We start from the raw sequence: 245483 nt of genomic DNA, 5'->3' as shown, positions 1-245483 counted from the left end.
AAATAGTAGCAGTGTTGAACAAGAAAAGTATCAGAAGAAAATAATAATAGTTGGTGGTAGAGAACTTTATTCTTTGCCTTGTTTCTAATTACATTCAGAAATTGAAGCACTTTCAGAGTGATTCCAAATCAATCTGAAAGTATGACAGTCAGAAACACAACCAGTTTCTCTCAATTTTTGCCACAGAAAAATGTTTGTGTTTTGCATGTTTAATGGGCTGTTTACAGTTTGGAACTAACAGCAAGGCCCGGAGATCTACCAGAATTTTTTTTACAATGTTCGCACCATCATAACATATAACATTTATGTGTACAATGTATGTTGGTGTACCTTGAGCCCCACTGAGTATAACAGGACTTACTCCTGAGTAGACATGCCTAGGATTAGGCTGTGAGGCTGCAATCCTAGCCACACTTACCTGGGAGTAAGCCTCATTGAGTACAATGGGCCTTACTGCCGGCGTTTCCTCCCAGAGGCACCTGAAGGGGGGGGTCGGCACTCCGCGATCTACTCATTTTGCTTCGCGATCTACCGGTAGATCGCGATCCACCTATTGAGCACCCCTGCACTAGAGCATATCATGATAGCATGTCTAAGTATTTAAAACAGGGAACACTGCCCATAGAAATAAATAGCTATAGAAATAAATACCAAGAACTGAAAAGAAGACAGAAGCCACAAAATGGATTCACCCTGACAAGAGCATTGTATTATATGTTTGTTGTGTTGTGGTCATGTCACTGTTTGACTGAACTGATGAGGACATGTTTGCCTTAGGGAGAAACTATGTTCTCTATGCAGCTCAAGATAAGAGTGAATTTATATTCTTAGTTTGAGTGATAAGAAATCTTTGCCATGGTTATTGCCTCTCATTTTGTCCAACTTAATATGAAAGAAATTTCCAGGGTACCAGTATCACACATTCAAGTACTACAGATATATCTATTGTCATTATGTGAATGCAAAAGTTGTCATCATCTTTAGCTATCTTTCTATCCCACTGGGTATTTTATGACTCAGAAGCTTGTGTCCTCTATTATCAAATAAAGTTGGTCCAATTAAAAAGAATCACATTATTCTACATTGCATCCTTCTATTTTCTTAGCCCAAGACAACTCCCAATAAAGCATTTTTATGGGGTACACAGGATGAAGACCCAATAAATGCAAATATCAATTGAATTGGCTTGCTTAAGGGCCCAATCTTATCCATGCCTGGTGCTGTGTGGTACAGCAAGGCTGAAACAGCTGCCACTGTATCCTGCATGGCCTGGGCAGCAGCCGGAGGTCTCCTACCTCAGTGGTTCTCACACATTTAGCACCGGGATCCACTTTTGAGAATGAGAATCTGTTAGGACCAACCAGAAGTGATGTCATGGCCGGAAGTGCCATCATCAAGCAGGAAAATGTTTAACAATCCTAGGCTGCAATCCTACACACACTTACCCAGGAGTAAGTCCCATTTACTATCATTGTTAAGATATTTATTTATTTTATTTATACAGGTATTTATATACCGCCTTTCTTTGGTCGTCAGATTTCTCCTCAGACTTTAATCCAAGGTGGTTTACATAGGCAGGCTGTTCTAAACTCCCATAGGGATTTTTACAATTGAATAGTTCTAGTCTTTCCTAGAACTCCTTCCAGCTGGATTCCTTCCCAGTCTGGCCGCTCTCTGGCCCTTCGCCTCCCACGCTCCACTTGATGGCAACTCCTCTCTGCCACTGAGGGTCATACATAAATAGTAGTTTGTTAAAAGTGCAGGTCTGTAACATTTCCCCAAATGCAGTCACATACCATGGGAGCATCAAGTCTAATATAGTAAAACTAAAATATTGAAATGAATGGGACCCACCTGAAATTGGCTCGCGACCCACCTAGTGGGTCCTGACCCACCGTCTGAGAAACACTGCCTTACCCCATTTTGAATCTTGGTGGCTCTGATGGGTCTACTCGGATCTGTGTTAGCTATTTAGCTGGTGCAGAACTGAGAAGACCCATGTTGGGCTCCTTAGCTTGGGAGAGTGGGGAATAGGATTCAGTGGCAACCTCTGCCACCATCCCTGCCCTTTCCCGGGCTGATCCACCCTCTGGCCCGCCCTCCCCATGTCTAGTTTTGCCCCTCCCTGCTTTCCCCCTGCCCTCCCCCCCAAATGCCTTCCTGCCGAGTGGCAGAGATACTTACTGCTGAGTGTTCCTTTCAGGCATCTTGCCAGTGCTGGTGCTGACCTCTCCACCAGCACCATGCTTTGTCCACCAGCAGCTAAGTGCCTTATGATACTTTCAAGACAGCCATTGCTGGGGCATTTGGGGGGCCACCAGCACTGCCCTGGCATTGGATTGGGCTGCCCATCTCTTTCATTTTTTCTTCTAAAATTGAATAACATTTAACATAATGTACTTTTCCTGAAAGAAACATGCTTAAAAGCATCTTGATTGCCCATTGAATTCCAGCACCTCGGACAGTAACTTCCTATGATGGAAATTACCTGTTTTTTTGTTGATTTTAATAGTTAAATGTCATTCCACCTAGAATTCCATCCAGTCTGTCTTTTAATAGGTTGTCTTTGCAGGATAAAATATAAAAAGGTTTAGTAGCTCTCTGTCTCCCATATGCAGACTGAAAGATTTAAAATGCAAAGGTCCTTCAATAGGGAGTCATCTTGATTAGGAAGAAATTGTTGCAAGGATTTTAATAATGGCAAAGAAATATAGTAAAAATATAGTATATTTCCTTTCATTTCCATACCATAGATTTAATACAATGTCTTGGCTTTCTGATTCTCTTTACAGGCTGGATTGAACCATGCCCCATGTCTCTTATGTAAAATTAATGCAACTTGCTGCTTGCTATGACAAATATTCGAGATGTACCTGGCTTTCTTTAACAAACCCTGATGTGGTTCTCAAGAGCAGCTCCTTTCAATGTGAAAAGGACACCATTTGCTTTCATTTAGGAATGCTATGCTCAGCATAGAATTGAAAAGCTCATCTGTCTGGTGCAATTGCCTCCTTGTTTAATCACCAGTTAGGATTCCACCATAGGAAAGCAGCTTGGGATTAGATAGAGTGGATATGATACTCCATACAAGGCTGGTCTGTTGTATAAAAAATGTTAATTGAATAGCTACATGCTGTAAAGGTCAGAATGTCAGGATAGGACTGCGAAGACCCTGATTCAAATTGCATTAATCAATGAAGCTCGGGTAAGGTATAAATGTTTATACAATGGTACAGCACCTGCTTTGCATGCAAAATCTTTGACATCTCCAGATAGTGACTGAGGGCCCAATCCTATCCCATTTTCCAGTGCCAGTGTAGCTGTGCCAATGGGGCATGCACTGCATCCTATGGTGGGGAGGCAATCACAGAGGCCTCCTTAAGTTATGGGAACATTTGTTGTCTTACCTTGGGGCTGCATTGCAGCTTCACCAGTGCTGCAAAATTGGATAGGATTGGGCCCTGAGAAAGGCCCCTGCCATTTCTGTAGAACTGCTGCCCATCAGTGCAGTGAGCTAGCTAGACCAATGATCTAAACGAGTATAAAAGCATTGTGTTTCCAGAAGGGCAAGGATCTTTTTGGATATGGAAGCAATGGAAAAGACAAGTGGGAGAAAGATGGCAATTGCATCTATAGACTTTGCACAAGCAGTAATTCCCCAGACAAACAAAGTACTGTAGATACTTGCCTATAGTAGGTAAAATTTTTGCCAAGTAATCAAGCTCCAATTATCACTTCGCCTTATATCCGGGTCAATCAGAGGGCAGAGCCTTTCAACTCTGAACAGTTTTGGTTCTTGCTAAAGCTAAAAGTCATTTGGTTTTGGTTTTGGTTCTTGCTAAAGGTAATTTGCTTCTATAGTAACTTTCCTGGGAAATTTCAGCCAAAGTTAACCTTTTATTCTCCTGCAACCTGGTTCCTTTTTGCAAATGCAGGCTGCACATGCCTAATCTTGTCTGATCTTGGAAGCTAAGCAGGGTCAGGCCTGGTTAGTACTTGGATGGGAGACCACCTGGGAATACCAGGTGTTGTAGGCTTATACCATAGTCTTTCAAGACTGAAGGTTGCCAACCACCAACCACCACCATGCATTTGGCAGAGGTCTCTTTTTTTCAACAGCAGGATGGGATCCTCCTTCCATTTGAAATAAAGTCACAGGCTATAATTCAGTGCACCATTATTTAAGAATAACTCCCATGGAAAGCAGTGGGTCTACTTCTGAGTAAAAAGGGCTGCAAATATATGCAGCTGCATCTCTCTGCTGTGAAGTGAATTGCACACTCTCAGTTCTGTGTTATGGGTTGTATGTTGTATGTAGAGCTTCTAGTTTAACATACCAGACACCTTAAAGATGGATTTGATTCAGCTCTTGTCTGTTGGGCAAGTGTCTCCTCAAACTGGGAGAGGCCATGCTGCACAGCCTGCCTCCAAGCAGGACGCTCAGAGGCCAAGGTTTCCCACCTGTTGAGGTCCATTCCTAAGGCCTTCAGATCCTTCTTGCAGATATCTTTGTATCGCAGCTGTGGTCTACCTGTAGGGCACTTTCCCTGCATAAGTTCTCCATAGAAGAGATCCTTTGGGATCCGGCCATCACCATCAGCACTTTTACTCAACAATTAACCCAGTTGTGACAAATTGGACTAGCCATTGGGAAGCACATGGGTCTTCTGCCATCTGTCCATACAAGTAGCTTCATATGAGCTTTGGCTCAGAAGTATCAAATGTCAGTAGCTTCACACAAGCCTTAGAAATTAAAGTGACTGAACATGATTTGTGGTTTCTTTTCCCTTTTGACATATTTGGACCCATTGGGAGGTAGCCAATTTCCCTCCTGACTGTAGCCTCTCATGCTTCCAAAGGTACTGTAGTGAGCTGGGGATTGGACTCTCCAAAGTAGCATGTAACAAAGCACAGGGGGCTACAGCTTGGGAGCAAGTGGCAAATCTCCAGCATAAGGATTAAAATGCTTTCCATTCACACATTAGGTTCTTGGGATCCAAGCCATTTTTGTGTTTGCATTTAGTAAATTGTATTTGTATTTACTGCCTGTATTTAGCAAACATTCAGTCCTCTCTTTTCCAGTGATGCATGCATTTGGTTAGGAATACTGAGTCAGAAATTAAGGTGGCTTGGAATACTGCTGTATGAGTCACTGGGGAAATCAGCAACTGTTCTGCTCCAATGACATGAAAAGCTCTTCTCTTCATTTCAGTGGCACTAAACCAGAGCTGCTCTGGAATCAGGAGATTCTATGTCAAGAACACATGGCAGGGCAGAAGGGACCAGTGTTCTGAGTGCCATGCCATATGTCATTGCTGCTGCTTGGAGTTTGATCCCAGCCTAACATGATGCAATTGACAGAGGATGTGCTCTGTCAGAGTAAGACTGGGTTCCATTCATTCTACTTCCACACAGCAAGGTAGGAGTGAATTCAGTTCTCCCTTTTGAAAACAAAAGCACTGTGAGGTAGTAAGGTAGGGAACCATCATAATATCAACCACCCTAATACTGGAGTGCAGAATAATACATAGTCATAAGGGAGATAACTTACTCCTTGTCCTTAGGAAATCTCTTGAAATCCCTACTCGTGCCGTCAGAAACTCAATCAAATGTCTGGATTTATTTATCATGACATTCCCCATTTCCATTGTGCTTTAATATTCTTCTATTTCAGTAACATGTCTCTAATATTAGCAAGAGTGAAACCAAAGAAACTAAATTAACCCCTCACTACCTCCTATACATTCTCAAGTTCAGACGATTCTTCAAACTGACAGCAAGATGGCTGCCTCTGGGAGATCTACGAGGCACTTGCCCTTGGAATTCCCCCTGCCCCACTTTCCTGCAACCTCCAGGTGGCATCTAGTACTGCTGCTGTGAACAATCAATGGTCAAAGACCATGCTTTGTGATTGGGCTGCATGCACTTATATTTCAAGCAGCACGTGTGGGGGGAATTTTTTGGGGGGAAGAGGAAAAAACATGAGTACACATGCATTTTTGCCCAGGCATTTTCACTCAACATGACAAGTGTCAGTAAATCGTTGGGTTAAACAATGTTACCCCACTGTTTAAGAATCACTGTGCCCACTGCTTGATCCACAAACAACCTGCTAAAATGTTTAATACTCATCACTAGTTCTGAGTCAGATGCTCTGTCTGCAAGATGAAAGCAGCACAACAGTTTAATAGCCTGATCTTTACTAAAGGAGCCTTCCCACACATGCTGTTGGCCGTTAGGATGCCCACTGGACCAGGTAAAAGCAGAAGAAGGAGAGGAGGGATGGAATGGAGAGGAGATGGGGTGGGGTAGGTGAATCAAGTGTGCACTGATGAGCACCGTATCCAAACCCCTTTCTCAGGCCTAAACCACCTGTACAGATCAACATGAGTTTGCACCAGTGACATCACTGGTCCAAATTGATCCACTGCAGCTGCTGGGGCTTACCCTGGGGCAAGAGGAAAAATGTCCCCTTACTCCAAGGAGACCTCCAGCAGACAAAAATCCCCCTTAAGATGCAGCATAGCCTGCGCAGCCACAGGTGCATTGTTTCCTGGGGATTTAGGTGGGCTGTCACACGTCTGATTCAAAGCTACTTACCCATACTGAGCAATCTGCTGTGACCTTTTCAGACAAGGGAATGGCTGCAGAGCTTCTCCCAGGTCTTAAAAAAAGACTGCAACATGGGAGTCATCCAGAGTAAACATTCAAGAGCAACCTATTTAATATACCGACTGATATCCATCAACAAGGGGGGAAAGGCTTGATTAAACCTCAACATCTAGAAGGAAAGCCCATTCTTCTCATACCTGAGGAGTACATGGAAATTACCTTTTATAAATCACTTGTGGTCATCTCAGTAACTGATGACTGCAGGTCTTATGAACACAAAATTAAGGAAAGGAAATACACTGCCCTGACATTGCAAGCTACAACTGGCATTGGTTCATCTGGTGGGCTGAACAAAGGCATGCAAAAGAGCTATTTGAGTAACACAAGGATGGGTAGTCTTCAACAAGACGTGCTCTCTGGTGGTTCCCATTTCTTTATATTGTTGGCATCATCTCCGGCTGTTGCTGCTGCAAGAATTAATAGCCACACAAAATGGCACATGCACACATAAGCTGGCACGCAGAGAACCCAACCCTCTTACCATCTGCTCTTCCACAGACATAAGGAGAATGGTTGAAAAATCTCTGCTCAGAGGCACATGCCAAACAGGGAGATGAATGGCAGAGAGACACTCTAGTGGTAGAGAGTGTGAATTATCACCTTGTCTGGAAGTGACCGGACACAGTTGTAGGTCATTTGGGCTGTTCAGACACATTGTATCATATGTGGCAGGGGGATTAAAAGTTCTATAACATTTGTAGAACTCTGAATCCAGGTCCATAGTTAACATACCAGGTTAAGGAGTAGGAGAGGAAAGCCTGGCAAGAATAAGCAGTACAACAAGGCTGGGCATTGGAACTTTAGGGTCTAATTTCCATAGCTTAAAAATTGGCCTTCACCTTTTTTTAATGAAAAGAATATGAGGAGAGCCTCCATAACCTATTCTTATTTGCCGTTAATACACAGAGAAACTCATCCTCCACAGGAGTGTATGTGTCTAAGACAGCCGTCTCCAAAGTGGAGAGGGCTGCGCGCTGGCGAAGGCTTCTCCGGCATGGACAGCGCTTACCATTCCGCTGGGGAGCCTCTGCAAAGCACCCCCATGTGCCCCCATTCTTCACCGCGTCCAGCTGCTTCTGCCCAGAAATCCAGGAGCAAAGCCTGCTGGGGCATCAGAGATCAGAATTGACTAGTCACAACAAAGAATGGGAGCGTACGGAGGTGCTTTACAGAGGCTCCCCCACTGAATGCTAAGCACCTTTCATACGGGGAGAGCTTAGGAAGGGTGCCAGATCTGGCCCGCAGGTCAGGAAAGCCATGGTCTAAGAGCCCAATCCTATCCTCTACTGCCCCCCACCGATACAGCCACACTAAAAAGACATGTGTACATCCAGCAAGCAGGATAACCCAAAGGCATAACTGGGAGGTAAATATAGAAATACTTGCCTCCTGGTAAGACCTGGGGCCGCCTATGGATCTCCACTATGTGCTCCACTGACAGCCATTTTACAACAGCAGAAGTCACTTCCATTCTTGTAATGGCTTTGCACAGCAGCTCAGTCCATCATAGAACTGAGCTGTTAATTCACTTGCTTCAGTCTTCTGTGGTTGCCTTTTTTTGCACTTCCATCCTACTCATTCTTTACAATATTACAATGCTTTAAAAACCATAACAGGCTTCAATAACACAAAGTCCAAGAGATGAAATTACCGGACTGCAGGATGCTGCCAGTAAGTGCTGAAAGGTGATTTAAAGTTCATCCCCTGCCACACTATAGCATCCAGGAACAGAAGCTGCTCTGCATGCTATGGGGTGGGGAGTAAAAGCTCTGATCAGGTGGTTCTTTTCGATCAGGGGTGTCAAACTCATTCCATACAGTGGGCTGAATGATATTCACGGCACCTGCTGAGGGCCCAGAAGTGACATCATTAAGCAGGAAGTGACATCATTTAGTAGATGTTTCCCAGAAATGAGTGCTTTGTAGAAACACATTAGCTGCAAAACAGAAGAGAAAGTATGCAAAGCTTGATCCTATATTCAGGATATGGGAAGGCACAATTATCACTTGGGCTGCACTACTTTTGCCAAGGCATCACTTCACAGCTCAGATGCTCTGCAAAGTGACACCTCAGCAGAAGTGGTGCTGTTCTTTTGCAAGATGCAGGTAGTTCAGTGTATGTCATGACACCATAATGGCAATCAATCCCGCAATGCAGGCACCTACAGACACAAAAATTATGGGCATGATCTAGCCTAAGTCAAGCGAAGCTCTATTTATTTCAATGGGAAAATTAAGTATCTGTTTACACCTCTTTTCTGCAAAAGCAATGAGCCTTTAAAAAGAATTAACTTGAACTGGATCACACTCTATCTCCATACACTTTTGCGACAACCTTTGATATGTTTTCCTCCATTAGCAAAGATAAATGATACTCTTATCTTTCCGGCATTTTTGGCGACCAGAATCATTTTTCATCTACATTATTCCTTTGAAGCATGAAAATAGAAAATACATGCACAGAGATGTGGAAAGAATCCTTCTCTCCTAAATTCCCCCAGTGACCTTAAAAAAAATCCTTTCCCAACTCCCAATAATTTAACTTAAATATAATAAACTTGCATCGAGATTCATCACAAGGGATGGACTGGAAAGGCCTATATCATGCATTGTTTTGTAATCTGATGATGATTGAACAGAAGGTTTGTTTGCCTGCTCTTGCTTTCTCTACCTCTGTCTTACTTTGAATATGTTTGTCTGCTTCCAAATATTCAGGTATTTACAATATTTTTCAAATTTGGGAATAGAAAGAGGGAAGGATATAAAGCAGGGCTGCCCAAACCTTTTGGCAGGAGGGCCACATAATCTCTCTGACACTGTAGCAGGGGCTGGGAATAAAATTTGAATAAATTTACATAAATTAATACATTAGAGATGGAACTTATATGAAGGTCTTGCAATAGCTCAAGGTCTATAAAAGATCTTGCACAAAGCAAGACCAGTGTTCCCTTCACTGCTGCTATTGCATCACAGATGTCAAACAGTAAGCAGCCCTTGTCTCACAGCTCACGCGAGAGGTCGAACAGTCACCCTCACACTGAGAGCAGTTGAGTCGGGCCAGCGTGGGCTCCAGCAAGTCTTCAGAGGGCCAGAGAGTCATTGGAGACTGGGGGCTCCCCGCTGGCCAGATTGGGAGTCCTCAAGGGCTGCAAGTGGCCCCCGGGCTGGGGTTTGAGCACCCCTGATATAAAGGACAGATGTCTCAGTTTGAATAATATAAGCAGACGGTTTGAATCATATATCACAAGAACTTTCTCCTGACATCTAGACAGCATAATTTATTGGCACACATGATTGGCTTCAGCTCCCTGTAGCATATACATGTGGTTAAAAAAAGTGCAGATTTGTATCTTATGCATTATGAGATGCACCATGGATTCATGCAGTGAGTCCACACTTCACCTGTGAACTAGAGTCAGAACCAGTTTCAGAACATGTGAAACAATTTTGAAGCTTATGCCCCCATGAAGATTCTGGGGAGAAGAATTTCAGATACACTAACTAGTGCAGTGGTTCTTAAACTAGAGCACCAGGACCCACTTCTTAAGATGACAATCTGTTGAGTCCCCCCCCCCCGAAGTGATGTCATTTTTTAATACCCCCATATGACAAAATCAAATTAAATTAAGTAAGTAAATTAAAAGTTTACAATGAGTATAAGTTAAAAAATTTATTTAAGATAAAGAAGAACCCTCCTAACCCTCCTAAGCAGTTGCTAAGCAGTTTAAAAGTTTCTCGAACATTCCAAAGACTGCAATCCTATCCACACTTACGGAGTAAGACCCATTGACTGTCACTGGTAAAAGCATATAACTAGTAGCCTGTTAAAAGTACAGATCTGTAACATTTCCCCACATGCAGTCATATACCATGGTAGCATCAAGTCTAATATATTAAAAATAAAAATCCACATTGAAATGAATGGGGACCCACCTGAAATTGGCTTGCAACCCACCTAGTGGGTCCCGACCCACAGTTTGAGAAACACTGAACTAATGTGTCCAATTCTAGTTCAAACCAATTCCCTAGTAGCCCACTCTGCAGACTGGAGGAATTATGATCTCAGTAAGGGTGGAAGAGTCAAGTGGAAGTCGTTTCTGTTCACTTCCGCGGGGCATTCTGGGGCCTGCAGAGGCCAATGGAGTAGCTCACAGACCCAGCACAACCTAGAAGCAGCCACCAGGAGCTCCAAATAATGCTTTGTGGTGCTATAGGAAGCATTGCATTGCAACCCACACCACATCAGGTCATGACCCTGTTTGGGAAACACTGGCCTAATGCAAAACTTGGAATCCTCTGTGTGTGTGTGTGTGTGTGTGTGTGTGTGAGAGAGAGAGAGAGAGAGAGAGAGAGAGAGAGAGAGTGGTTGTTATATCTCTCTTTAGATTTTGTACATCATGCCTCAACAATGTCTGTAGCTATATGCTCCAGAACTCTTAAGCCCTCTTTGCTAGATGGTGACCATGTTATTATGGAGCCAGGTCATTTGTGAGGGAGTTTGTGCAGCAAAATATACTTCCAATTCCTGAGCCACTGTTTGGAGGCTACAGTAGCTCTCAGTGACAAACATTGGTCAACCCTGATGTCTGACAAAGTTCTTATTCTATTTTCCTGTTGGATTCCTCCTCATTTTTCTCTGGAATTACAGCATTAAACTCCAGTAGATGTATTTCTTCTATGGAAAGCTCCAGGTTCCTAGTCAGAACCTGATAAACTGCCTGCACCCTCTTGAGAACAGAATCCCTTTCAACCATTAAGAGACTTTCTCTTGGAAAAATCACTTCACCTAAACCTTCACTTGAAGTTTACAGATGACTAAGGCAAAGGGTTACTGTTTTTTGCTGTGTTTTTAAGTAGCACTTCCCATTTTTCCCCAGCCACCTTCTGATTTTCAGACTTATCCATCACTGCATCACACAGTAATGATTCCACAGCAGATACAGGATTTATGGCTTCCCTCTCCTCTCTGTAATTAATACAGAAATTCTCAAGAGATACTCAGCATCTGTCTGATTTCACACTTTCCTGATGAGACATCTTTAAATAGTGTAAATAAATGTGAGCATGGAGGCCCAACAAAGCAAGAGGAAGGCACAATAGGATACAAATTCAGCATGTCTATTAATCTCTCCTTGATCTTCCAGCTTCTGTGCTGCCAAGATGGTTAGTTGTGAGTAGGACTGTCGGTGTCTACCTAAAGAGCCAGGTAATGTTCAAATTTCAGCATTTCAGCCTTAAACAACAACAACAACAACAACAGTATTTATATACCGCTTTTCAACAAAAAGTTCACAAAGCGGTTTACAGAGAAAATCAAATATCTAAAGTCTCCTTGTTGTGAGCTTTCAGCAATAGTAAAAAGTAAAGATACACAAAAAGGATCAAATAGGCCTACAGAGATCAGCCTATTATGAATGTAGAAATATTACCATGTGCATACATAGGTAATACTCATTACATACATGTATGTGATGCTTAAGGGCCTCATAAATAATACACTTTGATATGGGTCATCAGGAAAACCTTGTCTTGGATTTGAAACAGATAATTCTGAAATAGTATGGACTTATTTTAGGGTAGATGGGACTCGTCAGCCTGGGAAGGCAGCTCATCTAAGAGAAGGAAACTCTGACCTCAAACCTCCACTGCCTTGTGGCTACATCCAGTTGTGGAAAAGGCTTCAGGAGTCAACCTTGAGCCAGAGCCAGAGCTCGAGGAGGCAGTTCATGGCTGTACACAGTCACACTCTGGCAACTCCTGCGACGCCGCTGGAACCAACCATACTGGCTTCTGCCTTTCCATTGGACCATTCCAGCCACATGGAGAGGGGGGATTTGCTGCATGGGTAACAGCCTATCCTCAATAATAATAATAATAATAATAATAATAATAATAATAATAATAATAATACAGGCATTTATATACCGCCTTTCTAGGTCCTCAGATTTCTCCTCAGACTTTATTCAAGGTGGTTTACATAGGCAGGTTAATTTAAATCCCTGTAGGGATTTTTACAATTGAAAGAAGGCTCTATCTTTCAAGAGCCACAACAATTCAGATGTTTTGTTCTGATCTGGCCTCCATCCTGGCCTCCATCCTCCCACGCTCAGAGCAGATGGAATAACTCGGCTCAGCTTATCAGCTGCTTCAAGGTCACACGGTACCGGTGGCCTCGAACTCGCGACCTGTGGATGTTATCTTCAGGCAAACGGAGGCTCTACCCTCTAGACTAGACCTCCTGCCCATACCTTCATACCTTCTTTACCCAGGCTTCGCGCACTGGAGAGGACACTCCAACTTCGCCATATAGCGGCACAACACGGGAAGCAGCAGTTTACGGGTTATAAGTCTTTGCTCGATTGGCGTAGAGCGTGATGCCAGGGGCTGCTTCCGACGGTGGGAGAGATCATTGCATACAGACCAGGGACAGACTGCACTTGCTCCCAGTGTGGAAGGGATTGTCACTCCCGAATCGGCCTTTTCAGCCATACTAGACGCTGTTCCAGAACCACCATTCAGAGCGATACCATAGTCTTTCGAGACTGAAGGTTGCCAACTACTACTATTTTAGGGGTCTGCTCCTCCTTGTGGTGACACTGGAAACTCCCCATCCTTGACGGGGCAAGTTGAACATGGACTAACACCAGCAACAGGACTCTGTGACAGACTGGTCAGTTTTTTTCAATATCGTATCAAACATGGATCGGATGCAGAAAGGCCTTCAAGTTGGAGGTCAATAGCAAATGATCAAAGGGTCGACCGAAGCAGCACTAACTTGACACATTGCATTGTGACATGAAAATCACCTGTCTACACCCGGACCAAGCCCACAACTGAGAGAAATGGTGACTTCGATCCAGAATAGCAGACCTCGCAACCATTCGGGGCAAACGTTGAAGAAGAAGTTTGAACTTATTTTTGGAGATATTTGAAATCTATCACATAACAAGATATACATATTCATTTAGTTATGCATACCTGAATGTCACTGTTTGGAAAGTTTTTAAACCAGTGTTTCTCAAACTGTGGGTTGGAACCCACCAGGTAGGTCGCGAGCCAATTTCAGGTGGGTCCCCATCAGCAACTGCTTTGCAAGGTTAGGAGGGTTCTTTAGTTTGAAGACATTTTTTAAATGTATACTTCTTGTAAACTTTTAATTTAGTTACTTGATTGACTTGATTTTGTCTTAAGGGAGTGTTTAAAATGTTCCTGCTTGATTATTTCAGTTCCGACCATGACATCACTTCCAGGTTGATTACATCCCTTCCGGTGGGTCCCAACAGATTGTCATTCTAAAAAGTGGGTCCTGGTACTAAAAAGTTTAAGAACCACTGCCTTACAATACTATTCCTTTTTGTATTTATTACCCACATTTCTAGATTACTTATCAGCAAACTCCTGAAATGGTGACAAGAAGGATTGATTTAATAGTTCATTACAGTGTGGAACTAGTAAAGCAGATTAAAAAAAACAAAAAACATGTGTGTTAACTTCTATGCTGGGACGCCACACACATTTCAAAACTAATATACCCCACTGCAATCATATACAGATGCAGTCCTTACAACACATGCAAGATTCCTGTCCCAAACTGTGAAATCTGTTGTAAATAAAAAGCACACACTTTACTGTGGAATATTATATATGAAGGAACCATGATTCATACGGTCATTGGGGATGTATATTATCCCATCTCTTGCTTGATTACAAAGATACCCTTAACTTGTGATCATCCACCTAATCATGTGAGATCTGCCATCGTTTTCAAAGATAATAAGTGAGGTTTCCTTTCTGTTCTACCTCAGGAATTCACCTCAACTTAGCCGGGTTTAATTTCCATGATAAATTCTTTGCGTGACATTCCTATTGTTAAGAATGAGTCCAGTATAATGACAAAGAAGAACATTCTGTACATCACAGAGGAATAATTTGTAGAAAATAATGGAGAAGGGGCCATAGCTCCGTGATATTTATTTATTTCAGTAATTAAACACCTGCTCTACACACTTGATTTAATGAGAGGTACTACATAGGAATACTGCACACACACAAGGATCTTTTTTCTTGCAGAATATTGCAATAGGTAAGTATATTGTATATTGCATGTATATATGCAAATATATTGCAAGTACAGTATATAAGTACTGCAAGAATATATACAGTATCTATAATCATGACTCCCCAATGCCCCTTTTTGTTATGCAAGCCTGCAGTTTCTAGACCCATTAAAGACCATTAACAAGAGATGTTAGGTTCCAGGGATATGCAGCAGAGTACCCAGAGAGGTCAAGTGATAGGGAACCAGAGTTTGTGTGGTATCAGAGAAAGGTGAGGGGGATAAAAGGGGAAAGAGCAGATAGTAAAAGGTGAGCAGGGAGTAAAAGGGGAAAGAAATGATAAAGAATCAAGCATTCCAGCTCTGAGGAGATATTGTGGCTTAGGTCGGCATTCAGTGCAGGCTGGAACATGGCTGCAGGCTAGAAGTGATCACCTGGGTGTAAAACACTCACTTGTGGTGGAAGAGCTTGTCTTTCCCATTATACGATTGCATGATTATTCTTAACTAAGACACCAGTGCCTCTGAGATTGGTGGGCTGCAGCAAACTGAGCTCTTCCTACTAGATTAATCAGGTAGTCTACTGCTCAGAGGTCTTGCAGGATTGAGTTCCAAAATATTCAGATCAAAACTTTGTGTTTGCATTCTGGTTTACTTTTGTTGAAACTGAGACCTCATTCTTTCTTAAAGAGAAGTTGATTCCCCTGGCTAAAAGTTACAGGCATAAGACACATATTTCATTTTCTAGGTGGAGGAGCAATCAGAGATATGATCTCCCCATTTGCATTTCAAAACATTACAGACCCAGAGAGGCTTTCTTTGAATCAGGTGTCAGCCTTGGTTCCTCTGATATAATGGCCTATTTCAAATGCCTGTTGAGAAAATGACTGAGGTATCACACTTTATACACTAAAAATGCTATATTACAAGGTCACTAATAAAAATCAAGCACATTATTTCACAAACTGTAAGCTTAATGTGATGCATGACATGACACAGTTGGGAAAAAAAAACGCTGAAAAAAAATCCCATACTCAAAAATGCTATCCCTGCATTCAAGAAAGCACAAAGGTCTAACTGTTCAAAAGGTTTTAGTACCATGGGCCAATGAAGGAACTCAATCAGAGATAATATTCTGCGGGGGGGGGGGGCGAGGCACTGCTGACATCATAACATTGTCAACACAGTAAACACAATCCAGTCAATGATGGGTCAAGGATTCACCAGGTGAAACACCAGGCAAGGGCCCATTTGATGGTCCATCTGGCCAGGCTGACCTCTGAATTCTCACTAGCAGAGTGGCAGAAGTACTGCCCAATATGCCCTCAAGGAGTGGGTAGGAGGCACCATGGGGGATGGGGAGAGTGCAGGTCTGTGCCCCAGAGCCCTCAGCAATCTGGTGCCAGCATTGAATCCAGCAAAAGTGACTTGCAAGCAAGGGAGAGAGACTTAATACAACCTAAGACCTATTGATTTCAACAAGAGTAACAGGAATCAACAGCATGTTGTTAGGTGACTTCGCATCTTTATTCCATATGACTATTACACAGGGGATAAAAGCACCACTTCTTAAAATCTTTCACCATTCATGAACTCAGAATAAAATGCAGACTAGAAGCCATTCTGAATTTTTGCTGGTATTCAAGGACAAGACAGACATACTCATGATGGCCAAGAATCAGTATGCAACCCTCCTACCAAGATTTGGTTTTGGAGCTGTTAGGTTGAGTATGTTCCAGTCAGTTACAGTAAAGTGAATCTATTATCTAGATCTCCATAAAATACTGGAACCATTTATATTACATAGATTTCATGCATCCTACTCGCAAAGCAGATTGCTGTTCCCATACACATGTGCAGTCAATGTTCAGTCTCAACATGCTGTTTCACTGGTGCTTGCACAAACATTCTTAGGTGTTAGCCCCGTAACAGAACTCTGATAGATTGCTATGAACCAATGTGCCCAACCACCCCTCCAAGCAACATTTTGTTTTGCACGTGTCATCTCCTGGGGTGGCTCAGTTCTCTTTACTGCTGCTTGCAATCCTCTCTTGTTCTCAAGTGTGTTTGTTTTGACAGGGGAGAGGATTGAATTTCCAAGAGGCATTGCACCATGGCTCATGCTAGAACTACAATTCCCAGGGGGCAATATGGTAAGAAGTACGTGCACAGCCCCGTCAAGCAGGAATATGTTAACATTACATACCAAAAGAGAATTGTTGGAAACAGATGAGATTTTTTTTTTTACTGAATTCTCAGTAAGATTCCAAATAGCAAGCCAATTCTAAATTGATCCAGAGATGCTTTGCCCATCACTAGTGAGAATGTGTCTATTTTTATCACAGGACCATTTTCATCTGGCCATTCATAACATTCCTGGTTTGTAGTGTTCATTTTTGCTACAAAAAGCTGACTATTTTGGATTTCAGTGTCATACTAAGATGCTAGAAAATAAAAATAGCTTGAGGGTTTTAGCCTAAATTCACGTACCAGGGCATGAAAGATCCACACTCAACTGACATGAGTTGACACTCAAAGCCAGCTGACATGGCTTTGAGAAGGGGGCTTGACAAATTCATAGAGGTCAAGTATATTACGCCTTAGCCATGAAAACTAATCGGAACCTCCTGGTTCAGAGACCAGCATGCTCCCAAAAATCAATTGCTGGAGACCAGGGAAGAATTATTGCCTTCATACATTGTTTCAGTGTTTCCTGAAGGTTGGCCACCGTGGGAGGCACAATACTAGACAAGGGCTGCAAGCCTATACAGATTCACCTGGGAGTAAGTCCCACTGAACTTCTTACTTCTAAACAGCACTGTAAAAGAGCTTTGGCCTGATCCAGCAGGCTTTTTTTAATATTATGCTGCAATCCACAGCAATTGGATATTATGCTGCAATTCACAATAATCACATAAGCCATAAGCCATTATATTGCATTTTGGTGATTTACAGCTGTATTTAATTTTTGCTATTTTTCCTACAATAATTCTAATTTTAATAAATGTGGTATGTCTTTTTAAAACAGGAAGTCAGTTCTGTTGATTTCAAGATAACTAATGGCCCAATCCTATTGGGTTTTTATGACAGCAGCTCTTGTGATCTGCTGCCCTAAGTACCACTGCAGCACCAAATATTGCACCAGTGTCATGTACATCAGAACAACTGCTGCAAATGTTCAGAGGTTCCATTTGCCTACAAGAGACAAACCCAATCCATATGGGAGCAGGTAAGGTGCTAATAGGGGCAGGTTGTGGGTGGTTTGGGTGAGGTTTGGGAAGGTCAGGGGCAGTTTAGGAACCAGAGGGAATGGATCTTGGGCAGCAGGGCACACACCATATCCTATCTCCAGTTTCCTGAATGCCCCTCCCCCTCCTTGGCCTTTGTTACCAAAAGGGCTGTTTTGTTTAGAGGAACTATTACACTGCCCTTATTGGAAACTTAGGATCGCAGGCTGGATAACGAGATGGCGTAATGCAGAGAAATTCCCTTTTGCTTAAAGAAGAGACTGAGAGTAAGATAACTTTTAATAAAAGATTATAGTTTTATTACAAAAGCACAAAAGTAAACATAATACTGGAGAAATGGAGAAATACTGAAATACTGAAATACATGAAATACTGAAATACATGGAGAAATGATAAGTGTATGTTTCTTGGTCCTAGTACTTGAATCTAGTGTACCTAGCTTTCATGGTGGTTGCGTGTGAAGAGTATTTGGTACATCTGAGGAAATTAGAAAAAGGAAAGGTTGTAGGGAAGGATTTTAGGGGTCCCTGATCTGCTAATCCCAGCTGCTAACTAAAGAAGGGGAGAGGAGGGGAGAAAAAAAGGGGGGAAGAAAGGAAAGAGTTCTAGGCACAAGATAGTTACCTGTCCTGTAGAGCAGTTGGGGGGGAGAGTCCGGTGAAGAGGACCCTCTGACACAACACAGATGTGTTGATCCTTTGAGAGAGAGCCAGAGAGAGCAAGTGAAAGGAAGCCCTCACTTAAAAAGGGTTCTGACAGTGCTGAGCTGGATGGTAACTTGCTTACTACCACCCAGCAGGGTGCTTGGAGTGTGTAAAACATTGAAAGGATCAGGATGTCCCTTATCAGCAAAATTCAATGGGGTCTATGGCTGGTTTCCTAGCTGGGGGAACTTAAACAATACAATGAATCAGCAACACAAGAAGGCAGTTCAGGTTTGCATACAGTACTTAAGCAGTGATTGGGTTAAAACAATACAATGAATACAGTAATGTAGGAGACACTTAAACAATGATTTACGATGCCAGACTTCCTCCTATAATGTGTGGCCATAGGGAGGTGGTGGTTGTGTAACCATGAGCTTGTGACTTGACCAGAGTTTTGGAAATGTGTGAGAAGTTTAGCCTGCATGATATTTTAGTCCATAGTAACATAACCAGATATAGAGAGAAAATTACAACTAAAAGGAAAAAGGGGATTTTCACATAACACCTTGCACCACAAAACAGCTGGTGTAGGTCCAGTACAACCCATTGACAACCAGGTGGCCTACAGAGAGGTAAGTTAAAACTATTTTTACTTATTGCTTCTGGGCCATCTGGTTCCCCCACCCACCCACCATAGCATGCAACGTGTGCTCCATCAACATGGCTGCATAGTGTAAAATGCAGGGGACTAGGATTGGGCTATAAGGCTGCAATCCTATACACTTACCTGAGAGTAAGTACCATTAAACTCAGTGGGTCTTACTTCCAATAGACGTGCATAGGCTTGCACTGTTACTTCCTAGTTGGTATTCCAGGATTGTCATTTTAATCATATTAATTGTTGAAAGTCCTGCTTGCAGGACAGTAGCCTTGGGCACATATTCATAGACTTAATGTTAATGTTTTACCTACTGTGCCTAAAGAAAGGGTACCACTTAGCTTAAGAGGTTTGCAAAGCACAGACAAGATTCGGTGCTGAAAAAAGTAGTCCATTGAGATAATCCACATTTTTCACCATGAATAACTATTCAGAATTTCCTGATTGCTCATTTTAGCCTTAACATTATCCTGAGTCAGACCATTGCATCACCTAGCGCAAAACCATCAGCTGTGTCTGATAGCAGCTCTCTACGATTCTGGAGAAGGATTTTTCCAGCCCTACCTGGAGACAGTGGGATTTGAAAGGGCGCATTCTGCATGCAAAGCATTTGCTCTGCCACAGAGCTATAGCCCTTCCCAGCCCAAGACAATCTAAGCCTGCTTGTCTAAGTTGTGCCAAGGGGTGAGAATTGATGTAAAGTACTGAAGCTCTCTCTCCCCAACGATACACAGCATCTCCCACTTTTGGCCCTGAGACTTCATTGGGCATTGCCTAGCAATAATAATCAATAACCATAACAAAACAATATCAATAACAAACTCAAGGGCGAGAATATTTCCTTTTATAAGATGAACGTCAAGGCTCTAGATCAGCGATTTTCAACCTTTTTCATCTCATGGCACACTGACAAGGCACTAAAATTGTCAAGGCACACCATCAGGTTTTTGATAATTGCCAAGGCACACCATGCTGCCAGTGGGGGTCTCACATCCCTATTGGCCCTACTAATAAATGACCTTCCCTCAAATTCCTGTGGCACACTTGTGGACCACTCGCAGCACACCAGTGTGCCACAGCACAGTGGTTGAAAATGTCTGCTCTGGATGCTGAATTCTGTGTCCACTCTGGCATCTCCCAACTGTCAAACTCAAAAAGACAGAACCCAAACCTAGAACTGATCCATATTCTTTAGAGCCAGCATGGATGCAGAAGGGAATACTGTGTGCAGCTACAAATACTTTCTGAAAAAACTACAGATAATATAAATTTGGGGGCTAGCAGGGAGGAAAGGGTGATAAAGAATCTGTCACCAAATCCTCTTCTCCCTGCATGGACTGCTGAATCTGTCACGGGGGGCTTTCAAAGCAGGAGCCCTTGGGGAAAAGGATTCTCCTACCCTTTCCGGCAGGCTGTGTGATATCCAAGCCTGCCCACTAGTTGTTTTACTAAATAATTCATCATGCTTCCATGATAATCGAGATATAAGGAGGGGCTTGATTTAATTTACTGCCTGCTTCAAGCCAACCGTGCTGTAAGGATGCAGTAGAACAGAGTGACGGCAAACACTGTCAGTGTGCTGTGAATGCGAAAGAGAAGCAGAGACTTGCATTTTGTGTGTGCAGATTAGGGAAGAAGAAACAGATCTGGGGGGGCCACTGGATTAAGAGACCAACAGGAAGGTAAGATCTGAGTACAGACATAAATGGTCTGGGGGATTAACCGGCACAATGCAGACCTTGTGTGTAAGAATTCTCTTTAGCAGAGCGATGGAAAGACCTATTTTCTTATTTGTGGGGGAGGGAAACATGGGTGTGAATATTTTGTGCATGCTGCTGGCATGGTTTTTTCTGCCTTTGTCTGTATACATCTGCTCTGAATAGCTATCACAAGCTGTTCTGTGTGTAACTCTTTCCACTGTGCATGTGCTTGTATCCATAATCAATGCTAGATTGCAATTGTCTTTGTAAAACAAAAGGAACACAAACCAGTTAAGAAGGGACGCCCAAGCCAACCTTCAAGGCTAATGAAATCAGGAGGTAGGTAGCAGGATTAAAAGAAAAATGCTATATATGTTTTAAATCTCAAGAGGCTTCTGTCTGAAAGAGCATAGAATGAACTAAAAAAAGTGGGGGAAAGAGCTGGAAGACAGATATGCAGGCTCAGAGCTAAAAAAGAGAGGGGGCCAGAAAAAGAGCTTGAAAGGCAGAAAAAAAGTATATTTTTTGAAGTTGCAGGTGTCTTGCTTAAAATCAAGAATCAAATGTTACAGGACCCTCCTGAGTACATTTACTCAGAAGTAAGTGCCATAAATTTCAATTTCATAAATTTCAATTGGACTTGTGTTCTAGAAAGTGCAAGTGTTTCAGATTGCAGCTTTTGGGTGGACTTGCATGTGCTTGTGGAAAAACAAAGACAATGATCACTCCTAGAGGTGTTAAAATACACTATTCCCACACATTCCAGAAGACAGTAGCCTTAGCTGTGAATCTGTTGTAGTCAAAACACCAAAGGGGCCTGTGTGACACATTAAAGGCTGACAAGTGTATTGTGACACAAGCTGTCCTAGGCAAGAGCTTACTCACCACTGGAGTCATTTATACACGTATACACCCACATATGTAAAGTGTCATGAAGATATCACAGAGGGGGATGTCATGTCACTGAAAAACTACTGTAGGAGCAGGGGAGCTTCAGGGGATCTCTGCATGTGTTGTCATAAATAACTATCATAAATAACTATCAAAACACATAGACGAACAGGCCTTGCTGAGGGAGAGTCAGCATGGCTTCTGTAAGGGTAAGTCTTGCCTCACGAACCTTATAGAATTCTTTGAAAAGGTCAACAGGCATGTGGATGTGGGAGAACCCGTGGACATTATATATCTGGACTTTCAGAAGGCGTTTGACACGGTCCCTCACCAAAGGCTACTGAAAAAAACTCCACAGTCAGGGAATTAGAGGACAGGTCCTCTCGTGGATTGAGAACTGGTTGGAGGCCAGGAAGCAGAGAGTGGGTGTCAATGGGCAATTTTCACAATGGAGAGAGGTGAAAAGTGGTGTGCTCCAAGGATCTGTCCTGGGACCGGTGCTTTTCAACCTCTTCATAAATGACCTGGAGACAGGGTTGAGCAGTGAAGTGGCTAAGTTTGCAGACGACACCAAACTTTTCCGAGTGGTGAAGACCAGAAGTGATTGTGAGGAGCTCCAGAAGGATCTCTCCAGACTGGCAGAATGGGCAGCAAAATGGCAGATGCGCTTCAATGTCAGTAAGTGTAAAGTCATGCACATTGGGGCAAAAAATCAAAACTTTAGATATAGGCTGATGGATTCTGAGCTGTCTGTGACAGATCAGGAGAGAGATCTTGGGGTGGTGGTGGACAGGTCAATGTGCGGCGGCAGTGAAGAAGGCCAATTCTATGCTTGGGATCATTAGGAAGGGTATTGAGAACAAAACGGCTAGTATTATAATGCCGTTGTACAAATCTATGGTAAGGCCACACCTGGAGTATTGTGTCCAGTTCTGGTCGCCGCATCTCAAAAAAGACATAGTGGAAATGGAAAAGGTGCAAAAGAGAGCGACTAAGATGATTACGGGGCTGGGGCACCTTCCTTATGAGGAAAGGCTATGGCGTTTGGGCCTCTTCAGTCTAGAAAAGAGACGCTTGAGGGGGGACATGATTGAGACATACAAAATTATGCAGGGAATGGACAGAATGGATAGGGAGATGCTCTTTACACTCTCACATAATACCAGAACCAGGGGACATCCTCTAAAATTGAGTGTTGGGCGGGTTAGGACAGACAGAAGAAAATATTTCTTTACTCAGCGTGTGGTCGGTCTGTGGAACTCCTTGCCACAGGAAGTGGTGCTGGCGTCTAGCCTAGACGCCTTTAAAAAGGGATTGGACAAGTTTCTGGAGGAAAAATCCATTATGGGGTACAAGCCATGATGTGCATGCGGAACCTCCTGATTTTAGAAATGGGTTATGTCAGAATGCCAGATGCAGGGGAGGGCACCAGGATGAGGTCTCTTGTTATCTGGTGTGCTCCCTGGGGCATTTGGTGGGCCGCTTTGAGATACAGGAAGCTGGACTAGATGGGCCTATGGCCTGATCCAGTCAGCCTGTTCTTATGTTCTTATGTTATGTCTGTTGAGGGTTTGTTACCACACCTATGGGAAAACGGTGCATTTTGTCATGGCACATGTACAGATCTGACAGTGGCTACAGAGAACTTTGCTCTCCCACTTTTCATAATACTAGAACTTAGGGTTACCCCACCGCAATTATTAGCAGTAGGTTTAGGATATGCAAAAGAAAGTACTACTTCTTCACACAATGTCTAATTAATTTATGGAATTCACTGCCACAAGAATTGGAGACAGCCACTTCTTTAGGTTGACTGTTCAAAGGGGTTAGGCGTATTCACTGACGAGCTGTCCACAGCTCTTAGCCATGACAGTGAAAGGGAACCTCCATGTTCAGAAGCATTATACCTCTGAATATACAAGGTATGGGGGGGGGGACACAACAAGGCCAACAACAATATGGGAGAGCTATTGCCTTCATGCCCTTGTAAACTCCCCAAGCCCACTGGAACCACTGAGCATTTTCAGCCTGCATCAGGCCAGACTGGTTTTTTTTTCCATTTACAAACCTCCATACTTAGAGAATCGCTTGCATACATAGAAACCACTATGTTGTTTGTGGGTGCCCCCACTCATGCAGAAGCCAGTAGGCACTCAACCACCTGAGTTCACTACTGGCACATAGATGAGAGTAATCTTAGTTGGCTGGGTGCATATCAGTTTGTACGTGAAATGTGGATCTCCACAGACAAGGTCTCTATGTACACAAGTGAGTCTCCAGGTTCACAGAAGTAAATACATTTGTGAATTAAAAGAACAACAAACCAAACCGCCTGATGTGTACTGAGCATGCTCAGTGGTTCCCAAAAGCCACAGAATATGGTGGTGTCAACTGGAAAACCACAGAAGTAAAACATGGTAGGTGGAGATCAAGGAGAAGGCATTGAACCTTCTCCCTGATCATTGGAGCTGAGGAAATGCAACATTTTGTTCCAAAACACAAATCTTATATGTTAATGGTGAACTCATGTGGAGGAGTGCCTCCAGGAAGACCACTCACATGTTAATCTGTGCCTGGGGGCAAGTTTATCCTGGTACAATAATGGCTATTAACCCAAGTACAGCTATTCACATCTTCCATTCAGTGCAGGTATAATCTCTATATGCGTACCCAGACTGTGCACTTGTAAGTGTACCCACATACAGTTATTTACACACAAATGAGTACCCAGGTATGGAAAATTGTATCAGGTACAGACCTTCTGTACTTGAGTACAGCATCACATGTGAACAGCCCTAAGGCCAGCAACAGACAGTGGTTTCTACAGACACATTGGACTCCCCAGACATGCTGTAGGTAAGTTTGTAAATTAAAAGAAAAGGGGGGAACAAACAAAACCAGACTGATGGAAGTTGAGCATGCTCAGCAGCCTACAGGAGCCACAAGATACTGTGGTGTCATTTGGAAAAGCAGTAGCAGAATATCCAGATGAGGAACAGAGGAAATTGGTCTATCTGAGCTGTTAATCACTTATCCTGTATCATGGAGGTGGGCAAGGTTGGGGAAGTGTAACATTTTGCTGCAGATCCCACTTGTGTAAAAGTGGTCTGAAGAAGCTGGTTTGCAGTATTCACTGTGCATTTCCATAGACTTGATGCCTTGGATGATTTGGTTAAGGTGTCTCCTTTTTCTTACATTTGAAAACCTGCGCTAATTATAAAGTATGTGTCACTACTTTTTTTTCTTCTTCTTTAAATAGCACTTAATAGAAAGGCTTGAACAGCATTGTTTGTCTTGGGGAGGCTCACTGTGATGGTGCTGGAGAATCCTTCCTGCCTCGTGAGAAGTGGTAATGAGAAGGAGAAGGGCAAGTTGAGGCATTGTGGCTTGGCAGGCAGAAATCAATGCTAAGTGCTCTATGTAATCAGATTCCCTAGCATGGGGGAGAAAGTGTGAATGACTAACAGTGGGATTTATTTCTGGCAGCTGCTGGTCTAGCTGTACCGTGTAGTCATTCTAGGTGGTAATTCAGTAAGGCTTGTACCTCTGAATATTTATCACAGTTCAAGCACTGTGGACTCCAAGAGTTGACATAGAGATAAGACTGCTAGGGCAGAGAAACGTTTGCCAAGGTTCAGGGATAGTGTCTGGTAAATTTAGGGCTACTTGGAGCTAGAAAAACTCCAGAGTAGCAATAAAATCATCAGGCCACAAAGGTTGCCCCCCAACCGGTGCTGCAAGGCTACATTTTCCAGCCCTTCCTGCCTTTGTTGGGTGGCAGGAAAAGTTCTCCTGTTGATGAAAGAGGAGACAAGAGAATGGGCTTTGGAACACAAAAGGGCTGATTTCCACATTATCCCCCAACCCAATCCAATGCAGACTGCCAGCTGGAGCATGCTGCAACCCTAGGATGTATTTTCAAACAAAGTTCTAGCTTCCCTATTCATAAAAACTCAAGTCAGGTTCCATAACATTCAAAATACAGAGAGATGTTGCAGTCTACAGGCTGGACATGGTTTAAGTACATTGAAATCAAATCGAAGAAGGCTGCCCTTCCATGCACACTTATTAGAAAGCGAGTCCAACTGAATGGCATGGATCTTACACCTGAGTAATTGGGCTTAGCTTTGTGCTTCATGACACTTAGACAGCCAAACTTCCCAACATATGTACGAGTTAGAAAATAGACACTTGAGCATCTTCCCACTTGATGGTCTACACATTTGCTCTAACCATTATCATGTATGGATGTCTCTCTGATCAGGTGGGGACTTCAGAGCATTTAAACTTTCCCGGAATTGCATCCCATCCATTTCAGTAACAATTCTTCAGTAACCTAACAAACTCCACAGACTGATTGCAAGCTGGCAAGGAGTTAAAAGGTAAAATGTCCTAAGCTTTCATCTATGAGTAATGCCCAGCCATTATTATACTGTGGAATCAAAATGCAACTGATATATTTACAACATGAAAGCGTGAGATGATCCCTGTGAACTACTGCCAACCAATTGTGGCTTGTACAGAATGCTTACTCAGAATCGTCAGTGATGTTGTTGTATGGTCAGTCCCTTAAGTGTATATGAGCACACCACAGGGAAGGGCACCAAGTAGTAAAGTATATTCATCTTAAGCTTTGCTCTTGTCAAGGGCATTGACTTACTTGTACCTCCTAGTATAGTGCATATTAAATTAATGTTACTCTACAGTTCACATCAGAAGCAAAATACTGTTTCATTCATGAAAAGGTTACACTTCTGTGAAATTCACAAGCCAAGCAATTAGTTTCCTGATTCATTCATCAAAACAAAGCCTATTTTCTCGTTCATAGGATCAACAAGAAACCGAGGTCTTTGGTTACATAGGAATTTCCCAGTTTCCTGGATTTCCACAAGGAGGTGCTCAGTGCAAATCGGTGGTTTTAGAATGAAGCTATACTTCTGCTTGTTTAAAGAAAAACTAATAATGCATAGACTTCCCTGATTGTCTCTGAAAACAGCAGAGAGAGGTTGAAAGAGCATGTGTTGAATGAATGACTTCCAGGTATGATTGAAATGTGTTGAAAGATCAGAACGTCAGAAAGTGAGGGATACCTGTAATCTGTAGCATATCCAAAAGTGGATTTCTAAAACTTTTGAGAATCAAAACACTCTTTCTCTCTCTCTCTCTCTCTCTCTCTCTCTCTCTCTCTCTCTCTCTCTCTCTCTCACACACACACACACACACACACACACACACACATATTCATTAAAATTTTTTGCCCCTCCCCAAAATCTAAAGATGACCCTATGACTCCTGAAGACTAACATGTCCTGCTGGGTAAGCTAGGAACCTCCAGAGCCAGACAGAGTCACCCACATAACAGAAGAGTACAACCTATGATGACCCCAAGTATTATAGCATGCATTTAGCAATAAGTAGGACAGGGGGAAAATATTCTGTTTAGTGTGTGGTGTACTTTTCCACCTACAAAAATATAAAATGTACCATCAGACCATGATTGTAGTGCAAAGAGTGTATTTTGTAGGACAAACTATTGTCTTATCATTTTCTATATTGTTTGTAAGTTCTGCCATATTTGACTAAGGTGGAACTTTAACCCTTTAAGCACTTCAGAACAGGATTAACTGCACCAGTTTAAAATGACTGGAGATAGATCAGAGCCTTCGTGTAAAACAATTTGTGACTTGGATTAGAAAGAGAACTTCGTTGTTTTTACTGTAATGAAATAGTAGTTTTCCTTTGATTATTCCACGCAGTAGGTTTATTAGGGTATCTGTTCTCAGGAACAGAGCTGCAATTATAGACCAGGTATGGGATGCAGTTACAGCATTTATCCCTGGCTAGTTGAATCCATTTGCGCCTTTTTCACCATTAGCAAGGTGATTCACAAGCAGCCAAAAGGCCAGCTGAGCCCAGGAAACCGGGTCATTGGCAATTCACTGGAGCTGTGAAATCTGAAGTCATTATCCTTGTTAACAGATAAAATGATGAATTAATGAAATGTTGCTGCTCTATACTAGTTACAAGATCATGAATTTTAGCTGCAAGGGATGTTGTAATATGTGAACATATTAGGGGTTTACACCAGCAACTGCATCCTATTCAGAGCTAGCCCAATAATAGAGGCAGCACAAGCAGCTACCTAAGGTGAAAATGAGTTTGTTTTAGAAGACACCTCTTACATAGTGCTGCTTCTCTTTGCCACCTAGTGGTCATACCCGATGGCAGAAGTGGGTGATGCGTCCCATTACCCTCACTCACTGTTAGACTTTTGCCTTTCATTTGTAAGATGCGGGAGCGAGCTGTCCTGTGCTCTAGAAAAGAGACTGGGAAAGTTGGTATCATTTGCTTTCAGGCACAGGAGTAAGTGCACGTACGTCTGCCACGCTCACTGGTCAGGCAAGCAGCAGATGGAGTGTACAGGTGAATGTGAGGATGAGGAAGGAGTCAAGGAGACTTTGTTCCGCCAATCAGTTCTCTTTCAAGCTAGTTACGGGCAAACTCCTTACCACAGGTCTAGAATTCTTTGCAGGAAATGCTAGAGACATTACCATAGATCAGCTGGTCCACTGTTGCTACTCTTGCCTCTTAAAAAGAAAAACACACACACACAGTGCATCTTTCAGGTATACATGTATAGTACAGATACCAGATTGTGGAGACTACCAGATAATGCTACACTAGTGGAGATGGAAATCTAGCTCCACTTTCAATCTCTTTTGTCATCTTTCTTAAGGAAAAGCAACACACAGCATACTCTTGCCACTATATTAAATGGAAAAAAACAGGTGAACGGGAACATAGCTAGACTTTCTAATTAGGGATGCCTACAGAATCCAGCTTTACCTAACACTGAGTAATCAATGTCTCTATTGGAATGAATATGTTGAAAGCTTTCAGCAAGTTGTGTGCAGCCCTATGGAGCCCCCACTGACCTGGCTGATATTTGCAGCTAAAGATTGTAGAGCAAAAATCCCAGATCTCCAGCTGCAAGTGACCGTCAAGAACGTTCTAGAATCCAGAGTTGTCAGTAGAATTATTCTAATATTCCAATAGTCTGGGACTAAAGGAATGTCAGAATTTCAGAATCATTACAGAAAGAAACTGAGGGCTTCTGTTCACCCCTACTCCTCATGAAGGAATATATTATTTATGCGGATCATCTTTCAGTAGCCCAGTTTTTTAATAGAGTAGGGATTAAGTCCCACTCTAATCCAACCTGTACATCATGTTCATCTTGACATGTAATAAAGTTCCAAGTCAGAAACAGCTGGGAATGTTATGACAAAGGAGGCAATCAAGGAAGAGAGCTTATAGTAGCTGATCGTGGATTTGCATATTTATAGTCAAGGTATTAAAAAAGGACATATTGGTGATTATTCAGAGAGGAAGTTTTGTTTTCCACTGCATCTATAATCAGTGCAGACACCTGTGTGAAAAGAGTCTTATCCTGCTGCTGAGGAAGGGGAAACAAGCACAGAGTAATTACGGACTCATTACCAAATAGCACTGCAATATCGCCTCTGGGGAAAGGGATCTGTTGTGGCCAAACACTAAACATCTCTCCAAGGTTATGGACTTTGCATATAATTAAAACCTAGCTTAAAGGCTAAATTTAATGGTGTGATGGCAAGAGTTCCGGGGGGGGGGGGGATGCATTGGCCGGCAGCTATTAGATTGTAAATAAATCTGATTGTAAATGCATCTGACTAGCACCTAGCCAGCGGGCATCAAATAAATATTTAATTATATTACTATATTAGCAGATGTCTTGCTTTGGAAGTATGGAAGAGGAGGAATCATGAACTGCAGAAGCAGGAGGGGGCATCATAGCAGAAGTTCAGCATGTCCAAACCATAGTGGTGAAGACCATGGTACACCAGCAACATAAAAATACCCATCATTATGATGGGTCAGAAAATGTGGGAAGGGGCCTATATCCAGGGATACAACAGACTACTGGGGGGAAGAGGTGTTTGTTAATGCCAAAAGTGTATTAAATCCAAATGTACTGAAGTCAGCAAAGATACACACACACACAAAATGCATGAGTCTAGTTTTTAATGAAGCAGAAAATGTCTGTTGTTTTCAGAGTCTATTCAGTTGAGGTCTGTTAAATTGAGGGTTCACTGTATTTCCAAGACTCCCTGGGGATGTCTGCACAGACACATTGTACTGCTTCCTAGAGAGAGGGGGGGGGGCTGGCCACCCAATATCAAGAGCACATCTCTATTTTTCCTAATAGGACGGAATGATAACCGTTTATAGGGAGATAATGAAGAAGGATACTTGGGGAGACCGCTAGGGCAGGAGCTGAAACTGCCCCCCTGCTTGTGTCGACTGCAGGGGCAGCCTTGGAGAGGAGCAGATTTAGCTCATCTCAGAGTCCCAGATAGTGTTCTTAATCATGTCAGAATCAGCCATACAAAGTTGAGAATTAACTATCATATACTGAACAGTACAGCTATAAAGTAGTACAGGTTGAGCCTCATTATTCGCATGGGTTCCGTTCGGTGCACTTGGATGGCACAAAATGCACTATAGCAAATCCATTTAAAAAACAAAGTTTCTTTTCTTTGCTTCACTCATTCCCTCCCTTCACCAATGCAAAGTGATCACCTTTCTTTCATGAGCTCAGGGGGAAGGGAGGGGTCGCCTGGAGAGAGAAGGATTGATGGATTGTCAGCCAGCTGCCTCTCTCTCTCTCTCTCTCTCTCTCTCTCTCTCTCTCTCTCTCTCTCTCTCGTTAAGGAGGCTATTGTTAAAGGACTGTTCAGTTTTTTTAACTGATTTTAAAGGGGTGCATTTTCCCCTTCTCCAGGGATCAGCACATTCCTTCTCATTTGCAGGGGCCTTTTGTGCTGAGTCAAATCCATGTATAAAAAATCCGTGTATAACAAGGCTGGACCAGTATAAAATAGTATTATATCACTGTACAATATCCAGCCCATAGGCAGACTTGCAGCCTAATTCCAGAGCCTGTTTGGCATTGGGATATGGGGCCTGCTACTAGATGCCCACACAAAACTGCACACTGCATGTATATGTTCATGTAGCACAATATGCCACTTCTCACACTTGTGTTTTGGGATGTCAAAGCTTACTCAGTCTATATGAAGTACTCTGTTTGATTCAAATTAAGTTCAACATTAAAGGGGAGTTGTATTTATCACAATTCTACCTGTGGCAATGCAGAACTGTCTTAGTGACGCAGCTGCTTTACAGTAGCACAATAAGTTATCATAAATATATCTTTTTATATTTGAGAAGCATTGTCATTGCATTGTTTTTAAGTCAACTATAACTTCCTTTGGCAATCTTTGCCCCTGTGTGCAAATAAAAGAACAATAGTACGTGGGAAGACTACAATAAACATAACAGCTCCATGGAAAAAACATGGTTTAGTTTAGATTACTGTATCATATGAATAATGAATCACTCCATTATATCCATTACTGAAGCTACAGAGCAATGATATGGGTATCTTTCCATGTAACAAACTAACATGCACACATGAAAACTGGTAGAAGTAAATGTAAACCAAGAGTCTGTAAACCAAACTTTTAGGTTGTCTCTTTTACAAGTGGCTTGTTTTCCTGGAAATCCTGCAAAATGATGCCATTTTTATTTCTACCAGGGCTGTAAGCAAACCTTTCCATCTGCTTTGCGGACAGGGCTGATCATTCTAAACATTGATAAGTTTAGATAAAAAAAATATTTTCAGTTACTTTTAAGAAGACAGAATTAATGTGAATCTTTATGCAGTCTATAAGTAGTCCTCTGAAAATACAAACTTTAACCCATACCAAGTTCCTAGAAAGGATATCAGAGCTTAAGCACCTGTCTGGTACAACCCACCGAACTGGAAAGCATTGCTATGGCATTCTTTGTGTTTTGAATTGCTGCTAGGCTTCTAAGCTTCTAGGCTTCTAATTGCTGCTAAATTCTGCTAAGAAAACCAGAATAACTGAGCTTCAATAGCTGTCAGTTTAAGAAAAATGTATGGCAGAAAGAATGAATCAGAGATCAGATGCCCTTGCCTTACTTACATTCATGCATAGCAGGAACAGCACACAGAAGTGTGTGAGCTGCCTGCTTTATCTAGGTGTTGTGGGAGAAAACTGGGAAGGCTCAATGCTTTATTATATAGGACAGGACATTTACAACATCTTCATAATAGTCAATGAGCATATTTTAAAGTGTGGTCCACTATAGCTGGTAGTTGAAGTGTTTTTTTGACAAGCGTCCTCAGTCCAATGTAGCCTAGTCAAATTGAGGAAAGTTCCAATGTAGAACTTTCTGACAGTAGTTTGTCCTTTCAGGGCTGGCTTTGGGATGACTTGGTTGATTAGGAGAGCAATACCAGGCAAAATGGGCAAAAATTAACTAGAACACTTGAGAGAAGAGCTAAAAATCAGCAAAAATTTGAGGGTTTTGTTTGTTTTTTTTTCAAACAAAGCAAAAGCAAAATCTAACCATGTGAGGGGTTTTGGCTCAACCATAATTTACCCTGAAAAATAATGTTTGTAGACTACAGATTTAGCTGCAGGTGCAAGAGTTGAAATACACATTACATTAAAGGTCTGTGATTAAAACTTCCAAAGTAATATTTTGTAAAACAGTCCTGTGGGGTTTGAAAAAAAGGTCACGGCACAGCGAAGGAATTTCAACCCTTTCCTCCAACATTACAACCTCAGTCTAGCACACACATGCCCTGCGCCACAGAGTGAAAATATGGGGCAAAAAATGGTGCTTGTGTACTCAATAACAGGTTTGAAGAGCTGTTTAAGTTGGGGGGGGGGTCCGAAGGGAGCAAGAGTGGGCTTTCCCACTGTGCCAAAGCCCAGGTCCAGTTTGGACCATCACAACTGCTTCTACAAGAATAAAATTACTTTGGCAGTTCCAAACATGGGAATTCTATTAAAAAATGTTGTTTGTCCACACCATTGGTAGTTCTACTGCCCTGTCAGATTGACGGCATCAAGGTATAGGGATAGCATCAAGGGACAGTCAAACTGGGTTCAGTGAGGCCCATCTGGCCAGGTTGACCCTTGAAACCCCTGGTGCTAGTAAAAGCAAAGGCACGAGTCAGCTGAGACCAGTACAGGGTTCTGTCCCAGGGCCTCTAGCAATGTAATACTGGTAATATCAACATAAAGCAAACACTAATCTCCCCCACCGCACCAGCAATACAAAAACAAGCAAAAAAGCTAATGCAAATACTAGACAACACTTTGAGCCCTTGTAGGAATATAACTGGAGATGACACAACTGTGCCATTGTACAATTTGCTTTAACATCTGTAGTACTATGTACTCTATCTGGTCCATTGATTATAATATGCAGCAAATTTCTTTGTTGTCCTCCTTAATTTACTGTCCTTCACTACACAGAAGAGAATTAACAGCCCAATAGTTAAGCAGGACAGGACATCATGCTGAGAAGTTTTGTTAGCTACTATGCAATCCAGCTTTTGTTTTGCTCGGCAAAATGAAACCGTAAATCCAAATACAACGGAGATCGGTGATAGGAGCAAATCAAAAGCAAGCTGATGGAACCTTAAAACACTGCATGTTCATTCTGGTTTTGCAGGCACCAGCATAGCAGTTGGTAAGAGGAAAAGGAAGGAAGCAGAAACTTTCTTCACACATAAGCCTGGTATACCCATGGAAACAAAATGTGGCGAGAATGAGATGTTAGAATTCCAAGGAGGAGGACTGGCCTGTACCACTTCAGGCTGCTCTGATTGACTGCTGCCATCTTTGCAGCATCATAAGGCAACATGGCAGCCAGAATTATCACTGTGGTCACCACAATAGCCTTTTGCAGACCTACAAACCATTCCCAGACCTTCACCTGTCAGCAGGCTATGCAGCTAAACGATGCAGCTTTGAAAAGCTATTTAAGTTGCTTCTAACTTCATTATAAAGTATAAAGTGACATTCCTCTGAATGAAAGAACCAGGTTGACTTATGTGTACCAAGCTGAATGGAAGGGACTCCAAGGGACTGCTGTGAAGGGTCACTCGATTTGTCCTCAGCAATGTTAATAATTCAGCCAGTCCTTTCAATCACAGTATCACATTGTTCTTCCCAGCAGCCTTCATTTATGGAACACATTAAAATTCCTTTATTGTCTCAAAGTGACAACTCCAAGAGTCTAGGAGCTGTGGCAGTGGGCAAGTGTCTGTCTGCCAGGGGTCATGTCCAACTCCTTTATTACTTTTCATTTCTGTCTTTCTTCTGAGATGCCCTTTTTTTCTCCAGTCATGGGTGGCAAATCACACACAGCATTCATTCTATGAACAATTACTGTATATCAATTTCTCTCAGCCTTGCGGCTGGAGTTCCTCCACCATGTTACATACCAAAGCTGCAAGGAGAATAACAAAATGCTTTTCGGGGGGGGGGGGGTGCAAGAAACTAATGACCTTGTCTCACCATATGCTAATTTCAGTGGGACATGGTTGTATCTAAGAGCTGAAATACATAGAGCTTCCTATTATTTGAGGAAGACAAGAGTATCAAAATTTTTTAGGAAGGATTATGACGGCTTCCATTCAAATGCTAAGGGCACTGTAATATAGCTAATTACAGTGGAGACAATCCAGACCATTGGTCTTTCCCAATCAAGCCACTTTACTGCCCTCTCCCCCTTACTAGACCTTAAATACCAAGCATTTCATTTACTCTTAAAAACACAACATGTACTTAAAAGATTAAAATAAACTCATATGTTTCTAATTGCTGAAAGAAAGAAAGAAAGAAAGAAAGAAAGAAAGAAAGAAAGAAAGAAAGAAAGAAAGAAAGAAAGAAAGAAAGAAAGAAAGAAAGAAAGAAAGAAAGAAAGATTTTACCCCCTGAATAAATGGATGTTTATTTTTCACCTTAAAAACCAGTTGTGAAAGGGGCTATATGTGCAACAAAATGTGATTGAATGAATTCAAACTCTGGACACTACTATCAGGAAGGCCAGATCATGTGCCCTCCCCCCAACCTCACTGGGTGGAAGGATGAGCAACAGTGCCCTTCATGTTCACTGTAGCATGTACGTAGGTTCATGCAGGAGGAAACAGTCTTTCAGATATCCAGATCCTAAATAATGTAGAGCTATAAATGTAATATTAAAGACAACTGGTATCAAACACCATGCACATTGAGGGCCTGCTGCATAATGATGATTTAAAAAAAAAATAGATATAAGTAAGGTAAACTTGGTTGGGGCAGTAGCAAAAGATGCCTAAGTTGGGACAATGAGTGGGTTTTTCAGTCAAATATTTCTTTTTTTTTTATACCTTGCCTTACAAGTAATCACCTCACATGTTCCATAAACACAGAAGTTGTGATTGCATGAAGGTTTCTGTTTGCATTTTCTGTTTAACAAAGGAGCGTGCATTTGATGTGGGCTGCACAGAGCGGGCAAAAATAATGCGCTCAGCCTGGCATAATGACTAGCATAAATCAAAGTCTTTTGAAAGCAGCCATCTGTAGCACTGGTCCAAAGCCATTACTTTTGGAGAAGCTTCCCTTTTTATCTGGCCTTGGTAAAACAAGTGGTGGAAGAATTACAAGGCTCCAAACTTGAATGTTGTAGGTCTAGTTTTGCCTCTAAACTGCAGACGCCATTTATGACAATCTACAACAGCAGTTTCAATCAACTAAGATTGGAAACTGATGCTGACACCCCCTCCCCTTGATTTATTATCATTGGGGGGAGTTGATAGTTGTATTTTCTTAGTGACAGCTTTATGCACCTGTGGTCACTTTCTTCCTGTACTGCTTGGTGGTTTGACAGAGATGGTGGTACAGTAGTAGCTTTATCACTACTGAAGGCTGACCTTAGCACAAGGCACCCTTGGGCAGTGTCTGAGGATCCAGTACCCCAACAGGGCCCACAGCTACAGCCTGTCATGCCTGGGAAGGACTGGGATCAACTAACAACTGGGAACTGCTAGCTAGGTTGATCCCTCTCCCCTTACTGTGGCACCAGATGTGATTTCATTCTCAGTGAGCCAAACACAGTACAGTACCCCTTCCAGCCAAGTTTTTCCCCCCACTGTGTACCATGTAGCATCATGATGTTACACGGTGTGGTGTGAAGAGTGCGGAAAACATAGAAATAGCAGTGGTTGGTAACCTTCAGTCTCGAAAGACTATGGTATAAGCCTACAGCACCCAGTATTCCCTGGCGGTCTCCCATCCAAGTACTAACCAGGCCTGACCCTGCTTAGCTTCCTAGATCAGATGAGATCGGGCATCTGCAGGGTTACAGTTGCTGCACCACTGGCTAAAATACTGTTATTTCTGTTGGCTCACCAAAAATGAAGGAAGTCCATGTCCACGTCTGCTTCTTTCATGCTGAGTGAGGCACACCCAGGCAGAAGGGGGCCCACTAGAAAATAGATTTCTATCTGGACATCACAAGTGACTTTCATTTTCTATTTTGTAATTAGCAGAGGGGGTACAATGAAGAGAAAATATGCTCTATAACTACACTGTACAGTCAGCCCACCAACTGGGTTATCATCTAGAACAGGGGTCTCCAAACTTTTTGGCCAGAGGGAAGCATCAAATATCTGGCATCGTGTTGAGGGCCGGAAAAATTTTTAAATATAAAATGTATATAAATAAATCAGAGATGGAACTTAGATGAGTGAATAAATGAATGAATGGGCTAATTCATTTAACCTCTCTGGCCCTCCAGATCGGACGCAACCCTCCAATCGCAACCAGAGCACAGTTCCAGTCATGTTCGGCCAAGTGGGCCAGAAGCTTTCAGGGGACAAGAGGTTGACCATGGGCCGGATAGAGGCCCGCCGTGGGCCGCATCTGGCCCCCCGCCCAGGATTTGGAGACGCCTGATTTAGAAGCAAGGAAACTTAAGGACAAGATTAGAAGAGTCAGAATTCCTTCTAATGACCTGAGAATAAAATAGACCTGTACATTGCCTTTCTCGTCATCTTCAGGGATAAGGAGGAATGGCTGCTGTCCCAGAGTGGCATGGAGTTCCTTGGCTACAGAACAGCCATCTCCACACTCAATTTAGCAAGAGGCTGCAAGGCTGCAGCTTTTTCCTAGTGATGTATTCCCAGGGGTGCTGTGTCAGCTGGAAAGCCTGAGGGACGGCGAGTGAAATGGGGTACAATAATAATAGTAGAAGTGAGCCTGAGGTACAGACACTGAAACCTGACAGGCACCAGAGAAAAGACCAAGCAACCCAGCAGCTCTTCTTACTATGCCCAATCCTGTCTTTTCCGCTCCTGCTGGTACACCAGTGCTGAAAATGAGCATGAAATGAATCGGGAGGCTTCAGAAGGGAAAGGGCATTTAAAATCCCCTTACCCTTCCATGAGCCTTCTGCTCCCCAATGGGTCTCCTCATTTCTCCTTAAGCTGGCACATGTCCAAGGAGAGGAAGGGGACAGGAAGGTTTGACAAAGAGGGGATAGGATCTGCCGCACACCATGACCGCAGGATTCATCCCCTCCTACAACTTCCTTGCCCCGATTCCTTCCCCCTCCCCCCCCCCGATTTCGCCCCTTCCCCATCCCTGCTGCTGCCTTTCCTGCTTTGGCAGGTCCAGAGAGATCTGCTGCCTATTGTGGCAGCACTTCAAAAAAAGCCACCCTGGGAGGGATGTTGGAATGACATGGACCATGGATTTGGCCAAGTATGGCAATTCTTACATTTACAATAGGTGGCAAATAGTATGGCAGCTGCAACCCAGATTTAACAATATTCAGTCCAAATGGGGATCCATGAAAAAAACTCATAAAGGAAGAAAATCAACTTCAGATGATTAAAAGGATCATAGGGACCACGGGGATGCAAACCTACGTCCTGAGGATGCAAACCAGAGCATAAGTGCACACATCCTCTAACACTAACTTCTCCCTTTAGCACCTTGGATAAAGATAACCAAGCAGCAGATTCATTTTCTTTCAGTCTTATCAATATTATTTCAAACACGTGATTGGCTGGTTCTATTGTTTCGTTTCCAGTACTTTATAGTTTTGTTTATAGTTCCTAGCGCTACCAATGTTCGCTGCAACATGGCTGGGACAGCGGATGTACAGTATTCAGCCCCTACCAGATTGAGGTAGGTGGGGATCTTTTCAATCTCCCCCAATAATTTTCCACAAAAGTAGGAACTACCTACTGTGAGTACCGCCTCTTCCGTTGCCTCTTCACCCCCTATACACAAACATACACACAAATACAGTTTGGCTTCTGGTACCACAGCACCTGCACACGAGCACTTCCATTTGCTAACATGGGGAATGATTTGAACTTGAATTTGTTACTGATTATGTCTTGTTTAATTCATAGGACTTCTTTTTAGGTAATTTCTAAGCCCACAGTGAAAAAAAAGGAGTGTTCCTTCTTGGCACAGCTGTTTGTCCACTAAGGGCTTGCTAGATTCCTGGGCACAGGAGCGTTCACGGAAAAATAAAATGCATTGTTGTGAAGAAAAGTTTGCAAATGTCGAAGTAGTATATCATGTAAAGCTAGAAAAACAGATGGTGTTTATACACACTCACACATTCGTACTGTATTTATATAAAAGAAAATGATAATGCTTCCATTGTGAATATTTTCATTTTGCAAAGCTGCTAGTCTTCACTGTCTGTTACATAACACTTTACAAATCAAGTTGTGATTCCTCCTGTGAACAGGAAGGAATAAGAGAATCTGTATACATTTAATTAAAACAAGGATTGCATCTGCATACAAGGTCAATGGACTTATTGTCTCACTTCTGGAGGTAAGGATAAAATGCAAGGAAATGGGTGAAGCATATGCAATGAAGGCCCAATTCTATCCAACTTTCCAGCACCAGTGGAAATGCAGCCCCAAGGTAAAGGAACAAATGTTCCCATACCTTAAGGAGGCCTCTGTGACTGCTGCCCACTACAAGATGCAGTGCATGCCCCATTGGCACAGTTGTACCAGCATTGGAAAATTGGATAGGATTGGGCCCTGAAGCAACAATTCAATTGTTTTTCCCTAGAACAGTGGTTCCCAAACTGTGGGTTAGGAACCACTGCTGGGTTTTGACCTGATTTTTATGGGTTGCCAAAGGGTGATGGAAAGATCAGATAACTAATTGCCTCCAGCCCCGAGGCTATTCAAAAATTAGAGACTGTAGACCCCCCAACTTCCACTGCTGACTTCACAACAGCATACACAGGATTCCCCAGAAATCTCCCAGCCTAGCACTGACTAGCCTCAGCACTGCTTCGCTTCAGCATGGCTGCTCTACCAATATGCCTTCAGACTTTTAGGTTGAAGGGGTATATTTTCTCCTTCACACCTCCAGGATGTTTTGAGTTGGGGAAAAATAAAAGCACAGTTAAGGTACTGAGCGTTGCAATTCTTCCACATTTACCTCCCCCCCCAAATTATTTGCCTGTGCTAGACGACCCCAAGGTGGACAGTTCCAGGAAAATGGCAGTGGCGTAGCTAAGGGGGTACTTGGGGTAGCAGCTGCACCGGGCATTAAGCTTTAGGGGAGCAACAAGCTGAGCTTGACACAAGTGACCAAAATTGTGAAAATTTTGGTATGTTATATGTCATTGGAAAGGTAATTTAATGCTGAATGCAATGAAACAAACTGCATTGGAATATCTGTATTCTATCAAAAGTTATGACCAATTAACCAGAAAATGAAAACAACAAAAAGTGGATTTTCTTAACTCAAAACCGACCTATGAAACTGATTATTCTGAGAGCCAATGACATGTTATTATGTTATTGACATGTTATTGGCATGTAATCATGATACAGCATGAAACCAATAAGGTGTTAATATGAGTCAGCTCTCATTTCCATATATCATAATGCAGTTACCCCTGCTAACTGGGTAAAAAGGCACTTTTAAAGTGGTATTTAGCAGTGGGAGAATAACCATCCCTCTTCCATAAGACATAACCATCCATAAGACACCCCAGTACAGTGTCTTAGACCAATCAGGGGCACACTTTTTGTTTATTTACTTAATTAAATTTGATTTTGTTGGGAGGGCTACAAATCTTCTTTGAACCCCAGGTAGCAGATAGATGCCTTAGCTATGCCACTGACTGGGGAGAGGCAAGTGGGTGGCAAGCTGCTGGGGGGAGGAGGTGGTTTCCTCCCAATTTTCACTTAAAAAAAAAACTCGGTTGTGACAACACTTCTGTTTGTGACTTCACTTCCAGGGCAACATTTTGAGCTTGGCACTGGGCTACACAATCATTAGCTATGCCACTGGAAAATGGCATTACTTGGTTTTGGCTTCCTTTCGTGTAGAGATCACTGGAGACATATGGCCTAATCCTATCATTGGGCTATGCTGCTGGAACTTGTGTTCCGGCAGTGTAGCCAGACTGACGGTGTCGCCAATTGCAATGTGCTATCATGCTCTACCTGGCCATTGCTGGAAATGGTGGGTAGTGCCAGTGGCATGGCAGTTGCCCTCCCAGATATCCCAGAGTCAGTGAGAGGCGGGTACAGGTATATTTGTCTGAAGAGGTGTAATATAAAGCACAAGTTCTCAATACTTCAGTTAAGGTGTACAGGTGGGACCTTGGTACTCACTGATTTGACTCACCACTGATATAGGGGTCCACCTTTAAATCCCTTGTAAAAAGGGAAAAAAAGCACCAAAATCCAATTTCCTACTTTCGCGCTGTTTAATAATTATTATTTCATTCCATTCACCCCATCTAGTGGCTGAATGAGGTATAGTGTCTATAACAAAACATTCTGGGGCAACAATAGAGGAGCAAGAAACCTGGAAGTGGGTCTTTTTTTTTTTTTTTTTTTGCAACGAAGTTTATTTATTTATTACAGATACCGGTAAGGAAAATAGGTTAGACTTAGGGCTGGGACTACACAGATTACACATGAAGGTATTGGCCAGGAAAATAGGTTAGATTTAGGGCTGGGACTACACAGATTACACATGAGGGTATTGGCCATCGATCACAACATGCATTACCCCCCCACCCAAAAAAAATTGATAATGTCTAAAAACAAAATTATTCATCAATACAAAAATTATCATATTTGTTAATCTACTGATTAATAATTTAACTAAACAATTAATATTTTTTATCTAAAATTATCTATCCAATCATAAAAGGCTTCAAATTCTACTTATACACTATTCTTGCCACTAAACTAATATTTAGAATAAAATATTTCTCATCTGATTCTTAATTTCTGATGTCGCATTTAAAAGGAATGTTTCCAGTTTGAATGGTAATACACACTTCAATATCTCTTGTAACAGTTTATATATCATTTTCCAATATTTCTTTGCTTTTTCGCATATCCACCACATATAATAAAAAGTTCCCTCAATTCTTTACTTATCCAACATTTGTTTGATAAATGTTGTAAGGGGTGCATTTTTACTATTTCCTCTGGAATTAAATACCATCTATAAAACATTTTATATAATTTCTCTTTTAAAAAATAACCCTTTTAGTTATCTTAATACCACTTTAATTATTGCAATATTTGTGTTCCAAATTTGTTTTCATTTACATCTGCTTTGATTTGATATAATTAATGGAATACTCTTCACTTCTAAGGAGAATTTGGTCCATTAATATCTACCAAAAAAAAATTCTACTTGTTGTTCAGCCATCTTCACTTTCTGTCTTAGTACTTTCTTTGTTCTCTGTCTTGTTGGTGTTTTCCTTCTTGCTCCTCCCACTGCTCCTTCCACTTCTTCTTTTTCTTCTTAACTCTCTTGTATTTCTTGATCCCTCTCTTTTCTTCTTTCTTTTTCTTCATTCTGTTCTTTTTGGATTTAATCCAAACATTCTTCCTCTTCTTGAAACGATGTGCTCTCTGAAAGTTCCCTGTTTTTTCTTCCTTAAAATTCTTAATTCTGATAATAACAGTTGCTTTTTCCATCTCCTGTCTCATTTCAAAAATCTCCAGTTCTTTAGTTTCATCTGACATTTGATCCATTCTTTTTTCTTGTCTGTTATTTGTAATCTGTTCCTGCATCCTTGTCAGGGAGGAGTTTATTTGCTTCATTTGTTCAGATAATTTTCTGACCTGTTGCTTCATTTCACTTCTGAAATCCCACAACAAATCCATTAATAAGGACTGGCTTTTACTAACATCCTTTAAATTTTTGAATGCCATTCTTATCAATATCAAATCAAGCCAATATACCTCTGCCTGTAAAAAACAGAGATAAAATGGTCCAACAATTAAAAAAAAATCAACCAACTCTTGTTATCTTGTTTCACCTTCTTGTAAGGCTAATTTCCAATTTTTATATACAAAAGGGGTAAGTCAATATTCCACTCCCAGTCAATAACAATGTCAAATCAAACAATTAAAGAGTCATCCAAGTCTTATATTACCTTGCATCCCTTCTTGTCCAAGGTAATCCTTAATTTTTAATATCCAAAAGGAGTGGATCAGTAATCCAGGTACATAACACTGTCAAATTAAGTTAGTATGCCTTTAAATGACCAGGCCTGAATCGAGCTTTGTTGCTAGGAAAGTGAAAGCAAAAGTTATTTCAGCTGTTAAAGGTTAGTTATTTATTTCTTTTCCATGCATACCATTTCAGCAGGGTGATCTTTAATCTTCCCTTATTGATCTTGTCTTATATCTCACCTTTTCTTCCAAACACCCTTATTACAAAAAAGAAAAAAATACTCCAGCAAGGGTTTCTTTAAATCCAGGTTCGCTCTTTTCCCCTTTGGGTGGCTACCAACCAACGTAAATAAGTTATCTTTCACTCCTTCCAACCTCTTGATTGCATTTCTTTTTATAGCCTTTTAATGAACTGGTTACTCACAGTTTAAAGCTTTTTTCGCTGTCATGTTGTTGTATCTAGGCCGTGGGGGAGGGGGGTACCCAGCTATCCAAATCTGTCTTCTCCGAATCTTCTCCGAAGATGGTGTTCGGTATACGATGTGATACAGCGTAGAGCAAATTCTGGGGGTTTCCTCTCCTACCGCCATCCCTAGAGATCCCCCGAGTTCAAGCTCTCAGCCTTCATGCCTTCTTCTTAGACAATGAAGAGTCCCTCATTGCTGAGGTTCTCTGGAAACACACCTATTTAGCAGTTCCCCTGGAGTCCTCCGAGGTTCCCTGCTACTGCACTGAGTGTTCACACCCCCTGGAAGTGGGTCTTTAAAGCTAGTTTTCCACTGATTTAATATCCACTGGTTTTTTTATCCACTGGGGGTTCCAGATAATGCAGAACCTGTTGTCGCTAAATATACCCTCGGTGTGAATTTCAGCTGGTATTATTTAATCATCAGATCAATGTTAGAGTTGTTCAGATGGTCCTAATACCAAAATCTACCATAAAACAGAATATGAACAAAACAAATTGTCTCCCTTGACCTGCCTTATCCCATTTTACTGGTAGGATACATGTTTCGGCTGCTTTTTGCAGAGGCATCCATTTTAGCTCAATAGCAAGGAAGTGGCTCAGTTTAACCCTGTCTTTAAAAAACATGAATCTGTTGTGACAGCTATACAAACACACAGTGGAGAGCCTTGAGATGATGTGGGAAGAGTTATGTTTTGTATTCATCAAAGCAGGGCAGAGGCTTATGACCGAGAAGACTCTGCTGCTTCTTGTGAGAGAACCAGCAAGTTGCTTGCCAACCATTCCCGTGGGCATTTTAGGTCTGAGTCAATCCTTAATGCATCTTGCCAGGGCCTGTGTATTAAATACATCCTGTTCCTTGATTTTCTTCAGATCAGTGCACTTCAAAGCATTATCTCTCTCCACAGAGGAAGGCCCTGCTCTAGTAATGCCAATCATGAAACAGTGTAAATGCCTGCCCCTGTGAGATCAGGTTTGGCAGGAGACTAGAGTTGTGCAAACACAGATTATGTCATATGTTATCAAACCCAAGAGCTGAATACAAAGGAAGCAAATGGGGGAGAGAGTGAGATATAATCTCTTTTGGGGGGTTGAATTCTGGATCATCTGGTATTTTTCAGTAAACCTGCAGAGTCTTCCTGGTTTGCACTGCTGCCTCCAACCTTCATTCCAATCTTTAATACTGCATAGGGGAAACGTTTTCACCATATATGCAGGGGCTTAATCTTAACTATGGCAGAGGCATTTGCATTCAAAATGTAAAGGTTTAGATCTGAAAGGCCTTTAATGTAGGGGAATGGAGGATAAGTAATGTGGCAGGCAGACTTTGAAGATGGAAATGGCTTCTGTAATTTCCAAGGATTAGCACTGGATTTAGTTCCCTAGCATTGCAGGCTTTTGCAGAGGCATCTTGGGTTTTGCTGATAAGCCAGCTTCACAAAAGGCCTTTGTAACTTACTGAGCTACCATGATATGACTCTTCTGTGGTCAGGAAAAAAAGGCTTTGTTACAAGAACAATTTGCACAACAGCATTCTGAAATTCAAATATATCCATAAAAGTTCTGATATCCAGAGGGTGTTTTTTTTAAAAAACAGAAAGGCATGACGTACAATTTCAATTTGGCAATTCCTTTCCAATTTAAAGGACTTCAACTGATTTCTGTATTTGTTGGTGAAGAATCAAAATTTGTATTTTGATTCTTCTTGCAATATGTCTGCCAGCTAGCATAGTTTCCACCACTCTGTCAGCTCCCTTCTCTTTTAGTCTCATGTCTTTTTAAGATTATGAGCCTATAAGGATTGTTTTTATGCAGGGCCAAGTGCATATTTGATGCTTGCATTGGATTGTAAAAGTATCAATGGTGATGCATACTGTACCTTTAGGAGATACATGAAAGACAAGCCTCTGCTTTTGCTGCCACCACAGTAGTGCAATGGGAAGAGCCATAGCTAGCAACAGGCTCATTTTATGCACCAAAGGTACAGTGGCCTTCTCAAGGCCTGGAACTGGAGTCTCTTAAGAGCTCCTTGAAGCAATGGAATGTGTGTGTCCACATTCTCTCAAACTGATTTGAACTAACCAGGTAAGCCAAGTGATAACAAAAGGGAAGTGAAGGGAACCCTAGCTGGAACCATTCCAAGCATGCTTTTTCACTGATGTGATAGAATGGCATTGTAATTCACTGTTGATTCACCAAAGCTTACTGAGGCTGCAATCCTATCCATACTTTCCTGGGAGTAAGTCTCACTGAACACAATGGGATCTACTTCTGAGAAGTCATGCATAGGCTTGGGCTGTGAGTGTTCTTGGTTGGATGACTTAAGGATCCATAGTTTAATCTGCTTATTGGGTGCATGTAAACAAAATTATTTGAAAAGCGAAATTCTTTTTCAGGCATGTCATATTCCTCAAATCTGTCGAATATTACACATAAATTCTTATCCTCCCTTTCTGTCACCTAAAGTTGTTAGAGATATGCGAGGCCTCCTCTCTCATACCATGCCAAAAAGCTTGATAATTTTTTTTTTTTAATTTTGGAAGAACCTGAAAGCCATTTCTACTACTATTCATTTCATTTGCTCCTATAAGTTAATGCAGTGGTTCCCAAACTTTTTAGCATCAGGACCACCTAAAAAAAAGAAAAGCTTCACCAACCACTCAAGCCTCAGTGGCTGTAAGGTTATTTGACCATAGTGCTCCCATCAAGTAGCAGATTAACCTTGATGCACATAGTCTAATAATCTAATTGTCTAGTGTAGTTTAATAGTCAGTTTCATGACCCACCAAAAATTGGGTTGGGACCCGTTGTTTGAGAACCACTATTAATGTATCTTTCTCCAATACCTACCACACATCTGCAGTACTAACAGCTGGTACAAATCCCTGTTTTAAGAATCCCTTCTTCATCAGCTGTTCATGCAGACGCCTTGTGCCCTTGCCTCCTCAACATATAGTATTTGTTTCTGGTGAGTGAAAGATGATTACTGCCTAACTCTTACTGAACACAATGGGCTGAGTAAGGTAAATAACACCATTTTAACCTATTTTTGCCCGCCCCACAGGTGTACACATTTGGTCCCTGTTGCATATATGCAACATTGGGCAGAAATGGCTTAAACACCTCTACGTATAGATAGAAGCGGTTTAAAACGGTTTTATTTTTTCAGGGATGTTTGTGTTATCCTAAAATAAAAAATGGTGAATGCGGTGTTATGTGTCGTCGTCCCCCAAAATTAACATTTTAATCCATTTTAAAGTATTTTTATCAGGTGTAAATCACTGTTATATAGGTGTTTACATATGTGTGTGCTATATAGGTGTTTATAAAATATGTGTTCCATTTTATTTTTACTGTTTTAGGGCACAAGCCTAACCAAGTCTACTCAGAAGTAAGTCCTGTTTTGTTCAATGGGGCTTACTCTCAGGAAAGTGTGGTTAGGATTGCAGCCTTAGACTGCCCCTACATATAGTGCTTCTGAATTCACACATAGACATCAAACACTACTAAACCTGCAGAGTAATGTAACAATTTTATAAAGCAGTCTGAAGCCTTATTCTCAGCTGACAGCCCATGTGATCCCCTTAGGGGCACATCCACACATGACTATTTTTCTCCTTATGATTAACTAGTGTCTGATACTGAGGACTGTCTCTGTAAAAGTGGTCACCACAGGCATTGTGGTGGATTGTGTGGTATTGCTAATTAGGCTTTGTGTAACTACACTTTCCTTCCTGTATAGACACAGAGGTTTCACCTTCTCTGAGTCACCGCAGAAATACCTCAGAGATTCAGAGTGACCTGGGCATGCTCCAGGCCTCACCTCAGAGCAATAGCCTGTGGTTCTCAGACCTAGGCCCCCCCAGGCCTGATTTCAAAATGCCATGGAGTACAGCTATAATGGTGACTGGGCAGCAGTCCTCCCTCCCCCCCAAGTAGCAGCTTGTTTAACCCTTCATGCACATAGCTTAATCTGCCCTGTCAGTTTTGTGACCCACCAAAAATTGGGTCACAACCAGGGTGACCAGACATTCTCTTTTACCAGAACATGTCCCCTTCTTTAGCCTCATGTCCTGTAAAATAACTTAAATGTCCTCCTTTTACCTGTGAGCTAGCTGCCTTCTTGTAATTAATACATCATGGCTGCAATCCTATACTTACTTTCCTGGGAGTAAGCTCCATTGCACATAAAGGGGCTTACTTCTGAGTAGACATGCTTAGGATTGCGCTGTATATGTAATACAGTTTTATATTTAATGATAAGGACTATAGTGTTTAACCACATGAAATCCATATACAAGTTTTTAGCTTTCATTTTGCCATGACCTACTTTTTTCTTGGATGTCCTACATTTTGGGGTGCCTTGTCCTTTTTTGTGGTTATGACATCCAGTCATCCTGGTCATGACCCACTGGTGGGTCTCAGACCCATGGTTTGACAACCTGTATAGATTGGCCACCTGGGAAGCTGTAAGCCTGTGGTTTTATTTCTTTTAGTGTATACCAATCCCTGGTTCTTGTGGGTATTTAAAGACATAGTGATTCACTCTATTGTGTTGTCTCTTACAGATAAGAATATCTGAGGAAGGGTCTTCCCCGTTGTACTTCTGAAAGGAACCAAACATCTCTCCCAGCTAACCAGCAAGAGCCCAGAAAAGCTCTTTCAACTTTATTTCTGTACTTCATTTTGTCTTATTTTGATTTTGGAGAAGCTATCGCAATGAATTTCCTGCGAAGGCGCCTCTCAGACAGTAGTTTTGTGGCCAACTTGCCAAATGGTTACATGATGGACCTTCAGCGTCCCGATAACTCCACCAGCAATCCTGTTTCTCCAGCAACAGAGAGGAGGCAGCAGTCCTTACAGCAACCTCCTCCTCTTTCTTCTGGTACCAGCATCTTCAGCTCCATCTCCAGTGCCATGAAGCAGACTACCCAAGCAGCAGCAGGGCTGATCGAACACTCAGCAAGTCCCACTCCTGTAGCCCAGCAGAAACCCCAAATCCTCTTGGTAATTGATGATCCTCACACAGATTGGTAAGTATCTACACTCTACTATTGGGGGGATTTCAGTAGCAATATAATTAGCCAAGCTCACTAGTGCAGGGGTGTCAAACTCATTTCATACAGCGGGCGGAATAGCATTCATAATGCCTGCTGGACCGGAAGTGATGTCATTAAGAAGGGAGTTAAGTCATTAAACAGTTGATGACCAGAAAATAAGTACTTTTTTCTTACTTAGGAGCTCATTAACTGCCAGTGACAGAAGAGAAAATAAGGAAATCTTGTTTATATTTTTTAAGATATGGGAGAGCCCAATTATCATACAAGCTGCCCTTTCAGCAGTGACACAGCTCAGTAGCTGAAAGTAGTTGATGGTGGTGCTTGGAGAGCCCGAGGACTGGATAAAGAACTTCAGGGGGTTGCATCCAGCCCATGGACCTCACATTTGACACCCCTGCGCTTGTGACTTGAACAGTGTGACCTGTACCTTTAATCTTTGTATAGAAGAGGGAGTTTTGGCAGGTGCATCTCAACATGGAAGGTTTTAAGAAGCTGCACCTGCTAATATTCCCTCTTCTACACAATGGTTAAAGGTATAAGCACTCTGTCCTCCATTGTATCTGGTCACCCTGCTCAGGACAGACACTGCTGATTGATTGTCTGCTTGATTGAAAATATTTATACCTGCCTCTTCATAAATCTGGTCTAACTCACAATATCTAAGATTACATTGGAAGCTGTCTAATACTCAGTCCATCTAGCTTGGTATTGCTTACACTGAAGGCCCAATCCTATCCAATTTCTGAGCATTGATGCAGTTTTGCCACTGGAGCGTACCCTGCATCCTGGATAGAGAGGCAGTCATGAAGGCATCCTCAAGGTAAGGGAACATTTGTTTCCTTACCTTGGGGTGCATCAGTGCTGGAAAGTTGGATAGGATTGGGCCCTGAGTGGCTGTAGCTCTTCAGGGTTTCAGAGGGGTATTTCTTAGCCCTATCTGGAGATACCAGGGATTGATCCTGGGAACTTCTGGGTGCAAAGCAGGTACTCTGCCAAAGAACCTCACTCAGAACACCTAGTACTTGTCAGCATAGAACTACCAGCACCAAATAAAGGATGATTTTACAATGCAACTTGTTTTCCAGGGAAATGTTACCAGAAGATGGAATAAATGTTATATTAAAATGTTAATAAATTGGTCAAGTTACACTGAAACTTGAACATATGTACATGAGTGCAGGTTACAGTTATAGGTTTGTGACTTTCTTGAACTGCGAACCCATCCTTTTGTCATTAAAAAATAAAGCAAAACACCAGAGGGCCCATGAACAATTGCCTTTTATTCCAGATTGCATCCTGACCACTTTTAGAACATTTTTTGTGAATTGTTTTTCTTGCTAGACATTTTTTTAAAGCTTGGGGTACATTATAGTCAATTTTATGTTTGCACATATTTAATTTAACTGCTTTTTCTAAAGTATCAAAAGTCAGACTATTCTAGGTATTGGTAGCAACACTATTTTAATTATATACAGAAATTTCTTTAGTGGAAGTGATTCCCATGCCAGAGATTTCAGTGCATCCAATATGATTCATTTCAGCCTTGGTAAGCAGTCATATTAATTAAAAGTATGGGATATACATATTTAAACAGAGACAATAATTTCACGGCTATTTCTATAAGGTGTCAAGTACAGTACTGCCTTCTATTCTCCCTATAGACCTGTTTCCTTTTGTCTTGTAATTGCCTCCAATAGGCACTAGGTGCCAGTCCTCCATCACTGCTTGAACATGCACCTAGACACACAGTTTGCAGAATTCTAAAATTCTAGTTCCTTGTTTGGAATTCTGATTGGGGGTGATTTTAGTTGCATATAATGTGAGCATAGAGAATATTCAATATTTGAAGTTAATAAACAAATTTAGTTTCTTAGTTTTTTTCTTCATAGACTCCATGTCTGTTACCATTGCATTTAAACAGAATTAAGTCCATAATGTTCTGTCTCAGTGGTTCTCAAACTTTTAGCACCAGGACCCATTTTTTAGAATGAGAATCTATCAGGACCCACCGGAAGTGATGTCATGACCACAAGTGACATCATTAAGCAAGAAATTTTTTAACAATTCTAGGCTGCAGTCCTACCCAGGAGTAAGTCCCATTTACTATCATATATACAATAGCCTATTAAAAGAACAGATCTGTAACATTTCCCCAAATGCAGTCACATACCATGGTAGCATCATGGTATAATGATAGCATAATATATTAAAAATAGATACTGAAATGAATGGGGACCCTCCTGAAATAGGCTTGTGACCCACCTATTGGGTCCCAACCCACAGTTTGAGAAACACTGTTCTATCTAGATAATAACTCATCCCTCTTGCTTTGTTACCTTCAGTCCTGGAGGAAACTTCTTCAGAATGGAAGTTCTCCTACTCCTTACTGCCCCAGCCAACTCCCTTGTAGTTTCCAGAGTACAATCTTCATTCACAGCTCTTCTTTATGGATAGTATTTTCCACTATACTCTTCCCAACCCTTTTTCCTGACTTTCTTTCAATCAGGACATTTAAAAAAATTTTTAACATTTGCCATTGTATCCATATGTTTTTCTCATTCCTGTGCCCGCTCACTAGACTTCTTTTTAGCAGAAGCTAAATCTGGTTGTTTCGTGATCTTATATGACTAATTTCACATGCCTGGGGGAGTTTTTGACCTCCCCCTGTATAGTAGCACACTCAAGCCATTTCTGATATTCTCAAAAGCAGTTTGTGAGGATTCATGGGCAAGGGATGCTGTTCAGTAGAAATCAAAACTCCCACTTGGTTTATGCAAGTTCCTGGGAGCAATCTGGTGCCTCTTATTTGCAGTGGCATTCCCAGAGGGAAGCACAGTGCTAAGTTTGCGCCATGTTGTAAGCTTCCCCTCTTCCTCGCCATTGGAGCCATTCCCAGTGGTGAGAGCAAAGTAGAGGAGACTGCCAGGAATGACTTACATGGCGTGTTGAGGTGCCCTGCAAAGCGCTGTGCCCATCCTCTGGGAATGTCACTGCTTGTTTGGGAGATGTTTTCTGTGCCTATTTAAGAATAAGAATAGGTTCATGACAAAACAAGATGGTACTCCTTAAATCAGTAATAATCCTCCAGTATCTTCCTGGGTGATCCAGCCAGGACCAGAAAGAGGTGAACCTTGCTTGTGTGTATTTGCATAGGTCAGCCATTCTAATTTTTTTTTCTTTTTCTGGCTACAGCTACTTAGAAGTTCTTCTCAGCGTGTTTCATAAATTCAGTTACCAGGACCTCCCAAAAATCCTTGAGGCTCCCCTTTGCAGTTTTCAGTCGTGGCCCCTTTCAAATATGCTAGGGCTCCCCAACCCAGGGGAATGGCTGGTGTAGGTGGCATTTTGGAAAGGATGTGCACGTTTGTTCTCCATGTGAGAAAGAGCAGAGGATGTTTGCTCATGCTGTGGGTATGCATTTTGAGTGTACTTTTGGGCTGGCAAGTGGGGCAGATTGGTCAGATAGTTCATTTTCTGTTCCTCTTCTGCATGTCATAATAATCTAGCTAACCACATAGAATGTTAGTTTACCTAACTGATATCACAGATGATTCCATGTTACTTCCTTGTCCAGAAAATGCATATTTGGAGACCTTTTACTTCTCAAGGAACTTATGGAAATGAGAGTTCACAAACATGACACAGGGAGCAGAGGGAGAGGGTACTATAAAAGTGCATTCACAGCATGAGGACATGAGGAAATGGAGTGGCAGAACTCCATGTTACTGCAAGCCAGCCAAATCCAGACTCATGACTTCATCCAGGAGGAAAACATCCCACCTTTGGCAACTTCCTTGCCCAGATCACTGTTAAATAAAATCACGCTCCTGCTAGAGTGATTTTTTTAAAACAAAATTTGGGACTGTATATTGTTAAACCCTGATGGCAGAAAAAAAGCCTCTGCTTTATTTGTAAGAGCTTGTTTTTGGAACTGTCTATGAATATCACATTTTGAGACACAATGCCTTGTGAATTAACAACAAAAACAAGTCTTTTCCTTACTTGCATGGATCAGGTACCCCATCTGATCCATGTAAAGTCTGTGCCTTGTTATATTTTCAAACTATTCTGCTGCTGTCTGTTGCCTTGCTTGACATTTTCCCACAGCGTAATGGATTTCACATCATATATTTCACAGGCTGAAGATTTATATCGCTTCCATGGAGAAGTGGGACTAAAATGTGCTTGTTTTTTGTTGGACCATGCTCTAAATTTATACTTTTTAATGTATCTCTAGTATGAGGTATAATAATACTTTCCACACATTCTATGCAGGTAGAACAAATGTTCAAGGGGGGCAATAACTATGGTAACAGGCTCCACCCTAATTTATGTGCATTGCACATGAAAAGGCCTCTTGTCTTTGCCTCATAAGGAACTATTTTATGTAGCAAGTACCTACATGAAACAACCTTAAATCTATGCTATTAAGCATACTAACTTATGCTTAATATGTCCTAGTATGTCCTAGTGAACTCAGAGAATTACTCTGAGTTTTAAGATTGTGCTGTAAAGATTACCATTTCTTGCCTCATACCTGCCACTATTAGACAGAAGAAAATATGTACCTCTCTGTTACATGAAACAAGAGGCTCCTGCAACAGTTTTCAGTGGGTAACAAAATTATGTTCAGAGGACATAATCATGCCTCTGAACTAAAAATTTTTCCCACCCATTGCAATGTTGTGAGATCTAAAAACAAAATAAGATTGGTGATGCAATAGGAACAGATATCCAACTGGAATCTTCTCTTCTGCAGGTTGCACCCATTCGAGCTAGTTCTACTATCAGAGACTGTTGAGAACATATGACAGTCACTGTAGAGCGCTATCATATACTCTCTCAGCCACCTCTTCTCCAGGTTAAATATAACCAGTTCCCTCAACCTTTCCTCATAGGGCTAGTTCTGATCATCCTCATCACTCTTCTCTGAACCCTATCCAATTTGGCTGCATATTTCATAAAGTGTGGTGCTGTCCCGTCCCGTCCCAATATTCCAACTCCCTTCTAATGCCCACTTTTTGGCTAATTAACACCCTCCTTTTCCAAGAACAACAGCTGTGGTGTGCAAAGAAATGAACAAAACTCCTTATCAGTTGAGCAATTAACAAGAATTTATTGCTACAAACACAGACACTCCTGCAAGTCCTCTTGTCCAGAGGCTTTCCCTCCCCAAAACTCCACTTAACTCAGTGGGTGAAGGTCCAAAGCCTGCAGTCTAAGTCCAATCCAATCTCCAAAGCACAGTCCAGTCTTTTGAAGCAGAGTCCCTTCTCTCCTGCAGAGTGTCTCCACCAGCAGGGTCCTGGCAGTCCTCTCATCTGTGTTTCTCCAGCAGGGTCCTGGCAGTCCCCTTCTCCCGTATGGGTCAGTGTAGCTTTGCTCCTTCTAAAACTGCCTTTTATCCTTGGATGTCTTATAATCCAAAATGCAGCTCAGCTGTGAGCTACCTTGTTAGCCCCTTGTTAATTAGGCTCAGATGAGCCAGCTCTTCAGTCCATTCCCATTCAAAGTCCTATCAAGGTCAAATGAGCTCAGGTGTCCATCAGAGTCTCCATTGGCCTTGATTGATTACAGCTGTGGAGCCAACCCTGCCCTTCCCAGAGCTGTCAAACAGCTGTCAAAACATGGAATCGCTGTCAACACCACATCATCCACCTGATGATCTTCTGATCTCCATTACAGGTGCCCAGAACTGGACACAATACACTCCAGGTGAGGTCTGACCAACACAAAGTAAAGTGGAACCATGACATCTTGTAACGTGGAAGTGGCTGCAAACTGAGTTGCCAAATGTGCAAGATTGCAAACCAAGGGCCAAACTAGATGTGGCTTTAAACTCATTGTGTAGCTCTATGCATTTGTAAATGTTTATTTTTACATAAATAGTAGCCACGAAGGCACCAGTCCAAACTGGAACCCTGACACGGGTGAGAGAATTTCTACCTGGATCAACTCTCAGGATATTCTAGGTCCTGAACAAACCGGATTTTGTCGGGGCAAATCAACATTGGATAACTGTTTAGTTCTATCTCATCTAGTTCATAAGCAGATTGAGGATGCAATCCTAACCAACTTTCTAGCACTGGCACAGCTGTACCAGTGGGGCATGTGCTTCACCCTGACATAAAGGGTTAGGATTGCGCCCTATGTGGCTTTTCTTGATCTAAGAACTGCTTTTTATTCCATTGATAGAGATCTTCTTTGGTCTAAATTAGCCAGCATGGGGATTGATAAAAGATTATTGATGTTAATTAAGATCTTATACTCTTAACACATCATGTGAAGTTAGATATACCAGTGGTAGCCTAACACACCCCATTGCTATAAACAAAGGGGTTAAACAGGGATGCATCTTGGCTCCCATGCTATTTAACCTGTTCCTGAATGATTTAGCCCTGATCTTGAAGGCAGTGGATGGTCATTGCCCGATACTTGGGTCCTGCCAAGTACCGCTATTATTGTATGCAGATGATAAAGCTCTTATTTCTCAAACAAGAATTGGCCTAAAATGCCTACTCAATAAATCTATAGAGTATTTTACAACCACTGTGAAAACAAGAGAGAAACTGCCATTGGCATCAATGGCAACTTTCCTCCCAGGGCAAAAATGAGCCACAGGAGACTTCAGTATGGATCAGGACCATGGTGGGGGCAAATCTGATCCAGATTTAGGGGCACCAGAGCTGCTATCTAACCACCCCACCTGCCCCCCAAAACTAGGGTTGAATGATGAGTTTAAGGTCACATCTAGTTTGATCCTGAATTCCAGTTAAAGCAAAATTAAGGCAAATGTGGAGGCCCCTGTCTGGGCAGAACATCTGGGGACCTTCAAGGGAAGCTCAAAACATTTTGAAGGGTGGAAGAGGGGATCACACTTCCATTTCTTAAAATTATATGTCCGGATCCTATGAATCACTGTGTCTGTGTATTACTTTGTGGAAATATGCTGAAACATACTGGGGGAAAAAAATTGCGTATGAAAGCAGAGTGGAACTTTCCAGATTCTGCCAGAATTTAGTCAGGGCAGCAGTGTGTACATAGTTAGGCTTTGGTTGATGTTTATATTAGTAAGACACTGTTATTTGGACTCAGCTGTGTCTTTCTTACATTGGCTTGAATGTTGAAACCCCACTGTGATGAGGGACATATGCCCCACCTCTTCTGCACTCCTAAAGGTTCCTAAGGAGACAGAGGGTTAACAGCTGCACATCCCAGATGTCCACATTTGGATTCTTCTAAACAGAGAAGACAAAAATTGCAAATGGTACACATTTTTCCCCACAATAATTACATGCAAATCAGACCATGCCAGGTTGCAGAAAGATCATGTAACGCTGGGAGACTGAAGAAGGATACTGCAGATGAAATTCACTAATGACATAGTGATACACGCTGAGAAAAAATAACTCCCAAGTTACACTTCAGGAGCTGTTACCACACAACAGGGAAGGTACCTTGAAGGTGAATTTTTGTAGATAGCTGCCGATACACCAAGCTCTAACTTTATCACTGTCCATATGCTGCCTGCAGGAGCAATTCTTTAGAGGCACCCAAGTCGACAGGGGTCCGGAGTCCGTGTTGCATTTTCAAACATAACACTGAAAAGTGCCGAACTGAGCCTCTCTTATTCTTTTAGCATAACTTATAAATGCCATTGAAGTGGGAGAGGATTCAGCTATGGAATCAAATGTATTTGTGGCCAATGTAGGTTTTATGTTCACATTATGAGCAGGTTTAAAACAAAATCAGGTTTTAAGCCTCATGCATGAAAATGACCTCTTTACGGCAGTCAGATCCATCACAACACAAACAGAAAAACCAGCTGCATCTGCTCTTACTTGGGAGTAGGCCTCACTGAACATAGTAGGACCTTACTGCCAAGGATTGAGCTCTTTGGCTGTTCTCCTGCATGGAGTGAATGACCACTGCACAGAGTTTTGAATGAAAACTCTGGATCTAATGAAATCATTGCAGAGAGTTCAGGTAAGGCTGTCAAGGCAGCATGATGAATTGTGCTTCTCACATAACTGTGTAGTGTTTCACGGGTCTGCTGCTGCCACTTGTATTCATATTTTTATAGTGTATGCTTAAAGCACCTTGGGACCCAACCCTCCTGGCAGATAGGTGACGAAGAAATGTGAAGGATTAGCATTGATGCAAAAATAGACATAAGGGGTCTGGAAAATATTCCCTCCAAGGTTATAAATACAGTCATGCGAGTCAAATTTGGGAGCCTTAATTACTTTAGCAGAGTCTCCTTATATGTGCTGTGTTTAACCCTATTGAGTCTTGCTTAAAATAGCAAAGTGACATACTTTTCAACTTTAGACAGATGAAAATAGGTATACTCATCTTATGCTAAGCTGACAAGTCGCTTATGATGTGGTATTAAGGAAGCACAGTGACAGAGGGATGGCTGTAACTGAATGGCAGAGGCTATGCCTTGCATCCAGAAGGTTCCAGAAGTTTTGCATGCAGAAGATCCCTGGAATCCTCAGACAGAGTTGGGGGGAACTGAATCAGAGTTGTGGAGGATCAGACATCTGAATCCCTGGAGAGCTGCTGTTGATTTGTGTAGAAAATACACAGAGGATCAATAACAACCGAGCTTCATATGGTTGATTGCCTGTTCTAAAAATTACGTTCAAAACATAAAATGTCTTCGAGCCTAATCCTATCCCCTGCCATGCTATAGCATGCAGCTGCACCAAAAAAGGTGCATGCTGTTGGGGGGGGGGGGGTTTGAAAGCAAATGGGAGGTAAGAAACATTTTTACTTTCCTCTGTGTAAGACTACAGGCTGTCTATGGGTCTCCTTGGATATACACCAGCTATTTTGCTGGCATATCTCCTCAGAGAGGAAAGGGGGGGATTTTAAAAAGAGGGACTAAGATCTGGCATGCACCACTGCTGCCAGGTCCACCCCTCCCTTCCTTGATAAACCCCTTATTTCACCCCAACATGTCCCCTTAACTCCCCTTCCCCACTCACAAACCACCTACCATACTAGGTCACTTGCACTGGAGAAAATTGCTGGCTGCAGCAGTGGGCCACCAATGCTGCCGCTGTTTTGCGGCAATGCCTTGAAAATGTCTGGTGGTGGCATGCTCCGTGTGTTGTCAGTGGCCAATTTACAGGAGCGAGACAGTGTCCCACTACTGTAAAATGGAAATGGGCCTTGGGCCATTAGTCTGGCAAAACTGTACTTAGGCTGATCCTGCAAATCTGCTCATTTGTTATTTTGTCATGCAATCATCTTACTTTCCAAATACAAAAAGGAAATGTGCAAAACTGATGTGAGACCAGTGCTGGAGAAATCGACTATTAGAGTGATCAAAGAGGTGTCTGAGGCAAGGTAGGGAACTTGCCTTTATTTGTAAGTACCCATGTACACTTCAGCAACTGATATGTGACTGGCACAATTCAAAATTCAAGTTAAACCTACATTCATGCTTGAATTGATTTAGACCATTCAGAAACACTTGGTGTGAATTAGTTATACTTTAAAACTTTAATCACAATTATGTCTTTGTACACAGTCACAATAATAAATTCAAGTAAAAATTTAGATATTTAAACTTTCTCATTGCATATTAAAGTGTCGATTGATGATGCTAATTTATGCTTGTGATTTTGAATATACAGATGGGATCTCTGTATCTGCAGATTCTGTGTTCATGAATCTGGCTCAACATGGGTCCCCCAGACCCGAGTTGAGCTAGATTTGGTCCAACCTGAGCCCAGAGGGAACCAGAACTGCGCAGCTCCAGTCACCTTCAGAAGGTTTAAAGGGGAGAAACCACAAATTTCATTATCCACAGTTTTCTGTGTCCTCAGGAGGGGAGTGTGTGTCCAAGAACAAATCACCTGCAGATACTGAGGCCCCACCTGTACCACAAAAGGGTGGCTTCTCTTGTTTATTTTTTAAAAAAGAATAAGGTGATTTTGTTTGCACATTGTCAGGCTGCAGTCGTAAACTGCTGTGGGTGTTATCTGATTGTTTGAATGCACATCAAGCCTATGCATGAATACGTTGTGCACTCGAAGCTCTACAGATGATCGTTGAACACACAGAAGTTAGGGGAGTGAGAACAATGGTCATGTTTTCAACCTATGGATGGTATACAATGGGAATAAAGGTTTATCATTGCAATACAACCTTGCTATTGCTTGACCATTAACCTCAGCATTTGCATAGAGCTGACAGAGAGACCAGAGTGGAGAGTGGGTGTCATATATAAATGAGTCTAGTAGTGTATTCTCTCAAACTTTCAGAAAGGGAGTTTATCTTAGACTGTCAAATAATTCTTAGAAGCCGTATAAAGTTTGTTGTGAGCCACAGCAGTAGCAGTAGTGCATACCTATTTGTGAGATACCGGAGACATAACAAAGGAAACCACCTGACATAATGAAGAGAATAATAGTGATGTCTCTAGTGCTGGCAGGAGTGCATTCTCTTAAACTACATGAGAAGACAACTGCATTTGTTGCTTGTTTGCACCTGTTTCTGATAGGCCAGTGACTCATACGTTACTACAGAGAATGCTGCCATGAGGGAAGCTGGTTTCTCTCTGCTTATGAATTTCCTAAAATGAAATGCTTGTAGTCAAAGTGGCCACCACCCCAGGAAATGAGTTGTTTTAGCTGTGACAGTGCACAGCACTATGTGCACCTTTTACAGGCAAGAGTGGATTTATATGTCTGCCCACCTGTTAAAGTGGTTCATGGACATTAGCCATAATGAGAAAACAGGTACAGTTGTAGAGGAAATTCAGCCAGGTTTGCTGAGATCCAGGAGTGAACCTAGCCTGACCTTCAGGAAACATAGTCTGATTTATGGTTCTCCTGTGGTGTTCAAGTTAACCTGTTCCCAAAGTTCAGAGGGATGGTTTCCATTGAAAACAAGCCTGTAATAAACATTTCCATGCTCTGCAACAAACCGATACCCCCTACATGTATTGCTGGCATGCCATTCAGCTTTTAGTAACAGGGAACGGGCCAACAATGCACCCATTTGAATAGTGTGCAAAATAAAACTATTGCCGCATGTCGCCCAAAGGCCTTACGGATCATTTGGGAGAACAGCAACCAGTTTTCTGCCACCAAAAGGAATGTGGTTATGGAGCAGACCCTTGGGGGTGGACATTGGAGGGCAGGCCCTGGAAAAATAGAGAGGAAAAAGATCAATTGTACTGCTAGTTTATTTACTGATATGTTTCCTGTTCAGGAAATGTTATTATCTTTGGCTATTCCGTATAAAACAGGACAGATAACTGCAAACGCGTTACTCTGCCACACAAAGAATGATCTCGGCCAAAATAATATCCATTCCAAGCAAAGCCTTGCAGAGAAAACAGCTCCCTTGTATTGAATCAGATCTTGTATTGGCAACCTTCAGTCTCGAAAGACTATGGTATCGCGCTCTGAAAGGTGGTTCTGGCACAGCGTCTAGTGTGGCTGAAAAGGCCAATCCGGGAGTGACAATCCCTTCCACACCGGGAACAAGTGCAGTCTGTCCCTGGTCTGTCTCCCTGGCTATGGGCCTTCCTTCTTTGCCTCTTTGCCTCAGACTGTTGGCAAAGTGTCTCTTCAAACTGGGAAAGGCCATGCTGCACAGCCTGCCTCCAAGCGGGCCGCTCAGAGGCCAGGGTTTCCCACTTGTTGAGGTCCATCGCTAAGGCCTTCAGATCCCTCTTGCAGATGTCCTTGTATCGCAGCTGTGGTCTACCTGTAGGGCGCTTTCCTTGCACGAGTTCTCCATAGAGGAGATCCTTGAATCAGATCACTGGCCCATTAATTTAGAGTTATTTATATACCGCCTTTCAGGTCCTGGCCTCTCAAAGCAGTTTATATACAATTAAAAGTAAATAATCAAGTCTTCTGGCTGTTACCGGTGGTAGTTCTTAAAGTTGCAACAGACCCGGTTTGAAAAGTGCTCAGAAAAATGTCTGCCCGCATATCCTGGTAGCAGATGATACTCAGAAGGGGTGGAGGCTGGAGCACCTCCTCCAGATGAGCACCTTCCCTATGGGAGCTCTCTCTTCCCCACAGTGGATCCAAGCAGCAGAAAGGAAGGGGAGAGGAGGATGATATGGGAACGGTCCTCACTCCAAGCCAGCTGCTGGTGCTGCTGGTTCATTTAGCATAGTACAGTCTGGAGAACATTTAACAAGATCTATGAGGGCTTCACTCTGTCATTATGGCCCTGTTCCCAAACTTGACTAAGGGTGCAATCCAAACTGTGCCTTAGGCTGGCGCAAGTCCCTTTCGTGCCTCCTCCAGAGTCGGCTGGGCCAGTGCAGGGACGTGCGCCAGCCCACAAAGGCTGAATCCAGCCTCCGCGCCAACTTGACAGGGGAGGCTTGTGTCAGCCTAGCTCAGCCAACGCAAGGGTCTGGGGAGGGCAGGGAGGAGGCAGGAGGGAGGTGTTCTGGGGCAGCAGAGGGCGGTCTGGGGGATGGGTGGGGAGTGGGATATGCCATATCGTTCCTAGCAAGCCACTCTGCTCTCCTCAGGCTTATGCCACCTTCTGAGGTGGCACAGCTCTAAGGAGACCCATTGGCGCTACGGGGATAAGGGGAAGAGTTTCCCCTTACTTCCGGCTAAGCCACATTGGGCACGATACAGTGCGCTGGATACAGTATCCACATTGCGCTGGATACAGTGCAGGCTGCCTGGCCTGCCTGCCTGTGCCAGCACAAGATGGGATTGTGCCTCCTTAACTTCTCTGCCCAGTTCATAGACTCCTGTTGATTTCTGCAGTGGGACTATATTTCCCAATGGCATCTGCTGCGAGTTGTGTCTCTAACCTGGACAGGTGGGCAAGGCCCTGCTTGGGGGGGGGAGGAGAGGTTGTTTAAAAAGGAAGGAATCCTGACAAAGAAAAAGGCAGAGTGTTACAGCCTAGGAATGGGAATGTGGAGGGCTGGTGAAGACCAGTGAGGAATTGAAGTGGAAGATTCTTGGGAAGAGAAGGAGTGAAGGTACTCCTGGGCCTCTTGTTGCACAGGCTGTGCTGGGGAAGCCCTGGAAAAGAGGGACCTGGTGTGCTGCTGTACCTGTGAGGTCTACTGTTGAACTGCCAGCCACAGGGACCAGGTTGAAGACTTCAATAATCACCCTTTTTCAATCTTGTTCTTGGGTCTCATTCCAGGAGATTGCAAGCTCCCCAGCTTACTTTCCAAATTACATAATCTGTGTTGTTTGCCTGATGTCAGTGCATTTCTGTACCATTGGGTTTCAAATGGGTAATCGAGGGGGGGTCATAGTTGAGGAGTATCTAAAGGGAGAGGAAGGAAAAGAGAACTGCAGCTATTTTTTCTAAGTTCACATGGCCACCTCATCCTGAGGTCTTCTAGGCTTGCTTCATAAAGAGGTAGTACATGACAGTAGTTTAGGGTCCCTGTAACAGAATGTACCGCCCAAGCTCATAGGTTCACTCCTTGCTGATCACATCGCAGCTTCTGCCTGTTTGTTTGCTACCCTATATGCGTCATTCTTTGTTTTGCTTTCCTTTCCTCCTGTCAGTGTTTTCATCTACAAGGAAACTAATGACTCAGTCATTCATCTAATGACTGAGGACAGGCACGCAAACAGGCAAGCATTGTTGTGGACAAAGGCCTTTAGGTCACCTTTATGTTCTGAATGAATCTACCCAAGAGCACAATTCACAGCTAGCTTTTCAGCTAAGCAGCAAGCAGAAGCTCAGGATATGAGAATTTGGTGATGTTCAGAAATTCAGCCTATCAGCCAAGCTACTTGACCAATACTACATGACCAAATTCTCAGGAAATTCTCAGGAAAGGAAAGCAAAACAAAGAAAGACGCATATAGGGTAGCCGAGAACAAACAGGCAGAAGCTGCAATGTGATCAGCAAGGGGTGAACCTATGAGCTTGGGCAGTACATCTGTTACAGGGACCAAAAACTTGTCCCAAACATTATACTCAATGTTAGAAAGAAAGGAAAATAAATATGCTGTGCATTTACACCCCACTTAAGTCAGTGGTTACAACTGGGCTAAGTGATTCCACCTGCTCTTGGTGTGAGCAAGAAGGTCTTGGCTGCCCTCCATGTGAGAAGTGGAGCTGCTTGTCAGCCTGCGTGGGAGAACTGGAGGCCAGAAGTGAGACCAAACCAGGAAGATCCATTCTGAAATGTTGTTGGTTCTTGAAAGAGAGAACCTCTATGACTGTAAAAATCCCCTTGAGGGATTTAGAGACGCCTGCCTATGTAAACTGCCTTGAATAAAGTCAGAGGAGTAATCCAATGACCAGAAAGGCAGTATATAAATACCCAGTTGTTGTCAATAATAATTATATTTATAAATAATTTAAAATAAAATAATTAAATAAGGGAGAGCCAGTCCTGTTCCACCAAGTGAATCTACTCTGAAGTAAGTCCTATTGTGGTCAATGGGGCTTACTCTCAGGAAAGTGTGGGTAGAATTGCAGCCTGTGAGCCCACTCCTATGCATGTCTACTCTGAAGTAAGTCCCATAGTGGTCAATGGGGCTTACTCTGTAGTCTGCCTGCAACAACAACCCCCACAAAGAATCAGTAAGATTTCCAGCCCTTCCAGTGCCCAGTTTAAAGTTCTTCTATTTCAGGCATATCAGAATAAAGACCCACCTGGCTTTGTAAGTGCAAAATAGAAATCTTTTCCCTTACCATTCAAGCCTCTTTTGTTCTTTTTAGGGGGGGGGGGGAGGCTGCCTTCTGGAGCAGCTCCATTGGATCAGGACCCTTCTGGTGTCCTCACATTTCCCTTTGCCTGGCCTGACCACCAGCCAAGGCACGTCTGCCTGCTCATGAGTAAACACAACTGTGAGGCTGCTTTGCTTTCCATAGGACTCCATAGACTGAGAGGGAGGCAGCTTGGAGGGAGGAACCTCCTTCCCTGGTGTTTTTGGGGGCTGCACTCACTGGATGAGGACCATTCTGATGTCCTTGGAGCCTCTAAGCCTGCCTCAAGGCAAGTCTGCCTACTCTGGAGTAAACACAGCCACATGGCTTCTCTTCGGGCTCAGACTTGCAGCCGGGAACATTACGTTAGAGGCCTGAAGGGGACAGCTGAGCATTTCTGAACAGGAGACATTGTGGCCCAGGCAGTCATGTTGAGTCCACTGTTTTTTACCTTGCTTCCCCTCCCCACCCTCCCCTTTATTTCTGCAGGGGTGAATTGCTTTTGTCATTCCCCTTAGTAATCATGAGTAGGATTACAATTGAGACCATGTAGTCTGAGACTTGATTGTCATATAGAAGAGGCAGGTTAGGGACTAAACTGAGAGAGTAGGATATACTGTACAAGGTATTTCATTAGGGAGAGGAGCTAGAGCAAGAGAATGTGGGAAGGAATTTTTTTTTAAGCTAAGCAGGTCTGGATCTGATCAGTGCTTGAAGGAGTGACTATGTAGGAACCTCTTGTATACCCCCTTGAGCTTTGTGGTGGAAGAAAGTCTGGATATAAATGTAACAACTAAAAAAAGTAAAACAGGATATGCCAGAAGCAAATCTACAATTTCTTAAGCAAGGGTGAACATGAACTGTTTTCATTTTCTTCTGCTCTAAAAGGATGCATGGATGAATAAACACATTCAAACCAAGCTTTTCTATACTTATGCACTTGCAATACTTAAAAAAGTCATCCTGTGTGTCCAGGACCCCAATCCTATTGGCACTGAGCACACCAGATTGAGTGTTCTGGTGGTGTTAGGCACTTTCCAGGTGTTGCAGAAGGCAATACACCAGAGCACATGGGCTGGCCGCTGCTACAAATGGCATGCAACTGACTCCATGTGGTAGCAGACTCTAGATGCCTGCTGGCCCCAGTAAGTATGCGCATGGGGTGGGAAGGTGGGCAGATCAGGATCAGGACCACAAAGGGAGCTAGTTCAGTGGTAACAGTGTCTACAAAATCCAAACCCCCTTCCTGGGCTTGGTTCACTTTCATGGGTCCATGCAGATTTGCACCAAAAATATCAAGTAGACCCACCAGGCCAGCAGTAGATCCTCCAGAGACCATGTTCTGCCAGATTCCCAGTCCAAGCTCCACCTGGAGAATTATGCCCACTTTTAGCTAATTAGCTCCCCTTCTTTCCTCAAAAATGACCCTGGATCTGCCCTGCAGTACTGCTGGACCCCACCACCAGGGTAGCTCACCTGTTTAACCTACAGAGGTTCTCCTTCCTGCCAGCAGCCTCCCACCACTACAGCAGCCCCTTGGGCCTCAGCAGGTCTTGGGCACTGCAGCCAAACACCAGTCTTAGTGTCTCTAGTAGTTTCTGCTCCAACAACTTCCAAAGTCCATTCACACATCAGTCCATTAGCAATCAATTCCTCAGTCCATATCTCCAGTCCTTCTTCAAACTTTCCTCCTTCTGCTACCCACACCAAACTCTCCCTTCATCAGGTGCTTTTATGCCTGAGGGCCCTATTGCCTTCAAGTGGCTGCAGCTGTGCAGCACACTGCTGGATGCCCAGGCCTTACCCTTAAAGGGGCCACTGCTGACACCACATCTACCTCCTCATCAGATCTTCCACAATTCCAATACAGGCCGAAACCATACTGCAGGATACAGTGGACGCCACATCACTGCACTGGGAATTATGGTGGATTGGACTGCAAATCATTATGTCTGAACACATCTCAAATTAAGGGAAATGAGTTTCTCTTGAAACACATCTCAAAAGAGAAGATGTGTTTTGATCAAGCTTCAGTTGTACAAAAAAGGGCAAGAAGGGGAACACAACAGTGCAGAAGCTGGGATGAAATAAGGTTGTACCTTTTGAACTCTTTCTTTCTCCTTTTCCTTTCAGGGCTAAGTATTTTCAAGGAAAGAAGGTGAATGGGGAATTGGAGATCAGAGTGGAACAGGTCAGTGAACAATGGAAATTCTGTCATATCTTCCAACATGCAATTCACTTCTGTCTTTCAAGGTGTCTTGAGAGGGCATCAGCCAGAAGGCGATGAGAATTAAGAAAGCAATTTAGGAGTCAGAATCCATCAAATTCAATTCTGTTTTCTGCTTTGGTAGTTTAGGCCTGGAGTGATTTTCCAGACGCCTGCTGAATCACGCTGCAGATTTTCACACTTTGCTTTCTGTATGTGAAAATACGGCCTTTCCAGAAGGAAAAAAGTTGCTGCTCTCAAAGAAAAACAGCATTTTTGAAGCAAGACTAGCAGAGTGTTTTAGAAGAGAATGTCCAAACAATTAGCACTTCTGCAAAACAATTCCAGAAATGTTACAATTCCAACTATATCACATCCCACATGTTTTTTGTTTTTTGCCAGTACACATTGTTTTTTGACATGATACTGTACCCACAAACACATTCTCAGGATATCCCAAAATGATCTCCAAAATGTATGGACAGATGCACCTTGTTTCATTTCTCCTTTAATGCATTTTGATTTTTCTACTCACTAGTTGTACAGGCGGTTCTGTGGGAGAGGAAGAGTGTGTGCAGAGAAGAAGAAATAAACATTTCTCTCCCCAGAGATTATTTATATTGGAACAGAAAGCCTTAAGCACTGTCCTTTCCTGCCAGCTCCATATGAGCTCTCTTGTCTCCCTTGATTGCTAGTTTTTGATCTGTTCCTTTTGCTTCTTTGCTGACGCTCCAAAATTCACACTTGGCATGAAAATAGGTCAGGCTTTTTTCCCCGTTATTTGCTATGAAAGCATACATTTCCGCCTGGCTCTGCCTTTCTGACTGTTCTTATGTTTCTTATGTTCTTCTGTTTCTGACTGTTCTTATGACTCCTCAATTTATAGTGCAGTTCACCACTGTTCCTGAGGACTTCTCGTTCATTTACAACTGCTTCTGTATCACAAGTAGTTTTGAGTTCTGAGGCTCATCCTGGCATAGGCTCACAACATACTTTTCATGCCACAGCTCAGATCTACAACGTAGGAACATATAATAATAAAAGGGTTTACTAGAGAAGATGTACAGTACAATTCACTTGTCACTAAATAACATACTATGTTCTCACATGTCTGTGATTAGTTGGAAGGAGTTCCAGGCAGGCATGAACCTGCCTCTTCTCACTTTAGAAATTAACCATTGTTTTCGTTATTGGGAAATCAGGTGGGTATAATGACAGTTTTGCCATTTTTGGTGCAAAGCCATGAAGAGAGAGAGGAGGTCCTATAAATCAAGGTTAGGCAGAAGATCTCTGGAGCGTCAGGAAACTCACAATGGTGTTCTGAAGTCACCCTTGAATCTTCTGTTCATCTCCTTCCCTCCGCAATGATTTACATTTTTTTCTTGTATCCTCCCTCTCTGAACCATTTCTTGTGGTCACACTTAAAAATAAAAGATTTTAAATGACTAAGGGCTCAATCCTATCCAAATTTCCAGCACCTATGCAGCCACAATGCAGCCCTGAGATAAGGGAACAAATGTTACCTTGCCTTCAGGAGGCCTCCATGACTGCCTCCCTGCCACAGGATGCAGCACACACCCATTGGCACGGCCTGGAAAATTGGATAGGATTGGGACCTAGAAGGGTGCAATCCTATCCTGCGCTAGAACAGGCAAGCCAAAAGGCTTGTGCTATATCCAGCGCAGGATAGGGGCCAGAATCAGCTCAGCCAGAGGCAAGGGGAATCTTTTCTCCTTACCCCTGGGCAAGGTGCCCTGGCCCCTATGGGTCTCCTCAAGCCTGCACCATCTCCTGACGTGGCACAAGTTTGAGGAGAGTGGAATGGCTTGAAGCCGCTCCAAACTCCTCGAGAATGGGGGTTGGGATCCAGCATAACTACTGGATCCAGCCCCGCCTGCCCTCCCCTCACCCGCCCACCCCTGGAACCGCCCACCACTTGCCCTCTCCCAACCCAGAAATGCCTCCCTCCCGCCTCCTCCTCACCCACCCCAGGCAGGGAGGCTTGCCCCGCGAGCTCACCCCACAAGCCCTCACAGAGGCAGGATTCAGCCTTAGTGTGCTGCACCAGTGCAGCATAAGAACATAAGAACAGCCCCACTGGATCAGGCCATAGGCCCATCTAGTCCAGCTTCCTGTATCTCACAACGGCCCACCAAATGCCCCAGGGAGCACACCAGATAACAAGAGACCTCATCCTGGTGCCCTCCCTTGCATCTGGCATTCTGACATAACCCATTTCTAAAATCAGGAGGTTGTGCATACACATCATGGCTTGAAAAGGCGTCTCTTTTCTAGGCTGAAGAGGCCTAAACACCGTAGCCTTTCCTCATAAGGAAGGTGCCCCAGCCCCGTAATCATCTTAGTCGCTCTCTTTTGCACCTTTTCCATTTCCACTATGTCTTTTTTGAGATGCGGCGACCAGAACTGGACACAATACTCCAGGTGTGGCCTTCCCATAGATTGCTCATGAGGAGGCACTAATGTGCTTTATGGCATGTTTGCAACCCTCCTGGGCCAGCACAAGGGACTTGCACTGTCCCAAGTGCAGTTTAGGATTGCAGTGTAAACAGTTACTAAACTATAACTACCTATACGAAACTATCTAGCTTTAGTAAGCCCTAAAATCAATATCCCTTTTCAATGGATCCCTCTTCTACCCTATTATTGTACTGGAGGCTTTTGGCCATTAAGACAACCACAAATCTCTAATGTAAGGTCAATGGCACAGCAAACAGATTTCAGACATAATTCCACATTAAGTAGGAATTTAGGCGCTATTCAGGTGACATCCCCTTGGGATTTGATCCTGACCACTTTTAATTCTTTTATTTATTATTGCAATAAGCCTAATTGAGAGTCATCAAGCTGCATTAATACTGGACCATAAACATGTCTTGAGTGTTTCCCCTGCAAATCGGGACTAATTAGATTGCTGCTGCCTTGTGGAAATCTTATTGAGACAAACATTCCATTGGGAAGAAAAATCTGCAAAGAGGTCAGTGCATTCTGTGTGCTTTCTGTTGTTATCAAGTAACCCTCTGTTCTTTTATTCTCTGATTCTAGGCAGAGTTTTCAGAGCTTAACTTAGCTGCATATGCAACTGCTGGGTGTATGGTCGACATGCAGGTCATAAGGAATGGCACCAAAGTGGTCAGGTGAGAAATCTTAGTTTGTCTTGCAAGTAAGAGCCAAACTAGACGTGTGGATGTATTGTTGGTTTTTAATGTAATGGCAGCTGAACCACAGTGATTCAGAACAGGATAACTCTGGAAAGGGGATATTTTATCTTTTGCCCCAGGCAAGGTCCTGATCTGGACCAGGAGTCCGCTTGACTGCTACCTTTCCTGGGAGGGAAGCAACCTTTCACTCCAATTGAAGCTTTCCTTGTAGGGCAAAGAACTGCCTACTGTAGATTGGAACTACAGTGTGGGGAAAAAGATCGAGGTAACATCAGCTCATGCCTCAGTCCTGCCTGGAATCAGGGCCCCTGTGGCGACTACTAACATTTTTAAAAAAATGAATACTGTAGTTAAAGCCAGAATGACATGATTAATGTCATGTCTAGTTTGGGTTCTTACTGCCATCTATTTGGATGGTTGTTTTTTGTTTTTTTTAAAGTGGGATAACGTAGAACTCTCTGAAGGCTTGGCCTGGTCCAAACAGGTACCCATTAAGAATGGTAGTGATCAATATATAATATATACTTCTTTCCAAAATCTTGTGTAGAATTATTAGACAACTATACCCATTTTAGAGACGGGAAACTTTGGCTGAGAGATAGTAATGTCCAAGGCCACCCAATGATGTGGTAAAATCCCATTCAGCTGTGGAATGCATATGACTGACATAAGTGCTTGGGTGGGAGAGAGGAGGTTCATTACATGATTCTTCACCATTTGATTGCTGCACAGAGCATACTTGATCACTGATTGTGTGGGAAGCAGCCATGCAGCTGACCCTGACCTCATGGTAGTAGCATTCACATGCAGTTGTGTGGAATTACACTGTGAGGGAGCATCTCCCATACCACCACTGACTGATGGGGACAATAAAAGGCTATCATGGGCAACTAGAGGCAAAAAGACATTTCATTATCCAAGCCACCAAGAATGAATTGGGAGTAACACCCACCTGAGAATGATGGATGGAGTGATTTGGGTTTGGGGTCTGATCTGAGCTCACTGATTTGGGAAGGGTTGGAAAGTGAACTGATACTGTTTTTGGATTAGCATTGCTAATGTGCTTGGTACTACTATCATCTAATACTCGCTATTTTGTAATTTTTTTAGTTTGCAAAACTTTTACAATTTTTTCTAGCATTCTCTTTTGCAAATTATTCATTTTGTAAGCTCTTTACTTGTAGAGACGCAAATAAATAATTGCAAATACCATGGTTACTTTAGCAGTAGGATCCTTTAGCATTGCTGAGACATTACACTCCCACAGTTAGCTGAAGGTGCAATTATAATTATGGTTCCATACAACACTATATTGTTGTGAAATTGAGATTGGATGTGAATAAACATAGTGCTAGGTTAAGGCAATGCTTATTGCCAGTTTGTCTGGAGTGGACACAAGAGGGTTAATGAATGCTAATGGCCCAAGAACCTCTATGAACCTCTATGAACCTCTATGAAGAACCACTATGAACCTCTCCATGGGGGGAGGGCTCAAAACTGTCAAGCAACAGGGCACAGGCATAAGGTGATTCCTGGGGAAGACAGAGAGAGATTGCATTTGATCTGGGAATACTGGAATGGAAGCCTAAAGAAGAGCCGCAGACATGCTTAATCCATTTCTGCCCAGCCCACATTTGATCCCTGTTGCATATATGCCATGTTGGGCAGAAATGGCTTAAAGCACACAAATGGCAAATGCTGCTTGCAATAGCATGCACGCGCACACACGCACGCACACATGCACACAAGACTCTAAATAGGGACTTTAGTCTATTCAAGTCATGACTCTTTTCCAAGTCACTGGCCCTGAGTTACCAGTGGAGTCAGAGTCAGTGACATCCATGACTCAAGTCAACTCAAGTTGTCAAAAACAGTCATTTTGAGTTGAGTGCCCATCCTTGGCTTCTTCCCTCTCTCATCAGCACTGCCTCTGTGTGTGTGTGTGTGTGTGTGTGTGTGTGTGTGTGTGTGTGTGTGAGATATATACTTAAATACTGCTGATATAGAAGGGAAAAGCACTTTATGGCATGGGCAGGGAACCTCGCTTGCAATGACAAGTTGTTGCTATGTTCTCAGGCATATGGTACCACTAGTGGGGGGGGGGTTAGCTGCAAGTGTAACTGGATTACGATATGCTATGATAAAGGTTGACGTCTATGATAAGGGTCAGCACTGGAAAGCTAGAGATACCTGTGTGCTTTCAATGGCAAAGATTTGCCAGAGTTCATTCTTCTATGTAATTGTAGTTTCTTTGCTTTGTTATTATCACAATTGCAAAACCAGGAAATTGCACTTATACAGACTACAGAACCTTCCATTAAAACAATGAGTAGTAGTTTGCTCATTGAAGAGAAGAAACTGGCGTTAATCACCCTGCTCCCCAACATGCACACGCATAAGCAAGAGAATTTGCTCCAGCAGTAAAAAAAGAGGAAGTAATTAGCCAGACACCACCAGGGGTGTTCTAGCTGAAAACATAGTGATGAGAATAATCTGTACTGCAGTGATTGTGCTGCAGTTCTATTCTTTCCTAAAGAATTTCTGTGGTCTCAGAAGAGAGAGAAGAAACATGGAGAAAGCATAGGGGAATAACAATTTGATGACATTGTCCTATAAAAAAAATGACCTATTAAAAAAAAATGATCAAAGGTTGGCAATTCCACACTAAATACTTTGTACAGAAGCACCTGCATAAGTTTCCCATGAACCTCCAAAGGAGAATAATCTAGTATAGTAAAAGCTACCCTAACTTTCCTCTACTTGTGGGTGGGGGGTGAGGAGAGCAAAACAATGGGATGAAAGAAATTTAAATACCAGGCAGAATACTTTGTGATTTAATATTTAAAATTTAAATACCAGGCTTTGTGATTTAATATTGTATTGCATTATCTACATCAGTGTTTCTCAAACTGTGGGTTGGGACCCACTAGGGTGGGTCGCAAGTCAATTTCAGGTGGGTCCCCATTCATTTCAATATTTTATTTTTAATATATTAGACTTGATACTCCCATGGTATGTGACTGCATTTGGGGAAATGTTACAGACCTGTACTTTTAACAAGCTACTGTGTATATCCTTCTAACAAAGTAGTAAGTGGGACTTACTCCTAGGTAAGTGTGGGTAGGATTGTAACCTAGAATTGTTAAAAATTTTCCTGCTTGATGATGTCACTTCTGGACAGGACGTCACTTCTGGTGGGCCCTGACAGATTCTTATTCTAAAAAGTTTGTCCCAGTGCTAAATGTGTGAGAACCACTGATCTACATATTTTCTTAATATATTTACAACTAAGCACAGAGTTTGGTCCATTTACACTGTAGAAAATGTTGTTATTAAGAATACTTATATATCACTTTTCAACCAGAGTAATTCACAAAGTGGTTTACAACATAAAATAAATCAACCTATACCCAAATAAGATCTAGTCAGAATCAATGCTAGCTAGCTTTGGATGTTAAAAATAAGATGAAACATCAACCTTCAGCTTTTGCAAATCCAAACATAAGTTAACAGGCCAAGTTAAGTCCAATCCTACCTAAATTCCTCCACACACATGCAGTGGAGCCAGTGCACGGTACGCTGCATCTCACAGGGAAAGCTCCAGCCACCACTATGTATCAACTTGAACCTGCGCCAGTGATATCAATGGCTTAAGTCCACATTGATCCGCATTGGTGGATCAAGCTCTGGAAGGGGGATAAGATACAGCGCATGCCTGGGCCACCAATCCTGTCCCCCTTCTGGGCCCAATCTGGCCACCCCCATTATTATTATTATTATTATTATTATTATTATTATTATTATTATTATTATTATTATTATTATTATTATTATTAATATTAAACAGTATTTATATACCGCTTTTCAACTAAAAGTTCACAAAGCGGTTTACAGAGAAAAATCAAATAACTAAATGGCTCCCTGTCCCAAAAGGGCTCACAATCTAAAAAGATGCAACACCAGCTGACAGCCACTAGAACAGGCAGTGCTGGGGTGAGGTGGGCCAGTTATTGCCACACGGACCTTCCTCTCACCCTGTTCCACCCAGTCCTCACCATTCCCCCCACCTTGAAGTGAGTACTGTATTATTTTTGTGGTTTCTTCAGCCCCATCAAATGTCCTACTTTTGAAGCAAATGTCTAAAATTAGAGCTCATTTGGTGACGTTCTCATTATAATAACGTGTGGGCCTTTTTGCTGTGTGCGTTGAGCAGCATATCTAGCCGTCCAGTTCAGAGCCCAGCACAAAGTATTTGTATTTAATCCAGTTTCTATTAGTCATTCTCAGTGAAGTAAGGAAGACTGAATTTAAATTACTTTGCCTTAGTTAGGTCACAGATGAGGCTGATAATGAGTGTGTAGGTGTGTGTTCAGGATGACATCCTTGCCTGTGTGGCCCAGGGCTTGCGTTTTGACATATATCTGCTGTGACATACTGCTACAAACATGCAACATTTGTTCAACACATGTGTCAATTTGGCCCTTGGGAAACTCAGCATGACCATCTTGCGTTACCACGCTTGGAGTAATGTAGGAGATATTGGACGGGGGTGGGGGTGAGAGAAAAGATACACATGCTTTGAACCATTGGCATGAAAGCATGCTTTTAATGGGTCTATTGGAAAGGCTCCCTAATTCCTCCTCCTCTCTTTCTTAAGTTTAGTCAAGAAGAAATGCATTCCCATAGTATTCAAATTAATCTGTGTGGAGGAAGCAAACAGATTTCTATTCAATACTCCAGTGTGGGGCTCCAACCCACAAATCCCATTGTAGCATACAAATGCTCCTCGCTCTACAACCCAAAGCAAGTCAAGAGTAGACAGAAACACTGGAAAATGCAGGGTGTTACTACTCAAGGCATGCATCTGTCATACTAACTGCATACACCTGGAGGATGAAGATTTTTTTTTCTACGTCCAAAAAGGCCTGCTAGGACTTTGTCAATAAGACTAATTGAATCTTTGGACATAAGAACATGAGAAGAGCCCTGCTAGATCAAGCCAAAGCCCATCTAGTCCAGCTTCCTGTATCTCACAGTGGCCCACCAAATGCCTCAGGGAGCACATGACAAGATACCTGCATCCTGGTGCCACTCCCTTGCATCTGGCACTCTGGGGCAGCCTACTTCTAAAAACTGCTAGACAGTGGAGCTACATTGGTGTACATCCTGTTTTTGTGAAAAGCAGTGCACTGAAAAAGCCGTCTTTTCGCTGTCACATATAAATAACAGGAAACCATATATTGCAGTCTTGCTGTCTAAGCTCCAGTAAATGAAATTGCTGCCAAGGTGTGGAACTAGAGCTTCATAGATGCAAACCATTGGCTCCAACAGTTTTCAAAGGCTCTTAATATCATAACAGAGAGGGGTAAAAGCTAGGTAGTGGAGTAGGAACTTTGATTGCAAAGGATCCCATGTTCAGTCCCTGGCAGTTCCAAAAAGAACTGGGAAAGATAAGACCGCTGCTTGAAGTCCTAGATTGCTGCTGCCAGTCACTGAATACTGAACTAGATGAACCAATGGTCCAACCCATTGGTTCAATTCCATTACTGAAAACTCCTGTGCTAACTGAAATGTTTTTAATGTTGATAGAGGCTGGGATCCAGAAAGGTTTACAGGGAGAGTCGTGGATGAAATTAATTCCTTAAAAAAAGTCAGAATGTTTTGCAGGTTAGCATGAACTGTAGAAGTTTCTAGCTCATCCTACTAAAGCCACAGTATGAATGGAACCAGGTATGAGCATGTCTTTAGCTCAGTTATCATCCAAAGAGAATCTTCTGCAAGACCCTGAAAATCTTACTCTATCAACACAGAGAGAAACAGAAAAGTAATTGTCTTTTTGGATTAACATCAGATTTCCCTGCCTAGTGAAGAGGGGACAACAGGGCAATGGGTCAACCCTGTGGAAGCAATTCTGACTAGTGAAGAGTAAATCCCCTAGCTATAGCTAGGCAGGGAGTGGTTTAATGCTGTGGTTTCTGTCTGTATTTCAGCTCTTTTATCTAAAAACATTACCCTGATAGTTGGCTAAATTCCCCTATCAGTCAAAACTGTACAGAGGTCAAAGGGTTGTTCTGTTTCTTCATTATAAACCTATTCATCCTTTAATTAAAAGTGACTTTCCTATTGTTTCTGGTTGGTCAGACCTACTGTGTTTTTTTTGACAGGGTTGTGACCTCTTGCAATGGAATCCCAGCTTCACTGGCCTAAATATGTAGCTTTATGACAAATTCATGCTTGCTTTCTCTCTCTCTCTCTCTCTCTCTCTCTCTCTCTGTGTGTGTGTGTGTGTGTGTGTGTGTGTGTGTGTGTTTAACATGTTGCTTTGCTGCTGCTAGTTGATAATGTATGTGTTATTATATTATTGATATATTTGAAATTGATATTCCTGGGCAGCCCAATCCTGGTGTGCAGGGCTGTAGCGGCGCCAAAATGACTGCCGATGCATCCTAACCACTAAGCGGCAGCGTTGGCAGCTCCTCAGGTCTTTGTTCTCTTCCCCTGGGTAAGGCGAGTAGCCCCACAATGGGGTTACTTGATTCTACAGCAACCCAAGGTTCGCCTTAGAATCAAGAGCCTCCGTGTTGGGGTAGCAGCCTCCCTCCCTGCTCCCTTCCCCCGGCATGCCTTCTCCCTGCCCTCTCCCCACCCTGCCCCTGCCTCTCCCCTCCCTGGAACGCCTCTACCTACCTTTCCGGCACCTGGCAGTCTGCTCAGCCATCAAATGGTGGAACACCAGTGCTCTGCTGGTGCTAGCCCAGCAGCGGCTGATGCTGAGCTAGCCCCAGCACTCTGCTGGCGCTGGGGCTTCAAAAAGGGCGCAATCCAAACTGTGCCCTATCCCAGTCCAAGTTCCTTGGGCCGTCCTAGGAGTGTCACAAACGTGCTGAAAAGCACGTTTGCACCTCTTTGAGGGGAAGCCAGGCCGGCGCTCTGTGAAGCACCGGCCTGCAGAGGCTGACATAAGCCTCTGCTTCCCCATACGGCTTCCCCATAGCCACTTGTGTCAGCCCGCCTGCGCCGACACAAGCAAAAAAGGTAGGCATGGGGGGGGCAGGGAGGAGGAGGGAGGGAGGTATTCCTGGGGGGGGGGAAGAGTGGGCAATGAGTGGCCCTGGGGGCGGGCAGGCGGGGAGCGGGAGGCGGGGCTGGAATCTGGCAGTTATGCCGGATCCCAACCCCCGTTCCCAGGAAGAACGGAGTGACTTTAAGCCACTCCGCTCTCCTTGGACTTGTGCCACCTCCAGAGGCCCATTGTGGCCAGCAGCCCTTACTCAGGGTTATGGGGAAACGTTTCCCCTTACCTCTGGCTGAGCCGCTTCTGGCCACAATCCTGCGCTGGATACAGCACAAGTCTCCTGGCTTGCCTGTTCCTGTGCAGGTTAGGATTGCACCCAAACATGCTTTACAGCATGTTTGCGACAGTGTGCGCCAGCCATAAGCTGGTAATACTGTTTAGGATTAGGCCCTTAATGTTTAATTATATTGTTACCTACACAGTCATATGTGATGAGTTACACACTTTTAAATCGATAAAAATAAATGATTCTGCAACAAACTGCTGAAAGTGAGATTCCCAGTTCAAGTTTGTGGAAAAACTCCTGTTGATGCAAACTTCCACTCCCACTGCTTTTTTTCCCCCCTGCAAGACTGAAGGCACTAATCTGGAAAATATTTACCTTCAAGAAATGGTACTGAAAAAAGAATAATAGCATATATCTTGTCTTGCGATTGTCAGAATATGTTGTGCAGTGTCAGACAGCTTAAATCATACATTTTCAACAGATTTTAGCATTTGATTAAATGTATTTCAGGTGACGCAAAGGTTGGCTCTAGATGACTTTCCAGTGCATTTCTAACAGTTTGTAAAATTTTTCTTAAGCACTAGATTGACTGAAATGTTGAATAGCCCATTGACTGCTGTGCTACACAGCCAGGGATAAATCAAGGTAGACATTAGTGGTCTGTATTCTTATACTGACACTCCTATTCAATAGAAATTGTTAGTCACAATGGCACATAGAATAGCATGTGCTAGTGTAACTATTGCAGTATTTTATGTTTGGCAGGTGGAACAAAACTGTTTTGCTAATATATTTGCAGCCTGACTCCTGCAATGTCATTTTAATACTACTGCTGCCAAGTACACATAGAGTTCTTTTTTACAGGCTACATGGTGGTAATCCTAGGTTCTCCCATCAAGTATACAATTGACATTGTGCTGCTGCTGGCAACTTTGGGGCTTAAACCAAGCACCTCAGGGAATGAGGCTGGAACCTAGCTGTTATATAGTGAGTCCATGCGAATAAAAGAAGGCATAGAGATAACAGCTCAGTACTTTTATTCCATCTTCAGAACAGGACCTGGCAATGAATCTGAATGAATCTATGCAAACACCCCTGGCTTTTATACCCTTTAGCTTCGCCCAGACTTCCCATGATTGGCACAGATGAAACATTAAATAGAGGGCCAATCGGATGGTAGGATTTCGATCCCTCACCCGACTGGCCAGTAATCAGTCTGAGCCGATCAGTTATGCAGAATTTCGATCCTGCATACGTAACACTAAGCTACTGAGCTACTGTGGACTGTGTGTGTTCAGACTGTATCTTCTGATGCAGAAGGGATTAGCCACTGGACTGGCCAGGTGTACTATAAATACTAGGAGCCTGGCTCTCTGCTTCTGACTGATCAATAGAGCAGTTGAATTTACTTGCTTCATGCTTTGTAGCTTCTCTGTCTTAACAGCCCAATCGTCACTAAATTATGCCTGCAGGGTGCAGTGGCAGCAGCACAGGCTCTGCTGCAGCTGGAGACCATGTGGGAGCAGGGAAGTACCCATCTCCACTCCCGCATGATTTCCGATGGGTCTACTCAGACCTGCAGCAGCACTTCTGCTGGCACAAGTTCAGTTAGAGGGAAGGAGAAGTTTCAGGGGTGAAATGCTGGTCAGGATATCTTTGAAGCCATTGCCACCAATACCCTCCCTCTGCCCATCCTTTTCATCTCCCCAGAGGTTCAGATCTCTTCCCTGTTCTACCCATATTCCTCCCTGTTCCACCCACCCATCCACCACTGGCTTACCATCACCAATGGGGGCAAAGGGCTACCCCAGCGCTCCTCCAGCACTGCTGTCTCTTGCAACAGCACTTGGAAAATGGCTCTGCACATTTGTCTGCAGCCATTTCATGACAGTGGAACTCTGGTCCACTGTTGTAAATTCCTCTACACACCAACCCAGTCCTAGTTAGGAATTAATTGGATTCACTGACTTCAGGAACCCTGAGCTGATGACCACATCCTCAACACATTCTACATTCAGTTAGGGCTGCCCCATAGCCCAGGCCTGATCATCACAATAATGGTCTCTAATGTACATGCTTAATGCCTGTTGGCAAACATTTTTTGTTGTGTTCGCATTTTATTTTTAAGTGGACATGTAAAGCATCATACAAAGCTGCCACGGTGTCATGTCAGTGGTGATCGTATGGCTCCAGATTCCAGTCTTGCATTCTACATATAGCCCCGTCTTTGCTCAGTTTCTGTGCTGTACAAATGTTTTGCATGTTGGGGCAGAGATGAAGGCAAGGCAGAAGTGAGAACAGTCTGCTGTGATTACTCCTATCGGTAATTTGCTCACACTGAGAAACTAGCTCAGAATTCAGGTTAAGTGAATGTAGGATCTGATGGCTGTTGTCAACTGACTACAGTATATTCATGCTGGTCTTGCAGCCTGAAGGGTACACTTGGCTTATGCAGCTCAGTCTGGCAGGCTTGCAGATGAAAGAATGCTGATGGTGCTGGAGACCAGCTGTTGGAGGCCCTGATTCAGGATGTGCCCACCCCAAGCACTTTCCTTAATACTGCAACTGGCAGTGGTGGGGATTGCTTATATGTAAATGCCTACTCATTTTGCAATGTTGTGGGCTGGCTAAATGCCAGTGCTACATTACTAGTTATGACACAGCAGCCATTTCACCCCATTTATTTGACAACACAACATCATGGCTCATGGGATCTGACCATAAATATCCTAGACTGTATGATATATTAAGGTTGAGAAATTATTCCATTATACAAATTACTTTCACTTAATGCTGTCACCGGCACCAATTTAAATAAAAAGATATAAGAATAAAGATCGCTCTTTTTCTCCCAGTTTTTTTCCAGCCTCCTCTCCAGTTGCTGCTATTCAACAGCTGCTCTGGGATGGGTGGGTTACTCTCATTGGGGGTTTGCTTATCTTCTGGATGAATAATGTCCCTCTTTAACTCCTCAGCAGCTGGCTTCCAGCCGATGTGTGAGAAAGATGCTGACAGTTATTGAGGAAACATTTGGAGTGGAGGCAGCTGCCAAAAAATCAGAAATTACTGTTACCGGGCAAGGGTAGGGAAATACTAGAGATATTAATACCTTCCATGGCTCGTTCAAATTCCTTATCAGAAGGAGTTATCATCCATCAGGACGTAGGTTTTTGATAATTAGTTAAATCACAAGAAAAATGAAAGTCTCATTTAAACTTGTTTAGTTTCTGATCATGTATTATTCTTATCTTAATTTGCATCCTTTCATCATGGCCTTTTATTGAGTCTGGTTTTAAGGGGGGGAAAAAAGGTTAGCATTTTTTGGGACTGGTTCTACTCTGTTGTACTATCACACAGTTCCAGGACTTCCACTTGACCTTGGGAAATGTTTTTTTTTTTTTTTCCTTTTTGCTTACCAAGCCTCCACTTAATTTTAACATTTTTTTCCCATTACAGTCTTAAATGGACTCTGTAAAAAATAATGTAATGAGGCTCTGCATGAAAACCGCTATGGTGATGATAGTTGATAGAATTATAGGCTGTCTGCTAAAATGTGGATTTAAATCTTTGTCCAGCTGTGAAGTTCAGTCTATGACTTTGGGTCAGGTACTACTTCTCATTCTAACTTACCTCATAGGCCTGAGGTTCTCAAACTGGGAAGTTGCAGTGCCCCAGTCTGAGAGCCTCAATCTCTGGCCACTTAAGGGAAGGGGGAAGACAGCCAAGGGAGGGTGGGTGTTTTTTCTGTATGATGCAATGGCCGGGAGGTGCAGGGAGATCTTGACACAGGAGATCTCACAAAGACGAGCTTTTCATTGTGTTGTTTTTTTTTAATTAAAGTGGCCACGGAGGTTTAAGTTGTGGACCCCTAAGTGTCTGACCTTGATACAGTCTTGGGTTTCTTTTTTTGTTTTTAACAGGTACTGTAATATTCTAGTTCTAGCCAAAGCGCACAGGCAGCCCAATGGTACCCAAACCCTGTGCAGCAATGCAGTAGAGCCTGCACAGCTACCCCTGTATCCCGTAGGAGATTTCTGGCTTCTCCCCGGGTGACATTTCTCTTGCCCTGGGGTAACTTCCAGAAACTGCCATGGAGCAGACAATTAGCTATGAAATCCAAGATCACTGATGCGTAGGAGGCTAAGAACAAAGCGCCGGAGTAACGTCAGATGTTTGTACAAGCCCTGTGAACGGCTGTCCGTGATGCCACAACAGCATCATTGACATCCAAGGAATGCAACACAAGGTCAGAACTGCTGTTTTATATTAGCACAGTTATACCTGCAGGAGCACATTCCTGTGGGGATAATTGTACGTGTCAGGTAGCTGAAGTCACTCATGTGCTGGCCTGGTGCCTCAGAACTTTGCCTAAGGAAGTCATTAATACCACAGCAAACAGCAGCCTGTCGCATCTTATTGCCAAATTATTCATTTTGCCTAGTTTGCATTGAGAAAACAGCGCTGAGCGCTGAGAAAACAGTTCTGTTCCAAAATACCTCTTTAGTCAAAACACACTGGTCAGCTGAACTTGGCACCTGGTAGAATCTGTTTGACCAGCTGACACTAGATAGGGCAGAAGAGGCCATGTGGCAAGTCCTATCCCCTTTAAGACCTTTCAAGCTATGGCTTTCTTCTTGATTGTCAAGTCCCACAACTGATTGAATAGGCACAGACAGCCCTCATTTGCTTTTAAATGTGCTGTAAGAATCAGAATATAATGGATTTCAAGTGTTCAGAGTGCTTCAAATGTAGGCCAGGTTGAGGTAATAACGTAAGCCATAGTAGCAATGATTGTAGAGCTTCAGGTTTTGCTGTGGCAACAACGTTCATGGTGATCTGTTTCAAGAGAAAAATACAAAAGCAAACTGGAGCTGTCTAAATAGCGGAGAGCCCATGGCTTGCCCCCTATTGTTCTCAGACATGGTTAGAGCACTGGTACCCAACCTGTACACGGGTAGTCTGTGAGACCCTGAGAAGTGGTCTGAGAGGTCTCAGATAAAAATAGATTGCCTTTGATCACTTCCCATGTCTCGCAGAGCCAGTGATCCCCCGTGAACCACCAGAGTGGGGAGAGAACGGCCCACCCGCAGCTGCATCTGTCACTGAAGTGTTGGCTGCTGCTGTGAGCTGTCCATTCACCACTCTCTCTGGTAGTCCATGAGGGAGCACTCACTCTGAAGATGTTTCCCAACAGACCACCAGAGAGGATGAAGAATGGACCGCCCACAGCTGGCTGGCAACAAAAGCAGCAACCCACAAATCTTCTCTGTAAATAATACATCTAATAAAACTCTAATAAATCTCGAATTATTACAAATTTAATTCTATTTTTGTGTTCAGGGGGCGGGGGGGTTGCATGTGGTCCACAACGATTCCAATTGTCGCCTCAGTGGTCTGTGGGCTAGTAAGAGTTGGGAACTATGGGTTAGCTTATCATCTGAACTGGGCCACATTGTCTCAATAACCCTTACAGCAGCCCTGTCAGATAGGTCTGTACTGTAGCAACATTCTTATATAGCAATCATAGAGGCTGAAGCAAAGAGAAGAGTGATTTTTACAGGACTGCCAAATGAGTTTTAAAGTGTGATGTTTGTACTGGGGACTTCAGCAATGGTGCATGCCAGATCCTATCCCCTCTTACAAGCCTCCTTGTCTCTTTTTTCTCCTTGGATTTGCTTCAGCTGCAGAGCCGGTGCAAGTCCAAAGAGACCCATTGTGGTGTGGAAGGCTTATGGAGGGATAAAAGGAATTTCCCTTTCACCTCTGAAGTCTCCTGATCCAACCCTCCCCCCATACAGTGCATGCTTTTTTGACTGTATTGGTGGGGGCAGAGGATAGGAGAGGGGTCTGGCCGCCCAATCCTATGCATGTCTACTCAGAAGTAAGTCCCATCAGTGTCAATGGGGCTTACTTCCAGGAAAGTATGGCTAGGATTGGGCTGTCAGTCTGTGCAGGGCTACAGTGAAGTTTGATATGTCCATGAGCAGCGCTCCACATTTTCTGTAAAGTATGCTCACTGCAAAGGGTTTCTGCAGGAGACACAGCAGTAGTAAAAGTGTTCCCTGAGTGGATACAGTGTGCAAAACACAGCCTGAAAGTGTAGCTAACAGTGCAATCCTATGCACGTCTACTTGGAAGTAAGTCTCCTTGTATTCAGTGGAACTTACTCACAGGAAAGTGTGCAAAGGATTGCAGCCTAACTGAAATAAGCATAATATAGAAAATATTAAACATTGCTCCTATATTAAAATACCACACCCTCTTCACTGAAAGTCAGCTGAAATGAGAGATAATTCAAATCTTGAAATCATTTTTAAAAAATGCTTAAACTTAAGCTTGGCAAGTCTTCAAGAAAGAGGAGTGAGTAGCAGCCATAGGTTATCTCTCTATGGTTGCAATCCTAACCCCACTTTCCTGAGAGTAAGCCCCATTGAACAAAATAGGACTTACTTCTGAGTAGAGCTGGTTAGGATTGTGCCCTAAGTGTTCCTGCTGACCTAAGTTAATAGAGATGGCAACCTCAACAGGGAACTTGCTTATCAGCTGCAGAGACAATGACAGCAGGGTGATTGCCTTGTGTTGAATTACATGGGAACATTTATTTTAAAAGTAAACATGTGTGCTTAATGCATGGATGTGTGCATTCACAAATGCCATGTGTGATCTTCCTGTATGCTTGTCATTACATTGATCTTCAGCTCCAGGGATTCAAAAATGCTTTTGCTCTGTCATCTGCCCAGCACATTGCAAAAACTGACACCAGATCCAGCTAAGGTTCTCAGAAGAGAAATGCTGGGAAGACGCCATTCTTTCTGTAATTTATTATCGTTAGTCCGTGCTACAGACAGATCATTCCTCTGTGAGCCTGCCTGTAATGGAAACTGCAAGATATGTATTTGTGGCCTTTTAAGCTATATTACTGCAGGCAATGAAGGATTTTATTTATTGTGTCTTCCAGAGAGTAATACTGGTAATTGGTCTCACACTTGAAATTTGAAATGTTGCCATGGAGTACAGGGAAACAAGCAGAGGAAGAAGGAAAGAAAAGGGTGGGAAGAAGACTCAACTGACTTTTAAAACTATCCTCTGATTCTGTCTCCTAGATCCTTCAAGCCTGACTTTGTTCTCGTTCGGCAGCATGCTTACAGCATGGCACTAGGAGAGGACTTTCGCAGCCTTGTCATTGGTCTCCAATATGGTGGAGTTCACAGTGTCAACTCTCTTTTCTCCATCTACAATTTTTGCAGCAAACCTTGGGTGGTAGGTGGTGTTCTTTAGCTTTGTCATATGCAATGAGTGTGAAGAGATCCTTGGGCATCCCCAAAACCTGAAGGTGATCCAAATTCAACAGTTTGGCTATGTCCAAAATTTGAGGGCCAAACTGCACTTTAGGGTAAGCACAACATTATTGCTGACATGCTTAACTTTTCTATATTGATAGTCTGTTCGTTTTCATACCCAATGCAAAGTGCTAGTTATTTAGTGATTGTCATTTCAAATGTCAGTGTCACTGTTCATGCCCTGCCCAGTCTGATTGCAGCATGCTTAGGAAGAACATTTTTCCTGCAAGAACCTAATATCACCAATTCATGTGTTTGGGGAGGTGTTCCACTAAATTCCATTGGCCATTAAACAATTTTGTTAGGGCATAGAATGGGCTTTGTTGGTTCACTCTGTTATCAACTGTAGAATTCCCTTCTAGAGCATAGAATGGACTTTATTGGACATAGAATGGGCTTTATTGGTTCACTCTGTTACCAAATGTAGAATTCCCTTGGTATGGGAAGCCCAACCTTATTGAAAGAAACATCTACTTAAACAGAAAAGTGTGATGATATGTTTCAATGAAAGATTGTATGAGTGTGGTCTCCCCCCCCCCCCCCAAAAAAAATTCTTAATTGTTGGCTGATTGTTATTGAACTTTCTAATAATTTTTAGGAGTTTTATTAATTCCCTTGTATCGCTATAAGAAAGGCAGAATAAAATACTAAAAACAAATGGAGTTCCCGTCCCACCCCTGCGCTAGCGAAAGTAATCCTGCACTGTACCACTGTTCCCAAGTAATATTGGGATTTTAGGGCAAATGGGGGCAGAACAGAATGCTTTACTTGCTGACTATAGAATGTGGTGCATACAGATGTTTGCATTGTGGCCTCTTAAGTTGGTTCATGGTGTTGGGCTACCCAGATCCTTACAGCACAATGAGCTCAAGAGAACATGCTGATAAAACTCCTCTTTCTTCTCCTTCTTCCTTAATGAAATCAGAGGTCAAGTTGGCATTTGGCAATAGTGTTGAGCTTGACTGGATTGAATGTGGGTCAGATATGCATTTCAGCCATGACTTACATTGCTGCGATCATCCCTGGCAGGGAATACAGATTTTTTTTTTTCTATTGCATTGCAAACTATTTAAAAATTCAGGCAACACAACCTTGCTCTGCTCTAGGATACAAAGTGGAGATTTGTATCAAAGAAGAATCCACAATCTGTGTTTTGTTTAAAATGTGTTATATATATAAAATATAGAAATGTGTGAGTGGAGGGAGAAATGAGTAAATCTTTTAATCATAGAACAAACTTAATTTTTTCACGAGGATGAACAACTTTTTCTTCATCTGTAAGCTTCTGCAGTTATCATTTAGCAGATTCCAAATGGAACTGAATTGTTCTGAAGGATGTGAAGCAGCATCTGGAAGAGATATGGAGTTAGCCCTCCAGCTCATTGTTTCTCAGTCAGTGGTACGGGTACTACCTGTGGGACTTGAGGTGGTGTCTCATGGTACTTGCAGGAGGCCCAGGACACCTGCCACCGAGATCAGGAACGCGATGCAACAAACAGCGGTAGGAGGCTCAGTGGGCAGAGATCCAAATCATGCTTTTCCATGCTTGAAAAAGCCCTCCTGTTCACCCTGAGCCTCTTATTGGTGTTTGTCGCGTCACATCTGGCCTGCCAACCCAGAAGTAGCAATGGTGTTATGATGGAGGGCAAACCTTGAGAAACAGTGCTCTAGCTGCAACAGGGTGTAACTGTTCTGTTAGAAATTCAGTTTAACATAGGAGTTGTTTTTTTTTAGTATCGGCAAAAAAAAAAAGCATCCAACAGCAATTTTATTTTAAAAGATATTATTATTAATAGTAATTTATATACAGCCCAGTGCTTTACACAGAATGAAAAGACAGGTTACTGCACCAAGAAGCAGTACAATCTTGATATTGACACCTGCTCTGCTCATACTGGGTTCTGCACTGGTGGGATGGTGCAGACCTTCCTGCTGCCACTACTAACTCCATAAAGCAACATGCTTTACAGCTCATTTGTGACAGTCTGCGCTGGCCAGTGCAGAGGCACAATAGAATTGTGCCATTAATAGAGGTGTTTGTTTCTGGTGCGTAAGATAGGATTACGGCCTTACTAAACACAATAGTCTGAGTAAAAATATAACACCATTTTCGAACACCTCTAGCCATAAGGCATGGTGCAACCTGAGTTCTCTTCTGATCTCTCAGGAACTGTGAAAGTTAAAAATTCATAAGTGTTAGTGTAGGAAAGCTAAACAGAAAGCTTTCCTACTCAAAGGTGATCCATTTGAACTGAATTGAAACCCTAGTTGTCTTTAGTTGGTGACATTTCTGCGTCCCGGTTCATATATTCGGTTGGGTCCAGCTCTGATATAATGTAGTGGAGAAGTGGCACATACCCATCCACAGGACAGACAATCCATGAGGTCTCCCCAGAAACTCCATTGGAGCAATTTATACCTTTCAGTTTATGAGACAAAGCTGTGTTTGCCTATTTGGCTGTGCCACATAACAGCGCAATGGCTCATAAGTGTCTTGCTTGTTGTGTCTATTCTTTCTCACTCACTTTCCCTCCATAACCTCTAATGTATGTTTGCTCACTAAGCTAGTCAAAACAGTTTTATTTTCTTTTTCTCATCAGATGTTCAGGGTTAGTGTGAGTAGTTAAGAAAACAAGCTGTCCTTTTTCTCCTGCATCAACAACCTGTGTTGCCAACAATAAGAATATGAAGGGCTATTTTATTTAGTCTCACCTTCTGATCCTCCAGGGATGGTTTTCTGCAGGGACACATGCTGCTAGTACCAGATTTCTGGATTTTCTCAAACATTTTCTGGTCTTTTTGAAGGAGTATTTTTGTTTATTTAGGCATGTAGATATAGTTATATCTGAGACTCATACAGTCTTGGTGTATAATTTTTGCCCTTGAATTTTTCACCATATTTGCTGGGTGTTTTCATTTTCCTGGAACAACCAAATGTTATACTTTTCTTGAATGCATTTAGACCTTTGCCCATTTCCCCTCAACTCCAGACAAGTGACAATACTTTAAAAATATATAAACGTAGCAAACCAACTCAGTTTGAAATACAAAATGGTAGCAAATGTCTGCCATAATGATGGGGGAGATGTATGTCGAGGTAGGATGTATGTGAAGCAAGGGCCTCCACATTACAAAGGAGCTTTGGAGAGAACACACACTGCACTCCCTACCACCACAGCACTGTAGAGCTCTTGATGGTAGAGGCTGGCCACCCTGCTTCAGAGGTGACACAGCAGATTTCAGCTTGCATGTGAGGAAAGGGGAAGTGATCAGATTATCAGCAAGGTTTAGTGTGCTACTCTTGAATATAATATAAAAATAACATTGTAAAACAGTGGAGCAGTTTGTGAGCATTTGTTGTGGCCCCCTTTTTATATTTCAGACAGATGTAGCAACATAATTAGCATGGTTAAAATAACAAAAAGCTTTGTGCCATCCATGCCTAGCTTTGTGCCTAACTTCCTGCCATTGCTAATCGCATTGAATTGCTTAGAACAGGGCTGCTCGAACCCTGACCTGGGGGCTGGATCTGGGGTTTGATTGAATCTGTCCACCCAGTGTGTGGACCTTACCACACACCCAGTATGTGGACCTTACCACCCAGTGTGTGGGCACTGCTTTTAGTCCTCCTCAACTGGGTGACAGGGGCGCTCTGGGCAGTCATGTCTGCCCAGATGTCCTATCATGCGGCTTTCTGGGACACCAGGAGGCAGATATGACTGCCCAGGGTGTCCCTGTCCACCCTATCGAGGAGGACTGAACGCGGAGCCTGGTCGGAACAGGTCTGACAGGGACCACTTTTTGATAGCACAGCGGTGGCAAGATTGGCCACTGCTGGCTTAGAATAATAGAAAGTCCATGGGTTGAACCATTAAGTTGCTCAGGCACGGTGAGAGGCCCCCCTTCCCATCCCCTCTAGATGGTACATTTTGCTAGTTTTGCTAACACTGCAGTATTGTCTCCAAATGCTGTTTGCTGTTACCCATTGGACTTATTTACTTTGGAGGCAGTAAATGATAGTGCTTAAAGACAACACTGCGGTGCACCTGTGGTAACTGCCATTGTTTGGGCATGGCTGCTTGGGTCTTGTTGTGGCTGCCAGGCTGTGCTCTATGGCGTGTCGCCAATTGCAATGACTAAAGCATTTTGCATCTCCAGGACACTGGAGATTCAAGGAGAGTCTCCAGTGTTCCAGAGATGTCAAGGACCAATGGGTTGTTTATTTGGATACAACCCAACAGGAGTAATTGTGTCAGGCTGCAATCCTAACCACACTTTCCTGATAGTAAGCCCCATTGAACAAAGTAGGACTTACTTCTGAGTAGACCTGGTTAGGATTGTACCCTCAATCATATCTTCATAGTCTGACAGTTTCCATTCCTGCTCATACTAGGAATCTAGGAACTGATATTCCAAACATTGAAACCCATTTGTGAAAAAGGTTCATTTTATTTTAGCCATACTCCAAATGGGACCAGACTTCTGCACCACAGTCAAGTGTGGTGCATCCCAGAATTTTGTGTGATGCCATCTCAGTTCTGCTGTCTCTGTGCTACAAATCAAGCAACTAAACAAAAACCACAACCCTTACCATGCTTCCCATTTGCACTGTTCCACTGTCTTCCTCCAAGAAGGAAGTAAATAAAACCAGAAGTCCCACACTTTCAGGTTTATTGACAGCATGTGAGGAGCACGGTAAGGAATGGACTGATATATTTCTCATTTGATTAAGTAGATCGTTGCGGCATGACCCGCAGTGGCTTGGAGAGCGGCAGCCTCAGGGTGAAAGTCACCCGAATCTTCCACTCTTCAGACTCCTTGCAGTCTACTGCATCAGCTGGTCTCAAGGTTGGGCTTGTCCTGGTCACAGTGTTGATGCACACTTGTAAGGGTGCATTCTAAAAGTCCCATCATGGTACTGCAGTAGGAGGAGCAGCACAGCTTCAGAGCTCTTTGTCAATCCCTAGAGGGGTTGTACATCATCCTGAAAGTAGAGATCTAAGTTTTCCTGCTATGCCTGTGTGTTTTTAGTAGTGGGAATGTTAGATTCTTAGTTCTCCTGACTGATGGGAGCAACTGTGAAATTGTTGTTGTTGTTGTTGTTGATATTCTGCCATCAGTGTACATAGAGTGAACAAAACAGGTCCTTGCCTTGAGGGACTTGCAGTCCAGATATTGACACAAGAGAAATAACAGAGGAAGGGAAAGGGGATGGAGGTGGGATAATGGGGAAATGTACATATGCAGCTATTTCAGTTTCACATATTTTGTTATAATAGGGAATGGGGAAAAGGTGTGGTGCAGTAAGTGCTTGTAATGTTATAGAAATCCTCCTTGTTTCTTTCTAGTTCTCTCAGTTAATTAAAATCTTCAACACCCTGGGTCCAGAGAAGTTTCCTCTTGTGGAGCAGACGTTCTTCCCAAGCCATAAGCAGATGGTGAGTGCCTTTGGTTTGTTTTAGTGTTTGTGATGACACAATGCACAGAGAAAAGAACTGTGATTCTGTAGGAAACAGGAGAAACCTTACAATATCTTTGGAAGAGAGTCACAGGAATGCAATCAAATCACCTTCTCCACTCCCACCCCACCAACTCTTGGGAAACATGGGGCATCTTTTCCTACTTGCTGTACAGCTCTTGAAAAGATGTGTGAGTTTTCATTCATGTACATTGACATGAACGGTGAGGAGGGGTAGCAGTGACTAATGTTACATTGGAAAGACTCCAAGTCCTTTACTTATATTGGAATTGCTTGTGATTCAGTGATAAGCAAATAAAAGAAGCAGTGTATAGGAGAACTTTACTGTAATGATGAAACACCACCTGTTTTGAGCTTGGCTGCTTCTTATACATTAGTACCAGCATCATCCAGTGAAGCAAGCTTGAAAAATGCAGTCTATTGCCTCTCTTTTGCTATAGAATTCCAAAATCCCCTCTCCAAGTTGACGTTTTTCATTCTTTCAGTGATCTAATGGACTCTCCAGTTTGCTATTTTGGTACCATCCCAACTTAAATGTTCTAATTATTTACATAGATGTCCTGGTTTCTTTGTTCATGGTGTTTGGAAGCTGGAATTTGTCAGTTCACTTCTGTATGCTTATAAAGGAGGTTTGGATACATACGAACACTTTTTTAAAGCAAGACCTTAGTTTGTTCATTATTGCCGTAAGACTGTGTATTTAATAAAATTGTGAGGAACACCAGCACTGCTCCTAATCTGCCCTCCTACCCCATGCACTTGCTCACGCCAGGGGCCAATGGTACACTGTTGGGTACTGTTTCCTTGTTGTACTGTACATGGCATGCACATAAAGCATATGTATTTGAAGCATCATTGGCACCAATAATGGGGGCAGTGGGGATGTCAGGACAAGCAGAAAAGGGACCTTTATTGCATGATACAAAGTAAGGTGTGGTTATGGAGAATATGGAAGTGGATGCTCTCTCTGTCCATTTCTGATCATCATGCACAATCCTAACCAGGTCTACTCAGAAAAGTCTTATTTTGTTCAATGGGGCTTACTCTCAGGAAAGTGTGGTTAGGATTGCAGCCATCCTCTCATTTCTATCCCAATTCCTGCAGTCTTCACCCCTTCATTGCTTAGTGCAGATTTTTCTCTTTCCTGGATCTGAGTAGTTGCAAGAAAGATCACTACTATAGTTAAAGTGTATTCCCTAATGCTATTCCCTGATTATTCTAGGATTCTGCTGTGCATTGGGTTTCATTCCAATTGCCTTCTAGCAGTGCCTTACTTGCTATTTTCTCCCTTTGTACTTTTGCAGACAGGGGAAAATAATTCAATCATTCATGCTGCGAGCAGTTGCATCAGACCAGCAATGGGCTCCAGCAAGTCTCCAGAGGGTCAGAGGCTCATTGGAGACTGGGGGCTCCCCTAAGCCGGATTGGGCACCCCTGACGTAGATGAAGAAACTCAGCATTACGTTTTTCTTGGGACTTAAGTTTTCCTGTGGGCAGTGGCGTCACTAGGGTTTGCGTCACCCGGTGCGGGATGCCAGCGTGTCACCCCCCCATGCAGTGGGCAGGGCAACACCCCAGGTGGTGGGCATTGTGATGTACCATCACTCCATCCCCACTGGTTTTTTGGCTGTACCTTTTGATAAAACACATTCTGCATGAAATTACACATTGATTGATATATAACATGATGGTATTATTCCTCCAAACTGTGATTTTAGTGATTTTGGTCACTAGTGGTGTCACATCCCCCAAGGGTGTCAACTTACCAACACCTTATTGCAGCAGTTCTCAAACTTTTAGCACTGGGACCCACTTTTTAGAATGACATTCTGTCCAAGATCCACCAGAAGTGATATCATGGTGATATCATGGTGGAAGTAACATCATCAGGCAAATTAAAATAAATAAGTATGAATAATTAAAGTAAAACAATTAAATAAGCAGAAGCCAGCTCTGTTCCACCAAGTGAATTTTCTCTCTAGCATGCCTGCAATAACACTCCACTTCCAAAACCAGTAAGGTTTTCAGCCCTACCCAGTGACCAGTTGAATTTAAGGACTTCTGTTTAAACCAGATCACTGTCAGGCTCCACCTGGCTTTGCAAGTCTCAAAAAGGTTCACCTTATCAGCTGAAGCCTCTGTTTTGATCCTTTTTAGTGGGGGGGGGGGGGCTGCCTTCTGGAGCACTTGTTTAGCTCCAGGTGCATAGGATCAGGACCATTCTGGTAGCCTTGCACTCTCCTTCACCTGATCTTCCACACCAGCCAAGGCATGTTTGCTTACTCACAAGTAAACGCAACAGGGAGGCTTAGTTTTGCTTTCCATAGGGCTCAATACATTCATGTGCTTGGAGGGAGACTTCCTTCTCAGGTGTTTTTGGGGACTGTATTCATTGGATCAGTGCCATTCTGGTGTCATTGGATTCCTCTCAGCATGCCCTTTCCAATGGACTAAGGCAAGTTTGCCTACTTGCAAGTAAATGCGCGATACGGCTCACTTTCACTTTCCATAGGGTTCCATGCACTTTTTGTTCTCCAGTTTTTTGGCCATAACTTTTGACAGAAATGTGATATTTTACTCAGGTGTTTTGCACTGCATTCTGCTCAAACATCCGCATCCAACAGTACATAATATGATGGGGTTACTCCTAACCACTGCAATTTTAGCATGTCACCCCCCTGTGCATGTCACCCAGTGCGGCCCGCATCCCCCTCACCCTCCTAGTGATGCCACTGCCTGTGGGACTAACTTCTGACTAGACATGCATACAATTGTCTTAGTATTGTACATAGGATTGGGCTGCATTACCCCCAGTGCTTCAGGGCATGTTTACAGACATTGCATGCACAAACACAGATACAGGGACTGTGAGTCATGACAGACCCATCCCCAGTGTGGTTCTAGGGAGAGAGAAAAAAGGAGCCAGGGCCTGGATGTAACTGAAATGCAAACAAGCTTTAGTGAAGGGATTATTTACAATACAAGGGAAGCCAAGAAAGCATATAAAATAACATAGCAGCAATAACAGAAACCAATTAGCAGAACTGGCTCTGCTCTGAATACTAGGAGAAGGGAAAGCACAGCATCTGCAGAGGAATTAGCAAGAGGCCTTGTTGTTTTGACCCAGCACATATGCAGTGTGCTGGATTTCTCAGGACTCCAAGGGGTTCTCAGATATAACGGGCTCTAGGACAAGCAGGTGAAATTCTAGAGGAAATCTATGGATAGGCACAGAGAAATGGGATTGGTCAAAAATATGGAGGTGCAGCTGCAGTTTGGCTGCTTTAATGGAGAGGGGGGAGAAAGGCCAGCATTAGTTATCTGACAAGCAGCCTGCTAACCCAAACTTGCAGATGGGGAATTTACTCCCAGCCATCTGGCACTCTTGACCAATACTTCAGATTTCTGAGGAGGCTGGAACAGATCCACATATAAAAGGGGCCTAGGAGTTAAATCAAAAATGAAATTTAAAAGTTTTGGAGTCATTGCCTGATCAGTCAAGAGGACCAAATCTGACGGAGTTTGAAGGCAGACCTCTGAGCCTATGACCTAAAACTGATAAAAATCAGGCTTCAAGGTAAAAAGACAGAGAGGAGTAACTTCCCCACCACATTTTTCACTGCATATGGGAGAGAAAGATGAAGGGAGCCAAAGGCCGCAATTTAACTGTCCCAGGTTTCTTGGAGATAGTGACTAGGCAAAGGAGGGCTGGCAATCTCCAAGCTCCATGCCAAGTTGCCAGGAAGTCTCAGCCAAAAGCTAAGAGGAGAACCCAAGGTGGGGCATCCAGATCTTAGACCAAGTGGGCACCTGAAATACAGTACTTGTGATTGTAGTGACTTATTGGGGAAGAAAGGCACTGCAGGCAGTTTTGTTCAGCTTCCAGGTTGTATTGATTGAATATAGGTAGCAAACTACCTGGTTAGTTTGACCAGGAAGGCTGTACTGGGCTGGGCTTCCCCATTCACTGAGGTAAGGCTAGCAAAAAACTTCTGTATCCACTGAGGCAGAGATTTCTGGATGCAGATTCTGGCCTTTTGACCATTTCATTTACATGTTTCCAAAATGCAGCAAGATTGGCCTCAGAAGTAAAGGTGGCTGGGCAGCACTTGCAATTTTATTTACATTTACTTAGGGGTAAGCAAGTTCTACTGAAATCTTATTTCTTAGTAAACATGGATAGGACAGAATTGTAAGAAAGAATCCTGTCATTTAGCATTCTGTTTCCAGCTGACAGATAGCAAGTCAGGTGGCTCTAAAGTAAATCAAGGCAGAAAAACAGTGCCAGTGATAGAAATAAAACACTTTATTGTTTTAGAATAAAAGGACACTATAAAAGTGAACATTATTACCTTAAAAGACAATATACATTCAATGAATATAAAATTTATAAATAACAAACAAGGAGGAAAACTGTAAACAGTGCTACAAAACTTGGCAAAAAGTACATTACTTCTGGGGAGGATTTTTCTCCCAGACTGAGTTGCTCTCCACTCTTGAATTTCCATAACCATTAGGGATGTTAATGCAGAAAACAGATTAAGGCTGCAATCCTAGGCCCACTTTCTTGAGAGTAAATTCCATTGAATTCAGTGAGGCGCCCTTCTGAGAAAACAGGCCTAGAATTAGCTTTCTTTGAACTGAATGGGCTTGTACAGGCCTATATCCCAGGACATTAGCAATCAGTGGAAGGACCCTAATTGACTTCAACAGGCTTGGCTCAGCCCCAAATGCCAAGTGCAAAGCTAAGCTGGGCAGCAGTGATACTGACAGCCAGTGTGGTGGACAGCGGGTTGCACTTCTGCCAGGCTTACCTAGTTCAGGGCCCACTCCTGTCATGGTAAGCTATAAAGCAGGGATGATGGCACAAGTTGTTGTGGGAGGGAATGAAGTCAAGCTTAGAAAGCACTTTACAACTTTTTAAAGAAAATGATTAGAATATGAAGAACTTGGAGGTCTCACAAAAGAAATGTATTTTTTGCTTGGTTCTTCCCCCTCACTCTTTTCTCTCCTTTTTGATTTTTTTTAAGCCTCTAATGACAGTTTCTTTATTCACTAGGTTGAAAGGTTACTTTCCTCTGCCCATGCCTGTTTAGCTGTCTTGCATGCCTCCAAATAACTCTTCCCTCCTTCTGCAATGTAAAATGGAAATCTGTGTACAAAAGATAAATAGCCTTGGTGGATGGATGGCCTATTCATGTTTTGTTTCCTACAAAGCACAGAGATATATGATAGCCTGTACAAGAACTGCATCTTCTTAGTGATTAAAGAGATTTCCATTGTGACTTGATTGCAATACTGTAGGGTGTTAGTTATGATTGTAATATTTAACAGTCAGTGAAAGCAAAAATCCACAGAGCTGTCATTCAGTGGAAACACAGATTAAAAGCACAGTCAGCAAGAGGCCTGCTTCCTCTTCTCACCTTTCAAGACTTGAAATCAGGCCAGGTTTATCTTCAGCAGCAAGACTCCACAAGTCGATAACCTGCAGTGTAATAATTGCTGCTGGAGATGCTGAGTTTTTTTTGTCCCCAGTTCTCATCACCGGATTCATTGAATCTATCCTACTGCTACATAAGCTAGACTTGTTAACATCCATTCCAAAAGGGTGGTGATTGGGTGGTGAGGATTGGCTCAAATTCCAGTTTAATTTTAAGTGAAGCTGAAGGGATTTATTAACTTGCAAGGTTTGGTTTATAAATTTTATTGGCAAGTATGTACAGGCCTTGATAACTTGTTTCCTACTGGGTGTTAAAGAAAGTTGTGGTCCACGCACCTGCGGTCCACAAACCATTTCCTGTAGGGCACATGTGCACAGATGTTTTGAAGGGTTCAGAGAAGTATTGATAAACTTCCAATATGCACTGGTTTAATGCAGTGAAGGACCCCATTATGGACCACTCCCATGCATGACCTTGGCCATTCAAACAAGGGGTCCTTGTTATCTGCACTTGCTGTGCGGCATTCCACTCTCAAAGTGAGGAGACAGGTAGTTTTTCCTTTAAGAAATATTGTTCACACTTGTGGTTCAGCACTAAAGTGGATGTGCCTCTAAACTTGATTTCAGTTAGATTAGGAGTCCTTGGTTGCAGTTGGATTAAGAGTCAATAGTATCAGAGTCACAGCAGTAGATCGTCTGACTCTTTTAAAGTATTGGTTCATGAGCCTTTCTATCATCAATGGTCTGTGAAATCTCCTTAATAATGGTTCTGGAAAGAAGTATGCTTAAAAGGTGAGATGCTCTCCCTAGCAATCAGTACAAAAATTGGGCACACTGCAACCATGGGACTCTAAAATTTAACATTGTCTCTCAGGCCCTGCTATGAATGTGCTGTCATAGCACATGCAATTTTGAGATCAAGCTGATCTGCACAAACGAAAGATCTTCTGATTTCATCAGATGCATAATGCTTCAGGTTGGAGATTGTATGACTGAATGGTCCCCATATTAAAAATCACTTAAGACATATAGAATGGCAAAAGGGGTTCTAATTTGGTTGTCTCTCTTGATATACCAATTTTCCATGCTCAAGTTTTTTTTCTTCATGAGATACCATTCAAACACATGACCCCCATCTCCAGTTTGAAGCGATAGAGTGAGGAATAATGTTGTCATATGTTCTTCTGTATTACCAGATGGGCTTCTGCTCAAAATCCTATTAACTCTAATGGGACTTCAGTGCTTCAAGGTACAGGATTGAAGTCCTGAACCCAGCTAAGCAATCTCTTGAAAGTGTGGGAACTCCAGTGTAGACATGGAGCTCCTCTGGCCACAAGGGCTAATTCAATCATTTCAATAGAGAAGGCAGCTGTGTCATGCTTATTTCTATCACAGGGCAATTTCCAGCCTATGACAGCTCTGTTTCCTACACGGAATGAACTGAAGAGATATATAGCAATGTAAGATAAATAATAATAAAAAGGAAGCAAAACTTGTGTTAAGTGTCATCCCCCTCCAAAACCTCAGTAAAATATACAGTTGCCCATCCCATCAGAAACCCTGCTCCTTGACAACATTAAAATGTAAAATACTTTTATTTTATTAGACATTTTTATATTATAGTTTTTCATAATAAAAATGATCAAATCATCAAATCCACAGTGAAGATGGGGCAGCCCCCTCCTTTAGCCCTATTGCCAGAGGGCACAGTGAGCCCATGAAGACAGGTCTGCTTAAACCACAACTGCAGGAATACAATGCATACACACAGCCCTAAAATGTTCCTGTGGAGAGGTACGACCAAGAACATTAGTGGAGAGTGGGATAGGATGGTGTATTCTCTATCCATCTCACCTGCCTGTTTCTTCTGCTTTCACTGTACATAGTGACCAATTCAGAGGGGGAAAAGTGATCGAGGAGTAATTTTTCTCCTTAATATTCATGAAAACGTAGTCTTATGAAAAGGCTCCCACATGTAAGAGGTCACACATTAGCACACTATAAAAAGTCCTAGAAACGTAACATTTTTTCAGAGTGTCTGGTTAATCTTCAATCTTACCACAAGGGTCACAAGGCCATTTCAGCACATGAATATTAAAGGGAGGAAATGTAGTGACCCTTCAGTCTCTGAAACAGTTGTGTGAACTGGACCTTATTGTAGCTGCGAGGAGAGGGAAGATCATAGGGAATAAAATGGAGATAATTATCACTACCAAAGAATCACTGGAGTTTTAACATCTTTAGAATTAAACAAAAATAAAAAAGGAACTAGTGACTTGGAATGTGAAGATTGCTCCTTTGAAATAAAAGAATGAAACCTTTCAATTGCAAATAGCTTGAAACAGTTCCATGTCCTGTCAAAAATAGCTTATGTCACCACTTCTATACCCAGTTCCATTCAGCCAAACAGTATTTTGGGAGCTGACTTCTTTATGTTAACAAACAGCCTTCATTTTCTAATTTTTTCCCTTTCTTCCAATGCCCCCCCTTCCCTTATATCCCTCTCCAAGCATCTCTGCATGAGGTTGTTTTTTCTGTTTTGTTTTTAGAATTGTGTTGACATGTTTGCATCCACTTGGGTTTTTACAGATGTTGAAAAGTCAGCTTTGCAGCCAAGGCAAGACCACAAAAATGCCAAGAACTGATTGGGTTCTGAACAGATTTTCTCTGCCCTGTATTTGCAATTAGAACAGCCATTAATTGCTGTTGATTTTTAAAAGCTGTTGTTCATGCTCTGTACAAATTCAGAATTGCCATGAATTTGCATCTGGAAAATGGACAGCCACTTTGTGTTGCCATTAATACACCTGGCAGCTGGTTTGCCCCACTACTCCATCCAGGACAAACGCCGTAACTTTCTTTCCTTCCCTCGGGCAGAATACTTCGATTTGCTCACATTATTAATCCTAACTGGTTGAATTTTAAAAGTTTTATCTACATAACCTTTGAGGACTGAATGTGTGAGAGTAGAAGCAATGTATGGAGCAAAGTGGAGGGTGAAATTGTGATACAATACCCAACCGAGAAATTTTTGAGATTTTTGTTTTCCTACAAAAATATAGATTATATTGCTATATAGATAGTGATATATAACTTAGAGCAAAGGTGCCCTTATTTATCTGGTGTGCAAACAAGTTTGCAGACAAACACTTTCGGACCAAAATGGGTGATAACAAAAACTTCTTAAAAAGTGATTTAGAACAAACAAACAAAATCAGTTAAGACAGCATTGATTTAAAAAAAAAAGTTCGAAGTGCTAGAATTTGCAAAAAAAACAGGCACTAATATCATGGTTGTCATCATGATCTGATATGAGTTAGTGTCCCAAGAATGCTCAGCCACATGGGAGGGAAGGAAAATGAAAGAAAGGACTGGGTGTTCATGGGTCTGTGGCATTGATGATGGTTTTATCAGGAGGCACCCATCCTCTGTTCCAGCTGCAGTAGCCTTCCTTTTGCTTGATGCAGGCATAATGCTTTGACTGGTACCCTGACTGGCCGAAGCTGGAGAGCATGTCTGTCCACAGACACTCGTTCTTGGAGGTCACAAAGCAGGGAAGGTAGTAGCAAGGCTTAATCTGCAGTTACAAAAAGAAGACAATTCAGGAGGTAGCTTCAACCATCTAAGAAGAATCTGGTATTGACTGGAATTTTCTCTCTGAACAATTAAATGCTGTGCCAGCTTCTACTCTGAAAGTTTCTGAAAAGTAGCAGACCTTACTGTATGATAGATAGATAGTTCAACAAAATTCTGGGGATGACATCTCCCTTATTTGAGACTATACTTCCAATATTTTACAAAGCCAGCTGGTCCAGAAAATATAACTTTCTCACACCCTGTGCTTTATTGAATCTGGCACCTCTGAGCACAAATGGAGAGGTATACCTTGTGACTGGCCACATAGTCTTTGCAGTCCTTTTCAATTTAGCTCTATTTTCTTTCACAGGGGATATAATTCAATAAGTTCCCCTTCTATTGCCTCTCTTGACCCCCTTCCCAGGGCATTCCTGATACATGAAGGCCCCATTCTTATTGTGGCTTTATGCTGCTGGAACTAGCATTTTGTTAATGAAAGGCACTTTATGGCGGCGCAAAAGCTGAGCTACTGTTGCACGCTTCTGGGCCATTGCCACAAAAGGCAAGAGGCGTGGCATGTATGGCAGAGGCTCCAGGAGGCTCCACAGGCACTAGTATGTTGGCAGTGAGGAGGGGGAGGCTCAGGGCATTCCAAGGTGAGGAGAGCAGGGGGCAGGGAATGGGCTGGAGGGAGTGGATCTTGGAGGCAAATGCGCCCACCAGATCCAGTCCCCCATTCTTTGGACTGTCCCAATCCCTCTCTCTCCTTGGACTTATACCAGTGTGGGTAGGAGGAGGAGAACCATAGGTCACCAGGAGGCCTACGCAGCGAGAAGTAAAATATATATTTTACTTAACTCTGGCAGGCTTCCTGATCACCCACCATCATTGGATGCAGTGCGTTTCACCAGCGCACCTGCACCGGCCCCAATGCTGGGGGACAGGATTTGGCAGTAAATTGTTGATAGTTCTAGGAATGATTGCCAGAGACAGTGCATACCTTGCAGCCACAACCCAGGTGGTAACGATGATTCAGTCCTTTGCGCTGGGATAGGGTCAGTCGATCCCACTTCTCATTCAAGTTACACAACCCAGTGTAAACTTTTCCATCATATACTCGGCCTAGAAAAACACAACTGCATATTAGCTATTTATCAACATTGATATAAATGTAAGCCCTAAAACCATTGTGGGGGGGGGCACAGGGGAGCCTCAAACCAATTTTATTCATTTGAACTGGAGGACAGATCAAGGAAAAAATTATGTTATACAAGTACTGAATTTGTCAAGTCAGCATTCAAAGTTTCTCCATATTGAAAATCAAGTTTGTTTTTAATCCTCAGAGTTCAATATGAAAAGGTTCAGGACTAGAACACTGAATTTGAATGCTGAAATGTTAACAATTTCTGGATGTGTACAATATATCTTACCATTCAAATTTAAAAAAAAACTGTCTTTTACTGACTAGCAGACAGTTCTCCTGTCTGTGACTAGTACATAACTTAAGTAGACTTAAGCCATTTCTGTCCAACATTGCATATATGCAACAGGGACCAAATGTGAACACCTGTGGGCCAGGCAAAAATGGGTTAAATGGAGTACCAGTGTTGAAACACATGAAGCTTATCTGTACTTGCAAACTGTATGCACGAGCACTGAGTTGCAGCACCTCTAAAAATACATGTGAAACAAATACAGCCCGCAAGCAAGCTGTGACCAAGAATTCTACTACTTCTTTACCTGTAATCATATACTGGTACTTGTTGACCTCAAGCTTGACCCCACAAAGACTTTCAGAGGCCTCTGTGTAGATGTACTGAACCTGTGGCATCTTGTCAAAACCCCTGTACATCTTTAAAAAGGAAAGAGAGAGAGAAAGAAGACATTTAAATAAAATGTCATGCAACAACAACAACAAAATAGTTGACGGTGGAATTTTAAGTATCTTCTGTTGCAGTATTCAAACTACCTACTCCAGGGTGGTACCCTTTATTTCATTAGAACTAGAATGTAGTAAATTTCCTTAGACTGCAGTCCTAGCAACTTGACAAATGGTTTGTACAGCTTCAAGCATGTCTAACAGACCATTAATGTCAGTGAACAAGTATAGTCTCTTCTTTTTTTATTTTACTGAGCCCCTTCCTCAACTTTCTTAGGACCAAACTAGCCGAGACAAGACTGGTGCATGACTGCATTCTGCCGCTTTTGTGTTTAAAAACATAGTAGCTACAGGGGACTCTGATCCAGACTTGGATCACCATGAAGGGGATTAACCTGTCCCCTCCATGTGATTTTCCCAGAAGTGCCACACATACCCCAACTATTTATTCCAGGTGGAAAAAAATAGGCACAAAATGTCATCTTTGTTTGGACAAACAGCACCTTTAGAAGAGATAATTTTCTTTGGGAAAAAAGAGGAAAAGGATTTATTCCCCTCACTCACATCACGATCCTAATCTAGAGCAGGGTGAGGGGGCTTTTGCTACTATTTTTTAAAAAAAGTTTAAAGAGGTGGAAATTCCATAAGGCATTTCTCATGTCACCTAGTCTGGCCTTAATCACAAGCATCATGTGTTCTCTCATGTTTCCAGATGCCTAGCCCTTACATAGGGGTATAGTTCCCAGGATGATTGGAAGGAAGCAATCATGACAATTCCTTGATATTTGTTAACATAAGAACAGCCCCACTGGATCAGGCCATAGACCCATCTAGTCCAGCTTCCTGTATCTCACAGCAGCCCACCAAATGCCCCAGGGAGCACACCAGATAACAAGAAACCTCATCCTGATGCCCTCCCTTGCATCTGGCATTCTGACATAACCCATTTCTAAAATCAGGAGGTTGCCATACACATCATGGCTTGTACCCCATAATGGATTTTTCCTCCAGAAACTTGTCCAATCCCCTTTTAAAGGCGATAAGATTCTAATGTTCTAATGTAGACATGTTGTAAGATCTTTACTCAAAGACGAGAGACCCTCCCTGCTACTCTGGACAAAGCACTTTGATGCAATCTGTGAAAATACAGAAAGTATCTTGAAAAAAAATCCTGAGTTATTGTTCTTTTTTTTTACTTATAATGCACAGAATATCCTGCAGCTAATATTTATTAGCTCTGAGCACAATCTGGTGGGAGGTTTTCCTATGCAACACCCATTGGAGCAGGACACATTTCACTTGGATTGTGCATTTTATCAGGGCAGAACGTTCAAGAAGACAGTATTGCTGTGACAGTAAACCTTCTGTCACCACAGTCCTATATTTTAGGAAACCCAGTGACAGAGGACAAAGAATTAATGAGCATGGCCTCATGGTGCCTGCTAGGACTGCAAGAGTTCCCGTTGAGTCAGCATTCCAATAAGCAATCCTCCATTCTTGGGGATTACGTGGGACTGTGCAGGAAAAATCCACATACAAATCATGTGGTTCATCTCATTTCACAATGACCTTAAGACTGATGTCATGGGACAGGAATGGTTTTTTCCCACCCTATGAATTTTAGTGGAGGCCAGTTTAACTACCAACTCCTTTCTCTTATGCTATAGAGTTTCCTATCCTCCACCCCAGCTGAGGATAAACTATAAATGTGGGAACGGAGGAGATATACTGTTACTGCTTATGCTATTTGTCTTTTCAGTTTACTAGGTGTATTGACTGATTTCTGTGCTGTAGTGTATAATGTCATTTTGGACACTCCCTAGAATATGTTGTCTTTACATTCCTAAGCAATAACAAAGTATTGGGCTTAGACCATGTCAGAAATATTTTCTTCAGTATATACTGTAATAGCACAAAATCAGAATTGCTGACTATACTATACACTGATAACTATTTTCCAAACCATCCTCTTATTAAAAAAAAGAACAAAAATCAGAACTTTTTAAATTCCGAAAGGGATTTTATTTTATTTATTTCAGGGTTTGTATCCAACTATTTCCCTTCTAAATGAAACTCTCAAAGCAGCTTACAGTATAAAACAAACCTGGAAATAACAATAGAATAATAAAGAAAAATTTTTTAACAGCTACATTAGAATAAAATGCCAGAAGAAGAACAAAAAACCACATATCACTGCAGACAGGCCAAGAGCTTGCCTAAACAAAGAAGTATTCAGGCAGTGGCGAAAGACAAATATCTGGGAGTAGGTAAGGTATTCCACATTCTGGAAACAGCCATAGAGAAGGTCCTTTCCCTGGTTCCCACCACCCAGGCTTGAGAAGACAGGAGAACACGCAAGAGGTACATCCCCCCTCTTGTTCCCAACATTCTATCCCACATGCTGCCTTTGAGCCCAGTGAGCGCTGCCCATCTGGGAAAAATAGCAGCAGGAAGGAGACAATCGGGACCATGGAGGATTCCATGGGATTCAGGGGAAAGGATTCAGCCCCTCACTTCCCTACACCATAGTTCAGTTCTCTCTGTGGCTGCTAGTCACAGTTAAAAAAAAAAAAGGATACTGTACAGAAGTGATAATCATGAGTTTCTTGTAACACGTTGCCTGATCCTAACGCCTACAAAGGTGGTGGATGCTGTTTGCTGTTGTTCACATAAATGCAGACTTCCCAGCTCTAATTATTATCAGCCACCAGTTGCCATAAGCACAAAAATTACAAATGTTCTGATTTTTTTTCTAAAAGCCAATGTAGCCTCACAACTAACAAAAACAAGTTACTCTGGGACTTGAAGCAAAAATTCCACTCCAGGGAAGGAGGTGTGTCAAGCCTGGCTTTGGCAGCAAGTCTGCTTTGTGATAGCTTATGAAACAGGCTTCTCCAGCTCATGGCTTTTATACTTAGCTAGATGATGCCTTATAAAGAGAATTACTGTTATTAGGAGGCAGGCAAGTGGCTGTTTTTCTAAACCGTTACTTTGTCTAATAAGTTTCAGATTTCTACAATCACTGCCAGAGTCTCTCTTTGTTCCTTTTTTTTCTTATAAAGATATTAACTGGTCTTATGACTGAGATGTTGCAGCCAAGAAAAATAAACCAGAGCAGATTTTTTAACATTACATAACAAGAGGTCAATTGGCAAAAGAAAGTCCAGAGCAACAGGTTTAAATGAAATCTGCACATCAGCTGGAAAGCACAGAGAGGACCCTTAGGCTGCAATTCTATACACCAGTGGTCCTCAAACTCTCCGGGAGTCTGAGAAGCACTGGTAAGTCTTGACGGGGATGGGGACTCAGGTGGGGGGGGTGTCCTGCTGGTGTCCCAGCGATCGCAGTTCCACTGGCACCCAAAAGCATTTTAACATGCCGGGGGGGACTGTGCAGCCTCTTGGAGGGTCCTGGAGGCTTGCAGCCCCCTCCTTGAGCCTCCCCTCCACTGCAGTGAGCTCCAATCGACAGTTGGAGCCCACTTCCGGTTTGAGCTCTGGAGCCTGCAAAACCGTAAGTGGGCTCTGACTGCAGATTGCAGCTCACGGCTGAGGAGGGGAAGCTTGCAGAGGGGACTGTGAGCCTCCAGGACCCTCTGGGAGGCTGCACAGTCCCTGCAGGTACATTAAAATGCTCCTGGGTGCCCATGGTGCCGAGATCCTGCTGTTGGGACACCCATTTCTGGGTCACTCCCCTTAAAGGGAAAGTGACCCTTTTAAGTTTCAATGGTGAGTCACAACCAGTTTGAGCACCACTGGTATACACACATTCCTGGGGGTAAATTCCATTGTGTACAATGGAACTTACTTCTGAATAGACATGCATAGGATTGTGTTGCCTGGGAAGGAAGCTGCTCTTTTCTCTGAAAAGTGAGTAGTTCAAACAGCAATCTAATTAACTTTATGTAGATTTTTCAATGCTTTGCTTCATTTCATATGAAAATACAGTAGCATAATTCTAATTGGTGCAATTGCTAACACTCTTAGCTGAGAAACCAAGAGGATCAGGGTTTATTTGTTTAATAATCTTAAACCCATGCTTGATAATATGTGGTGAACAAGTCAGATGACTGTTTTAATGTCTCCATTTCAAACAAAAATCTTGAAAATAAGCAAGAACATTATGAGCTATGATCTAGAGCAGTGGTCCTCAAACTTTTAGTACCAGGACCCACTTTTTAGAATGAGAATCTGTCAGGACCCACCATAACTGATGTCATGACTGGAAGTGACATCAAGCAGGAAGATTTGTAACAATTCTAGGCTGCAATCCTACCCACGCTTACCCAGGATTAAGTCCCATTTACTATTATTGTTAAAAGTATATATATAGTAGCCTGTTAAAACTACAGATCTGTAACATTTTCCCAAATGTAGTTACAAATCATGCTGGCATCAAGTCTAATATACAGTATTAAAAATAAAATATTGAAATGAATAGGGACCCACCTGAAATTGGCTTGCGACCCACCTAGTGGGTCCCAACCCACTGTTTGAGAAAGACTGATCTAGAGACATTCTGAAATGCTGACATGATCACCCACATAAAAAATGGTTATGTGAATTGGTGATGTCAGAGGGGCACCTTGGCCATAGAGGGAAACGGTCTCAAAATGAGTTTGTCACCAGAGCAGTGTTGCATAGAGAGAAATGATACCTCTTCTGTAACCAATGGCCTGAACCGAACAAGCCCCTGTGTGGACGGAACATGTGTTCTGCCAGCATGTGCTGTTGCAAAAGTACCATGAAGCACTTTGCAACAGCGCAAGGCCCAAGCACACCAGTGGGAAGAACGGAGCCCTCTTGCTGGTGCCAGTGGAGCTACACTGGAGAATGTAAGTCTAGGAGAGAGGAAGGGGAGGGCAGGGAGGGGGTTGGGGAAGAGCAGAACAAAGCAGTGACAGGGCAGGCAGATGAGGCCTGCGAGAGGGGCAAGATCGGCGGTACAGATGCAAGCTGTATCCAAACTCCCTTCCTGGACCTGATCCACCTGCACAGATCAATGTGGATTCGCGCCAACGATACCACTAGCACAGGTCTGAGTTGACCTGTTACAGGTGCTGGAGTTTACCCCTTACAAATGTACCCTTACCCCAAGGAGACCTCCAGCAGCCAAAAATCCCCCCACAGGATGCATCATAGTCCATGCCGGAGTTACTGCGTCACCACACGGGGATTTAGGTAAGAAAAATTCCTGTGGCAACTGAAATTCTGTTCTGTAGTACTTGAGAGAATATAGGAAGTTGTTGTTTCATTGGTTTGTTGTGTTTCCAATGACGTTTTGAGAAACTATTTTTCTCACAGTGTACCTCAGGACTGACTCTTATAACTATTGCCATAATAACCCAGACTTGTACAATACAGCTTTGATAACGCTAAACTTTTCCTCATATAAAATTAAGAAGTGCAGTGAGAAAACTATTGTCCTATATTTAATATTAGAACAACTCTTCATGGCTGTAGCTACCATACCTTCCATTATTTTATCTCTAATGACTACCAAATGTAATAGAATCTAGTCCTATCAGCCAGAACACTGTACGCTGCCAACGCTGGCAAAGATGAATGATGGATTAACAAGACAGTGCACACATAGGAGCAAGCAGGCTTTTCTGAGCAGCTGTTCGTGTTTGTTTTATTTTTTGCAATTGTATAGGTTAGCATGCAACCATACGGAGTAAACAAAACTGCTCACATGTGTGAAATGATCCTTGGTTTCAAAGAGTTAAATTGATATGAGAGCACATAGAGTACACATTAATTAGGATAAGAAGCAGTTTCAAGGAGATCAAGATTCCGAAAATGGCATTTCTACTGAAATGTTCCACAGGCTCACTCCAGTATGACAAGATCTTTCTTTTACGCACCTTCATCTGTTTGACGGTGTATCGCATGGTTCCAAAAGGTCCATCTTTCATAAGTTTCTTGCCCACTACTTTGGCTCGAATAACTGTAATAAAAAGAGAAGATAGATAAAGGGTGTGTCAGCAAAGCTGCCTGAGGAACAACATAAGCTTCTGGGGTGGTAGGTGGGGTGATGGTGTTCAGTGTATAATGGTACTTTTGGTACACATGCAGGCTATCAAAACACATTTTGGTTGAAACATAGGAGAGTTTTCAAGTTTAGTTTTTGGAATGATTGCTTTGCTTATTCTTGAGTTTAGAATATCCTCTAAAGAAATTTTCCACCTTAACATATGACTATACTATTCCTGCGGTAGATTTCAGAAACCATAGTGCTAGCAAATGAATATACCGAGATAGGATCACCCAAAATGTCATGGATGTATTTAATAATTTCTTCATTCACATAATATCTTCCCTCAGCAGGTCTTGTTTGCTACCTGGCTTCTCTAAGGCTCACTTACCAGAGAAAGGCAAACTCAGCCCTACTGAATGGATGAGGTGGGCACCTGTTCGCTGCTGGAAAACAAAGAGTACTTCCTCCTCTACAAAAACATTCTCTGGGCCGCCAGTTAGTCTGTGAACTAATGCTCTTACTGAACAAATGACTTTAATTAGAGTTCGCACCTAATTACACCTCAAATGTAACTGTCAGCTCAATCCTATTGGGCTCTAACGCTGGTGGAACAAGCATTCTGCCAGCACTAACTGCCTTACGGCAGTCGCAAAAAACACTCCAACAGTGCCCTGAGGTGCGCACTATCAGAGTGCCATTAGAAAAGCTGTAGCCATGCTGCATGCGGCAGTGGCTCTGTTGGGACCTGTCAACACAGGTATGTCAATGGAAGATCCAGGACGGAGTGGGAGGAAGGCGGAATGGGGCAGGGACAGAATGGATCGGCTCTGGGAAGGGGTGGTTTCAGTGGCAGGTCCCTTCCCAGACCCCTTCCTATGGCCTGGGTCCCTGTGGACCTGCACAGTGCAGTTCTGGGTAGACCCCTCCATGCTGTAGAGGCTAACCCAGAGGAAATGTTCCAGACTGACCTCCCACAGAATGCAGTGTAAGCCGTTTTGGTGTGCCTACATTGGTGAGGGGTGTGTGTAAGATTGGGCCCTGTGAGGCATATTTTGAGGGTCATATTCAGTTAGGATGTCTGAGGAGTTTAATAAGTATCTTTAAGGCTAGTGGCATTTCTGGGGGGGAGGGAGGTTGCACATCCTTTAAATGTTCTTCTGAAAAGGCACATAAGACAACACCACTAAACAGAAATGTACAGTTTAGGCAAGGTAGCCATGAGGAGAGGACTACATTGGAACTTTCATAAAGAGTAAGAAAATGTTTGGGTAATTTTTTCTCTCCTGCTAAGATTCTCCCAAGGTTTTATTGTTCCAAGATTAGCTCAATTGAAATGATCCAGATTTTAATTGTTTAAAAATATTTATCCAAGGGGAGCAGAGAATGCAGTTAAAATTTGCTCTGGCTAGAATGCAAGCTTGTGACCTTTTCTGACAAAAAGGAAATAATTGTGAAGTTTGTTTGCCAAGGAAGATTCACTGCTTTTAGAACTACCTACCACTGAACATCCCACCAACAGTTTCCCAGTGCTATACTGGCCATGAGCAATACAGTATATTTAGACTGAAAAGAAAATGATTAATTTACAGCCCAATCCTTTCCCCTTTCACACTGAAGCATGCAGCCTTGCCATGGAGGCACCACTTCATGCCATGGTAAGAGAGCGATCAGGAGGCCTGCAAGAGGTAAGGAAAAATATTTTCCCTGCATAGGCATCCTGATGGCCTATGAGTTTCCTTGGACCTATGCCAGCTTATAGCTGGCGAGCATCTGAAGAGAAAAAAGGGAGGGACCAAGCAAAAGAGAAAGCACAGGCTGAGCCTCATTATTCACATGGGTTCCGTTTCAAGCACTCATGTGGATGGCAAAAAACGCACTATCGCAAATCAATTTAAGAAACAAAGTTTCTTTGCTCCGGTGATTGAAAAACAGCCTTGCTGACTTTTGCAATGCAAGATAAGAGTCATTAAGAAGACAATCCATCAATCAGTCTCCCCCAAGAGCTTCACTCAGCCCCTCTCTTCACCAATGCAAAGTGATCACCTTTCTTTCACGTGCTCAGGGGCAAGGGAGGGGTCTGCTGGGAGAGAAGGATTGATGGATTGTCAGCCAGCTGCCCTCTTTCTCTCTCTCTCATTAAGGAGGCTATTGTTAAAGGACTGTTCAGTTTTTTAAACTGATTTTAAAGGGATGCATTTTTCCCCTTCTCCAGGAGTCAGCACATTGCTTCTCATTTGCAGTGGCCATTCGTGTTGAGTCAAATCCGTGTATAAAAAATCAGTGTATAAATAGGCTGGGCTTATATAGGATCTTGGCCACTGGGATCCAACCCCCTCTTCCCCAATCTGCTCCCCAAACTACTCTGAAACTCCACTTACCCTCCCCTCCCATGAAATGACCCTGCCATGAAATGCCCCTGTCCTGGCACAGTCCAAGGTCTGTAGCAGCTCAGACTGGCCCAGCAACAGGTGCATGACGTGCCATTGCAGGGCATTTTGCGACAAGAAAACAGTTGTTCCATTGTTGCAAACACCTGTAGGATACACCTGTTATTTTAGCAACATTTATTGAGTAGCGGCCTAATCTCTTGGGCTCCTTCCACTGACAAATAAGTGTTCTGTCAGTGGAAGATCCACTCTATCACTGCTGCTGTTGCATGCCACTGTAGCACCCAGCCACCACTGAAGGAGTGGTGTTGGCATGGGGGGTGGGCTGTGGGCAGGAGGGGGAGAATTGGGTCAGGGATTAGGGCATCCAGGAGGCAAATTAGGGGAGAGCAAGGGGACATTTATAAGCAGCAATTGCACTGCTGATATCTAAGCCCCCTGCCCAACCTCACCATGCCCCCTCAGGTCCACTCAGATTTCCACCAGCCAAAGAAGTGGCAGAGATCCAAATAGACCCATTGTGAACCATGGTGTGGTAAGGTTTTTGTTTACATCACTCCATCGTCCCCGGCTGGCAAGATGCAGTGGATGCTGCATTGGCACCACTGTGCCCTGCAGCAGGCCAGCCAAGAATAGGATTGGACCATAGGAGAGCATTTGCTTATTAGATTATCAATATATTAAACAAAGAAGCTTTAAGATGCTGTTGTCTCAGTATGCCTCAATAAGCAATATGCTTGCTTATTCTTTCCAACTTAAAGAATGAGTTTGCCACAACATCTAGAGATTTAGGTATGGAGATTTTATATTGTGCTTCTGCCTCCCACCAGCAATGGCAGAAAGTGTTTGTGCCTGTGTGTACTGTGTTGTTTAACACATGATAGATTTTGTTGCATTTTCATTTGGGTGGTGTGCGGATAGTGCAATCTACACCCACCATAGAAATTGCACAATGTATCATCACATACTTTGGGGAAACTTCAATCCCCTAGAACCCTAATTACTACTGTTTCAAGTATCCAATGCTGCAGTTCTTAAACTTTTTAGCATTACGACCCACCTTGTCTTCCACGGTGGATCACAACCCAATGCTCAATATTGCACAGCAAAGCTTTCCTAGGAGTCTCCAGAGGCTGCTTGCGGGTTGTGCCAGGCCCATAACCCTCTCCATTGGCCTCTGTGGGCCCCAGAATGCCCATGAAAGCAAACCAAAAGTAAATTGGAAGTTGCAGGCGCAAAACAGAAGTAAATCAGAAATTGTTTCTGGTTGCTTCCTCAAGGGATTCTGAGATCCACGGAGGCCAATGGAGTGGGTTGTGGGCCTGGCACAAACCAGAAACATTCTCCAGAGGTTCCTAGGAATGGTTTTGTGGTGCAACACTGTGCATCATGTCATGACTTACCAGGTCATCAGGTCATGAGACACCAATGAGTTGTGACCCATGGTTTGGGAAAAACTCATCCAGTGAATACTGCTATCAGTGGACAATTCCTCAAAAGCTCATACAGTGTGTTCCTTAAAGGAGTGTCCAAGGTCACCAAAGCAGGCTGTGGTTTTCACAGGAATGAACTGGTCACCCTATCACCATTCTACCTGCTGTTCCCAGCATTGTGCTTGGTAATGTGGTAACAGCAGGTTCCATCCATATCTAATTATCCTGCAGCATGTCTTATCAATCCAGGGTGCTGACTGCTTGGGCACAAGCCAGTCCCACTGCAACTGTTGGAGCTGGCTTCCCATTTTAGACTGCTTTGTACTGGGGGTCTCTCAATGCTGTTGTGGATGGCACAGTATCCTGGTATTTTCTCAGATCTTCAACTTTGTTTTCTAAGTAGCAACAGGGATTCTCATGCCAAAAGCAGGACTAATAGAGAGAAAGAAATGAATTAAAAACAGTATCTTCTTATATTATCCAGAGTATTTGGAGAATTTATGTCTCTTCTTCGTTTCAAGTGCCAGGCACAATATAGAACAGGCCTTCTGTTTTGTTAAAAATTGCAAAGAAGGGAAAAACTTCTGCAGGGACAGTGACCTGGGGTTCATGGGGCAAAAGAAGTTGTGCATGCCAAAAATTTTCCTTCTGCCGCATGTTAAGCAGCAGAAAAAGCACAGAAGTGCTTTTTCATATGAAAGTAAGGAAGCCTATTTAAAACATGCACGAACACACATACATCATTGTAATATATAGTGCTTTTAAAAACTCTGAATACAAAAAAGCACCAATGTAGGTGAAATCAAATTAAAGAGTCCCTGATTAAATAAGGGACTGCTTTGTTTGTTTCTGCTTCTTTTCTGGGTAAGTGGCAGAATAAATAGTAGAATGGTGTGTAGGTGATGTTAGCATGGGGCATAACTGAATAATTTTATCAAACTTTTATTAGTACTAGTTACCTAGTGATGCTGAACTGTTGGTGGCACATAACAGCATGAAGGAACAAGGCCTTTTATTTGCACTCTGATAGTAAATGCTTAAGGGTAGTGTCTCATATGGAGCTGGCTGGCACTGTCTCACCTACCAGAAATAGAAAATTGTATGAGGAATGGCCATGATAGTTGCTGGTTTTGAAGGCCACAGCCAAAGTGCATCTTCAGACTGTGGCTGGAAATGGTTAAAACTGGAATCCACAAACCACTTAATCCAGAGTTCCATTGATGTCAGCGGAACTATTCTTAACTGAGTGGTTAGTGGGAAATGACTGCCTTGCATTTACACATGGTATTTAAACACCAAAAATACTTTATTATTTGAAACTTTTTGCAATTTTTTAGCAGATAGCTGTGGACATGTTGGCACCATTTTCCTTGGTAAACTAATCACCTGTTGTTTTGGAAATATTCCAAGCACTCTCCCTCATTCACACAAAGCAACCTTGAGAAGTGTGGCACTGCCAGTTTCTCTGCCAATGGATATAAACGTATACAAAATGGTCCTCCAAACTCCATTTTTATATCTTGTACCATGGCAACAAGAGGTGCAGCTGTAATACGTTTGCACAGCTTTTGAGTCTTTCTGTATAGTCAACAATTTATGTAAATACAGGTCTTTAAGTAATTTACACCACAACCCTAAGACTTGTGGTCTGAACATGAATGTGCTTAAGGGCAGATCTGCATAGCTTGTGACCCACCAGCCATGTGGGATGGGTCTAGGGCAGTGGTTCTCACCCTTTTTAGCCCGGGACCCACTTCTGAGAATGACAATCTGTCTGGGACCCACCAGAAGTGATGTCAGCAACCTGGAAGTGATGTCATAGCCAGAAATGACATCATCAAACAGGAAGTGCCATCACTGTGATGTCAGAGCCGGAAGTGATGTCATCAAGCAAGAAGTTCTTTTCTAGAAACTCAAACTGTAAATGACAAGAGACAGTATTCCAGCTCAGAAGCTTCTTCCAATTCTCCCTGCCCTCGCTACCATTGCTATCAAGCAAAAAATAAAACATCTGGAACAAAATATTTGTGTATTTATTTACTACTGTTTTTATTTGTCTTTATTTACAAAATCTCAAGCTACTTCTTGTATTGCACTTGAAACTAACAAACATTGATGTGGTTATTGATACTGTGCTCAGCACTAGCCAGAAACAAGTGCACCTTACTCATGCACTTCAAAACAAGAAGTAGCTTGAGCTTTTGTAAATAAAGGAAATAAAAACAGTAGTTATCCCCCTCAGAAGAAAGATAAGCAGGGACGCTTCCCCTTATCTCCCCCAAGCCTAAGCACATCTACTCAGAATTGACTCCCATTATTGGCAATGGGGCTTACTCCCAGGTAAGAGTAGACAGAATTGCAGCCTAAGAGAGAAGTAAGAAGAGGGGAGGGGTGCACATCAGAGAAGCAGCTAGGGGAGCAGCATTCTCCCTGGGTGCTCCCCCCCCCCACAAGCCAGGCTTGCTCTTCCTCCTCCCCCACGTCCTGGGTGCTCTCTTGGCAGCCAGGCAACCAGGGATCCCCCCTCACCCCAGCAAAGATATAAAGAGAGGACGTACTAGCCAGGGCAGGAAAGGATCGTGGCTTCCAGGCGATTTCAGAAAGGGAGAGAGGTTGTGATGCAGAGGACAAGAACAGCAGTGGGGTGGCGGCGGCGGCAATGCTGCTTTCAAGGCAGGCTCACAAGAGGGGAGATCGCACGGGTCTGCCTCTATTCACCCAAGCCCTGTGTTCAGGTCTCCGCCTACACTCTCCAGCCCAGTCCAGCTGCAGGGGGGGGAGCCGCTATGTCTTGCAACCCCAACGCAGCCCGTCCCATCAAGGCAGCCAAGCTGACAAAGGTTGGTGGGGAGAAGCCTGGCTGGCTTGTCCACATAATTCTTTGCCTTCAATCCAAGCCTGCACTCCGCGACTGGCCCCCCTGAGGGAAGTCTCCAAGTGCAGAGGGAGGTCCAGCTGGAAGGCAGCAGCACACATTCTGGAGAAAAGCAGCACACTGCTTTCTTTGCACATGTGCAAGCCGCTCTTAATTACATCTCAGTGCTGGGAAGCTTAAAATGGCAACACCCAGGCTTTGCCCACTTCCAAAATGGTGCCACCTAGGTCTTTTGCCATTTTCCAAGATGGCTGCCACCAGCTTCTCGCGACCCACCGGAAATCGGATCACAACCCACCAAGTGGGTCCCAACCCACAGTTCGAGAACCACTGGTCTAGGGAATAGTTTCTTTTCTAGAAAGGATTTTCATCAGAGAAAGCATACTTAATCAAATATAAAATCTGATCCTCCAAATTCTATCAGTTGAGTTTTCAATCCACAGTGTGTTTTCTGCCAAAATTCAGTTAGCCAGAATTACCTTAAGGAAAGATAAAGGTTCCTAAAAGCTGTTAACTGCATGCTAAGCAGCAGAAAAACGCCTCGAATACTCTCCTTAACTCTCTCCCTTTCCCTGGAGTCCTATTACAGACCTACTATTACCGATGGGAAATTTTATCCCACACAAGTGGACACCAAAATAGCAGAATATTTTTAAACCGCAGCCACTTTGAAGTGGTGCCTATGAAAACACTCAGTGAAGAATGTTGCGGAGTACTTTGGGGTTTTGGGTTGAGTCATTTTGTGGGATCAGAGCAGCTGGCAAGGTCTCACGAATGATTTGTAATTATTTATGTAATATTAATTTGGATAGGCATATAAATCTCTGATAAGATAACCATGGCAGCTGAGCCATGGTCCAAAAACAACAGGCCAGCTCTTAAATAACTGATTGTCATTGAAGTCTATCGCTTCAGTTATTTACATTTCAAAAACTGCAAATTTTCCATAGGCTTGCACATATAAAAAAAAGGAAGCATTTTATTTCGATTTGGGAATTAACAGTTTTTCAGAAACCTTTTGGGCTGACTGTCTGGGTCAGCTCTCCTGAGAGAGATTTAAAGCATGGATGCCAAAAGAACTGAAGCATGTGTACTATATATCTTTGCAGTCCTGCTTGCTGTTTTGAAATAGTGGATAAATATAGTGATTAGGAATAGTACACCTAATAGCTTAGTCCTTGCATCCGATCTTGTGAAGTGGATCCTGCAAGAACAACCAAAACATGCTAAGTCTTTCCTATGCACATATGCTGCAGGTGAGCAGAGACAACATCTCCACCATTGAACATTTTAGGGTCTGACAAAAATGCTTTTATTTTTTATTTTGGCTTACAGTCTGACAGTCCCTGGTGCTCGAGTAACAGTATTTCCATGTAAACATGAATTCTTATCCATGAAGGACTCCTGTCCAAATAAACTGAAAAAGCAAAATCAGAAACTGGTATAGGGCCAAGCAGCTGTCATCTTGTAGTGACAACATTTGCTGGCCACCTGCAGGCAGCTACTGTAGGGGCAGCTGGCTCCATGTGACCACTGTGGATGCCAAAGGAGTCAGTCCCAGTTGCAGCCAAAGTAGGCATACCATGATGGTAGTGATTCCCCATAAGGTTGTCCCCTTTTTCTGGTAGAACTGTTATGCCTTTAACAGCTGTTTGGCAGGAAGGAATTCAACAGGTTTTTTCAGCAAAGAATGGCAGGAATAATTAGAATAGATTAGTTACTGCTTGTCATGCTGTTCCAGAAAAAAAAAAAAAAACTCATCACAGGATAGCTGAAGAACAGGCACTATAGGTGCTGGCTGAAAGAAGGCAATGCGGTTATCCTGTCTCTGCCAGGTCTGTGTCCTTGGCCTTCCTCCTCTTCACAATTAATCTTTAGAAGGGTCATATAGGCAAGGGAACAAGTAACATACCATGACCTAGGAAGTTACAAAAGCACTTTTATATTGCTCTTTCTGGCTGTTCCTTAGCCTTTCCCTTAGTATTTGAGTATTCTCTTGCCTTCCAAGGGAACTGCCTTCAAGAATATTACAGAACCAACACATAAAGAACTAGAACTAGCTGTGGAGATGAAGTTTTCAATCTTTATATATACAGAGAGACATACACACACAAAGAATGACCCAAAATCAACCCACAATGGGAGGCAGAAATTACATTCAGATAGCAGTTTTCCCATTGGAATTAGTTGTCTTATCCATTCCCTGTGGAGTGTAATCTTGCCATGCCTCTTGCTTTTTAGGTGCAATTTAGATTTTAGACACGAAGAAACTGGCCCTTAGCACTGAGTTGATTTCATGGCTATGTGGAAATTGCAAAGGGGAATTCCACTTGCAAGGTTGAGCAGGAGACCAAGCCAGGATATGAGAGAAGCAGAATGATGTGCAGTGACGCTTAATATCATTTGCACAGCTGGGAGGTGGATGAATTCTTCAAGTGACAAGGATTCTTTTGTTCAAAGTTGAACAGATAATGTCTTTAGTTGTCAGTAAGATTAATGGCCCAGTCCTACATACATGCACTGGCAGGGTTAAGAGCTGTGTACTTTCCAGACACAGAATGCCACTTCTGCAGAGAAGGTGTAAGCTAAAACATCTAACACAGGATGCTCACACAACACGGTTTTAAAAGCCAACTTAAAAAAGGTTACTGTTGGGCAACGTTTTTTGAATCACTGAAGGTCATACAGAAAGAAACCTTTGAAAATCCAATTGGCCATTCACAAAAAAATGAGTTTAAGACATTGCTGAGAACATCATCCATCATGACGATAATTCTGATACGTTGTCTTACGATTTGTCAGATGGCAATCATATGCATGTGTATTAAGGCTCACTAGACAGTTTCCTATATTGTCCAGTGGGAAGTATGGGAGATGTCATGGGAAAATGCAAGCACACCTTTTCCTTACGCATTGCTGAAATGCAAGAAACCAGGCTTGCAGACCATATAGACCCCACTGGTTTTTTGCAAGTAGGCCAAGAACTCATGCCAAGTGAACTGAATAGATGAGAAGTATTGAAATGGGGATCCCAGTTACCAAAAGGAGAGCTGTCTCTTTGATGGGAGCACCCTTATTCCACAGAACCCTCTGCTTTGAGAGTGTTACTCCTTGAAGGGCAGAGAAGTCACAGACCTGCTTTGTGCCAGGGATTGTCTTGGGCAGTAACCAGTATTTCAAGAGAGATAACACCCTGCCACTAATAAAACAAAAATACACAAAAATGTGTATGATTCCCCAGTGTTTCAGGAAGCCTTATTTTAATGTGCTACGTATGAGTGGTGGCAAGTTCCTCTTCCCTGGTCTGAAATACATGGTACCAGATACACACTGTAATCTGAAATGTGTAAACATAGTACAGGTGGGGCCTTGGTATCTGTGAGGGATCCATTCTGGTTCTTGCAGCAGTGCAGAGCACAGTAGGATGGATATACACTCTTCCCCCCCCCCCCCACACACACACACACAAACCCTTAACCAAGTTGCTATTGTAGCTATGCTGGAATGTGTGCTGCACTGCAGATTTCAAGGAATAGGCTTGGAGAACTGAGGATAGACTTGCTACCAGTCAGTCACTGTCCACTCTAGAGGAACCACAGAAGCACTATGGTGGTGGAGTACACAAAACTGATCAATATGTCCCTCAGTGCCATATTGCCTTGGAATCCAACAACTCCATCCAAGTAGAATCTGGAAATCCAACATACAACTTAAACAAAATAAATTAATATAGATGTTGCTTTTTTGTAAGCAACCTATTCTAGTCTATTTGGCACTGTCCCCTTCTGCCTGCAAACTGTGGCTGCGTGGACTTGGTCATCAGGACTGGTTAACACTCAAAAGTCAAGAAATGCCAAATGTGTGACACTCTTGCCTACTTTAGAGATTCTGCCCAGTGATTTGTGACCTCACTTTTGTAGCTACAGATTTGTATCAGAGTCTCAGAAAGCCGTGGTGTAAGGACACCTGTTCTTATGTTAATCTAACACAATGTTGAGCTTCCTGGATAGGTTATAATTTTGACATTAATTTTTTGTTTCCTGCTGGATCGTGTATGCATGAAAAGCCTTTGATCAGGCTGCAACTTTCATCTTTACTCGAAGACATTCAGCCTTTTGTTTCACATCCTGTTTCCAGAAGTAACCAGCCAGATACTTCTGGGACACCCACAGACGGAACATGATAGTTGCACCATTCTCACATTATTTGTTCTCCAGCAACTCCTATTCAGAAGGTGCACTGCTTCCGAACCTGGAAGTTCATTTTAGCAAATAGCTGTTCTGGAATCTATATACGTTTCTTTTCCCCAGTCCAAGCCATCTGGCTACCACCATATTTGATAATTATGCATTGTATAAAAAAGTGCTTTCTTATGTCTGTGCTATATCTATTGCCAACCAGTTTCACTGATGACCCCAAGTTATCCACTTTCTCCTGTTTTGTCCCTTTGTAAGTCTTTTTTACAATGCTTAACTAACCCACCCCCCTCGCAACACTTTCACTTTCCTCGCAGGGTAAGTGCTTCACTCCCTTGATCATTTTGGTTGTTCTTTTTGGCACTTTCCCAGCTGTAAGATATCCTGAACAAAAGACTTCCAAATGCAGTTATGCTATAGATTTACATAAAAGCCTTAGCACAGTGCAGATATTATCAAACCATAGAGACTCTCCATGGTTAGCCAACATCATAAGCATGCCAGCACTCCACTACACTCCATTTCTCCACTGCCAACACTGTTCTGCTCCCCAACACTTCACATTGAGAATGTAAATGCAAATAAGCAAATACTCTGCTTGTGGAGGAGATATGCTTGAAACACTGAATCCACTGGCACATTGTTTCCAGCACACCATCATTTTAAATAATAGCAAAGACTAACAGTCCAATTTAACCAGCTTTCCAGTGCTGATGCAGCCATGCCAAGGAGATGTGTGCTGAATTCTGCAGTGGGGGGGGGGGGCCGTCATGGAAGCCTCTTCAAAGTATGGAACCTTTTGTTCCCTTACCTCTGGGCTCCATTGCAGCTGCATCAGGGCTGGAAAACTGGTTAGCTGTAAATAGGTTTACCTCTTAGAGCCGTTACATATTAAAATAGGAACTGTGATTGGATCTCCCAATGTTCTAATTGTTTTTCAAATTTCAAGGGCACCAAATTTGATCTATGCCAGCCATTTTCAACTACTGTGCTGTGGCACACTGGTGTGCCGCGAGTGGTCCACAGGCGTGCCACAGGAATTTGAGGGAAGGTCATTTTTTAGTAGGGCCAATAGGGATGTGAGGCCCCCACTGGCAGCATGGTGTGCCTTGTCAATTGTCAAAAACCTGATGGTGTGCCTTGAAAATTTTAGTGCCTTGTCAAGTGTGCCGTGAGATGAAAAAGGTTGAAAATTGCTGATCTATGCAATGGTGCTGGGGGAAGAAATATTTTCAGCCCAACCGTAACTACCCCTCCCCGCCAAAGATGCAGCCATAGTTGACAGAGTGCATGCTGCATCCTATGGTGGTGGGGGCATTCGCAGAAGTCTCCTCAAGGTAAAGGAACTTTCCTTACCCTGGAGCAAGCCTCTGCTGCCTGCATGGGCCTTTTCAGATCTGTGCCCACCATTTTGTGGGTGCAAAACAGAGGCAGCTAAGGGAGAGGGAACAAGGATAGGATCTGGCGCAACCGAGGAATCGGCATCAGTCTCTAGATAACTACTGAAAGCAATTCTAGAGATGTTAATAGGGCTTGCTTTGTTGATTACATCATGGCCCAAATTCTAACCAAGTTTCCAGTTCTGACACAGTTGTGCCAGTGGCACATGTGCTGAATTCTGCAGTTGGGGGGCAGTCATGGAGGCCTCCACAAGGCAAGAGAATGTTTGTTCCCTTACCTCAGAGCTGCGTTGTCCTTACCTTGATGCTGGAAAGTTGGTTAGGATTGCACCCTATGTCATGTTGGGAGGAAAATTTCCAGGAATGGCTTCAATCAGAAGTAGCAACTTTATCTACCATATCTACCTCTTTCCATGACAACTGTTTCACACAAATGAATGCTAGGTACAATTACCACTTTACTATCTAGCAGCCTGATCCTGACTGGGCATTTATGACAGTGGAACTCAGATCTGCTGTTGTAAATCACCATATGGCAGCCATATTTGAACCACTGCTGCAGGAGGATCACCGCCAAACTCAGCTACCTCTGCCCCTGCATGGTCTCTGGCCACCTGCAGGATGCAGCAGAGCCTATGTTGGTGTTGCTGTGCCCTGCAAGCAGCCTTTATTTAGGATTGGGCTGGTAAAGTGTAAACCCATCCACTGACTGATGTCTTTAGTAGATCCTCCCTAAACTGTTTGCTTACTTCGGTTTTCCACATGTGGTTTGCCAATAGTGGAACCAAAGAGAGGTATTTGTAGTAAATACCTTGTGAAACACACACAGCAGAGATAGAGGAAGGAGGAAAGCTCTATGATGAATGTGTGAGGTCTTGTTATCAGCTCCAAGGAAACCTTTCTTCATTCTAAAGAGAATACGAAAGATATAGAATCTCCTTAGGAAAACAGCATACATGAGGCAGCTGCCTGAGCAGTTAACAGTGAAGCATGTGTTATTAGTTAAGAGATTTCCAACTTGTGTCTTCCATGTATCCTGTACTGGCTGTAGTAGTAACCAGACAGGCATGAGCAAAAATGTTATTTGGGCTAAGTGGTACAAGTGTTCATTGTCTGAGAAAGTTCTCAGGAAAGCAAAATGATTTCTGTATTTTAAACTTCAGGGATGACAATACAGATTCAGACAAAACACATTCTGTACTCGGTTACTCAGAAGGATCTAGATAATTGGCAGACTGTGTTGGCATTCAGTCGTATTAAGAGAAAGTTGGCACTTCAAAGGGTGACCTCCACTTCTCATAGGGCATGTGCCTATTTGTATTCTACCAGAAATGACCAAAGACTTGCTGCTTTGTAAAGCTGGAAAGGTCAGACAAATATGAAAGATGTGCCTTATAAAGCTCCCAGGATCTTCTGACCTTTTCTTCTCATCTTTATACTGACTAACTTCATAATGTCAGGACAATCAGTGTGGATCCGATACACAGTTGAGATATTCAAGTTCTTCCATTCCAATATTTGGATCTGCCACTAGGTCAGATTGAGAAACAAATTTGAGAATATATGTTGTCTTTTATGCATACAGTGCTCTTGACATGCTTTGTCATTTCATGGAAATGTTTGTGTAGGGGGATTTTAGGGTTTACGCTAAGTTTGCTTTCAACCAAATGATCTTCCACGTAAATTCCACTATGATGTAGTAGGCCTATGAGATCTGCTATGTGGATCCCTGCATGCTTGAATCAGATGTTATACAAATCTAACCTGATTTTTTTTTTCTCCCGTTCACTCATCTACCACCAAAACAAGGTGGGCTTTTTTATGGAAAAGAACAAAGCAACTGAGGGGGAGGTTAGTCTGATGAGGGGGATGCACTTGCTCACAGGTCCTTAGACCAAGGAACATACAAACCAAGTGTTCCATTTAGAGAGCCAAAGGGGGGAAGCAATTAAGGCCAACTGAAACCATATGCCATTTTAATGAAACGAGTTACTGGTGCACCAAGAACATACTGCTGGGAGATCATTTACTGCCTTGCCAGAACATGTATCTGGTATTGCTTGTTTCCCAAGCCATTGAGAAGCTATATGGAAAACAAACTGGAGCTTATGAGCAAAGATTTTTTTTTTTTCAGTGAAGTGTAATTTGGAAAAGGAGCAGAAAATGTAATGTGCTCCATGTCCATTGCCCCTGTGACTGCAAACATCAAAGCAGCTGGCAAGAATAATGCAGGGAGCTATTTTGTTCCTTAGGGGCATCACTAAGAATTGCAAGTTATTCTAAAACACAGAGCAAGCGAAACAAAACTGCTATTTCAAATAACCAGTGTTTAAAATGTAGATTATTGAACTTGGTGTTAAACACCAGTTAATTCTAAGAGTAGTGTGTTCTTACTTGTTATATTATAAACCTGTAATTCTCTTATTCAAGCTGTTTATTTCCATTACTTACTTCCATTCCCTGCCTCTAGTATCACCTGCAGTTCTATTGAATACCTAATCCTAAATGGGTAGGAATCCAGCTAAGCTCACTGCATCCACTATATGAGACTTTAGGCATAGGTTTCCAACAGAACATAAAAAACTGGGTCATCATCTTGACCTTTGCAGTATAACCTTTCCAAGAGAGAGTTGTAGCCCCATGCTTTGGACAGTTCTTTGCTGGTATGTCAGAGGGCCATCTCTCCTTTCTCCAAAACCTCACCCCACTGGGATAGGTGCCAGCATTTCTGCAAGGAGACTAGACTTTACTGATCACATGGTTTACATACATTTTTGCACGTAGGAGCTACAGCAGTTAGCCAAAGAGGTGTTTGGAAACATGCACACACTTCAAGGGAACTGGGTGGGCCCCACAAATTCCTTCTTGTGTATTAGGAGACCTGCCCAAGATGATAGATTAAGCAGCTGTCCAAGCCAAAAGGAATATATATATAAACTAAGAAGCAACCTATGTACACCCCACTCTGCATTTTCTATTTGCATGGGACCCAAGAATAGGCCAGCACTTAAGCATGCTTTTGTGTAGACCAGGAGTCTCCAAACTTTTTGGCCAGAGGGCCGCATCAAATGTCCGGCATGGTTTTGAGGGCCGGAAAAAAAATTTAAATATAAAATTTATATAAATAAATTAGAGATGGAACTTAGAAATGTGAATAAATGAATGAATGGGCTCATTCATTCAACCTCTCTGGCCCTTAGAACACCCTCCAGATGCAATCAGAGCATAGTTCCAGTCATGTTTAGCAAAGTGGGCCAGGGGCTTTCAGGGGACAAGAGGCTGGCCCGGGCCGGATAGAGGCTTGCTGCGGGCCGCATCTGGCCCCCGGGCCAGGGTTTGGAGACCCCTGGTGTAGACTATGGGCTTGTCCAGATAGTGCAACCCATATTTTCCCCTTAATTACATAGGCAACAGATGTAGCAAGTAGCATAATATCCTGTACAACATAATAGAGTGGGAATTCAGCTGCCAAAACCTAACCCCCTTACCAGATCCAATACTATGGCTAGAGCAAGTCCGAGTAATCCCCCTCCCACCCCGTGGAGGCTTGCCCCAGGTAAAGAAACAATTGAACATCCACTACAAAACAATCTACTGTCAATATTTTCAGAATCTTTGGAACTGCTGCTTCTTATGACCTGTTCAAGTAATCTCATACTTTAGGTTTACAGTCCATTAAGACAATGAGCAAGGTGAAAGGGTGATCCAAGGGTGAAAATGAAGCAGACATGTGGACCAAGTGGCCTGTAAGAAAGTTTCCTTGCTGTAGCTCCCACTTCCTTCACCCCCTTTTTCATCTCTGGCTTGGCAATCTGGAGACTTTCAAAGGACCAGCTTTGAACCAGGGGCCTTCAGCTGCCAATTCCTACTATAAGATATATATCTCATCATAATGATCAATGCCATGATCTGAGCTCCTGCGTAAGGAAGTGGCACATGCAACTAAAATGGATGTGTTTGTGTTTTGTGGGATAGAGGGATGACAACTCCACCAAAAACAGCAAACATAAGCAGCTGTGAGAGCCAAGGTGCTATGCAATGCTGTGTAATGCAGTCCCATGTTTGCTTACTCAGAAATGTCTACAAGATTCAGTGGGACACGCTTCCTCAAATATGTGCATACGTTTTCTGCTTGTTATGGATTTCAGACAGGAACTCAAACTTCCCTGTGCCGTTTTCTTTTTGTCCCCTCTAAAACAATTGGAATTAATTGTAATTTTTGTTCATACCCAAAACATACTAACAAAAAGGGGGCTCTGTGCAAAGAAAGGCTGGCAGAAGCGTTGCTGTAAATTCCTTCTGGGTTCTAAGTTGCAAAGGTCTGCTTTCCTGGCTTCAGCTGCCAGCTTGTTCTTTCTGCTGCTAAAAGAAGACAATCTAGACGTAATAAATAAGATGAGGCCAAAACTATCACCAAGCCTTGACAGGTGAGCCATGCAGGTTATAAGGCCCATTAGTCTCTCCAAAACAAAGAACTCTTTTGCATACAACATTTTCTGAATGTTTATAGGCCTGGATAATAATTTCCAGGAAATCAGACCAGTTTGATGGTGTGGAATGCTCCGCTCCTAAAAATGTCTAGACTGTGACTGATCACATCTATGCTCACCCAACCCCACCCTTCAACAATAGCAGGACAACCAGTTGCAATCTGGACACACAGTGAAGCCATGATATAACTATTTCAGTGTGACTTTAGTGCATATCACAAAGTCAATAACTCAGATTGTGACATCCACTCACTAGCCATGCTTCTGTGTACCTTGGAACCAAATTCCTTCATGTTGTTTCAGAAGGGCCAAGTTTGGCCCAACCAGTTTGGCCTAACCAGTTTGGCCCATCATCATCATCAGCGTGACTGAGTGGCAGCCCAATCCTGAACTGCCCACAGCGCCCAGACTCGGCGGCTCCGAGGAGGGCTCCCGCCAAATCCTACATTCGTCTCCTTCCCCCAAGTAAGGGAAGCAGCCCAGCAATTAGGCTACTCTCTTTAGCACCGACCAAAAGGTCGGCGCTAAACTAAAGGCGCTCTTGTAGGGCGCTCAGCCCTGCACGAGCGCCCTGGATCCTGCAGAGCCCAGCTCTGCAGATCCGCCTCTCTCCCTTCCCCTGACATGCCTCCTGCCCGCCGGCCTCCCCCTTCCCCAGAACGCCTCCCCCACACCCCTGTCCACACCCCAGCCTCCCGTTCCGTGGTCCGGGAGACCACCAAGCCGCAGAACCTGGGCCACCACCTGGTGCTAGCCCAGCACCGGCTGTCACTGGGCTAGCAACAGAGGGAGCCCGGCAGTGAGCCCCGCAAACGTGCCTTATGGCACGTTTGCGACTGTGGTCCGTGGCACGGATTGGGCTCTGAGTGAGAGTTTGAAATATCAGCTGCAGGGTTCTGTCATAAACCTGGTTTAGATGAGGATCAAATTCTTGGTGGTGAATTTGAGGTGGTGGAAAAAAGAAGTTTCCAAGTCTCATCTTATTTTGTATGCTTAGGCACACTGGATGGGGGTCACATTAGATAAGTGTATACATGCATGTATTGGGGGGGTGATAACCTTTTAAAATATAAGTAACTAGAGATTTGATTTTTTTTACTCTGATATACGTAACCATGTACACACACGCACACTAAGAACTGTCCCTTACAATCTTCCCATGGAAACCAGGAAAGGTTGCCTTGCAGCTGTGTCTTCCAACATGCCCTCCCTTCCAAGACTGAAGTATAACTATAGGGTGAAGAGGAAGGCGGAATTTTAATTAACCTATTAACAAAAATAAAAAGCTGGCTAAGCCATTGCGCAGCTACTCTTTCACTCCTACTCAGCCAGAGGTCATGGCTGTGGCGCTCAGGCACCCCTCAGGGCACGGGAAAAGTTTCCTGGTTGTATTCACATACCGTGCACAGCATAAAGGGGTGTGTGTGTCGGGAAATCAGCTTTCCAGTTAATTAGCAATATGATCAGACAGTGAAACAGACAACCAAGTGGTTCAGGAAGTCATCAAGGTCATTGCTGTGCTCTAACAATACATGCACAAGGATGCTAGACCAGGATGCTCAGCAAGCTCACTGAGGACATTTTTTAATGGGCTCAGGGCTTGGGCAAAAACCCAGGTCAAGGATATTCAGAACACTTTAGAGAGGCCTGTCCTAAGAAAGTATCAGAGTGAGCTGCTTCAGAGGCACTTACCTATATGGCTACATGGGTCTCCCCTACTATCCTCAGCAAAAACCCCTGGCATTGTTTTTTAAGTTGCTAGCAAAAAGAGCTCTCTGAGTTTGTTACAGAAAGCTACACTAAGTCAAGAACTATACTGAGCTAAGACAAAACAACAGTGGTCTAGTTGCCATCTTTTTCCTAGCTGCCTGCAAATTCCAATACCAGCTATATAACATAAAAGGTTGCCTGAGATGAAACTTTTAATTTTTCTTTTCACTTCATCTAAGATACATATAATCACCTTTATCTTCTAATGGAGAACTCATTCACTGTTCCCTTACACACACATGCAGCAAGTGCTTATGTAAATTCTGAATTCAGGAAAAGCACTGGTGGAAAAAATAGTATTGAATTACTTTTCTTGACATTGAGAAGAAGTCAGGGGAAAAGCTTAAGTCATTTCTGCCCCATGCTGCATATACACAACAAGGATCAAATGTCAGATGACCAGGGGTGCAATCCTATCCTGCGCTGAAACAGGCAAGCCAAGAGGCTTGTGCTGTATCCAGTGCAGGATAGTGGCCATAAGAAGCTCAGCCAGAGGAAAGGGGAAACATTTCCCCTTACTTTGGGGTAAAGGCTGCTGGCCCCAATGCTATGCCACCTCTTGAGGTGGCACAAGTCCAAGGAGAGCGGAGCAACTTGAAGCTGCTCCGTTCTCCCTGGGAACAGGGGTTGGACTGCTGTCCAATAACTGCTGGATCCCAGCCCTGCCTCCTACTCCCTGCCTGCCTGCCCCTTGGGCCGCCCCCCTCCCCCCGCCTAAGAACGTCTTCCTCCTGCCTCCTCCCTGCCTCCCTTTCTTCATTGCGTCAGCACAGCTGGGCTGACACAACTCGCAAGGAGGAATCCAGCATGGAGGCTTGCGTCGGCCTCTGCAGGCCGGCGCTTCTTTGAGCACCGGCCTGGCTTCCTCCTCCTCTTCTTCCTGGCTTCCAGGGGGGCTTCCTCCTCCCAAAAGGGATTTGTGCCAGCCCAAATATGGGTATGGATTGAGCCCCAGATGTCATAACTGCAAAAGAGGATACAGCACCCCAAAATGTAGGACATCTAAGAAAAATGTAGGACATGACAAAATAAGAGCTACAAACATGCGTATATTGATTTCATGTGGTTAATTTAAACACAATATTACTTATTATTAAATTTAAACTTACATTACATATAATTGATTACGTTTAATTTATTAATTACAAGGAGGCTATGTGCTGCCTGCAGGGACTGCTCACATGGAAAAGGAGGACATTTCAGTTCTTTTCCAGGAAACGAGACTGAGAAAGAGGACCTTTTTCTCTATTAAAATCACAGAAGCCCTGCAAGTAAAAAAAGCTGGCAATTCTTCAGCTCTACCAGTAAAAAGGAGTACAGTATTGTTACACACACTTTCTACTCCCCTATGCAGTAGGAAGTTTCAGGAGGGAATGCTATCTGGACTACGACTCCCTTTGGAGAAGAGATCACTGGAGGCTTAGGCTATCTTTGCAATATTTGATGAATTTACAAATATACAGGTTGAACATCAGATGAAATAGCAGAGGGTGGAATGGGAGTGGGAGGAGGGTGGGGAGGATAGTGGATCAAGCCTGTGAAGGGTGCCAAGATAGCCCTTCCGCCCGCCCCCCGAGCCTAAAAGCCCAGAGCTGCTCAGACTTGCGCCAACAATTTCACTGGCACAGATCCAATAATCCCATAGAGGGCTGCTGGAGCTGTACCTGGGGGTGAAAGTCCCCTTTCCTCCAGGAGACCTCCAACAGCCTCTATTCTTGGGCACGATTCAGCAGAAACTGCATTAGCCCTGCTGCACCACAACAAGTGAATTTGATTAGGATTGGGCACTAAGCCTGGGATCCTTCAGGTGCTTTGCTAACACTCAAACAGTGCCTGGTATGGTGAAATACGTTGAGGATCATCATGTGGATGTTTCCCAAGGTGCAGCAACATTCAAAATCCCTAAACGAAGAGTTTGTATAAATAAAGAGGGCAGATAAATAATTATTATACAGTAGGCCTGCTGTATCTGCAGATTTTGGTCCCAAACTTGTGGGGTTGGTCTGACAAAGGTACCCTCCAAAGGTAACCGGAGCTGTGCTCTGGTCATCTCTGGAGGATCAGAGGGCCCCAAGACCCAAGGATTTCATCATCTGCAGGGTTCCCTATCCTCACGGATTCTGGAACAGAACCTGCATGGATAACACAGAACGCCCTGTACATGCTTTCCTCACAGAACTGGTGCAGGAACTAATTCATGTTTGTAAAGTACTTTTGGAAGCAGAAAGCACAATTTAGAGAGGTTAGCATTATTAATGCTAATACTAGGGGAATTGGGAATTGTTAATTGTTCATTTCCACTAAAGACTCCAGATTTGTCCCCTACTAACAAATTTTGGACTTATGCCCACATTTAACCACCGATTGTGTAGGTTGGTAGTAACCATATGAGAGAAACAGAGAAGGTGTAATGACTACCAAAAGTTTCCAATCCAGTTCTGAACATGATAGAATAGTATTTTATCCAAATGTCAGTGGTAAGTCTTTACAGCATATTTAATGGAAGTTTAAAACATAACTAAATTTTTTTGCCTGCATCATACATGGGCTGTGAATTGTCTAGGATAGTAGCCTGCTGAAGTATAAAGAAACCCAATCAACCCTTCCTTTTCACCATCTGACCTTTCATGACAGAGACAGTTCTGCAAAAGAATGTATTGGATCACTGCCAAAGCTGGTTTCAAAAATGAAAGGTGCAGAGACTTAAGCCTGTCTGGAAATCATTAATATGAGCTGAAAGCCTGCTACACTACCCTCGATGGACAGGATCTGGTTGTGATTACTCAGCAGTGGGTGAAAGATTTTCTACACATGCGCAAAGACACATTGCTATATGACACATTCCAGGTCTGTGTCCTGGAATTCAAAATGGGCTGGAGGGCTGGTTGTACAGCTGCAGCTGAGTGCAAATAATAACAAATATTAACTTAAGCATAATAAAAGTTTTGTTGTTAAATATGTTTTTGAATTTTAAAAAAAACAAGCAAATGTGCAATGAAAACTGAGTGAAAGATGCCTCCGACCCACAGATTTACAATCTAAATAAACAGGCACACAAGAGAGGAATACAAGGGGGGCACGTATCCACAGAATTTACTTATCCACAGATGTGGGAGGGACTCCCATGCCCTACTCCCACCCTCCTGTGCTCCCCTCACCTCCAAAGGGACTTCTCAGCCTGGCAGAAGTCACATGCATCTGCCCATGACCTCTGCTGGGCTCAGAATGACTTGAAACAGCAAAAAAAAAAAAATGCTACTTCCAGTTTCTCCATGGAAACCAGAAGTGACGTTTTAATGCCTGATAAGGCATAGGAAGGCCTTTGTAGGGCTCAGAAGACCCTTCACAAGCAAGGCATCTCCCCATATCTGCTGATTCACGTATCAGTAGGGGGTTCCATAACGGAATCCCCTGCAGATACAGGGGCACGCCTATACCTACATTGAAATACAGGTGTGCCCCTGTATTCACGGGGGATCCATTACACAGATCCCTATGAATACGGAAACCTTGGACATGAGATGCCTGTCTCAGATGCCTGTCTCTGCAACCCCACCACATGCCCACTGATGTGTTCTTGAGACTTACCCCACCAAAAATGGTGGGTCACTATAAGCACACAAGCTTATAGTGACGTTCAAACTGCCAGGAGGCAGCCTGGACACTTGAAAAAAAATTAGATCGGGGATAACAGGAAGTTGTTAATTTCCTCTTCCTGTTAAACCCAATCTAGTTTTCTTTAGAATCTAGACTGCTAAGAGGCAGCCTGAACATCACTGTAAGTTTGTATGCTTTTAGCAACCCTTTAGCAAGACCATTTTCACTGGGGTATGTTTCAAAAACAACACTTTAATGGGTGTGCAGGGGGGTTGCATCTGCAGATAATTAAAATTACGGATATGGGATTCACAGATATGAGGGTTTGCCTATACCTCAATTTATTAGAAAAAGACAAGTGGAAAAAAGTAAATATTCTTGAGGCACTTCTTAAATAGTGGGAAGGACTAAACACATACATGTCTCAGGGAACCATGTATCATGAACCATATTCTTAACTAGGAATGTCAGCTTTTTTACCAGAACCTGCTCCTGTGCAGCTTGAATTGCAGATAGTAGCAAGTGATAATATCAGGAAAAGCTTCACCTGATGATTTGTACAGATTAAGCTTCTGGGAAAAGCGCAAGTGTGGACCTGGCCAACAAACAGGAAATATTTTCGTGCAGCTTCTTAATGATATGGGAAGAGAATATATCCTTCACTCATGGCTTACTACACTGATGGCAGAGGACACTATTCCCATCCAGACGTACACACAGGTGTGGTCTGCAACTGTTGTAAACACCTTTCTTGAAATGATCTGTGGAACGACCTAGATGAGGCACTTGCATAATCCCCCCAAAAAACTCTGTCACTAAGCATTTATCTTGAGTAGTAGGTTGTTGCTGTCCAGAATAACTGAATACAGTGATTTAAGGCAAGCAACAAGTATGCCTCTAAAATGTGTATCTGGAATTAGACACATGTACATGTGTGCTGGTGTTTCAAGTTAATGCAGAAATTCCAAAAGTGTTGACACACCTTCCTTTACTGAATATTCTGCTAACGTATCAGAAAATTCCTCTGAGAGTAAACAAAGATTTTGTCCTGAGACAAACACAGGTCAGTGTCCAGCAAGCTATCCTCATTTATTCAGTATAGACATCACAAAAACAGCTTGTAAGTTCAATTTTCTCCCCGTTAATCTCTCTGTCCATGCTAAAAAAGGAAACCAGCTGTGCAACCTTTAAAAAAAAAAAAGATATTGTGACTAGGAATAAAAATTCAGAACCTCAGTGCAAAGAACAATGAATGAAATAAAGTCTTTCAGTCACTGGGACTATTTGTAATCCCCTGGGTGGTATGTTTTCTCAAAGCTTAAAGCAGGGGTGTCAAACATAAGGCCTGGGGCCGGATGCAGCCGCTGAAGCTTTTTATCCAGCCCTCAAGCTCTCAGCTGCTGAGCAGTGCTGAGGTGTTACTGCTAAAAGGGCAGCCCACATGAAAATTGGGCTCTCCCATATCTTGAAATATGATAAAGATTTACATGTTTTCTCTTCTGTCATTTGTAGTTAATGAATTCCTAAGTGAGAAAAAGTGCTTATTTTTGTTTATGAGTTGTTTAATGACATCACTTCCTGCCTAACAACATGTATTGGAATCACGGAAGATCTGGCAAGGAGATAGAATGTGGTGTCTGCAGTGGTCCCTTTAAGAGTTAAGGCCTGGGCTTTAAGCAAAGGGTGTACTGCACAGCTGCAGCCACTAGAGGCAGTAAGGTCCCTAGGGATATAAGGAGCACCTGAGGCAGGACAGGTTTGTGGGTTGTAGAAGGAGTGCAGGTTGGATGAGAGGAGACTGACTGGACTGATGACTTTGACTTGGCAAGTCTGACTTACCTGGAATCTGACCTTGGACTGTGACTCAGCTTATTGACGCTGGACTTCGGCCTGGATACTCTGACTGACTTTATCGCTAACAAACCTATTGGACTCTTGACTTATGGCTCTGCCTTATGGACTGAACTTCTGGCTAATTGATCTGACTAATGGACTACTTGAACAGGCTGGGGAGCTAAGGTGTGCTGCTATACCTGGAAGGACTGCTGCCTTAGGAACTGGGTCCCTGCAGTTTAAACAGGCAAGCTACCCTGGTGGTGGAGTCTAGCAGTACTGCAGTAGAGAACTGGGGCCATTGTTGGGGGAACGAAAGGGAAGCTAATTAGCTTACAGTGGGCATAAGTTCCTAAGTGAGGCTTGGATTGGGAATCTGGCAGAACACAACATCGCTTCCAGCCCTCAGCAGGCATCATGAATGCCATTCGGCCCTCGGTATGAAACCAGTTTGACACCCCTGGCTTAAAGCTTTGTGAACAGGCTGGCTACATTTGTAACAATTTTTCATGTCTTGAAAAGCCCCAGGAACCCAAAGATGCCAGTTTACCTACATATTTGGGATTTGTATATTACTCCAAACTTGGAGGTTGTTTATTACAGATCCATATGGAGCTGTGGAATGGAAGTATCTATTGAATCACATTATTTTCAAAATGAGATGTTTGGCCTAAATTTTAGGAACTTCTTTGCTAGAACAATTGCTGGATATCTGAAATTTAGCATAGATAAATTAGTGCAACTCTCTGCAAGACACTCCAGAGCCATTAGAGTCTAACAGCCCAACTAAATGTGATAGGACCATCATACATCCACCCTATTCACATATAACATTATAGGGAGATCTTACTATAACTTTAAGAGGAGCATACAGGAGAAAGGAGTTAAGCCTTTCCTCATCTTGTGCCTCATCTCTCCACAGCAGATTGCTACACGCTATTCCAGTCCTGAAAATTGTATGCCTGAATAGTCAGAAGCACATGGTGCAATGGACTGAGAGGACATAAAATGCAAGAGAAGAGAATGTGGCCCTAAAGACCCAGTGTGCAGCGCAATCCTATCTTGCGCCGGAACAAGCAGACCAGGAGGTCTGCACTGTGTCCAGCACAAAATAGGGCTCCGAAGTGGCTCAGCCAGAGGTAAGGGGAAACTTCCTCAGGATTGCTTCATTAGGGCCCAATCCTATCCAATTTTCCAGTGCTGGTGCAGCCATGCCAATGGGGTGTGTGCTGCATCCTGTGGTGGTGAGGCAGTCTCAGAGGCCTCCTCAAGATAAGGGAACATTTGTTCCCTTTCCTTAGAACTGCACTGCTGCTGCACTGACACTGAAAAATTGGATAGGATCGGGCCCTTAGTTATCTGTCTGAAGCCTAATCCAATGCAAGTTTACTCAAAAGTAAATCACACTGAGTATAATGGAACTTTCTCCCAAGTATGTGTGCATACAATCACACTATGCAGCCCATGTTCTTCTTGTTTATTTGGAAGTAAATTAGATTGTTTGATGGGATAAACTGTGTTCAAAGTAAATGGGTGTAGGATTGCAGCCTTAATCTACTGAGCACATATTTCAGGACATCAGGAAAGTAAAATAAGGTATTTATAGCAGTGGTAGAAGAGGAAGGCAGGAAGTAGGAAATTGGTAGAGGGAACTTGGAAAGTATAGATGGGGCCAAACCACAAGGCTAGGCCTGGAACTTTTTCCCCCAGAGGGGATGTAGCAATGTCACGGAGAACGGTTGGTTTAACCCAGATATCCGCTTGGCTCTCCAACTCAAATATCTGTTACCTTTCCATACAAAGCACTTCCCCTCTTGCAAAGTCAGGTAGAAGTATTTATTTTTCTCCATCTGGTGGTTTTCCTCCATTCTGCCACCAGTAAATCTATTCCTCCGTGATGTTAACTGCTTAAATACTGAAGCCTGTTAATCACAGACAAGCCTGTTAATCACAGACAAGCTTGCTTCTTTTATATACATTTTGACAAAACAAGAAGTGTTCATATCTAGGTGAAGCCAGCTATTCTTTGCAGCATTTCTCTTAATTTCTGCATTCTCCACTGGGAAAGAAATTTAAAATCTGGTGTTGTCATCTGACCCTTCATATACTTTCCAAGCCCTTCTCCCAATGGTCTATTTCTTGCCTCTAGCACTACAGTTCAGAGAAAAACAATACTGCAAAATTCTGAGCTTATGAACAATTCAGTGAGTGGGTGTAAAATGTTAAGGACCACTCATGCAGCCACCGTTATTGCAAGGTGAGCACACACAAAAATAGTTATGGTCTTGAGCAGGGCTGTCTGAACCCCGGCCTGGGGGCCAGATCCAGGGTTCGGATGAACCCGTCCACCCAGTGAGCAGACCTTACTGTTCTGCCTGGGCACTGCATGTAGTCCTCCTCAATTGGGGGACAGTTTGGACAGACGTTGTGTCATATGGCTTTCTGGGACACCAGACGCGACTGCCCAGAGCATCCCTGTCCCCAATTAAGGAGGACTACATGCAGCACCCTGGCAGAACGGTAAGTTACGGTCCGAGCAGGGACCGCATTTCCATTGCACAGCAGTGGCAAGTTTGATCGCTGCTGGTCTTAAGGACCAGCCTGCAGCAGCTTTTTAATTGTAACACAACTACATCGTATGTAGGCTCAAAACAGCTGTAGTAGATAGGATTTCTCTCTGTACACTCCCAGAACAAAGGTTCTACAACCTCTATGGTGCAGAAACCACAAATAGGATGCCATTCTTGTTTGTTCCCTAGGCTTCTGTCTGTCTACATGCATGGGATGGTTTTGTGCACTCATACTCCCATACGATTTTGTTCAGAGGTAGTCAAAACAAAGACCAAAAGAATCCTAGTAGCACTTCGACCAAGGCTCACTCCAGCTCAGTACCTTTGGAAGAAACAGATAAAGAGAAATATACTTCCCTTGAGCATGTGCTTGATACATGGCATGCAAAAACTGTCACCTGACTGAGCTGAACTTCTTGCTAAGAATCACTGGGATGTGGCCTGTGATTCCATATATCTCCGTGCTACCAAGACACACTGAACTGGAGTGAGATGTTGCTCACTTACTAACAATACAGGGTGTCCACAAAAACACTCCCTGATTTCAAACAGGTATAATGGAAATCAGGGAGTGTTTTTGTGGATACCCTGTATAACATGACATGAGTGCCCCTGTGGGGTGCCAGCCTTAAGTTTTGACAAAATTATGAGCTACTGTCTCATATAATATAAAGCTGGTATACATTTCTTCTCATAAATGCTGGATGGTATATTAATTTGAAGTGACGCTAAAATTTCACCAAACATATCATTCAGACTGGATTTGTGGGTTTCTGCATTTTCTTAGCCATCACCAGGGATGTGCCCAGGTCACTACGCTCGAGTCTTGACTCAATTTGCAAATCATAGCACGCACCTGTCACAACTTGAGTTGAGAAAATTTCCAAGTCCTTCAAGTTGTAAGACTGAGGACCCAATCCTATCCAACTTTCCAGCACTGGTGCAGCCGCAGTACAGTCTGGAGGTAAAGGAACAAACATTCCCTTATCTCACAAACATTCCCTTACCTTGAGGAGGTGTCTGTGACTGCCTCACCACCAAAGGATGCAGCACACATTCCACTGACACAGTCGCACCAGCCCTGGAAAATTGGATAGGATTGGGCCCTGAGTCATTGAGCTACAAGTCCTTGAGCAAAAAGGGTTACAAGTCCTTGAGCAAAAATGCACAGAAAAAAGGAAGGTGGTTGTGGACTGTGTAAGTAAGCAAGAACACACACACAAAAGAGATAAGGACTAGAGTCATTTTGAGTCCAGACTAATTTTTCTAATCACTGACCCTAAGTCATGAGTCAGTGTCAGTGACATCCACAACTTGAGTCATCAAAAACAGCATGAGTCAAGTCAACCCGAGTCAAGTGCCCATCTCTGGCCATCACCAGTTAGAGCCAGGATGGTGTCATGGTTCCGGTGTTGGATGTAGACCTGGGAGAATCAGGTTCAAATCCCCACTCAGCTACAAAGCTTCCTGGGTGACTCTGGGTCAGTCACAATTTCTCAGCCTAACCTACCTCAAAGGGTTGTCGTGAGGACACATTTTGAGAAAAGGCAAGATAGTTGCAATAAGATTAACGAAACTATTCCAAGTGGTTTTGCACAACCATAATTATCATTAACAGAATTTAGGTGGTCCGGAACAATTTGCTAGGAAATCAAGCCTTGAATACAAAACTCCATCATTATTTTAGGGTCATGCTATACTCTTAACTATATTCCACAACATAAGCTGGAATCTTTGAGAGTTGAGAAAGGAGCTACCTTTCCATTATCCTCATCTAAGACTGCAATCTGCACATTTCCTGGGAAGTAAGGCTCACTGAACTCAGTGGGACTTACTTCTGAGTAGACACGCATAACATTATGTTATAAATCAATGAAATCCAAGTTTCAATGAAGAACAGAAATGCCTAATGTAACACATCAATAGAATTCCTCACAGTGTGTTTTAGTCAAAGAAAATTGGAACTCTGCATTATTAAGCTGCATGGACATCTAGAAAGTGGTCATGGATGTTGTTTTGCATTTGCCCCAATACATCCTGCTTGCTTCCCTTTCATGAATACAGCATGCTAATTCTTTTCAGCCTAGTTTCCCCACAATTAGGTCTGCACCACTTTCAGCCAAATGTGCTTTTTCTTCAGGATCTTGCTAGAGAACAGGCATTGAGGAATTCTTTCTTTCTATTCCGTTTCTTAAATGGATTACTTGAGTGAGATTAGCGCTCAAGAAAATGAAAGAAACACAGCCACGGCTAGAGCTTAGGTCCAATGTTAGATAAGCACCATATAAAGCCACTCTATATACACACACAACGCAAGAAGGCCACCAGGCCTCAGTGCTAATCTTTGCTCCAGGTTGAGACTTCCGGTGTATCCTAGGAAACAAATAGCATCTTATGGTTTTGTAAGGCAGATAAATTGCAGAAACAATAACAGGCCTCTGATATAGGTCACAGAATTAATACTAGTGGAATGTCCACCAAATAGCTTACCTCTAAACCAGTGGTTCTCAAACTTGCAGGAAATTTGAGCTCCACAGTAAGTCATTGCGGGGGGCGGAGGCAGCAACACAATTGCCAGGATCACATCGCTTTGAAGGGGTGCAGGGGCTTAGCTGGACTCAACACAGCCTACAGCAGCCTTCTAGGGGTGCAGGGAGACCTGCACCAGCCTCCACAGGGCTCCCCAACATGCAGAGACTGTGAAAATAACTATTGTGACCCACTTCCGGTTTCACGATCACAAACTGGAAGTGGGTTGCAATCGTTAGTTTTGATTTTCTGCATGTTGGAGAGCCCTGCGGAGGCTGGCACAGGGCTCCCCGCACCCCTGTGAGACTGCAGCAGGCTGTGGTATATCCAGCCAAGCCCCTGTGGCCCTTCAAAGTGACACAATCCTGGTGATGACATTGCTGCCTCCCTCCTCCCCATCCCTTAAGGGGGCAGGGCTCTCTGGCTGGGGCGTCACAACACCCCAGTTTGAGAACCATTGCTCTAAACCATGACCAAGATAATTTTTTTAGAAATAGGTAAGGCTTGAACATGGGAACAGATGGCTGACATCAGTCTTTCATCCATAATACCTGGCTTCTCATTACATATCAAAAATTGAATAAAAATATTATTCAGAAAAATGAGGGATGCAAGCATTCATCTTACATCTCAGTAATCAGTAAATTCATTAATTAGTGGGAGCCTATTTGAATCAGTGAAAGTGAAGTTTTGTTAGATGGGACTGCATGTTCATTATGGTATGCTAGCATTTCTCAAAGTATTTCTAATGTTAATATTTGTGTGGCCAAACAGTTACACGTGTTTCCAAGGGCAGATCACATGATCCTTTTCACACATCATGCAGCAGTAAACCCAGCTTTGCCACCAAGTGTATTCTTGACGGGGAGCAACCAACTCTGACTCCTAACAAGTGAACCTGTATGATGTATTCACTTTACATTGGTGGTGTACACTAAAAACATACCCTCACTTTGTGAGTGCCACAAATCACAGATAATTCAGAGTTGCAATTTCAAATTCTGCTGTTTCTCATTGAGGATGAAACTAGCAAAAGTTATGCTAGAGATGGGTCTGTGCTAGTGAGCTAAGATCTATCTAGTTGATTGAGCTTGGCATTCCTATCAATCCATAGACCAGGGTCCCCAAACTATGGCCCACAGACATCCAACCCACCAACACATGTTGGCCAGCTCACTGAGTCCAGTGGCATTATAATTGCATATGGCCCTCTTTATCCTTCTCCCAGCCCCTGATCCCCTCCCCCCACTATATACCTTCTTTCCCTGCTGGGCTGGAGCATTTTCTCTGAGAGCCCAGCTGAGAAAGCCAGCAAGCGGACCTGCAGCTGTAAATATTTTTCTTTCCTTGTGAAAATTCAGAGTTATGTATAAAATGTATGTGTTATTTTCTATAATTCACCACAAGAGCAAGATTTAAATCTTCTGCCATGCAGTCATGCTGACGGAGCACATGCTGTGTGCTATGGTGGTGGTGGTAATCAGACAGCCAGTGAATGGTAGGCCACCTGATCATCTATGGGTCTCCTTGGACCCATGCCAGCTATTTTGCTGGCATAAGTACTCTGGAATATCCAGGATAGGATACGGCATGCACTTATGCTGCTAAGATCCGCTCCCTCTAGCTTGCTTCACACCTCCTGCCCTCCCCCTCCCAAACGGTATATGAGCTGCCCCCTCTGCCGCCTTACCTAGTTTGTGAGGACCAGGTCTGTCAGTGGGGGCGCATGGAGCAGTCAACTGTTTGCATCAACAGTTCAGTTCCAGGCAGCAGCACACCACTTATGGTAGCACCACTGCATTTACCACAGCAGAACTGAAGGTTCACTATCATGAATCGATGATAGGACTGGGCCACGAGTGATATGGCCCTGGCAGCTGAAAGTTTCAGGACCTCTGCCATAGACTAACTCTTGTCCTGAGTGTGTGCTAGGTGCACTGAAGTTAAGAGGGGAATATCTGTAACTGCACTGGCCCCATGGAATGGCTGCTCTTTCCCAATTCACATATTTCTGGAAGAGGAAGAGCAAGTTAGTCGTTAACCATTTATTATTTAGACCTTTACTGAGTTTTTTTTTACTCACAGGTCTTTTCCCCCTGTTTATTCCCCAAGAACAGTTTTCTTTTAGAAAGGACTTGTATAAACAACAGCAGGAATTCAGACAATTTATTGCAAACATTTATTGCGCTGCTACAGAATTCAAGACACCTCAGTCACACCCTGGAATTTTACCCTGTCACAACCAGGAATGCTGACTACATAAAATCATAAAGGTTGGAGCTGAGAAAAATATGTTCCTGTTGTTTTTCAGTGCCCTTCAATGAACCGTGGTACCTCACAGGGAAAACATCATATTAGAAAAGACGTTTTAATTACAGCCCAATCCTAACTAAATTCCCATGCAGTGATGCAGCAGCCCCTGTGGGGGAATTTTGGCAGCTGGAGGTCTCCTTGGGTGGACATTTGTCCTCTTGCCCTGGGGTAAGCCCCAGTCGTCACTATGGGTCAACTTGGACCTGCATCAGTGATATCACTGGTGCAAGTCCAAGTTGATCTGTGCAGACGGATTGGGCCCAAGAAGGGGACTAGGATTCAGCATGTACTGCCACTGAACCCACCCCTCCCGGGCCTGATCTACTCACTCCCAGCATCATTTCCTCCCATTCCACACTCCTCAGCCCCTTTCAACCCCCTCCTCTTCCTCCCCCAACCCTGTTCCACCCCCCATGTTGGACTTACCTACTTTGGCGAGCCTCCATCGCTCTGCTGGTGTGCCACCAGCATGCTGGCTCTCCCCACTGCTGCAAAGCGCTTTATTGCAATTTTGTGGCAGTCAGCACTAGCAGAACACATGTTGCGCTGGTACTTCCTTTCAATAGGATTCGGCCGTTAGTTTTCAATTAGTGTTTTTAAACTTTGTCCTGTTTGCAGTGTTTCATTAGAACCATGAAAATATGCATAAGCTACAACATGAGTAGAATCACCAATGCCAGACTTGTGGATTGTATCCCTAAAAGTTTACAGTGCATTGATTATATCTGCCCTCCCTAGAGCAAGTGAATATCCAGTTCTCGAGTCAAATTTAAAGGATGAAATCTAATTAAAGTGTATACTATGCATCACCTTACATGCAGGCTGAAACTGTTTCAAGAAATATGTGAGTGTAGCTGCTTACTACTTTAATCTGTGCTGAAAACAGAATGACTGCTAAAAGCAGTTTGGGTCTGTGGTAGAGATAGCTTGGTAGGATCAGCTGTCATTTAGCTCCTCCTTTCTCAGAGCTGACTCCAGCAACAGCCATTCCATCTGACCCTGTCAGAGTGAGAAGTGAGATAGCAAGGCCTGTTGCATCAGCTTGACTGAGTCTGGGCCCAGTTGCTATTTGTCTTCTGCCCTCCCAGAACTATCTATCCAGCGGCCATTCCTCCTGAAAATTGTAATGATTATGGGATGTAATTGTAATGATGTCAAGGGAAGCCCAACCACAAGGCTTCATGTATTTGCTTGGAGCGGCACCCTTGGAAAGGCTGTGAACGAATGAAACCCACCCCTGCCCATCTGTCTGCATGAATGAAAGACACTGGTCTTCCAACAGTGGGTCTTTCCATTATCACTTATGCTGGGGTAAGCCAGATTTCAGTCAAATTCATCTAGATTTATATGCTTCCATCACTTGTACAGGCTGGCTCACCCATCTATCTACGTGAATCTGGATAATTATATAAGGTCTTCAGTATCAGGGCTCTTCAACCGTGTTTTTTTTTTTAATGTACCATCTTTTGTGGGCAATACATTTGCAATGACAGCAACTGCACACAGAAGAGGTGACTTGCCCTATAGTTGGGGCTTTGCTCTGCACCCTCCTTCCCCAAACCAGAGCCACATCTTGCCTACTGGTGCACCACTGCCCCAGTCATCACCACTTCCAGTGGGGTCAGACCAGGCAAGGCAGGGCTGTGTGGGACTTAGCATCTGCCATACTGTGAAGTACCACCAATGGTACTCACAAAATTAACATCCAGAAAGTCCAGAATCAGGGTGGTGGAAGAAAAATGGCAAAATTTCCAGTGGAGTGAGATACAGCAGTTTGAGGGAAGGGCAGAAAACAGGTATGTTAATAAGTTCTAGTTAAATTTTTTAAATTAAACATTATTAGGTTGCCATTTATAGTATGAAATATGTTTATTAGATTTTATTAGATTTATATACCACTTTTCTAAACACCCAAATGTGAGCTACTAACACAACACTTCTAAACTAATATTTAGAAATGCTGTAGGGCCCATCTCAGTTTGAGGCATGGTCGGTGAGACTGCGTAGGACGGCTTTCTTGACTGTGGGGTCTGCCCTGGAGCTTTGTTTGACTCCCTCTTTGATGATATTCTGCTGGCATTGATTGATTTGTTGCTGTTGTTTGTGTTTTCATTCTGCCTCTTCATTCTGCCTCTTTTAATCATTTTTAAAGATTGTTTTGGACTACCTGCTTTGGGTGGTTCTCATTTTAGAATCAGAAAGGTGGGTTAGAAATGCCTTTATAAATAAATACAAATAAGGGACAGAGACCTGGGGGAAAACCTAGGAGACTGTGAGTTCAGGAACCTAGGCAATGTAGTGTTGCCAGGTATAGCTCATGAGAGGGCATCTGCTTTTCCTAAGAGTTGCATAGAAGAGAGAACTATTGTGCTATGTGACTTCACAATTCACCACAGCATTGTGACTGACACTTCTGAAGTAGTGTGTGACATACTGACTTGCAAATGTTGATTCAAGCTGATTAGGCAATTATTTAGTAACAGGTTTCTAGTAAGAATAAAATATTGCTATGTCCTAGCAAGTAAGGAGGGTCACTCTGAGGACTGCCAGCAAATTCCATGATACAGCTACCCCTTCTTCTACATATCTCACCTGCCTCTAGTTTGACAACTTAGGGAGGCAGCTTTGGTATTTCTCAAAGCGCCACATTTTGGCCCTGGAGCCTCAAACTACTGATCCTTTCAGTGTATTTTTGTACAACAGTACTGGAGGCAACATCAGTAAGCTGGGCAAAATACATGCCCTCAAATTTAGCTGAGGCCCAGTTCAGATGAGACTTTTATTGTTTGACCAGCCCCATATAATAGTGGATATGCACACATACAACATGTGCATGTCTCACTTCATGGAGAGGAAATGTTCAGAGGACTTTTCTTAATTATGTGGGAGTGTGGCTCATACAAACCACTGCTGTACATGTGCTGCTAAACCTCACCTAGAAATATACCCACTTAAAAAGGTTCAGGCAAATTGCACCCCACCTGATTAAGAAAAGTGCTCCAAACTCACTAAAAAGGAGGCAAGATATTAATGTGTCATGAGCATGCACATCTAAACTGGCCTCCTGACTTTGAACCTTTGAAAGTGTTGCGCAGACAGGAAAGCCCCACATGCTTATCTTTATGTATCAAATCAAACTGACTTAGTTCAGCTGTGGCAAAACTATGTATGCTTAATTAAAATGAACACACAGTTCAAAGTAAAACAATTATGAGCACATTAAAAGGTAATGCAAGGTGAGCAGGCCTGTTCATGTTGGAACTCACTGCATCAAAATATGTATGTATTTAAACATTTATATCCCATCTTTTCCTTTGTTTCCAATATGGCTAACAGTCAATTTAAAACGTAAAATACAATAAAATCACATAATTGCAGTAAAATAAGCAGCAGAGCCTCCTCACAAGGAAGCTGCTGGAACCATTCACTAATGAGACTACGCCATATAGCCAAAACTAGATATGATATGGCAAAACTAATGCCATTTTCTGAATCAGCACCCCAAATTCATATAAAACCACCACAGATTTTGAAAAAAAAAAAAATTTCTAACCCTCAATTTTGCAAGCTTATTTCGTCTAATATTACAGAGGCCATTGCCAACTTTAGAGCAGGTAGAAAGACTACAGAAAAGGAAAATGGAGGAGGAGTCTTGGTCAGTCAGGACCTTTGGGTTGTGAGCTCTGAGTCCAGACTAAAACATCTGGCTCTCTGCTGATATTGAGGTCTTGGAACGTTTACTTCCCACAGGAGATTTGGAGCAAGCATGTGCAGTGGTAACTAGATACTAACAGAACCCTTCAGAATTGCATTATGTAATATTGTAATACACATAATCTCCATTACATTTTGGAAAGAAAAACATTTGGAGTAGTAACAAATTACAAACCACATTCCACAAGGCACCAAGTGCTCTCAAATCTTGGAGCCAGCCACTAGCATCACTCAGCCACTTCCCTTAACCACTGAGCAATCTCCTGTCCTCTCTGAGCTTACTTTGCCACTGAACAGAAGCTTAGAAGTATATCTCACAACATGTGAATCAAACAACACCACCTGTATTGTACAGGGCGGCCACTGTAACTGCGGATCCTGTGTCCATAGTTTCACTTATCCACAGATCAGGTCTGTGGGACCCTCCCCTGTGCACACCCCTTCGGAGGCAAAGGGAACTCTGCTCCCCTCGCCTCCAGAGGATGTTCTGAGCCCAGCGGAGGCCATGCGCATCTGCCCACAGCCTCTGCAGGTTTCAGAATGAGAGCAAAACAAAGCGACTTCCTGTTTTACAAAAAATCTGGAAGTGATCTTTTCAATACCTTATAAGGCATTAGGAGGCCTGGGGAAGCCCTCAGTGGGCTTAACTTCCCTCACCTCTGGAGCGTAGGTAGGCGTTCACTGGTATTCATGATTTCTCTTGACCATGGGGAGTTCCAGAACAGCACCTCGCAGATACCAGGGCATGCCTGTATTTGTGACCAAAAATTGAGCTTGACATGTTGGTTGATTAATTCATGAAGATTTCATTGCAAATTATCACTACTGAGAACTTACCTTCTGGAAGCAAAGTATAATTATCTTCTCCTGAGCTCCAAGTGTTATTGGAAGCATATTACTTTGGAACAGAGGCACTGATAACATTTTAATAACCAATATGGGTGATGACTGGATGGTGAACTGAAAAGTAGTGTTAGCAAGAAATATCCAGGGGTGGGGGCTGCTTTGTACAAAAAAACAAGGTAATCTAGACTGGATAAAATGCCAAGAGGAATAAGATTTTATTGCAACTCCAAGAGTCTAGGATGCAATAGGTCTTCATTTTAAGCCATTTCTGCCCAGCGCTGCATACACTCAACAGGGATCAAATGTGTATACCTATGGATTGGGCAGAAATGGGTTAAAATAGGAAGAAGTGGTAGAATAAGACTGTAAAGTTGATTTGTTGTATAGTCTTAGTGGGTATGGCTATAAGAGCTGTCATGACAAGCTCTTGCGCTTCAAAATTTACCTCTACACCACTTCCAGTAAGGGAACAGGAAACAGATGGTAACCTACAGCTAAGCAACATGTTCAGGAAAATCATTTTGTAGGGGTCTTCCTGGCCTGTACAACTAAAGACTGTACATGAAGGATAACACTTTTGAATACTATCCCAATGAAGAAAAATGTCCTGCATATAGAAAACTAGCAATCAGAGGCAGAGATGCAATCTGGCAGTGATAGATCAGCCAAAGTGACTTTAATGTGCTTCCCATTGCCACGCTTTTATGTGGTATCATTTGTCACTCTGATTTGCTGAGTGACAGTAGGGAGGGACCATAAGATTTGTTCATCTTCCTTGTTTACATAATCTGATTTTCTGAGAGAGCAAACCCTGTACTGGTTTCAACACTCTCATTTAATTATACTGTACATTCAAGGGTGGATCAGAGTTGGGGGGGGAAGAGTCAAGAGTCTATCTCTTATAGACTGAGCGCTGAAATAAAAACTGACCTACTGCCTGTAGTATTATATTCTCCAACGACCCCAATTTATCTGGGATACTCATTTTTTTTCCTGATCCCTATCCCTGGTAAAAGAGTATCTCTATTTTGTCCTTCTTCTTGCCTTTTAGCAATGGAAGTTAAATTATTATTAGCATGGGCTGCTAGAATTGTCATTTTGGGGGCATTCAGCTCCATTCCCAGTGCCTCCAGAACTGATATCTCTGAAGGGGGAGCAGATGCATTGTCTCTAGTATCATTAGCACGTGAACACTAAGGCCCCGTACAGTGTGCAGACTGCCAGTTCACATGCTGCAGCTGCTGAGGAATATTTGAGCTACTGCTAACCTATTATAGGACAATTACATTTTTAATACATCTTAACCTAAAGAACAAATGCTCTCCTGACTTTTAATCATTGGAGAACAGTTGATTGCAAAGCAAATGAATACCTAATACAGAAGATGGAGTAGAGCCTTTAGTGATGTATTGTCAGATGTGAAATGTTGGAGTGTATGTAATATACAGAGTTCATAGTTATAAAAAAAAGCACAAGGACCTGTAAATGATCCAAGTTGAGCCTCAAGCAAAAAGTCCAACAAAAAAAAGGAGGCAAGGTTGCAACATTGTCTCCTGCATCTTTAGATGTTTGGACAGGGTTAAAACTGTGAAAAATCTGCAAGAAAGGCAGTTAGGTAAAAAGGGATTAGGATTGAGCTCAGGTCTGCCTTGGCACCTTCCTTTTGAAACCCATCTCAAATTATGCAACCTTAGCATCTGATGTCACTTTCGCATTTGATGTCACTTAAAATTATGCAACTCGGGGCTCAACTATCCAACTTTCCAGGGCTGATGCAGCTGTGCGAACAGGGCAATACACTGCATCCTGCAGTGGAGGGGGGAGCAGTCACGGAGGCCTCCTCAAGGTAAGGGAACTGCATTGCAATTGTAAAGTTGGATAGGATTGCAATCCTAATCCTAACGGCGCAATCCTAACCATGTCTACTGAAAAGTAAGCCCCACTGAGTTCAGAGGGACCTACTCTCAGGTATGTGTGTATACAATTGCAATAACTGAATAAGCACATTCTGAATTATAGGGTCCAGTCCCGCCCCCCCCCCCCCAATGCAGGCATTCAGTTCCTCTTGAAACCACATTTAGTATTTTCTTAAACACACATACACACCCTCTCCTTTCTACTCCATCTTGCTACTTCATTTACTTGCAGAGTTGCAAGAAAGTAGTTTCAATAGATGTGTCCTGGCAGCCAGGCCATAAACACCAGCCCTTGCTACACTGGCTCCTCCCTCCAAAACTTGCATTTTGTCAGGGGGATGAAGAGCCATAAACTCTTGCTGCCGACCGCAGGTTCCTTCCCCTTCCCCCCTACACACATACACATTTTATTGTATAAACCAGCATGTAGTTTAGTCTGCCTAAACACTGAACTAGTACACTGTTAGAAGTCTCCATGGAAACACTTAACTCTTCATCAGGGAAGAGTTTGGATCTGATTCTTCCTTTTTTGGCTCGTGAGGAGCATGGCAATGTTTACTAAAGAGATCCTGGCAGAGCTGTTAGTTTAAAGAAGAACTTGGCCCTTCACAGCCCTCACTCTCCTTCACAGAATTATGGACCTGACAAGTTTAAACAAAAAAATTGCCATTTAATATAGGAAACTATCTTCCACTTTGTACACCAATCTGTGATGGATATACCTGGTTAAAAAGTTGTACTACAGGTACACTCCAATTCCACTCCCGTTTGCATAAATTACTATTCAATTACTTGAATAGTTATTCCAAGGCTGAATCGATTCAAAATAAAATGTAGATAAATCCAAACTTTGGATTCAGTGATGAAGGCTTTATACCAGGGGCATCATAAGGCCCAGGGGCCGGATGCGGCCCACGGAAGGTTTTTATCCGGCCTTCAGGCTCTCAGCTGCTGAGCAGTGCTGAGGTGTTACTGCTAAAAGGGCAGCCCCCACAAAAATTGGGCTCTCCCATATCTTGAATTGCATGATTTCTCTTCTGTCATTTGTAGTTAATGAATTCCTAAGTGAGAAAAAGTGCTTATTTTTGGTTATGAGTTGTTTAATGACATCACTTCCGGCCTTCAGCAGGCATCATGAATACCATTCGGCCCTCGGTATGAAATGAGTTTGACACCCCTGTTTTATACCATCAAGGATTCAGAGGTTGTGTTATCGCTGGGTTATTAGCCTGAAGCAACAACCCCAGTTATCCCATGTATTCTAGATTTTTTAAGCACTGAGGCACTGGAGTATTTCTAGGAAATTCTGTACTCCACCCATTTCTGCATATCTGTGCAGAATATCCCTCCTGTTATTTACATGACCCTTTATCCCAGGATAAATGAAGAATGAGTTAGGAAGCAGGCATCGGAGGCAGGGTTCCTATGCTGATTGTGATGTTTATCAGTTAGAGCAGCATTTCTCAAACTGTGGGTTGGGACCCACTAGGTGGGTTGCAAGCCAATTTCAGGTGGGTCCCTATTCATTTCAATATTTTATTTTTAATATATTAGAGTTGATGCTACCATGGTATATGACTGCATTTGGGGAAATGTTACAGACCTGTACTTTTAACAGGCTACTGTGAAGATGCTTTTAACTATGATAGTAAATGGGACTTACTCCTGGGTAAGTGTGGGTAGGACTGCAGCCAAGAATTGTCAAAATTTTTCCTGCTTGATGTCACTTCTGGTCATGACATCGCTTCCAGTGGGTCCTGACAGATTCTCATTCTAAAAAGTGGGTCCCGGTGCTAAATGTGTGAGAACCACTGAGTTAGAGTGTTGCATTTACTCCAGTTCACACAATCATGGGAAAACTATCTCTGAGCACATACCCGCTACCATCTCAAAAGTATAAATAAGGACACACTTGTAACACCTTTATTCTCATACCAAGGATCATTGCCTAAGCACAAAAACAACCCAGATACACAAGCAATTATACACTGCTGAAGGCTTTTCTTTGCCAGTTTTGTGCTATTTATAATAGCCTGCCTCTATCAATTTAAAAGATTAGGAAGTCTTTTGATTAACAATATATTAACCAACGCAATTCTTCTTCCCATCACCACCACCACTGGTGCATCAGTGCCAAAAACAGGCATACTGTATCCAGTGGGGGGGGGGGTGATACTGATGCTTCAACAGGGACAGAGGATTTAAATCCCTTACACCTCCTCAATGGGTCTCCTTGAATCTGAGCCAGCTTTATAGGTGGCACAAGTCCAAGGAGAAAAGGGGACAGGGATGCTGCAGGAAAGGGGGATAGGATCCAGCACATGCCATTGTTGCCAGATCCACCCCTCCAGCAGCCTCCCCACCCTGTCATGCTCACACCCCACCTCTCCACTGTTTTGCCTGTGCTGGCAGGAGGTGGGAGAGCCAAGGACGCACAGCCGCCACAACCCAGCAGCACACTACTCAGCACACTGCCAGAAAGCACTTTGTGCCACTTCTGCAGCCACTGGCAGCAGTTGCTGGGTACAGAACACATGTTCCATCACTGGCCGAAGCCCATAGGATTGGGCTGTTAGAAACGTATAATTGTCCTCCAATAAGTTATCAATAGTCAGGCAGTTAAACAGCAAGTGTGAAACAGCAGGCTGTGCGCTGCCTGGCACTGGAGTTTTTGTGCTCATGCATGTATATGCACTAAATACAGGATACATCTATCTCCCGTGCAGAAATTTAACTTCTAGAGACCCTGAGAAAGAAGGCTGAACCTGCAGAAAGAAAATTCAAGAATTCACACTAACAACAATTTTAGGAAGTTATCCCCAAAGTCAAAACTAGGGACAGAGTTGAGATCACAAAATAGAACTTGTATCTATGATAAAAAGGGGCCATTGGAGGATATTCAAATTCACACATTTACGGGTTGGTTCAGACGCGACCCGTGAATGATCCAACATAAGCAACAAGGTGTAGGGTTGCCAACTCTAACCAAAGCAATTCCTAGAGATTTTCTTTCCAGCATCAGCCAGAGCAGGCCCTGTTAACATCTCCATGATTGCTTTCAGTAGTCTTTGGAGCTTGATGCTGATTCCTGAAGACTCCAGGCCAATCCTGCAGAGTTGGCAACCCTGAGAAAAAGGTATGATAATTTGCAATTCTTTATCCAGGTAGACAGATTGTTGTCTCAGAATAACCATCTCATTAAAGTTGCCAATCCTTGACTGCTCAAACAACTTCAGAAGCACACCTTACTTTTGTGGTAATTTTCATATTAGCTAAATAGTCCTTGTTTGTTTGTGTAAATTGCCCTAAATTTTTGCTCAAACACTTCTTGGTGCTCTCCATCCTCTCCCTTGTTTTGTATCCCACTGAATACTAGGACACTGAAACTAGTACATTCGGGAAAAGACCTGGAAAACATACTGTTCCTTTCTCCCTTGCAACACACCCACCAGGACAGAAAAGGAGGAACAGCGATCATGCTGTCAGCCAACACTTCTCTCCAGGCAGACAGATGCAGGGAAATCCCTGGTCAGCAACTAATACTTAACAGGGCCTCTATTTTGAACTGAGCAAGGGCTGAAGGACCACCAACATTGGCTCCACTCACTCCCTCACTCAAACACAAGCAAAGGTTTCTTTACAGTATTATGCTCTCTAACCCCAACACAAGCTTTGGCAGATCCCTTCTGTTAGGCACCTTAGCAGAGTAATATGACTATTAGTATGTACTAGTAGTACTAGTAAGAAGTACCCAGTGTGGGTACACATGCAGCAGAAAAGTGGTAGGATTCTGGGTGATATAATGGCTTAAGTTTTCCATACTGGTACCAGGTTGTTGGAGGCCTGCAGAAAGCCTTGCACTGGACCCCCCCCCCCCAGAACTTCTCTTCCCTGACCAAAAGGCATACTGGGTACTTCTACTGCCACAAATTCTGGTGGTTCAAGAGTTTGCCTTGCCAGGTGACCCTTTGATAGTTATGAACCTTCAGCCTGTACCCAACCTGGCCAACGTTGACATGGTTCCTGATATCACTTCAGACTACAGGTGTACTCCTTTTGAATGTGCCTCTGCATAAAAAGATTCCCTACAAGCAGAAAATGAGCACAGCATGCAGTGGACTAGACTAGAACCTTTTTCTCTGATGTGCTAGTTTTCTATTAGTAGGGAAGTTCTTTTACATGGGAAAATAGTCAGATATGTCCCAGCTACAGTCTGAAGAGGTCCATTCCATTTCACCACCTCAGCATTCTACTGCCTCATTCTGCTACATAGTGAGGACCAAAGAGGAAGCCTTTGAGAGACAAATTTGTCTCTCCATAAGCTTATCCCCAAGGCTCTAACTATGCATTACAATTGGCATGGTTGTACTGACTTCCTTAAAATGCAGAAGGGGTGCATGGAATGCACAACCCTTCTGAAACCCACACTTCTTTAATCTAGCAATCCAATTCTAAGCATTTGGGCTGGTCTCTGTGCTTGAGATGCTGTTCTTAGGGCCAAATCCTTTCCAGTTTTCCAGTGCTGGTGCAACTGTGCCAACAGGGCATGCACTGAATCCTGTAGTAGAGGGCACTCATGGAGGCATCCCCAAGGTATGGGGATGTTTGCTCCTATTCCTCAGGACTGCACTGCAACTGCACGGCATTGGAAAGCTGGATAGGACTGGCCCTTAATTACTTGTCATAACATTAAGATTTTAACGGGTTAGCCTAGCACATCTTATGGTGTCCTGTAAACCAATTTTGAGGTTGTTGAGTTGGCATAGGACATGATCCAGCAAAAGATAAGCACCACTATTTCAATGGGCAAATTAAGACTATTGGCCATTGAAACAGTGGTGCTTATCTCACCACTAATTATTTCACACTGACATCAGTGGTGCTAACTTTGGCTGGATTGCATCCATGGTATTTGCTGCTATTGAGTAGTCCAAATGTACTAATGCAAAGTAGTAAATGTAAATAACAAATATAAAAACAAGCAAAATACAAGAATTTTATTTATTTCTTTGCTTTCTGGAAAGATGCATCCCTCCAGAAAGTGCCAATAGGAGTGTGACTGTGGATGTGTGCTTTAAACTCAAATAAAACAAGAGATATAAATATAGCAACAAATTATCCTAATGACCAGCCAAAGGATTTATGGGTGTAAAAGAAGCATACATTCTCATGCATCACAGCAGATCAGAGGCATGTGGAGTAGTTTCTGCTCTAAAAGCAGACAAAAGTTCATGTTTTCAGGAAAAGGCAGGCTATCTTTGACAATGGTCTTTGATTTGTCATGCCTATTCCTACAAAGCAAAGAAAGTAGAAGCAATAAAAATCTTTTAAGTGAACTCTGAGTTGTCCCAGTTACTCAGATGATCCTCTGGGGTAATACCATTCACAAAATGTTTCAGTCTATACTTATTCAAAACCGTAATACTCCCAGCACTTTTTTGAAAAACAGGTCACATTTTTCTTGACTTTCAGCACCCAATTTACAACCAAACTAGACATGAATAAGAAGACATTGCTAAAATCTTTCCCTGAGTTTGGATTTTTTTTAACACTTACAGAGGAATTTTATGCATGTATACTCACAAGCAAGACTATTGTATTCAGTAGGATCATCTCAGGTAGGTATGCATAGGCTTGCACCTTGAGAAGTGGAAATTGCTGAGTGATGGCATAAGAAATCTAAATCCACCCATGCTCTAGAGCCGCATTTCTCAACGTGTATGTCCACCTATTGGAAGTACCACCCTAAGAAACTGGCAATGACTATCGCCAGTTACTTGCAGATTGGGATGCCAGATGCCACACAATAAATACCAATAAGAGGCTCAGGGCAGACGGGAAGGATTCTGAGCACGTGAAAAGCACACTCTGGAGGTCTGCCCATTGAGCAGAGCCTCCTACTGCTGCTTGTCATGTTGCATTGCTGGTCTTGCTGCCAGGCAGTGGGGGTCCCATGGGTACCACCGGACACCACCTCAAGTACCACTGGTGGTATGAGTACCACTGGTTGAGAAATGCTACTCTAGAGCAGGGGTGTCCAATGTTTTTGGCAGGAGGGCCACATCATCTCTCTGACACTGCGTCGGGGGCTGGGGAAAGGAAGAATTAATTTACATTTGAATAAATTTACATAAGTTTACATAAATGAATATATTAAAGATGAACTTATATGAATGAATGAAGGTCTTGCAATAGCTCAAGGCCTATAAAAGGCCTTGCACAAAGCAAGGCTGGCCTTTCCTTTGCTGCCACTACTGCATCACAGACATGAAGCAGCAAGCAGTGGAGGAAGCCTTCATCCCACAGCTCATGCAAAAAGGTCAAACAGTTGCCTTCACGCTGAGAGCAGTTGTGTCAGGCCAGTGCAGGCTGCAACAAATCTCTGGACGGCCAAAGGCTCATTAGAGACTTATTAGAAGCCTCATTAGGGGGCTTCCCGAGGGCGCATTGAGAGGCCTCAAGGGCCGCATGTGGCCCCAGGGCCGGGGTTTGGGCACCCCTGCTCTAGAGCAAAGCAGTATTCTCAGCACAACAGGGGAAGTGTCAGAATTTTCAGGGCCAGTCTTACTGTAAAGCAAAATAAAGCTATCGCTTCAAGTGTCATATCCTAGAGAAAGAGCCATTTTCCTGCTTCTAGTCTCCATCTCTGTGCCATTTAAAAAAACAACAAATGAGCTCCAGTTCAGAGCAAGGGCATTATTTTGTCTTGTACTTCAGGGGTAATAATAACTCCATGGGTCCCCTCCGCCACTATACATCTACCTCAACTGCCACAGTTACTATCCCTTCCATGACAGCTTCTATGCCAGTCAGGGTCTGAGGGAATGCTTCCACCCACATGGTTTTTCTAACAATGTGTTTAGCTTGCCATGCAAGCAGTGAATCTCCCAAAGGCCTGGGTAGCACTTGTGTGGTATACTAAACATGTTGTTAGAGGATCCATATGGGCAAAAGCCTCCCATCAGCATGGGAGCAGTCGTGGTGATGACAGTAACTACAATGGTCAGGATATACGTATGTAAGGGAGGGATCTCAAACTAGCGCTACCAGTACTGAACTACGGAGTGTGACCACAGTCTCTGTGACTGGTAAACCTTCTCATTCAGCCTTTTTAAAGACTGACACTTAAAGGAGACAACTTGTTCTTGTCATCATTTGGACATAATGAGTATCCTTTTATTTACTAGAGGCTGAAGAGCTTCCTGGATCAAACCAGTGGGTTTCAGAATAGTAGCCTTGAGGACAAGCCATCATATGAACGCATGAAGCTGCCTGATGGCAAGTCTAACCATTGGACCATCTAGCTCAGTAGAGATCTACACTGACTGGCTTTGTAGATGCTGACTGTCTTGGGTTTTCTAAAAAGGGTCTCTTCCAGTCCTACATGAAGTTACCAGGTATCTAACCTAGGATCTTCAGCATGAAAAGCATGTGCTCTGTTGTGGAGCTCCCATAATGTACAGTAGTAACACAGAATAGAGGTTTAGAGGTTAATAATACCCATTTCGTACCAGAAAGGGAATCAACAGATTGGTACTAGGCACAGAATTCTGTTAGTGGGTGGCCAAAAGAAAAGTTTTGGGCACTCATCAGCAGCAATAACTGCAGCAGATAGTCCACGAAAGCTGAACATGTGTGGTCAATGTGTAGTTGTTTGCAACCAAATCAAACAGGGAAGAATAACACTTAGTGCCCAATCCTATCCAGTTTTCCAGTGCTGGTGCAGTCATGTTAGTGGGGCATGCACTGCATCCTGTGGTGGGGAGGCAGTCACAGAGGCCTCCTAAAGGTATGGGAACATTTGTTCCCTTACCTTGGGGTGGCATTGTGGCTACACCAGTGCTGGGAAATTGGATAGGATTGGGCCCTCAGTGTCCATTAATGCCACTGCTCTACTATAAAAAGTTGAGTCACTTATCTGAGAAAAAAAAATGCTGTGTGAAGGAAAACGCCTTTATCAAAAACATTATTTCTCAAGGTCAAATGACACTCTTCTTTTCTGTTCTGAAGCTACATACCCACATGCAAATTTTGCACCTGCACATTTGAATGCAAATGGTGTAGAAAATTTAAAAGGTTAGCAATACCTCTCTCTGACCTTATTTCTAATGTTAGGGACACATGCAGCCCAGTTTGCAAGGCTAGCAGCATAATCCTGTGCATGCCTACTCTGAAGTAGGTCCTATTCAACAAAGAGACTTGGTCCCATGCAAGTGTGTATAGGATTGCATCCTAATTGCTGTGACCAACGCTATTTGCAAGTTGCCAGGCACAGGTCCACAGAGTGAGAGAATCTGCCCTGTACTTCTGTTATAGTATTTGCTGTTGACACTTAAGCTGCTTGGAGGACATTTTGACTGTACACACCAATTTTGCTTTTGTCTTTGTAGGGAAAAGGCTAGTTTTACAGCGATAAGATTTAGAAATGCACACAGTACATTGTCTTGGAGACTTTGCGATTTTGAGATAAATTTTACGCTAAGTTTTAAAACTTCTGTTCAGCATTTCTTCAGGAATATATTGAGGGGGGGGGGAGAGGGATATTACAAATATACACAATTGAAATTCAGTGTTCTTTCTCACTATGTTTTAAACCTGTCACCTACATTTCATTGTTCCAGTGTTAGCCAGACCAGCTGAATGCAGCAGCAAACAATACCTAATACATCAGAAAGCAAATTCCTCCTTGCCTCTTGGACGGAACTAGTTCAAACTCTGTGAACATATTCACCTCCCAGCTCCTGTTCTGAAGCTGCCTTGTTCTAGTTTTTCCAGAAACTCACTCCTGACATCATGGAATGCAACAGGGAACTCTCTAGCTATCAGTAAACATCATACCACAAGAACATGATCCGTGCTGTTCACGTTCGGAGAGCACAAGTGTGAAAGTGAGAGGGTCTAAATAAGAGAAGGTGGTCTTGAGATTTTTGTGGCACACTGATTTACTATGAAAAGATTTACTGCAAGATTCACTGTCTTGCAGCCCAGTAGGGATGGGACAGTGAAAAAGTACACCTAGCCTCATGGGGTGTGTGTGTGTGCTCCCTTGTCTCACGGTGTGTATGTGTGTGTGCCCTTGTCGCATGGTCTGTGTGTGTTTGTGTGTGCCCTTGTCTCATGGTATGTATGTGTGTGCTTGTCGCATGGTATGTGTGCTTGCATGTGTGTGCACCCTTGTCTCATGGTGTGTGTGCTGGTCTCATGGGGTGTGTGTTGTGTGTGTGTGTGTGTGCTGGACTCATGGGGTGTGTGTGTGTGGCTTTCTCACACTTCAATGCAAGGCTTAACCTTAATCTGTTTGAAGTGTAATACACACGTCTGCTATGTTGCCCAACAGGATGATGAGGACTCCCCAGATCTGGCTGCAGGAAGGCTTAAGCGCCACCAGCACCCCATCAGATGCTGCGGGTGGGGGTGGGAAGGGAGGAGGACTGAAGAGGGAGAGGCGAGCAACTCACCGATGTCCGAGTTGCAGAAAGCATCCTGGGGGTGGATGGGGACGCAGGTACAAGCCTCCACCGTCAGGTCACTCAGGCTCCAGCTGCAGAGCAGCGCGAAAAGGCTCAGCGCCCACCCGGACATCTCGCTGTGGCTGCGGCTGCAAGTGCCCTCTGCGGCTCTCCAGACCCACGGAGGGACAAGGCTGGCGGCTTCTCTTCCGAGGCGCCGGCGGTGCCTGCAGCCTCTCCTCGCACTGCGGGCGACGGCAGAGGCACTTTCGGGGCAGCTACCTGGAAGGGGCTGTGCGCTTTGCTAGAGCCCAGTCTGCGTCCCGCCGCACGCGCTGCAAGCTGCTCCCGGGCGTCCGGACTTCTCCGCTCCGGGCTGCAGTGGGGAGTTATAGCCTCGATCGCGCCCCTCTCGGGGTGCCGCCCCCAGGACCAATCGGAGCCCCGCATTACCTCATCCCTCCCTCTGGGAAAGGGGAGCGGCCAGCCGAAGCCCCGCTGGAGGCGGGGTCGCAGCCTGGGAGTCAGCTCCATTTAGGGAATCAGGCGCGTTCCAGGCTGGAGGCTGCCGGAGGGGGCTCGCCAAAGCGGGTGGGAGGGGCTGGCGAGGGCAGGAAGGGGTTAAATGCACCGTACCTGTGGTTGAAGGGCCTCCAAGCAGTGCCAGGAGGTACTGCCAAGAGATGAAGGGCGTGCTGGGGCTCCAAAGATCCCAGCCACCTTTGCCCAAAAGTGTGCAGGAGGAGGCAGGAAGCCTGGCAGCAGCAGCAGTCTAGCAACTGTTGACTCCCATGGAACTCCCCGACTCATGACTGAGCCCCTGTGTGTTGCAATCACAAAGCGCCATCCCGTCAAAGGTGGTTTTGGTGATCTCTGTGTACTGCTTACTCAGGGAATCATAGCCTGTCCTGGGAGTGGGGGGGTCCATCCCTATCCAACATTCCAGCACTGGTGCAGCCCAGAGGTAAGGGAACAAATATTCCCTTACTTTGAGGAGGCCTCAGTGACTCTTCCCTCCCCCCATGCTGTGCAGGACCCATTGGTAAGGCATTGTCAGCACCGGAAAGTTGGATAGGATTGGGCCCTACATCCCATCAAATGCAGCAGAACTTACTTCTGAGTAGACATGTCTAGGCTTGCACTGGCAGTTGTGTCAAGGTAGCCATTGGTCACTGATGGGACCACTTCCATATGTATTTTATTCCATATTTATTTTATTTAGGAGGGGGAGAGTAACTGGCCGTCCTCACCCCAGCAGTGTCTTTTCTAGTGGCTGTCTGCTGGTGTTCCTTTGCATCTTTTCAGATTGCTAGCCCTTTTGGGACAGGGAGCCATTAGTTGTTTGTCTGATTTTCTCTGAACTGCTTTGTAAACTTTTCATTGAAAAGAGATATATAAATAATATGCTCTTTTGGACACAGTGGCATCGATTTCTGAGTAGATGTGCACAGAACTGACAAGACAATTCTGGGAGCAGCCATAATACGGCAAGGGTGCTGAGAATTCTGTTTGAGATCCCTAGGGCCACTGTAGCTCACTGAATACCCTGAGAAGACAAAATGAAAAATATAGGATTTGCTCACACCATGGTATCTGTCTGAAGACTAATTCTGCATCTGATACATTAGCAATGAAATCCCTTCAAGTGGCTTTTTAGTTTTATCTTTTCATGTAAGAATGATGAAGAAAAACATTAATATTACACCTCTTTCCTCAATAAGATATGTGCTAATGGGGGAAATGGGTGGCATGTTCTCAAGGCACTGAAAAACAGTTATTTGATGCTGAAGTGTGTAATCCTGCCCAAAACCTTCCACTTAAAATTCACCGGTCACTATATAAACTAAAATAATTAAAATGGAGCTTGGAAAAACTCTGTCTTATCTTCCCAGGCACTTTCAGCTCTTAATCTTGGTGTGTATTACACTGTCACAGTACTGCAATTTATGGGGAGATCCTGTTTGTTTCTTTGGATTATTTTTTTCTTTTGCTTATTCCTCTTTGGAACAGTATAGGAGGGATAGAATCACAGCAAGGGAATGGCCAGATGCAAGATGTAATAAGGCAACATTATTATCCTGGGAAGGCAGGGTGGGGGATAATTAATCACATCAGGCCAGTGTGTGAAAAGTCAAAGCTCTGTCCTTAGGGTTTAAAAGATACATGCGCTGCTAGCATAATTTTGCTAGTATTAAAGCCTGGGGACAAACAGTTTCAAGTGTTCAAATATTAGGCTTCCCAGGCAGTGGCGGACCTCCCCTGCTCCACGTCCCGGGGCAAAGGTCCACAAGGGCACCCCCCACAGGATGCCACTGCCCCCCAAATGCAAATCCACCCCCCACCACAACGTTTCAGAGCCTCCTGTGACTCCAGGGCACACCAAGGAAGCCTCCTGAGGCTTCCCTGCACACTTAAACTGCTTCTGGAAAACTGGAAGCACAGTTTCCGACCGCGTCAGAAGCTTGATAGAGGCTTCCGTGCTATCCTAGAAGCACAAAAGTCTCCATGCCTGGATGGCATAATTTGCGTTATGTGATATACAAATTATACACATACTTTTGCTACACAGAAGCATGGAAATGGAGGATGCCACTGCATCTGAAACAGTCCTTAGTCTATATACTGTTTTTTGTTGTTGTTTTTGCGAAGGTAAAAACTGTACTGTAGAGAGACCCTGAGACTGGAAGACCTTTGAAATTGCATATGTGTTTCTTTGAGAAAAGCAATTTGGTTTCAGGTTTTTAGGGGGGGGCGCTGATTCAACACCTACGATGATCCTGATGTGAACACATCAGGGTCTCCATAAATGCAAATTGATCTCCATCTTTCTTCACCTGCCACAATCACACAAACTCCAGGAGCCTCATGTATACTCCCCACATATAGGGGCCAATTCTCATCTCCATGTGAGTACTGCTGTGTTACAAACCTGCCAGCACCTTACAAACATAATTGGCACATTGACAAGAGGGCCAACATGATGTAAAATCAATCAAAAAGCTAAAGTGATAACAGATGAAGTATGGTTATAAATCTGCATCTAGGGCAGTGCTAGCATATCTTGAGCAAATCAGACACACCCATATTGAAATCTGATGTAATTGTGGCCAAAAACTTGACATCACCAGCAGCATCACTCTGAACCAGCGAATCACTAAGCTGCTTAACTTCATTGCGTAATTTATATGATTTGTGACTAAGGCCTAGCCTTTCAGTTCTTTTGGAAAGTGGCAGTAGTGGTTTTCAGCCAGTCCATGCTGAACTCAGCATGAATCCAATTTTTGCACCTCAAGGTGAGCACTTGAAAAATTCCTCTCATTGTAGGTTGCCAAAACACGAATCTGTACTGATTTCAGTGTTTGGTACTGGTGTTCACACAATCACTTTATCATGTTGCATCCACAACTGGAAATGGGCATGCTTGATTTTCAGTTGCCAGACAGGCAGCCCAATCCTAACCTGCCCTGGAGCAGACAGGCCAGTGGGACTATCCCACATCCAGGGCAGGGTTGGGGCTGAAAGCACTCAACCTGGGGCAAGGGGAATCACAACCCCTTACCCCAGGTAAAGCAGCAGCAGCCCCAATGGAGCTACTTAGATCTGCAAGTAGGCTATCAAGAGGTGGCGCAGATCTGAGCAGCCCGGAGCTGCCCCGGGCTACCAGGGAATGGGGATAGAATCCGGCATAAGAGCCAAATCTGGGTTACGCCCACAGGTCTGCCCACTGCCCGCCCTCCCCCGCCCCAAAAAGCCTCCCTCTCACCCTCCCCACACCCATGCAGACCCCTGCACCGACTGAGTTAGGCCGGTGCAGCTTTACCTGTTGCCCCAGCCAAGCAGGGCTTGGGCTGGCCTGTGTGTACATGCCATCCTCCCTCCTCCCCCAGTAGCGCAAAAGCGCTTTACAGCACTTTTGTGACACCAGTGGGCTGGCACAAGGGACTTGTGTTGGCCCAGGACACTCTCAAGATTGCGTCCACAGTGACTTTCTCTTATCTGCATTTAAGAGATTGGGAGTCAACCATGGGATCACACAATCCTCTCCTTGCTCTTCCCATCTCTGTAGCAAATTCTCCCTTCCCACCATAACTGCACTTAATGATTGTTTTAGCACCAATGTTAACTGTTGTTAAGACTGACTAGCGTGTTTGTTGATTCACATGTTAATGTGCATCACTTGATTTCTCTACACTTGATGACTGGTCACTGAATGTGTAAACTGAGTTCATGGAATAGCATTGTGCTTGACACCATAGGGAAGTTCTGACTTCCCTATGTATTCTGATGTCCCATTTTTCACACATGCAGGTAGACTCTTGATGTTGCAGTCATCAAGGAATGGACATGCCTGTGCAAATCAGTCCCCATGTTCACCTTTAATCGGAATCTGAAAGCTCTTTAGTTCAGTTTAGTGTTGATTTTAAACCTGGTTAAACAGGAAGAATGATTAGCTGTAACTGCAGTTAAGACACTGAACATGAGGTTAACTGAACTTGAAGGCAGGGGGAGAGAAATTTGCTCCAAGGAAAAGAGGGGCTGCAAGGACAGTGCATGCAATCTTGCAGCCTGCCCCAGTCATGTAATAGTAGTAAAGAGAGAGCTACTGTTGTGCCTGTCCCAGTCATTCCTAAAAGGGTCACAACAACAATGGTTGGTTCATCAGAAAATGTTTGCCATAGCATTGTAATCCTCTTATTCCTTTTTGCCTTTCCTTTTATAGGCTTTTGAAAAATTGCTTAATCTCCTCAACTTCATTACCAACAATGTTTTGGGAGAACTGGGGTAAATTAAGTATATAAGTAGAGTGCACTACGTTATGTCACTCAAACCTTTTGCAAGAAAAGTAAGATATCCAATAATAAAGCCAGTGTAATCATTCTTCAAAAGATGCTAAGAAGTTACTCTCTGGTGTAATTCAACCCACAGTACATAATGAGCGCTTATCTGGCACACTTAGAATACTTTGTTATCTGAAACAAGCCCTATGTCATTAATTGAAAACACATGAGTGAAGATAGTTGGGCTTTAAGATGAAACTGTACAGAGGCTGTGACGTGCCAGTAGCCTTGGGATATTTTTCCCCCAGGGCCCATACTTAGCTGAAACTTATGTCACAGTTTTGTTTGTTTGCTCCATCTCTGAGCACCTGAAAACCAATAATACTAGCATTTATGTGGTGCTTTTTGGACACATTAGATTTCTCTGGAAATGTGGCCCAGTGGGGGGCAGTAATTTTTAATGTATCATTAACACAGGGGAGGAATGTATAACCATGGCTGGAATTGGAGGGAGGGGCTTTAATCCTTTGCTGCTGCTATAGTTTTGATCCCAGTTTTGATGCTGCTGCTATTGTTTTGATCTTAGGCCCTCCCTCCCTGCAGCATGTGCTATTCTTAGTGGGAGGAAGATTCTTGCATACGGTGTGTGATTATACCCCTGCCATCACAATTTTGCCATGGTTCCACCCCCCCCCCAGCTACTGATTTTTTAAAAAAATCCTCAGAGACATATGCTTGTCTAAGATACTTAAGCAAGTTCATAGAAGAGGTGCAATTTCCTCATTTCAGAGTCCAGTTTTGGTCACCCTGCTATACTAAGCTCTTGGTTATACAGTGTCAGTAGATTCAGAGTTGTTTGTCTCAAAATATTTTGTGCTCAGTCCAGATATCTGAGTCCAAAATATACACAGGTATGAAGGGAACACCTGGTGATTCAAGAAGTGATAAGATACTGTTGAAGACAAATGCCAGCACTTCCAAGGTATAGGCTTCTTTTAAAACAGATATTTCACCCCTTTGGTTAGTTTGGAATGTTTGTGAGTGCTATGCTAGAGGGCACTGTATCGCAAGGCTTTGGGGCCTTGAGGTTTTATTGGAGAGAAATAAAATTATGTTGCTCTCTACATGAGATAATTGCAGATTCAATGGATCTTTTATTGGCATGAGTAGAATTCTTGTTGTCTGCCTTTGCTAAATTCCAATTAAGACAGCTCTGTGTTCTCACTCTGTCAAATTCCCAGGGCCATTTTCATCATGATTCTCCACATAAAAGAGAGCTTTTACTTCCAACATGAAATATCTGAGATGTCATTCCCAAAAGTCCCTGAAGAGGGTGAACAGTCTCTAGTCAGGAGCTGAAAGACTCTGGTATCCATGAAATTATCAATGAATTTAAAAAGAACTCCCTGATTAGATTTTAACCTAAATATTGAAAGAATCTAGGATCCTAATGGTTCCGGCTTGTGGAACAATATGTAAATTGATGTGTCTTTAATTGTATGCCTAAATGTATGACATGCTCCATTAGAGGGGAGAAGGAACCTTTTATTAATAGCACAGAGAAGGTACAAAATCTGCAACACGGGGATAGAGGGCTTTAGTACTTTGTCCCCATTATGATTTTGATCCCAGTCATGCCCACCCCAAACGTAATTTTTAGGTTTGAAAAGTTTGCATTCATTTGGCTTTCAGTGGAAGGTTTTTAAAAACTAAAAATAGTATGTAGGGTAGTGCCACGTTTGGGATCAAAACCCATGTGACTTCAGATGGGTAACTTGCTATATAATCCCACTACTTGATTCACCTTCTTCCTGACTTCCTATTCTCATTTCTCTCTCTCTCTCTCTCTCTCTCTCTCTCTCTCTCTCTCTCTCTCTCACACACACACACACACACACACACAAATGCACACACGAACCTTGCGTATTCTTTTCTCTCCTTATTCTGCATTGTCTCTATGCTTCAGAAAAGTGAGGAGGCCACTGCAGACTCTTATAGGCAGGGCCTAGGAGAGGGGGTAAAGGGGGTAATTTGTACCCGGGCCCAGGGTCAAAAAGGGGGCCCAGGAGCCAAAGGAGGGGGCCCAGAAATTTCCTGGGATCTTACATTTTCCTGTCTACTCAGACTTGTTGCCCACACAGGATGCTGGTGACACTACCACAAGCATGTGGCTGCAGTTATGGCAAGCCATATATGCTGGGCAGAGGAATGCATACATGACACTCCTTAACAGTGTCAGATCAGGGAGGAAATTGACCAGCTACAGTGACTTGTGGATTTGCTTACCATGAAGGAGTATATAGGAGCTCAGGGACACAGCTGTGGGGCTACAGGTGCTGCAGAAGTATGCTTTGGTGCAATCAGGACACTTTCCATTCTAGTGTGAGCCTAAATGTGATGATGCTAATTTTTCTGCCTGATTTTCTATATTTAAAATTTTTTAGAGAGACTTAGGAGTGCGTTTGGTTTTCCATATTACCATATCTAGCTGCTGATGTCACACTGGTGGGTAGACCTGGGCTCTAAAGACTTTTCCAGCTGTCTCTACCCTCCCCCAACCCTGTTTTACCCCTCCCTGCCCCAATTCTGCTCACCCTTCACACCCCCTTTGGAAAGGGGCCCAAAAGAAACTTTGTACCCCCGATAAGATTCCTCTCGGAGGCCCTGCTTATAGGAGCATGCATGCACCTGTTTTACATCCCCCCATTGTCATTAGCTTCTCAGTCTAGTGCTGATAGACATCAGTATATATATTGATGACATAATTGTGACAGATGGCATTCGTATACATTTGCGTATCGCAGCAATCTCTGGAGCAGTGCAGTGCCTCTCTGTATGTTCTTTATGCAGCGACCCAATGCATCCCTCTGACAAATCTCTGACAGTGCAGAAGAAGCCACCAGGGTCAGGTTCAGAGACAGCTTTTGTCACCACCACAAGGTGTCCCCAATAGCAGACCTTTACTTTTCCCTATAGGTGCAAATAGCAATTGTTCAACAGAGCTCAGTCTGTTCCTTGTCCATGGTGATGCCAATAACTGAGAATCAAGCTTGTTCCTATCTAGATAGCTCCAGTTCTCCATCTACATAAGGGGAACTGAATTCAGTTTCTTGCTCATACCGCCGGGTGAGTAAATGCTGAGGCTATAACTCAGTAGTGGTTGGCAACCTTCAGTCTCGAAAGACTATGGTATAAGCCTACAGCACCAGGTATTCCCAGGCCGTCTCCCATCCAAGTACTAACCAGGCCTGACCCTGCTTAGCTTCCGAGATCAGATGAGATTGGGCATGTGCAGGGTAACAGCACATGCTTAGCATGCAGAAGGCTGCAGTTTCAATCCTTGGCATCCCCAGGGTTAAAATAATCAACCAAATCCTTTGTTGCAGGTCTCTAGTTCTCCTTCCTACACTGATTTGGGGAAACTACCTCCTGCAGGGCCCCATGCTGTAACACTGACTGGGATGCCACCACTGGGTAGAGAGGCCCTGAAGAATTACTACCATTGGGTGCAACTGAAAACAAATAAACCATATCCCACATACTTTAAACATCCTTTTGTCCACTTATGATCAGCCAGGATGTTGTCAGAAAATATAGCAACATAATTCTTTTTAAACCAGTAGGTACCCGTTTGCACAGTAGTATGATCAAATGTTATCTGTTTGTAAAGCAATAGTATCCCTATTATAGAAACCTTTGCTATCCAAAATTACTACTTATCTCAATTCTGTGTGCGTCCACAATGAAGTCCTACGTCAATGTAACCATCTATAAATAGCATTCCCATTTGCCTGAACTCTTTATTATCCAACTGTTTTAAATGTCCTTGAAGAATATTTATTTCTAAAAAGTATTCAGCAGAAATCTGGCACAGCTCTTAAATGCAGGATCCAACTACAGCACCAGCAAAAGGTTTCCTTCTTCCTTGCCTAACTGATGATTGCATACCATATATGTGTTCTCAAACTGTGGGTCAGTACCTACTAGGTGGGTCGCAAGCCAATTTCAGGTAGGTCCCCATTCATTTCAATATTTTATTTTTAATATATTAGATGCTCCCATGGTATGTGACTGCATTTGGGGAAATGTTACAGACCTGTACTTTTAACAAGCTACTATGTATATTCTTTTAACAATGATAGTCAAAAGGACTTACTCCTGGATAAGTGTGGGTAGGATTGCAACCTAGGATTGTTAAAATTTTTCCTGCTTGAGGATGTCACTTGCAGTCATGACATCACTTCCGGAAGGTCCTGACAGATTCTCATTCTAAAAAGTGGGTCTTGGTGCTAAGTGTGTGAGAACCACTGATATAGGTAATAGTTCAGTGCGAAATATATATGCATCAAACACGTATTTAACCTACTGCAATGTTTCTCAAACATTTTAGCACCAGGACCCACTTTTTTAGAATGACAGTCTGTCAGGATCCACCTGAAGTGATGTCATTAACCTAGCAGTGATATCATGGCCGACAGTGACATCATCAATTTAGGTTTCAAACCTAGTCAGCCAAAGTTGATTAACCAAAGATCCCATTACAGAGCACACTTGTATTATTTTGTATGGCTTGAAATTCAAACATCCCAACTTGTAAGTCAAAGCAGATTTAGATCCTTCTCAAACCACGCAGCCTTCCCTCCTTTTCAGTGTCCCACATAAGAACATAAGAACAGCCCCACTGGATCAGGCCATAGGCCCATCTAGTCCAGCTTCCTGTATCTCACAGCGGCCCACCAAATGCCCCAGGGAGCACACCAGGTAACAAGAGACCTGCATCCTGGTGCCCTCCCTTGCATCTGGCATTCTGACATAGCCCATTTCTAAAATCAGGAGGTTGCACATACACATCATGGCTTGTAACCCATAATGGAATTTTTCTCCAGAAGCTTGTCCAATCCCCTTTTAAAGGCATCCAGGCCAGATGCCGTCACCACATCCTGCGGCAAGGAGTTCCACAGACCGACCACACGCTGAGTAAAGAAATATTTTCTTTTGTCTGTCCTAACCCTCCCAACACTCAATTTTAGTGGATGTCCCCTGGTTCTGGTATTATGTGAGAGTGTAAAGAGCATCTCTCTATCCACTTTATCCTTCCCATGCATAATTGTATGTCTCAATCATGTCCTCCCTCAGGCATCTCTTTTCTAGGCTGAAGAGGTCCAAATGCCGTAGCCTTTCCTCATAAGGAAGGTACCCCAGCCCAGTAATCATCTTAGTCGCTCTCTTTTGCACCTTTGCCATTTCCATTATGTCCTTTTTGAGATGTGGTGACCAGAACTGGACACAATACTCCATGTGTGGCCTTACCATTGATTTGTACAACTGCATTATAATATTAGCCGTTTTGTTCTCAATACCTTTTCTAATGATCCCAAGCATAGAATTGGCCTTTACTGCTAGGTCGACACTTTCATCGACCTGTCCACCACCACCCCAAGATCTCTCTCCTGATCTGTCACAGACAGCTCAGAACCCGATAGCTTATATGTGAAGTTTGATTTTTTGCCCCAATGTGCATGACTTTACACTTACTTACATTGAAACGCATCTGCCATTTTGCTGCCCAGTCTCCCAGTTTGGAGAGATCTTTCTGGAGCTCCTCACAATCACGTCTGGTCTTCACCACTCGGAAAAGTTTGGTGTTGTCTGCAAACTTTGCCACCTCACTGCTCACCCCTGTAACCGGGTCATTTATGAAGAGGTTGAAAAGCATCAGTCCCAGGACAGATCCTTGGGGCACACCACTTTTCACCTCTCTCCATTGTGAAAATTGCCCATTGACACCCACTCTCTGTTTCCTGGTCTTCAACCAGATCTCAATCCAGGAAAGGATCTGCCCTCTGACTGTGGAGTTTTTTTCAGTAGCCTTTGGTGAGGGACTGTGTCGAATGCCTTCTGAAAGCCCAGATATATAATGCCCATGGGTTCTCCCGCATCCACATGCCTGTTGACCTTTTCAAAGAATTCCAGGGCAAAGCACCTCTGTCCCACCAGGAGCCTGCCCTACCCAGCAGCTCTGTATTTTCAGGTCTGTATTTTCAATGGCAGCTGAGCAGGGTGCTATGCGACCTACCTGAAATTGGCTCATGACCCACCTAATGGGTTCTGAGCTACAGTTTGAGAAAGACTGACCTACTGAAAGCTTTAGGTTACCCTTCTTATATGTCAGCTGGTAAGATCCTGACTTTCAGTGGCAAGGAGCAAACATCTGCTTGGCTATCTGGAGCCATTCCCCCCCCCCCCCATTAAACTGCAGACCCCATTAAACTGCAGACCTCCTCTTCACTTCAAGCTGTACCTTGGCATCAGAAATCTCAGTGTAACAGTGTCAGGCTACACTAAAAACATGCGCTGTACCTTTAGTTGCTTCTCTTACACGATGCTCTGATCCTTTGTGCTCTTACAGATACCTTTTTGGAGACCTTAAAAAGTTATTCTCTTAAACAAACTACAATTTATTTGCACTTAGTAGGACTGAGAATAAAGCCTCCACAACTTCCTTCCTTGTGTCATCAATCTTCAGACTTAGGCTTAAGACAAAAATTGTCCCCTTACATTTTCTTTATTGCTCTCTTTCTCTTGCTACATACCTACGGTATATAATTTCATCAACTTCAAGGAGGTTAGAGAGGAGTCAAGCAAAGTCACCCTCTTCTCTGCATGTTAGAGGTAGGTGAGACTGCTCTTTGTCTAAACTTCACACTGCAGATAAATTACATACTGTCCAAATATTTCCAGATGAATTTTTATTCTCCAAAGATCCTTCACCACAATTTATGGAATGGTTGAGAAGAAAATACTCACTCCAAGGTTATGCCACCAGCACTCCTTGGCATTATGACCCATGATCACTATCCCTATGCCACATCAGCACAACCATCTCAACCATCTTTCTCTTTTCCAAAGAGAAAAGTGCAGAAAGCGGTGTTAGGTGTTTTTATTCCAAGGGCACATTTTTGGCATCAACTAGAAAAAAAAATAGAAAGGCTGTCAATTCTTTTTAACCATAGACCCGCAATTCCTCCTTCAGATCTATAAAGAGGAGTTTTGCCTATCTGAATAATCCAGACGACCTAATTATTCCGTTTCCTGATGATTACAGGATCTCCCAAGTTATAATAGGCTTCCTGCTTGGTAGTCTTCTTCTAGTCTTTGATAGTACTATGTTCCCTGCAGCACTATATATAGGTCAGGCAAGTCAACTCCAAAGACTAGTTATATCCTATCTCATTGTGCCAGCTCTTTACCCTGATGTTGAACTTCCACCTCAGACTACAACTCATCTTCTAGTTTCCCAATGTATAGAATATGGAGCATGTTTCCATAAGCCAGATAATTGTTTTAGATATACCAATCAGGAAACAAGCACTCCTTTGTAAAGCCAGTTAAGGTTGTGAACATTATCATATTAGCTGATCAGCTTAGGGAAGGAGCCACATTCCTCAGGCAGGAGGAGTTTGCTCTTGTACCACTTACGGCTATCTCTTTTAGGCTCTGATGGTGGTCTAAAGTAATTTGTAAGCTTTCTGCCTGTCACCCCCCTCCCCAGCAGCAGTGGTTTCATCACTGCCCCCAGCATCCAGGGAGGGCTATTTCCTTGTTTGTGGGCTTCCTGGAAGTTTCTGGTTGGTCACTGTGAGAAACAAGATGCTGGAGTAGATGCCTGATGCCTTTGCCTTATCCAGCAGGGCTCTTACATTCTTAATACTGGAGGCACCACTTTTCACCAAGCACTCAGGCTCCCAAAGGTAGAAGAAAAGCCTTGGATTGGTGGTGGGAACGAGTCCAACCACTCATTCTTCTTTTCATATATTTGATCTTCCCTTTCATATTGGAAGGACTGGCTTCAACTTGAAATGTATAAAATTAAACAACAATTCTGAAAGGCACCAGTAGGCTTTTCAAATGGAACAAAGAGATTTCAGATAAATGAGGTACTTCAGAAAGGCAAGAGAAAAGGAGTTCCCAGTGTTTTTGTGCCTAGTACTGAACAAGGGACAGAATGGTTAAAAATCAATTTTTTTCCCTGTTGTTTCTTTGTGTGAACCACTCTCTGGCTTATGCAATGTGCTTCAATTAAAATGTCTGGAATGCCTCACATTTTTAAGAGTACTTTAAGGCAACTCAATGGCATTATGGCTGCACGCTGTTGGAGTTCAAGAGCAGACATGGCTGTAATTGCAGTTGAAGTGTCTTACTGGCATATCTTGAAAGAGATGCTGTCTGATATGCTAAGGAGAACAGAACATGAATGAAATTTGAAGGTGCATTGATGTCTGTCATATGCTTTTGTTCTTTCCAGTAGCATCGTGGGAGGCTGATCAGTTATCCCATTTTATCCTCACAATAAACTTGTGGGGTAATTAGGGACAGTGAATTACCCAAAGCCATCCAGTCATATCTAAATGGGGATTTGAATACCAGTTTCTCTGGTCCAGCCCAACATGTCAGCCACTGAATTTCTAGCATTTTCAAATTCCAGATCGGTTAATAAATATTCAGTTTTCCCTGCAGGAATCCTTCTTTCTACACTTATAAAACAAAGATCAGTATCTTTTTCAACTATTTCTCTTTGCCTATTTCATGGTTCCATCTCTACAAAAGCCAGTTTCTAACATTCTTACTTGTCACAGTCTAGTATGACCAAGAAGTAAAAGCCAGGATTTGGCTATGAAGAGAGCAGCTGATGGGATGGCTCTTCTTCATTCCCTCTGCCTCACCTATCAGACCTGATAGGCCTTTAACCATCAAGGACAGATTGAAGAGAAAGAAATACATAGGAAAGGAACAAAAGATCCTTGCTGTAAATGGATTGAAATTTGTTGGTCTCCTTATCGTTTGGGATAGAGTTGTGTATCAATAACAACCTATCAAAGTTTGTTTCTTACATTCCTACCACAATTTCTTTACATTAATCACCATTAACAAGCAAACATTATTTGCTTTTCCAACATTCTGAATCTGCAGATATTGGTGGTGGTGGTATCTGTTAAGACAAGATGTAGGCTTTTTGGCTGAAAACAAGGCTACAGATCACAGCAGAGAAGACAGCCTGCTGGAAGTTCTTCTGCATGGAGATTGCCATTGGGTCAGTGTTGTATGTGCATGTATGGGTGTGTTAAATTTAAATATCCCCCTCCTTCTTAGGTAACTCAAATCCAAGAATAGACTTCATCATGATTATCTCCCATCCCCTTCCCCCAAAAAACACCCCTGCCCATTTCAATATAATACTGAGCCACAATCAACCTAGTTCTAAGAAGGTAGTTAATGGTTAATTTGAAGATTTCAAGGCAAAGGCTTGGCTTCTGTTCCCTCACTGTTGTGGAATTTTCCCCATGCATTTTTCAAGTACAGTCTTAGAGAGATGACAAGAGGATGGCAGATATAAGCCTGAAGGAAAGATTCCATCACTCATTATTTCCTGCTTTTCTTGCACCAAGCATAGTAAACTCATCAAAGGAAACTGAAAAGCTATTCCAAGACCTTTACTTTGAACTCCAATAACCCATCAATCTCAAGTTGGAAGATCTGTTCCATTATCTATACTAGGGGTGCCCAAACCCCGGCCCTTGGGCCACTTGCGGCCCTTGAGGTTTCTCAGTGCGGCCCTAAGGGAGCCCCCAGTCTCTGGCCTCTGGCCCTCCGGAGATTTGTTGGAGCCCGCACTGGCCCGATGCAACTGCTCTCAGCGTGAAGGCAACTGTTCGACCTCTCGCGTGAGCTGTGGGCTCCCTCCATTGCTTGTTGTTTCATGTCTGTGATGCAGCAGCAGCAGCAAAGGAAAGGCCAGCCTTACTTTGTGCAAAGTCTTTTTATAGGCCTTGAGCTATTGCAAAACCTTCATTCAGTCATATAAGTTCATCTTTAATATATTCATTTATGTAAACTGATGTAAATTTATTCAAATTTAAAATGTAAATTAATTCTTTTTTCTCCCCGGCCCCCAACACAGTGTCAGACAGCTGATGTGGCCCTCCTGCCAAAAACTTTGGACACCCCTGATCTATACATATATGCAGAAATCGTGACAGTTGCTTCTCAGATCATAGATCTATCTGGGCAAAGGTGTTTGTTTTTATTTTTGCAATGCCCTGCTTAAAGTTTGGTTCAGTACAGAATTTTCAGTTTACAGATTAAAAGGTGCCAAAGGAAGCTACAGTAAAGTTCAAGGACTTTCCATTCCTTATCAAAATGTCTGTGGTCTTTATGTCTCTTTGGCAGGATATCACTATAAATAAAACAGTTTCCCTGCATGAGACTATGGAGAAGGCATGCGACAGTCATTTTTTTTTTTTTTTGCTTGCACCATCCCAAGGTATCTTTTGCAGGTGCTACAAAAAGTCTTTACAAACAACACCCCTCTCTTGAGAGAACCGAGTTCCCCTTGCTTAATTTTCAACATATGCACTGCAGACCTAAATATTCTCTGAAGTATTATTAGCAGCATACACTTCAGTGAAATCTCAATAGCAGCATAACTTCAGTGCTACTGCTCTGTGATATTAGTGCATAAAAAAGGTGTGTACAGATATGTATTTATTTATACAGGTATTTATATACTGCCTTTCTTGGTCGTCAGATTTCTCCTCAGACTTTAATCCAAGGCGGTTTTTACATAGGTAGGCTGTTCTAAACCCCCCGCAGGGATTTTTACAATTGAACAGTTCTAATCTTTCATAGAACTCCTTGTTCCAACTGGATTCCTTCCCAGTCTGGCCTCTCTCTGGACCTTCGCCTCCCACGCTTCACTTGAGGGCAACTCCTCTCTGCCACCGAGGGTCAGCTCATCAGTATATCAGCGTCAGTTCTCGGGTACTTCCGGTTGTTTCGAACTGGCAGCCTCAGATCTTCAGGCATACAAGGCGGCAGCTCTACTAACTGAGTCAGACCTCCTACTCTTTAAAGATATATCTTTAGAGAGGAATAACTGTGTTTTTTTTCCTTCTGTGGAAAAAGCTTGATTTACCAGCACCTTCACATTATGATTAGACAGACATAGTTATCAGTTATTTCACCACTTATCTCAGTCATCTGTCTTGCTCATCCTCCCCAGCATTCAGGCGGGGATGCAAGTTGATTTACAACCAATCTATATGTGTCTTGCAATGATCACATCTGAGTGTGATCATGTTGTGACAGGCGAATTTTCAGCATAGCATCAACTCACATCACACCATTATTTATCCTTATGTATGAGATATAGTGTGCTCCTTTTACTATACTTTCTAAAGAGTCAATACAGAAGGAGTGAAAGAGCACATTCCATTTCACTAAAAAGGAATGGTGTGATGTTTCCTATCACAATATGATCATATGCACATAGGTTGCTGCAGTCTAATGCTACCATACAAGTAGTTGTGCCTTAGGCTGAGATTTGCAGTGTTTTAAACCAGTGGCTCATGGATTTCTGGACAATGTTTCTGTATTCTAGGCACTTGTTAATATAGTAACAACATTACTAATAATTGTCATTATTACTGTGGCTGAGAAAGAGATTCTGGAGAATGGGAACAGGGGGCTGAAAATGGGCACTGCAAGAGAGACATGAAAAAGATACAATAGTAAGAGAGCTGTTGGCTGAGAGGGATCAGAGAAACACACCCCGATCCTATCCCCTGCCATTAGTGGCAATGCAGTCATGGTATGAAGATGTGTGTTGCATCAGATGGCAGGGAAGTGATCAGGAGGCCTCCTCAAAGTAAGGGGACTTACAGTCCAAACCTGAGCTGCCCAGGCCGCAGGGGTGCAGCGGTGCCAAAAATGGCTGCCACCACATCCTGTGTGCTTTGAGCAGCCGCAGGCAGCATCTCGGGAGAAGGGGACTTTTCGTCCCCTTTCCCCGGGTAAACACAGTAGCCCTGCAATGGGGCTACTCGATCACTGCTTTGGTTGGCAGTGAATCACATGCTTCCTTGTTGGGCGGTGAGCACGACACAGAGGCTTCGGATCACTCTACTGGTCCCGCCTCCCCCCTCCCTGCTCCCTCCCCCTGGCACGCCTCCCCCCTTCCTATCCCCACCTCCAGTCACCCTGAACGCCTCCTCCCCTCCCTTCACCCACCCTCCACTCACCTCCCCCCCTTCCCGGAATGCCTCCTCCCCGCCCCCCCACACCCTTACTTATCTCTCCACTGTTCGGCAGTCTGCACGACCGCTGAGCAGCAGAGGTTGGGTGCCTGCATGGTGGTAGCCTGGCACTGGCCAGCATTGAGCTACCACCAGTGCTCGCCTGGTGCTAGGACTCACAAACATGCCTTATGGCGACAGTGCTGGTGCGCTGAGCTTAGGATTGGGCTCTTATTTATTTTGTTCCCTTAGATCAGGGTAATCCTCCTTTGCCTTATGGGTCTACTCGGATCTGTGCCAGCTCTTTAGCTGGTTCAGTTTCAAGTGCTTCTGAAGTGGTGTGCTGGCCAGTGGTTCTGAAGTGGGTGTGAAGCCAGTGGTCCTGGCTTCAGGAGGAGGGTCATGGCACATTGCAGCCAAGATCCACCACCTGCCACTCCAGTATACCTTCCATAGACCCCAATACCCACCCTGATCCTCTCACTGTCCACCCTGTTACCCACATAAAGTAATTAATGATTTTGTGACAAACATAAGCAGTGCAGGGATATACTATATATCTTCCATATTTAGACTGAGTTAACTTTTGGCCTGTTTCAATCTGAGGTAAAAAATTCTATATGGCTGAATCCAACCATATGCAACTCAAAGAACATTAGGGTAATTTAAGTTGTGTTGAGATTAGTGGTGCATAATGGGATTTAAGCAGTCCTAATTTTTTCCGGGCTACTCACAATGGGATTACACAAGAAAATATTGTCTATAACAAAGGACCTTCCACAATGATGTTCTGTGCCTGAAAAAGCAGTGGAAGGGAAGCAGGTGCAGTAAGTCTATTTAATTTCCATCGGGCACTTATAGGAAACAACAGGTCATCTTTATGGGGAAAAATTTTTGCTGGGGTTAGTTCTCAGAGGATTCTCTTAATCAGATTTTATAAGAGATCAGCTTCCTGCCTATGCTTGTTTATTATTTTTCTTATTCTAAGCCCATGTGTTCTAGTCACGTAAAGATTTATAAATCCAAATTTACTGGCCTCTCAGAATCCATAAACATTATTTAAGAAAATAGAATCTCTGATATCCAAGACCCTGCAGAGATCTGCACTGGGGAAGAAGTTGTATCTAATTTCAGAATCCAGTAAGAATGTCTATATCCTTATTTAGGAGAGGGTGCAAAATTGTTACCATATGTGGCAAGCATCCTTTTCTGTAGGTGCAATGTTCATGTTGTCAAGAGAGGTGATATAATTGTGGGTGATATAACTGGAAAACTACAGATATTTCAGGAATTCCTGGCCATACTGCCTGTAGTTACAAAAGAGGAAAATGACAACATATACGTATGACAGGGGAAATTCCTTTTGGCTAGATGCAGGCATAGCTGAAGATATTCTGGGTGGAGAAAAGACTAAAACAGCAAGAAAGAGCACAATGAGTGGGCGTTCAGTTCCTTTTTCCATTATCAAGTGTTCCCCAGGGACATCTACATTCTCTTTGTTAATTTTAGTCATCTGTAACTGTCCCTCTCCCATTCCAACTTTTATCTCTCACACCCACCAAACTGTCTGAATGAGCTCAAAGAGCATCTGTGCAAAGTTGGCAAAAGATTATGGGAGACACCCTGAACAATCAGACCTAGATGTAAAACTGAAGCAGCATTAGAAAGTTAGAGGCATGGCTTGCTACCAAATAAGGGGATTAAAAGTATTTTACAGTTACAATGTATGTTTTGACATGCAAAACTCTGGAAGGAATGCAGTATTTGAACTGAGATTGCACCACAAAGAGTGAAGTTTTTCTCTTAAAATGCCCTATCAAGTAATTGTTATACAGTTTGGTTAGATAACACTTAGCTCTAGGTTATATGTGACTTGGAACAGCGCAAGTCTACACAACAAAACAGAACACACTCTAGGGCTGGATAACCTCCCAGTATTGCTGCCTGTCAGTTGCTGCAGAGACACCCTGGATTACCACCCCAATACAAATGATTGTTCTCTTACAGAATTAGTTCCAGTTCATACCATCAATAAGTATAAACAGCATTATATATTTGGGGAACTTTTTATGGAGATCATGAACACCCACAAATTCTCTTAAAAGTTCATTCCTTTCCTGGGCTGGTGTGTACAGTGCAGGGCTGCCAGCTCAGTGTCTGCTGCATCCTATGTGCTGGCTGGAGACAAGGCTGGTCACAAAAGGTAAGTAAACCCGATGGCATCAGTAAGCCCACTGGCTGCAACACCTTTGTGTTGTCACCAGTGAGTCCCCTATAGCAGTGTCCCCAAACTTTTTGGCACCAGAGACCAGCTTCATGGAAAACAATTTGTCCGCAGACTGGGGGGGATGGGGGATCATCAGGCGCCTGCCCTTGCTAACGGCTGGGAAGAAGGGGGTTTCCTGAATCCTCTCCAAGTGGATCTTGGTGGGGTGAGGCTGCCGGAGATTGCCCAGAAGGCCCTGGGGTTCACCAACACTTCCCTGCCAGAGCAGTGGGGCCAGGCGAGGCGCGGGGAGGCCGGATGCTCGCTCCCCAACCGCTGCACCCTGTCTCTCTCACCCTCCTTCCACTTCATCTCCTCTGCTGAGGCTGGTCTCGGGGTAAGTTGGAATCTGGGGCTTCACCCAAACCCTGACAGCTTCACTCACTCACCTGCTGTTCATCTCCTGCTGTGTGGCCCGATTCTATCAGGCCACGGACCGTCATCAGTCCGTGGCCTAGGGGTTAGGGACCTCTGCCCTATAGGACTCCTTGGAACTACTCCAGCTCTTTTGCTAGCATAGGAGCCTGCTGGGGGTAGATCGAGGCCAGGTAGGGGTTCAGGATACAATGGCCGTAGGTGTCACTAAGATCTGCCCCTGTCCTGCCCTGATGCTTATCTCTCCACCAGCAGAACCAAACCAACCGCTGGTCTGCATAGGGCTGCAGGCAGTGCACAGCCTCCTGGCCTTTGCACTGGTGGCAGCATTCTGCAAACTAGTAAGAGGCTGCTGTGATGGCAGACCAAATGATAATGCTGGTGTACCATGAGGGTAGGATTGGGTTCTAAATGGAGTGCTTACTGGGGAACAAAAGATGCAGCAAGAGTTGCTATATTATCAGCTAAGGGCACAATCCTAATACCATGTTAGGTGCATATCCCCTGAACCAGCCTCAGAGTGTTGCAATAGTGCCATAAGGCACTTCTGTGATGACTCAGGAGCCGGGAGGCCCCCTCTGGTGCTGTTGCACTGGAGAAAAGGTAAGGTTGCGCTGGCCCTGTTGGGCCGGCTCAGGGGTCTGGGGTAGTGTTCTGAGGTGGGGGTGAGAGGGTGGGGGTGGACTTGTGAACAGTCTGGAGCAGAGTGGGGGGTGGGGCCAGGATCTGGCACGTAGGCTGGATCCTGACCCTACTCCCAGGTGACTCAACGCAGCTCTGGGCTGCTTGGAGAGGTGGTACAGATCTGAGTGGCCCCATTGTTGTGTGTTACCCAGGGTAAGGGGAATGCATTCCCCTTGCCCTGCGCTGAAGCAGCCCCAGCCCTGCTCTGGAAATAGGGCAGGCCAGCCAGCCTTCCCCTTCCAGCATGATTTAGGATTGGGCTGTAAGTTAAATTGTTTTTTTTTTTCATGTTTAATGCTAAGAGAAAATGCAAGGAAAATAGCCATGATGAATCTGATGAATGCACCAAGTTCAGAGGCAATGGGCCTTGGGAATACAAGTTGTAAGGAGACAAACAGTGAAAGAGGGCTGTTGTATTAGTTTCATATTACATACTTTTACTGCTTCTCAGTCTTCTCATAATACCTGCTTATTAGTTTCACAGAACCATCTGACAAGCTACTGTTGAAACGCCCAGCTACATTTCACTCTTCCCCACTGCATTACCTATTGACACTCGTAATGCAGAGCACTAAGCACACATTTCAGAATGCATACCCTAATACCTTCAATCAGAGAATAGTGTAAAAGAATATTTAACGGGGCAGGATAACAGGCTGTTGAGACTTATATTTAACCCTTTTGATCCAGTGCTTGTGGTGTGTGGGTGTAGTCTCTGCTGTGACATGGGAACAGTATTAGGGGGGGCTGCTCTGCAGTCTTAAATGTCCAAAAGAGGTTTTGTATGCACAACAGTGATACATGAATGCAGTACTGTGTAACAATATATTTATGGTGCAATCCTAACCAACTTTCCAGCACTGGCATAGCTGTGCCAAGTAGGGCATGTGCTGCATCCTGCAGTTGGGGGACAGGCAAAGAGACCTCCTCAAGGTAAGGGAATGTTTGATCCCTTACCTCAGAGTTGCATTGTCCTTATCTTGTTACTGGAAAGTTGGTTAGGATTGTGCCCTTAGGGTTACAATGAATATGGATGTGAAGCAAAATAGAGCCAGTCGTGGCTCTTCAACCTTAGCCCCCTCCCCACTTTTATACCAATACTCACACAGATGTAGAATGATCAAGGGAACTTTTATAAATCCACACTGCACAGATCAGCAGGTGTAACATTGTTCAGTATACTCTTCATACGCTGTGAAAAGTCTGATTATCAACAAAAGTTCTTCCTTTAGGGGTACTTTCATCCCTGGCTAGGCCAGCTGCATAAATCATCAGAGGTTTAGCTGACTAATGTAGGGGGAATTTTGGAAGGCCTTATGGGTCAGTCCCATTGGGATTGGGCAAGTCATACCGATAAATTAATTTTGTTTGCTGGTCCCAAGAGTGAAAGATCTGCCACAATGGCAAAGGCTACAGAGGAAGTTCTTACTGATTTTTCCTACCAGCAGTTTCTTTAAAGAAAGGAGGTTTCTTTCACTTTCAGCTTTATCTGAACATTTTCTGTGTATATGGAGGTGAAAAGCACACTTTTTTTCTTGGATACATAGGTTTCTGCAATGTTGCTGCAGAAAGTGTGAAACTTCTACTGCTATGGCTATCAGAAGCTGGGATACTACAGAATGTCCTCACTGATGTTTGTATAGACAGCAGTCTATATGAGGCAAGTGAGAAAGTCCATACTCCACTGCCTAGCCATTTACAAATCTATTATTTATTTATTTATTTTATTAGTAGAATTTATATCCTGCCTTTCCACTCCAGAAAAGAGCACTCACAATTGCTTACTGCAGTTCATGACCATACAGTGGGACCCAAGTATCCATGGGTCCGGCATCAGTATATTTTACTCACCTCAGATGCCAGTGGATACTGGGGTTTAGTTTTAAATTCCTTTAAACACAAAAAAGTGCCAAAATTGGGTGCAAAAATTTCCTATCTTTTCGCTGCCAAACCTTTCAAATAAAATTGTTTGCAAGAGAAACTACTCTAACCCAATTCTAACTTGCACTGGAACAGGTAAGCCGGCTGGTCTGTGCTGTATCCAGTACAGGGTTTGTGTGGATCCCTTGCAACTCAGAGTATGGGGATTTATTACCCCTTACCCTGCATTGTGCAGTAACCACCTCAATGGAGCTACTCTGATCTGTGCCAGCAAATTCAATGGCGCAAATCAGAACAGCCTGGTGTAATGCTGAGCTGCTTGGAGGGGGATTAGGATCTGGCCTGAGGCCGGTCCCACCCTCCTCCCAGGCTGAATCTGCCCGCTGCCCCCCCTCATCTGCCTGCCCCAAAACGATCGATCACAGTTTGAAAGCTGAGGATACTTTGGAATGTTGATATCTAATCTGCATGGTTCTGTTTCAGAATAAGGGGCATCCATATTTTTTGCATGTGTGCTGGAATAAGATATTCCCCACAAAATAAGAAACTGGCAACCCTGAGTGGAATCTTTGTCTCATGGCTGGTAAAGCAGCAGATAGGAGATCCCTGGCTAGAACACTTTGTCCACATCCCATCGTCTTATCTTTTCTAATTCAGACTATTTTCTCATACCAATGTCATCTTATCATTCCTTCATGAGATACAGTGTGGCTATGGGGAAATGCAGGCTAATGTCAAACCTGATGCCTCTTCCCATAACAAGCAACCCTATTAAGAGACCAAGAATAAATAGCCATTAAGTGAGAGCTGACACTCTGTTCCATAACCACTAGGCTTTCAAGTGTTTGTTTGGCTAAAGGGGTGGGGATGATGTATCTCTGGCATGCTGTTGGAGGGTGGAGCAGTGTAAAGGGGAGGTTAGCAGTGATTTCCACATCACATTAGGTAACATTAGAGTAGATTGTATATCACAATAAAAAACAAGGCACAACCAGGACATTGGAGATGGCAGAAAAGTAATTTGTTGCAACTCTTGTGCAGTGTTGTGCTTTTTTGTTAGTTATTTCCATGTATAGTGATGATTTAAGGTGTGTGAAACATGCGTGTTCTATTGTATCTGTCCAGATTCTCCTGCTCCTGCTTCAGTCTGTATCACATAGCTAGTATCTCATAACTCATAACTAGTGCCTTTTCTTCTAAGGCTCCATACAACAACCAAGCTAAACTATTAGTTTAGCTTATGCTAAACTCTAAGATTGTATCACAGTCAAGATAGGCAGACTTGGTCCTGGGTTTACTCCCAATTATCTGGGAGGTCTTGGCCTGAAGCAGCTCTCTATTTCAGTTCAAGAGCCCGTTACTTTACAGAGACCTTCCTGAGTGCACTGGACAAGGATGGATGGCCCAATAAATGCCAGCTGAGAGACTGTGCTAGCTCATGTCATCATTTCCTAGGTAGTGGCACAATGCAATAAATACTATATAGCAGTGGTTTCCAAACTTTTTAGAACCAAGACCCACTTTTTTAAAAGACACTCTATTGGGACCCACCTAGTTTCATGAGACTAAAAGAAAACAAGAGGCTCAAGCCTGTGTTTTTATCCTTTTTATGAAGGTGGGAGGGAATGCCTTCAGCTCCACATTCATAGAATTGGACCATTCTGGTGGCCTTGCATTCCCCTTCACCTGGCCTTTGAGAAGAGCTAAGGCAAATTCGCCTATTCATGAAGAAATGCACACGTACTGCTCATTTCAGTTTCCATAGGGCTCAATAGATTTTCTTTGTCAGCTATCTTTTTGTTAGTTTTGCAACCCACCAAAAATTGAGTCGCAGCCCACCAGCAGGTCCCAACCCACGTTTTGGGAAGCGCTGCGATATAAAATGACACTCCCTTGCTGCATCAGTTTCGTAAAAGCCTCAACAAGGAATTGAAGGACGAATTGCCATGTATGAACTCACTGAATAACTTCAGTGTGTTTATGGACATTTGTCCAAAATGAAAACTTGACGCATCGCTGTTTTCTCAGCAATAGTCCGGTACTCTCTCTAACGTGCAGTGCCATCCTGAATGAGGACATATGTTCTGTTTCCACTGTATTTAGAGTGTGATGTACAAAGTGACTGCAGTCTCAGCTTTTAAGGACATTCTTCTGCTACCTTTACATATTTTTGGCATTCCGTCATTCTGGCCTAAACATAAATGATAACATCATGGTCATTGACTTAGTGTGCAAGTCACATCTACAGTGTAAAAGCAATCTCTACAAGTAATCATTCATTAAGTCCTTCTGCATTGGGACAATGTGGAATATATTGTGAGTGGCAATGAGTCACCAGTAGTATGTAACTTGTAAAACTATCCTTCCACATTGACTCTCCTCATTAAACACTTAGTGTGAATGTCCAATCTCATTCACTCTTCAGCTTTTGCCAGCTTTGCAGAGATTGTGCTTGGTTCGGTGCCTACCCCTCTGATGTAGCCAAAGGTCCATTTTTAAGACAAAATGTTGGCAAGTAGTAGAGGAGACAGAGGAATGTTGGGACCGGGATTTCATATTACACAGACTTTGTTTTAAGAATTTATTAAAAAGAAAGAAAAGGCAAGAAGAAGCTTCAAAGAGAAAAGTTCAGCAGCTCCTTATCATGATTTGCAGGGGAACTGGTACTGAGGTGCCAAACTGAGCTACAGACAGTGCAGCACAAAATCAATGAGTAGAGAGCAGTGTTTCAAAGGAACTAGAATCAAGAAAATGGAAGTCTTTTTACCATCTTTGTCACAGATCATGCTGCATGATGCACCACTGCAAGTGACAGGAAACCAGTGGTTTTGCCACACTTTTGGAATTGAGGGGTGTTGAGAAATAGAGTTTAGAAATAATGAGGTTTTTATTGTCTAAAATAAATTTCTTTGAATTTTGACTTGGATCTCAATAAGTTTGGCCACATTCTGGACAACACATTCTGAATTGTGAGCTCCCATCATAAGTCACTCAATGTGCGTAGTTCACGTCTTGCTGAAATCAGTTCCCAACTACAAAATAAAATGCATGAAGTGATGGTAGCAGTGCCATCACTGAGTATCACTGAGTCCACTGTAAGAGGAGTTCACAGTATATTTCAGACATTATTGTTACATATTGTACCACTGCTAAAAAAATTTATTTAACATCAGTATTTATACATATGATTGCAGTTTTGGGCACTAGCAGACTTATTTTGTGTCCCTTTTTCATTCCCGTGAATTTCTCCCTCACGCCATCATTACCTTTACATACAGCAGTGGTTCCCAAACGTTTTAGCACTGGGACACACTTTTTAAAATGACACTCTATTGGGATCCACCTGGGTTTACCAGACTTTTAAAAAAGGAGATCTAGAAAGAAATAGTATGTACTTATTTGTTTACAAGTAATAATAACCAAAGAAAAGACCCTGAAAATTTATCTCCCTATATTACATGCTTGCAAACTGCAGGAGCTAATCTCCTTGCAGGGTAATTAGCAGCTACAGTATTTGATTTTTGAATAGCCTCAGGGCTTGAGGCAATTAGTTATCTGATCTTTCCATCACCCTTTGGCAACCCACCAAAAATCAGATCACGACCCACCAGTGGGTCCTGACCCAGAGTTTGGGAACCACTGACATACAGTAAATGTGCTTAAGACTCCAATCCTATCGGACTGGAGCCTTCAGAAGAACATGTGTTCCACCAGCCGATGTGTCAAGATCCAGGTAGAAGTGCCTGGATCCGGCGTGTAACATCATGCCTGCTGATGGTGCCAGTTAATACAATGAGGCCACCAGCCAGTCCCTGGCGGCTTTGTGTGTTCACCAGTGACAAGGACACCATCCAGTTTTGTCTGGTAAGGCAAACATGGGCGCAGGCGATAGGAAGGTCAGGGGAGGAAGTGGGATGCTTCTGGGCAGGAAAGAGGTGGGACTGGGTGACTGGGAGGAGGGAGGAGGAGCTGGATCCAGTGGCAATGGCTCATGCCAGATCTTCTCCACTCTTTTATATATCTCCCTGCCTGCTTTCCTTCAATATACACCCTAAAATAGGTAGTGCATGTCTGAGGAGACCCATAGGTAGCCTGAGGGGCTTACTTCCCATTTGCCTTCAGGTCCCCCACCCACCCACCCACCATAAGATGTAGCTTCATTGGCGCTGGTGGCAGGGTTAGGTTTGGGCTGTAATTTGCCTTGAAAGAGAAATACCTGTGTGGATGGTTTATTGGGTTTTTAAAAATCTAGCTTGCAAGGTTGTGTTGTAGATATTTAGTGGTGGTTAGATCTACATAGATCTACATCTATATGCCCATGTAGATCTACAGCATTAGATCTACATGGGCATATATGTGTTATAGACTTTAGCAGGTTTAATTAAAGTGACTCCTGTCTTCTCAAGGGGCAGGAATTATGATTGTAAGGAAGCTGGACTACAGATTTCTAACACCATTTTCAGCACTTACCTAATAAAAATTCCTAGAATTTTTAGGGGGAAAATCTTGACAGTTAGTAGCATTGAATACCAGCACTACTTGTGGTGTAGACAGGTCCTGGAGCTTTCCCCCAAATTCCAGGCTAATTCAAGAATTTTTGTGTCATTTCCATATACAATTCTCCAGTGCAGGTGGATTTTCTGCACTTTGAGTCATACTAGGACTACATGCTATAAACAAGTCCTGCAAGACCTAACTCCCAAGTTCTGCAAAGATGTTTTGTTGTTGTTAACATCATTCTTCACTCAGTCTCGATTTCTTCCAATCTAAATGGTTGCAACAATATTTTTAGGAGCAGCCAGTGAAGCAGCATGTGATCTGCATGGTGTCCCCTCTCACAGAATATTTTGAGGCACAATGCTCAAGCAGTGCATAACCACACACAATCTGAGGAATCTTCTCCAGCATCATCTGCTTCATTGCAAAAACTCCCAGGTGGCACCTCTTGTATAGAAGGCTCAGTCAAGATGGGACAGCAAAGTGTCTTGGACTGGCCCCATATACGTTAACAAGAATATATTTTATATACATCCTTAACAACTACACAGTGCGGTTGTGTACTGACTAGATGTCCAGAGCTGGGGGGTAGAACCAAGAACCCACAACCCTGTGCACAGCTGCCCCATGTGGTAAGCCACCCAGACAAGGAATTGGAGTATCTCCTGGGCTATGAAGTGCTCCCAAGTGGAGTGACTTCACCCACCTAAGCTAACCCCTGGCTCTCCTCAACAGGAAGGGCTATAGAAGGCTTCCTCTTCAGGCTAGGACTGTGTCTGGGCAATGATAGTCTTTTCTGTCTTTCTCTTATGCTGACTCTGAGCTTGTTCCTCAGCTTGTACCCGTGGTTAAGTTTTGACTCCCACTTGATGGCCACCCACAGCTTATCTCTGAGACTGGAAGATGAAATGCTGGTCAAGGCTCTAAATTTCTGCCTAGTGGGTAATGCAGCAACCATGTTGATTTATATGTGGCAACCATTGTTTATAACTAAGTACATGTACATAAATGTGCAATAAGATTACAAAGCCCAGTGGCCAGGACCAAGTAACTTGGAGCTGCAAGGAGCAACCAAGTTTAGAAGGAAGGTGGTGGCCAGGATGACAGGCCAGGAAGTAGAACTGCTCTGCCAGACACAGTGATCGAGTGTCCCTGCCCTAGATGACAGCTCCTTATAATAACAGTAGCTCATATTAATAATGCCAATGACAAAATGTATTTTTTTCAAACCAGCATGAAATCCAATGCCAGCTTGGTCCCTGAGAACTCACCCAGTTATTTGCCTTGCAAGATGAAAAGAGTTGAGGAATGTCCTGGCTCCAAACGAAGTCCCAGCCTGTCAGCATTTTAATGGGTTTCCTGCTCCTGTAGGTTCAAAGAGCAATTACAGGCTCCAGCAAAAGTACAGCAAATGGAAAACAGATTGCCTGGCTCCTAGAGAATAAGCAAGAGCAAGACCGAGGAGCATTTAATGAAATGAAGGGAAATTTCCCTTCCTTCTCTCCAGAAGCTGCAGGAAGTTCCTGAAGTGGGTTGTTCAGAGCCGAGGAAAGAATCCACTGATGGTTATCTAAAGTCCCTAAATAATCCACTGATGATTTTCTGCAGTCTTTTGCCTGTCCTCCTGTCTTGGTGGTTTGATTGCTTTTGTGTGTGTGTCTTCCCAGCTTCCAGGAGCTCAGTTCCCAGTCCTGCATTGTTTGGATAATGAGCCAGTAGCGTAGCTACTAGGGAGGGCACAGCATTAAGTTTTGCAGGGCACCTCAAAGTGCCCTGCACATTAAGGTGCCCTGCAAAACTTAGTACTGTCCCCCCATAGCTATGCTACTGGGGTGTCCAGGAACCCAGGTTCAGATCCCAGTCCAGCTTTGTTTGGAGGATGAGCAGAATATTGAATTAGGGTTGCACTTCTCGCATTTTTTGTTAAAAGCAGAAGAATGAGTAAGTTCAGGAGGACTGTTCCCCTTCCTTTCAGTAGGAAGGGGCAAGTAGGGAATTGAATTTTTGTTCTCTACAAAAGTGCTGCCAGTGGGGGTGAGGAAGAATCAATTGAAGGAAATAAAGCAGCCAAAAAAAAAAAAAATGCAGTGCAAGGAAGGGATTGCTCTGAGAATTTGAGCTTCCTGTGGCAGGCACAGAAGAGAGGTGAAGAAGTTGAGCAGGAGGGAAGCTGGGAAGCTGCTTGCTCGTGTGCCTACCTAGCCACTCTCATGGAGGTGGTGGAGGAGGAGGAGGAGGAGAAGGAAAATAACTGTGTTGTAGCTGCGAAGGGAGAAGGAGGATTCTGATGAGGAGACAGGCACATATTCAGCAAGCACATACAGTACAGCTCTAGCAGTCACAGAGCTCCCTATAGGGCACAAAGGTTCTGTGGGCAGTGGGGACAGGGCCACGCTCCAGCATTGGAGTTCCTGCTGCAGAGAATTCCACCCAGTTATTTTCTGCTGGTGGTCTGGAAGAAAGGAGATGTCATCTCAGTAATGGCACTGCTTGATGTGACAGTTTCAATGTGTCACCAGAAGGCTAGCCACACACTCAACCCTCACCACACAAGGGGTGCGGGTGCAGCAGTGGTTTCATGAACTGGCAGCAGGGCCTTCGACCCTCAGTAGTTGCCCAGCAATGCCAACCCCAACGTTGCCCTGACTTGCAGAGTATGATCTTTGAAGCTGAGGCTTACTATGAAGAATTCTCAACTTTGGATGTTATTGTAACACCTAGTGTTCCAAAAGCCTTGTGGGCTTAACCCAGGTAGCTCTTGCAGAATGTGGTTCTTAAGGCTCATTGAGTGTTGATTTGGTGAAATGTCAGTCTCTGAAGCTGGTTGAACTGAAATGCCTGTGTCAGCTTCTAACCAGAAAACATTGTTTACCACATGTCTGGGACTCATGCACAAGCCACCCAATGTGTCAGACGGGCATTGTGTTGGCTGCTTCCTGAAGTTGATGTCATTCTTTCTGCCTAACTCTGTGCAGGCCCACAAAGTAGGACTGCTCATCATTTGTTTTGGTTGGGCCAAATCAGCTCTAGCTCATTTGCATAATATGCCTGTTTGGAAGGCAAAAGCATCTTCCTGGTCCTAACCTGTTATTTGCTGAATCCATCTGGCTAAAGTCAGCTGTCTTTGGAACACCTGACACATTCCAAGACAAATCACTCATAGATTCCACTATAGTCTGGAGATAACTTTGTTTCTGTCTAAATATAAGGCTTACACAGAATTAATAATCATCAACATCATTGTTTTGCCTGAGTGATGTTTCTTTGTCCAGTTGCCATCTCTGGTGTTGTATTGCCTGTAGCTCCCCTGCTATCTGGTCCACAGTCACCTAAGTTCTGTACACTTAATTAGTTTATATCAGTATTATTCGAACTGTGCGGTGCGGCTCTTTAGGGAGGCACGGGTTGTCCTCTTGCAGCGTTACAGTCACACCCCTGGGCAGAATACGAGCCTGTCTGCGCTTTTTTTTAAAGCAGAAGAAACGGGAGTTGCTCAGCTGCGAGAGTGGCTGCTGCTGCCCTGCCCTCTTCCGAGCATGCTCAGCTTGCAGTCCTTAACCCTCGCTGATCCTTGTCTGGTTGGTTCCTAGTTCCCAGCCTGGGATCACTTCTTATCAAAGTGAAATCTCGTTTTAACCCCCTCCCTCTTCCACTCCCCCCTTTCAATCTCCAAACCTTCCTGCTTTCCTCCCCCTCCCCAAATAAAACGCTTCCTCTTTTACCAGTCATCAGGACTCTCAAAGTTGCTTCCATGCAGCTGGCAAAGGGGGAGGGGAGAGAGAAGCACATACTTTACTTTGCCAGGAGCAGAAAAAGGGTACTGTTTTTAACGTGATTTATTAATCTTGTTGTTTGACTGAAGAGGAAAGGCTGTATTTTTAAAGTGAGGAACCTTGCTATTTGAAGGGAATACTTATTGATGAAGTGATTGCCAGCCAAATCCTATCCACACTTTCCTGGGAGTAAGCCCATTGACTCTAATGGGACTTACTTCTGAGTAGACATGCATAGGCTTGAGCTGTGCATCTCCTAGTATAGGAGACAAATCAGCTTCCTAACCAAACCCTTATCAGCTCTGATATATTTTCATGGTCTATTTTTGTTTTCCCCACCAGCTGCTGGAAAAATTTAATTTCATTAAATTAATAAAGGGTTCAATCCTATCCAAGGAGAATGGGAGAAATGACTAGTTGGACTGGAGTCCAAAGGGGTGTGTGCGTGTAATGTTGGTCAGACTGGTTGTTCACAAAGAATTGATAAAACAATTCTATTGGTATGCTTACAAAGTTAAAAAAAAATGAGTCTTCCTGAACCCTAGTCCAGCATCCTGTCTCCAACAGTGATCAGCAGCTGATCATTTATAAAGCATGTATATTGCTGTGTATTAATAATATATTTTTAAGATCTGCATTTAATTAATGATATGATTAATATAATTAATATTAATATAGTTAATATATATTTAATATTTAATATTATATTATAATAAATATATTATAATATATTTAATATAGTTAATATTTCTGGCCACTTCCTGTTTAATGATGTCACTTCCAGCCCTCAGGAACATGATGGGGAGTCATGGCCAACAGCCATGGGGGTCAAGGGAGCCACTGGCTGGAAAAGTTTGAGTACCACTGGTTTATATGATTGTGGAGCACCTTGCCCCAGTACCGCTGATAAGCTTCCAGCAATGGTTTCAGCTTCCATGTAAACTTCCTGTGGCTTTAATAGATAGAGAAAGGAAATATCTTAGATAGAGCTTCTCCTGTCATAATTCTAAAGTGAAAGGACAAACTGTATATGCTAAAATGGTCCTTTGCTGGTAAAGGCACAGCATCCTTGTTTTATACAGAATCTTGTGTACTCTCAGCCCTACAATTCTGTAATTGCAGAGGAATGGCCATCCAATTTGTTTCCGAGAATATCAACATGACAACTGTGCATTTGTGTGGAGACAACTCCATGTGTTGCTGCAGTTCTGTTTTCAACAACGTGAGGCGTAATTCAAAACTGCCTCCCTACAAAACCCTCAAAACCCACATTCTGAACATGCAGCATCCCTCCATATGTTGCTGTCACTATTTTCCCCTAGGCACGTGGACACACACTCCCAACAATCCTGAAGAGTCAGTTTTGAGGTTTTCTTCAATGATGAGAAACACATGTTTCTTGGCATAGGACTATTGCACAGAATCTGCCCTTGTGAGTCACTGCAAGCAGCTCCATTGTGTGCTTCTGAATCACGTCCTGTGTGAGGGATTTCTCAGCTGCTCCCAAGGGCTCCAAGCTAAGCAGGCACACACATTGTGGGATGTGGGATAAAACCCTGTAGCCTTGCATCAAGCACTTTTCTCGTGGCTTTTAAAGATGGTTCTCGTAGAGAATGTCGACTGAATGACTCACAGATCTGGCACTGTGGACTGATGTCACACAGTCCACAGTCCACTGTGTTCTCAAACTGATGTTGAGAAACTGATGTTCTCAAAGTGGGACTTTTAGAGCTTGGTGAAAGGACCTGAAGGAATGCCAGAGGAAAATGTTGCATGTTTTATTCTAAACAACATTAACAAATAAGCTCTCACTACAACAGCAACAAGTGGTGGAATAAGAGAAGTTGTATTTATGTTCCATAATACATACAGCCAACTTAATCCCATTTCCCGCTCCCTGTTTCCGCAATAATTTACAGTTCTACAGGCAGCCTCAATCCTATAGGATTGGGGCATTCAAAATGCAGTCAGGAGCCCATGTTAAACCTGTTAACTTACAGCGCAATCCTATGCCAGCCTCCGTTGGTGAGATGTGCATGGGCACTGTCACAAATATGCTGTAAGGTTCTGCTATTGTGATATGGCCACCAACAGTGCCCAGAGCGCTCCATCACTAGCCATTTTGGGTGCGCTGCCACAAGAGGCAGCAGCACTCCGTGTTCACCAGTAGATCCCACCATGCCCACCAGAGCAGGTAAGATAGTGGCAGGGAGGTGGGCAGGAGGGGTTAAAACCAGGTGTGGAGAGGAAGGAATGGGGAGGCTGCAGGAGTGAGTGGATCTGATGGCGATGGTGCGTGCCACCTCTTCCTAGCCCCTCTTTTTCTCAGCCTCCGCTCCTTTCTTCTCCTCAGACCTGCTCCAACTATAGAGCTGGCACAGGTTCAAGGAGACCTGTTGTGAAGCAGGAGGCTTATGGAGGAGTAAGGGGAAATAAGTGCCCTATACTGATCTGGTGCTGGTGCTGACCCCTAGTTCTGGCTCTGGATGCTGTAAATGTGCCATAAAGTCCTGCTCTGCCAGATCCTAGACTTTGTGTCAGGCCGGAAGGCTTGACATGGAGGCTCTTGTGTCTGCACCAACAAAATAGCTAGCGCAGACACAAGGAGATCCATTGCTGGATGAAAGCCCCCTTCCCCTGAGGAGGCTCCGGGTGGCTTCCCGGCGCCCGTTGGATGCAGTGGTAGCCGCTTTGGTGCTGCTGCTTCAGCAGATGCCAGGAAGCTTAGGATTGGGCTGTAATTGTTTTTCCCCTCCAAAGCGTCCTGATCCATTCCCCCAATGCTTGCTGGGTACAGCATGCTCCTTTTTGGTGCAGCTGAACTGGTGGGGGAGAAGAATAGGATTGGGCTCCGGATAATATTGTTGACTATCATCATTTAGTCTGACACAATATTCCAACATCAAGTATACTATCTGTAGCAGAGTCCCAAGAGCTCTTAAACATGAAACTTGGTGCCCAGAATAGTCTTAACAAAAGGCAGAGTTTATTACTGAGTTTATTATTTCTCTGCAGATGGCCACCAAAAGATTGCTGTCCACTCCTTTTCAGAATCCTACTTGCTCCTTCAACTCAGTATAAGTCCTGGAATGACCTCCTTGTCTGTGACCCACTCCATACACCAGCCTGGACCAAGGAATAGCTCAAATCACAAACACAACACTATGTAGAGGGGTGCCCTTGAATATTGTAATCATGGTGCACTTGTTCAGCAAATCGGAATTCAGGCTCCACACAGGTATTGGTCACTTAAATGATTTATTTACAAGGTGGTATAGATCAGGGTTGCTCATAGCTCAAGGGATGAGGCCATGGGGTGGGAAAGAGCATAGGGTATATTTGATGGGACAGTGCTCAGTTCATTCTCTGTGCCTTAATACAACATCATTACAGCATGCCAATTTTGCCCACATTCACCATGAATACAATGACCATGATAAAAGTTGTTTGTTTTTTTTTGTTCATCAGCCCAAAGTTTGGAATACATTGGCTCCTTTCATTGCCTGTTCTAGAATATGCAGCCATTTCAACCAAAGCACATTTCTAGCAGAGACGTAAGCATCTGGAATTACATCTGAAGGAGGGCCTTCTTTACATGCTCCCTTTTTTAATAGGGTAACCTGAATCTCTCAGTCCCATTCCCAGGATATGGTTCACTGATCTTGTTGGCTGCCCGTTACATTTTCCTATAATGAAAGTAGTGTGCCCTTTGCAGATATCATGCAGGGTGGGTGTAGCCATGCCTATGACATGATGCGAACTAATCACCTAATCATGCAGAATTCTATAAGGAAAAAGCATGAGGAAAAATGTAGTCATACTAGCCTCCTGAATATGACGGAGCTACATCCCAAGTGCTGGCTGTATGTTATACAAATGTTTCAAAGAACGAATGGGAGCTTATACCATGCACAATTATCCTCTGTAGAAAAGTTATCTGTTGTTGCACCATTAACCTCACCTCTCTCCTCCTTTATGCCATTAGCCAGCACACTTTATCTCTGTACATGTAATAGATTTCCCCCATGTGTCTATGTTACACATGTCTTAAAGTCCAATCCTGAGCTGCCCAGTGTGCAGGACTGCCGCAGCACCAAAAATGGTTGCCGTGAAATCCTGTGCACACCAGGCAGCCTGTGGTAGCTCCTTGGGGGAAGGAGACTTTTGTCCCCTTCCCTGGAGTAAGGGAAGTAGCCCCGCAATTGGGCTACTTGATTCTGCTGCAGCTCTGGAGCTGCCCCAGAATGAAGGAACCCCATGTCGGGCTGCGTGGCCCGACGCAGGGCTCAGGATCCGGAAGAGCTGAGCTCCACCAGTTCTGCCCCTCCTGCCCCACTCCCTTCTCCCACCACATCTCCTCCCCGCCCTCCCATCACCCTCCTTACACCTCCCCTCACCCTGGAACACCTCCCCTCACGCTTCCACTCCGCTACCTGGTGGTTTGGGCGAGCTGTCGGGCAGCGGAACGCAGGCCCAGTGCTGGAGCTGGCCCAGCATGAACTTAAACTGGGTTAGCTCCAGCACTGGGCCTGTGGTGTGGCGCACATTAGCATTGTTGTGGACAATATTTTATATACATCTGAGGTAGAGTGTGTTGAGAGAGCGAGAGATAAAGTCAGCCTAGCATTATTTATTGGGTCCACTTCTGTTAGCAAAAAAAGAATCCAAATGTACAAACTGCATACCATACTGTTGTTGTTGTTGCTGCTGCTGCTGCCATTGTTGTTTTCAAATGGCAGGCATATGTGTGTGTTTTTATTTTTAGATGAGAAACTAGAGTGGTGCTATTTACCATCACAAATATGTGAAGTACAAAACAGACAAGGAATGTTAGTTTTGTGCTAACGTTGAAGAAAAGGGATCTGTGGTAATTATTGCTTAATGACGCCATTTCACCATAAGTCAGGGTGGAGTGGAAGCTGAATTCAACTCCAGATCCTGCTACAGACTCTCTACAAAGCCTGATAGCATTTCAGTTCACTGAAGCAAATAGCAGCTGTGGCTGGAGGGTGCAGGGAGTAATCCAGTGTAATGGGGGGAAGGGTTTCGATGTCATTCATCACAACAAAATGGCCGCAGAAAGAATGCCATGATTTGTAGGACGAACTGTGTTTTGTATGGCAATACCTGCCCCTTTGGGGGAACCTTGACAGGCAATTTCCTTTGCCCTAGATCGTAGTGGGATTTTTCTGAGTCTCACTCAGCAGTCTGTTCATCATCATAAGGTAAAATGTGTGATGGGACAGTCCTCCCTGTCTCTGTCCACAGCCTCTCTGTCTGTTTATGTTTGCACTGGAGCAACAGAATTGGAGGAAGAAGCACTGTGCATCAGGAAACTGCTTTCGTCCTCCCCATACCTATGGCAGAGGGTGATAAACACGACAATTCTGCAAAGCCCATTTCCAGTTTCAGTTGTAACATTTCATGCACAGGTTCCATTTGCACCACTTTGCGCATGGTAATATATCTTCAACCATCAGCCATCTGTATCCTCCCTGCAAACACTCTGGTGCCTGATAATGTCATCAGCCAACATGCACAGACTGAATTCACCATCACTCTTCGAAGTGCATCAGCTCAGCTACCAGCAAAAACTCTCAAGATGGATGAGAACAATGAGCACAAAATGAAGGTTACAACAGTTCAGCAGTTGTTCGGTTTGCACCTGGGTTTTTAAATTCATCAAGTCTCTGGTTCCCATCAATAAGCTGCAGAAAGGGGAGAGCAAATCAGGAAACAGTAAGAGTGAGAGCCAAGTGAAAGGGAAAAGGAAGGGGACAGTTGCTTTTCTGGCTTATTTGATGACATTCACAGGGCAGTAGCAGAGTTAGAGGCTGATTCTCAACTAGCCATGCTGTGCTGCTCTCTGATTATACAGGCATTTCTTCTTCTGTTTCTCTTCTGGTGTCACAAAGAAAGATCCAGCAGTTACCTTGCAAGCATTTGGAGGTCTGCTGTTTAAGTTGCAGAATCACAATCTGGCTGCAGACTTAAGGCTGGGTCAAAGATGCCCTTGAGCAATGTGCCATGGGAGCAAACCTCTGACTTGCACCTGCCCCTTCCCATAATTACAGTGTAATGTTTGAGGCAAGGTCTATGTGTGCAGGGCTTCTCTCACACAATCCTTCTAAGAAATCTTTGGGGAGGATGGATCACTTCACTGGAGCTTATGCTTGTATAGACATATATCAGGGTGTGGGCTCCATATCTGCGCTTTCTAAGTGTGCAATCCATAAATGTAAAGAGCAACACAAGAATCATTTGTGAGTAATTCCCCCAACCTGTTGTCCAACCGTTCTATTCAGGAGTAAGTAGAGCAGCCTGCAGTTTCAAATGACAAGTCAGTGTGCCAACACATCAGTATATCTGCTTATGCCCCAGCTGTTGTATCAAGCAGTGGCTTTCAAGTGGCTGTCTAGGCATCATGTTGAACAATGCAGGGACCTTAGGCGAAATTCTGTTGGGACACATGGCATCCCCAGGAAGACATGTTGGGCTCAGCATCTCCAGGAAGGCAGATGCCTGTCTGAAACCCTGTAGGTCAGTGTAGACAGAACTGAGCTAGGTGGACCAATGATTTGATCGTTTCACATGTACTGACCTCCACACAACACAACTCAGAAATGGTATCCAGTTTTTGCTTCTGCGGATCACCCATACCAAGACTTATAGCCCAATCCTAATCAGACTTTGCGCCACTGGAACACTTGTATAAGTGGCTTCAGAGTCCAATCCTGAACTTGGTGTGCTGGCTTATCGCCATAAAGCACATTTGCAAGGGGTAGCACCAGCCGAGCGCTAGAGCTGGCTCAGTGCGAGCCTGTGCTGGGACAGCACTGGTTGGAGGCCAACGATCTGTCACCCAGCGGTACCCCGGACCGCTGGGTAGCAGAGAGCGGAGTGTGGGAGGAGGTGTTCGGGGCAGGGGGAGGCAGGTGGAGGGAGGGCAGAAGTTGGGGAGGAGGTGTGGCAGAAGCGGGGAGGGAGTGGGCAGGACCGCAGAGCTCAGCTCCGCCGGATCCAGAGCCCCATGTCGAACCTCTCGGCTCAACACAGAGCTCTGTTACTCTGCGCCCACTTGATAGCGGGTGCAGAATCAAGTAGCCCCATTGCAGGATTACTTTCCTTACGTGGGGGAAGGGGATGAGGAGCTGCTGGTGGCTGCCCAGTGTGGCCAAGATGCTGTTGCACCCATTTTGGTGCTGCAGCAGACTCGCACTCTGGGCAGCTCAGGATTTAGCTGTCAGGCACTTTATGGCTGTCACAAAAGCTGGCAAGCCATTCAGTGTGGTATGACTGCCACCAGTGGAAACAGTAAGAAGCTGAGTCAGACTGGGGGTGGCTGCTGCTGCTGCTGGCTAGTTAGCGCCGGGTATGGGAGAGAGGTGGGGAGGGGAGAATGGGGCAAGGAGCTGGAGGAACAGGGAGGAGATGCGGCAGGAAGAAGGGTGAATTGGAGCCGGGAAGGGGGCAGTATCACCAGCAGAGGCACAAGCCAATATCCTAACACCTTTCCCAACCTCAATGCACTGGTGCAGGTCCAAGAAGACCCAGCAGGCCAATACACTTACCCCAGAACAAGGGAACAAATGTTCCTTTACTCTGAAGAGGCCTCCAGAGTCTGAAACCCCCATGGGGTTTCTGCATCACAACATGGGTATCATTAGGATTGGGCTGTCTGCCCTGATGCAAAAATAAAGAATGTACCACAAGCATGTGCAGCATATGTACTCCTTCACTACTCAGAGCCACACATCTGGAATTATGGGAAAGGGTTTCCGGGCTGGGTGACGTGACTTCCAAAAAATACTGGACCCATTCACCTCTCATGAAAGAAACAGGGTGCTGCTACTGGCTGTGCCCCCAAGAGAGAACCAGCCGAACACATTCTTGCTTTGTGCCTTCAGCACCACAAGTCGGGACTGTGCTGCACAGTGATGACGAGCGTACAACCGCCTAGACATGAAGAATTTAACATTTCAAGCAGCATCCAACAGCACAATCTATCCACCCACTGCTGTTTACTGGGGATGAGATTCCTCTGGTCTCTGGACACTGTGTGACATTTTTGCTTTCACTGTGGGACGTTTTTGCTTTACGGGAAAAAAATAATCCCAGAGATAGTTATCAGCTGAGGAGAGCTCTGATTCATAAGAACATTCCAGAGAAAGAAATTCAAAGTGTTGGTTGAGTTCACAAACAATGGAAAAAAACAGCAAAGGAAGCCCTGGTATCTTTTCTCCCAACAAGTATTGTATTTTTAGCCTTTTCTTTCTAAAGTATTTATACAATGTTATTTCTGTAGATTTTATATACTACAAACTCTTAAGGGCTTTTATTTTCACTCCATGTTGTAGGGAATTTAGGGGAATAACCAGCATTGCCAATGGCACAGTGCCTCCATTCCTCCAAAATCTGATGTAGCCACTAAAATTTCCAGCCAAAGCAGGACTAAATGCAGCAGTACCTCCTCACACCTATTACCTCTGCAGTCCTGTTGTCTCTTCCCCCCTGCCTTCTCCTGCTGCGGTGTGCCCTGAGGTATGCCACTCCACAGGTAGGGGAGGTAGGCAGATGACAGCACCATGGAGGAAATGAGCAGGAGACACAGCTACATTTTTATTCTGCTTCAGCTGGAGATGGACAGCACAATCCTACCCCCCCCCCCCGCCTGCGCAAGTTCCTTGTGCTGACTCCTGAGTGTCGCAAATGTGCTGTAAAGCACATTTGTGGCTAATCAGGAGCAAGCTAGGCCAGAGCATGGATGTGCACTGGCCTAGCACCACGAGACCTGCACTGGGAGAAGATATGTTTGTGCCAGCCCAGCCAGGCTGGCACAGGGGGCTAGAGCAGGTGGCAGGAAGGCATGTTGGAGGCCGTAGGGGACGTTTTTGCATGGGGGGAAGGTGGCCCAGAGGTGGCTCAGACCGGGGAGGGGGATGGAACTGGCATAATTGGCCTGCCTGTTCTAGCACAAGTAAGGATTGTGCCCTTAAAGGATAATGTCCAGTGTAAAACTCCTTTACAACACAGTGAGAAACTGAGGCAGGGTGAGAGAGAAAACCTCTATCCATACAAATCTGTCATGCAGCAGAAAAGTGAACCTGGGTTATCAGATCCTAAATTAGTGCCCTAACCAATGGGTCCTCCTTCTTGCTTGATGCTGAGATTTTAACCATGTAGGTGGTTAGTGTTATTCTTCCTTATTTAATTGGGCATAACTCTCTTTTCCTGTAGTTGTGTGCATGCATCCACATTCCTTTTTTTTCTGCACAAGAAAAATAAACCAAAGATAAGCATTATCTTCTGTAAAAAGTGAACATTTGAACCACACAATGTTATTGTGACTTTATTTATCGTGTATGTGGAACTTGAGTAACATTAGACACAAAGGAAAGGTGGGATAGAAAGGTAATGAATTCATTTTATTGTGTATAGTTCTGTAATTTCTTTTTTACACACACACACACACACACACACACACAACTTGGGATCAATTCAGAAGTTATGGCAATCACGTGTAGGTGCACCAAAATATCTGTCTGTATGGTGAGCAGCTTATCTCATAGATTCTCCTGATTGTGCAGCATCTCCATGCCAGCACCCCTTGGTAGTTGCAACTGCTGGCATGGAGGCTCTCAAAGCCTTCTGTGTAGTAAACCCACTTTAGAACGTTCGAGTTCCCACCATTCATTTTTGCAGCTTTCACACAGAGAACATAATGTTTTGACAACAATCTCTGTAAAACGGAATGACAATTATTACACAATCAGACGTAGGTGGCATTTACCACAAGAGTTAGAGAAAAATGTACTGGAATCCATTCCATCACTGGAAATAGCAGGGATAGAACACACCCCCTGCTGGTAAACTTGCAAAAAGTGATTACAAAAAAGAAATAATTTTGTTGTTGTTTAAGATTCAAGAAATTTGCTTTTTGTGTGTGTGTGTTTGTCTTACTATGCATGCTTTTAGTTAGGGTACAATGGAAACTCCATGTACAAACACAGTTTGAATGCTAGCTGCCGGGGAATAAAACATCAGGGGAAAGCTATCACTGTCATGCATTGCTTGTGAGCACCTAGAGAACCTTGCTGCATATGGCAGAATACTGAACTAAGGCGTGGGAGTAAGTCACACTGAGCTGAGTAAGACTTACTTTGAGCAAATACTGGGTTTTATAGCATAGGGTTATGCTGTAAATTGATCTAATCAACCAGTCAGTTTCATGTAATGTTTCTGCTTGATTATTTGAAAGGTATTGGAGGAAAATCTGATACGGAACAGATGATAAATTTATTGACTATTGCAAGGATGGAAATAGCAATGAAATGGAAATGTTCAGAACAGCCAAGAATGTATGCTTGGATATTAAGTATTTGGCAGGTAACCAAACGAGTCATAGTGACAAATATAGTACGGGCACTGGAAGGACAAAATCCCTGATATTTTCCCCAAGAAATGTACTACATTGATCCAATTTTGGAATGCTCATTCAGGAAAGCAAATTGGACCATAAATTTTTTATGGTTAATCTTGTAATCCACCTGTATCAGAATAATATTATAAGTTAAAAAAAATTATATGCAATAGTTATATAAGAACTCTAACATGGTTGTGATAACCCAGCTATCGAAGAGGAGACCCATAAGTGATCAGATGGCCTACTGGGAGGTAAATAAAAAATATTTTTACTTACCTCTCATTGGCTGTCTGATCACCTCCCCCACCACCACTATAGCATGCATTGTGTGCCTGTCGGCATGGCTGCATGCTATGGAGTGGGAGGGGATAGGAGTGGGCTGTCAGTCTCTTAGCCAATACACTATACACATTCTCAAAAACATTTACACACAAGGAACCCATTATTCACTGTACAGATATAGAGTCAGTCCTATAAGACAATTCCTGGCAAAATAAAGTTCTTGCATCTCATTCTCTACTCACACCCTTCTGTGACTCATTTTTATCAACATACTTTCAGTCTTCGCATGAAATGACTTCACTATCATACTCAAGTCTGGAATCTCTTTATGCACCCACAGCATCTCCTCTTCCTGAACGGAAGAGTTCTCTTAGCTGCTCCTTTTGAAACAGACGTGCTCCTATTATCATACAATGTTAGAGGTGAAAGGGTTCTTGGAGATAACCTAGTCCAGCAGTTCAGGCTACTACTACAGCATCCCTGTCAGGTGTCTCCCTAGCCTTTCCTTAAACATGTTCAATAAAGCCCACTGCTGTATTAGGCAGACTGTTCCAGCGCTGGAAACCTCTTACACTTAGGAAAAATCTTGCTCATGCCTAGCCTAAATCTACTTCACTATCATTTCAACCCCTGTTCTACTCTTGCCCTTGGGAGCCACAAAGAGTAGTTTGCCCCTTCTTCTCTGTGACAACCAGTTGGCAACCTTCAGTCTCAAAAGACTATGGTATCGCGCTCTGAATGGTGGTACTTAAACAGCATCTAGTGTGGCTGAAAAGGCTGATTCGGGAGTAACAATCCCTTCCACACTGGGAGCAAGTATAGTCTGTCCCTGGTCTGTCTCCCTGGCTATGGGCCTTCCTTCTTTGCCTCTTTGCCTCAGTCTGTTGGCCAAGTGTCTCTTCAAACTGGAAGAGGCCATGCTGTACAACCTGCCTTCAAGCGGGACGCTCAGAGGCCAAGGTTTCCCATCTGTTGAGATCCAATTCTAAGGCCTTCAGATCCCTCTTACAGATATCCTTGTATCGCAGCTGTGGTCTGTCTGTAGGGTGCTTTCCCTGCACGAGTTCTCCATAGAGGAGATCCTTTGGGATCTGACCATCATCCATTCTGACGACATGACCAAGCCAACGCAGGCGTCTCAGTTTCAGCAGTGCATACATGCTAGGGATTCCAGCTTGTTCCAGGACTGTGTTGCTTGGAACTTTGTCCTGCCAGGTGATACTGAGGATGCTTCGGAGGCAGCGCAGGTGGAAAGCATTCAGCTTCAACCAAAGCCCACAAAAAACGACATGCATACTGAAATTATGTAATCTGACACCCATGGAATTACAGGTGGACCATGTTTATCTACAGGTTTTTCATCCATGGGTCTGGCTCAACAAGAGTCCCCCGGACCCACGCTGAGCCAGATTCAGCTCCACCAAGCCCCCTGAAGGTGACCTCAGCTGCACTTCAGTCCCCTCCTGTGGGCTTCAGAATGATTCAGAGAGGCGAAAAAGTCACAGGAAGTTTCCCTCTGATTTTTGCCTGTCTGGGCCATTCTGAAGTGGAAAATTGCATATTTTTCTGAGAATTGATCCCTCACTGATGCTGGGGCCCCACCAGCACACAAAGCAGGGCCCCTCAGTCCATCCCTTGCCAATGGGGAGTACTCATCCATAATATTCTCTGTACAGACATTTTGTCGTGGTCATGTTCCTAGCCCCTTTTCGTTCATCTGTGCATGATCGCCTACTGCTTCTTTGACCGTCCTATTCAAAAAGAAAAAAAGATACATTTCTGACATCTCTTGCAAGCTTCAGCTCATTTTGGGACCTGGTTTTCCTTACTTTTCCTGCAGGTGTGAGGTATGTACTGTTCCTTTGCAATCTGTTCCTTCTTCCACTTGTTATGTAGGCTCATCTGGCTTCTCAACTTTTCAGAAAGTTCTCTGTGCGGCTACACGAGTTTCCTTTGATTTCTCCCAGTTTTCCTTTTCATGGGAACTGATTGTGCCTTCAGTCTGCGGTGCTTTAACTAGACTTACTGCAGCAGACCATAAGACCTGCTGCTGTAGGACCAAGATAGGATTGGGCCATTAATTTTCTTGTGAGCCCATCCAAATCAACTTTCCTGAAATCCAGGGTACAAATCTGACTGCTTAGACTTCCTATTACAAGTAGTATGTCATAACTAGCTATTTCTCTTTATTTAATTTAAAACTGATTTCCAGTATAGAAACATGGCCCAACCTTGGGACCGTTCAGAAAACATGGCACATACAGTACATATTAGCTCCCAGCTTTCTATACATCCAGCAAATTTTGGGTTTTAATGTACGTATTTTGTTTATTCTGGGTGTGATCTGGTATAACAAATACTAGGCTTTATAAAAGTTTCCCTTGTGATTTACTCATAAAGTTAAGTTTGGTCTCTGTGTGTGCGTGTCAGAACCAAGGCAAAGTTAACATTGGAAACAATTCTTAAATCCCTTTCCCATTTCCCCTGAGAGTAAGAGATCTTGTCTTTTCTCTGGAAAAGCTAAGCAGCAACATGAAGGGGGAAACAGATGTTTTGCTGTCTTGTATGTAGAGTGACATATTCACATTTGTCTCATTTAGCCTCGTGAAGTGAAGTATTGCCTCAGAGATGAAATCAGCTCTGACCCCCGCCTCCTTTTCCAGTAAGCAGAGGGGTATTTTTCCCCCCTCTCATAGACAGGAATGACTGATTGAGTGGACTTAAACAGACCACAGCCTCAGTGCAGCCTCAGACATGCCAAAGGAAAGAAGGAGACCTGTGTGCTATTCCCAAAAGAATTTCTCTACTTCCTGCTTGCTGCTCACAATTCCTAGCCCTTGTCTTCTTCAGATGAAAACATATTTATTTAAGAAGGAAAATAATGACTCTGACTAAAGAGGCAGTGGTTGCACCAGGGCGTGTGTGAGGAGGGAGACGGCACACAAGGCTTTCTCTGGTTTGGTGAGTCCCTGGACAAGCCCTTTTTTGCTAAGAACGGAAGAAGTTTGTGGGGCTTCCAGGTGTCCCATATCCCCAGTCTCACGCATTTAATAGGTGCAACAGCTATTATCTTTGCTTACAGCTGGATGGTATTGAGGCTGTCAGGCACGCTGGACAGCACGCCTGACTCCTACAAGTCGGCCCACATGCAGGTGGCCACTACTAGTCCACATTATCATCACTGCTAGTCCAAATCAACTCTCCCAGCAGTGACCCACCAGTGGGTCATGACCCAGTTTATGGTGGTTCGCAAAACTGACAGGGTAGATTAGGCTATGTGCATCAAGGGTTAAACAAGCTGCTACTTGGGGAGAGCACTGCTGCCTAATCACCATTCTAGCCACAGAGGCTTGAGTGGCTGGTAATCTTTTTTGGGGATTGGTCACAATGATAAAATGTTTGGGAACTACTGAACCACTGAACTTGGGCAGGAGGTCTGGTCTAGAGGGTAGAGCCTCCGTTTGCCTGAAGATAACATCTGCAGGTCGCCAGTTCGAGGCCACCGGCACCATGAATGGCGAGACCTTGAAGCAGCTGACAAGCCTAGCTGAGTTATTCCACCTGCTCGTTGGCCGCCCTCAAGTGAGATATGAAGGAGCTGCTTGTCAGCTTGCGTGGGAGGAAACTGGAGGCCAGAATGTGATACCAGATCATAAAAGATCCATCTGAAATGTTGTGATTCTTGAAAGACACAACCTTCTTCAATTGTAAAAATCCCTACAGGGATTTAGTACAGCCTGCCTATGTAAACCACCTTGAATTAAAGTCTGAGGAGAAATCTGACGACCAAGAAAGGCGGTATATAAATACCTATATTATTATTATTATTATGAACTAGCATGTATGATAAATACCAAGTCTCTTAATGTAATCTGGGGTATTCCCACATGTGTGAGATTTTGGACACCTTCATCTTAAAAGGAGGTGGAGAACCTGCAGAAAAGTGTGATGGGATTGAACCTACATGACCAACGGTATTCACAGTTCCTAGTGTGATTTAGAATCCCCTCTCCATGGCAAACATGTGGGGAAAGAAGTGAGCAGGGGAGATAAATCCCTCACCAATGCTTGTAAGCCTGATTGTGAAGAAAACTGGAACGGTTCAAGGTTGCAAAATGGTAACTGCTAATCCAAATTAAACCATTGTATTTCAGAAGTCGGAGCTGCTGCATTAAGATTCTGGAATCCCCAGATGATAATCTAGCAGTCATGTCTAGTCAGAAGCAAATTCCAGTTCATTCAATGGAATTTACTCCCATGTAAGTGTGTTTAGGATTGCAACCTAAATCATGGTGGTATGCAGTTAGTGTAATCCATTGTGATCACAATTGGCATCAATGGTTGGCCAGGTTGGGCTTTGGTCAAGGGCCCACACACATCTAAGGGTCTGTCAGGCTGGGCCAACCCTCAATAAGTATGACAGTCATAGTACCCAGTGGACCATTGGGGTGGGAGGCCATGAGGGGGTCCAGAACAGGGACTTGTCTCAGGGTCCCCAGCAGTCTGGCCCTGGTGTGTTGAAACTTGATCAGCCCGTTTGACAGGTCTTGGCGGCTTTGAACCCCATTTTGCATTTTCACTCCACTAAGTTGTTGGCAATGGAATCTCAGCTCTGAACCACAGTGAGTTCTAAGCTAGCTCCCACAAAAGAAAATAGGTAAAATGTAGAAATGCACATCAAATATAAACATTTGATGTCAGAAGGGTTTTGTTGAGTTCAAACAAGTTTGAAAACTTGTGGGGCAAAAGTAATGAGTCTACATACTACGTCACAAAGCCTTTGTTGTACACTTTTGCACTTAAAAACTGTTGACCTCAAGCCAAGCAGGGTGCATCCCTTCCTTCCACACCTCTCATGTTCCCTGACAGTAAAGTGATGAGGAAAATCCTCAACCTTAGCATGGCTGTCCTCCTCTTCTCCATCCTTTTAAATACACTCCTTCTAGAAGGCAAAACTCTAACTGAAAACCAGACACAATAGCTGGAGTGGTAGGGCACAAAACATGAGATGGGAGAGTCAACTCCTATTTTCTCACTATGGTGCCCACTTAAATTTAGGAGTGTTCTGGGTGTGTTTTCCAGGAGACAAGTTTCCATCATGTTCCACTATGAATTCTACGCATGAAGAAATGATACATTTCCTTGCACTCAATAGAGCTTTTGAGCAAGATTTCTGTATTTAGACAGGTGGCAGCTGGAGATTTATTGGCTCAAACTTGCCATCGCATGGGCAGCTCTTTGAATCTATGATTTCTTTGCCACTCCTTTGCTCGTCTGGATTTGTTTTTACAATTCTCACGGCTGTAACTCCAACAAACTGAAGAGAAAAAAAAACACCCCTTTTCTAAAAAAAACTGTTTTATAGTGAAGCTGAACTGCGTCTCATTTGACCATTGGGAAAAGATGCTTGACTCATATAAAAGTAGGTTTAAATGACAAAAACATGGAAAGTCAAAGGGAAATGTTTAAAAGCTCTGTGTCTAGCTTGGACCCCACCAGTCACTACAATAGCATGCTCTAACCACAACAAGTGTTATGAATAGAGGCTTGTGGTCTGTGGTTTGCTTACTTCCAGAATGCAAGGGAAAGCACATGTTACAGTAACTCTAGTATTTCATGGGAACAATAGTCTAAATACTGGGTGTTTAAGGGCTTGTTCACACTTGTAGTTTACTGTGGTGAAAGTATTCATACCTAGCAAGAACATTAGCAATGTAGCAATGTGGAAACCAGTTATCTAAGTAAAAAAAGCCATATCAACCTTTCCTTTCAGTGGTTGATTCTTTGAAAGAGACGTACCAGAGTCCAGGTCTCTGTTAGCCACGCTGGCTGCCCTTGAGGAAGCCATGACCTGTAATCCCATATGGCTCTGAAACTGGCTGATACTGAAGAGTGTTTGTGAAATGTGCTCTGCTGTTATTTTTTATTGTATTAATGATGGGTTTGTGGGTCTTAATTGTTGTGCTTTTGACTGGGTTGGTTGTGAACTGCTTTGGGTATAGACTCAAAGTGGTGTAAACATATAATAATAATTAAAAGAAAATCTGTAGGGGTAGGCATGGCTTACTGAGTTAAGTATCAGTAGACCCAAGAATTGCACTCTAGGATGTCCCTGCATTATTTCAGACCGCTGCTCCATCTAGGTCAGCATTGTTTAGACCAGGGGTGCCCAAACCTCAGCCCGGGGGCCACTTGCGGCCCTCAGGGACTCCCAATCTGTCCCAGGGAGAGCCCCAAGTTTCCAATGAGCCTCTGGCCCTTCAGAAATTTGCTGGAGTCTGTGCTGGCCCGATGCAACTGCTCTCAGTGTGAGCAACCTCTCTGTTCAACCTCTCGCGTGGACTGTGTGATGAGGGCTCCTTCCACTGCTTGCTATTTCATGTTTGTGATACAGCAGCGGCAGTGACAGAAAGGCTGGCCTTGTTTTATGGAAGGCCTTTTATAGGCCTTGAACTATTGCAAGACCTTCCTTTATTCATATAAGTTCCATCTCTAATATATTCATGTAAATTTATTCAAATCTGAAATGTAAATTAATTTTTTTTTCCCAGCCCCCAACACAGTGTCATAAAGATGACGTGGCCCTCCTGCCAAAAAGTTTGGACACCCCTGGTCTAGACCAGTGGTTCCCAATCTTTAGGAGCCCATGGACCACTGAGGCAAAAATTTGAATTGTCATAGACCACATGTGGCTGTGGGTGGTCTGGCCTCTGCCCTCTCTGGTGGTCTGTCTTCCAAGCACTCCCCTATAGATTATCAGAGAGAAGAGCGAATGGACCACTCACAGCCACAGCTGACACTTAAGCGTTTGTGGCTATAGGCAGTCTCCACCCTCTTTGGTGGCCCATAACAAATGGTTTGTTTGGCAAGACACTGGAAGTGGTCAAAGATGATTTTATTTTCCTGAGACCTTGCAGACCACTTCTCAGGGTCACCTGAATCACCTGTGGTTCACAGACCACAAGTTGGGAACCAGTGGTCCAGATTCATTGGCATTGGCTCTCCAAGATTTCAGACAAGGATCCTTCCCTGCCCTACTTGGATTAAACCTCAGACCATCTGCCAGCAAAACAGGTGCCCTACCATTGAGTGACAATCCTTCCCCTTCCTTAGTCTGAGCATTTGGTTCAGTTTCTTCTGGTATTCCACAAGGGGGTTAAGGGTCAATCTATACATGCATACAAATGCGTGCTTCCAACCACAAAGGCTTCTTCTTCCAAAACAGCTGTGGAGGAGAGTTGATCCTCCTTGGGGCTGTGACACATGGGGAGGGAACTCTCTCCTCTTGTGCCATTTTCCCATTGCAAATCACCCCTCTGAAGTGGCCCTCTGCGGGAAATAGCAGCAAAGGGAGGCAAAGAATTGCTCCAAGGAAAATTTTCGGCACAAAAAAGGGCAGAATGAGAGGGTTTATTTCTCCTTTCCCCCATACCATGATTTTGCTCAGGATTGGGGCCCTGTGGCTGTTTTGAGTGAAAAGAGAGGCACTTGCATAGGAAATGATTCTCCTAAGCTGCCTTTTGTAAGCACGCCTAGTTTGACCCAAAGACACTTTGGTGCTGATGTACATTTGGGGTTTCTGGCTTGGGTTGATGTGTTGCTGCTGCTGCAGCTGTTTTCTGGTGGTGATGGTTGCCTTTGGCTTTTTTTCTGGTTTCCTTGCTTTAGTGTTGTTTGCTTTAATCTCACTGTAATTGCTTTGCAACCCTCCCTTGGATGAAAAGCAGGATACAAATTTAGATAACAACAACAATAGCAACTGAGATTGCAAAAGAAACAGTTTGTATGGTGGGAAAACACATTATCCCAATAGCAGAAGTGCTACCCAGAGGAAAATCTTTCAGGGCCTCTGTAACACAATGAGTAACTGCCCATTTATTGCCCTGTATGCCAATCACCTGAAAAGTCCCAAGGACCACAGTGCATCCAAACAGCAAGCAGTTTTGTAGAACTGAGGTTTAGATCATTGGGATGCAGCCACCTTGTTTGTGTTGTACAGGGAGCAGCTCAGCCATCTCTGACGTGACCGTCTCAGTTCTTAGTCCACAACCGCACCGCCCTGTGCCTTCGTGATCAAGGCAAGCAATTCAGAAAATTCAAATGAATCCATCCTGTTTGTTTTCCTGTTCCTTTAAGAAAGCAAACCTTAACAAAACAAATATTCTGAAGTTCACTGGCTTATTTTGTCCGTGATTTCAGTACAAACACGTTTGTTCCGGTCAAACCCTTTGCAGTGCTCTCTCTTAATTATCATTCAGCGCCGTCCCAGGGGAATTGTGACTGAGGTTATATAAATACCTAGCTCCTTCGTTCTGGCAGTTCCAGCCTCGCTCTTGCGGTTGTCATACCCCCATGCTGTACGCATACAGCCAAGCAACCACTGTGGCTACAGCAACATGAAATCTGAGACAAGGCCTGGGTCAGAGATGGACATCTGCAGACAGCTGCTCAGGGCCCCAGGCCCTCAGGAGGACCCATTACCAACCCCTGACTCCTCATGCTCCTTGCTTGCTCAGGAATGGAAAGACTCAGCCAGAGAGAGACCTTCCACAGTTGTATCCACATTCCACTCCCATCTGCAAATGGGAGCTTTTTGCCCTCACAGGGGCCTTTGGGAAAGCTCTCATTTTGTGGGTGGTGGGGGTCTGCCTAGAGGTAACAGTGTTGTTGCTGTCATTGCCTCCTCAAAGCACACAACTAAACCAACAACACAAAAGTAAGCCCCCCCCCCCGCAAGTATCGAGAAGCCACCCAGGTAGGGTGGACCCACAGAGTGCACTTTGCCAAGGGGCTCGCAAATCCAGAGCTGACCCTGATGTAAAAGGAACCTTCATATAACACATTTGGACTTACTTCCAAGTAAGCATGCCTAAAATCAGGCTGCTGTTCATGCTTTCCATCCATTTTTCACACCTGCCACTCTGTTATATCCATCTACGGCAGGGGAAGCACGAACCAGAATGCTACCCGATGCTGCCTCAGGTCCACCACCTCTGCACACACATACAAAACTGGCTGCTTACTGCGCTCCTTGCACGGTTTGTTCAGTTGTGAAAGTGCAAATGAAGGAACTCCTTCATTCACACAGTAAGTCAAACCTCAAGTCTCAGATTTCTGTATTTGAAGAAACTGCACCAAAAAGCAAGATAAGGAGGCAATGATCCACTTTCTACTCACACTTAGCAGGCAGAAAGTGGATCAGTGTGGATCACATCTGCGGACTGGAGAAGAGGTGGTGGAGGCAGTAGACTTGAACTAAAGGGCATCAGCCTGTTTGTACTTTTTTCTAATCCCCCCCGTCCATCTTTTCCCTTTGGTTAATTCCTTTTCTTTTTGGATTTTTAATAAACCAGTTATTTTTATTACTTGCTTCCTAGTCCATGTTCTCAGCTAATTCATTGGGTTGTTCATGAAGCTTCCTGGGTGACCTTGGGCCACTCGCTATCTCTCAGCCTCACCTACCCCGCAGGATTCTTGTGAGGACAAAAGGAGGGGAAGAACTAAGTACACCATTCCAAGCTCCTTGGAGGAAGGGTGATATAACATGTAAAGAATGAATGTCTGGTTGCTTGTGGGTGATACTATAGTTTGGATTTTAATAAGAACCATGGAGTTCTGTGCAGTTCTGGTGGGGGAATTTCTCAGCTTGCCCCCCCCCCCCAGCCTGGTCTCTAGCCTGCAATGATGGCAGTGGATTCAACTACCAGTTTTATCCCCAGTGAGCAGCTGACCCAGTTAAAAGGGGAAGGGAGAGCAGAAAGAGGTTATAAGCGCTAATCCCTAGGCTCTACTCCACTCCCCTATGTCAGCCTGCTTTCTCTGGTTATCTTCCCTGACACCCTCCACCAACTCTAGAGCAGTCAGATCCCTCCCATCGCAGAAGACCTGGGAATGTGAGCATCCATTCTAACAAAATGAACATGCTTAACTCATGAAGGCTACTGTCCTTGGCAACCACTTTCCTTTGTGGTGGAATTCAAAGCAGTGGCTTGCCTAAGGCTACCTTCATGGCAAAGGCAAGATTCAAGCTGGGGACTTCTTGATTCTTCCTGTGTTTTTGTTAGTTTTGTCCAGTTATTCCAAGTTTCAAAAGTGATATGAGATATTGCAAATATATCCATCTTCCCAACCTTTTCTTAATGTCAACAAGTGTGTAACAAAGAGCTTCACTGACGATGTACTAACATTTTGTTATATATAGTACCACAGATGGAGATAGCAGCCCTTATCTATATTTAGGTCATACCAGGTTCTTCTCCTTGTGGGTAACTGATAATTGGAACAAGAACAGTTTCTTTAATTAAGTGTAATGAATAAAAGTTCTGGTTTATTTGCTAAAAATGGTGATTATCATTGCAAGTTAACTGTATCATGAATTTAATGCTCTGGGCTCCAGTGGATATTATACTCTTTGCCTACCCAGCTCCAGTAGGGTGACTATCTCCAATGGAAGCCCCTCTTTTGCACACCTATATTCAGTAAACAACTACAACTTCTCACAGACCTGATTGACAAATTGCAGCTCCTTGGGGCTTGTAAAAAAATAAAGTGCCTTCATGATCCAATCTCATGTTGCCTCTTGAGATTTTAATTTTTATTGTATTCATTTTTTTAAAATATATCTTTTTTTGAAAGTGTCGACCCAATGTGCGGCAGCAGTGAAGAAGGCCAATTCTATGCTTGGGATCATTAGGAAGGGTATTGAGAACAAAACGGCTAATATTATAATGCCGTTGTACAAATCGATGGTAAGGCCACACCTGGAGTATTGTGTCCAGTTCTGGTCACCGCATCTCAAAAAAGACATAGTAGAAATGGAAAAGGTGCAAAAGAGAGCTACTAAGATGATTACGGAGCTGGGACACTTTCCTTATGAGGAAAGGCTACGGCGTTTGGGCCTCTTCAGCCTAGAAAAGAGACCCCTGAGGGGGGACATGATTGAGACATACAAAATTATGCAGGGGATGGACAGAGTGGATAGGGCGATGCTCTTTACACTCTCACATAATACCAGAACCAGGGGACATCCACTAAAATTGAGTGTTGGGCAGGTTAGGACAGACAAAAGAAAATATTTCTTTACTCAGCGTCTGTGGAACTCCTTGCCTCAGGATGTGGTGCTGGCGTCTAGCCTAGACACCTTTAAAAGGGGATTGGACAAGTTTCTGGAGGAAAAATCCATTACGGGGTACAAGCCATGATGTGTATGTGCCACCTCCTGATTTTAGAAATGGGTTATGTCAGAATGCCAGATGCAAGGGAGGGCACCAGGATGAGGTCTCTTGTTATCTGGTGTGCTCCCTGGGGCATTTGGTGGGCCGCTGTGAGATACAGGAAGCTGGACTAGATGGGCCTATGGCCTGATCCAGTAGGGCTGTTCTTATGTTCTTATGTTTTCTCATACGATGGTTTGAATCACAGCAGTTCATACTGAAAATCCCGTTATTTTCATTGGTGGCATGAGCTGCCAGTTGTGGTGGGGAACAATGTTGACATTACAACTATCCAACAAGATGCTTTTGGATATAAATATTTTGGAACGTTTCTAGAAGAAAAATGGCCCTCAGGCTACAAACACATGTTGATTGGGGCTGGTAGCCACGCCATCCCTCCTCCTTCCCACCCAACACTGGTTTTGCATTTCAGCCCATATTGGAAAATATCATTGAAAATGCATGCCAAATGCCAATTTTGATCACATTACCTTCTTGACATATTGAAGGGAGGCAACATGTTCAGCATTTCCTAGTGGCCACCATATATCCTGTGCACACAAAGAAACCAGCAACTAGGTTGATCGTGGCTACTCTATAGCAGTTCCCTAATCAATCCTTCTTCTGTTTTTCAGCTTACAACTCCAAATTTACCTGTTGTCATCAAGCTGGGACATGCTCATGCTGGAATGGGAAAGGTAAGAAAGAGACAATATTGACAGAACCTGTGTATGCATACACACATCTCCACCTTGACAAAGATTTTTTAAAATACGTCCTGTACCCTTTGTTGGGCAGTAACAATGTAAAATTCCTTATATACCTTTCAATTTATGCAGATTAATCCTGAAAAAATGAGGAATATGTTCTAAAAATGAAATAGTTGATTTTTGTTGTTTATTTGAAAGCAGAGAAAAACCAAGACCTGGGCACATAGTAAAATCAACATTTAAAGAACAAAACTCACATTATCACAGGTCTTAATCTGGGCCACATCTCCATCTCCTCTAAGCCAATATGCATTTGTTTTCAGCCTGAAGCAACTCTCAGTCACACGCTTTTTAAAAGTAACTTTAATAGAAGAACAAACAAGATATGTACATAATCTTACATACATACATACGGGCATTGGGGAAATGCATATTCAAAAATCTAAAATTGTAAATAGTGTTTATGAAGAAAATTCTGATTACCGCAGAGAGGAAAAAAATCAGTTTTGTATCTCAAGGAGCTCACAGCCCCTTGCAACACCCTTGCCACACATCCCTCCTCAACACACACATACAAACACTGTCAAAAGGTGGCAATCAGCATTAGTTGACACCACACACCCACCACACACCCACCACACAACCACTTACTGAATGGAACCCTCATTTCCTCTTTTTTTCTCAAAGGAAATATAGCCATTCGTTTACTAAGATTTCTGAGAGAAGCAAAGAAGTAAACCGTCTCTCTGCCTGGTAGGCTGCCAGGAAAAGAATCCTAAAAACGCTATTTTCTTCCCAAAGAAACCTGTTTGTTTTTCCCAGACTCTTTGGGATCCTTCTGTAGTCAATGGATTAGCAACTTCTATTGCTTTGGGAACAGCCATTTTTTCCTCAATAGGACGCCTTCTGCATTTTGAGTGCATGTCATATGATACGAACACCTTGTCTCCTGGTCACATACAGTATTGTCCTCAACATCAGAGCTATCAAGGTTTGCCTCTGTAAACCGCTTTGTGAACTTTTTGCTGAAAAGCGGTATATAAATACTGTTGTTGTTGTTGTTGTTGCCTAGAATATCATCTATATTTTGAATATTGTCATTTGGGCCCATTTTTTTCCTTACACTTCTCTTCACAGCAATTATATTCAATAGAATTTATGCCTACCCCAACTCCCACCTCCTTATTCGACCCATCCACCAAATACCACAGTGGAATAAAATAAACCAAGCCTTTCTTCGTACGCAAAACTATGCAAAATTCAGGATTACTGGAGACCTGGAAACAGGGCCCTAACAATGGCCTGTTCCCACCATTCATTTTTGGGTCCCTGCCTTGCATACAGAAGCTTCTTGTTGCTTTCATGGAGGAAGCCAAGGCCATGCCCCAGACAGCAAAGACTGAGCCAGCATTAAGGAGCAAGTAGTGATGGTGTAATGAAATAAATACAAATTTTAACCAAAATGAATTCAGGAAGCAGAGAGAAGAATTTTCAATCACGTTTTCCTAGTTCAAACATTTTTGCAGAAGTTCAAATTTATAATCATTTATTTTTAAAAATTCTACCCCATGCTTCCCCTCCTGCCAGGGAAGCTAACATAATTTAAGAAGAAAGACTGAAAACGAAATGGGTTAATACTCAGAACATTATGGTTTCAAGGAGGACACGGGAGATATAAGATAAGTTGTTTTAATGTGTTTTATGACTTTTAAAAGTTGTTAGCCGCCTTGGGTGCCCTCCGGGCAGAAAGGCGGATTACAAATCAAATAAATAATCATGTATTTGACAAGTTGTTACCCAACATTCTTTTAAAACTCATACTCAAAACTTTTTTTTAAAATAGCCCTCAAAAACACATTTTTAAGTTTTTTAAAAGAGTTAAATTCTAAAAATCTGAATGATTATTTTTAGGCTTAGAAAAAGATCCAGCTGTTAATGCATTTCAGTGTAGTACAGACTCATTTATCTAATGCCAGCTATGTTTAAAGCCAGCAAACTTGAATTTGAGATCTGTTTGACCAGTACACCCACATCACAGTAAAGCAGAAACCAGGGGTGTGTGTGTTCATTCTGCTATACTCTTAAAACCAAGGTTTCTGGCTGGAATAACCTTTGGGTAGAGTGGAAATTTGAGACTAATCATATCCTAGATTTCCTTTATGGCTGTTCTGTTGCTTTCTGTGATGTGAACCTTAACTGTGTCCTGTTTATGCTAAAATTCACTTTGCAATTGAAATGAAAAAGTCATTTGCAGGTGTAACCTCATTTGCTCAGCCCCTGGCTGTCAACAATTCGAAATATAGTGACAGGAAGTTTAGCAATTGTGTGTTACTTGGATCGTTGGTCTGGGCAGGGAAAAGAGGTCTGTGCAAAGAGGGCTAGTTCAGACTATATGCCTCCCCCTCAAGCTGGCCCCAGGCAATAACAGGCACATGTCCACGGGCCGGGTCTGGTATCCTTCCTAATCCCTCCCCTGCGTGAATGTCACTTACCATTCAGCTGGGGAGCTTCCTGTTCATGGCATCAATCTCCCCCAAACTGTGCTCGGGCCATCCTGTTACGGGTTCTGTCCCCAGAGGCCTTTGTGCCTGGATTTCTTGGCAGATGTGGCAAGCCAGGGTGCAGTTTTGGGGAGATCGGCGCCATGATTGGGAGGCTCACCAGCAAAATGATAAGTGCCATTTTTACCAGGAAAGCCTTTCCAGTTTGGAGACCGCTGTTGTAGAGGAATTAACAATTAAGGAAACTCGTCCCAGTTCATCCAGAAAAGAGGGGAGGGACCAGGACATGTGTGCAATGTGAGTGTGTGCGTCTGTTATCACATGGGGCTCATTGAGTGGGGCAGGAAATACTGTCAGAGCTATTCCAGAGATATGCACTTTTCCAAAGAGAAGAGGTTTTATTTCTAAAAAGAGTACATAGGCCCCAAGTGGGCAGCTTATAGGTGTACTAGACTAGAAGTCACTTAGTCCTAGAAAGAGAAAAAGGAAGAGAGAAACAGAAAGTAAAAAGAGTGGATAGGGAAAACAACCATCTTATAACTTCCTGTTCTTGACATGGACTGATGTCAAGATCACAAGGAAAGTGATCACAAGCATCACAAGACCACAAGGAAAGTGGGAGTGATCACCAGGAAAAATCTTTGCAATCCAAACTTAATCCTTTATAGCAGGGGTGTCCAAAGTTTTTGGTAGGAGGGCCACATCATCTCCCTGATGCTGTCGGGGGCCAGGGAAAAAAAGAATTAATTTACATTTAAAATTTGAATAAATTTACATACGTTTACATAAATGAATATATTAAAGATGAACATATGAATGAATGAAGGTCTTGCAATAGCTCAAGGTCTATAAAAGGCCTTGCACAAAGCAAAGCTGGCCTTTCCTTTGCTGCCGCTGCTGCATCACAGATGAGAAACAGCAAGCAGTGGAGGGAGCCCTCATCCCACAGCTCACACAAGAGGTCAAACAGTCGCCCTCATGCTGAGAGCAGTTGCGTCGGGCCAGTGCGGGCCCCAACAAATCTCCGGAGGGCCAGAGGCTCATTGGAGACTGGGGGCTCCCTGATGGCCTCATTGGGAGGCCTTGAGGGCCGCAAGTGGCCCCAGGGCCAGGGTTTGGGCACCCCTGCTTTATAGCTAGGCAGGGGAGATGCTGATTGAGACTGGCATATGTCCATGGCACTAGTAGCAGGATAGGGAGAGAAGTGTCCAAAACGTGGCCACAGTGGCTCAGCAAGAAAAAGGGTGATCTTAGGAAGAGATCTAGTGACTTTACTTTGTGATTTCAGCTGAAAAAATGCAATGATTTAAGCTCCGAGTTCCAGAGTTTTCAGCTCTGGAATTCAATGATTTCCAGTTCTGAGGCAGCTTGGAATGATTCAGCTTGGGGCTGGAGTGCATTAAAATTGCACAAGTGCATGGCAGGGTACAACAGGATCCAGGAAAGAACGAAAAGTTCAGCTCAGGGCACCATAAGATTCAGGAAAGATCAACAATTTGGGTCTGAAAGCCAGCAATTTTTATAGAATTTTGGAAGATTGAAAAGGGGACATTCTGAAAGATCTGGGCACAGGAAAAGATTCAAGGGCAAAGTGGGAGGAGTTTTAGGTGAAATCACCCTGGCCACCCACAGTGGATATATGAGAGGAGTATTTTTCTGCAAACAAAAGAGCATTCAAATTAGATAATTCAAAGAAGACATTTGCCTAGAAAACAGAAATACTGACCTAGGGCAGGGGTGTCAAACATAAGGCCATGGGCCAGATGTTGTCCCCAGAAGTTCTTCATCCAACCCCCGTGATAATTGGGATGTTTTATATCTTAAAAATATGATCAAGATTTGCACATTTTTTCTTCTTTCATTTGCAGCTAATGAGTTTCTATGTAAGGACAAAGTGCCCATTTATGGCCATCAACTGCTTAATGACATCATTTCCTTCTTAATGATGTCACTTCTGGCCCACAGCAGGCGCCATGAATGCTATTCGGCCCACTAAATGAAACGAGTTTGACACCCCTGACCTAGTGTATGAAAATGTTCTGGGCCTGCTGATGATGAAACTATTGCCAAGAAATAAAGCTTTCCAGGCTATAGTGATCCAACAACTTATGTCAGTAACACATTTTTTTTATGGTGGGTGTGTTTGTTTACAGAGGTGTCTTTGTTGTAAGGCTGCCATGGATTGTTTACATGAGACTCTTGATTGAGGCTTTAATTTGCCAAGACACCTAGCTCCTGAAAGAGCAGGTTTGGCAGCAGCTGTGCCCGCTGAATCCTAACCCTGCCTGGTCTTGATCCATCTTCACAGGTTAACACAGACTTGTGCCACCTATAGAACTGATGCAGGTCTGAGTTGACCCATGGCAACTAGGGCTTACCCAAGGGAAGAGAACAACTGTTCCCTTACCCAGAGGAGGCCTCAACATGCTAAAACTCCCCCTCAGGATACAGCGGAAGCACCACTGCATGACCATGTAGGGAGTTATGACTGGGCTGTTAGGGTATTGCTCGGCTTTGCTTCACCCAGTCTGATAACTGAGTAGACGGTGAGAGAGCCAGAAAGTGGGTGTGGGGGATGACAACAGATGGACAGATGACCAAATACATTTAAAAGCATGACCAAGACATTCTTTACAACTGCTTCCTGCCAAAACCCAAAATAGAATTTCTAGTGGTCACTCAACAAAACTGAGGGCCCAATCCTAGTCAGCCCTAGTGCTGGCATTGAGCTCTGGCACTGGGTGTCGCCGCAAGATACGTCTCCAGCACCAGAAGGGAGGGACCATCAGTTCTGCGCCTCAGCACCAAGCAGATAACGCCTGGAACCAGGTAAGAGCGGTGGTGAGGGTTTTCAGGGCAGGGAGAAGCATTCCAGGGCAGAGAGAAGGTGGGGTGGGGAAGGAACCAGCCCGGCAGGGGAGGTGAGAGGGGTGGTTCCCTCCATGTCAGGCTTCAAAGCCCAACAAGGAGGTTGTCTCATCTGCACCAGCAAAATAACTGACGCTGATGTGAGAAGTCCCATTGTGGGGCCTGCATCCTTAGTTGGGGGAAGTGGATGAAAATCCCCTTCCCCTGAGGAGACCTCCAACAGTCTCTGTGAGTTCCCTGGATACAGCAGTAGCCGTTTTGGTGCCGCTGCACCCACGGGCCCTGCCAAGGTTAGGATTGGGCTGTGAGGCATTAAAGCGATTTCTTTTGATGGGCGTTATGGACAGAGGAGGAGGTACATCTCTCTTGATAAGGAAAGTTGAAGGGCACCACTTTTGCCCAGGTCTCTCCTGGGCTTGTCATTAAGTGTAAGGCACTTGGTGTATGAAGGTGTGCTAGACACTGTATGTAGTAACTTGACCCTCAGGTGCCCAAGGAAAAGAGTGGCAAATTCCTTCAATAAGCCCTTCACCTCTTCTTGACCAGAGATTCGTGCCAGATCCATGGCAAAGGAAACGAATGACTCTTTTTACGGGTTATGTATATTTATGTTACTCTGAATTTATTTTTAGGTCTCTTTAATTACACCAGTTAAAGAGCTCCCTTCAGATCTATCCCAGTCATAGAACTTTTTAAAAACACCTTCCCAATGCAATTCATGGATTTAATGATTTTACACCACTAGGAAACTAAAAGCTTGTTATTCACAATCCACAGTCAATATTGTTTTTTCTTATGCAGGATATGGGATTTTTTAAATTAAATAGAGCCAAAAATAAGCAGAGTTACTGTGTCTTGTTAAAACATTAAAAGGTTTTTAAGGGGATGGTCGACTCATCACCATGACTTTCCCAAAGCTGGAAGTAAAAATGAAAAGAAAAATGTTCTAAAACCATGAGCATCAAAATGTGGTTGTTTTAAAGGGGAGGGGGAGCCTGCACTTGACAAAGAACAAATATTTTCTTAAAAGGAGGACAACACATAACGTCAAATGTAACAGTGAAGCTTCCCATTCATCCATGTTCTGACTCAGCCACCCATTGCTAAAAATAACAGAGACATCCCAAGTAATGAATCTAGTTATGTTGGCATTTGCTGGACAAAAAACCACAACACTTTGTCACAAGGGTTATTGAGAACAAGCCCTTTTAGATTAAGGTAGCTATAAAGCATAGCGATCAATTTTTAACATCCTTGGGGCGCAATCCTAACCCCTTATGTCAGTGCTTTCCAGCACTGACATAAGGGCAACGCAGCTCTGAGGTAAGGGAACAAACATTCCCTTACTTTGAGGAGGCCTCCGTGAGTGACACCCAACTGCAGGATGCAGCACATACCCCATGGGCACCGCTATGCCAGTGCTGGAAAGCAGTGGCATAAGGGGTTAGGATTGCATTCTCAAGCTAAGAAATCTTGATCATGTCTTGCTTGGCAAGACATTTCTGATAATCGGAGACTCTTTAGTTTTCAGATGGTAAGTTCTAGCAAGATGAAGTGAAAAGCCAATCAAGAATGAAAATTAACAGGTACACGCCCAATCCTAAAGTGACCCAGCATTGGTGCTGAGCCCTAACACTGGCACCAGGTGCTGTAAATGTGCTGTAAAGACATTTATGGCACCTGGCGAGTAAGGAGCGCCAGTGCTGGGCCCACACCAGTCAGGCTTTCAGCCCAGCACCGGCAGAAGGAGGATGTGCTACCACCAGGGTAACTACAACCACTGTGCGGTGGTGTAGCCTCTGGGGGACAGGGAGAGAGTGGGGTGGGGGGAGGAGCTGGGGCAAGAGGAGGATGGGACCAGCAGAGCTCTTGTTGGCCCTATCCTGTACTCTGTGTCTGGCCAGAAGACCTGACACGGAATCTTTCAAGTCTGAGCCAGCAAAATAGCTGGTACAGACTTGAGAAACCCCATTGCAAGTGCTTTCGTCCCTTCCCCTGAGGAGACCTCTGGCTGCTTCACAGCACCTGCTGAATACAGTGGTAGTTGCTTTGGTGCTGCTGCTCCAGCAGGCTCTGGGAAGCTCAGGATTTGACTGTCACTCTTTTCAAAGTGTGCTCCCAAGTAGTTCTCTCTCTCTCTCTCTCTCTCTCTCTCTCTCTCACACACACACACACACACACACACATACACACACACACACACGCAAACAGGGCTTTTCAACAAAATGCAGTAGGAACAGTGGGCAGGTTGCCCTGTTTCTTTCAGACTTGCTGGCTGTCATCTGGAACTGGCAAACTATCTGAACCCAAAGATCTGACCTAATGTAGCTTGGCTCGCTTATGTTTTAAGAGTGGAAAGAAACATGTCTAGTCTGAAACCAGTCTCACAATTACCCGTTGCAGTGGCTCCCACTCACCAAGGGCCAAATATATGACATGCATTTCAGAGAAGTTTATGAAACGCCATATTAGCAGCACCCATCTTGGATACACAATCCAAACCTCTTGGGATGTAAAAACAGCAGTGTGTGTTCCATGGGAACAAACAGTCTTTTGAAATTTCCATTACCTCCTATTTCTAAAGGAGCCAAAGTATACATCTGTCTTCCAGATACTTTCACTTTTCATTTATAGTGCAATTTAGTTTCCCAAAAAAAGAGAGGTTAATGGAACTTCGTTTTAAAGAAAAAATTTTGTGTAGTGCACTAACACAGCAATGAAAGCCATAAGGGACACATGAATCTAATTTCCTGTCTTCAGACATGTCTGTTCTTCTGCCTTGATAAGAAACTCAGCAAGATTAGTTGTAATCCTGATTAACCCTTCAGTGTATCCCAGAATGGGCTTCGGACTTGGCTGCACTGTGATTCCCTTCCCAGCACTGAAACCTCTTGCCTTCTTTCCTCCCTTCACCTGGAAATCCGAAATAGAGTACTTTTCTGCAATTGGTAAAGGGCAAAAGAGAGCGACTAAGATGATTACGGGGCTGGGGCACTTTCCTTATGAGGAAAGGCTACGGCGTTTGGGCCTCTTCAGCCTAGAAAAGAGACGCCTGAGGGGGGACATGATTGAGACATACAAAATTATGCAGGGGATGGACAGAGTGGATAGGGCGATGCTCTTTACACTCTCACATAATACCAGAACCAGGGGACATCCACTAAAATTGAGTGTTGGGCGAGTTAGGACAGACAAAAGAAAGTATTTCTTTACTCAGCGTCTGTGGAACTCCTTGCCTCAGGATGTGGTGCTGGCGTCTAGCCTAGATGCCTTTAAAAGGGGATTGGACAAGTTTCTGGAGGAAAAATCCATTACGGGGTACAAGCCATGATGTGTATGCGCAACCTCCTGATTTTAGAAATGGGTTATGCCAGAATGCCAGATGCAAGGGAGGGCACCAGGATGAGGTCTCTTGTTATCTGGTGTGCTCCCTGGGGCATTTGGTGGGCCGCCGTGAGATACAGGAAGCTGGACTAGATGGGCCTATGGCCTGATCCAGTGGGGCTATTCTTATGTTCTTATGGTAGGACTAGTGCTGGTCAAACCCAAGAAACGTTGTAGATGAGTGTCTAAGATAGGAACATTTCAGGCAAATCTGAAAAACACACCAGGAGGAACACAATTCCACCCCACTCTGCCTGACCTTTGTGACAACAAGATCAGCAGTGCTAGGACACATGCTTGTTCCCTCCACCTCTGGGTTTACTTGATTGCAGACCCTTTTTCCTTGCTCCCTACAATGTAGTGAAAGGCTGCCATCATTTGCAAAGAACAGGAGAAAGGGGCTGATGGAGAACCCACAAGGAGGAAACACAGTGTGTACAATAGGAGAGGAGCAAAACAATTTGATGCAGCTTTGAGCAGGCCTTCCCTCTCCATGGTAGTTGTGGCTATTGTTAGGGACAAAAAAACCATGTTCTATTAAACGTCATTAATTGCCTAGCTTAACACAGGAAGTAGATTGAAAGGATCTCTTTTTAGTTTAAATCAGGGATGTCCAAACTTTTAGGCAGGAGAGCCACATCATCTGTTTGACAGTGTGACGGGGACCAAGAAAAAAATAATTAATTTACATTTAAAATGTGAACAAATTTACATAAATTTACATAAACGAATATATTAGAGATGGAACTTATATGAATGAATGAATGGTCTCATGATAGCTCAGGGCTTGTAAAAGGCCTTGCACAAAGCCTTTCCATCACTGCCGCTGCTGCTTCACACGTGAAACAGCAAGCAGTGGAGAGAGCCCTCGGCCCTCAGCTCGCACAAGAGGTCAGTCGGCCTCACGCCGAGAGCAGTTGTGTCAGGCCCACATGGGCTCCAGCAAGTCGCCAGAGGCTCATTGGAGCCTAGGGGCTTCCCAATGGCTGGATTGGGGGTCCCCGAGGGCTGGAAATGGCCCCCGGGCCAAGGTTTGGGCACCCCTGGTTTAAATGAAAAAAAAAGCAGTGGGAGTGGCTTGAGACCATGAGGTGTAGAGAGGGTTAACACTTCCCCGGTGCTGTTTTCTTGCCAAAAATCATGCCCCTAAATGGAAATTTGTTCAACTATTCACTGCAAATAGTCACTTCAATTGCAGTTTTTGCAATTGCTCTACACCAGGGGTGCCCAAACCCCGGCCCTGGGGCCACTTGCGGCCCTCGAGGCCTCTCAATGCAGCCCTCAGGGAGCCCCCAGTCTCCAATGAGCCTCTGGCCCTCCGGAGATTTGTTGGAGCCCACACTGGCCCGACGCAACTGATCTCAGCGTGAGGGCGACTGTTTGACCTCTTGTGTGAGCTGTGGGATGACGGCTCCCTCCACTGCTTGCTATTTCATGTCTGTGATGCAGTAGCGGCAGCAAAGGAAAGGCCAGCCTTGCTTTGTACAAGGCCCTTTATAGGCCTTGAGTCATCACAAGAACTTCATTCATTCATATAAGTACATCTTTAATATATTCATTTATGTAAACTTATGTAAATTTATTCAAATTTTGCATGTAAATTAATTCTTTTTTCCCCCGGGCCCCTGACACAGTGTCAAAGGGCTGATGTAGCCCTCCTGCCAAAAACTTTGGACACCCCTGCTCTACACTGAGAAAGTTCACACACACACACGAGGGACAAGGCACAAGTGAAGTCCTCTCTTCTTACTGAATGCATCAAAGTACCGAGCAGGTTAACATTTAGAAATATCTTTCATTGATCTGGCTGATTTTGTGTTACATGGATTATGATTTCTGAACATCCTCGGCAAGTAATCTTTGAACTTTCTGTGGGAATATTCTCAGTAATGGAAGATATTTGTCAATATGACTGGCCTGAACTTTTTCACAGACTGTTATGAAAGCTCTATGGCAAACAGCAGCTGTTGGTTTTAGAATAAATACATTGCTGAACAAATAAGCAGGCAGTTTAGCAAATAGATAGCAAATAGTTATATTTGCATTCTTCAGAGGTATCAGCTCATCCTGTGGGTGACTGAATTTATTCTTAGCTATAGGTAGAATTACATTCATTTAAGTGGCAGTTACAATACACACTCATAACAATCCACCAGTATAAAATAACAAGCAGTTCTAAGGAAATTACATACATCATTTGTGCATAGCTGTTTCTGATATCAGAGCAAAAGTTGGAAATACTCTATTGTCACTGAATGCGCAGAAGAAAATTGACTTGTCTTTGAGAAATTTGTTTCATTTCCCTTGAAAATCCTCATATGTTTGTCCTTGGGAGAAACGCTGATGTTTGCTTAATGTCACTTTGTGTGAAATTTTTGTTGCAACCATAATTATAAGCTGCATGGCAATGTTTGTTTGCAAAAGGTATAGGCATTTTACTGGATTTTAGTGTCAATGTGTCCCACAGTATTTTAATTCAAAAATGATTACCCTTCATATATAATATCTATATGAAGCTGCTGAGGAAGGTTGTCAGGGATTTGGAATGCAGTGTCATCAATATGCAGGTGACACTGTTTTATTTCTCCTTTCCATCAGGGGGTAAGGAGGATGTGGAGGTTCTAAATTGGTGCCTGGCTGCTGTGAAGGAGTGGATGTGGGTTAATAAGCTGAAACTCAATCCAGACAAGACAGAAGTGCTATTGATCTGTAGGAGAACTGACTCAGAACTGGGATTACAACCTGTTCTTCAACGGCTGTGCTCCACCTGAAGGACCAGGCTTGCAGCTTGGGAGTGGTCCTGTACCCAGTCTTGATCCTGGAAAATCAGGTGTTGGCAACATCAGGTGTTGGACACCACTGCAGCCAAGCTCCCCTCTTCCTGGTCCCAATCCACCCTCGTCCGTTCCCTCATCACCACGCCATTCTGCCCACAACGACCCCATTCCACACTCCCTCCCTCTTACCTGGGCTGCAGGTGTCTGGAGTCTGCTGCCATGCAGGGCTGGCCGCCTGTTGCTTCTGGCGGTGACCAGCCCATGCGCTGTGGTGTTTCACATTTTGCAACTTTCAAAAAGTGTCCAGCACCAGCAGAGTGCTAGTTCCTGTGGCACTGGCTGCTTTAGGATCAAGCCATTAGCCAAGTATGTTTAACTACCTTGGTATAAATATATGATAATTATGATTTACTATGATTCATCAAAAAGAATCCTGGGTCAGGGAGAACATATCTGCTCAATTGGATCCACTCTTGGGTCTGTGTTGCAGGATTTATGTTGTCCATTCTGTTTTAATAATAACTGAAGAAAATAGGGTACATCTGACTAAACTGTAAACTTCAGGAGGACTCCTGTTTATAGATTTAGACCAGATTAATGTACACTGCAATCTGCACACACAAGTTCTCGTTGAGATAAGCTTAGCTGAATCAAACACCTTGTCAACACCTTGAGTTTTGGGGTGTTTTGCATTTGCCTTTACAGTATTTAGAATATGATTAACACGGAAGGTAAAGGGGGAATTTGGACAACGTAATATTCCACAAAAAAAGAAAATTTAATCACGCCTTTGGCACAAATAGAGTTGACATCAAGCTAGATGTTTCCTGGAGCCTGTGGAAGAGCTAGAGTGACTCATCCTTGTGCCGAGACGACGTCATTAACAACCTGCCTCTGGAGTCACTTATTAGCTTATTAACTTTTTTAATGGACTCCAACAGCCAGAAACCACAGTACAGCACAGTTTATAACAATTCATTCTAGCAACAGTCTTGATCATCTCAATTTCAGCCACTTAAAAAACTCTAATAGCCTTCAGAGAATACTTTTGAAATTAAGCTTATGATGTGAGCAGCTTCAACACATAGCCCTTTATGCTGTGAGCTACCACATCCAATTAGATTTTGTTACACATTAAACACGTCATTAGGGTTGATATGCTTAATTTTTCTGTTTTAAATAACGAGCAGAGGGACATCTAGACTGGACCGGCAACCTGGGGAAGGGGCTTTAAACTCTTGCCCCTATTATGGTCCCAATCTGGATCACACACGCCCCTGTGGCTGTTCTTGGCCCTGGAAGGAAAGCTCCCATTGATACTGGTTGTAGCTTCTCTCCCAGGGCAAAGAGCAAACACAAGGGATCCCAGTCTGGATCACTCCCCCATCCCACCCCAGGTTATGTTTAGTACAGAAAAGTTGGGCACATCAGCTCTAATGATGTGTTTAAGGCAATGTGTAGTTTGACCCTTACTTTTATATATGCAGAATTGGTGGCAACATAGCCAAAAGGCCTGTTTCTCTCACTACTGTAATTGCACACATATATCTGAATATTACGAGCAGCTTGGTGCCCTACTTGTTTTTCTGCTAGCAGCCTTTTGACTGTTCATTTGTATGACTACACAGTACATTTGCAGCGCAGGTGGCTTTAAATTGTCACAGAAAAGATCAGGGCAGGCAATTGCCTCTTCTTCTGTTCTTTTAAAAAAAACAAAAAACAGAAGAAGCTCCATACCATTAACAAGCAACACAGGTCCATGGTAGGAATGCTTTTCTTTCTTTGTTTCAGCTATCACAGTTCAGAGCCTCTCTCCATCAGAAAGACAGCATAGCAACTCTATCAGGAACTGTGGGCAAGGCGCAGTGATGTTGTGCTCAGGATGTAACAGCAACTCCATCAAGGCCTCCTGCACCCTTTCAAAACATAATCCAGGAAAATCAAACTAGTTGTTAGTGATATCCTACATTTCCATGCTTACAAAGGGCTGTAAGGTCTGAACATTATGTGTGTAGTATAGCATGAATTTTTATAGCGTGGTGGCCTTAGGCAAGTCACTCTCTGTCAGCCTCAGCTACTCTATAGGGAAAATTATGCTTAGTTACATGAGAAACATTTTGCACAATCAGAAAGCTCTGACTTAAGTTATAGCTTTATAAGGTATAGAAAACTTTTACTATATAAAGTACTTAACTATATAAATGTTAGTAGTAGTAGTAGTAGTAGTAGTAGTAGTAGTAGTGTATTATTCTGCACCAGTCTGACTTTAAATAAATTCTTATTGACATCAGTATGTCTGTTGCATTGTGATTTGGTTTTCAAAGAGAAACTACATTTACTTATGTCAGCTGGTGATAATTCCCAAAATATCCAAAATAAGACAAACACACTGAAATACTGGAGACCAGTGGAGCTACACTAAAGAACATCAGTGACATTTTATGCTATAAGTGGGTGATACCCCTTAAAAATAAATATAAGGCAAGTCTTTCTCTTGAAGTTGAAGCATAGGTGAGACAGTTTTTGTTCTCAGACTTCTGCGGAACATCAAAATACAAATGAAGGATGACTCATCAGGACTAGGTTAGAACTTCTTGGGTTCCATGACAACCAGAATTGACCTGTCAGATTTAGCAGAGCACAGTTCAGATGTGATGATTGTAGTGGCTTAGAAAAGGGCACTCTTGTATGTGGGAGATATTTTAAAGAAGTTACTGTGATCAGAACAATTACCTTGTAAAGACACCAAGCTCTGTTCTCAATATGGTAGACTTCAGGTACTGATAGAACTGATTGAATTCCAAACACTTGGGGGGTACACACTTGGGTACACAAGACCACCACCCAAATTATGGAAGGCTTCTTACCTTTTGCCCTCACTCTGGTTTTAAAAAGTTACAGGGGATCATCATTAGACTAAAATTGAAAGAATTGAGGGTAGAGTAGTAGATCTCATTAGAACACCTTTTACATTTTCCCTCCATCACTAAAGACCTGGATACGGCTCTTCAGATGCCTTGGTTAAAATATGGAATACCAAGGACAACTGCAGACACCAGCACAATTAGTTCCATACATTTTTCCCCACTGCTTGCTCTGGTGCCCCTGGGTCCACAGGTCTACTCTGGTATCCTATCTCCTGTCATCCAACATAGTCTTCTTTGGAAGAAGATCTCCACACAGAATATTTCTACAATCATATGCTCCACAGCCTTCTAACCTTAGAACAGAAGATCATAAAAACCCTTTGTCTGTGGGATATGGTGTTTTTTTTCTGATCCTCCTCCAAAATCTGCTAGTAAAGACAACCATATTTATCCATATGCATATGTATCCATAAATATATTATTACTTAAGGTTCTCCATTGTCTCAAAACCCAAGCACTCCATGCACACCAAACCAGCTTCATTGAAACTTTTTCTACTCCTTTAGCCACCAGAATGCTGGGGAATGCTAATCCCCAGGTTCTGGAAGCAATAATCAGTTTCTCTGGCAAATTCCATTGATTCCTTAAGTGTGTTCGGCGCTCTGGCACCTCAACGATCTATCAGAAATATTTGCTATTCATTTAGTCTGCGAATTGAAGGTACTCAGGAGGAGTGGTTTGACCCCAGATCAACGGAGTTATCAGTAATTCAAGCCCACAGTACGCTAAAACAAAACAAACAATCCAATCCCATGCAGGCTGCCACCCTGCAGTACAGTGGCACTGAAATAACCGCCGCTGTATCCCACAGCGCCAAGGAGGCAGCCAGAGGTCTCCTCAGGGTAAGGGAACATCATTTATGCTGGGCCTCCACAGTCCCTATGGGACTATTTGTCACCAGTGCCTTTTCTCTCCCGGCTGCCACAATGTGCCTTATGGCACATTTACGTCAACGATTGCCAGAGCAGTGTGCAGGAGTCTGGTACTGCCCAGCAATAGGATTGAGCTCTGAAATTCATTTAGGAATGATGTCATCTAGGGAAAGATGAGAACCAAGTAGTACTGACTAAAGAAAATTACTTAAAACTCAATTCAATGAGTTCAAATCTCCTTCTGCACAGCCTTCATTCTTAAATCTCCATTATTTTGTATACACGCATGTCATGCCTCGCTTCATTCTCCTTTTGTTTCTGAAACAAGAAGTCAACAGAACTCACCATCTGATTCTTGCTTGCTTTGTTTTCAACTACGAGTCCCATAAACCTGATGAGAAATAATATGAACTGCCAAGCGCATAAAAACTACCATCAGAAAAACCTTTTTTTTTGTCTGTGGGCCAAATCCTATCCAATTTTCCAGTGCTGGCGCAGCTGTGCCAGTGGGGTGTGCACTGCATCCTGTGGTGGAAAGGCAGACACAGAGGCCACCTCAACATATGGGAACATTTGTTCCCTTACCTCGGAACTGCATTGCAGCTGCACCGGTGGTGGAAAATTGGATAGGATTGGGCCCTTTGTTTCCTATGAATATTTGAAAGACCATTTTCTGTTCACTTTTTATTTTGTTTTTTTCATACTGTAATAGTAAAACGGATACATTTTTGTCATTTATAATAGTTGGTCACAGATCTTGAGGCTACATTGTGTGCAGATTACCACAGAAACAAGCAAATCGTGTTTGTTAAGCCCATGAAAAGCTGGACAAAGCACATGGATTTGCTTTTGATCTGAGAGTGAGTTATGCACCACAGTCTGGCAGGCATTACATTAAAAGGACATTACAAAGGCCTCTAGGGTCTTACAGTATCCTCCGACCAGGAGTAGTTCACCCATGAGACACACTGAACCTCCCTTTTTTATGCAGTGAACTGGGGGGGTCCCTTGCATCCCTTGTCTGCCCTCTGCCTGGTGGTTGATTTCTCACTTATTGCTTTGTAGTATCTGTCTCTGGATTCTGTGTCTTCTTTGCCTTCCATATGCTGGACTTTTGGTCTGATCCAGCATATCTTCTTGTGGGTATTATGCAGGTCTGCTGTCTCTATGTTCTCTGTGTTAGATGGGTGGGCAAGTGAAATGTCAATGTTACACTTGGGGACTCTTTCAGAGAGTATGCTCTGGTGGTACTCTCCTACTCTGACGCTGGGTGGCTTGATCTTCACTCAGAGGGATCCCACAGAGGTGGAGGCTACTGCTTTGCTCACAAGTGCACTTAATCTCTCATGGGTTCTTCCAGCATGGAGGTTCTTGTTCCATACACATGCCACCCACCATAATGACAGGCATTTTGCTAATTTTGAATAATGACATGCAGATGTTACTGATCATACTCATATACTCCTTTTTTGTTTTTTTGTTTTTCACGGTCTATTTGGGACTTGGTCAACAAAAGGTCAAAGTGGAGAACCAGCATGACTTCCAAGACATTGCAAGTGTGGTAGCCATGGCCAAAACATATGTCACAACAGAGACCTTCGTTGACTCCAAATATGATATTCGAGTTCAGAAAATTGGCAGCAATTACAAAGCTTACATGTAAGTTTGCCACAGACAGTGAAACTGGGTTGGAGAGAGTAAAGTGTTTCATTTAAAGGAAGTACTGTTGGCAACCTTCAGTCTCGAAAGACTATGGTATCACGCTCTGAATGGTGGTTCTGGAACAGCACCTAGTGTGGCTGAAAAGGCCGATTGAGGAGTGACAATCCCTTCTACACTGGGAGTAAGTGTATTCTGTCCCTGGTCTGTCTCCCTGGCTATAGGCCTTCCTTCTTTGCCTCAGTCTGTTGGCCAAGTGTCTCTTCAAACTGGGAGAGGCCATGCTGCACAGCCTGCCTCCAAGGGGGACGCTCAGAAGCCAAGGTTTCCCATCTGTTGAGGTTCAATCCTAAGGCCTTCAGATCCCTCTTGCAGAAGTACTGTACTAGCATTCTAAATACATCACACTGACAAACATTCATTAAGGAGATCAACAGATCCTAAACAAAAAATTCTGATTCTTTTAACAAGCAATAACAAATAGACTTTTATAAAATGAATTTAGGTGGCTGCCTATAGATCACTCTATAGGGGAAGAGAACTTTAGTAGGTGCAGACAAAAAGAATTCACACTTCCCAGAACTGCCATGGTTCACTACAACATAAGGTAATGAGATCAAGGTCCTGATGATAAGAACTAGCAAAAAGGACTATGCAACTGATTAAGCATCTCTGCAGCTACTAAAAAGGGGGACAGCCGAAGAGTCTAGTGAGCATTGGGTCAAATACAAGACATGGGATGACTATACAGCAGAGCAGCCGCCACCAATTGAGGTTCAGGGAGCAATGTGCATTAAGATGTGTGAAGGGAAGGGGGAAAGCCCAAAACTTCATCAGGTGGAGCAGCTGCAAGAAAAAGGGACAAGGAAGGCCATGACTAGAATTTCCTGAAGTTACAGTCTAGTTCATTTTTACCTCTGGTTTATTTTTCTTTTTGTATTTTTATACTGACCTTCTTTGAAGGAACTAAGGGTAGGATACATAGTTCCTCCCCTCTTTTTGACTTCACAACAACCTCACAACAACTTTTCTTTTTATCTAGTGTGCTCTCTGAGACATCTTGTGGGCCACTGTGAGATATAGGAAGCTGGACTAGATGGCTTGATCCAGTGGGGCTCTTCTTATGTTCTTAACCCTGTGAAGTAGGTGAGGCTGAGAAAGATAGTGACTGGCCCAAGATTACCCAGGAAGCTTCATGGCTGAGTGAGGATTTGAACTCCAAAACCACTACACCATCCTGGCAATCTTTTGACCTTTCAGCTACCCTTCCTTCTTCTTCTATCAATATTGCTTTGAGGGTGTACATCTGCTTTTACCTCTCCCTTCAATTTCAGTTTTGTAGTTCTCGTTTGCTCTCTGAATAGTTCTTGAGTGCTGATTTTGGAAAATTCCAAAACTTATTCATGCCCTCTAGTGGAATAACTAGAAAGCTTTCTACTGTAAACACAGCTTGAACATTGATGTTCTGACCAAACCACTTGAGAACGTCGCTAGGACATTTCATTCACATCCCTGTGTATTTGCAACTTTGATCCAAATACCTGTTCAATAACAAATCATAACACAATCTGCTGTTACTAGGGCCAGCCCAAGACCTTCTGGTCTCTGGGGCGCTATGCCTCGTGCTGCCACCCCCACTATTATCCAGTGATGTACGTACCATCCTCTGCTCCTCCCATTCAGTGGATTGGAAAAGGAAGAGGGTGCTGAAGAGGAAGTGGGAAGGAGTGCGAAGGGCTCTGATGAAGTTCCAGCACACCATGCTCCTCTTCTTCCCACGTCTCTTCCCCTTTTTCATTCTCCAGTTCAGGGAATGGGAGCAGCAGCAACAGTGGAGGTGAGTGGTTGAACAGAGATGGGCAGCCCTGTCAGTCTGCTGTCAGGGTTAGTCCATCCATGAAGTTAGCTGAGGTAACCCTCAGCTAACTTCATGGATGGACTAACCCTGACAGTTACACAGTACTCCAAATGCTTTTATAAGCTACACATTGGACATCTCTTCATGGGCCTGTTGAAAATATCACTGTAACATTTTTCCTAGAGGTGAAGTAGGTACTTAACTACTTACTGAACCATTCACTGTGAAACTGTCTGCAAGCAGTCTGTCAGGCAGAACAGGAAAAGACTTCCCCCGTCGACAAGTACATCAAACTTCTTTATGTAGATTGCATATTCATTCCATAACTAAAAGTGCCCTAATTAGAGACATTACTTTAACCAGTTTTCTTTCTGTGATGCAGCACTTCACAGAATACATTCATTTAGGTGAAGGAAACAAAAAAGAGACTGTATATATGATGATTTTTTTTCTGGAGAAAAATTATGTGGGCAAAATGCAAGAACACAAATTTGAATGCAGCCATCTCCTCTCATCTCTCCTCATTTTCTCATTCAAGGACTCTTAAACAACACTGATTTGTGGAGTCATTAAAGAAGGCCACATCCGACCTTGCAGATGATTTTATCCAGCCCACATCATTCCCCACCATCTTGGAGCTAAAAATAGCTCAAAAGACACACTTCCAGGTTTCCCAGCATTGGTATATTCCTCATTCAGCCACTACAGGTGCTGAATGTAATGCAATGGAATGGAATTACAGGGGGCGCCGTATCCACAGATTCATTTATCCACAGATCGGGTCCTCAGGGACCCCCAAGCATGCCTCCTCTGGAGGTGAGGGGACTTAACTGCAAGGTGTTCCAGAACTGAATCCCCATGGATATAGGGGCACACCTGCATTCCATTACATTCAGTACCTCTAGAAGCTGAATGAGATATATACTGATGTTGGGAGACCTGGAATATAATTATAAATTAAAGTTAACATTTATGTTGAACTTATATGGAGCAGAAACTGATGCCAAAAAAAAGTTTGTGATCCAGGTTGCTTGTTTTTTTTCCTTTCAAAATCCATTCCCCTCTTCTTGTGCAACTCAGTTTTGCCCTCTGCTGCCCTCCTCCTTCCCCCCCCTTATTGTACTCAAACTCTCAGCACATCAGTTCTCCATGCATGTATTGTTTATTTTCCAGGCCTTGACAGTCTCAGATAAACAAGGTGGCCCTCATACCCTAAAGTTTGGAGGCCCCTGCTTTAGAGTATTACCACTTCCTCAGCTTCTCAGTATATAGTTCTAACTATGGAATATCACCATAGTTAAAAGTCCTTTATTATGGGTTCTTCTTGCTTCCCCCCTGAATTAAAATGCCTGTGGTATAGTTAAGGCAAAGTGCAGTGGTCTTAATTGAACATCACTTGAGTGCAATGAAGTGCATTGTAGTTATTGCTTTTTTTTTTTTAAACGTTTCAGCATGTGGTAAAACACTTGCTTTGCTGTAAGAGTGTTTTGCCTATAATGTGACAGGGGAAAAAATGGAGCAAGGGAGCCCGATTACTAGCTCTAGAATAGACTGTGGCTATCCCAGCTTTCAGCAACCAGCTTTCTTCTCATAGTATACTTGCCACTAGGCGGGCTTTGTAAATTCTGCACTCTTCTTAAGCACAAAGCTCAAAAGGCTGTGTTTGCCAGCAGCATGGGCAGACATTCATAGCTAGTTACAAGAAAGGACACTTGTCCCCTTTCATAAGTCCTGAGGAGTCACTTGGAGAACCTGGTGGGTGGCTTTTAGAGCCACTGACTTTGTGGTATATTTCCACCAGACTACCCTTAGAATGGAAAGCAGACTCAGTATAATCCCACGTTTCACTTTTCTTTAGTGTTTCACTCACATCACTCCCTTTTTACAACCAGCTCTAAAGCCCACTGATGTCTGTGGGAAGCTTTCTCTTGGCTTTTCTGGCACAGGGCCTCCTGTGTAGTTTACATTCTACACTACAGAGCGCAAGGTTAATTATTCCACAGGCTTTTCACAGACATTTCTACTGTACAAAGCCTGACATACCCAGGAGGGTTCATAAGGCCTGTATAAGAATACCCAGCCAGCATTTGGATAAAGATGTAACTAAGTGGGAGTATGCCAGCATGCAGGGGGAAGTTCCCAGCGAGCTTGCAGATGGAGTTACACATTTAGCAGTCCAACTGAAATTGTTAGGAGCAGTGAGGGCAGCAGGGCAGAAAGGATCCTCTGCCCACACACATGCTGTTCCATTTCCTCCATTTCCACCCTGCTCCTCCCTCCATGTTCTTTTAATTTGGTGCAAAAAAAAAATTACAATGTTTGGAGGAATTGATTGTTCTAATGGGGCTTGTTTGTTTTTCCCAGGAGGACATCGATCTCTGGAAACTGGAAAGCAAACACAGGTTCTGCCATGTTGGAACAGATCGCCATGACCGAGAGGTAATAAATAGAAAGAACTGCAGCCAAAAATTCAATAGGCCTCTTGGTGAATCCAATAACCAGGGGCATGGGACTGTATTAAACATTATCCTAAATATGCCATGGTACAGAAGTTAGGTTTATATCATGCATTCTTGCCTGGTGCAAGAGCAATTGCCTCCCAAGAAAGAAGGGAGGCAACTGGTCCTTTCTCAGCTCAGAAGCCAACCCTCCCACTTCTCCCACCTACACCATTCTAGCACTCCTTTCCCCACATGAAATTAGTCTCACAGTGCCCTTATCCTATCTGCACATTACAGAGAGTGAGATAGTCGGCTGATGTGGTAGAATCTAGATTATTCTACTTCATGCCACAGGTGGGGAGTCATATTTAGAATGCTTCCCTGTGCGATAGAGATACTGCACCTTGTGAGTGAGTAAACTGAAGTAAATCTTTACTGTAGACTTCTCCCTGATTTGCTGTCTTTCTACATGCAGGATGTGTTTTGCATGGGGGGGATTCAAAAGTGTGACTCTCTACTTGCAGTCTGAAGTGGAATAGCCTAGAATCCTACTACCCCAGCTTCTGATGTCATTCTGGCTTTGTGTCAATTAATTACGTATAACCCACTCCTGAGACACTTTAATGCAACCTGCAGGTTCTTGTTAGAATACTGAGAACCTCAGCTTTCACTTTAAGTTTCTAAGCCTTGTGGATATAAAGATATGACTGAAAATGTGAAGGCAAGGAACACTAAAGACTTCAGGCTAACCAAGCAAAACTGGAAAAGCCCTAATTATTCTGTTTTTAATTTCAGCTTGAAATCTCTGAATCATGAATATTTCAAAGGCTGAAGTTGATAGGGACATAATATTGTAAGGGTGACTAGAAGGTTGAGAACCAGTCTCTTCTTCTGCTTTAATAATCTAATGCAGTGGTTCTCAAACTGGTGGGTCGCAACCCACCAGTTCGTATAACGCTTTCCCCGTCCCTTTGAGGGGTGGGGGAAGGAGGGAGGCAGTGTTTTGCAGGAGGTGCTTTGCACCCACTTTTAGCAAATGTTCCAAGCCTCTGGGAGAGCTGCGCAGGGCTCCCTGCACCTCCTGTAGCCTGCTGCAGCCCTGCCTTCTGAAAGCGCAAAGCACCACCCCCACTGATCTTGGGGATCACGTTGCTGCCCTAGCCCCTTCCCCACAAGGACTTACCGAGGGAGTAAAACTCCCTCAAAGTTTGAGAACCACTGATCTAATGTACAGATTACTGACATGGATCTAACCTTAGTGAGACTCATGCACGAGTCTTAAAGGGTGGTTGTGGGGACTCGCCCAGAGTGTTTTTAGGACTCGACTTGACTTGAGTCTCCAGTCTTTTTGATACGTGTCAGACATGACTCCGTGGAAATAACAGAGCTCCTGGCAGGGTGTGTGTGTGTGTGTGTGTGTGTGTGTGTGTGTGTGTGTGTGTGTGTGTGTGTGTGTGTGTGAGTGAGTGAGTGAGTGAGTGAGAGTTCCCATTTAATACTCCAGAAGATGCATTCACAAGCAGCTCATTGGCAGCTGCACAGCACTAAAATCACTACAATGCCTACAACATCACCTATAGACTTGGAGAAGGAATAAGGGGAATGTCAAAGACAAGGTGCCACAATGGAAAAAGCCCTGCTCCTTGTTGCCATCATTCATCACACCTCAGTAATTGGGGGGGCCTCTAGAGGAAAAGGTGGCCCTTCAAGTATCCATGACCCTGATCATTGCTTTAACTACCCTCTCTCTAGTAAGAAGACTAAAAAGACCCAGTAGTCATGTTTTGGTGGGGAGGGGGGATTATATCCCAGGCCCCATTGCCCAGCCTGGCTTGGAGACCTTTTGCTTTAAGAATTTTTGGATTGCAGTGAATGTTCAAAAGCAAAGTACAGCTGCATGGTAAGAAAACCCAGCTAAGAGCATTCCTTTTCCTCTTCCATTAAAAGAACAGGTGCAGGAGCATGGCCTCCTCCTACAGAAGCTTCTTCTTCTTTCCTTCTCAGTTTCCAAAAGATCAAGGGCTACTGAGGGGCTACTTCTTAAGGCTTCTTCACACTATCTATTGAGCATGCCTTGAGCTTGAAGTTGTATGTTGGGAAGAAGCTGTCTGGCTACAAGGAGCAGCTGAACTGCTATAGACTCCAAAAAAGTCAATTTTTTCAGTGCTATTTTAACTCCTGTATTTTCTTGTGTTTTATTGATTTTATGGTACACTGTATTCATTTTGATGTAAACCACTTCATGGTTTTTAACAGAAAACCATATACAAGTAATTTAATTGAAGGCCATCCATGCCTTGCAAACTTCCATAAGGTGAGATGGCTATATGTTTGATGGGAACATGGATATCCCTGAACAAGATGCCTCTTACTAGTATATCATACAAATAATCTCATGTGGTTTCTGCAGGTATCGAGTCTGGGCAGATTCTGTTGCAGAGATGTTTGGAGGCCTTGATATTTGTGCTGTCAAAGCTGTCCACAGCAAGGATGGGAAAGATTATATCATTGAGGTGAGAGACTATGTGGAGTGTTCATATCCTTCCTATAAGAATGTGCATAAAGACATACATGTGAAGCATTCCTCGAGATCAAAATGCTAGATACTTGTACGGATGTATAGCAGATAGAGCAATCAAAGGTGGTCCACCAAGAAGCCTAAATCATTTCTCAAGCAGTGGTGCATGCACCATGGGGGTACGTAAGGTGGTGTCCAGTGGTACTCACAGCACCCCCAGACACCCACTGCCCAGCAGTGAGGATGCAATACAACATGACATGACTAACAGTGGTAGGAGGCTTGGCAGGCAGAGCTCCAGCACATGGTTTTCATGTGGCTGAAAAAGCCCTCTGGCTCATCCTGAGCCTCTTACTCGTGTTTTTCATGTCATGGCTGGCCTACAACCCAGAAGAGGCAATGATGTCACTGCCATTTACTTCTGGTGGTACTTCTGTTAGGTGGACCATGCAGAACGGTACATCGGGGAATGAAAGTTGAGAAACACTGGCCTAAATGGAACCTCCAGTGTTCAGAGGCATTATAACTTCTGAGCACCAGGGGCTGTGGAGGAATGGCCATCACCAACTTGCCCTACACGTGAGCTTTCCAAAAGGTATTTAGCTGGCTGCTGTTAGAAGGAGAATGCTGGATGGAATACTAGCCTGATTCAACAAGGCAACTCTTCAAACTAATTAAGGATGTGAGCCTACCAGGCACATGACCATGAAGAGAGAAATTCAGATTTCAGATAAGTATTTATGCTGTTTTACTAGCCTGCCTGTTTTTGATATATGCCTTGGCCACTGATCAAATTGTTATAAAGAGCTCCTCAGGTGGCTTTGGTGAAGGGTCAACAGGTGCATTTGCCCCTTTGTTCCATTTCTGCTCCCCTGTGGTCATATTTGAAATATGAAAACCCTGAAATCTTGACTCAAAGCTTAACTGGGAGAAAGTAACTAGAATAAAATATAAACTCCCCAAGGAGTTTGTGGGTGGTATGAATAATGAACTGCTGTGTCTCCTAGAAATACATTAGCTGAACAAACTGTGGCTAAAGAGAAACTAGCCTTTTGAAGTCAGATGCCAAAGGGGTCTCACTCATGGGAGTGGGGTCAGTCAGATACTGGAGAGGAATGGATATTTGAAAAGCAGGCAAAACATTATGAAAGCTGAAATTTAAGCCCCTGCACTAGCACTGAGGGGAGTAATTTGGGCAGGGGGAAAAAAATCAAGGCAACAGGGTGCAAGAATGAGGAAGTGTCCTTGGTTACCATGTGAGGATGCTGGAATGGAGACACGCTGTCTGGCCTGCTGTAAACCCTATCAGTGTAGGAAGATGAGCAAAGCTGGCCTATAGCTACATTCAGGGCCACTGACACATCCAAATAGTTGTATGTGGGAGAGTGCTCCCACCCACTGAGCTTTGGGAAGCTGATGAGAACCACATGAGCCCTGCAGCAATGGCACATTTTTGCACTATGCAAGTATCCTGCAGGAATCAGTGACAGGTCAAAGGTCGTGCGAGACAAGTGCGCTGCCAGCAAGGAAAATGTGTTTACTTTAGCCTCCCATGCTGGCCTTGCTTTTTCTGCAGAACATTCAAGAGCAGCTACTATTGGAATTGAGCACTTTCCGAAGTTGTCCAAAACTTACCGGTAGCCCGACACAAAACTAGGTATGCAGGGGGGAGAAGAAATGGTTACTTTCCAGATGTTCTTTTATCTGTCATACCAGTAGTTCTCACTCCTTTAGCACCAGGACCCACTTTTTAGAATGAGAATCTGCCAGGACCCACCTGAAGTGACATCATCAGGACAATTTTTAACAATCCTAGGCTGCAATCCTACCCCTACTTATCCAGGAGTAAGTCCCATTTACTATAAAAGCATCTTCCTAGTAGCCTGTTAAAAGTACAGATCTGTGACATTTCCCCAGATGCACTTACATGCCACGGTAGCCCCAAGTCCAATATATTAAAAATAAAATATTGAAATGAATGGGAACCCACCTGAAATTGGCTCATGACCCACCTAGTGGGTCCTGATCCACAATTTGAGAAACACTGTATCATACTATTCTCCTTGGATAGACAATGATAACTGCTAAATTGTCAGAGGTATAATGGGTGGTTGGTTGTTTCTGAAAATCTAAATGAACATAGCTATTTAACTGTGTATGTAACTTACATATTATTATGAGATAATTGTTGGCAAACACCCACAGTGGACTGAGGACAAACTCACAACTAATCAATACTGGTTCAGGGACAGGCTGGATGCTAGATGCTAGGGTCCAAGTGGCAGCTGTTTCTGAAACACTGGATCAACCTAAAGCAGGGGTCGGCAACGTTAAACACTCAAAGAGCCATTTGGACCCATTTTCCAGAGGAAAAAAAACCTCAGGAGCCACAAAACCCTTTTGACATCTAAAATGAAGATAATACTGCATATATAGGTTTTTTTTCCACCTTTATGCTCTTATAGGTCCCATTTTTATAATGTAGCCCCCTCTTGTAGCTTTTAGTTAGTTTTGTCATACATTCTTGCCCTGTGTTTTCAGACGCCTGGTCCTCTGTGGTGTTTTGCCTGATTCCAAGGCCATTCTCTGCCTGGAGAATTAGGCCCACTTTAAGCAAATTAGCTCCCCTTCTTTCCCCCAACAAATGACCTTGGTTCTGCCCTGCAGTCCTGCTGGACCCCACCTCCAGGGTAACTCACCTGTTCAACCTGCAGAGGTCCTCTCTCCTGCCAGCAGCCTCCCACCACTACAGCAGACCCTGGGTCCTCAGCATGTCTTGGGCACAGCAGCCACACACCAAACTCCAGTGTCTCCAGCAGTCCATTAGTCACAGTCAGAGCATCCAGGGCAGAGTCCAAAGTCAATAAGCCAAGTCACAGTCCAAGATCAGATTCCAAAGTAAGTCAGTCAAATCAGTCAAAGTATCCAAGTCAATAAGCCAAGTCAGTCAGTCTCCTCTCCCCTCCAACCTGCACTCCTTCTACAACCCACACCCCCTTCCTCAGGTGCTCCTTATATCCCTGAGGGCCCTATTGCCTTCAAGTGGCTGCAGCTGTGCAGCATACTCTGCTGGATGCACAGGCATTACCCTTAAAGGGGCCACTGCTGACACCACATCTACCTCCTCACCAGATCTTCCAGGATTCCAATACATATGGCGGTTATGATATCTGCTTATCTTACATGGATACTAAAGAACTCCCCCCACCTTCCAGAGGCACCCTGCTGGAAGGAAAAAAAGGACACAGATTCCAGAGGGGGGGAAGAGAAGAAGGGGGGGGAGGCAGCCACAGGCCAGCTTCTGCCCTGCCTGCCTGCCCTCCCTCACTCAGGCTGCAACCCTCTCCACACTATCCTGGGAGTAAGCCCCATTGGCTACAATGGGACTTCTGAGCAGACAAGTTGGTTGGAGCTCTCAGGTTGCAGTCCTCTCCACACTTTCCTGAGAGGAAGCCTCACTGACTACTTGTGAGTAGACCTGCATAGGAGGACGCTGAGGCTGCAGCCCTCCACACCTTCCTGGGAGGAAGCCCCACTGACTACAGCGGGGCTTACTTGTGAGTAGACCTGCACAGGAGGAGGCTGAGGATACAGCCCTCCACACCTTCCTGGGAGTAGCCCAGGGACTACATCGGGGCTTACTCTGGAACAGACCTACGCAGGCTCCCACTCACCTGTCCTTGCGCTTGGCCTTGAGCAGGCTTCAAGGCTGCCATCCCAGGCACTCTTTCCAGGCACCCTTTCCTACAGCTTCATCCGCTGTAATGGGGCTTACAACTGAGTAGACATGCATAGGAGCAGGCTCCACAGCTGCAATCCCAGGCACCCTTTCCTGGGAGCAAGCTTCATCCACTGTAATGGGGCTTACTACTAAGTAGACACACAGGATGTCTCCTCTGCTGTGGAGGAAAAGCCTCTCCTTGCACTGAGTGGGGACCTGCTTAGGGAAAGGCGGGCTGCAAGGGCTCGCAATGGCTGAGGAGGAGGGCAGCTCAGGATTGGCTGGTGGTCAGCCAGTGAAGGGCCCTGAGCCATTCCAACAGAAAAAGCCAGGAGCCTGCTGGATGCTGATTGGCTGAGCCTGCTGGAGAGTTGGGGAAGGGAAAAACAGGGACCTTAAGCCTGCAGAGCTGGCAAAATTGAAAAGGGAAACCAATGCGGGGCAGGTGGGGGTGAAGGGAGAGGAGGGCAGTGAGCTCAGAGGGAAGCAGCCTGCACTCCCAACAGAGGTGCCTCCTGTCATACTCTACCACTTTCACCTGGAGGAGCCGCAGCAGACAGCTGAAAGAGCCACATGCGGCTCTAGAGCCGCAGGTTGCCGACCCCTGACCTAAAGTAATCAACAACAGTAATAGAGGCCCAGCAGCAGTGTATACTGCAAAGGAAGAAGGGTTCGACTAAGTCCAGGAGGGTGCCCACATAGCTAACGAGCCAAGTTAGAGAGGCTGTAATGGGCAAGGAAGCTTCCTTCTGTAAATGGAAGTCTTGCCCTAATGAGGAGAATAAAAAGGAACAACAACAACAGTATTTATATACCGCTTTTCAACAAAAAGTTCACAAAGCGGTTAACAGAGAAAATCAAATATCTAATGGCTCCCTGCCCGAAAAGGGCTCACAATCTAAAAAGATGCAACACCAGCAGACAGCCACTAGAAAAGACACTGCTGGGGTGAGGTGGGCCAGTGGGCCAGGAACATAAACTGTGGCAAAAGAAATATAAGAAGGTGATACGGGAGGCCAAGAGAGACTATGAGGAACACATGGCCAGCAACGTTAAGGGGAATAATAAGAGCTTCTTCAAATATGGTATGTTAGAAGCAGGAAACCCGCCAGAGAAGTGGTTGGCCCTCTGGATGGTGAGGGAGGGAAAGGGGAGGTAAAAGGAAACTTAGAGATGGCAGAGAAATTAAGTGAGTTCTTTGCATCTGTCTTCACAACAGAAGACCTCGGGCAGATACCGCTGCCCAAACAACCCCTCCTGACCAAGGAATTAAGTCAGATAGAGGTTAAAAGAGAAGATGTTTCAGACCTCATTGACAAATTAAAGATCAATAAGTCACCAGGCCCTGATGGCATCCACCCAAGAGTTATTAAGGAATTGAAGAATGAAGTTGCTGATCTCTTGACTAAAATATGCAACTTGTCCCTCAAAACAATCACGGTGCCAGAGGATTGGACGATAGCAAATGTCACACCGATTTTTAAAAGAGGAAGGAGGGGGGACCTGGGAAACTATAGGCTGGTCAGCCTAACATCTATTCCAGGTAAGGTGGTGGAATGCCTTATCAAAGATAGAATCTCAAAACACATAGACAAACAAGCCTTACTGAGGGAGAATCAGCATGGCTTCTGTAAGGGTAAGTCTTGCCTCACAAACCTTTTAGAATTCTTTGAAAAGGTCATCAGGCATGTGGATGCAGAACAGCCTGTGGGCATTATATATCTGGACTTTCAGAAGGCGTTCAACACAGTCCCTTACCAAAGGCTACTGAGAAAACTCCACAGTCAGGGAATTAGAGGACAGGTCCTCCCATGGATTGAGAACTGGTTGAAGACCAGGAAACAGAGGGTGGGTGTCAATGGACAGTTTTCACAATGGAGAGAGGTGAAAAGCGGTGTGCTCCAAGGATCTGTCCTGGGACTGGTGCTCTTCAACCTCTTCATAAATGACCTGGAGACAGGGGTGAGCTGTGAGGTGGCCAAGTTTGCAGATGACACCAAACTTTTCCGAGTGGTGAAGACCAGAAGTGATTGTGAGGAGCTCCAGAAGGATCTCTCCAAACTGGCAGAATGGGCAGCAAAATGACAGATGCGCTTCAATGTCAGTAAGTGTAAAGTCATGCACATTGGGGCAAAAAATCAAAACTTCACATATAGGCTAATGGGTTCTGAGCTGTCTGTGACAGATCAGGAGAGAGATCTTGGGGGGGGGGGTGGACAGGTCAATGAAAGTGTTGACCCAATATGCTGCAGCAGTGAAGAATGCTTGGGATCATTAGAATGGGTATTGAGAACAAAATGGCTAATATTATAATGCTGTTGTACAAATCAATGGTAAGGCTACACCTGGAGTATTGCATCCAGTTCTGGTCACCACATCTCAAAAAGGACATAGTGGAAATGGAAAAGGTGCAAAAGAGTGACTAAGATGATTACTGGGCTGGAGCACCTTTCTTATGAGGAAAGGTTACGGCATTTGGGCCTCTTCAACCTAGAAAAGAGGTGCCTGAGGGGGGACATGATTGAGACATACAAAATCATGCAGGGGATGGACAGAGTGGATAGGGAGATGCTCTTTACCCTCTCACACAACACCAGAACCAGGGGACATCCACTAAAATTGAGTGTTGGGAGAGTTAGGACAGACAAAAGAAAATATTTCTTTACACAGCATGTGGTTGGTCTGTGGAACTCCTTGCCACAGCATGTAGTTATGGCATCAGGCCTGGATGGAATTGGGGATTGGACAAGTTTCTGGAGGAAAAATCCATTACAGGTTACAAGGCATGATGTCTATGTGCAACCTCCTGATTTTAGAAATGGGCTATGTATCAGAATGCCAGATGCAAGGGAGGGCACCAGGATGCAGGTCTCTTGTTGTCTTGTGTGCTCCCTGAGGCATTTAGTGGGCCACTATGAGATACAGGAAGCTGGACTAGATGGGCCTATGGCCTGATCCAGTCGGGCTGTTCTTATGCCTACTCTTAAGTTGCCAAAAAGTGCTTTGCAGCACTTTTACGATGGCTAGCGCCAGCACAGCAAGTGCTGCACCAGTGCTAGTAAAGACTAGGATTGTGCTTCATGCTGATTTGGGACTGAAGCTGTTTAAGCCTGCATGGTGGCATTGTGGCCACCCTGTAGATGAGATGACAATTTAAAAACAAAATAGCATGGGAGATTCTGCTTCAGACCACAGCAGAGGAAGAAATTTAACCTTTCTCCTGGCAATGTTTTCATAATAAAAAAAAGGCTGGAAGCTGTTATTTGCCTCACTATCAAATATGCATGAGCACACAGCAGAAGCTGCCGCCTTACACTCACATTTAAAGAGACAGGAAATCTCCATCACCTTCTCTACCTTGGCCTGAGAGAGGGCAACCATCACAACCAGTTAATACCTTGTAGGTGCCCAGGAGAACTAGGAAGCTCTGGTTTTCATCAGAGTTGCTAGAAGGAATAGAACAAACTGGTGTCTACACAGGAAATGAGATGCCTTTGACAACAAGTGAGCAAAAATTTGGGGACCTACCTGGGGACCCATGAACCTTTGTGCTTCGCTTCGTTTATTCTGTATTTTATCATTATTATATTCTATGTGGGTTAATCATCTTTGACATTCATAAGATTGCACTTCCAATTGGTTTGGAGCAGGGTTTTTTAAAATGCCTATTATGTTATGGTTGTTCCTATGAACCTTCATTTTAATTATTATGGTAGCACCTAGGTTGCTTGTCTTATTATGATTTAGGGTGCGTATTTTGCTTAGATTGCTTATGTTTAAAAGCATGTATACTGCTAATTTACACTTGTCTAGTGCCCCTACAGGTGTCAGGTTTTCAAAAATAATCTATAATAAATTGCATTTTGTCTGCACTAGTTTAGACTTTTCCTTTTTTCCTTGAGATCCTTACCCAAAGCCACCCCTTCGCCTCTGGCCAGATCATGTATGATAAAGATAAAGTGAACTTATGAAGGTTTGTTTGAAACCTACATTTTCAACCCTTTGTGAATTATGCACCCACATGGAATTGCCAGCCTGTGTCTGATCTCCAGCCACCAGCCAAAGGTAAAGCTTAGCACCATGCTGTAACAAGCTTTACTAGCTTATGCATGCAGCTCAGCTGCTGTTAAAGGCAAAGGAACAGGCCAGGGCAGTATCATCTGCTCAGCTGGCAAGCCTCGTGCCTAGTCATGTCATATGCCTTGCTGTGTTTGAATTCAACCGGCCTCCCAAGAGTCTGGTCATCATGCTCTGTACGCAATGCGATGTGTTCTTTGGCCATTGTACTCGCCATTCCTTTGATGTGATTAATAATCAGCTCTTTCCTTCCTTCCAGTCAGCCAACATCCCCACTCAAATGAAAAGAGCAACAAGTTCAGCCTTTGCATCCCACAGTAATGCAGAACTGGGCAGGATGGTTGGTAAAAAGAGGGAGATTTCTAGACCCTTTTTTTTCCCCCATTCTTTGTTCCTTGCCTCCCTCCAAGATATTTCTTATCCAGAGAAAGCAGCTGGAGACAGCCACTGACCTTGCACAGTGGTGAAGGCCAGATTTACATGAACTGCCAGCCTGTTTTCTCTCAGCTGTTACACTGAAGTCATCTTCTCAGGGATGGAGAAAGATGTTTCTAATTTCTATAGAGCAGCTTTGCATTTAGTTTCAGACCTTTATCTCAGCATTGTAAGGTCAAGTTTTATTTATTTCTGAGTGGCTCCAGAACAACTTCACTGGGCTGAAGGGATGGCCACCTTTTACATGGACACAATTTTGCCTTCATTCTTACCAGTATTTTCCGGCTCCGATTTTCCACCACCATTCTAATAGCACAACACCTACCAAGTAGCAGGACTGTTAAACATGGATATGAGTCCTTGGCCAGTGCCTGACCTAGCCAACCTCTGACACCACAATAGCAATGATTCTGATGTGATAATCAAGTTTAGCAATTTTCAGCTAGAGTGCCACAGCACATTGGTGTGCCATGAATGGTCCACAGGCATTCTGTAAGGGTTTTGAGGGAAGGTCATTTACTAGTAAGGCCATCGGGGGATGACAGGCTCCTACTAGCACTACAACATGCTTTGTCAATTGTAAAAAATGAATGGTATGCCTTGACAGTGTTCTGTGAGATGAAAGGTTAAAAATCACTGATCACTATTGAGTACAAGCAGGTTAGGAAGTTTAATAGCACCATCTAGTGGGTCAGAATCATCCTATAAGAAAACTCTTAGAACTACTGTATTTCTCATTCCCACGTGACATCAGAAGGTACTAAATGAACCAAAACTGTGATGGGGGGCTGGAGGGAAAGAGGGGATTCCTAAGAGAATTTCATGTAACTCAAGAAAGCTAATTCAGTTGTGCTCAAAGGTCAGTTTCATGGAGATTTCCACCGCTTTCTACATCATAAGCAAATGTTTTGCAAAACTAGCTCTGCCACCACCCCCTTAGCTGATGGAGACCAAAAGTGAGAACTTTGATTTCATCTCTCTTTAGGTAATGGATAGCTCAATGCCTCTGATAGGGGAGCACGTGGAGGAGGACAGGCAGCTTATTGCGGATCTAGTGATTGTCAGAATGACTCAGGCCCTCATGACGGCGGGATCCTCCCCATCACCTCTGAGGCCTTGGGTAAGAACAAGAGGTGTACTCAAGAGAAGCCATCGTGTTCTCACAACCCTAACAAGATCTTAGGTGACTAAGTAACATATGAATGCAACAGTTCAATGGCACCAGAAAGTAAAACACTGTTTTGTGTAAAAAAAAAAAAAAAGAGAGAGAGACTGGCTTTCATATCGAATGTCTATATGCATATCAGAAATGGAAGGTGGGGTCGGGAAGGTAACTTTTCCACAATGCAGCCAATAAAGCTGCAATTTGAAGTGGAAGACAAGCACATTTATATCCCACTTTTGCTCTGAGAAGGAAGCCTCAAATGGCTACCAGCTTTGTGTAATATAAATTTTACACATACCCACTATCAAAACAATCCAGACCAAATTATAACATGATACAAGCTCCAACATGTCAACTCAATGCCCAACAAGTGTAACAATTCAATTGTGGCACACTCTAATAAATTCATAGGGGCCTCTTCAACCATTCACCTTGTGCCATTTTCTCCCTGAAAATCAACCCCCCCCCCCCGGTTATTTTTATCCCAAATAAAGAGACAAGGATACTCTGCCCAGAGGAGCCAAGAATAGCTATGTGTAAGTTGGGGGGGGTCAGATGCATGCCCCCCCCGAGACCATTTTCCACTTCAAAGTTACAGCCTCTGTAGCCGTATTGTATAATTAGAAAAGGGCTTTGTCAATTTTAAAACACATTGACAGACTACAGGGATTTTTAGTTTTATTACAAAAAACTGATGATAAACAAGTTATATCGTTTTTAAAGAGTAAATGATACAAGACTAACATCAGTTCCTTTCTGCAGTAATAGGTAAACATGCACCTACTAAAATTCTTCTTCAACACTTATTTAACAGAACAGTAGCTCTGGCTACTCCAACTTTCTGTGTGCATTCCAGCCCAGATATATGCTGCACAAGTTTTCTAAGGCAACTAGCATCTCTATGAAGGTTTACTTTAAAAAATTAAACTGTAATTTGGAACCAGCAGTGGCCTTAGGTCAGAGAGATCCAGAGTAAAATTCTACAGGCTTTACAATTGAGAGATGCGATTTTGGGCCAGTCACTGCTTCTAAGCCCAACATATTTGGTTGCAAAATAAAATTGGATAGGAATAACATTGTATGCCATTCTGAGCTCCCTAGAAGGGGAGCAGAAGAAATATGTAATGAATATAAAACGGCATTGTTAGGCTCCTCTGGAACTTAACAACCTCATTATGGCTGCCCATTGCACAGATTATATAACATCCATATAATTGTTATATTTCTGATACCCTGTTGAATGTCTTTTCCCTCTAGCCTCAGCCAATGAAATCACAGATGCAGCCTGGACCGCAGCTTGGACCACTTTCCCAACCTCGGCCACCTCCTCAAGGTACAAACTATATTGGAAAATTTAGACCAGGTGTTCTAGCACTACAACTATGGCATCCAGTAATGCATAAATGCCAGTACTTGATTGGGGGTGGGTGGGCATGAGAAGAAGGTTAAGAAATAAAGGGATGTACTGTATGCCTTACCCTACTGTAACTAATCCTAAATACAGGTATAACCTAATTATCCACAGATTTTTCACCAGCAGATTTTTTTCATTTTGGGTTTTATCTCAATGCAATGTGAAATTGAAGGAGAAGAGTCCCTTTTAAAAACAGCCTCAAATACCATTGTAATGGGGAATTGCTGGCAGCAGTCAAACAATCAATCTCACTCCAGGCACTTAGACTTCACTCCTAGGCAAGCGACCCCTCCCTACCCCCTGGAGCACATGAAAATGCAGAGCAGAAGTGATTATTACCTCTGCTTTGCATTCTTTCCAGAGCTCCCCAATGAAGTGAAAGGAGAGGTGGCTTGCCTTGGAGTGAAGCCTTCCTAAGTACCTGGACAGAGACTGATGGATTGTCTGCCTGCTGCCAGTCTTACGCATTACAAAGATAAGCAGGGCTGTTTTTAAATTGCTGAGCAAGGGGCATTGTTTTTTAAATGGATTTCCTTCAACTCAATTTTTAGCACCTGGGGGGGTTCTGGGAATGGAACCCTCACAGATACAGAGACTCAACCTGCACATATAACTGAAATACTTGCATATCATTCTACTGTTTAGTCTTTAGCCCACTTCCTTCCTCTTCATTGTCTCAGGTGCACTGAAGTTTAAGTTGTAAGTATTCAGGGCAGGGATCCAGCCTCTCATTCTTTATAGCTCCATGTAAACTGCTGGCTCTGTATTAAATAGTGTTTATTTCTGTTGTGAGCTGCTCTGGGTCCTTTGGGAATGGAGGTACATAAGCTTTTAAAAATATTGTGCCAATAATACAAAAATAGCATAAAACCATTCACATTAGACACAACAGCAACCCAGCAAAACTGAGAGTGTAGAGGTAATAGGCCAATATAAAAGCAATCTGATGCCAAACACTTTTTCAAATGGCAAGACCTTAGTTATGTACTTGAAGCCATGCAGTATAGGTACCCACCTGGCCTTTCAGGGGGTCAGCGCTAGTACTGGGAAGGACTTTCTTGCAGATGCCCTCCCAAGCCTCCGATAGGTCAGGTAACTGAAATAGGTCTTGGGTGTCCATCCGAGTGTACCTGGGAAAGTGCACATATTGGACATGGTGGTCTTTCAGGCAGTGACATCACTAGAATGTGTGTCACTTGGCAGGGGAAGCCAGCATATCATCTCATGATGGACCTCCACCCATGCAGTGGGCAGGGCAACACCCCAGATGGTGGGCGTGGTGATGCATCATTGCTCCAACCCTGCTGGTTTTTTGGCTATAACATTTGACAGAATAGAGATATTTCAGCATGGTTTGTTTCATTGCATTCCACATAAAATTACACATCAAATGATATGTAACATGATGGTATTCAAAAATACCAAGATTTTAACAATTTTGCCTAGTAGTGGTGTCACAACCCCCCCATGTGTGGATGTCACCTGGTGCAGCCTGCACCCCCTGCACCCCCCTAGCAACACCACTGCTTTCAAGTACCCTGACCTAAACCATTTAAAGCTTTAAAGGAAGAACCAACACCTAGAACTGAGCTCAGAAGCATAAAGGCAGACAGGACAGGTAGGTATAATGTGCTCCTAGCAATTTATCCTAGTTAACAACTGGGCAACTGCATGTTGCTTCACGTGAAGCAGACATAACACATAGATCATGTTACAGTCATCTAATAAGGCAAGAAGATTCAAAGTTATCTCAAGATAACCCATTCAGGAAACTATTATTAGATTCAAAATCTCAGGCTAGTGTAGTATGCCAACTTGGATTCTTCCAAAGGATATCAAAAATACTTGAATAGCCTATTGGTTTATATAAAAAATATGAAGTGATCAACTTAATTGAATTATATGATCTTGTGTGGTGCTCCTAATGGAGGAGAGTATCATGCCAATTGGTTCATATCTGCAATATTATTTCTATATTTGAATTAAAGAAAAAATTAGCTACAAAGCAAGGAATCTTTGTGTTCAGTTATACAGTTGGGTGGAAAGCTACCATACTGAAGCAGAACAAACACTTACTGTTCAAGAGTCTTGACCAGTTTTGTTTTGTGTTTTATTTTGAAAATGAACCTCTGCTTCAGGGGGTCCCCGCCAGCCTCAGGGATCACAGCCTCCACGGACAGGAGCACCACCCCAGCAAAGACTCTCCCCACAGGGTCAACAGCCTCTGAGCCCCCAGTCCACCTCACCACAGCAGCAGAGGTCACCTGGCTCTCCCCAGCAAGCCAGATCATCTGCTGGAAGTTCACCAAGCCATCAATCCAGACAAAGCCCCTTCCCCCCACAGCAGCCTAGACCACCGGCCCAAGGACGGGCTCCCAGCCAGCAAAGCTTCAGTGAACCATCCAAGCAAGGCCATCCTCATCCTCATCTAAAGTAAGTGCCTGTTTACAGCCAGATCGTTTCATTCAGATTGTTTTCCCCACAGATCAACACACTGTAGCTATTTTTCAGTGTCCATCAACCACTATCAATGTCCATTAGAGCAGACAGCACAAAGTGGCAGAATCTACCAAGCCCAGCCACATACTAGAGAAGGCAATCCCAGCCCATTCCTTGGATGCCAGACAACCTAACCTGGGAATATTTCCTTACCACATCTGAATTGTGACACTTCAACTCCCTAATATGGAGGAAAGTAACACACCCTCTCAACAGGAGTTATTGGGGCTGAAAATCATCAACTCCAGAATCCTGTTTCCAATTGTGTCCAACCCTGAAAGGTTTGGTGAGAATTGCTTTACAAAAACCTGCTGCTGAAAACTCAGCACTCTGTAAACCAAGTTTCAAAAAGCCTTCCCTCCTTCTCAAACTGTCTACAGACATTATCCAAGGCTAATAATACAATAAATAAAATTCCACACCTTGTGTAAACCATGCCATAGGGCCAGCTCCAGCCTCTGTCATTTGTCCTCATTCACTGCCCCCACAAGTTAAAGAGGACAGTGGCAGCAGTGGCTATTCTTGGTAACTAATCATCCAGCCAACCACCAGGAAGGAGAAAGCAGGTTAATGAGTGGCAGTGTGGCAGCTGCTGTGTCAGTCCAGCCATGCAAGCAAGCAATGGTGGTGGTAGGGAGCTAAGGGGGCAGCAGCCACTTACCACACTTGTGTGATAGCAAGGAACTACTATTAGGTACAGTACCAAAGAGGGACCCACTGAAGTGGCCCAAACATGAAAGGGAGAGTCTCTGATCCTCAGTGCCACTGAGAAAGAAGGCAGGCAGTGGTGATGTCAGCAGCTGCTCCTCTTCCTCCACTTTGGTGGTAGTTCTCTCAGGTTCTTGGAGCCTTAGCAGCTGCCTGAGAACCCCCAGTCCCATGCTGTCATGGCAGAAGCATCCAGCAGCTAGCCCATTTGCTTTACCTTTAAGGGCAACATCTACTTCTTTTGAACCTAGATGACTTTTTCCTCTTTCTCCTTCAGCAAATCACAGTCCCTGACAAATACCTTCAGCCTCTCAGAATCATCTCCACGGGGAAACCCAAATGAAGATGAGGCAAAAGCCGAAACTATTCGTAATCTGAGGAAATCGTTTGCCAGCCTGTTTTCTGATTAATCTCTTATTCTACAGTTAGCACTATCTTTCCCCCAAACTCTCCACTCTTTTTATATTTACCTTTCCAAACTTATCCTTGAGTCTACCCAGTTGTACCTGTAGGTTTCTTGCAAAAGCTTATTCACATGTACTGGGGGGGGGGGGAATCTTAGTAAGCAGTGGGATCTTTCTCACCTGCAACCTCCCACCCACTTGGCATCTATGGATTTGCCATAACAGCTAAATCACGTACATATAAGAACTGGAACGGACATAGACAAACTTTACCTCCAACTCCAAGTTTGAGGGGCGTGCCATGCTCATTCATCAGTCCCACACACTTGCAATATATGCAAAGTACTACCAATACTCAAAGTTCTACACAAGCCACAAGTACTATTATAACACAGATGCACCATTTAGATTTTCAGGCAGATGCAAGGTGGCAGTGGATGGGGAACAATCCTATTGTTACACCACTCATTCACCCTACTCACTTGACTGTACACGTGAATAAGCCCCAAGTCTGCAAGAAATTCAAGATTTTGCTCTTTATGCAGCACCTTAGTACATCACTATGTTTTTACTTTACTGTTTGATCACAACACTGATAAGAGAAATCCCACTATGTAAGAGGCTTTCCCACATAACCCTTGTTAAATCGGCACCATAGCTCCATGCCAGATTTTCAAGAAAGCTTTCATGATCTTCCTTGAAGAGCTCAACACTTTTGATGTAGAAAGGCAAAGTACTCAGTATGTATATAAGCCATACAGCCATTTCTCGTGTCCCAAAAACACAACAAAAAAGGCAGTTCCAACTTTTTACAATAGCTGAAAATTGCAGTGTGGAAGGTAATGCATTTGGGAGCACAACATGCCATAATTAACAACAACCTTTAGACCGGAGTTGCATTTTATGGTGAAACTCAACATGGCATAGGAAATGTATTTGACTTTTACTTTAATAGAAACTGATTAGAGTTAGAGACAGCATTAGGGTTACAATACTGCAGAAAGGGATTTAAGCCCTCTTCCCAGTTAAAATTCCCACCTCAGTTGCTATGTGACCCACACAGCAGTAATGAGAACATAAAGGAACCCACTTCAATCGTTTTCCAGATTGGAATTACATTTTAGCTTCAGTATCTGCTAGCACCAAATCAAAGGAGAGCAACTAGTTATTGCTACAGTCAAAACAACTATACCTGCATCAGAGTTTTTTCCATGCCTTACTGGGAGAAGTTCCTTTTCCCCAGCATGACTTGCAGCCAGAATTCTTATAACAAACAGGACCTCTACAGGCCTCATACAAACCATTATCAGCTGCAGCCAGGTCTCCGGTAGCACTGAGAGGTGTGGGAGACAAGTCATTCTGGCACCATGTGTTGGTAAAAGAATATACAAGTCTTTGAATTCCACTTGTAAGCATGCAAAGTGCATATGGAAAGATGTTGCTCAAGCAAGTTTACTGCAGCAGTCACATGTATTTCAAATGAGAAACAACCAACTGAAAATCTTTGACACAAGGTCATGACACCCCATTTGTTTCCTTGAGAAACTGGAGTGACAAAAATAGCAAGAGAAGTATCACCATAGAGCAAAGTGAACCATCCCCTCAAAAAGCTGATTGGGGACAAGTAACACACCCAGCCACTAGGAGAGTACCGCAACTTTGTCTTTCAGTTGTGGCAGAGAAAAATGTCTGAAAGCAGAAGATATGACATAGGTTTGCTTCCCTTTGGAGTCCAGCTGGAGTGTCTGTGGCACCAGTATTAGTTCGGCCTTGGGGCATGCCTGCTTGGCAGTCTAGTGAGATCAGAATACATGCCAGACAGAAGCAGGGTGGAGATGGAAAGAGGAAAAGTCCATTGCCAGAATTCTAGTTCCATTCTAGCTTTTAAACCAAATAATAATAAGCCTAACTTCCTTTTTAGAATACTATCTATGCAGCACTAAAGTAAACAGGACATCTGTCTGGCACCATGCTTCAGAGAGAAGCAAAAGACATCCCCATAACTACAACAGCTGGTTTGTAGGATAAGGTACATCACTGACAGTACTCTTGAGAATAGCTGGGCTCCAAGTTGCACACAAGTCACACCCTGTGTCTCATCCAAGCACAATATACGGGAGCAGGTTACAGTTACCAAGCA

The 245483-nt window shown here is 43.6% G+C and overlaps 2 protein-coding genes across 4 annotated transcripts; one reads left to right on the top strand and one right to left on the bottom strand.

Annotated features, from left to right (window-relative positions):
- The first annotated feature begins 47439 nt into the window (after positions 1-47439).
- Positions 47440-243431, top strand: SYN3 (synapsin III). Of its 3 annotated transcripts, XM_066633386.1 has the most exons (14): positions 47440-47753; positions 64599-64656; positions 67735-67826; positions 80841-80843; positions 82255-82411; positions 87840-87929; positions 205041-205103; positions 221961-222103; positions 226326-226400; positions 228813-228915; positions 238139-238273; positions 239576-239651; positions 241871-242165; positions 243217-243431. In XM_066633386.1, the coding sequence occupies exons 1-14, from the start codon at positions 47440-47442 to the stop codon at positions 243347-243349; spliced, it is 1737 nt and encodes a 578-aa protein (XP_066489483.1). In that variant the 3' UTR covers positions 243350-243431. The 3 variants fall into 3 exon arrangements, with proteins under 3 accessions (XP_066489483.1, XP_066489481.1, XP_066489482.1); XM_066633384.1 differs by lacking the exon at positions 80841-80843; XM_066633385.1 differs by lacking the exon at positions 80841-80843 and having other exon boundaries at positions 238139-238288.
- Positions 92256-152549, bottom strand: TIMP3 (TIMP metallopeptidase inhibitor 3). The gene is made up of 5 exons (XM_066634325.1): positions 152172-152549; positions 104732-104814; positions 98727-98838; positions 97987-98108; positions 92256-96987 (listed from the first exon to the last, which is right to left on the bottom strand). Exons 1-5 carry the CDS (start codon positions 152293-152295, stop codon positions 96790-96792), a joined length of 639 nt encoding a protein of 212 aa, XP_066490422.1. The 5' UTR covers positions 152296-152549; the 3' UTR covers positions 92256-96789.
- Positions 243432-245483: the final 2052 nt, after the last annotated feature.

Source organism: Tiliqua scincoides, chromosome 7 (genome assembly GCF_035046505.1).
Source record: "Tiliqua scincoides isolate rTilSci1 chromosome 7, rTilSci1.hap2, whole genome shotgun sequence".
Classification (NCBI taxonomy): Eukaryota; Metazoa; Chordata; class Lepidosauria; order Squamata; family Scincidae; genus Tiliqua; species Tiliqua scincoides.
The sequence above is the reverse complement of the archived record's forward strand: the minus strand, read 5'-3'. Positions and strand labels throughout refer to the sequence as shown.

What these genes read in the sequence shown, in the direction of transcription:
- SYN3 (XM_066633385.1), top strand. Translation starts at nt 47,440, where the DNA reads ATGAATTTCCTGCGAAGGCGCCTCTCAGACAGTAGTTTTGTGGCCAAC. An exon ending in GGAAAGATTATATCATTGAG is followed by an intron (nt 228,916 to 238,138) that starts GTGAGAGACTAT and finishes ATCTCTCTTTAG; the next exon opens with GTAATGGATAGCTCAATGCC. An exon ending in CTTGGGTAAGAACAAGAGGT is followed by an intron (nt 238,289 to 239,575) that starts GTACTCAAGAGA and finishes TTTTCCCTCTAG; the next exon opens with CCTCAGCCAATGAAATCACA.
- TIMP3 (XM_066634325.1), bottom strand. Translation starts at nt 152,295, where the DNA reads ATGTCCGGGTGGGCGCTGAGCCTTTTCGCGCTGCTCTGCAGCTGGAGC. An exon ending in TTTCTGCAACTCGGACATCG is followed by an intron (nt 104,815 to 152,171) that starts GTGAGTTGCTCG and finishes TTTTTATTACAG; the next exon opens with TTATTCGAGCCAAAGTAGTG. An exon ending in ACACCGTCAAACAGATGAAG is followed by an intron (nt 98,839 to 104,731) that starts GTGCGTAAAAGA and finishes TCCTTTTTAAAG; the next exon opens with ATGTACAGGGGTTTTGACAA.